A 220,517-nucleotide genomic window follows, 5' to 3' on the forward strand; every position below is an offset into this window, starting at 1 on the left:
CATTTTCCTCCCTTTTTTATGATGATGAGCCCTCATAAGCATATAAAAATACCAGTGCACATGAGTGCATATACATATATAAATTTTGAGGATTTCACTCAGATTTTTCTTTCCCTTTTTATGTCTCCTAATTTGTATATGGTCTCATAATATTTCTCCCCCTTTTGACATCATCAAAATTTATAAAAGGGACTCTAGCTACACTCCCCCTACAAATATGCTCCCCCTATCTTCATGTATTCACTTCAATCGCTTCATTGCTATCAATTTTTATTTGATTTATCATCTTCAGCTTCAATCTTCCTTTTCATGTACCACTAGACACTCTCGCTCCATTCTTTATTTTAATAGTTTTGTGACCTTTTCATTTATCCTAATCTTTACAAGGTATAACTAGGTTTTACTTATTTTTCAAGAAAGTGTTTCCTACTTAGAAACTAAATTACCAGGGTTTATGGGCTATAGTGATATGGAAGTAATTTTTATATTCTTTAAGTTATAAATCGGAGTGGTATCAGAGCAACGGTTCAGACATGGAGAAGGAGAAGACGATGGAGAAGAAGGGGAATAAGAAGAAGAAGGAAAAGTATTATTTCCCTTAAGTTTCTTACATTTGTTTTTCCTTGGAGTTTGTGCACTATCATACCAAATTGTCCACATTACAATCATATATTATAGAAACATCTATGAATCTAATTTCTAATGTAAAAAGAATTTTCGAGATTAGAGTTTCCTATAAAGAGAAATTGACATCTTACGCAGCAAAGATCAGGCAAAACAAAAAGTTTCAAGTGATAGCAGAGAACTTCAATTTTTTTGGATGATTTATTCCATCACAAAAAAGACTTTACACATAAAATTTCATCTCAAAAGAACAATTAGTGTTTATTTTATAACCCAATAAATTATTTCTCAATCTGATTTTTCTAGAGAGAGATAATGATATTGAAATAATCAAAGGTCACGTGGGAAACTCGTTACATGCAAAATTTTGAGTTTTATGTATGATTTTTCCCTTTTTTTATGAGTTGCTATTTTTGTTTTACCCAAGTGTCCTATTTTTTTCAAACCCTAGTGCAATTTCTCCCTACATGATCCTTTTTGGAATAGTTTTTTTTCAAAGTTTTCAAATTAAATTTAGATTCTATGTTGTTTTCTATTTCACAAACTTTATTGCTTTGATACTTATAGCAATGTCTAACCATGCTAGTCTATTTATTTGAAATTCCTTCAAGTTTTCTCCTCTTGTCCCAACAAGTTGTCGTTTGTCCTTATTTTATTTGTTTTTGCATTGTGTGTCTCCTTCTATCTAAAGTATGAGTGCTACTACTTTTTACTTGTATCTTTGATGGTTCTTCTAGTATTTCTTCAGTTTGTCATTATTTTTCATCACTTTAATGTAATCAGTATAGATCTACTACCTTCAAAAAGATGAGGAGCACACCCAAACATCCAACTTGAGTCAAGTTTTTAATTTTCATCCAAGTTGTGATTTTTTATTTACCCTTAAAACAAGAGTCACTTTTTCATACCCTAAAATTAGATTTCTTTTCCACCATCAAAATTGAGCAATTTTTTTTTATAGACTTTGACAATTTTTTAATGGTGTATAGAGTTTATCAATTGGCTAGGAGTGATTTTTCTTCTCCCAAAATTTTGAGTTAGAATAATAGAAGCTGCTACTTACTAATGAATTAAAAAAGAATTTTGGTTTGGTTTACCCTAGAAGAAAGATGATTAATTAAGTGAACCAATGGTAGCAAATGCTTCAACCCAAACACTTGTAGTGTGTAAGGACAAGTGAACATGCTATATCACTATTGTGTAAAAAAATACTCCACTAGTGTCAGTTTGGAAAATTTTAATTCATTATTTAACAAGATTTCGACAATTGTTTTATATGAAGCAAAAATAGAAAATGCATTAGATTGTTGCTTCATGAGATATAATTTAACATTGATAACCATTAGAGGAGGTGATTTGTCCTAGACCTCATACATCAAAGTGAATTAGTTCTAATGGTTAGTAGGGTGGCTTCGAACCGAGCCGGCTCGGTATATCTAGATCTCGAACCGAGTTCGAGATCCAGATAAAGCTCGTTTGTGTTAACGAGCCGAGCTCGACCGAGTCATGATTCGGTTTGAAAGCTCGCGAGCTGGCTCGTTAACGGGCGCGAGAGTCGGGGACTCTGGAGCAGGAGCAGGAGCAGGAGAGCGAGAGTGAGGGGGGAGAATTTTTTTTCCTCACCTTGTCACCGTCGAGCCCCTCCGTCTGCTGCTATCGCCGTCGACAACTGCTCGCTGACCGCCTTTGCCTCTTGGTTCCATTTTTTCCTTTGATTTCTTCCTCCCCTCGTTTGCCTTCGCCTCTGTTTTCATCGCTGCAGTCATCCCGACGACAGGTCCTACGCCACTAGACCCCTTCCCTCCCTCGGCGTCGTTTCGGCAGAGAAACCCCCCCCCCCCCCCCCCCCCACACACACACACACACACACACACACACACACACACACCGGCGCGCAAAGACGCATGCGCGAGATCATAAGAAAGCGAAAAAAAACTCTTTCTTAAACTCCTGTTGTTCCTTCCTTATGGCTCTTGAAGAAATTGAAAATATATTTTAGTATAAATACATTTATAGGGACTATTAGTGGTTGAAAATATGTTTTTTAGTATAACATTTTTCTAATTGAAAATTCTTATTAAAAAAATCATATAATTTTCTAAATAAGATTTTTTTGGATGGACTAAAAAACTGTATAGAAATTTTTTGAATAAGTATTTGACAGTTGATGTTGTAATACTTTTAGCATGAGGCCATTTTCATAGCAATTTTGTGTTTGAAATTTTATTTGATTAAAAATTTATCAATAAGTATAGTAATATATTAGATTGATTATTAATTTTTATTTATTTTCCTAGAAGAGGCAATAAGAGGTCCATTTAACTTTCGTAAGAAAATTTTAAAATATTTTTTGTAATTTTCTAGTAAGTCACTAATAGTAATAGGATTTTATTTAAATAAATTTTTGGAAATATGTAACATAGAAAAATATTTTTAGTTTTTCCTAGAATATAAATTTTCAACCAGGGGCACTAAGGAGGTCATAGTAAATTTATGGCCAAATTCAAAAATTACAAAATAAGCTAAACAACATTTGGGGTAAAAAAGATTAATATCGGTGCATTCTAATCAATTATCGAAATTCAATCTTGAACCTCTCTATCATTTTTTTTAAAATATATGCATAATTTTATATATAATTTATTTGACATATATTTTATCTAAAGTATTAAATGTAAGTTAAGCTCGAACTCAGTTAAAATTATTAGGCTCGGGCTCGATTACAATTTTAGGTTTGAGGTTAGGGTTGACTCGAGCTCGAGTTCGAAATATTTAAATCAAACTCGGCTCGAACATAGGAAGGTTCAAACTAAGCTAGATTTGATGCCACTCTTATGCCCAATTTTAAGTAGAGGTCATGCCTAATTTTATGTAGAGGTCATGCCTAATTTTATGTAACATATATGCATAATTTTACATATAATTTATTTGACATATATTTTTTGAAAAGTTTTAAATGTATGTTAGAGTTTGAACTCGAGACATGTATTTTTTGAAAATTTTTAAATGATTGTTGAAGTTTGAGCTCGAACTCAGTTTAAATTATTGGACTCGAGCTCGATAACAATTTCAGGTTCGAGCTTAGCCTCGGCTTAAGTTCGAGTTCGAAATATTTAAATCAAACTCTGGCTTGAACATTGGCATGTTCAAACGTGGCTCGGATTGGCTGGGCTAAATGCCACCCCTAATGGTCAGGGTCACAATGTAATTCATGTTGCTTACCAAGTTTACAACTTAGATATGACAAAGACATATATCGAAGAGTCTTACGGCTTGAATTTATGCTTATCAAGAGCAACCCAAAAGGAGACCTCATCTCTTATTAAGAAGATACAATGTGTCGGATATACCCTGTACCACGTCAACCGATACGCTGTACGTATCGGCCACGTGCCCGCCCCTAATCGATAGTCAGAATCGCGTGACGGACGCGGAACTCAGAGCGACCTAGCCAGCACTTTCCGCTAACCGTGTTTTTCTCGTCATCTGAAGGATTTGTGCCTTAAAAAACAACTAACTCGAAGTGTATCACTGGCCTGCCACGTGGCTGTTTGTTATTGCTAGAGAGAATGTGTTCTCTTCATCTGATTGGTCGATTTTGTTTGATACACGTCTCCCAGTCCGAAAGCCCGTTGGAGACCGAAAGCCTGTTTGGAAGAAGAAGAAGACGACGACGAGGCCTCAAAGGCGAGGAAGAGAGCGGCGGAGATCTATTCGATAAACTGTAATAAACCCTAGCCAAGCCCTATTTCGTGAATTGGGGATCCCACGGTGCAACCTTTAAGAGGCTCATTGCAGAGGCAGACTGCAATGGCGTTTCGGAAATCCGGATTTCTACTCGTCATCCTTGTCCTTCTCCATGTAATTTCTGTTATTGGAGGGTGGGTTTCGTATTTCCCTCTCTCTTCTTCTCTCTCCATTATTGTTTCCTTCCATGTCTGAAGACTGATGGATTTGTGTTTTGTTATTATTGTTATTTTACAGAAAAAGCTACTACGATATACTGCAAGTTCAGAAGGGCGCTTCGGACGAGCAGATCAAACGAGCCTACCGGAAGCTCGCGTTGAAGTACCACCCGGACAAGAACGCTGGAAATGAAGAGGCAAACAAGCGATTCGCCGAGATCAATAACGGTATGCTTCGATCTGGAACATGTAAAGAGGATTGAATCATTTTAATTCCCGTCTCATAATGTTTGTTTCTTATCTTTGGATGGGGTTATTAGCCTATGAAGTGCTGTCTGATCGTGAAAAAAGGAATATTTATGATCGATACGGCGAAGAGGGTCTGAGACAAAGTGCTGCCAATGGAGGCCGGGGTGCTGGTATGAATATGCAAGACATTTTTAGCAGGTAAATATTCCTGTTCTGTAAGTTTCTGTTTCCGGAAACGTTGTGGCTTAATCCTTCGGGAAAGAAATATTTTTTTAACTAGACTAGAGCATTTCTAATAATAGTTAGGAAGTTTTTCGTTGAAATTTCGAACTTTGACTTATGTGAGGTTGTGGCGTTACTCATTGGATTTTTATCAAAATAATTACATCTTAGTTTGATAATAGAAGCGTAGCTAGCCCTACATGTTTGACAAGGAGGAGTAGTTTTAGCAAGTGCTTCTTACCGAGTTTTTTTCTTCCTGTTTTTCGGTTGCTTGCTGAAGTTCTAGCACTATTGTCTCAAAGTGCAAAAGACAAAGGAAGCTTGTGTTGCCCGTGAAAAAATCTTAAGTAGGCCAGAGAGTTTTCTATCTTTTTCCCTTCAAAAGCATTTCCTTTAGAGATATTGCAAACAAACTTTAAAATATGCAAGTTCTATAAGTAAACAAGAGTCTGAATACTGTTTAACCACAAATGATGCTTTAATTGTCTCAAATATCTGCTATAAAATATGGGGCATCAGAAACTTTGGTGATCTTTCTTCTGGAGAAAAATCTGATATTCTGTATGGAACACGTAAGGATGTGAAAGCTTGGGTGTTTGTTAGGAAAATTTGTCTGCATCATTTTATCCTGTATAACCTTGGTTTGTAATAAAACACTGGTAACTTGGGTAATCTACCTTATGATCATGGACAAAACTCCATGAAGTTGTAAAGGTATAGAAAAGGTGTGAAAACTTTGATTTTGGCAAACTTTTGCAGTAATATAATTTTTGTTTTAATGCTCAGAAATATTTTATTATTTATACCCAGAGTATTGCAAAATATTTTCTTATTGGTTAGAATGATTCTGAGCAAGTGAGAATGCTTTGACTCTAAAATTAGTTACAAAAAGCAATTAATAAGACCTTCTAAAAGCTCTAGTCAAATCTTTTTGGCGTGTCTCTCCTCCCTCATTACAAACTCACTGGTCCCCTTTCAGATTCACCTTTGATCTTTGAGAATACTGACAAATGGACCCATTCAAGGGGCTGAGGCCTCCAATGCTAATGAACTGCTTAAACTCCATCCACTTCTGGAGACACTGCATTTGACATGGATCTTTTGCATTTGTGTTTATCTATTACATCTGGATTTCCACTTAAATCACTGATCATGTCATGTCTTGAGCATCTTACATATTAACGAATTACTAAAAATCTATATCAATTTATGATACATAGATTGTTAGGTCTTAAATTTTCTCGTGGTTTCTATGATGTTGTCTACTTTTCATTCTTTTGCTAAGATGCAAGGTTAAACTGGTTGTCAAATATGTAGATGTAATTTTTTATTTGATGCAATTTAACAACTGTTTTGTGAATTAGTTGATCCTTCAGCTTGACATTTTACCCTTCCATTACCTTGGCTCTTTGGTTGTGATGATTGCTAACATCACGGTCTGTTGTTAGCTTCTTCGGCGGTGGTCCAATGGAAGAGGAAGAGAGGATAGTAAAGGGTGATGATGTTGTCGTTGAATTGGATGCAACTTTGGAAGATTTGTACATGGGAGGCTCCTTGAAGGTTAGCCTTTTTTAATGTATTTGTTCCTCCATTTTATTCAGTGAAACACTTGGCTTGTGACTAGAGTAATGATTGGCTTTCTAAAGCGAACTTCTCTTTGGGAAAAAAAACTTCTAATAAAGCTAGTGGAGTCGGTTTTGCTATCAACACAGCCAATCTTTTTATCTACTTTTCTTTCTTTTTTTTCCCTTCAATGACCTGTTATTTTTTTGCTTTTGGTCTGTTTACCAATAACTCATGAATAATCTGTCAGGTTTGGAGGGAGAAAAATGTTTTGAAGCCGGCCCCTGGCAAGAGGCGTTGTAACTGTAAAAATGAAGTTTATCATAAGCAAATTGCCCCTGGGATGTTCCAGCAGATGACAGAGCAGGTATAACATTATCTGCTTGTGCAGTTAAATCATTTTCTTTCTTCTTATAAGACTTGAATGGTTTCTTTGTTTCTGAAATACAAATGCATTTGATTTTTTTATTAAAGAAAGAAAAAGCTACACATGTGAAGTCAGTTTTTTTGTGGCAAAAGCATGAAAGCAAAGGTTGTCGTTATTGAATGAACAAAATCAGCCTAAAATGCTGAGTAGTTCCATAATGAAGTAGTTGTAAGTGTATTAATCCATTAATCCTATGTATTCTAGAGAAAAATTACCCACATGTCCCTTTTATGTCCAAAAACACTTAAGTGCCCTTTCTTTGGTGCCTATAAAGTCCTTGGTATACAAAAAACTTTATGATATCTGAAATATGTATTCCTTAAGAACTTAAAATCCATTCTCGATTGCTTACAGAGTGAGACTACCATATGGTTTGCTCGATGAAGCTGTTGTAAGTGTATTAATCCATTGATACGATATGTATTATAGAGTTATTCTGTGATTAAGAAATCCCATCCCTTCTCTTCAACTTTGAATTGCATGGATGTGCAGGCAGCCTATGTATATTTAATGCCATAGCCATTCTTGGGCATCTCACAGTATATGCATCTCCCATCTGATTGTTTCCATCCAGATGTTTGATTTAGTTATTTTGATCTGTATGTGTTTGTCAGAGTTGTGTACTTACAACCAATTTGTTGTAAATCAACTTTAGAGCTTAATATGTGGACAACACGAACAAGACGCAATGCTAATGAAAATACAGAGACCCAAGGCCATTTTATATTTAACTTTGTCTTCTTTGCTTTCAGGTCTGTGAACAATGCCCCAATGTGAAGTTTGAGCGAGAAGGATATTTTGTAACAGTTGATATTGAGAAGGGCATGCAAGATGGACAAGTAAGCATCTGCAGCTATTGACATTTTTCACAGGAATATATTAGATCAATGTTGAATTTGAATGGGGAAAAAATTTTAAGTGACTTAAACCTGTTCCAGTAGCTCTAGGGGAAGGTGCTTTATGGTTGTTATATACCTTTCTTTGTAGGAGGTGGTGTTTTATGAGGATGGTGAGCCAGTAATAGATGGTGAACCTGGAGATTTGAAGGTCTCTCTCTCTACTTTCCTGTCTCTCTTTCCCTCCTATTAAAAAGTATCTCTAGCTACTGACAATCCTATATTTCACGTAACAGTTTAGAATTAGAACTGCCCCACATGATCGCTTCAGAAGAGAAGGCAATGACCTGCATACAAGTGTGACAATTTCACTGGTAAACGATTTCTTCTGAATTTTTATGAGGTTATTTCATAAAAAAATCCAGTGAGCTTGGACTTTAACATTTTGAAACGTTTTCAGCTCCAAGCTCTTGTTGGATTTGAAAAGACCATCAAACATCTTGACGATCATCTGGTGGAAATTGGCACAAAGGTAAGTTATATTGTACATATTTCATTTTAGAAAAGGACAAAGACTGTATGTTCTCTTGCTCTTTCAGTTTTATACAACTCAAGGTTCCTAACGAGATTTTTACTTGCAAAACCTTCCTGCAGGGGATCACTAAGCCCAAAGAAGTGAGAAAATTCACAGGAGAAGGAATGCCTCTGCATTTTAGCTCGAAGAAAGGCGATTTTTATGTTACTTTCGAAGTTTTGTTTCCCAGTTCATTAACAGAAGAGCAGAAAACCAAGATCAAGGAAGTTCTTTAGAGATCTAATTGTAGCTGTTACAAATGTACCATGATGAAATTAATCAGGAAGGTAGGCCCAAGGGTTTTTTAAAGTAGTAATTTTTTTGGTGACAGTGCCCTTTTGGCTGTAATCCTTGCCAGCTCCACTCAAAGTCCCATGCTGTGCATTTAACCTTCCCAATTTACCCAATTAATACAATTTTGTCACGAAGTTTCGGAAGAAAATATGTAATAGTTGGTGTGCTTTTAACGAGACATTATATTTTCTTTTCTCTTTTGTATTGTCCCATTTGATCTTTGAAGGGTATGATCAATGATCTCTAACTGGACACTATGGTTTACACATTTTGGTGTTCAAAGTCCACAAATTTTCGCCTAGAGGGTCAGTTTCGAACCCAAGAAAAAAATAACAACGAGAATTTGATCTTGAATTCTTATTTTTTTTCGTTTTTAGGGTTCCAAACAGACACACGAGGGAGACTCGAACTCGCGACCTCTCGTACGGGAGCGTGGATCCGCTAGACCAAACGCCCGGGGCCACCCATCGATGCGAATTTTTTTTCTTCCGGATATTTAAACTGGTCTTCCTTCAAAATTCTTACCTCTTCGCTCTTCCGCTCAGCTTCTCTTTCTTCCAAACTTCTCCTTGCCGAAATAGAATTGGGTGTTAGAGCTTGCAACCCTACTACCCGGGTATTACTGTGATAGATTTTGAGACATGGCAACAGTAAGTTCCTGTCAGCTTTTCTTTTTTTTAATTGACTTACAATTTCCCCGCTTTTGCTTGTTGCAATATCTAAGGTCACAAGTTGTTCTGTAGTTTCTTGTGCGTTCAATGGTTTTGTGTCGATGAACCTTTATATGTTTTCATATATTAACCAGAGTATCTTTTTTTTCTTGGTTATTGGGTGACGATGATCATTTCGACTTTGAAAAGTACTGTGACAACTTCGATGTATAATATGGAACTTACGACTTTCCAGATACTGATTAAACAACCTGATGGGTCTGTAGGCAGAAATGACGTAGGCTATTCAATTCACCATAAGCTTACGATGGATGTCAACTAATGAATCTCAGATCGATGTTTGCTCTCTTGCAATTATTTACTGGCATTTCTCTCTAATTTCTGGCTTTTGTTTTCTCTCAATGTGATCATGACAATGCGATTTGAGATTTTGGGCATGACTGAAATTTGGCTTTGGCAGGCGAACATGTTTTCTTTTCTTTGGTATTTTGCTCTTTTTAGACATTAATTCCCTGATATATAAGCATGTTGGGCAACGGTACTATGACCTTTTATTTCGTTATTTTGATCATTTGTTTGAATAACGTTTTGATTTTTTGGAAAGGAGATGTTCGAATTTTGACATATGGATTAGCTCATCATGTTTCCTTCATATGTAGGCCAGTGGGGTTGATAATACTAATAGAAGGAAATTTAACAAAGAAGAGTACTTGGAACGAGCTCGTGAGCGGGAGGAACAGGTTGGTTTGTATAACTTTAAAAGTTTTAGGCCTCAACTAGTATACTTTGGTACCTAATAGTGTTGATTTGCATGTTGTTCAGGAGCAAGAGGGAAGATTTAAATCGAAATGTGAGTTTTTCTTTTCCCTGTTTTTTCCTACTCTATGCTCTTCGTTAAATCTTAAGTACCATTTAGAAGAGGCTTATGAAATTCCAACTGATACATTTATTTCTTGTATAATCTGCAAACTTACTCAGCAAAAGGACCCCCAGTTCAACGAAAACCCTTGAAGCACAGGGATTTTGAAGTGGACCTTTCTTCTCGTTTAGGAAAAACTCAGGTAACCATCACTGGCTGTTGGATTTCCTTCACTACCTCTGTGGAATTTATTTTTTGTGTCTTATTTTTTCAGCTGTTGGATTTCCTTATGTATGTTTGTGTAACTTATTGTTTATTTTATTTTATTTTGACGTAGTCCATGACATCCAACCTAAAGCTATTTTCTGTTTTTGGTTTTGATGTAGTTTGGTGTTTCTGGCTGCAGGTTGTTACACCAATAGCACCTTTGAGCCAACAGGTAATTTTCTCCATGTTTCCTAGATATAGAATATGTTGTGGTCTTTAAAATTTGTCATTATGAATTCAATAAAAGAGAAATAGTCATATAAGTCACGTGGTCTTTCATAGAGCTTTCAGTATAAGTTTCTTGCTCCTGAATACTGCTATTGGAGGCAGCTTGCTGCTTGAGCCTGTGTTATATCATAGTAAAATATTTTGACTATGGATAGGTTCAGGAAGATAGCAGGGGATGCCACTCCCTGGGTATTGACTTATGACTTTTTGTTTTTAGAGAGGAAGCCTCTTCTAGTGAGAGATCTTGTGCATGTTTCGTAACAAGGGATGCTTAGTGTGATGTATTGGTTCACTAACTTGTGAATTGAGATTTATTTATTTATTTGGTTATTTTTTTTGAATTGAGATGCTTTTATTACTTGAGAAAGTCAAGGTACATGGGTAGAGTACAAGAGCAAGATACAAATACATAGTAGATAGGGTGCCCCATAAATTACATAGGAAAAGAATCTCCAACAGCAAGGAGTTGTGTGGATACTCTTGGTCTGACCAGATAGACTGTTAGCTGATCTTTGAACATGCCTCCAATCTACTTGCCATGAGGGAGGGTGCTCTGAAATCTCATCAAACAGGTAGACCTACCCTACTTGGAGAGGATAGGCTTTTGGCCATCCATGCCATGACATTAATGATTGAGCCTTTTAATCGCCACATATACTAGATTCCTAAGTCTCATTAGTGGTTTTCTTGGGTATTTCTGTGAATGATATTTGAGGAAAAGAGTATACAGGTCTACAGTTGCTGAATACATTTAAATGGGTCTTCTTTGGTAGATAATTTGAAGGTCATAGTCTTTAAGCATGTTTATTTGGTATTTTGAGGTCCTCGAGCATGGATATCATGTTTTCATGGCCTGAAACTCTGTAACAGCTTTTGCAGGTCAGGAAAGGAAGTATGCTTAACTGATTAAATAACAAAGTTATGCTGTTGATAACTTTTTGCACATTTAATTGAAACTTTTGTGAGGAGATTGAGCAACATGATATCTTTCTCTTTTGACAAAAAAGTTATACTATTTTGGACTATGAAATTGTTGAATGATACAGCTTTTCAATATATACAATCCTATAACAATCCGAGTAAATCTCCCATGCATATGAAATGCCATAAGAGTTTAGTAGGATAAAAAAATTCTCTAGCTCTTGTGCATATTATTTCCTTTGCTCTAAATCGATGTCTATATTGGTTTCAAGAGTTGGATATCTCTATTTTTCAAAAAAAAAAAAAAAGAAGAGTTGGATATCTCTTTTAATATGTTAAAATGAGGCTTTGGGAAAATAACCAGCAGACACTCGAACTACATCCCAATTGAATAATGTGTTCCTTCTAACATGGTTGTGTAAGAGCAGTATATTGGATGCATGATTATACAAGGGAAAATTTCTCTCCCCCTTTGTTGTGATTTTGTTCCCTCTCATGCCATCTGAGACTGTATGAGTGTGCTCTTTTGTTTGTTTGATGTATGATTGTATTTTTTTTACTTTGTTTTGAATTTTTTTACTGTTGCATTGCCCCTTAAGGTTCTTTCTTTGATACAATCGTTACCATTTGTGGAAATTAAAATGCAGTATTGCTGCGAACACTCCTAACATTGAGAATTCTGAACATTTTGACCACAGAGATAATTTAATCCTCCCTGAAACACACAATTCCAAACTTGTCTCCAACCAAGAGTTTGTTTCATATGTTCTTGAAGTAGATTTTCAAATATTTATCCTTGAGAAATGTGTCCATAGGTTTCTAGATGATTTAATCCCCTCTAAAACACATAATTCCAAACTTGTCTCCAACCAGGAGTTTGTTTCATATGTTCTACTTGAAGTAGATTTTCAAATATTTATCCTTGAGAAATGTGTCCATAGAGTTTCTAGAATTTGTGAGATTCCGTTCAGCTTAAAACTTTATGCAGCCTCTATTACATATCATCTTCTTCTGTGCGTTGATCCTTGGACACTCATATGGATATATGCAATAATCTGCTTGACTCCAATGGTGCTTCTTAAGTCAGTAGGATTAGCTGTCAATAGATTTCGTCCATCTCAAAGTTTCTTTTAGCATCTGTAGAACTTGTTACTGTAGGTACTATCACATGTTTCTGGAACTTGATGTTAGTGTTTCACAAGATCAGCTGCAATTGATGGACAATTTTCTTTGTGATTAAGATGGTTCACAATTTTTTGGTCAAATTTTCTTTGTGATTAAGATGCAAAAAAAAAAAAAAAACTTATAGTTGTTGAGTGGAAAAAAGTTCCAAATTGGAAAATGAGAAGAAAAGTTAATGTGTGATAAGGTTGAGCAATTGACCTCTTAATTGGTTAGTTATTTTGGGATGGAATCGGGCTCAACCCAAAGCTCAACAATGGTATCAGAGTAGCTTGTATGTATGGGCCGAGACCTAGTTTGTGCTCCCCAACAGTGGTATCAGAGCATTATGTGAGTTGACTTGGTCAATCCACAAAGACAATGATGCATTATTCTTATGAAATCCTAATATTTAGCTTTCTTTGCTTAGTCCTTTAATTGTGTCCTAACAACAGCCATTGTAAATCTTCCTTTTATTAGTCAAATCTGTATACTTCCTGAAATAGCCTCTTTATCCGCTAAATTCCTCCATTAGTTTTATGAATGAAATACCACCATTAAGTTTGCTGCTTTCCCGTCTCAGCAGGTCCGGTTCTTGATGAATTACTCTGCTGCATGGCAGGACAACTGTCTCCTTAGTTGATTGTTGTTCTCTGTCTAGGGTCCCTCTTTGCACCAAGTTCCAGTGGGGTATTCCAAAGGTGCCATTAATAGTCACAGAGCTTAGTCACTAACAACATAATCAAACAAAAGAGCAAGTTGAATTGTTAATTATCAAGTCACTACCCTTGCCCAAGCTTCCGGGAAGATCTTTCTTCTTGCTTTTGATCACACATCTTTTCTTAGTTTCATCGTCCAGTTTCCATATGTCCTCTGTAGTATCCAATTAGCTATACCGAAACAGTTTCAGAACAGAGTCTAGATTCTATACTCTCTGTTCTTCTCTAAAGGCATTGAAGTTCTGTGGGGAAGAGTTGTAAGCCATGGGGAGAAGTTTGTTTAGCCAAAGCAACAAGAAATCAAAATCCTTGCTGCTTGAGTCTACAACATCCAGTACAACGTCCAGTAGCTCGTAGGGGTCGCAGCTCTCTTTCGCAGTGATATCTCCTTCTCCTATCCAGATTGTAAGTTTTCTAATACATGGAGGTTTCCTATTACATGACTTTCCTATTTTAAACTTCCCTACTGTGAGTGAATAGAATACCTATTTTAAAATAGTATGCTCCTCGATGGTCCCCTACTCGTTGAAGGTGACTCAAAAGTGGTGATAGAATGGTGCTCCTCTTCCGCTGTCCTCCCCCTCCCCCTCCCCCGACACCATTAGGATGTTTTTTATGAGATTATTGATATTGTATCTCTATTTATGTGTAGTTGGTCTCATATTCCTGGATCAGCAAATTCCTTTAGGAAACCTCCCTCCAATCACTTGTTGTAAAGGAAATGCTCCCCCCATCTGTTTTGTCTTTTGCTGCAATAGGATCGTATCCTTTTCAAAAAAAAAAACAAACTCATGTTTTCTCCTATTCTTGTTGTCTCACCTGTTGCAGTTCTCTCATGTGAACTACTATTTTAAACCAGAATGCTTCTGGTTATTATACACATCTATCTCCTGTTTGTGTCCTTCTCCACTATTGTCTCTGTTATTACTGCCTTTAGTAGACATCTGTATCCGTTCTCCTAATCCCCACTTATTTTCAGCAGAATACTTGTGAAGTTGATTAGCTTTTTGCAGACCAGAAAAAGTCGGCATGAATTTCATCAACAGAAGCCTGTGGTGTGCATGCTTCCTAGAACAACCTTGTTTTTTTTAACACCTTTAAAGCACATTGCTCTGAGCAATTCTTCCATTCTTTCACTGGTTAACATCTCTTGCATGGAGCTATTATGGACAATCACAACTGGAGGCCACAGAATCAAATCCTCTCTCAGTGTGGCAGCTTCACCTGTATACATGAACTGGTACTATTAACCAATGTCAGGTGCTATAGAACTATCCCAGCCCAAGGTAATGCATAGTGCCTTTTGAAGCCCCAAGTGTTTTCTTCGCAAGCCCTAGAGAGAGCTAAATGCACGAGTTACTAAGCCATGTGTATTGCCAAACTCCCTCGAGATGCTCTTTAGACGAAGTCCTACAGACAAGTTTGGCGCTTGACATCCGCCATTGCTATGGTCCATTTCTGAGCATCAGCGGAGGAAAAATGAACATTTTATAATCACGCAGTGGCAGCTGCAAAAGCTTCACAAGTTCTGGCTTCCCTGAGTGCGACTCATATTTCTCAGCTTTCTCAAAAATTACAAGTTCCATTCCCTGACTTTAATCATGATGGCGATTGGCTGGTCGTATTTAAGGCATCATCAAGTGAATTGGTTGAAGCCTCCTCAGTTCAGCATGTTTTCTAGCTTCAAAACCCAAAAGCCTAGCAGCAGACCTTGGACCTCTTTTTTATAATAGAGAAAACAACTAGAATAGAGTATAATTAAAGTACTCATGTCCTAGTTATACCCAGAATTGAACTCCTAATTATAATCAAAGTAAACAACAATTAAAGAGAGCTAAAATAACTAAAATACCTTTGAATTGAGACACTCCTATAGGACTTCCTCCCATGAGATTCTTGTTAGACTCCACCATATTAATTCTCTTTCTTTAAGACTTACTCTTACGAGAGTCATGTAATATTCTTCCTTAATTGATCGTTGACAATAGTCAACAATTTGCATTTGCAGTTTTGGTTGGTTTCAAAACTTTCCAAGACTGCCTCCAATCTGGTGATCCATGCAATCCAATCTCATATTCCAATAATAATGTGGTATTTGTGGATGTACTTAAAAAGATTGACAAGAAAGGAGGAAAAGACATGTATAAATTGTGATAATTATGTTCTCTGCTCATGGAGTCTTTGGCTTACTTACCAATCATGCTAATATTTGACATTTTCCGTATGATGACATTTTTAATTGGCATCACTAGCGGGCAAACTCCGATTATGGCTTCTCAACAAGAATAATTGCACTACCATTTGTCTGTGACTTGCCTGTGGTTGTCTTGGTCTCTTGTATGTGCTTTCATCTTTGACAATGGTTCTATTCTTTTACATGTAGCCTATGCACCTGTTTACTGCACAATCATCTCCTTTGACTGCATGTTGTTATCATAACTAAATTATCTCCCACACCCTCCATGCTGCTGGCTTAACATGGATTTTTCTTTCAGTCTCATGGTGAGCCAGGAGAAATGCACATTTCTTGCTTGCAGTAAGAATTGGATATTTCATGCCTGTTCTGATGTTTCTTACTTTTCAGCTTCATGGTGTTTCATAAAATTTTGTTTATGCCTGTGATTTAAACATGATATAATTTGTGGAGCAACCAGTCCCTGGAAATTTCTCTGTTAGTTTTTCAAGGAGACTTGACTGCAATTTTGTTCTCTACACAGGCAGGGTACTATTGTTCAGTTTGTGAATGTGTCGTAAAGGATTCAGCTAACTACTTGGACCATATCAATGGGAAAAAGCGTACTTCTCTTTCTTCTCCATCTCTCTGTCTTTGTTTTCAAGGGCTTTTCTTATTGTGACTTTATGTTGTTCTTGTTTTTCTTGATGTTACCTTCAGATCAAAGAGCACTAGGTATGTCCATGAGAGTAGAGAGAGCATCTCTTGAACAGGTACCTTTTTTTCTAATTGAGGACAATAAGAAGAAAGAATTCATTACAGGGGGCCTAAGAAGGGCGAAGGGTACACAATATTTGATGTAGTAACTTTTTGTTTATATTTTACCTATTTAAAGGTTCAAGAAAGATTTGAAATTCTCAAGAAGCGGAAAGTTGCAGGGAGTTTTAACGAGCAGGGTAAGCATAGAAGGTTTTTCTAAATTTTGCAGGACTGAAGATTATTTAGGTGATTTATTGTAGAATATGAGTGTATTTAGGTGCTTTATTTGGATTCTTGTACTATGTGCTCTTATATTGAAGGGCAAATGGTGCCTTCAATCTTGATCAACCAGATTTAGATGCAAGGATATTGAAACAACAACAAGAGGAGGAAGAACGGAAGCGTGAGCGAATAGAAAGGAAGAAGGAAAAGAAGGTAAAACATGTTAACTTCCAAAGCCTAAACTGTAAGGACCCCTGCATGCTTAAGACTAATGAAATAAGAAGGTAGTGAGTTTTACAGTTACTTGGGTATGAATATGTCACCTTAAACATGACCCTTTTGTATGCATCTCAATCTAGTAAGTGGTTGGCCTTGATATGATATGTCACATCAAAAGCACCCAACATAGCCAATGAGCCCTAATGCTAGTGGGTACATTTTTGTTTTAATTTCTATAATTTGTTTTATGGATATCATCTCTCTAATGTGATTCTGTTGAGGTATACATACACCTCAAGCTTGTGTTTTATTTTTCCTCTTTACTAATTGTGTTGGTTTTGTTCCCAGAAAGTGAAAGCAGCTGAGGAGAATGCAGGAGAGGAAGATCCGGATGTAGCAGCCTTGATGGGATTTGGAGGTTTCCGTTCTTCAAAAAAATGAAAATTGTTGAACTGTAAAGTTATACAAATATCTTACCCATTCTCCATGTACAAGCGCCAATATATCTTTTATAGAATCTGACAATTGTAACTTCTTTCCTCTTTATTGTGTTTCAATGGCCAGACACTGTAATAGTGTGTGTCGAGTCCCTCTGGTTTGCTATGCATCTTTTTGTGCTTCATCAATTTCAAATCCTGATATTTGTTGCAGTTCTGGTTTCCTCATGTTGCATCCTATTGCTGTCGGCTTGGTTCTCATCAGATAAACTGAAGTTCTAACCAGTTTCTTTGAAAAATTAAAGTTCTTTTGAAACGGAAAACTGATGCAGGGAAAGTATCAAGAAAGAACACATACAAATTCCAGGTTTAGTTATAGTAGCCGCATTGTGAACAAGTCTTCGGATAAATCTCGTCTTTTAAGCAGAAGACGTTTGGTTTCTTGCCGCCACATACCTCTCCATAGAGTTCGAACTTCCAAGTCGGTGCCATGTCATGAGCAGATCCTGCGGAGAAGTAGAAAGGCAACTTCGTTTCCTCCTTCATGGCCGTCGCAGCTGGGATCATCTCATCCAAATCCACGCTCGTATCCTCCGTCATGACCTCCACTGGTCTAATCTCCTCCTCGCCCAGTTCGTCTTGGCTTGCGCCTTCCTCCGTAAGATGGCTTATGCTAGCGTCGTCTTCCTCCAGACCCAAAACCCGAACATCCTCCTCTTCAATTCTATGTTCAAGGCGTACTCTCTAATGGGTCCCAGGAAGGAACCCTTGCAGTTGCTCTCCAGTATGAGAAACCGCGGTATCTGGCCTGATCAGTACACTTATGCTCCATTGCTGAAATCCTGCTCGAATCTTCGGGACATCGTTTTTGGCCGTCGTGTTCATGCTGAGGTCTTAACTCTTGGATTCGAGTGTCATAGTTCAATCGGCATTGCGCTTGTAGAATTCTATGTCAGTTGTGGGAAGATGGAGGATGCAACACGGATGTTTGATTTAATGTCTCACAGAGAACCAATAGTTTGGAATTTGATTATTCGCGGGTTTTGTAAGGCCGGAGACGTGAAAACTGGGTTTCGTTTTTTCCAAGGAATGGATAAACGAACTGTTGTCTCTTGGAATTCCATGATGACCGAGTTTTCTCAATCTGGGCATGACCATGAAGCTCTGGACCTTTTCAGAGAAATGTGGAATAAGGGTCTTGAGCTAGATGACGCAACTCTGGTAATAATTTTGCCCGTCTGTGCTCGCTTGGGAGCCGTGGACATAGGCAGATGGGCTCATTCTTATGCTGATTCCAAAGGACTTTCCAAAGTCATTGCAGTTGGGAATTCTTTGATCGATATGTATGCCAAGTGCGGAGATCTTGACAGTGCGAGAAAGGTATTTGACAAAATGGCTGAGAGAAGTATCGTGTCTTGGAATTCTATGATTACGGGATTGGCTTTGAATGGAATCGGTGAAGCTGGTATTGATTTGTTTGAAGAAATGAAGAGTACAGGTGTAAAACCAAACGAAGTAACCTTTCTAGGGGTTTTAGGATGTTGTACCCATGCTGGTTTAGTAAAAAGAGGGAGCGAGTTGTTCAATTCTATGACTGAAGACCATCAAGTTGAGCCAAAGCTAGAACATTATGGGTGTATGGTTGATCTTCTTGGACGCAATGGTTGTGTGAAGGAGGCTTATGATTTCATAAAACGAATGCCAATACTGCCAAGTGCAGCTATATGGGGTGCCTTACTGAGTGCATGTAAGATTCAAGGGGATTCGGATGTTGCAGGATGTGCAGCCAAGGAACTCATTGACCTTGAGCCTTGGAACTCTGGTAACTATGTGCTGCTTTCTAATATCTATGCTGAAGCCGGAAGATGGGATGATGTTAAGAAGATCAGAATTTTGATGAGAGAAAAATGTGTCTCCAAGGCACCAGGAGAGAGTGTGATAGGATTGATCGACAAACCTTGAAGTTTCTGTACCACTATCATTGATGCATTAGACAAGGTTACCACCATAAATTGAAGAGCGCCCCCATGTTAGCAGTCCCTCTAGTACTTTGTAACCTCCCTCTTTTGATAGAAAAAAGATCGATTTAAAAATAACAGATCTGGTCTAATAGAGTGCCTGTGACCGTTCTATTGAGGAGCCTCTGAATAGACGAAACGATCTTCTATTTCATGAATTTGATCGACATGGTTGGAAGAATAGTTAGCTGTGATCATTTGAGATTGACTTGAATCAGAAATTTCTATCATACACCACCAATTCTTCAGCCCTGAAGCTTAGCAAATATTGATCTTTCTGAATCTGTCCAGAATCTTACAATCCATGAGTCTTCTGCGTGCCCATTTATAAGATGGTTACGTTTGAAACTGTAAAGCAAGCTTGAAACAATTCCCGTATTTGGTGCTGTTTTTGGAGTTTCTTATGTTCCATGCTCGTTTGAACTGGTTAGTTTTATGCTTCTATGTATCACTTCTCTCAGTGTCTCCTTTCCAGAATCAGACTCAGAATCAGTCTCTCAGTATATCTATTGCAATGTGAGTAGACTACAACAAGCTCAGGTAACTACTGACGATAATATATGTAGTCATCGGAGCAGAGACAGATCAAAACTAAATCGTAAACACCTAAAATATTCAAATTAAGAAAGCACACCAGAGAACAAACATTGCCAGAGCGTAAAGCGAGAGGCACAGTGGACGAAGAGGTTCTGCGTGATTGTCATCACCGAGAATATGTGCAGCCACGTTAAAATTTCCTGTTACAACGTTAAAGAGTTGATGACCGTCAAGATTCGTCCCGCAAATTAAGCTGGAAAAAGCTGCAGTTTCAGCATTTCATGGGTGATTCGTCTTACCTCTCTCGCTTGAATCGCTACATGCTGCGATAATGGTGGACCTCACGGCTCGCGTGGATGCTCCGTTGTCGAAGATGAAGTTGGAGAGAATACCATCCACGCAGTTGAGCACGAGCCTCGTTTCATCTATGCAAGGTCCGGTACAATAAGCGTCGACGGCTTCCGGAGGAACATTTATGTTTCCATCCACAGTGAGTCGGTAATCTTCTTGGCATCTTTGGTAAATCTGTAATACAAAAACCAACACGATTTCGTTAAGATTCTGAACGACTTCAGATTTTTATGTTCTAGGTATTTAAAAACAGTTCTTCTGCAGGCTAATGAAAAATTTCTTGTAGCTAAAGCAATGTTTGGCAAGAGAGAGCCAACCAGACGATTGTTGAAGCAGTAGAGAGCTCTAGTGACGATCTGTGAGGGAATTTGCTCTGCACAATCCAGAAACAAGATAGGATGAAAATTCCGGGAAATGGAACAGAACCAAAAAAATCCGCTAATAACTCGTTTTTGGTTTCCAATGAACATACGTGAGTGACACAGGGTAGCGATCGACATAATCGCCATGGCTAGGAGCCAACTTTTCATGGTGAAAGAGGAAGCCATGAAAGTAGGTTTTACACTTTGAACAGAGAGATTCCTGCAAGTGTTTCAGTACCAAGTGATCCTACGACGTAAACCTATATTCAGTTACCTACTAAAATATAGACTGACTTGAAATGAGGAAACATTCACCGATCAGAAATACTAATCAGAATGAAGAAGAACTGATTTCTTGCAATTTTAATGACCTAATGAACATCCATTGTCACAGGGATCAAAGAGTTGGTGAGACTAGAAGATGCTAATAAAGATTAGAGAGTGGAGAGGACGATGGCAGTAGGTGCGGTAATCACCAACCTGTTGTCAAGACATTTCTTCTAATGGAAATTTCATAACTAGGTTACTTCTGGAGGTAACAGATACAGTTTCAGAAAGAATCTCGATCATTCTGGACTCCATTTCTGGAATTGCTTCCAAGCTTTTACTTGATTCGTCTTGTTAGTCTTCCAAGACCGTCTTTGGTCACCTGTGTTGGTGGGAGCCGCTAGACAGGTGAAGATCGTCAAAAATCGCGTGGGAAGTATGGGGAAGTGACCTGCAAGCTACGATCATTTTTGGAGAAGAAGAGCCGTTGAGACTAATGAAGAAATTCGCTGAATTGTGTTTTGTTGAGCATATGACTCGTATAATAAAGTTGGAGGTATTATTGTACAAGGGTATTTGTGTATTTCCTACACAAATACCTCTAGGGTTTAATATATATAAATAGATAGATTATGTAACCTTGATTATGATTAGTGAAAAATTAAACCTTGTCGCTCTGGTGGACGTAGGCACAGCTGAACCACCGTAAATCGTTGTCTTCTCCTTTTTTCTTTTCGTTCTTACTACAACAAGTCGTATCAGAGCTTCAGGAGGAGGTTTTTTTGGATGAAGTTTTTCTGGTTCTGGAACTCTAGAAACAGAAAACGACAACGCAAGGTCAACGATGTGTCACCGAAGATGGAGCCGTCGAGGTCTAGACACCTGGGTTTTTTCTGAGCTTGGCGATGATAACCTATGCCGCCACTACCAGGGACGACGACGGAATAGAGAGGGGGAACGTCGTGTGGGACGGCGAAAGAAAAAATAAATTTTGAACCTCACGTCATGAGGGATATGAGGCATCTGACAACATCTGACACTGACGCCGACTCCTAACGCATCTGATTTTTTTCTGCTGGCACATCCCTAGATGGCGCAGGTGCACATCCGAGGAGGTTTTTTCTGTAGGCTATGATGACTGGGGTTTCTTCTGCCAAATTTGATATAACAAAATTCAACGGAACAGGGAATTTCGAATTATGGTAGAGGAGGGTGAAAGACCTGTTAGTGCAATAAGGCATGTTGAAAGCGTTGTACGGAAAACAACTGGCAGGAATGGATGACATGAATTGGAAAGAAATGGAAGTGATGGTTGTGGCAACTATTAGGCTTTGTCTGGTTGATGATGTGATGTATCATGTCATGGATGAGGAATCACCGGCGGTAGTTTGGTTGAAATTGGAAAGTCGGTATATGTCGAAGTCGTTGAAGAACAAGCTCTATCTTAAGCAGAAACTATATGGTCTTAAGATGACAGAGAACTTGGATCTGAGCCAGCATCTCAACGTTTTCAATCAGCTCATTAGTGATTTGAGGCGGGTTGACGTGAAGTTTGAAGACGAAGACAAAGAGTTAATGTTATTGAATGCCTTACTGAATTATTCTACGTACAAAAATTTGGTTAAGACTCTAATGTGGGGAAAAGAAACTCTCGAATTGGAGGAAATCACAAGTGCTCTATTAAGCTTCCATCAGAGGAAGAAAACCAATGATGAGACTTCACAAGGTGAAGGACTTGTGGTGAAGGGTAACCAGGAACGTGGAAGAAACAAGTCTTGGAGTGGATCGAGTAACAACAAATCTCGGTCTAAATCCAGGAAGAGGAAATACATCACATGTTTTAAGTGCGGGAAAAAGGGGCACATAAAATGGGATTGTCTAGAGAAAAAGAAAGGGAATACAAAGAACAGAGAGGATCCATCAAAGTCTGCGAATGTAGTGGAAGAAGAAGACTCAGAGAGTGGTGACGGGGATATGCTTTCTGTCTCAGCCAGTTCAGATCATCTTAGAGATTCTTGGATTCTGGATTCGACATGATCTTATCACATGACGCCAAATAAAGATTGGTTTCACACTTACAGGTTAGTAAACTCTGATTCTATTTTGATAGGTAATAATGCTTCATGCAAAGTTGTTAGAATAGGAAGTATACAAATTAAAATGTTTGATGGTGTGGTTAGAACATTGTGTGATGTTAGACATGCAAGCTTGTTTTATGCAAGTTTTGTGTCCTTGGAAAATAGAATAAGGTGCAGTTCAAAGCAACCACACACAAGATGGAGGGGATTCTTGACTATTTTCACTCAGATGTTTGGGGGCCAGTAAGAGTATTATCCCAAGGAGGACACATGTATTTCGTGACCTTTATTGATGACTACTCATGAAAAGTTTGGGTGTACTTCATGCAGCACAAGTCAGAAACGTTTGCCAAGTTTAAGTTGTGGAAAGCTGAAGTAGAAAACCAGACAGGGAAGAAGATTAAATGCCTCCGATCAGACAATGGTATTGAGTACACAGACTCAAAGTTCAAGGAGTTCTGTGAGCAACATGGAATTAAGAGACACTTCATAGTACGTAAGACACCACAACAGAATGGTGTGGCGAAAAGGATGAACAAAACTATAGTTGAAAAAGCTCGATGTCTCAGGTTAAATGCAGGGCTTGCAAAGAACTTCTGGGCAGAAGCAGTGCATATGGCATGTTTCTTCATTAATAGATCACCTAGAGCAACACTAGATGGGAAAGTATCAGAGATGGTGTAGACAAGTAGTGAGGTAGACTACTCTGGCTTGAGAGTGTTTGACTATCCAACCTATATACATGTTTCTAGTGAGGAGAGGTCAAAGCTTTATGCGAAGTCTAGACAGTGTATCTTTCTGGGCTATCAGAAAGGGATGAAAGACTTCAAGCTCTGGGATCCGAAGGAAAACAAGACGGTGATCAGTAGAAATGTGGTTTAAGATGAAAAAGCCATGTTGCAAAGTACTCAGGAAGAAGAGAAACAGGTGCTAGAAAATTGCAACACCAATGAGCATGTGGTGCAGGTGGAGCTAGAGAACCATGGTAGAGAAAAGGATGCTCAACATGTAGAAAGTTCTAGCTCAGGTGCTCAACAGCATCATCGTATAGCCACAGACAAACCCAAATGCACTATCAAGCCATCTACCAGGTATGGTTTTGAAGATTTGGTTTCTTATGCGCTTATTACTAGTAGCACAAATCCTACTACTTTTCAGGAAGCAGTACAAAGCCAAGAGAAAAGTAGATGAATGGGTGCTATGGTGGAGGAGATGGAGTCTCTGCATAAAAACCAGACATAGGAGTTGGTGGAGTTTCCCAAGGGGAATAGAGTGATACGGTGCAAGTGGGTGTATAAAAAGAAAGAAGCAGTATCAGAAAAAAGAGGGGGGAAAATCAAGGTTCGTCTAGTAGCAAAGGGTTACTCACAAAGGAAAGGGGTTGACTATGATGAGGTCTTCTCCCCTGTTGTTAGACATATTTCCATCAGGGCAGTGTTGGCGTTAGTAGCATATTCAGACATACAGTTGGAGCAGACGGATGTAAAAACAACCCTTCATGGTGACTTGGAGAAACAAATTTACATGGTACAACTAGAAGGGTTTAGTCACCCTGGACAAGAACATTTGGTTTGTAATTTGAAGAAATCGTTTTTATGGGCTGAAACAGTCTCCGAGGTAGTGGTACAAAGTTCCTTCAGTTGTGGGATATGTGGATGCAGACTATGCAGGGGACTTGGATGACGGTAGGTCTACCACAGGTTATGTATTTACTCTTTTGGAAAGACCTATTTGTAGGAAGTTCATAGTACAATCTATAGTTTCACTATTTACTACTGAGTCAGAATATATGGCAGTAGCTGAAGCTTCCAAGGAGGTTTTGTGGTTGGTTAAGGAGCTGGGTGTCCAGTAAGGTGGAGTTCAGTTGCATTATGACAGTCAGAGTGTCATTTATTTGGCAAAGAACCAGGTGTATCATGCGAGGACCAAACACATAGATGTGATGTTTCACAAGATCAGTGAATTGGTTTCATCAGGTGAACTACTACTTGAAAAAGTTCACACTTCTGAGAATGTAGTAAACATGCTGATAAAACATGTTACTACAGATAAGTTCAAGCATTGATTGGACTTGATAAATATCTCTAGTTGCTAGATGAGAGATGGCCCCAAGTTATGCTTTCTTTTTCTTAAGGGGTGAATATTCGCCAAGGTGGAGATTGTTGAGCATATATGACTCATATAATAAGGTTAGGAGAGGGGAGAGGGGGGGGGGGGGGGGGGGGGGGGGGGGGGGGGAGAAGGGTATTATTGTACACGGGTATTTGTGTCTTTCCTTCACAAACACCTCTAGGGTTTAATATATATATATATATATATATATATATATATATATATATATATATATATATATATATATGTAACCATGACTATGATTAGTGAAAAATTAAACCATGTCGCTCTAGTGGACATAGGCATAACCGAACCACTGTAAATCTTTGTCTTCTCCATTTTTTTTTCTTTCTTCCTACAACATGTTTCGAAATACTGAGTAAGGTGAAGATGGTTGGATTTGGATCTTCTGAAAAAGATAAAAAATTGTTCAATTATAGAAGAATTGGAGATGCGGGGTATCGATCCCCGTGCCTCTCGCATGCTAAGCGAGCGCTCTACCATCTGAGCTACATCCCCATAGGCGAATTGTTATCCATTCAAAAATAGAATAATCGTTAATTAGTAATATTGCTTCCTAGGCACTTGCCTGAGTTTAAAATAAAAAAACTAAGTTAACGATGATCAAGAAACTTGAACTCATCCACTTCTCCAAAATATCCTTTTGCCCTTCACACGCGATTGACACGATCGGTGAGGCCCACACGTGATGTACGCACGCATCAATGGCGGTGTAACTGCCACAGCCGACGTCTTGCCTCGTGCGCACGCTGGGGTGGGCCAGAATCTCAGACGGAATCTGAGCTGTCATTGTCTGATAAAAGTGGAATCTTTGATTTTTTCTACTGCAGATTCTTTATTAAGGGTAAGTACGTTCTTGCTTTTATCAGCTCACTAAAAAGTCAGCACGTGACGACTAAGGGTGCATTAAGGTTGGCATTACGCCGATCTAGAGAGAGAAACAGGCGCCGTCGATTTTATTAGAGGGAGAAACAGGCGCAGTCGATTTTCTTAGAGGGAGAAACAGGCGCCGTCGATTTTCTTAGGGCGATAAAAAAGGGGGGATAAAAAATAGAAAAATGAATCCAAAGTTTGAATTTTTAAAGCTTTTTGTCCATTCCGAGCTGTTTGGGTTTTACGAAATCGGTGAGAAACAGCAGAAGCGCGTAGGCCTCTTTAAGAGAGGAAGGGGTGGCCGTGGCCTTCTCCCTGTTTTCTTCCCTCTCGATCGTGGCGAACGTTAAAAGCCAACGGTCGTGAGGTAGCAAACACCGAGTGGTTTTCTCCTTTTCAATTACAGTCTATTTGGTTTCTTCCCTTTTCCATCGGGGACGAGAGGAACGGAGAATGGACAGTCTCTGTTTCAATGGCGCGGGGATGCGCAGGATAACCTCCTCCTCCGGGTTTCCGGTCGGAGGCGGTGTCGATTCGCGAGTCCCCCTGGCGCAAGTTAGGGCTCTGGGCCGGGGCACCGCCTCTCCGTCCACCAGTGGCAGCAACGGCTTTTCTGTGGAATCCACGATCGATCCGGCAATGCCGTATTCTTTCGTGGGTCCGCTCAGGTACCTTTGGTCCGCGGGCGAGGATAGGAAAGATGAAATTCTCGTCGACGAAACTGTAGCTCGGGAAGAAGCGGTGGATGAAATGGACAGGGTGGAGGCGGAAGAAGAGGTATCGGCCGTACAGAATAGGGGTGGCAATTGGGTGTTGAAGATTTTGCATATAGCATCCATCTGGTCTGACAAAAAGAAGAGCAAAAAGGAGCTATTGGAAGAGAAGGAAAGGGAGGAGGAAGGAAAGGGAGGCAAGGTGGGGGAAGATTCGACCTCGTGTTCTTGCTGCAACGAAGCTGGTGCTGATGGCTGCAGAGTTTTGGGCGACGAGGATCCAGTGGAATTTGATAGAGACTCCTTCTCTAGGTTTTTGAGGAGAGTCTCGTTGGCAGAGGCGAGGTTCTACGCCCGAATGTCTTATTTGGGAAACCTGGCGTATTCCATACACAAGATTAAGGTATGAAACTATGGTTCTTTACTCTTTCTCTTTTTAAACTTCTGCTTATTTATTTGTTTTACGCTCGGCGGGGATGCGAGGGTTAGATTCTGCCATTATTGCCGATTTTCCCCCTGTTTGAGCGTCTTTTTCCATGATGCGTAACACAATCAAGTGTTCCGTTCGACATTTTTTCGCTAGCGATTGCTTGGGTTTATAAGCTCTGTTTGACATCTTCAGAAATTTTCTATGCATTAGCGATTTCGCTCCTCCATCACATGAGGATTTTCAATTTCTTGAGAAAAAAATAGTCCTTGTAAGCCTTTGAATTGTAAATACATACCAGACGCTCAAAAACTCGTTTTCATTATAGAGGGAGCTACAGATCTTGTTCATGCGTGACACTGAAAAAATTCTCATAGATGTGGCATTTGTTTGATAAGTCCACATTTCTATCCGATGCCAATACTTACTTTCACTTGGCAATCTCCGTTAAATTTTATGACAGGATCTTGCTCTCGTCGATTTAAAGCATGTTATACCTTAGGAAAATGTTCTCTGAAACCTTTTTGACTGACAGTCACTCTATTCCAGCCAGGGAATCTCTTAAAAAACCATGGCTTACGTTTTGTAACGTCTTCCTTGGAGAAGAAAGCCGAGCTCTCAAATTTTAAAAAGGAAAAGAAATGTGAAACTATTGGAACAGAAAATGATCAAAGGCTGGCGCAACCTCAGACTCAGAAACAAGGAAATGAAGGAAAGGAAACTGATGAAATGTCCGAGGTTGGAAGGCAGAAGAAACTGGGATATCGCATAAGTGCCTCAGTAGCCTATCAAATTGCCGCAGCTGCTGCATCTTATGTGCAATCACAAACAAGAAGCATTCTTCCATTCAAATCCTCAGAAAGCAAAACAGTTGAGGACCCTGTCAAAGAAAGAAGTCAATTGACAAGCACTGAGGTGGCCTCTTTTGTGGCCACTACAAGTTCTGTCACAGCAGTTGTGGCAGCTGAGGAGGAAATGAAGCAAGCGGTGGTGAAGGACTTGAATTCAGCTCATTCATCCCCTTGTGAATGGTTTATTTGTGATGATGACAACAGTGGAACTAGATTCTTTGCAATTCAGGTGAACAGTGTTACTTATTATATTTTTGTTTGAATTGGTTTGATCTGTAAGGACTCAATTTATATTTGCAAACCTTGCAGGGTTCAGAGTCATTGGCTTCTTGGCAAGCAAATCTGCTCTTTGAGCCCATCCAATTTGAGGTATGCAGTTTCTTTCTTTTTGATATTTCTGTCTGTCACAGTGAAATTGAGATTGGTAATACATGTCATGGAATGAGGCCTTAGATGATTTCCTATAAATGTTTGCTCATTAGTAATTGGAGAAGCATCTGTTTAACTATTTGTAGTCTGTAGGGTCTGTGTATGGTGACATGTGTGTGTGTGTGGGGGGGGGGGGGTTGAGAATTGAGCTAAAATTCTTCTCTGATGCAATTACTGTTGTTTGTCTGGTTAGCTATCAAAATAACACCTGATTTTCTGGCTCCAGGGGCTTGATGTGCTTGTGCATAGAGGTATTTATGAGGCTGCAAAAGGAATCTATGAACAAATGTTGCCGGAAGTCCGAGCTCATCTCAAATCTTGTGGAGATTCTGCATCATTCCGTTTTACTGGCCATTCTTTAGGGGGAAGTCTGGCACTACTAGTGAATCTCATGTTATTAAAACGAGGCGAAGTCCACTGTTTTTCCTTGCTTCCAGTAGTAACATTTGGTTCCCCGTCTATTATGTGTGGTGGTGATCGGCTACTACGTATTTTAGGTTTGTCACAAAGCCATGTTCAGGCTGTTACAATGCATAGGGATATTGTTCCTCGAGCCTTCTCCTGCAACTACCCAGATCATGTAGCTGAGATTCTGAAGGCAGTGAATGGAAACTTCCGTAATCACCCCTGTCTCAACAACCATGTATGTTCTCAGTTCTAAAAGTTAAATTTTCTTTTCAATCTTCAATATTGGTATCCTTGTTTTACTGTATTTGAGCTTTAATTTCCTGTCTACAGAAACTGTTATATGCACCGATGGGGGAGCTCCTAATTCTCCAGCCTGAAGAATCACTCTCCCCCCATCACCATCTCCTCCCTTCTGGCAGTGGCCTCTATCTCTTGTGTGATCTCACATCAAATCCTGCTAAAATATCTACTCACTTGCGAGCAGCACAAACTGTTTTTCTGAACTCCCCACATCCACTCGATATTCTAAGTGATCCGTCAGCTTATGGATCTGATGGAGCCATCAATAGAGATCATGACATGAACTCTTACTTGAGATCAATCCAGAATGTCATCCGCCAGGAGCTCAACCAGATGAGGAGGGTGAAGAGAGAGCGCAGGAGGAAATTGTGGTGGCCTCTTGTGGCCCCTCAGGGTGTGGATGCAGGCATCATTTTGGGTCCGAGGACAGAAGCAGGAAATAAGAATCAGCATGGTCTAATCTTTTCAGGTGTTTTTGAAAGCGGGAAGGAGTCTTTGAGACGGTTCAGCAGACTCGTTGCATCGCAGCATTTGCAAATGCTGCTTGTGTTCATGTTCCCAGCACGTTTTCTGGTGGTGGGAACGTTAACTCTGATCCATTTCTTCTGATAGAAGTGTCGGTGGCAACTCGGTCTCAATAGGAAGTAAAGGACCACGTTCATTGTTAGAGATTATTTCTTTGAGCGTTGCTGCAATCCTGGATGTGACTGTTGTGAAATCGATTTTGTTATCATAAAGAACCGAAGAATACAGAAGAAGGGCGATTGCATTTGGTCATGTTCCTCTCATGGCATGTGCTATTTTCTGAGAAGACAGCTCTTGTTTTTCTCTGCTATTGTGTTCATTCTTCCTGCCGTGTGTTGGCATTCTTCAATCAGTCCAATCTGACTGTGGATATTGCTTTGCGTGGCGAATCTTTTTTATAACTATCCGAGGCATTCGGATTGGGTCGAGAATTCCGCGCAAGACTGCCACTCGACTTCTCTCTCTTTTGTTTTTTTTCAACTTTGTTTTTTCTCGCTCGGAATTGAATGGAAGTGGAAACATGAGTGACCTTGTGGCATTGCCTTTACGATTTCTGGATTGAATTCTTCCTACATGATTGATTCAAACGTGGAGTGCTATCATATTCCCCCTCTGTCGGTCAGGTTCTGATCTTTGCTCACTACGGTCTTTTCCGTGTCGGCCAAATAAAGACAAAATTGATGCTTGAAGCTTCTACTTCCTTGGGAAGATGACGACCAATACCTTCCCCGCCGGCCGCCGACAATAGAGAAGATTGCGTGTCCCTAGACCAAACACTTCTGCCTTTCGCGTTAAATATTATGATCTTGAAATGCCACTGATTTCTCTACCACTTTAAGAGGAAGTAGTTTTTCTTAAAGCTGGTAATGGAATATCTAATTTTCAAACTGTATCCAAAGTATCCCAGACTGTATTAATGGATAATAGCTCTTTCAGAGTAAACAAGTTTTAACGAATATATTTCCTCCCATACATGCCAGGAGTAGGTTTATAACTAGTTCTTTCCTAGAAAAGATTCATATAGCTGAAAGTTCATGTCGAGAAGAATCAAATCTTAAAGCTGAATGCATGGCAAGGCAGCCAAATGACATTATATTGGCAAGAGATGACAAACCATGGATCATTCCGAATTTCTTGTTCATTGCTGCAAGCTTTGGGTTGGCCTTTGCTGCTTCCCTGTTCTTTGTCCAGCCCACTTCATCTCCAATGTTTTCTTCCTTCTCAACCTTGTGTCTCTTCCTCATGATCTATCCAAAAGCAGCAAAAGTAAACCAAAAAAAATATATGCAGATACTAACGAATTTTACCACTGAGAAAAATCCTCGGATTTCATTTTTGTGATAAAGATCGAAGTCATTTACTTTGGTGAGAGAAACTATCTATAAAATCAACAGCAAAAAACCAAAAAGCCTCGTGTGATTATTTGCTAAAGAATGTAAAAATACAAACAGTTGAGTAAAACAGGTACAAGACTTATTATACACTATTTGCTAAAGAACGTAAAAGAAGCAAAATCGGTTGGGCCAGTATTAAGGAATTGTTCCACATGGATTAATGAGTACAAAGATCTTGAGTTTATTAGCTGGGAAAGAGTTTTCCTAAAGTGACTAGTCATTTTGGGATATGCTTTGGACCCAACTTCACAGCCTGAATGGTTTGTTAGGAGGTATAGTGTTGAACTTCTTGTGCAAGCATGACATTAAGGCTACCACCAAATTATGCCTTTTCAAGTACTTTATGGTTCAGAAAATATGGAGTCTTACTTGAAAGTAATGTAGTTTACAGTTGATTTACTAGACCTAATATTAAAACTAAATTGCTCTGGTAATAAGAAATCTTTTGGCTATGATTTGAACAAAAATTCTATGAGAACAAATTGTGGATCCAGGAAAGAGAATTTGTTTAGTGAAGGTAGCTGCTGAGGCAATAGAAGCACTGTGAGGCAGGTTCTTTTCTCTCTTTTTTAAAAATATTAATACTAAAGTTAGTTAAGATGGATTTTGCTGATTAACAACAATGAAGGAGATAAACAACGTGACTCTTCCTTCCAGACACAGAGAAAACTGCAACAAATGATACCTATCATCTGATAGGATCACGGACATGTTATCCCATGATGCTCACAATTCAAGAGACTCTTTGGTTTCATTTCCAAGGATTATGCAAGCAAAAGGCAAGTAAGAGAATAATAAAATTCAAAGTTGATATTTCAAAAACTTTGGTTTTTAAATAGATTTAAATTTACTGCTTGGTTTATGACTACAGGCAAACTTCAGTTTATACCTTATTTCCAAAAAGTTACTCAAGTCAATTCATCATCCAACAGAAACAAAATACTTCAGTAGAGACAAAAAGAAAGAAGAAGATGTTATTGAAACATTTTGGAGATCAGTCACAGGTTCTAAATAGCACAATTTATAAGTACTAGTCTCATCATAATTTCAAATCATTTTGAGCTTGTAGGTCAGCATATTAAAAGTCAGCTTAATCAGTTCTTTCATTGGTCAGGTTCAAGAGCTGTAAGTAGCAAGAGAGGTCCTCAGCCCTGTAGAATGTTAAAAGAGAAAGAGGATACCCTATAGAGAATACCCTAAGTGCTCATGAAAAGTTCGGTTAGAATCTCTATTAGCAAGAGAAAACAAATTAACCTGTTTATACACAAAAAGAAAGGGAGTGAAATTCCACCAAAGGGTGTCTTGGGTGGACCTTTACTCTCTAGAGAATGTTTGAAGTGAGATGACATGGGATTATATTATCCCTTATCACAACCTTAAATCTAAAACCAAAGGTCAAGTGTTCCCAGTATTTTATTACACATTCTCCAGAGAAAGGATTTGGTCTAGTCCAAAGGATTATCATATGCTGTAAATCTAAGGAACTTCAACAAGCTTGTATTAAAAAAAACCCTCTTTCGCATATCAAATAAAGCCAGACCAATCAATATTAACCTCCAGTGTCTAGGACAAATATCAAAGACTACAAAATAATTTTTTTAAAAACGATCTAAATACCCCCAAATCAAATAGTTGATGAATGTTTCACAGTCTATCAAAGGCTACTAACAGCATCGGATGAGCAGACAAAAGACTAAGTTCTCACCTCGACGGTCATTGGGGTGAATACGAACAAGTTTGTCAGATTAAACGCGAAAGAGGAGAGCAAAATTCCAATTTGAAACCTCTCGACAGAGGAGGCAGTCTTCCACGGATGAAGATATGCAAAAGCTGCAATTGAAATTGCTCCACAGGCGGAAACAGTCGAGAAGTATGCCGGGAACATCTTACTCTGAAGATTACCGAACTGATGCCTCGGGAGATTACTGAATTGCATAAACACAACAAAGAATACGGTTCAGAAAAAAAAAAAAAAAAGAGTAGAGTCGAAGTCTGAAACTTTTAACAGCTGAGACAGAGTAAAATAAATCAATTACTTGAACATAATGATTCCTCCGATGAAAGTTACCCAGAGACCAATGCCCCAGGCAGTGGCGAAGCTCAATAGATGGGCAAGCTTCAGAGATACGGAGACGAGAGAGGAAGCTCCATTATCGGATTTTGGCCCGAAAGTTTCCGGCGAGAATAGGATTCCGAAGGCTAAGAAGCTCACCACGGCGAGAAAACGAGTCATCCAAGCCATCTCTCTTCTTCGTTTTCCTCAAAAGCGGAGAAACGCTAGCAGATGAAAAGAAAAAGCCGCTCGTGCTGTGCAGAAAAAAATCAGCCAACGTGGGTGCTGCCAAGGACGAAATTAACTGGCCTGTGTCCAGTGGTTGCACCTAATTCTCTTTTTATCTATAGAACTCTAATAGGGTGTGTATTGATCATCTCACAAGATTTTTACAGTTTTTGTTTTTCGTTTTTTTTTAATTAGGTAGTTGGAAACGTATTTCCAATTGGCGCAGTGATGCAGAAAATTATAAAATTAGTCTGCAAGAAAGTTGTAAAAATAGTCCTGATATTCAGATTGTAGGGTTTGATCAAGCTAAAAATTCTAAGAGATGAATCTCTTAGGTAATAGGCCATCTGATCACGAGAGAGAGAGAGAGAGAGAGAGAGAGAGCATATTGCCATTATGCAGAAGTTTAACAAAGTTCTTCGCTAATCTCCAGAAAGAGTAATTATCAAACAGAAAAAAACTGCTTTCAGTTCAAGTAGAGCAGTAATCTAATTCAAAAATACTGTTCAATAATACACAATTTGCTTCTCAAGAATCTCAGAGAAAGAAACTCCATTCCAAGAATCAAATGGATAGCTTTAAGATTTGATACTCCACATTTTCAATCAGATGTCCTTCAGAATGCTGAAGTTGAAAGCAAATAACACTAATGGAATAAGGAAGCCATCCAAATTGTTTGTACTCCTTCAAATAAGAAATGAAGGGTCAAAGCCTTCTGATCAACCCCATCAGCTTAACTCATGAGGCATGCAGTGCAAATCTCTTTCATGGTACCAAAATAGCATTCCTGTGAAGGTTTATATTTCTCAACCATTTTGCAGTGCCAAAATAGCATGCAGTGCAAATCTCTTCGTTGAAGAGTCATGTAAAAACCTTCTATATCTTCTTTTCAATACTCTTTTGTAGTTCCAGATAGTTTGAAAGAAACTAGGAAATCTCTTTGTTGAAGAGTCATGTAAGAACCTTCCATATCTTTTTTTCAACACTCTTTTGTAGTTCAAAATAGTTTGAAAGAAACTAGGAGCTTATATTAATGTTGCCCATAGGACTGGGCTAAACATTTAGGCCAGAACAAGCACCAATCAGTTATTATCATAAGTACATTGATCCCTCCAAAATCGAAATGGAAAAGCTCATGTATTGACAGGGTAGACGACTAAATAGCCAACGATATCCACCACCAGAAAGCCCTTGTCTCAGTAATACAATAAGGCTGCCCTAAAATAGCATGCCAATTCATGGAAACCATAAGCACTCTTTGCCATTTAAAAATTACATACTCACTTTGCTGGTTTTAAATGTCTCAACACTCTTTCAGCTGTGTACATGAGAGTAAAGCAGAAACTCATACCGATAAAAGAACCAATTCTCATCCAAAGATATGAGATCTGAAGCAGAGCATCCAACCATAAGCACCAATTCATTAAAATTGAATACAGCTCCAAGTAACTAGGAACAAAACATGGGAGCTGATAGGTTGAATACCTAGTTGTCATGCTCTAAAAAGAAATACTAATTCACACCTTAGTTTCCTTTCTTATGGCGATATACAGAATTTTTATCCTTTCTCTAATTTTCATCTTATTCTAATATTAGGGAAAAGAATACCACATTGCAGTAGAGTTATCCATATCCAAACCAATCACCATGTTGCAATTAGTAGAACTGCAGTCAAACTCCAAAATTTTCTTTTCAGCTTTCCTTTCCAAGTTGTTTGCATTATCCAAGGATGAAACCCATGGACAGGCTCTAAAGGCCTGATCTGCTTGAAAGAACTACCTACTTCATATTATACAAGTGAAATCAATTTCCAGTCAGCTAAGATCAATTCCCATTTTACGAACAACAACAACAACAACAACAAATATTACTTTCCTTTACTTTCCCTGTAATTTTTGGGCCTCCTCACTGCAGCCTCTAGATTCAAGTGCCTGTATATTGAAGAATATGAATATGTATTCACAGGACAATTATTAGACTCCATCATGAGCAATATTTCTTTAGACTCATCAATCCTATCTGAATCAAACAAAACTTTGATGAAAGCATTATATGTATAACTATCAGAGTTTCACCAAACTTCAACATGGAATTAAAAAGATTTTGAGTGCTGTCCACTGTATTCATCTGGCAAAGGTTTAATATGAATGAATTGAACTTAAATACATCTAGGTTTATCCCTCTAGCTATCATCCTTGCAAAAAGTTTCACTAGCTTCATAATTTCTCCAATAGCACATAGAGAATGGATCAGTATATTGTATGTGATACAGATTGGTGAGAGACCCCACTCAATAATCTCATTAGAACAATTCACTGCTTCTTCCATTTGGTGAACCCTACGAAGACCATCAATTATGGAAGTAAATGTGAAAACATCTAACTTGAACCAATATTCTAATAGCATCTTCAACATTTCTTGTGACTAACTTACCTCTTAATTTTTTCAGAAGCCACTGATAAGAGTGTTGAATGTTACATGATTGGGAGAAACACAGGTCTGTACCAATTCTCTAAAACACTGTGAGGCTTCTCCCTCATTCCAGCTTCGGTACAGCAGTCTAAAACACACATCATATTATACGAAAACACATTGCACAAATGTCCATTGGAACTCATCTGGTTCAGAAACAGATCTGCCTCATTACCTTTTCCTTCTTTACACAGCTGCAATCATTAAATGCAGGTTTGCCATCTCTAGCAACAAAGTCATTCATCAGCTTACATTTTGCCTTGAGATCTGAACCTTTTATCAAGCAAGACTTTACAATGTTCACTATTGCATTATCTGGAAAGTAATCTCGTTTATCCATTTCATTCAAAAATGCATAAGCCTCTTTTGGCCACACAATTGGTCAAGAGACGATAAAGTACTGCACCAAATGCTTTTTTCATGCAAAACCGGCTCATTCTCTACAAACTCACTTAACATCTTGTATGCTCTGTAGATCAAAGTTCTATAAGTAGCTTCATTGGGAGTAACATTTCTCCTTCTCTTTATTTTTCAGAACTTCAAAAGCTTGTTCAATCTTTTTTGAATTACAGAACCCATCAATAAGTATAGAATAAGAAAACAAATTGTGTGGGTACCCGCAGCTTTCCATTTGCTTCAAAAGCTGAAATGCTTCACAACTATCCCATGTTTACATACTCACATGGATAAGAATGTTGTAGGTAAAACGATCATTGTGACAATTATCTGCAGCCATTTGTTGCAACTTAAAATAAGCCATATCAAGTGAGTTGGATTTCACCAGTGCATGAATAAGAGAATTATACACACGGGTATTAGGCTTAAAACCTAAGAAAAACATCTGGGAGAATACTTCCATGCAGTACTTTGCAAGACCCAGCTTTCCCCAGCTATTAATCAATATGCAGAACAACCCTTTCGTAACCCTTAGTCCGGCACATTTAATCTCTTGAAGTAATTCAACTGACTGTACAACTGTACCCTTTCTATATAGGAAATTCGACAAAGCTTTTTCTAACCGATGCATCTGACACGATGCCATGGTTGATATTAGAAGCCCGTAAGTAAAATTTCAGGGAGAGTAATGGATTTTGTTGATTTTGAAATATTCCAACACTGAAATGTGGATTCGAGCAGCTTCTCCTGATGACCAATTCATGAATTAACTAGAAGAAGCAATTCTAACAAGACAGTAAATCAGATAAGAGCATATGATTCATTGACTCGGTGTCACTTTCGCGATTTTTATTAGACGACTGTCTCCCCAAGGGAAAGGTATTGGAGTCTGAAGATACATCACAAAGATGAGATTTTTCAGAGGGTTCAACAGTTCGATTACCTTTAAACGGATTCTGGAAACAATGGGAGTGATTTGGGCCTCTGGTTGATGCAAATTTGATGGCTTTTCAGTTCTCGGAGGAACTGCGACCACAAATTTTTGCAACAGCGGTTGATGCGGGAGAAATACCGAAAGCATGAGAGGAAAATCTTCTCATTTAGAACAAATTTCGTCGACGGTGAGGAACGCCGGGTCGCCAGGCGGAGAAATCACGGAAGCAGGGCCCACTTAAAATGGGCCAAACCAATGGCATACAGGGGCTATTTTGTGGGCTTTTGTGGGCCCATTGAGCTTTAAATACGTGGCACAAGCAGATCCTAGCACGTGATTTTCCACGTGCGAGCTTTTCTAGATTCCTCCTCCCGCCACTGCTCCAAAATCAAAATCGCTTCCTGGAAAATTCCCTCTTTGCGAATTTTTCGTTAGTCTGTGGCTCTGCCCGTGTTCATCTTCGATAATGTGTCCTTCTTTCCTGTAAGCTATATTTCACTGGGATAATACTGAAACATACTGTCGTGATCTCGGTTTTCAATTTTGATTCCTGATCATTTCCCCACACGAGGATTTCATTAGCTTTTTCCTTGCTTTCTTGTCTCTTCCTGTATCCTTTCAGCTCGATGGGCTCGTCAGGCATTTGAAGTTTCGAATCACTTACCAAAATATTTCAACTTTTGTCCACCGGCAACTGCAACTACGCTTTATAGTATGAAGGAAATGCTGTTTACAGGGGTTCGTTTTGTTCTGATTGGTTTCGATTCCATCTCCGAAGCACAGGTATCTGTTCATATTTTTCTTTGTCATTTTATTTTTTGCTAATTTGTGATTTTTTCCTATTTCTTCGTAATGTTCATCGATGAGATCGCTTTTTCAGTAACGCAACATTTAAATAAACATCTTTGGCATTTTTCTCATTCGGTCACTTATTCTTCTCTATTTAATTCAGTTCAGTTCAGAGATTGTTCATAACGGGGGACTCGATGTTGGTCAATACGATACCGGTTGCACTCATGTGATTGTCCATGACCGAGTGCATGTAAGTTTGCAAATTGTTAGCCCTTCGAATTTAGTGCTATATTTCTATCCAGGAAAAGTTATTGGTGAAGTTCCAGAATGATTTGAGTTTCTGTTTTAAGGTAATACTTTTCCCTGACTGGCTCTGATTTCATTTTGTCATCTCCCGCAGGATGATCCCATTTGTGTAGCTGCTCGAAGTGATGGTAAAACTCTCGTTACGGATTTATGGGTTGAAGATAGTTTGGATATGGGAAGTCTTGCTGACGCTAATCGGGTCAGTTTTTAGTGTCTTTGAGTTCTGTGTATTTTTCACATAATATCACCTTGAGACCGGCATGGTTTTCTAGAGAAACATTTGTTGTTCTTTCAGGTGATCTTCTCTATTTCTGGGAGTCATAGCTATCGTAAGTGGTCCTAGTCCTATATGGCACAAAAATTAACTCTTCATGTATGTCAATTCCTTTTATTTTTTTCACAGGTTCTGTATCAACCTGTCAAGGATTTGAAAGGAATTCCAGGAGCAGAATCACTATGCATGTGCTTGACCGGATATCAGGGGACAAAACGAGATAATGTTATGGTAGATTGAGAAATCTTGTATTAATATGACCTCCAACTTCACCGCTGAAGGATTAGGATATTTTCCATGGACTTTCTCATTTCTGACAACAGCTTGTTAGATTCAATGTTAGCATCCAAGACCACGTGTAGGAAACAGTTCATTTTTTTGAAAAAAGATGAAGCTACTATTTTAAAACAGGAGAACAACCATAAATTACATGACTGTGTCTGTACTATTCCAGATCAAACAGGGTTCATTTTGGTCCACGTATAATGTGAAGAAATCTGTTGTACAATTGACTATTTTTACTTGACTGTGCCTCTCACCTGAGATTTATTGGAATTAGAATGAGGGCTGCTAGAAATCTTTTAATAGATTGAAACTCAACTTTGTAGCAACTTCAAAACTTATACTGCTCAATTCAGAACTCTGTGCATGTTAGAAATAATGTAAACTTGAATTGTACTTTTTGCTAACTGATATGGTCAAAAAGTTATAATAGCTGGGTAAGATAGCACAAGTTATAAGGATGTTGAACAAAGTTAAAACTTTGGCATATAGCTCTTTTAATAGATAGTATGACATCTCCCATATAATGTCAGGACTTAAATATATGTTCAAGTTGCATAAACATTTCAGATTTTGCAATGGTGAATAGCCCATTCAGTTCTATTTGTATTTTTTATATTATAAATTTCTCCTTTTTTGTGTCTACAATGGATTATGATGGTGCAAAAAAGTGTGATACACTTTACATGCCAATGTTACTTTCTCAATCTGAGCATGCAAATCAGAAGTCTGGTTGTTCGGTCCAAAATTGCATATTGGTTTTACAAATGCCAATTTCCTTCTTTTGAAGGGGGTTGATCTTCTTTTCACATTGAAAGTTATGGCGTTTATGTGACAATTATTTTCCCCTTTTCTCAGAAAATGGTGGAAATGATGGGTGCAAATTTTGTAAAGCCTTTGATTGCAGCTAGAGTCACTCATCTTATTTGCTACAAGTTTGAGGGTAAGTTGTTATTTTCCCTTTTGTATTCTGAAAATTATGAGAGAGATTAAGAATATAGCAGATAGCATTAAAGCTCAGATAAAAATTAGAAAGGTTGATGGAGCAAAGTGATTGAAGTGGGAAGCTGGAAAGATTTTGTTTGGTTAAATATTTTTGCCCTAAAAAAATTGGATGTGGGATCTCTGGATGCTTATGTGCACCAAATAAGCACAGGAAAACATTGGAATTAGGGATATCAAATTTATATGTTTACTCAAATTTTCGTTTACCATTTATTAGATGGAATTAAAACGGAACAAAAATTCATACCTGATTGGTCATTCAAGTAATTTTACTCGATTACTAGTTTATTGTTTATTAAATGGAATGGAAACGGGTAAAGATTACCTGATTAACTGATTCGCTTATATATAAGAGTAATTCAGTAAATTTTTATGTGAATGAATGTGTGTTTGAGATAATCATGATTCAAATTCTTTTTTCTTAGGATAGTGAAATATTCTTTTAAGGATTTTTTTATATATTAGAATGACATTGTTCTTAGGCTTTTCTATATATGATAATGTGATTTTTTATACTTTTTTTCTTAGGATTGTGAAATATACTTTTATGAGATTTAAGTCATTTTTTAATTATTATTACCTAATTACCTGTTCTAATGTTCAATAAATAGTTAAATAAATGGTATATAGATTAACTTATTCTTTGTACTGATAATACTGTATACCAATATACCATTTATGAATGGAGCAGTATATGGAATAGTTTATTTGGATCCTTTTATATACATTTACAACCCTAATTGGAATGAATTACTGTATGTACAACTGTTACTTAGTTAATTTACTCAAACCCTAAACCCTACAACTGTAACTTTGTTAATTTTCTCAAATAATTTATCCATATATGCTTGAAATCTCCCAAGTGCTTTTTATCTTTATTAATGCCCTTGATATGTAGAAAGGAAAAGAACTTTTTTAGAGGAAAAGTACCGTCTTTAGAGGAAATAGTTGAATCTTTTTTTCTGTTTCATTTTTTGTATAAAGCTACTGTCTTATTGAAGGTGTTTATATTTTTCTATTTGTTTTTATTTTAGTTTAGAATTAACTAAAAGGACCTTCAAGAACTTCCAATAGGATGATTTGTCTTCAAGTTTAAATAGCCGTCATCCTTTTTAGGGCTCCGGAGTTTCAATATTCTGTTAGGTTTAGTTAGAAAGCCCATTTGGTACTCCTGCATTGAAATTTTAGATGGTCATTTGAGGACCTCTTTTCTTGCTGAGTTCAATATATTTCAGATTATAAAGTGGTTCTCAGTTCCTTCTATGTTGAGATAAACATGATTTAAATGCTTTTTTCTTGTGATAGTGTAATATTCTTTTAAGAATTTTCTTATACATTAGAATGAAATTGTTCTTAGGTTTCTGTGTATATGATAATGTAATTTTTATTTTTTTTGTACTTTTGTGGTTCTATAAAAGTTTAAGTTGTTTTTGTTATTATTCCATTTATTACCTGATTACGCATTCTATTGTTTGATAAATAGGTAAATAAATGGTATATAGAGTAGCTTATTGTTTATACTGATAATACTGTATACCATCATACCATTTATGAATGGAGCAGTCTATGGGATGGTTTGTTTGGATCCATTTATATACCACTTACAACCCTAATTGGAATGAATTAGCGGATGCACAATTGTAACTTAGTTAATTTTGTCAAATAGTTTATCCATATAGGCTTGAAATCTCCAAGTGCTGTATACCATTGTCACAATGCCTTGATTTGCAGAAAGGAACAGAACATTTGTACAAGAATTTGAGTACATGAAGCTTAAAAATGTGGGTTAAGAAATTGGTTACTGCTCTTTTTCTTTGGTTATAGTACTCAGCCAGAGAAGGGTGAGTTGTGTTAAGTTGATATCTTGCTTGAAAACGTTACAACCATAGTTACATAATCCTGAAAGAGATTCAGTTTGATCTTTAAAGGAAGAAAATTGATGAAAGAGAGAGATTCTTTTTCTAATATTCTCCTGTTTCTTTGAAATATCTTGTATTAAGCAGCCTATGTCACTCTATTTTTTCCCCTCTAATGATGATAATGCCTTTTTCTTGGAACGATAAAGCTACTATCTTTAGAGGAAATAGTTGAGTCTTTTGTTGTTGTTTTTCTTAATAAGGCTACTGCCTTGTTTTAGGTGTTAATATTTTGCTATTTTTTAATGTTAGTTTAGAATTAACTAAAAGGACCACCAAAAACTTCTAATAGGATGACTTATTTTCAAGTTTAAAATAGTCGTCATCCTTTTTAAGGCCTCGGGAGTTTTAATATTCTATTAAGTTTAGCTAGAAAAACCATTTGGTACTTCCACATTGAACTTTAGGAGGGTGGTCATATAGGGACCCTTTTTTGACTTGCAAGTTCAATGTGTTTTACATTAAAAAGAGTGGTTACCAGTTCCTTTTGTAAAATGAAAATTCAGCAAGGAAGATCAAGTGTGGCAAATCAGAGGGAAAAAATATCTCTAGATATTTCATTAATCAACCTAGTTATCTGTCCCCTTACAGGTTTACCATAATATCCTCCATTCTAATAGAACTAATCAAGTTACTTTAAGTATTTTGACTTAACTGTGCATACTAAAGACTACTTAATAAAAGGCTCATAATCATAGACTTGCCCTTCTAACTCAAATCACTCAAAATTTCCCTCAAGTTGGAGGGAAAGATATCAAGTAACCCAAACTTGTCTCAAAACATGATAAATTCTCCTCTTGTGAAAGTCTTTTCTATGGGGCCTGCCATATACCTCTAGCACTCTTATTATAAATCACCTGATTGATAATTTGAAGTTCCATACTATTCAAGAGCCAAGACATCACAATGTAGTTATTTGTCTTCCGCTCTTTAGTGTTGGTCTTTGGTGGATCTTCTGTGATAAGCTCCAACTTCTCAATTCATAGAGATAATTGGACAATCAGTGACTACATAAAATAATTATTCCCATTTAGTTTAATAGAAGCAATTTGAGTGATGTTGCAGCCCTTTTCATCCTCTCTTAGTTTTAACCTATGGTTTTTTTACTCCATAATGGTGGTCGGGGTGGATTAGTGTAAATTTTAGCTAGCTTGAATCAAGAAATTGTAACTTAAAGAGACTTCCTAATTTAGGATTTTCTGTTCTAGGGAGCCCAACTAGGAAATGCAGCCTCTTTAAATTGAGTCTTCTTCTTTATTAAACATGGGTGATTTTGGGAAGATCTCTTTCGTTAGATATTTTTTAGCTAAATATTCTACATTATGATGTATTATGTCGGATAGAATTTCAAATTTTGGAACCTCTAAGATGGTTGGCTTCCTTTTATGCACATTTCTTCATTGGTTGAATTTCTCATGATGATGATCATGATCATTCAGGCACAAAAAAACATAGAACTGCTGTTTCGTGATCTACTGATGTTATGGTATTATGCTTATCATTGTTATGGACCCACACTCTCGTTTATAGGTGAGAAGTATGAGCTTGCAAAAAGGACAAACATTGAGCTCGTAAATCATCAATGGTTGGAAGACTGGTACTGATTCTCATTTCAATTGCTGCTTTTAGTATATTTAGTTAGATATTGATCATCTTGTCTAGCTGCATTTGCTTTCTAGTCTTTGGTTTATTTATCATTATTTCTATTTGACAAATGTTTTTCTTGTAGCTTGAAAGCATGGAAAATCCTGCCAACTGATAAATATAAGAAAAGGTATTTTTCTTTTTCTTTGTAAATCAACATCCTGCACTGTAATTTTTTATATTGCTACAGCTTTCTTTTTGTTAAACTAAATGTGCTTTTCACTGCAGTGGTTTAGAATTGGAAATCATGGAAGCTGAGGCCAGGGATTCTGAAGAAGAAACAGATGTGGGAGTTGGGAAAAACACCAGCTCACACAAAGAGCTACAGACACCTAGAAACCTCGATGAACGTACCCCTTTGAGGGAAATCACTGAGATTGACCTAAATGCAGCATTTGCTGTTGGATTTAATTCAAATATACCTAGTAATGCAGATATTGATGAGAGGACTTTATCATCTACTCCAAGCAAAGTGTCTAGTTGTGAAAGAATTTTGAGTCCGCCTGAACCTAGGAACAGAGTCGAAGACTATCACCGTCTAACTACACAGGTTCATGCTCTATCTGGCGAGGAATGCATTGATGTTAAAAATGATGAGGCACATCAGTATATGAAAAACCCCAATGGTGAGTTGGTTGATCTAGACAAAGAGGCATACAATGGGTCCATCAACACAAGAAACAGGAAGAGGTCACCACATTTGAAAGCGTCAGAAGAAAAGCTTGGTACTAAAAATTTTTCCAGAAAAGCTCTGAGAAAATCTCTACAAGGGACTTCAATCCTTTCACATAGTTCTCCGCAAGGAAATTTAGTAAATAGGGGTAAAGATGCTGTGGACATATCAAATTTATCTCTAGAACAACCTAAAAATGATCTTAAATCTGTTGAAGTTCTAACTTTGAGTTCCTCAGCAGAAGCACATCCTATGAAAGATCAAAGTGACACTTTGCTTCAGGAGGGAAAAGATTGTCTTTCAAGAATTGAGGTCAGTCCACCAAAATTGGATGATAAGATCCCCAAAAAAAAGCCATCAGCGGCCCCTACATGTGCAGAACTTGAACAGATGTCAATGTATGATAAACTAGAGAACTGTGCCAGATTATGTAAGAGTAGCAGTCCCATGAAAGATGGACCAGTCATAGAACCAATTGTGAATCAACAAGGAGACTTGCCTAAAACTAAATCCACCAGTCTCAAGAAAAAGCCTCTGCAACATGGACGAACTATTTTGCAAGCTAAAACTTCTGATGCTTTTGCTTCTCTGTCAAGTGATATGGTGACAGATTTGCCAATAGAATCTGATAAGCCAGCAGACTCAAGATGTCAAATAAACTATTTGGATGCAATGGAAACTGATCACTATACTGATGTAAGGAATTTTTCCAGGGCATCTGGCATATCCGCTGGGTGTTTGGTAGAATCCAAGTGGGATATTAAGCCAGAGAGTGGGGATGACACATTTAGTAGGCTACCAAAGGAATCATCAAGTGAAATGGCCGAAGTCCAGAAACTGCACCTAGAAGGGGACCTTACATCTCTCAACACCAGCAACAGCTCTAAGATTGAGAAGTTGCAAAATCCTAGAAACATGATCAATGGAGCATCTTCCTGTTCTTCTAGGAAAAAAGTGATGGCTAAGAAAAATATGGCCCGAAAGATTAGGCTTACTACAGGTAAAACCAGTCAACATAATGCTGATATGCTAGTCAATCTCAGTGAGGGTCTAAATGGTCCTATGAATGCCCAAGATGCAGTCGAGTTAGATACTGGCATGGGAACAAAGATGCCTCAATTGAATCCTGAATCAGATGGAAAGACACAGATGGAATTAGTTAGTGAAGCTCTAGCACCTCAAACTTCTAGTGAGATTAGAGCAGTTGAAAAGGAAAGCTCCTTTAATGCTGAAAAAGAGAATAAACCAGCTCAAGATATAAATGTGAGAGTAAAGTCAGATGATAAGGCTAGGGGGCAAAAACCTGCAGGTAAATCCAACAAAAAACCAGTGGAGACTACCATGGCTAGTGTGTCAGTAGCAGAGCCTGAACCAATGTGGTTCATTTTGTCTGGGCACCACCTGCTGAGGAAGGAGTTTCAACAGGTTATCAGACGATTGAGAGGAAGGATTTGCAGGGATTCTCACAATTGGTCTTATCAGGCTACACATTTTCTAGTTCCAGAGCCAGTCCGACGGACTGAAAAGTTCTTTGCAGCAGCTGCGGCTGGAAGGTAACATTTGTTGCCTTAACTTTATTTCTTTGGAAAAGGTTCATGTGCACTGAAGATGAATTGGCATAAGATACAAATTACCTCTATGTAGATCGCACCAGTCAAACTGATGAAAAAAGTGGTTTCAGCTATCTGAGCACCCTATTACGTTGTATTTTTGGTTTCTTCTTGCTATTCCATATTATGACAAAGGAATGGACTTGAGTGCAGGTGGATTCTGAAGACAGATTACTTAACTGCCAGCAACGAGGCTGGGAAATTCCTGGATGAAGAATCTTTTGAATGGTACAGAAAAGGTCTCAATGAAGATGGTGCAATTAGCTTAGAGGCACCCCGAAAATGGCGCCAACTGCGGGAAAGGACTGGTCATGGTGCCTTCTACGGAATGCGCATTATCATTTATGGAGAATGCATTGCACCTTCACTGGTATTCTATTCTTCACTGGCTTGCATGTGGGGAGTTGGATAAAACTTGTTTATCTGGTAGTGCTATTTCTTGTGAAATTTCTGAATTTCTGCTTTGTAATTGTACAGGACACATTGAAGCGAGTAATAAAGGCCGGTGATGGTACCATTTTAGCTACTTCCCCACCATATACAAGATTTCTGAAGAGTGGAGTAGACTATGCCATTGTTAGTGCAGGTATGCCACATGTGGATTGTTGGGTGCAAGAGTTTTTGAAGCATGAAATTCCTTGTGTCTTGACCGATTACTTGGTTGAGTATGTCTGCAAGCATGGATACTCCTTGGAGAGACATGTTCTATACAAGACGCATTCTTGGGCAGAGAAATCTTTCCAGAACTTGTTGAGCAGTTCAGAGGATGTTGTCATGTCCTCCTCGCCTCCAGAGGATGACAAGGATGACATTGCTTGTGAAGTATGTGGTTCCCGTGACAGAGGTGAAGTGATGCTAATTTGTGGAGATGAAACGGGTGCATCAGGCTGCGGGATTGGCATCCACATAGACTGCTGTAATCCGCCACTCGAAGCAGTTCCGGAGGACGATTGGTTCTGCTCCAAGTGTTGCACCAACAAAAGCAGAAGCAACAGCAATGGCAGCAGTAAGGGCGACAGCAACAGTGGGAGGAGTACAAGTTTTAAAAGAGTGAAGAAGAGATCTTCCTCTGTGAAACGTAAGTGAATTTTTGTTTCATAACAACACTACACCTGTAAAAAGGTTAATTTGTCTGCTGTCTTCTACTTTTTTTATGTCCAACAGTTCCATGAACAACGGTTAAAGCATTCTTTTTCTTGTGCTTTTTAGGATAAAATCATCAATATCTAGTACCTTGTGCTTTATATGCCCTTAATCGATGGAAAATCTTTCTTTGGATCCTATGAATCATATCCATGGAAGGATGAATCTACCAAATCTATTATGTAGACATGAAAATCGACTCTTTTGTGATTGTATCCCTTAGTGGCTAGTTACTGTGAAAGAGGAAATGACTATACATGTATCTATTTATAATATGTGAAATTAGTAGAATCGATTTATAATTAAATACCATGTCCCCGTTACACCTAAAGTATAACTCTTAAACATAAGTCTTAGAATAATTAAACAATCAAATATGAATAAAATAATAAAATAACCAAAATACCTTTTAACTGAGATACTTTTGTGAGACTTCCTCCTATGAGACTCTTGTAAGACTGCCATACAAATTGATGTTTTGTGGGATTGTCTAGTGAGACTCTTGTAAGACTCTGCTATACAAATTTATGCTCTGTGGGACTTTGTATTGTGAGACTCCCGTAAGACTGCCATACAAATTGATGTTTTGTGGGATTTTGTACTGTAAGACTCCACCATACAAATTGATGCTCTGTGGGACTGTCTTGTGAGATTCCCGTAAGACTACCATACAAATTGATGCTCTATGGGACTTTTCATTGTGAGATTTATATAAGACTCCCTCTTATGATCTTCAATCGGTGTACTTTGACTCATTTTCTCTTTGTTGCAAAACTGAGTTGAGTTTGAGATCTCCTATTAAATAGAAGAATAAAATAACCAAAATACCTTTTAACTGAAACATTTTTGTAAGACTTTCTCTTGTAAGACTCCCGTACGGCTCCGCCATACAAATTGACTGTAAAACTCCACCATACAAATTGATGCTTTGATGTGGAACTTTTCGTTGTGAGATTTATATAAAACTCACTAGTATGATCTTCAACCGGGGTATACCCAAACCTATGTAGTTGACTACTTTGACTCATTTTCTCTTTGTTGCAAAATTGAGTTGAGTTCGAGATCTCCTATTAAATAGAAGAATAAAATAACCAAAATACATTTTAACTGAAACACGTTTGTGAGACTTTGTCCTGTAAGACTCTACCATATAAATTGATGCTATGTGGGACTTTGTCTTGTGAGACTCCCGTAAGACTCTACCGTATAAATTGATGCTCTTACCAACCTATGCACTTAACTAATTTGATAGCAATTAATTTGGGATAAGTTCCTACCTTCATGTAATTGTTGAGGTAAAATCATATATTATGCAACATTTTAATATTAATCTATATAAAACTATAACACTAACAATCTAGTCCGAAATGCTTCTGAAACTGGATTTGACAGTCGATGGAGAAAGGTTGTTGGGTCTGATTTAAAGAAGACAATCCCAAGGTTGATGGTTGAGTCTGGTTCAACCATGAAAACTGAAGGTGGAATAAGAACGATGTCGTCATTCTCTGTGCAAATAGGCAGCTTCACATGATTCCATGCTCAAACATATCAGCTGGTTCGTTCTTCAGGAATGATTGTCATCCCTCAAGTTCGTTCCTTTTCATCATTCTTTTTTTGTCAATGTCCTGATATTGCTTTTACGTGGGAGCCATCTCCGCTTAAACATCTCTTCCCCGGCTCCTCGAGCGGTCCATCATGTTCTGAACTTGGCCTGTTCTGTTCACGACTTTCTCTCCCCTCTGGGAAAATTTAAAAAATGTTTATAAGTCGTCACTGTGGGATTACCATCGTCGTCTCCATTAAAATTCTCTGACTCGAGGAAGCTCCACATATCTCCTCCAGTTTCATTTGAATCATCCTTACCTACTCGTATCCTTCGCAACGGATGTTTCCATGAAAACGTTTAGTAGCTGTCAATGAGGAGGAGGATGAAGTAAATATGGAGGCGATGGTCCTCCAGAATGTCATGGCATTACTGAAGAAGGAGCATGTGGGGGACCTGCTGCCTGCCCATTTTCGTCTCTCTTCCAGAGAGTCGTCGTTCTCTTACTCTTCCCACCAGAAAAACAGTAATCGCAGATATCCATGATCAGACGCCGATCAGAACGCTCAGTTCACATTCATATCCACTGGAACCAATTTTTGAAAATGACGAGTCAGAACGAGCTTTCAACTTACCGGCCTCGCGTTACGTTGAGTTACTGTTTGCTTCGCAGTCCTGTATTTATTTACTGTGAGTCTGTAACCATTAAACTGCACTCTGGATTGGACTTGACGATGATCTACTTTATCGCCTTCATCTTTGCTTGTTCCTTTAAACCGGGAAGAAAGATTGCGTGTGAAAGGAGATCAGTAGGGGTAGTAGACCTTCCATTCCTCACCACTCAACTGGAAGAAGAAAAATTAAAGTCTGAGGATCGCTTTACAGCCCGCAGCAAAATACCCAGCAAGAAACCAATTCGGAGTTGTGCTCTGTTGCCACTTCTCAGGGGCAACACTGTAACATGAAGGTTCCCTCACCGGAAGCCATGGCTTTGGTTCCTTTGCTGCAGTCGGAAGACTTTGAAAGAAAAAGCAAAGAAGAAAACAAAATAAAATCCATAAAATAATGCCGTTTTCCAGTTGCAATGATCGTCCCTTGTTCATATTATAATGAAACAATTAGAAACGAGCAGTAGAAAAGATGGTAAGTTACGATCCGACTTTTGTTACTTATTTAATTTTTGAAGGAGCATGTTTCTTCACGCATCGGCAATCACATCCAGGTTCCTCTCGCGTCTGGCAATCTCTTTTTATTTTATGATTCTTCCGCCATTTTTAAACTATCAGGAATCAGAAGAATCAGAATTCAGAACCCAGAAAGAGTAGCGAGGCGTACAAATAGAGTCCAATCCAGTGCAGATCTTAACAAAAATTTATGACATAGATGGAAGGAAGTACTCCTCTGCCTTGTTCCGCAAGGGGAAAGGCGCGGAAATTTTGTATGAGAAGATACCCTGTACGGCGGTGTTTCGTATCTGGTAACAAGCAGGAGAATCCAAGGAAGCGAGCTCCAATGGCCATTTCCAGATGTAAACGGAGATACGGACACCTGACTCCTACGTCCATAATCTATCTTCTCCTTCTGACACTTCGTGGGAATGAAAAGACATGACAACATGAACGCGATTGGAACCTTTTTCTCTTTCTGGGTTAAATCCGCAGTCCTCAGTCTAATCTGAGCGAACTTTGCGCTGAATGAAGTTCACGTTAAGATCAGGTTAAGCGAAAAAGATGATCGATGGGATTGAAAGAAAAGCTGAACAGACCACAATCGAAACATGCATATGGGATTCAGCCATTAAGGCCAATGGTTTTGGCCTTTTCCTCACTCGTTGAAAACTCTGCCTTTCTGGAAGTGCCGTAAGATTAGACGGCCATTAGCCAACTTTCACAGGGCTGTCGATCGTCCCACGAGAGGCGAGGCCTCCAGTTTTAGTTGTCGAAACTGCTGCTACTAGAGGCTTGAGTGCATAAGAGAATAGATACTACAGTCTAAACTAAATATTCCAAAAGAACAGCTTTACAGAATGTGAAGAAGAGAGGAGCACAGGCACTAGAGAGGAGGAAAATGAAACAGAAGTCCTAGATTTAACTGGGAAGAAGACCCTAGGCATGAGGAAGATAGAGAAAAATGAAACTGAAGAAGAAATAGAACAAAACTTGAGGCGCCCAATTTTTTACAAGAGAGAAAAAGGAAACCGAAGGATTTCCCTGACGTCAACAGCTCAACGCCTCATACTTCACCGGGATGGGGCGGTTGAAACCGACCTGCGATAGTAGATTGCTAACGACCGCCATGTCCCGGCAGAACACCCCTTGAATCATGGATGCCGCCGCTGTCGTGGTGCTCGTCTCCGGCAATTCAATGTATCCACCGGGGCCCACGCGACTCCCTCCTCTCTCCTCTCTCTTCTGCTCCGCTTTGGGTCTTGTTTCAGTTTTCAGCGTCGCAGCGGGCGACACCGATTTCTGTACCGCCTCCATCGCCGGCGCTTGAATCGCAGCTGTCGCGGAGACCGCGGCAACCCTCTGCCTCTGCTTCTCGGCGGCCTCCTCGTCCATAATGGCCGTCATCAGGCTGGAGTACCCTTTTTGTAGTAATCTGTACAAGATGAGGGCTGACATACGGGCCTGGTCTTTAACAACATCTACGTCACGATCGTCGACAAACTCGCACCGATCTATGAAGCACATCGACTTATCTGGTCGATGCTTCAGGGTAAGCAGCAGATGGGCGCGCTCCAATTCGGACCTCGTACATCCCCTGCGGAGCCCGATCAGCGCGTAATAATCCACATTATACGCCTCCCCAGACGCCACCCTTTGTCGTAATTCTTGGATCTTCGCGTTGAGGGAACGTAATTTTCCCGCGACTTCCCGGTAACGGACCGTGTGCCTCTTCCAGACCGGGCCGGGCAGTTTTCGGTTTCGGAGGACGGTATCATAGAGGAGCTTGACATGCTCAAGGTCTCGGAGGCAGTCAGAGTAGGAGCGTATGGTCTCGAGCAAGGAGGCCCGCAGTGAGAGGGCTGGGATGGATGCCGGATCCAGGGCGAGGGTACGGTTGCAATCTGCAATGGCTTCGGCGATGCGACCGGCAGCCTGGTATGCTCCCGCCCTATGGATGAAGCACTCGGCGAGGAACCCCTGAGGAGTGCTGCGGCGGGAATCGAGGATCTTGGAGAAGTGGCGGATGGCCTCGGAGTGTGCTCCGGCATCAAGAGCGGCCAGGGCCGCTGCACGACGGCGGAGGAGGAGCTTGATGTGTGCGAGAACGTGGGAGACGTTCTCGGCTTCGGAGGTGGACGATGAGGGTGGATTGGTAGCATTCGTGCCTAATGATTCGCTGCAGAAAGAAGCCGTATCGGATAGTGTGAAGCTATCGTCCGACCAGCAAATGCTTTCCCGTCGGAAGGCCGCGCTGGCCAGCCTTTTTCCCGTCTGGAGTAAAACCATGGCGTCTTCCATCAGACCCAGATGGCAGCAGGCTTGCCCGAGGACCAGATACCTGTAATTCAGTTTGAAGAGAATGAGTGAACGAAAAAATTCGACTTCACGACTCCAGAAATTTAAATAAACACAGTCAACAGTTCAATCCATTTAAGAAATTAAGCCTGGGGCGCTTCAACAAAAACATGTCAAAGAGACTAAGACCCGATACGATTGAGAAGGCGAGCATCTCGGCTTTCACTACTCATTCACAGAGAAAGAGAAACGGTCTTCACGGGAGCTAAAGACAATTCTCTGATCTGTCAAGCTCATTTTTTTCGAAATTGCAAAAAATTGTTCGAAGCACAGAAGGAAGCGTTTCATCTAACAGAGTATGAGTGATTCGTAAATAAAAATTTCCAGGATTGATTACTTATGGTGAATTTTCACGATAACTAAGAATGGGAAATTTTTTACCTCCATTGGCCTTCTTTTTCACAATTTCTACAGAGGCCAGCCAGAACTCTCTTCTTCAAGTCTGAAACAGAGAAGCACTTGAACGAATGGTCTCGATCGCCATCTTCCGATCTCAGCGAAGACGAGTTGTCTGACGCAGAGAGGAGCTTTACCCGTTCTCTAGAATGATGCTGAGACGAGATATCGGAGGAAGACGTATCATCTGATTGAACTTTGAAGCTGGGAATGTAGTCCTGGAGCATATCGGCAACATCTTTGAATCTGCGGATGTAGAGGAGCGACCTTGCTTTCAGCTCCAGGGCAGTCTCCAAACGAGGAGAAAGAGCAAGGGCCGCATCCAGAAGATTAAGAGCCGAGGCGACCTCTGAGTGCTCCTGGGTGGCAATAAGGGCGCGAGCATCTTTGATGTATTTTTCCACGATCTGCCAATTTGAAAAATGTGAATCACTATTGTTCTGTACAGATGAAGATCCAAAGACATCTTTCTTTATCTTTCTAACCCATCACAGCGAAGAGGTACCTCTTAAAGCAAAAGCGATTTTTATTTCTTGAAAGCCTTGCTCTTACCGAGAAACAGAGAAACAGGCAATACTGGCACAAAATGAGGATTTTCAGGGGAAGTTTTCTTTCTATAAAGCTACAAAACGAGTTCGTGCATCCAAATATAGAAATGATACGACGCCATCAGAAAGATTTTAGCAGAATCTACGACAGATTTAAAAAGAGAACAGAGCACAGACCAATAAAAGAGGACTAAAACGAAAAGAGAAAGAAAACCCGATTGTTCTTGCAACAGACAATGCAAGCCATAAACAAACACCTCCAGATCTTCTTCCACGCAAAACTACACTTAATAGAAAGAAAAGCCGAATACAACAACCCAAGGAAACCAAAGCCAGAAGATCATCAATGTACAAATGGGAAAACAAAAAAATACACCAACAATTCAGCAACACAACAAAGGGATTACCGATTTCTACAACCACAACATCTACTCAGAATTTGTGAAACAAAAACAGTCCATGATACACTTTCATTGCAGAACACGAAACAATACCACCAAAACACGCAGAAAGATCCCAAAAAACACGAAATAGAACGAACAGAGACCAATGAAGCGACCAAAACGGTGCACGAGATCACAACGTCTAGGACCCATTAATCACGAGCCACGAGAGGTCGATCGAGAAAGAGAGAAAGAACCCACCTTTCGATTGCTCACCCACCAGTGTTTCTTCTCCGCAGCCAAAGACGGCGAAGACGACATTGTTCCAAGATCATCACCTTCGGTTCACCCGCACATTTCGATCTCTCTCTGACCAAGCAGAGAGAAAACAAAAACACGAAGTGGCGAATGCGCACAACGGTGACGAAGAAGCGAAAACGAAGAGGGCTTGGAGGGGCTTTTATTGCCCTACCCACAGGGGCAAACTAGGAACAACCACAACTAAAAATTCTTCGCTGGCAGATGCCAAAAATAAAGAGAGACTCGCTCTTAACCGGAGAAACCCGGTTAAAAGACCGCCACTGCCGGTCAACCGTCACGGGTCCCAGGATTCAACCACCGAGAAAAGTGTAAAACCATGACAACTCTTTCTTGACGAAAACACCCCTCTTAACGACGACAATGACCTCAACAGGAATTACCTGACCTGAAAAGACGAAAAGTAGAATAATAAATGACAAGTAAATGATCAGATAAGTACAAACAGAGTGATCGACCCCACAAAAGGCTGACGGTCATGATTGATTGCAAGTGAGAAGAAGTAAGTCCAACCATAGAAGGACATGGAGGGAATTATGTGAAAGGAGAAGGAGGATCGAGTAAATGTAACAGAAAAGTGCCTCTTCGGTCCCACCGGCAGCAAAAACTGTGATTCATTGGAGGTTTGTGGGCCCAAATGAGAGCTCAGCTTCACAACCGGTGGTCCATGATTCTTGTATGTATCAATTATTCATTATCATCGCCTTCCCCAGCCCAGCGCTTCATCTTTGAAGAGTACTGAAAACAATAATGGCAGAACTGGTAATCTGAGATTCGCCAAAAGATCTTTTTTTAAGCCAGGGAGGAAGGAGAAGGATTATTAGCGTTCCGGATACTAGATATCGCGGACTTGGAGAGATGACAAAACCTCCGGATTCTGGGTTGTTTTTTTATCTTGTACTGGAACTCGGCGGGTGGGGGGATCTCAAGACGCCCAATGCGTTCTGATTTACTGTAAACGGGGGCTCCGCCCCTATCTGCGACGGAGGGGCCCTTCCTTGTTGCTGCACTACTGTAGTGATAGAGATCGTTACTGAAAGCTCATGGAGTGCAGTACACTGTAGGCATCGTATCCTTGTATAGCAACAGAGTGGACGCCTTTTTCTCAGCCACAAAAAGGATCGATATGTTCCTCCCTGCATGTGGGATGGGACCGGCGCACCTCCATGAAGGGTACCTTTACTTGCAGAGGGTGCTGAGCCCGAGTTCTCACGAGGTGTATTGTAGAGTACCACTGTACTTTGATGCCTTTGGTAGCGAACACATTCGTCTTCGAGTTCCAAGTCGAAATATCAATCCTGACATATTGCCACTGGTAGGACACTTTCAGGTATCAAGTATGAATCCAGTTCTAGGGTTTACCCAAAAGGAAGGGAACTGGTTTTCGGCAGAAAAAAATGAAATAAAAAACCAGCTTGGTACCTTCTTCAATCCCCACTGGTCATCCCTTCCAACTAGAAAAAAAAATGTTCTTTATTTCCTATTTCTTTAACTCTTTCCAGCAAGTCAAGAGTTCGGATAAGATAAATGTAAGGGAAATCCAAAGTTGTATTCTCTGAGACTTTTTGTCAGATAGATCATGTGCGAGTGCCGTTGCCAGCTCCTCAAGGAGCCAATCCACCTTGTTCATTGCTGGGGACCGCCAGCTCCGTCGGAAAGGGAAACCCATCTGGTTGCTTGTAAGTCTGTGTTGTTTTAAACTTTAAACATGAAAAAGCATCAATGGCTGCGTAGTGCCATTCACGTGAACAGAGTGATGCAGATGTTCAAACCTTTGTTAAATAACTCGGGAATGTTGCTAGATAACCTTTTAATGTTGTTTAAGCTGTAACATGGCTGCCCAGCAATGCCATGACTGCTCTGTTGCAGAAGAATCGCCCCACGGCCTTCGCTGCCTCCACTCTATCCGCAGCTTAATTTGCCGTCATCGTCCCCGTTAGCCAAAGACACTGGTAATGGAGCTTTGACTGGAAGTGGAAATTTTCAGACACAGCATCTGCTTCGCTTCTCATGAATGCAGCGAGTCATGGCATGCCTTGAAGTGACTGATATGAGAAACAGTTAAGAATGAAGCAATGATAAGAGAAACGCTCCCATCATCTTGTCATGTTCTCTCCGAGGGAGCAGGATGATGCAGATTGTTTACAAAGCCGCACAAATAATAAACAAATTAGCAACAAAATAATGAAAATCTCATTTGGGCATGTGAAGTTGCAGTCGATTGCAACAGAAGCTTGATAATAATGGAGAATACATGGCCATTGTTTGCTAGCAGAACCCTTTCAAACATGTGCGAACAGAGGAGCTTTCAGAAACCGAGAGAGACGATTCTTAACAGTCTCCGACATTTTTGTTTAGAAAAACTCTTCCATATTCTTTAACTTTATCACTCGCTTTAATGATTTCCAGTCGATGGCATCGGAAACTGAAACAGAGCTTCGATTGGTTGACGGGGATGATTTCACTGAACCATATCTTATTTAAATAATCTCAAATGGCCGAGTTCCACCTCTCTTCTTATTTGCAAGAGACAACAAGCACAGTAAGACGCTAAAACCATGACCGAAGCAGCTACTCCTAAACGTGAGAATTCCATTGTCGACAACAATTTAAAAAGTTTACAGCTTCAGCGATAATCGCACACGAATGATGCAACAGTTGATGACACTGTAGGCATTGATATTGATCTTCTCCCCTACAGAAGAAACACAAATTTCTCCGGCTCCTTTATTCTACTGCATCTGTTGAAACATACACAAAACATCAAGTTATGGTGTCTGAGAATGGAGAAGAAGAGCACATTTACAGATCGGAATAGTTGAAGAATGGGGAGAGCAGTTTACCAAAACAATCCCTTCCAGAAGTACAAGTGGGTCTCCTTGGTGGGAGCTGTTGATGAGGGGTTCGCTGTCAACAGATTCAAATCATCTTTCAGTTCAAACGAAAATCCCAGCAAAACCCTCATTGGATACGATTCACCCATCATTAAACAGATTTTTTTTTTGTTTACTGTACTATGATTCTATCCATTTACACATATCGACACAAGGTACACTTGAAGCCCCTCCACCCAACTGATCAATCATGAATGGGGTTCGTCTACATCTGCCAACCACTTCTCACAGAATACTAATTTTCGGACCCAGCACCAAATTACCTACCTTGCTGCATCATTGCAGCATCCGCACTGGTACCAAACGTTGTCACAATGATGGGAACGGTATGAAACGATTATCAACGTGGATCGAAAACGGGAACTTCGACAAAAAAGAAAAAGAAAAAAGCAGAGGAATCAATGAACTCTGTCTGGTTATTGTAATCTGTATGTACCTGAAGCTTTGGGCGTAAGGACTCCACCATGTTTTTGGATTTCTGTCCGACGCTGGCTCCTTGCTATAATCCCAGAAAAATGGGAGTATTATTGGATGTTTAGTAAAGTAAATGGAGTTGTTTGTGGAGGGTTGTTCACCTTTCCTAAAGCCCAGTCAGCAGAGTCGAAGAAAGCGCGTCCATTATCCTGCAAAGAAGTTGTTGGAATGCGAGATGTCAAAAGTTTGGTGACTTGTGCAAGGAATTCTCTTTGATTTTTCGCCAATGGGTTTCGTTTCTTTACCTTGGAGATCAATGGCCTCTTCTTCGGCATAAGCTCTCCGTATTTCTTTCCAAATATGGCTCCCTGTTCGCATACGTCAAATGGGGGTTAATGGGTTTAATCTAATGCAGTTCATCGTCGTCCCTCTAGTTTGGCGTGATCCGGAAAAAAACGAAACGTTTAAGATTTGCTTGGAGAATTAACACAGCCATCAAGGAATCTGAGGGATAATAAACAGTTCATGGATTCTTCCCTTCACAATGTTGAAGGTTCATGGAAACCGATTTGTGTTTTTCAAAACAGCGCAGAAACAGCCTTTTTCCCACAATAGAATGTATAGAGGGCGGAGAAGGTCGACAGAAGCATCTCAGCAGGATTTAGAAACAAAAAAAAAAAAACTCTTTTTGACGAACAACGGCGGAAGACTATCTCTTACCTCCTCATGAGACACGAGTTCTTCCCCTCTGCTACAGCCCGCCATCTCCAGCTCTTCGACGGTGCCTGAACAGGAAAGACACATAATAAGCAGACGAAGGAAAGGAAAATTTTCAGTCAAGTCACCCACTCACCACCTACAACGACGGCCTCAATTTTCAATCACTGCTACTTAATATAAAAATGTAATTGGTTAAATTCAGATGAACGCGCAAGAGAAGCATGAAACAGAAACATAAACCTAATTTAGCTTGCAGGAAGGACAAATGTCTATGAATGAAGAGAACCCAAGTATTAACAGAGAAGAAGAAGAAGTTACCTTTACTTGAAAGAGGGAGAGAGGGTGAGCGGGCTCGCAAGTGAGAAGAAGAACAAAGGAGTAGAGTTAAATGAAAGAAACTCGGAGGAATATGTGCTTTAGGAAGAAGCAGAGGTTAGGGTTTTGTTGAGTGTCCAGGGAGAGAAGATGAGAATATTCATCCATGCATGTGGAAACTCAATTTCAATCCATCTCAGAAGCGTATTTCAGGAAAAGATTATGGCAATTTGCAGTTAGGATATCCCCATCCAAATCTCTGCTACAGTTCATGTCTATTATCCACTTACGCCATTAACGTACTCCTTCACGTGCTCCTCTTCGTCGGCAGCCGACACCGCCCTCCCCCTCTTTCTCTCTAAAAATCAACTCATGGTCCCATTTGATGCTCTGCTGGCAACCTCACAAGCTTGCCACGTATGGACATATCGAACCAGAACCACCCTGAGTTATCTCTAACCAGGTAAGTGGATCAGACGAGAAGACGGTATCCATGAACTTATCCCTGAGTTCTGCCTTTTGTTTTCTGTGAGCAGTGGAGAAGAAAATCCTAGCGTCTGCGCATTGGCAGAAGACTGATCTTCACTCATTCTGATTACATGATAGTGGTCCCTTGAAGATAGGAGGATCTTGAAGTCTTGGAAAAATTGACCCTGTCGAGGGATTTGAAGTCTCTCATTCAGTTGCGCATTACCTGTTTGTGGAAATGTCTAACCAAGAAATTGCTCTCGCAGGAAGAAGGCTTATTGAGATATTCACGCTAGAGATTTGGTTTCCGTCCAGCTCTCACAGTTTGTTTTTGGGGTTTGTGGACGATTTTGTTGACGAACGGCGTAATATCTTCAATCTTTTGTGGATATAACGATGATGGGATCGTCAAGCATCATCGAGTTCTGCTTGACATTATTCACCATTGTTTCACCGGAAAGGAAAGATTAAAGATTAAAGAATGTCATATTTGGTTATCATTTCGTGATTGAAGAAGCAAGCGCTAGGCGGTGCTTGGTGGACCTAAACCGGAAAATAATTACCGCCGGTGAACTTGTTGCAGGTGCCATCCATGCAAAAATGGAGTCATTCAATGTTTAGTTATGAATCGCTGCCTGTGGCTGTCAATGGTTGACATTGATCACATCGTTGAAAAAAAAAAGGGGGAATCGGCAAGAAAAAATACAGCAAAAGACAATTCATCTATAGAAACTGTCATAGATTTGCAGTAGAGATCAGAGACCTTCGTCTCTAACCCAGACATTTTCTTTTAAACTCTTTAAGGACAAGTTGATTTGCCTTTAACTCCTACAATTCAAATCCAAACGGTGATCTCTGAGCTGCTTTTCTTATAAGGAAATACTGGTATTGAATGAGATCACGAGAGCACCACATTAGCCAGACCGTCAGTCCGCCGCTGCTGGACGCCGTGTAAGGGACAAATTACAGACCTTGGCATTGAAATGAAACCGGTCGACATCGTTCCAGTTGTCGTAGGTGGTGAAGTGCTTGCAGCCAGCGGCTACTTTTAGCCGGAGAACGCGCGGCCCGTAAGGCTGCTGCAGGGAGTTTCCTATCCCCGGCCCCATCTGGGGTCTCTGTATATGTTCATGTTCAGGTTCGAGTACGTCTGTCCGGCCATAGCTCCATTGTACATCGCCCGAATTCCATCGGAGACCACCTGCCAGGTAGTGGACGACAGTTAACGTTATCTCTCGTTGACAAACAACTGCTACGTCGTTTCATCTTTCCATGGTGGCCGGAATAGGAGAGAAAAAGAAGACGATACGGGGGAATGGCAGTCTTTTCGTACCGATACGAGCCTGAGATGATAGTCCCGCGAGACTGAACCTAGCGGTCGATGTCTGCTTTCCGCATAATGTTAGACTTGATGTCTAATAATAATATAAACATCATAGAAAATAGATATTAAATCCTTCATAATTCCATTATCATGAAAACCATACATATATCATAGAATTGAAATAAGAAGAATAAAGAGAGAGTACCTTTCATCTTGAAGAATATAAACAGAACTTGAAGTGCACAAGATAATCTTTTATACTTCGTTTACAAGTGATAAGCTAGCTCCCGTTCAGCCAGACTGGGTGTGCATATAGCCTTAGCCTCACTTGTAAGACCATGGAGGTTTATATAGAATTTCAAAGGGTGCACTAATGACTTTTCATAAGGACACATCCTCTTAGAAGAGATATATCCTCTCAGGAGGGATACATCCCCTCAATAGAGACATATCTCCTTAGTCCCAAGGGATGTGTCCACTAAGTCAATGTACCCATTTAATCTACCTCTACAGGGGGATGTGCTGGCCATTATTCCCTGTACTGAACATCCAATGACAACATCTAGAAGTGGGTCCCACGCCTCTAATATCATGGTAATTTATTTTAAAAATGATAAGAGTTGACTAGGTTTTCTTTCTCTAGTCCCTCTTCGAATATCCATTTGGGTAGAATTCTCTATATTAGAAGGAGATTCAGAAGAAGACATTTCAACACATTCTTCCAAGTGAGACTTCATACCTAAATCTTCATCACAATCAAATCTATCCTCAATGAATTTTACATGTCTACTTTCAATAATCACCTTCTCCTTGGGATCATATAACCTATATCCTTTCGAATGTTCAGAGTACCCAACGAATAAACATCTTCGAGTCTTAGCCTTCAATTTGTCCTTAGGATCAAGTTTTAAAACATGAGCAACACATCCCCATACTTTAAAATGGTTAAGACTAGGAGTTTTGCCTGACCATACCTCATAAGGTGTTTTCTCAACCGACTTTGAAGGCACTCTATTTGAGATATAGGTAGCTGTCAATAATGCTTCGCCCCAAAAGGATATTGGCAAATTTGCAAGTGCCATCATAGATCTTACCATCTCTAGTAAGGTTCGATTTCTCCTTTCAGCAATACCATTCTGTTCAGGTGTATAAGGCATGCTAAACATATGGATAATCCTTTTTGACTTGCAAAATTCAGAGAATAACTCCGAACAATACTCTCCACCTCTGTTGGTGTGCAATGTTTTGATCTTGTTTCCTGTGACATTTTCTACCTCCAATTTGAAGGTTTTGAAATAATCTAAGGCCTCATTTTTTCTATGCAGTAAATATATTGTTCCATATCTTGAGAAATCATCTATAAATGTGATAAAATACGAATGACCATTACGAGTATTCACATTCATAGGTCCACATATATCAGAATGAATAATATCCAAAACATGAGAACTTCTTGAGCCTTTGGATGGAAAGGGTATCTTTGTCATTTTCCCATATATACAACACTCACAAATAGGAAAATCATTATGTGAAAGATTTTTCAATAATCCTTGTGTCACAAGTCTTGTAATTCTATCTTTGTTTATATGCCCTAGTCGTAAATGCCACAAATACAATTCATTTTCTTTAATATCCAAAGAAGTAGAAACATTGAACACCATATTTCCACTAAGTTGCAATTGATATAGACCAGAATTTCAAAAACCTCTCAAAATAACTTTATCATCTTGTAACATAAGAAACTTTCCATTTCCAAAGTAAAATGTAAATCCAAGTTTCTCAAGACAAGATACAGATAATAGACTTCTTCTCATAGAAGGAGCATAAAGACAATGTTCTAAATCAAAAAACTTATTATCAACAAGCTTTAGCCGGTAAGTGCCCACGCCTTCCACAATGGCCTTTTCATCATTTCCCATGTAAATAAAGCTTGTTTTGTCCTCAATCTTTCTTAGCTCCTTGAAACCCTGCAACTCATTCGATACATGAACAGTTGCACCAGAATCAGCCCACCAACTAAAAGGCTTGATATAAATAGTACAAGTTTCAAGAGATAAGGACTCACTGGTGTTCTCCTGTTGCCCTTCTTGCATGGTTTTCAAAGCCCTACAATACTTCTTTATATGTCCTGGCTTATTGCAGAAGAAGCAAACACGTTGATTTCCATGTACTTTAACCCTTTGTTGTTTTACCTTTTTGTCCTTGAAGTTTTGAAATCGAAAGTTCTTTCCCTTCTTCTTAAAATTCTTTTTCTTCGGCTTCAAAACTACGTTAGCACTAGGTGAAGGTTTATTTAACTCAATACTTGGATTGAGTCTTTCAGACTGGTGGTCGATCATATTAACCAAATCAAATATAATCCACTTTGTCTTGGACAAAGAATAAAAGTCTTGAATATATTTGAGAGATTTGGGTAAAGAGTTAATAATAGTGACCACTTTAGTTTCTTCATCCATTGGTCTACCGTGATATTGTAACTCATCTGCCATGGCAAGCATGTCATTTACATGTTTTCTCACATCAGCATTTTCTTCTCATTTGGCACGAGTGAACTTTTGCCATAAGTTATTGATGTGAGTAGACAACTTTTTACCATATTTAGCCTCAATCTGGTCGAGAATCTCTTTTGTAGTGGGGACATGAAAATAAGTCATCAAGAGAGTCTCACTTAGAGCCCCAAGAATATGTGACCTAGAAATTTCATTAGCATTATCCCATTCCTTGAATTTTCTAAGGTCCTTCCTATACTGTTTCAGATTATCAGGGTAGTTTATTTGGGAAGGTCTTTGAGGAGAAGTATCCACTTTGATAATTTTATCAAACCTATAGCCTCGTAGCATTAAGTCAACCCATTGTGACTAGTTCACATAATTAGTCCCATCAAGTACATTTTTCTTTAGGGACTCAGCAAAATTATGTCCACTACTGGATATTCCTGTCATCCAGAAAATATTTCAATATTTGGGAGAACATACACTAATTATAAATACTTCAAATAGCCAAATAACATGGAAATCCTATTCAAAATACAATTCTGGGTAATAATAAACCCTTAAAACACATTCTGGTTCATTATATTAGTAAAAACCCGGTTTGGTTCATGATTATGAGTCATCACCGACCCGGACCGCACAAGCCTGCACCAGCAGGCCCGTGGCCAGCAGCCCGCGCACAGTAGCCCACACATAGCAGGCCCGCGCACAGTAGCCCGTGCAGCAGGCCCGCGCACAGCAAGCCCACCTGCGGCGCCAGAACCTAATAAGCCTAAATTAGGCTTATTTTCATTCACTAATAAATAGCAAAAAATTCCAAAAAAATTATGGAAAAATATAGAAACCTATAATCTATCTCTATAATACCAGCAGAGGCATTATTCACTTGTATTTGTTAGACTTGATGTCTAATAATAATATAAACATCATAGAAAATAGATATTAAATCCTCCATAATTCCATTATCATGAAAACCATACATATATCATAGAATTGAAATAAGAAGAATAAAGAGAGTGTACCTTTCATCTTGAAGAATATAAACAGAACTTGAAGTGCACAAGATAATCTTTTATACTTCGTTTACAAGTGATAAGCTTGCTCCCGTTCAGCCAGACTGGGTGTGCATATAGCCTTAGCCTCACTTGTAAGACCATGGAGGTTTATATAGAATTTCAAAGGGTGCACTAATGACTTTTCATAAGGACACATCCTCTTAGAAGAGATACATCCTCTCAGGAGGGATACATCCCCTCAAGAGAGACATATCTCCTTAGTCCCAAGGGATGTGTCCACTAAGTCAATGTACCCATTTAATCTACCTCTACAGGGGGAGGTGCTGGCCATTATTCCCTGTATTGAACATCCAATGACAACATCTAGAAGTGGGCCCCACGCCTCTAATATCATGGTAATTTATTTTATAAATTATCTATTTGAAACCATAATTCTAACACAGAACACGTTAGTGCGGGAATAGAGTAAAGATCATGTATGCACCTGCTCAGACACAGGCCCCATTGGGATTCTGTTTCAGTAAGCACTACGGGATTCGGAGCCATTGATATGTGGATTTGAGGCACCGGAGCTGCGTTGTTGAGAGGGATTTTCTCCACTAACGTGAGCGTCCGGATGAGATCCAGCACCCGCTTGTGGATGGGCATATTGGTTCGGCAAAAGGAGAAGTTTCTGGCATTCCCAACGCAGGCAAATGCTGGACGGGACGTCGTAGGGGACAGAAAAGAGCTGATAAGGGAGAGAATGAGAAAGAGAGACAAGGAGAGGTTTGGTTGGAAGGGAAGGAGTGACGAGCGCTTAAATAGAATTCTCCACATCGGATATGGCTACCGAATAGGCGCAAAAGTTGGGTTGCAACAATCAAACAGTGGCAAAAGGAAGAGAGAGAGAGAGAGAGAACAGCCACGAAGACGATAACAATGGTGAAGCGCTGTATTAGAATGTTATTATTTTATTATTTTGTAATATTTGTATTTTTACCATTTTACCCTTCTCCATTGTATAAAACCCTAAGTTGTAATTTGTAAACATATGAATGAAAAATCAATTTATTTTTTACTGTTCGTCTTCTCGACTTCGCCTGCCCGACGACAAAGCTCAACGGCTCTTTTCCGTTTGAGGTTTTAATACGATATCAGAGCAGTCAATCCTTATTCTCTAATTATCTCCGGACGACAGACCTCTCCTCGTCTCTTTCCCCAAAATTTTCGGCGACTGGTTTCGACCATTGGAGTTCAGCAGCGGTGGTTCTCACTCCGTTGATTATTTTTCCATCTGGTTCGGCCATCGGCATCCCAGCAAAGAGGTTAGTCCTCGTCCCTCCTCTAATTTTATTTCGTCTAGTTCCGTTATCGAGAGGACGGATTTCGGCGAAGCTTTTCGGCCTTCGGCAACCTATTTTCGGCCATCGGCGTTCTGCAGCGGCTGGTTTCTCCCTCCGTTGGCTCCGTTGGTTATTTCTCAGCAAAGAGGTTAGCTTTCGTACCTCTTCTAATTTATTTTTTTCTCTTCGTCTGGTTCCACTGCCGATTAGTTTTTCTGTCTGGGTGTTTCTATTCTTGAGGAGATACGAAACTGTTGGCAATGGTATTGGCAGTGGTAGATTGAAAAAAAAATTTAAGCGATACAAAACTGTTGGCAGTGGTAGATTTTTTTTTCTGGCTGGTCGCGAAGGTACTTTTTCGCGCAACCTTCACTGTTGGCCTTGGAGAAAATATTTGTGTTGGATCTGTTTGGTTGGAAGATTTGTGTTAAGATTTGTGTTGGATTGGTTTGGTTGGCGTAGCGTTCACTGTTGGCTTCAGGTGGAGAATTTTTATTGGATTCTGTGGTTGCGTACACGGCTTTAATTTCTCGGTGAATTTTTTTGGCGTTGCACTGGTGGTCTGCTTCGGTCAGTGCTCCATGGAGACTTACTCATCGACGACTGCTTCCGATTCAGGTCTTCGTAATAGTTCATCTCCTTCCGTTTTTTAAGAACCATCGAACCCATATTATATTCACCACTCGGACAGCACCGACAAGTTCTTGTCTTGCAGCTGCTCACCAGTGAAAATTACATTAGTTGGAGTCGTGCAATGTTGATCGCCTTATCCGTGAAGAACAAAGTGGGTTTTTTCGATGGTTCCATACCTAAACCTCAAAGTGCTGATCCTATTTTGCTTAACTCTTGGACCCGGAATAATAACATGGTCCTTTCTTGGATCTTAAATTCAGTTTCCAAAGAAATCTCTGCGAGTGTTATTTTTGCTGCTTCTGCCCGAGAAATTTGGCTAGACCTTCGGGATCATTTTCAACAGCACAACGGCCCGCGTATTTTTCAGCTTAAACGAGAATTGATGAACTTGCGTTAAGACAAGGATTCCGTTAGCACTTATTTCACTAAGCTGAAAACCATTTGGGAAGAACTAAGCAATTACCGCCCTAATTGCTCTTGTGGGATATGCTCGTGTGGTGACGTTAAAAATCTCACTGATTTCCACCATATGGGGTATATCATGTCATTCTTAATGGGCCTTGATGACTCTTTCTCCCAAGTTCGTGGTCAGCTACTCCTCATGGATCCGATGCCCCCTATTAATCCTATTTTTTCTCTGGTTGTCCAAGAGGAACAACAAAGGAAGACTACTCAAGCCTCGGGTTCGCATACTCCCACTGACACGATGGCCTTTACAGTTAAATCTGGGAAGACAGAAATTCATAAACCTAACTCACAGTCCTCTCAGAGATTTCAATCCAATTACAGTGCCCCCTAGAATCCGAATTACAATGCTCCTCGGAATCAGACTTACAGTGGTCCCCGGAATCAGAACAAGGACAAATATTATTGTACTCATTGTAAGATTGTTGGTCATACTATCGCTCATTGTTTCAAACTCCATGGCTATCCACCTGGCCCCGCACCCAAAACCAACCAAAATCCTCATGCTACTGCTCATCAAGTTTTTATTGCTGATGATAGCCAAGGTTCTCTTTCTGTTAGAAGTTTTGTTCAGAATCTGGACCCTACATAGCTCAGCAACAGTCACTACTACTCCGACATCTTCTACATCCAACTGCTTGGCAGGTACTTGTTTTTCTGTAACTTTAAATCCTCTAATTTCTTCACCTCAATCATGGATTGTAGACTCAGGAGCCACTAGACATATCTGCTCTCACGCTCATGTTTTTGTTTCCTTGCATACTATCCCACACATTACTGTTACTTTGCCCAATAATTCTCAGTTTTTGGTTCACTTTGCTGGTGATATTAAATTGCATTCTCACCTTATGCTTAAAGACGTACTGTTTGTTCCTCAATTCAAATTCAACTTGATCTCTGTTAGTGCTTTAGTTACTAACTCTGGCCTCATAGTAAGTTTTCTTCCTGATTGTTTTGTTATCCAGGATCTCTCCACCCAGAGGACGATTGGCAAGGGTGACAAAATCCAAGATCTCTATGTCTTCAATGCTCAAAATTTGAATTATGTTTCTCATGTTTTTGTTAACAATATTTCTGCCCATGTTTGGCATAATAGGCTAGGACACATTTCTTTCAAGAGACTTGATTTTTTGAAGGATCAGTTAAACTGAGATATAACTAGATTACATAAATCCAATCCTTGTTATATTTGTCCTCTCGCTAAACAACGTAGATTATCTTTTGAATCTCATAATCATTTGTCAACATGTCATTTTGATCTTGTGCACTGTGATAGTTGGGGACCATATCAAAATGTTTCTTATACTGGTCATCATTTTTTCTTAACTCTTGTTGATGATTGTACTAGATTTACTTGGATCTATCTATTGAAGACTAAATCTGATGTTGTCTCTGTGATACCGCATTTTTTTAACATGGTTTCTACGCAGTTTAATGCCAAAATCAAGGTTTTTCGATCTTATAATGCACCTGAGTTATCCTTTGTTGACTTTTTCAAACACAAGGAGTTTTGCACCAGTTCTCATGTGTTGAAAGGCCTCAACAAAACTCGGTTGTTGAACGTAAACATCAACACCTTTTGAATGTGGCTCGATCGTTGTTTTTTCAATCCCGCATCTCCGTCCTTTTTTGGACCGAGTGTATTCTTATTGCAACTTTCTTAATTAATCAAACTCTTTCTCCTCTCTTACGCCATAACACCCCCTTCCATTCGTTCTATAACACTTCTCCTGATTATTCTATCTTCCGCATCTTTGGCTGTTTAGCCTTTGTTTCCACCTTAGCTGCTCATCGCACCAAGTTTCACCCTTGTGCTCGGGTTTGTGTGTTTCTTGGTTATCCAGCTGGTGTGAAAAGTTATAAATTCTATGATGTGGAAACCAAACAGGTTTTCCTTTCCAGAGATGTCATGTTCCATGAGGAAGTTTTCCCTTTTCATACTATCACACGTTCAGATCAACTTACTGATCCCTTTCCTGATTTAGTTCTGCCTCAGTCCTCCCTCCAAGCTCATCCTTTTCCTTACCTCAATTCTTCCCCTATTCCTGTTTCTCCCGTTATTTCTGATATTCCAGTTGATGGTCATCCACTTCATGATCTTCCCACACTTGTTCCTTCCTCATCCGCTGGTGCTTTTCTTCGCACATCTACTAGGAAGACTCATCCACCTCATTACTTACAAGATTATCACTGTAATTTACTTATTGGTTCTCCTCCATCTGTTCCACTCTCTCAGCCTTATCCAATTTCTAACTCTATCTCTTACCATGCCCTTTCTGATTCCCACAAACACTTTGCACTCAGTCTCTCTTCTCAGGTTGAACCTCAATATTATCATCAAGCAGTGAAGTGTCCTGAATGGAGGTTAGCTACACGTGACGAGTTGGCCGCTCTGGGGCAAACAACACCTGGACTGTCACTCCTCTGCCCCCTAATAAACATACCATTGGATGCAAATGGATTTATAAAATCAAACTTAACTCTGATGGTTCTCTTGAGCGACATAAGGCTCATTTGGTAGCTAAAGGCTATACCCAACAAGAAGGTATGGAGTTTGTCGACATTTTTTCTCCAGTAGCTAAATTAGTAACTGTGAAGGTTCTTCTTGCTCTTGTTGCCTCCCATGGTTGGCATCTCGCTCAACTTGATGTCAATAACGCCTTTTTACATGGTGATCTTTTTGAAGAAATCTATATGGATCTCCCTCTTGGCTACCTTCGACAGGGGGAGTCATCTTCCTCTCACAACAAACTAGTTTGCAAGCTTCACAAGTCCCTTTATGGTCTCAAACAGGCTTCACGCCAATGGTACTCAAAATTTTCTCACGTTTTAATCATCTTTGGTTTTCTTCAATCGAAATCCGATTACTCTCTTTTCACAAAAGGACATGGCTCCTCCTTTGTCGCCCTCCTGGTTTATGTGGATGATATCATCTTTACTGGCCCTTCATCTAGTACTATTGCTGAGCTCAAACAATTTTTGCATACTCAGTTCAAGTTCAAGGATCTTGGTTGTCTTAAGCACTTCCTTGGTCTTGAAATTGCTCAGTCCAAGGCCGGTATTGTGCTTTCTCAACGCCATTACACCTTATAATTACTTGAATACTCAAGTTACCTAGCTTGTAAACCCACTAGTATTCCCATGGATCCCAAGCTTCCTTTAACTGCCACTGACGGTGACCTACTTCCTGATATAACCCACTATCGACGGCTTGTTGGGAAACTTTTTTACCTCACTTTACCTCGCCCCGACATTATTGTTGCCGTTCACAAGCTCACTCAATTTGTGGCCCAACCCCGCCTTCCTCATCTCCAGGCAATACATCACCTGCTTCATTATCTCAAGACCAATCCTGGTCAAGGTTTGTTGTTTTCTTCTATTTCTTCCTTGCAGGTACGCGCTTACTCTGATGCTGATTGGGGATCATGCCTTGATTCTCGCCGATCTACTATAGGCTTTTGCATCTTCATTGGTGATTCTTTAGTCTCTTAGAAGGCCAAAAAACATACCACCGTCTCTCGCTCCTCCGCCGAAGCTGAATATTGAGCTCTTTCTTCCACTGCCAGTGAACTTATTTGGTTACAGTAACTTCTTCAAGATTTTCAATTCAAAGTTGACTCTCCTGCGCTGCAATACTGCGACAATCAAGCTGCGATACACATTGCTTCTAACCCTACATTTCATGAGCGCACCAAATATATTGAAATTGATTGTCATTTTGTTCGTGAACGTGTTACTTCGGAGTCCTCAAGTTACTTCCCATTCGTTCTCAGTACCAGCTAGCCGACATGTTTACTAAATCTCTCCCTTCTACCCACCTTTTTTCTTTATTGTCCAAGATGGCTGTCAAGGACATTTACAAGTCACCTTGAGGGGGAGTATTAGAATGTTATTATTTTATTATTTTGTAATATTTGTGTTTTTACCATTTTACCCTTCTTCATTGTATAAAACCCTAAGTTGTAATTTGTAAACATACGAATGAGAAATCAATTTATTTTTTACTGTTCGTCTTCTCGACTTCGCCTCCACGACGACAGAGCTCAACGGCTCTTTTCCGTTTGAGGTTTTAATATGCTGGAATTCTACCATTTTAGATATCTAAAACGAGGAAATCGAAGTAAAACGTTTGGGGAATACTAGTGGTTACTTGGGCCAGGAGGTTTCAGTTTTTTGTGAGTGGAGACCACTTCCGTTTCACGCTTTGAGCTCTGGAGAGGTGAACTAACCAAGGACATGAGAGCAAGAGAGAAAACACAGAAAAGAACATTCCAGCCATTTTAACATAGATACATACCATTGCTCGGCGGGAATAAAAAACCCTAAAATGAAATCAAATTCGATGGCAATAGTGAGCTTCTATTTTAGATTGAATTTGTTGGGAGATCTCATTCCACAAATTGAAAATTCACAAAAAAATATTTTTTATGTGATTTTTTTGCATTTTTTTCTTTTTTTCACCTCTTTTTCCCTTCTCTTTTTTCCTCTTTTCATTTGTCCTAGGGCAAGAAGAGAACTCAATTAAGAAGTTATCGCTGGGAAGGTCCAATCAGGTCCGGTTTTAGTCGGTTTATCTCAATTCTGAACTAATCCAATCCGGTCTATTTTGATTTGGTTCCATCTGATCCAAGTTGGTCCTATAAGGGCCGGACTTGACTACTTGTTTAATCATGTTTTTAATCATACTTTTAATTGTGTTGTTTAATCATGTTTTTAATCATGTTTAATTATGCTTTCAATGTTGTTCTGTTATGGTTTTTAAGTATATAAGAATATAATTTAATCTAGAGCCACATACTTTGACACAATGCATTAAAAATGAGCATAATACGAATTTTAATTTTTTTAATATAAAACTAAAACAAGGTGCATTTTAAAAATAATAGCAGCAATTACATATAAAATTATAAATAATATGAAATAAAAAATCATAATATCGTGCATAACACATAAGATGCTAGGTCAAATTTTAGCTTAAGTAGATGGGGGCAATACTTGTCTTTTTGCATTACAAGTCTTTCGTTGTTATAGAGTAATCAATTCCCACGAGTATCTAATGTCTTACATTTATCTTGTTCGATTGGAATGTGATTACTTATTAAATATATCATAATATATACTTTAGTATTATGTAAACTTTGGAATTTTTATTTTGTCCAATAAATTACAAAAATACTAAATATACATGTACAATTCTTGAATTGTCCTGTATGATAGTTTGGGATTCGTATGAATGTTTACTATTGTTAGTATTATAGTTTAAGATACTTATCAATGCATCTATCTGCATCTCCCACAAATTTCTTTTGAGTATTATACTATGTACTTAGTTGACTAGTGTCCACTAGGTTCTGGTAATGGCATGTGGTACATGCACGTTAACTAATTACATCGTTATAACATGAGGGTTGTAGGGAGATGCTTCTAAAATTTCGACAAGTATCTTAAATTATAAGCATACAATTGGGAGTCCTGGATGGACGAGGTGGAGTCATGAACTCAAGTGAACAACGAAAACTGGGAACCATAGTCTGGGACCTCTACCATCTACACTTCAATGTGTTAAAGTAAAGTATTGTCTAGTATAATTGTGGCTACTTTGTGGGTTTTTATATTTTGTTACAATGCAAAAAATGGATAAGACCGATTAAATTTGTTCATTGGAAGAAGTCGAAGAATGTAAGGGATTAGATGCATTTATACGTATGACTGACACCAATCGTATAGAGGACAAGACAATAAGATGTGTTGTCAAAATTATTTATTAAACAATGAAAAAGTATTTTAAGAAAAGAAAATGATTAGATTAAAAATGATTTATCCCCTACAAGCGAAATTGAGAATTCACTAGCAGAGGTTGCATATCTCTGCCAACGAATTTAAGGCAAAGGATGCACATTAGAACCAGGGAAATCAAAGAAATACTCTTAAGGAGAAGGTGGGTATATTGCCAGTGAATTTGATAAATTGTTGGCAAAGATTCAAAACCCTAGCTAGAAAATTTTTTTATTTTTGTTGACAAGGTTTCAACTTCTGCCAGCAACTAGTAGAACAAATTTTGCCAGTGAAATTTCGGTTTTGAGAAGGTTCTACCAATAAAATCTTAACTTCTACTAGTGAAAATTTCCCTGGTAAAATTCTTTTTTTTTTGTAGTGTTAGAAAGAAAATGTCAATCATTCTTGTTAGGACCGAAGTCATAAGCATTGAAAATCAAGAAAATGAATGGGCAGGAAAACAAGGATAAAGTGTCACGCCTGAATCTAACTCGGAGAATATCGGACATGATGCTCTTCATTAAAAGGTGGTAAAAAAAAATTCTACTTACATCATTTTAGCATTTTGATACCTATCATATTATCATACTCTCAAAGAAATACTCCTAAGTTCACAAAAATATACACACTTTGATGGGCATAGTATTAATCTCCTTATTGTACATCACATACTTGTACATATTCCAAATATCCTGAGTAATTGTAATTTTAAAACATATAATTATCTAAAAAACTCAAACGCTTACACCCACCCATTCTCCTACCTATGATTCCTTAAGTGCTTCCGCTCGTGTATGAAACTAGCTAACCGACTCTCTTATTCCCCTGAAAAAGTGTACACATAATTTTCAATATTGCAAATAACAATTACTTGAAACATATATTCAGAGACAGAATTTGCTACTGATCCATAACTCTCAATTCTTGTTATAAAACATTAGTCAAAGGTCTCATCAACACAAGAATAACAACCTAGTTGTTCCACCTTTACAATTTCCTTTATACACTATCATTAGCACATATGGGTTTAAAAACTTGTAGAATCAAGGCAAGATAATCTTTCTTAATAAAGGTATAGTATATAAAGAAACTCATAATTACAATATATAATAACTGATTCAACAACAATCAATTGGAAGAGTATCAACTTTTGTCTAATTATTCATTCTCTTCCAAATTAAAAATCCAATCATTCTTATCCAAACCTATTAACAGAAGAACTCATAATAGTAATTATAACACATGCAAATGACCTCAATGATGGCTACCCATCAATATGGTCATGGAATTGCACACAAATTTAACATCGATGGCACCAACTCATTTCTCTGACAATCATAAATACCAGAATCTCAAAGTAATACTCACATTTAACCCCGATGAAGAGAATGGTCTACCACAAGGCATGTAAACATAATTTTAACGGTGTAAAATAAATCATTTTATCATATTCCAAAATAATCTCTAACTCAATAAGGTAAATTATCGTTGCATCATTCACTTCAGTTCTATTTCAAAATCTTATCCATTTTCATAACATGTACCTGAAACTAAGTACAATACTAAAACACATATATTAAATGAATCCCAAACCACCAATGTGCAATAAACTTAATTTCTATCTCCATTGTGAGCCCTTCTAATAGTATATGGCATAGGCTATTTTCAAATTTTATCCATTCCACCAAAATTACCCACTTATGTTTTTGTTGATTCACATAAACATCTAGTAGCCCCACTTGTAAGATTTTCGATGGCCCATTAGAACAAACTAATAAATTTAGTACAACCATATTGAGATCCACACAACCATAAAAGTGCCTTCGGGTGAGCTTATTTCTACCAAGCATGGTTTCATATACTTTAGAAGGCATAAAAGCTAATTCTCTAGGACTTCATTCACAACCCTTCAAAACATACATTCTTTCTTGAGGCTTGTAACTCTTGAGTTTTCATCAACACTCTTGTATAGTGATACAAAAAACCAGGGAGCAAGGCTCAACCAGGATGTAAGTTGGCTTCTTAGGCTTTCCCCAAGTTAATATAAGGCAAATTAACAGAATATTGTAATTGCATCCCCTTAATATTTTTAAAATAATCATATACGGTCACTTCACGAGTTATAGGCTCACCATCCCCATTCCTATTTCTCTCTTTTAAGGTAGATTTTTAGTCATCAACATGAGTAACTGAATACTTAAATTTGCAGATTACGCAAGTAATAATTTCCAACCATAGAACATCCAACTCTCTAACATGTTTATATATGAATGAGCAAGGTAGCCAACAGAAAAAGAAGAGCATAGCGTTCAAATGAGCAAACAAGAAACTCACAATTGCTCGTTATAGAGCCTTTCACTCAATCTCACAATCTTGCACTTTAGTATTTATATGAAAAATCTTTACCCTAACATTTTTCAGCATTCATTTGGCCTTTGTTCGATACCCAATTAGTCCAGTACAAACTTAACAAAAACAGGAATTTCAGAAAGCCTAATCATGCATAAATGATTTCAAGCCCTCAATTTCAACAACCCTATTCAACACCCAATTAATTATGCCTGAAATGAAGGAGTATGTGAAATTTCAAAAAAAAACGTAAACCACTTCAACCTAAATCACAATCTTCAATTTTGCTATCCCACATTTACCTTCAACTAGTTATACACAAAATACAAGGAACCATAAAATTTCAGAAGTCGAAATACTTCTAATTTAATTCAAATCTCAATTCATATCTACATATCAAATGGCCGTTTTAAGCATGGAAAGTGATAGGGCACCGGGCCCTGATGGCTTCAATGGAGATTTTTTAAAAAGATTTTGGCCTCGGTTCAGGGAGGATATCATAGCAATGATTCATGGCTTCTTCAACAATGGTATCACCTTTCGTAGTATCAGCGCATCTTTTATTGCCTTAGTTCCGAAGAAAGCTAGTGTTGAGAAACCAGAGGACTTCTGGCCTATCAGTCTCGTCATAAGTGCTTATAAGATTATAGCCAGAAATTTGGCTCATCATTTAAAAGCTCTTCTCCCAATAATTATCCACAGAGGGCAAGGCATTTTTTTCTCAAAGGAAGAGAGATTTTGAACTCCACTATGGCAGCACATGAACTCATTGATCATTTCCAGCGTAATAAGGATCCAAGAATTGCTCTGAAGCTAGATCTTGAAAAGGCCTTCGACAGAGTGAATTGGATCTTGCTCGATGAGATAATAGAAAAATAGGGTTTTGGTGAACGATGGAGATTCTGTATCAAAAGTTGTGTGGACTCGGCCTCTTATTCTCTTCTCCTCAATTGCTCAGTTTGTGGATGCTTCAAAGGGAATAAAGGAATCAAACAGGGTGATCCGCTTTCCCCGCTTCTATTCAATTTGGTTGGTGAATTCCTATCTACTATGTTTTACTCGGTTGGCAATCTTGGGTGGCCCTCTCCTACTAGTACCCAACAGGCTTTTAATATTCCCATACTTCAGTATGCAAATGATAGCATCATATGTGGAATAGGTAACATTGGCAGTGCTAGAAAGATTAAAGCGGTTTGGGTCTCTTCGAATTAGCTTTTGGGTAGAAAGTCAATTGGAAAAAGTCCTCTCTGATGGGCTTCAATGTTAGCCCTGAGCTCCTTGCAGAGATGGCAAGTATATTTGAGTGCTCTACAAGCCACCTACCAACAACCTATCTTGGCCTACCATTATTCAATGGTCGTATTTGCAAGAATCTTTGTAATCCATTGGTTGAGGAAATTGAATCCCGGCTAGCAACCTGGAAGGGGAGTCTACTTAGTAAGGCTGGAAAACCCATCCTTCTCAAGTCTTGCATTGCAGGCATTCCAAACTATGCTTTATCTTTTATGCCCTGTCCTACATCCATAAGTCTATGGATAAGCTCAAACAAAGATTTCTATGGAAGGGATCAAGCGATGCCTTTAAATATCATCTAGTCAGATGGGATGATGTATGCTTGCCAAAAAATATGGGTGGTCTGGGAATTCGGAAATCCAAGGATATGAATCAATCACTGCTTCTAAAATGGTTATGAAAGTTCAATACCCATTCTTCAAATTTTTGGAAGGAAATGGTTCATGTTAAGCTTGGGGGTGACTCTCATTGGTGGATGTCATGAAGTAATCAGAGAGGTTTATCCTCAATATGGAGAGCATTATACTCTCTACTTCCAAAATTTTCTTCTGCAAGTACTATGTTGGTAACGGCAAATCACTCAAGTTTTGGGAAGATTTTTGGATGGGACAGTGCCATTATAGATTGCCTTCAGAAGTCTATTTCTCCTCTCATCTCGTAGAGACATATTAGTAGCTGATATTTTTGAGGGGGGTAGTATGAGCCTTCACCCTAAAAGGGGTCTTTCAGATACTGAGGCTCTGGAGGCTAGTCGCTTGATGGACTCAACTATCTCGGTTAAAATTCATCCTTTCGAGGCAGACAAGCTCGTTTGGTGGTCGAACAAAAGTGGCACTTTCATTGTATCATCTGCATATGGTTTCATTAATGGCTGGAATTTGTCTTTGAGGGAGCATGAGATCTATTTCGTATGCCGTCTATGTGCTCCTCCAAAGATAAAATTCTTCATGTGGAGTGCCTATCAAGGCAATATTCTCTCGGCAGACAAGCTTAGAAGAAGATGCCACCCCTCAATTGACCCCCTTGTGCCCTTTTTGCAACACTGAAGTTAAAACCATAAGCCACATTTTGCTTCAATGTATATTCTCTTGGAAGGTGTGGACTTCCATTCTTAGTATGTTGGGGTTACAATTCTGCATGTCGGCTGATTTGATCTTGTTCAGTAAGTCGCTCATTGGTACCCCTTTGCCTGGCCTTGAAAAAGTAATGTTCTCTGTTTGTGCTAGTTTCATTCTGTGGGGGCTTTGGAATGAGCACAATCGAAGGTGATTTGATGCAAAAAGTCAATCTGTAGATCGGGTCACGGATCGAGTGGTGGGTCATATATTTAGTTGGCTTTTGACTAAGAAGTCTTTCTCCTCGTTTTTGGGCACCCCTATCCGTAAAAACTGGAGAAATTTGGCTATGATGCACTCTGGGACAAAGTCCCGATCATGTAGGAATGGATTCCTCCTGAGCCCAATTACCTTAAGTTGAACTTTGATGGCTCTTCTCTTGGTAATCCTAAGATTTTTGGTTTCGCAGGGGTTATTTCGGATCATTCCGGTAATCAATTTTTCTCATATGTCGGCCCTCTAGGTATGGGTGGCATCTAGTCGAGCCGAGTTTGATTTAAATATTTCGAACTCGAGCTCGATTAGAGCCAAGCCTCAAGCCTAAAATTGTTATCGAACTCGAGCCCAATAATTTTAACCAAGTTTGAGCCGAGCTCGAGCTTCAATATTCATTTAAAAATTTTCAAAAAATACATGTTTCAAGTTCAAGCTCCAACATACATTTAAAACTTTTCAAAAATACATATCAAATAAATTATATATAAAATTATGCATATATTTTACATAAAATTGGGCATAAATTTTACAAAAAATTAGGCTTGACCTCTACTTAAAATTGGGCATAAGGGTGGCATCGAATCGAGCCAAGCTCAAACCTTCCTATGTTCAAGCCGAGCTTGATTTAAATATTTCGAACTCGAGCTCTAGCCAACCCTAGCCTTGAGCCTAAAATTGTAATCGAGCTCGAACCTAATAATTTTAACCAAGTTCGAGCTTCAACTTACATTTAATACTCTGCATAAAATATATGTCAAATAAATTACATATAAAATTTTGGATACATTTAAAAAAAAGAATGATAGGGGAAGTTCAGGATTTAATCTCGATAATGGATTAGAACGCACCAATATTAATTTGTTTTACCACAAATGTTGTCTAGCTTATTTTATAATTTTTGAATCTGGCCATAAATTTACTATGACCTCCTTAGTGCCCCTAGCTGAAAATTTATATTATAGGAAAAACTAGAAATATTTTTCCTAGGATACATATTTCCAAAAAAACTTTTAAATAAAATCTTATTACTATTAGTGACTTACTAGAAAATTACAAAAAAATATTTTAAAATTTTCTTAGGAAAGTTAAATGGACCCTTATTGCCTCTTCCAGATAAGTAAATAAAAATTAATAATCAATCTAATATATTACTATACTTATCAATAAATTTTTAATCAAATAAAATGTCAAACACAAAATTGCTATGAAAATTGCCTCATGCTAAAAGTATTACAACATCAACTATCAAATACTTATTCAAAAAAAATTATACCGTTTTCTAGCCCATCTTGGTAGGAAAATCTTATTTTGAAAATTATATGATTTTTTTATTATGAATTTTCAATTAGAAAAATATTTCCAAAAAAATGAGGCACTAATAGTCCCTAGAAATGTATTTCTACTAAAAATATCTTTTCAACATTTCTTGAAAAAATCACTAATCTGGCTTCGTTTTTAATAAAATTTTATTACCAACACTACAAATTATTTTGTATGTCACAAAATTTGTCTTTGTGATGGGTCAATTAAATTGAAAGGGTACTCTAGATGAGTCTTATTTACTTAAAAATTCATATTAATAACTGAGTCTCAATGATCAAGTTCATCTCCTTTATCTACTGCTCCCGACTTTCATCTGGCGGCCCTCAAATCACAAAGACTTGAAATACATTATAAGTTATGAACAAGATAAACTTTTAAGAACAAAATTTACATACAATGATTTAAGAACATGGCTCAATTTTACAAGAAAATATTAACAAAATATTTCTCATGTATAAAAATATATTTTTAATAAAATTGTTTATATTTATTTTCCTCAAATTTCACTTTAATTATATTTTTAATTCATTTAAAATTTTTAATATATATTTTAATTTTTTTCTTCACTCTTCTCCTCTTCTTGCTATTTGTTTCCTTTTTCTTTTGTCCTGCAACTCTTATTTATTTTTCTTTTCCTTTTTCCCTCTCCTCCATTTTTTTCATTTTCCTTTTTTTCCTTTTTTATTTATATTTTTATAAAATAGTTTATATTTATTTTCCTCATTTTTAACTTTAATAATAGTTTTAATTCATTTTAAAAATTAAATATATTTTTTAATTTTTTATTTTTTTCCTTCACTCTTCTCCTCTTTGTGCTATTTGTTTCCTTTTTCCTTTTGTTTTTACACTCTTATTTATTTTTATTTTCGTTTTTCTCTCTTCTCCTTTTTTTCAATTTCATTTTTTCATTTTTTTCTTCCCTTATTTTTATTTATATTTTTATAAAATAGTTTATATTTATTTCCTCAATTTTCACATTAATTATATTTTTAATTCATTTTAAATTTTAAAATTTTTTATTTTTTATTTTTTCCTTCTCTCTTCTCCTCCAATTTTTCATTTTCCTTTTTTTCCTTTTTTCTTCCCTTATTTTTTCTTTATATTTTTATAAAATATTTTATATTTATTTCCTCAATTTTCACATTAAATATAATTTTAATTCATTTTTAATTTTTAATTTTTTTTCCTTCACTCTTTTCCTCCATTTTTTCATTTTCCTTTTTTTCTTCCCTTATTTTTTCTTTATATTTTTATAAAATAATTTTTATTTATTTCCTCATTTTAAATATTAATTATAATTATAATTTATTTTTTTATTTTTTATTTTTTCTTTCACTTGTCTCCTCCTTTTTTATCGTTTTCCTTTTTTTCACTTATTTTTTCTTTATTCCATTCATTTTCCTTTTCTTTATTCATTCATCTATTCGTTAAAGATTTATCAGTCTCACATAGGTAAAAAAAGGAAAATAGCATGAGATGAAGGTTTATAAAAGCCTAGCTTGAGGGGAGGCAAAACGTGTTTACTTGGATGGGGTGAATCAATAATGAATTTTAAGTCTATTAGTCGAAACTCGGAGACATTTGGCTATTAGGTTTAGTTAAGTTTACGAGCCGGCTCGTAAACTTTCGAACCAAACCTTAGTTCGTTTGAGCTCAACTTGATAACTTAAACGAGCCTCGTCTGTATCTCGAACTCGGTTCAAGATCTAGAAAAATCGAATTGAGCCGAGCTCGAGTGGCTTGTGAACCAGTTCGGATTGATGCCACCCCTACCCAATTTGAAATGATATAAACTCTAATTATAGTAAATCAAGTCTCAAATCCTTAACATCCTAAACTCCAAATCACACACACTCAATTTCTAAACCTAAACTCCATTCCAAGCATGCTTAATTGGGACAAGCTTTGGAACTTTAGAGCCTTATACAGGCCCTACTCCAATTGCAGACCAAAGAAGCTCCAGTCGATGCTGACTAGGTGACAGTGAAGGTTCATGGCCCACAATGCATGCCGTGTCAGTGTCACGTACTTAACACCTGTCTACGAACATGTCATACGTGTCGACTTAATCTTAACTCTTTTCGATAAGGTGGGTCACGTATTGAAAGACTGAAACCGACACTCGTGTCTACATACATTGGCCGACATCAAGCTTATCTTATTTTATTTATAAAAAGGTCAAAGAAAGGTCAAAGGAAGGTCTGGGGCCTACAAAGATCCGGCGACATTCGGCCAAGCAAAGTAGACAAAATTGTCTTGGAGGGTGGGGCGACGGGCGGAGTGCACTTGGCTCCGCCGGAGCCGGCGGCTCTTGTATTTACAAGTAAAGAAAAGCATAAACAAGGCGACCAATATAGGAAACTATGACGTGTATTTACGTAATTATGCCTCTCTCTCTCCTCTGCATTCTGCAACCATTATGTCTTGAATGGTTCCTTTTCAATTCCATGGACCGACTTGTCCTTGCACTGTCAATCTGAACGTGAATTACTGCTTTTTCTTGTTGAATGTTGACTTTATCGAGGCTACCCTACTTGTTCCCTCTTTTAGTAGAGGTTTTCCTCTCTTGGGAGTTGTTTATTGGCAGGCCCGTTACAGGAACTTTTACGTTTTTTCAAGCTTTCACCGGGGTCCCCAGCTCGTGAACTTGTGTCTCCTATTAGGTTTCTGTACGCTTTTTTTTTCTTTTTTATTTCTTTTGATTGTTCGTGTATTGGTGTCGGTGGGGATTTGGGGCGGTTTCGCTATGGAAGGCAGCGTCCAAGGAAGACTTGTTGGTTCTGAGATTCATGGGTTTTATACGATGGAAGGTGAAGAGGGTGTTCTTTACTGTGAATTTTCTTTTGATTTTTTTTTTCTTTGTCTTGATTTAGCCTGGAACTCGGATACCAAGGTTTTATGTATTTTTATCTTGGAGCTTTTTTCCTTCTGTCATTCTTCCTTCATACTATCTCTTCAGCATATCATAACACTGAAAGTCACTAAGCTATCGAGTTTAGGACCGGAAAACAAGTTTCTTGTTGTTTTATTTGCCTCAGAATGTTATAAGTAGTTTAAAAGAAAAAAAACCGCAGAATATAAACTATGGGGTTGCACTCACTGTTCATTCTGCCTAGTCAATAGGCTTGTTTGTTCATGCTGAATCTTCAAAAGCAACAACTTGAAGAAGAAGCAAAACGAAAATCATGCTGTTTCTTCTATCTATTTTGGGCTCATTTGAACTGCCCACAAAGAAATATCTTGATTATGAAAAATGGGTGAAGTGTATTGTTTCAGTTGTACTGGCAGTATGTGACACTACAACTAGAAATTTTCACGTGCAAGTTGACCCAAAGTTGAAATCTCAGCCAAAACTATCAAGAAAAATCAGTTTCATCAGACTCCAAAACGAATGATGAATACCCAAATCAATTTCAAATTTTGATAAATGTAAGAAGTGGTTTGATATAAGGGTACTGAGTCTGTTCTCTTCTGTCATGGCAGACTTGGATATTACAAAGATCAAGGAGGAGGCTGGTGCAAGGTGGCTACGCCCAAATGAGATTCATGCAATATTGTGTAACTATAACTATTTTAACATCAATGTCAAGCCAGTGGACTTACCAAAGGGTATATTAATTTTCTTCTCTTATAGATAGAACTCTTAAACTTTCTCTTATTTTCTTGTATATAGTTTTTTTTACTTGCATCGCTTTGTTCTCTCTTTCTCTCTCTCTCTCTCTCTCTCTTTAATGGTGAACAAAAAGAAATCCATTGAAGAAGGGAAAGCAAAGACAAAATAAAAGGCGAACAAGGGGGGTCAAAGGGGAAGAGACAATCCCACAGCGAGGTGCTGCCTGGGAACCCCTTCTCTAGCTAAAGTGTCAGCTATGCTGTTGGCATTTTTCAGGGTGTGCTGCCAATTGCATCACTTCGTACTTTTTTTTTTTTTTTAAATGATGCTGATTTTTATTAAGACAAAAGCTCAAAAGAGCAATTTAAAAAGGAAGAAAGTCTTCCCAAGCAATGAGATATTGTTGGGAAGTTCCAAATTTTACCAATTTATCAGCCAAAGAGTTGACTGATATAGGAATGAGATTCTAATTACAATGGGTAGAAGATACAATGTCAACAATACTATCAATGATGGGCCAGTGGCGCCAAGGGGGGGAGTAGTCTTTGGAACACCAACTAATAACAGTCTTCGAGTCACCTTCAATGATTAACTTGCCATGGAGATGATCCTGAAGATTTAGAGGCCGAACAGTAGAGCACTAACTTCAGCAGTATTAAAATCGGCAATGCCCACCGGACCAGTATAAAAAAGAATAATGTCTCCATTGTGACCTCTGAACATACTGCCTGCTCCAACCGGCCCAGGATAGCCAATAACACTACCATCAAAACTCAGCTTAATGCAGTCGCAGGGGGGAGGATCCCAGATAGCCATACTCAGAGTTCTGCAGGGGCCAAACATATGGTAGAAGATAGAGTGGCAAAATCTTTCCTTGTATGAAGCCAACTCGAGATGAGGCCAACGGCATAAGAAATCGTGTTGTCCGGGGTGCTAGCTTTGGAGTTAAATCTCCGGTTGTTCCGCTTGAGCCAAATGTACCATGGAACATGCGCAAGACAGGCCGAAAGTATTAAGTTGCCCAGCCGAGGAAGATGAATCTCTCAAACCATCTCAAAGGTGCCAAAGATGTCCTGATGTAGCCCCACTTGGAGCCCAATCTTTTGAAAAATCTTCATCCAGACTTGCCACGAAAATCCACAATGTAAGAGGACATGCTGGATTGTGTCATCACTTTGTACTCTTAAAGTTAGCTTCTCTGAACTTGTCACTGCATTTGTAAAAATTGTAACTTTTTGGTTTTTACCTCTTCTTCTTAAAAAGTTATAATATATGTTTGAAATCTAGCTGAAGCTGCAAACTGCAATGCTAGGGAAACTTAGAGCTCGGTGAGTCCTCAAAAGTTATGAATGAGTCTGATTGGTGTCTTTCATTTTTTTTTGCCACTACTCCCTTTTGTCTTTTTTTTTTTTGCATCCCCCACAATTCTCCTTGCCTCTTTCTTCCACTAGCTCTGTCTCTTCACCTTACGGAGAATTATTAGCTTTTCTCTGAAAGAAAAGTCTCTTCCTCTTTTGGGTGATTTGGGCTCTATTTTGTGTTGTCATATGGTCACCTTTAAGTTGCTTTTCCTTCACTTTGAGGTTTGTTTTACTTCCTTTTTTTTATTTTTATGTAAAAATTCATTTTCTTTTCGTCAAGTATAGAAAGTCTTGGTATTACTGGGAAAGTAATGAATTTGATTTTGAGTAAACTTGAAAGTAGGTCCCACTAAAACTAGGAGTGGATGATATGATATTGATAACTAAGTCATGCACTTCTTTCTTCTTCTTCTTCTTCTCTTTATTTTTATATTTATTTACATTTTTCTTTATCAACTCATAAACTCCTAGCTCTATGGTGCTTTAGAATTTCAACATGGTATCAAAGCCAGATTTTGAGAGCCCTGCATGAGAAATTGTTGCTACGTTCTATGATACTTAAATATATTTGGAGATTTCTGAACTTTATTCGTAAAAAAAACTAGACGTAGGGCTTTTGACACCATTCAACAGGAAATATAAAAAGACAATACTTTTTTGGGGGAAAATCACTCTGCAATTGGTGGAAATTCCATTGCTGAAAAAACTATTGTGGCTTTGAGCCATAGCATTATGGACTTTAGAATTTTCTTTGATGTCATGTTGAAATTCTAGAGACCCATAGTGAAGAAAGTGGATGAGATGAAGAAGAGAAACATAGAACAATATATAAAGAGAGAAGAAAGGAGTGTAAGAAGTCCTAGTATAATTTCAAAACTTGTGAATTTGATTTCGATGTAAACTTTGAAGGTAGAATGCCATTAAAATGAGGAGGGGGATGATATGATACTTATAAATAAATATTCTGGGGCTAGGAAGAAAATATTGACTTATGTTGAATTGGTTCTTTTCTTCTTATTTCTTTCCTTTTTGTTCTATGTTTCTCTTCTTTGTCTCATCACCTCTCTTCACTATGGGTCTCTACAATGTCAACATTTTTTACAGTAAAAAGTATAACTGATTTAGCAATTAGCTATTTCTTTCTCTAAAATGTTCAAGAGTTTAGCTCTCATTTTAGTTAGAAGAGTCAAACTTGGTTACCTTTGCCACATATTGAAGAAGCTTTAGTGGAATATCTTGTAAGTAAGTAGATGAGTAGCACAACTTGTAATTATGAGGTACCTTAAGTTCTTTCTTTCTCATGTACTAGGGTTTCTAACCCTCAACTATAAATAAGAACTAAGGGGGAGGATGTGCACACACACGAGTTTCCCATTAAGGCATCTTTGTTCCTTCTCTCAAACTCGCGCTCTCCATCTCCTCACCTTCTCTTCATCTTCTTCTCTTCTTTTCTCTTCTCCTTCTTCTCTCCTACTCTAAGCCCTTTAAAACATGAAACCCTAGAATTTAACATGGTATCAGAGCTGGGATTCTAGGCTTTAATTATGCTGCTCTAAAGTTAAAAAATTAAGCATGGAAGGAGGCTCCCCTTTAAGTCTGCAAGCAGCCACTGGAGAAAATATGTAGAGGCCCCCCTTCCACAAGAGGAGCTGCCATCTACCTCAGCACCTGAGATCTCTCTCTCTCTCCAACCGCTAATAACTCATATCTGGAGTCTCATGATGTTTTTGAGGTACATTCTCCTCCACCTTCTCCTGTTATGTATGGACCTCCTTATGACACTATACTTATCGCTCTTTGCGAAGAACCTCGCTCAAGCACTTATCACCCTATTGCACAATTTTTATCCACTCATCAGCTGTCTTCAAGTTGTATTTCGTTTTAGCTGCAATATCATCTTCCATCATACCTTCCACTTATGAAGAGGCTTCAAAATATGCAATGTGGAAAACTGTTATGGCCGAAGAAATGCTAACAATGTATAAAAATAATACTTGGAACTTGTCCTTTCTTCCCCCGTCTAAGAAGGCCATAGGTTGCAAATAGGTTTTTACATTAAAATGTAATTTTGATGGTACAGTAGCTCGATACAAGGCAAAGCTAGTTGCTAAAGGAGCACATTGTCTTATGGTATAGACTATGATGAAACCTTCTCTCCGGTGGCCATGTTGAATTCTATGCGGGTTCTTATTTCTCTAGTAGCCAATTTTAAATGTTGTACTTATCAGTTAGATATAAAAAATGCATTTCTGAATGAAGATTTATTAGAGGAGTTTTATATGATTCAACTACATGGTTATATGATTGGAATAAAGTTATTCATAGGTTGAAATGGTCTTATCATGCCTGGTTTGACAAATTTCTTGTGGTTGTTATCCACCTTGGGTTCACAAGATGTGAAGGCAATCACTCGGTCTTTACAAAATCAACTATAAAATGTGTAATTCTTATGGTTGTTTATGTTGATGATATTATTATCACAAGAAGCAATAGCAGTGGTACTCAACAAGTGAAGAAATGTTTGAATTTGGAATTTCAAACCAAAGACCCATGACTAAAATATTTCCTGGGTATAGAAGTTCTTCAATTCAGTTATGGTATAATTTTGTCTCAAATTCAGTATGTTCTTCATCTATTAAATTAGAATGTCTGGTTGTAAACCGACTGATATACCTATAGAACCCAATGTGCTATGTGCTGAATCAGGTGATAATGTTGATGTTAGTAGATTCCAACGGTTGGTTGGAAAATTAATCTATCACACGATTACAAGACCAGATATATCTTATTCTATAAGTGTTATGCATCAGCCTCAATAGGCTCATTGGGATAGCACTGGAGAGAATTCTCCGGTAGTTAAAGAAAAATCCAGGTAAAAAGTTGTTATATAAATGTTATGGGTATATTGATATCGAAGGTTTTGTATATGCAGATTGGGTTGGTTTTCCTGATGATAGAAAATCGACTTTTGGTTGGTATACAACTATAGGAGGAAATCTGGTCACTTAGAGAAGTTAAAAACAAAGTGTTTTAGCGAGATCAAGTGTCGAGGCAAAATATAAGACCACGGTACATGCGGTAAGTGAGTCATATGGCTTAAATCTTGATGACAAAACTTGGTTTCAAAAATACCAAGGCCATGCAACTCAATCAAGCGACCATTCACATTGCAGCCAATCAAGTCTTCCATGAAAAAACAAAACACGTTTAAATAGATTATCATTTTATTCGGGAAAAATTACAAGCCGATGTCATATCTATGTTGTACATTCCTTCCAAAAATCAACTGGCAGATATTTTTACAAAGGCTATTGCAACGGGACCTCTCTCTATCACTTGCTCCAAGCTGGGATTATTTGATGTTTTTGCACCAACTTGAGGGGGAGTGTTGAAGAAGCATTACTGGCTTGTAATTAAGTAGATGAGTGGCACAACTTGTAATTATGAAGTACCTTAAGTCTTTTTTTTTTTCCTCATGTACTAGGGTTTCTGAACCTCAACTATAAATAAGGAGGGTGTGCACATACACGAGCTCCTCATCAAGGCATCCTAGTTCCTTCTCTCAAACTCGTACTCTCCATCTCTTCACCTTCACTTCTTCTTCTTCTTCTTCTTCTTCTTCTTCTTCTTCATCTTTTCTTTTCTCTTCTCCTTCTTCTCTAAACTTCTTTAAAGCATGAAACCCTAGAATCTAACATCACTGGAAAGTTTCATATGGAATTTTATGTTATTATTAAATCTCCTCTTAGTGTCTGTTGTTCTAGGGAAGGATGTGCCACATGATTTGAAAAGTTTCAACTCTGAAAAGATTATCATGTCTTAATGATGCTCCATTATCCTAATTACCAAAGAAACAATGCTTGAGCATTCTAACCTTTTTCCGTTTCTTTTTCACTAAAATGCTTCTCAGGGGGTACGATTGTTTTATTTGACCGTAAAATGCTCAGGAACTTCCGGAAAGATGGCCATAATTGGAAGAAAAAGAAGGATGGAAAGACAGTTAAAGAAGCTCACGAACATTTAAAAGTGAGTGATACTGTCATTTTGGTTCCTCATTTTTAAAATTTTTCTCACTAAATTATGTAAGCACGGTAGCATTTTTTAACCATGTATATTACAACTCTCATATGGTGCCCATTTTAGATGCATGTCCATGCTGCTTGCACAAATGCACATGCAACGTGCATGTGAATACAGAAGAAGGTAGAAAGTAGTCTTTCCACACTAAAAAAAACAATCCATCCCGGACTGTTCTTGAATAGAGGTTCCACTTTCATGCTGGATGCCTGTTTTAGATGCATATGCATTCTGCATGCACAAATACACATGCAACGTGCATGTTTATACAGAAGGTAGAAAGAAGCCTTTTCACAAAAAAAATATATCTATAAAATTTTCATGAATAGAGTTCTCATTCTCAGATGTTTATACAGAAGGTAGAAAGAAGCCTTTTCACAAAAAAAATATATCTATAAAATTTTCATGAATAGAGTTCTCATTCTCAGATGGTCAATAGGCTCCTCCAAAATCTGCCTTAGGCTGTCAGCGAAAACAAATTCCCATTCTCAGATTGGTCTATAGGTTGCACCAAATCACAGTCCTACTTTTTTTCTTGGGAACAAAATATCTTGTTTTGTTTCTTAAAATGCTGGTAGCACTTAAGGCCTTTGTTTCATTGTGCAGGTTGGGGATCAAGACAGGATACATGTCTATTATGCTCATGGCCAAGATAATTCAAACTTTGTGCGCAGGCTGTACTGGCTACTTGACAAGTATGAATTGAAGAACACTCTTTAGTTGTGATTCATGTTAATAAATATGTAGAAAATCCTTTTAGATTGAACTGTGAAACAAAGTTGATCGGAATTTCTTGCAAAATAAGTTTTATCAGGTATCTAATTAGTCATTGGCAACTCACACTTTCTTTTTAGAGTGCTCTTTAGTTGGTAGATTCATGTTAATAAATATGAAGAAACTTCTTTAAGATTGAACTGCAAAACAAAGTTGATTTGAATTTCATGCAAAATGTGTTTGATCGGGGATTTAATTAATGTCAGGCAACAGACACTTCTGTTTTCTTGCTCGAGTCACTTACATCATCGGCCTGGCCTAGACTGGATGAATCTTCGTCCTTACACAATCATGTACATATGGGACATTATTTAGTTTTTTTCCCTTCCCAATTATCTATGTTATTTCACAGGATTGTTTGTTAAATTATGTGCTTCTACTCCGTCTACCTGAAGTTGCAAGTTCATTTCCCATATCATTTTCATGCTAATATTTATTTCTAATTTTTTTTTAACTCTTTTTTTCTACTATTTAACTCCTATGACTCTGTATGATAATTTTTTTCAGTAACTTCGTTTTTTTCCAGGAAGCATGAGCACATAGTTCTTGTACATTATCGTGAAGTTGTAGAGGTTTGAGTTTCAGTTAACTCCTCAAGCTTCAGATGTAGGTCCATTAGCTTAATATGAACTGACATTGATATTTTTATTTCCTACGTTTTATGGAAATGTCAGGATAGTGGAAATCAGTCTCTTATCTCTCCCAAAGAATGCAAGGAAGGTTTGTCCTTCTCCACCCGAGTGCATACTACCTCTCCACTTACTCCGTTGTATTCAAGTTCTGGCTCTGCTTCCAGAGTTTTATCTGAAGAAATTGATTCAGGTTTAGAAGGTGACTCCTGGTGACTCAATATTGACGATTCTTGTCCTACCAGTTTTTTGTTCACTGGAGAATGATAATTGTGCCCTTTGATGGACCAATAAACAATCAAGAGAAAAAGTAGAAAACAATCTTGATGGACCAATAAAGACCAATAAAAAATTACTGTTCACATAGCTTCTCACCTATCAATGTTTGCTAGAAAGTGATGACATTATCTCTGACATTATGGGCAATCAAATAGTGGTTGGCCTCTTGATAAAAGTGTGTTTGTCTGCTAGGCCTCTTCATGCTACCAACCAAAGGTGTTATCTTGAATGAGAATCTATACCAATGATAAGGTGGACAAACAAATGAAACTTGATAGTTACGATCTGCCTTAAGCATTTGCCTATACCTACTTGGTGAAATGTTAGAACCATTTGGATACTGAGACAAATTTAATTTTGGATAATTTGAAGATGGTGCCATATGGGTGATGAATCTTTGGTTTTTTGGATCGAAGGATGGAACATGACTGCAAGGGTCAATGACACATGTTTTTGTGATCATTTGAATGGCTAAATCATCTGAATGTTAACATGCTTCATTTTAGATATTTGGGAATGAAGCATATGGGCAATGAATCTTTTCCTTTAATTCTACAAAGCTAATCGGCTACCCAGTATCTAATCTCTCTCTCTCTCTCTCTCTCTCTCTCTCCAACCCTCCTGGTTTACTGAATTTTATTTGATGCTATTGCAGGTTCTGGTACTTCTAATCTTGTTGATTCAGCTGAAGTTTGGCATTCAAATTTGATTGTAAAAGACCATGAACTTCGGCTTCATGAGATTAACACTCTGGATTGGGCAGATTTAGTCGATAGTGATCCTTCAACAGGTCCTGCTGTAGCTACAAAAAGTATGCACTTTCATGCACCCTACATTTAAAAATGGTGATATTATTCTATATATTTCCATCTCACATCGTCGTTACAGATGATGCTCAATACTTTCAACAGCAGAAAGGATACGAGTCAAGCCACCTGAGAAATAATGTAAGTAGCGATGTAGTGAAGTTTTGGATTTGAGTCAAGGCACTGAATGCCAGTTAAGCTCTAAATCTATATGTTCAATGCATAGTTACCTTAAAACTTTATCCTGGGGTGAAACCTCGAAACCTTTCCTTAGTTTTATTGGTTTAACAATGTTTCAAAAACTTTCAGGAAAATTCTACCAAGTTCATTATAAAATTATTTTAACTTTCATAAAAATTGGTATTTATTTCTTTGTATGCTCTATTTGGTATCATTACAGGGCACTCCTCTTGGATCTCATAATTCATACGATGTACCAGTGAAGCAACCAGGCAATATGAACTTTAGAGTAAAAAGCTCCGAGCTCACAAATAAAAATGATTTAGTGTTCGACATGTTTGACAAGAATGCATTCCAAACTCAAGACAGCTTTGGGAGGTGGGTGAACTACATTGAAAATGACATCCCGGTTTCACTTGACGAATTACCACTTGAAATTTCAGTCACAAGTGACAATGAACCAGGGCTAGCTACAACAACAGACCAGCTTTCTCCACAACAATATATTTTCAATATAACTGATGTTTCACCTGCATGGGGCTTCTCTACAGAAGAAACAAAGGTAAATTTTTGTCCGCATTACAACTGCTCTTTTAGATCCTGTCGGTGCACATGATCTTTGTAAATCCATTTTAAAGGCTTTGATCAGTTTAAAGATGACTGAAAATTTTGGATCTTGTCTGGATCTACTGAGGTCAGGTTAACTGACCGCAAATTGGGTGGCAAATGTTTGAACTCAAATTTTAATCCCTAAATGATCAGTGTCTAACTATTAAGTTAATTAAATAAGCAATATTATTCTATCAATGTGCTTTGATTAAGGGTAATTAAATTGTATCTCCTGTTGCCGACACATGAAGTTGGACTTGTAACCATGTTTGATGGACGGTATGTATGGGAATTAAATGCAGCCTGAGCCATTGAACTCTATGGTTACCATGCTAGTGATTCACTAAGTTATTGGGGTCTACTGACAAACTGAATTTCACAACTAAGTATGTTTTCTTTAATATCTAGAGAAGTTTGCTGTACTCTGCATCTAAGCCATAAACTATTGTGTTTATGTTATTCTAGGTCATTGTGGTGGGGAATTTCCAAGCAGCCCATGCGCATCTGGCTGGTTCCAGTTTATATTGTGTCCTAGGTGATAAAAGGGTGCCTATGCAAATGATTCAACCTGGAGTTTTCCGTTGTACTGCATTGCCTTGTGTGCCTGGCTTGGTCAACCTTTATTTGACTTTGGATGGCCAAACACCTATCAGCCAAATTTCGAGTTTTGAGTACAGATCAGGTTGGAATACTCGTACAAATGATGGGTTAACATCAGCCAATTCTAGCTTTTCTCAGTGGGAAGAATTCCAACTCCAAACAAGGCTAGCTCATCTACTCTTTTCTACCTCCACCAGCAATGTCATCCTATCCGGCAAAGTCTCTCCGTATGCCTTAAGGGAAGCCAAAAAATTCATCGGCAGTGTTCCCTTTAATGAAAAAGATTGGTCAAATTTCATGAAGGCAGTAGGGAATGATGAAGTGCAAATTTCTGAAGCTAATCAGAATTTGTTTGTGCTTAGTTTGAAGAACAAATTAAGGGAGTGGCTTTTGGAAAAAGTGCTTGAAGGGTGTAAGACAACTGGCTTTGACAGTATGGGTCAGGGGGTTATACATCTATGCGCTATGCTAGGTTATACTTGGGCTATTTATCCTTTTTCACGTTCAGGCTTGTCTCTGGATTTTCGAGATGCTTCTGGATGGACAGCTTTACATTGGGCAACTTATTGTGGAAGGTACGGTTTTTTCCCCTCGGAACATGAACATACAAATGTAAATTTGAACTTTCTATGAATTAGATTGTGTTCTGTTGTCTTTGTTTGGTCTTGCTTCATGCTCTATCTGTACTTTCTGTTTCGCAATACATGTGAAACCAAGACAAATTCTTGGCCTCTCAGTCTCTCTGGTTTAAGAAGATATACCGGTGATCTTCCATCTTGGCACATACAACTCATCATATTGGATATGTGTTGCACATACCAGTCAATATGGGGATTTTATGCTCCCCACTGTGCCCATTTTTTGGGCTAGTATAGTGTAAAGGTGGGTCCGCATCCATCTCTAAATGACTTGTCAAATAATTACCACGTTTTTTTCCTGATGTGAACCTTTTGGATTATTCTCACTAACGAACCATCATAGTCTCAAATGATGTCATTAGCACTACCCCAGACTATTGACTTACAGATATGTAAGAAACAGCTTTTGTATATTTCAAGTCGGTTTGTTCCCACCCTCATGTCTAAGCCAAAACAAATGGGTAGTGTGTTGAGATGTGGACAATATAAACAGGGTATAAACTAAATTGGCACAAACTAGGCCCGACAGATTAGATGCTGAAAAAGAGTGAATTTTAGGTTTTGGAGAAGGAGAGAGAGAGAGAGAGAGAGCAGAGACAGAAATCAGAGTTCTTGAATGACTCTGTGTGGGACTCGAGTTTGAGTCCCAGGGCTTTTATAGTCCTGAAAGACAATTACAAAAATGCCCCTAGTCACTTAAAAACCTTTATATCTCCCTACATACTTATTCAAATTACATGAAACTTGAACTAGAGATAAATCTAAACACAGAATAGGAGAGGGTAGTGGCTGGACTCTGTAGGAAGTGTAAAATGACGAAATTGCCCTTCAGTAGATTTTCTAACAGATGCTTTCTTCTAATACCATATTTAAGTTAGGCCCTGCTCTATTCCAAATGACTTAATTGAAGTTAGGAGGCATCTTCCAAAATAAATACCACAAGATTTTTTATGATATACTATACAGGGCAATCCACCCAATAGAACCTTATATCACATCGTATTTATTTGGATTTTTGGCCTTCTACATGAAAACAGTACCTGAATTAATATTTAAGAACTTTGGTAAGAGACATATAGTGGACACCTTTATTAAAAAAAAAGAAAAAAAACTCAAAAACATATAATGGACACCGAGCCTAGGTCTGTAAACAGACCAGATCTGGACCTGATATAGCAGTATCCAGGTCCGATTCTTTTACAAGTGTCTAAACATCGGAATTCAAAAATTAAATAAAGTATCCAATCTGAATCCTGATTCAATCAGATAATATCCATGTTCAAACAAGTAGTAAATAAAACAGTAAAAAAAGAAATGTAACTACATTAAAGACTAATATGTTTAAAGTCTCAAATGTGCAACCATAATTAAGAGTAATATTCCCAAGTACGCAGTTATCACATATTTCTTCTTTGTCCGTTTATATATATTGACCATACATAATATTGTCAGAGATTCAGGATTTCGACATTTGCTGGATCTGTACTTTTGGTTCAAGTTCCAATCCAACCAAGTCAGATATCATATCAGACATCTGACTAAGTTTTTTTCGAATCTGGATTTCAAAAATTATCCACAGTTTTGGATTCAGATAAAGATTGGATCTGGATATTCCCTGGATCCATTTACAGGCCTGTCCTAGCTACTATTCTGCAGTTTAGTCTGATGAATGGCCATAACCAATTTAATGGCAATCAGACATACTGAACCTTCATGTGTCTGAGACTCTACTCTTCAGGTTTGGCAGTCTGTGGTATGAAGAGATTAGAGATAGCTATCTCCCTCTTTTATTATTTTTATTTTCATTATTATTATATTTATTATTATTTAATTACCAAACTTGTTGGCTGAGATAGTATTTGCAATTTGTATGTGGTGAAACTGTAGCTTCATGTTGTTTCAATGGATTGCTGATTTTCTTGCTTTTCAAGCATTGTATAATGCATCATACTGATGTAGCTTTTCTACAGGGAACAGATGGTTGCATTTCTCCTTTCTGCTGGGGCCAATCCAAGCTTGGTGACAGATCCAACTCTTGAATGTCCTGGTGGATACACGGCTGCAGATCTAGCATCCATTAAAGGTTATGATGGGCTAGCTGCTTATCTTGCTGAAAAAGGTTTAACAGCACATTTCAAAGCTATGTCATTATCGGGTAACATAAGTGGGACCCTCCAAACCAGTGAGCCTCCTGTTCCTGTGAAACCCGAGAATGTATATGATGATGAGCTGTGTATGAGAGATTCATTGGCAGCATACCGTACAGCTGCTGCTGCTGCTGCTCGAATTCAAGCTGCATTTAGAGAACAGACACTGAAACTCAAAACTAAAGCTGCTGAGTTAGAAAAAACTGAGGTTGAAGCAGCTGGCATCATTGCGGCATTAAAGATTCAGCATGCATTTCGTAAATACAATATGCAAAAGAGGATGGCAGCAGCTGCTCGAATTCAATACAGATTTCGTACTTGGAAGATCAGAAAGGATTTCCTTAATATGCGGCATCAAGCTATAAAAATTCAAGCAAGTTCTATTAAACTCAGTGCTCTCTCTTTCTTTCTCTTTGTATATTGCTCCATGCCTAGGGATGCAAATCAAATTGAACAAGTATTCCAGCACCGGGGGATGTACATTGATGCCATTCACCTGACCTGATTTATGGCTAAGTCAGTGAAATTAGAGGATCTCTGTCCATAAAAAAATCTTTTATTGGCCACTAAAAAGAAAATGCATATTTTTTTACATTTTTCTAGTCACCAAGACCCATCTGCATCCTTATTCAAATTTATTATCTATCATTCCTACATAGGTTGAAGTTATTATCTTTTTAATGTGCGTTTTAGTATATTTCATGCAAGTCATGTGTCAGTCATGATCCCTGTTTAGGCTGCATTCCGGGGACATCTAATGAGGAGGCAATACAAGAAGATTCTTTGGTCTGTTGGAGTGCTTGAGAAGGCAATTTTGCGGTGGCGACTAAAGAGAAAAGGATTACGTGGCCTTCAGACAGAACAGATAGACTGTGCTGAAGTCAAGCCAGAAAATACTATTGGTGTGGAGGATTTCTATCAGATCAGTCAGAAGCATGCAGAAGAGAGAATTGAAAGATCAGTAGTAAGGGTGCAGGCTATGTTCAGATCACACCAGGCTCAAAAGGAGTATCGAAGAATGAAACTAGCTTGCGATGAAGCAAAGGTAGTCTTTCCTCTTTTCTCCTGATAAAAGAAAGTTAGCGGGTGAATTTTAGAGACTTTCTTATACCATTTAGTGCAAAAGGTTTTATCAGATTTGCACAAAACATCCAAAGTGGATTGAATGTCCTTACATGTTTTTTGCACGCATCACTTGTGCTGGTCCATCTGCAGTAACCTTCGTTGCTGTGATCTTTGCAGTTGGAATATGAAGGGCTTTTTTATCAGAGCTAGCATCAGCGATCTCATTGTTGCCGGTTCGACCAAGCAGAGATGAGCAATTGACGACCCACCGGAGAAAAATGCTTAGCAAAATGTATGGTGGCTATACAAGCAATAGACTAATGCCTTCAGCTATGTTTTTCTTCTGTATAGCGGTCATCCAAGTAGTATAGGTGTACAGTTGACCCCTTCTGAACTTTTTCTGAGCCCAAGATGCTTTGTTCTGAAAATGTTGATTGTGTTTTGGGATGTGATTAGTCTTCCTACTGGGTATGTTCAGCGGTGTTGATGTCGAATAGATAGAGAACTACTGTAAATAATTTATTAAAGTGGGTATGTTCTTATCCTTTTTACGGGTCTTTTTTTACAGGCTCGTATGATCCACCGCTGTCATAATGGTAGATCTTGCGGTGAAGACGAGGTTTGCCCATGGACCAAGATTAAAATCCCAGTTACGGATTTTGGTCAAACGGTTCGTTAGGCTTCTTTGTTAAAAACCTGATGCGGTATTGATCATAACTGAGGACGAAGCAGAATGACAACAGAAGACCCATACAGCCAAAATGGAGAATTTCTGGACCAAAATGGGAAAATATTTGGAAGTGGAAGTGGAACCCATTCTCATAGTCGATGGAATTTGGATGAGCTAACTAACGTTAACGTTCCCCTTTAACCGAACGTCTTTTTGGTTAGTGAAGCCGAGCTAAAGTTTCAGTTTTCGCGTGACGAAGTATTTTAACTGGATTCTGAAACATTTTTCAGAACTAGGTCGGGAATTCGTTCAACTAACTGTTTCTCACCAAGAAGATGATTACCCAGTCCATTTAAGTAATTCGTTTTCTAACAGCCAACTGAATATTAAATAATCAAGACTCGACCAAGAAAAATAAGAACTCTTTTATCTGTCTCCGTGTTCATTCTCCGACATAACTTCCGTAATGGTCTCAAGAGCAGGTGTCCAGCTCCCGTAACTCCTCATTGTGTGACCTGGGAAGCCAGTATCCGTCTTCCCTTCAATTTTTATCTCCGTCTTTTCCGCTACCGGGAACACCTTCGTCGACATTCGACTCTTTCTCTTACGAGACAGGGCTGTGGTCTCCAACTCAGCTTCTGCGACCCTGCAACCAGCCCTTGCCGCCGGGAACATCAGATACAGCTCGCCGACTTTGAGTTCCTCTTCCGCGCGCATCGCCGCTACGCGCAGTGTCTGGAATACCTCCTGCGCCGGAGAAACGACGTATCCGGGCGATTCGAGCATGAGCTCTGCAGCTTTAGCAGGGAGGTCTAGCCTTCGAATGTTTCCAGCTGGGTCCTTATATTTCGCCAAATTTGCAGAAGATTTGAGGTAGCAAGAGACGCGGTTCCCCATGTGAATGGTGTCTTTCTTCTACGCTTCCCCTTCACGATCTGGGTTGCGTCCGAGTAAGCTGATATAAATGATGGGAAACGCGCAGTGAGTGCTTTATAGGCGAAAGGGAGAAGCTACGAAGTGTCTGCTTGCAGAGGGAAGAACGAAGGTGGAAGAAGAGTGTGGAAAGGCGGGTGACCGTTGACGCACTCCTTGGCTGATTGAGTGCCAGTCGCCATCGCTAACTGGAGCATTAGGGGTCAAAAGTGAGTGGAGTAACGACTGAAACTTCCGGCGAAGACCAAGAAAAAACGTCCCAAAATGATTCGTTTCCGGCCGGCTTCAAGTTGATTCACTAACCGTCTTCTCTACGGCTAAAAAAATTATTAAAAAAGAAAAAAATGCGATTACGTATCATTAATACGTCCGGTTTGGCGAATCCGCGTATTATTTTAGTTTACTTTTCGGGTTTTAAGTTGGGAGATTTTCGGTTCATAGACGATTCTTAAATTTGTATGGTTTGAAAGGTAAGAACTGAAGTCAAGAAATGCAATCACCCTGCCTTCCAACTTATCCAATGGTGCGGGAATACGAGGCAGAAGCTGGTCCCCATTTTAGATATATCTAATATGATATTCAACTCAGTCACGATTAGAACAGGAACTGAAAGATTCGAATCCGATCAACATCCAAATCCGAAATCTCCTCATTATGTAATTATTTTTATACAAAGAAGAAATCTATTATTTGTTTAGATCTGGTGAAACGTCTAATTCTATTATGAAACACGGATCTAATGACAGTAAATGAGTAGAAGCAAATAGCTCTAACCAGTGGGTCCAAGCAGAAATGCTGAAGAAGACATTTTTGTTTTATTTTTCGGGACGGACATTGAACGAGATTCGCGAGATAGTGCAGCCAGTGGTCTAAAGCTAAGTGTAGCCACCAGGGAAATCTTGGCCACTAGTTGCTCAAATTCGTTTAATAAGGTCCGATCGAGAACAATCAAGCCCATTATCATTGAAAAGCTTCTAAAGAAAAAGGAATCCTAAAACTGCTTCCTCACTAGACAGTCCCATCTCAAACACATTTTTTTTACTAACCCTTTCATAGCAAAGCGAGCAGCATAATAACTCACAATACCTTCACGACTCTTTAACAGAAAGCATTAACTACCACTAACTTTTTTCATTTGATTTGATAGAGTCCCGACTGATTCCCAAGTAACAGACGTTGCTTGAAAAAAGGAAAAACAAGGAACCTCAAAACCTTAACAATGCAGTTTTACATACTTAGGCATTAAATCGTTCTGTCTCAAACACATCTTTTTGACAAACCCCTTGCCAAAGCAAGGAAACAAAAAAGGAACACCCCCAAAACATGGAAGTCTACAGAGAGTGCAGTCCGATCCATTGCTCACTTGATGTACTGGGACAACCACTTGAATCCATCACCATAACCCATCTTGCGGACAATGCTACACATAAAGACCTCTAGAGGACGCACATTAGACTCCGTAAGGCTCACCTTCCCCTTGCCAGTTGTAAAGTTGGTGAGTCCCAGGTGGTAGCGCAGCTCCTCCTCTGAAGCTGCATATGGTATATCTATTTTGTTCCCTAGAATCAAAAACGGCACATTTGCCAGTGAGTCATCCGAGAGAAGGGCATCTAGCTCCTTTTTTGACTCTGCAAACCTCTCCTTGTCGAAGGCATCTACTAAGTAAACAACTGCATCGACCTGAAAGTAAATAACTGACTGCATCAACCGGGCATATCAAACCAAGAAGTGACATCCAGGAAGTAGAACCAAGTAATCATCATCACCACATGAACCATGTAGATTAAGATAACCACCTATCTACTAGGAAATGATCACGCAAACAATTAATTGAAACAAGTGACAAATCAATAGATGCAAACATCCATAAGCATGTTAAAAGTATTTTATATTACATGTATAAGAAATAATAACATCACAAACATAAGGTATAGCATTGTGAGATAAAACAAGGAAACGTCTAAACTGGAAATAAGCTGATAATACTAACTAATTTAAATGAGAAAAAATATACCTGGACCTACAACCCTGGACATAAAATAAAAAATGAATGCCAAGAAGCAAAGCTAGAAGGGGGACCCCCAAACCCCTCCTTAGTTAAAGAATCAGTAGCACAATTAGCTCAACAAGGAACACACATCCATGGTACAAAATGAACACAGCGACGAGGATCTCACATCTGATGTCCGAATGATGCCACAGGGGCATCCACATCACTTCCACACCAGCTGTACTCAGCCTTAGAATAGAGAAACATAAAATTCTGAAAAGAAGCAATGGGCACATAGCTTGGCAGAAGTACAGTTGGCACAATCCAAAGGGCCGGCAAAAAACAAAGATGAAAACAGCCTCTCATGAGACAAAAAAAACCCTCCAAAGCCCTGCTAGGCCTGGTCATAAATATGAAGCTGACTCAAGTGATATACTCGCAATTTAAAACATGCTTGTAACCTAAAAACCACCCCCAAACCCCACTAAGCTTCGAATGAAATATTGGAGCTATCTCAAGTAATAAACACAAAATTCAAAACAAAAGTAAAGGGATTGGTCAATGGAGAAGGCGTATGCATGGGTTATGTATGTAGTATGCATCTGCATTCTACAAAATAAAAACTCTGACATTTATATTGAATGATCGAATGACATCAAAGATGGTCCTATGAAAGCTAAAGATGATGAGAAAATACTTGTGCTTTCTTTTTCACAGTTATGCATGTACAAAGTTACAAAAAAAATCAAATGATATATTACAAAAAAATGTTCAATTGCACAGCCGAGGGCAAGAAAAGTTAGGTAGAGACAGCAAGGAATAAACAGGATACAAGTACATATTTCAAATTATCTCTTTTTTGAAAGACCACAGAATGTGGTAGCTAGAGATCATAGGAAAACAAACAATCAAATAAAATTTGCCAAAGGTGGGCAAATACTGTAAAAAAAATGAAAACCACAATAAAGGCATAAATTTAAATAATAAAAAAAGAAACTAGTATCTAAACTAATGGATCTGTAAGATAACATAATGTTTTTTAAAAAAATTTAAAGAATATATATGCAATAAGATGACCTGAACTCGTGAAACCACGCTAATAATAATTAAAACGGGAAAGTGAAGATTTTACTAAGTTTAGCTTATATTGAATAGCCATGCTTCTGAAAATAAATAAAAGAGACAACAGCTATTGGTGGTCCAATAAGAAATAAATTACGTGTAAAAACGAGACAAATATCACCCGTAATGACGATCTCTTCCTATGTCCCATTTCAAAAAAAGAAATAAAAAAGACCAATAAACTTTAAACCTAACAACCACTATCGGAAATGCTACGCAAAACAACTCCAATGACTTCGAGCAGTAAAATCAAATTTAGATCTCAGGAAAGCCTAGCCACTACAAGTACACAACCTGATGCTTTCTTTCACATTAAACCTATTTACGACAAGATACGTACTAGGACACAATAAATATATCCAGCACGAGAGAATTATGAATTGAGAAAAGAAAACTAACCTTCGCATAATAATCTTTCCAGACCCTGCGAGCGATCTGGTGCCCTCCCAAATCGAAGGCCTTAAACTTGATTTTTCCAATACTCAATTCCTCGGACGTAGGATATTGCGTAGGTTGATGTTGAACTAATCTCTACGGGAAGACCAACAAAAAAAAATAAAAATAACAATGAAAAGATCAGATGTAATAATATACGAAACAACTTAAAGAAAACGTAAGCAAGCAAATTGCAAGAATCGCCCTATTAAGAGAATACTAAGCTGTAGATAGAGTCAAAATCAGATTCTAGAAAGAAAAAAAAAAAGATAAACTAAGAAAATTAGAAAACTAATCAAAAAAAGAAATAGAACGCTGATAACTATATCAGAAACGAACCTCATCTTTAAGCATGTGAAGCAACGTCGTCTTTCCAGCATTATCAAGCCCTAAAAACAAGATCTTGGCCTCTTTCTGCCACAGACCAAGAGACGCGAGAACACCGTAGAGCCAATCGACAAGAAACATGATTTACCGACGAGAATCCGCCACAGATCCGAACAGGTAACTCGCAATGGAATTGGCGAATAAATTAGCTAAATTCAGACGGAGAAAGATACCGGATCAAGGACCGGAGGTCTCGCCCGTTCCTCCAGTCAGCCAAAATGCCGGAAAACGTTACCAAGATCCGGCGAAGACGAAATTTGGAGGAGATCAAGCAGAGAGAGAAATAAAAACCCTAGGAAGGGCAACCGAGTACAGACACTCGGAAGAGAGAAAAACGGGGCAAAGAAATTAATCATCTGTCTGTTTCCAGCGATTTATTGTAAAAGCAAGATACCGGCTAGTCCGGTAAGTCATCCGGTTGATTCTCGGAATATGGCGGGATTCGAGAGGGAGACTGAATAAGCAACCGGAATTTGCCGGTTTTCGATTTTTGTCCAATTGGATTTCAATTTTGCGTACTTTCGCCGTCATCGAATAGATCGTGGCCGTTCGTTCACTATCTTGTGGTGTTGATCATCTGCTATTATTTTAAAAGAAATTCTAAATAAACCCCCCCTCAATATTTTTTATCAGGCCAGGTTTATGGAAAATATACAAAAATGCCCTTGATTCTGCCGATCCAGCCTAAAAAGTCGGAACGAGACGAGTTGATGGGAACTCACTGCCGCGAATTGGATTTATTCTTGTTAAATCGGAAACGACCTGGTCAAGACATGCAAAGTGTGAAGGGGAATAGCATAGAGTTATGACTCGAAATTGTGATCTGCTCCGGGTTTAACTCACTTGGACAAATCCAAATCGATTGGACCGAGTCACAAATTAACTCAACGAGCCACGATACTACAGCTTGCCTGGGTGTTTCCCCATGTCTGCCCAAGAGACCGTGGCGGCAAAGCTCGAACACGTGATGCACGTTCCATCTCAGCAACTGGGCCCGTCATTTCAATTTTCAATAATTTCAATAATAAATCACGACGGATGAGAAATTGTTGGTGGTTGGCGGCCAAGCGAAAAACCGGGTCACAAATTGTTTGAGCTCATGCTCATTAAGTATAATAAACCAACTCAAGATTTTTCAAAATCGGTTTGTTAACTCGTGAGCCAACTCAGAAGTATTTAGATAAGTCAAACTCGTGTATATATATATATATATATATAGGTTCGAGCGTAACTCGCTCAAGACCACCACGACGGAGGTCATAGAAGACAAAGACTGTCTTTTCCTTTTAAGATTATTTAATTATTTATAGGTTGATTTAGGATGACCATGGTTTGATAGATATTTTTTAAAATATAAATAATAATATTTTTTTTTAAATATGCATATACAAGTGAATTTTACCACAATAAAACACCCTTTATTTAAAAAATTTAATCAAATTTTATTCATGATTTAAATATTATTTTTATATTTTATATTATATTATTTTTCTTATTTTAATTTTAATATGTGAAATATAAATAGCATAAAGTTTGTTTATAATAGTTAATTTACAGAAATGCCACTATTTATAAGTGCCAAATATAAGAACACTCGGCATCGGCATTCGGAACCCTAGCCTTGACTGAGCTGCGAAGAGGGTTCTCGTCCTGTCCCACGCTTGAGGTATCTTCTACCGTTTCGTTGTTCTGTGTTCCCTGCAGAGAAATGGATACTGCCTCCGTTATCGTTTTTAGTTATTTCTCCGGTAATCTTAAACTTTGTGATTGCCTACTGCAGAGAGATGGCCAAGTCGAAGAACCACACAGCTCATAACCAGTCTTACAAGGCTCACAAGAATGGAATAAAAAAGGCCAGGAAGCACAGGCACACTTCCACCAAGGGGGTAAGCCATTTTACGACATTCACGGATTAAATTTTGTTTCTTGCATCTGCTCTACATCAGGATTATTGTTTGTGCGTTTTCTTTTCTGCGTGATGCATTCTCTTTTGTTTGTCCTGGCTTCGTATGCCATTTCTTCTTCTTTTTTTATTTCTGATGGATGGGAATTTGTTTTCTCATTGTCTTGTTAGACAACACAGATATTCTTTATGTTTCTGATTTGTTTCACATTTTCCATCGCTTATCAACAAATAATCCTGATGTAGATGGACCCGAAATTCCTGAGGAACCAGAGGTACGCCAGGAAAGAGAAAAGGAAAGATGGGGCTTCTGCTTCTGAGGTAGAAGAGTAGAGAAAGAAACTAGAAGAACCTCTTTTCTAGGTTTTATTAAAAATGTAGGGTTTGTTCAACAAATGTCATTTTTTATTACTAGACAGACGGTCACTGTGCCTTATGGCAGCTAAGTTTTGTTATTTCTAGCTGAATCTATCACAGTGAAACTACTTTTTTTGTTTAATTATGGTGCTGGGTGCCAATGCCTTCCTTCCCCTTTGATTGTCTAAAACTGAGGTTGGTTTGCTCATCCTTTTTAAATTTTGTGTTTTGGAACTTCTCAGTTAGAAAAAGTTGTGTTTTCTTATCTAATTATTATAGAACAGCCTAGCCCTCATCCCTGTCTTTCAGCAGTGATTATTGCCCCTTAATAGAGATTCTACTCCTGTGAAATCGATCAATAATGGGTAGTTTGTGCTCGTCTGCAAACCTTATGAACTGTGTTAGGGTTTTGACAATTGCAAAATGGTACTTGGGTGACTTCCCCATTCATTACAGAAAGTTGATGTTGGTCTTTGGTTCCAAATACCCATTAATTCTTTTGGTAAACCAGTCTCATGTGCCCTACCAGGACAGAAAATGTTTGGACTTTTTACTATTTCATCGTTTTTTCTCGTTCCCTTTGGTCCCAAATCATAGTTAGTCCAGGCATTTTACTTATTCTCGATTCATTTTGGAGTATTCATCACAAGAAAGAAGATAACTGTAGTCTCAATGTGGCTTTTGAATTTCCTACATACCAATGAAGAGCTGAACAACACGAGTACTCGTATTGACTATAATATAATTTGAATTTCATACTATTGTTGATTGTAAAACATTATCTGGTTATTTTGAGCACAGTTCATCCAACACAAAAAAGCCATGTGGTGCAAAAAAAATGGTGATCTCAGCACTGTTGAGATAGTTGTTTAATTGGATGGTTGAGATAACCGTTGAACGGGATCAGCTGAGATGGTTGTTTGATCGAACAGTTGAGAGATAACCATTGATCATGATCGGGTGATTAAGATAGCCATTGAGACAAGTGTTGATCATGATTAGACAACATAACTGACATAACTGTTTTGCATGTTTTATACCAAATAATTTTTCGGAAGTGCCACTTTTATCAATCCCGTCTAGAAGAAGATATCGTCTATTTATACTTCAATGCAGAATGTGCTAATTAGCCTTAAGAACTTGATCTGCATTCAAAAAGGAGAGGACCGAGCAATTGTTGTCCAAACACGTTTACACCCACGATTACTCTTCATTCTGGTGTCTAGATTCTTAGAATGCTCAAGAAATTACAAACCATGCAGAAGGTTAAGAGCATAACGATTTCAATGCAATAAGACTAAGAGATAATATAAGCTTACAAACTGCAGCTGACATAATTGCGACAGTAAAATAGGCGCCCTTGAAATATAACAAAATTGGGAGAACAAAAAAGATGTAGAAGTTGAGACTAAAAACTTAAAAAAAATGAAAACTGGTTCTTCCTGAGAGCTGAAGAACAAGGAACAAAATCAATTATTGCATTCCAAAAGCTGATATCTTGGTCTCCTCTCCTTGCCGGAAGATTACAGCTTCCTCGTACTCCAATTTAACAAACAAACAACAAATCCTCTGGACCGTAAAGCTCTACACACCAACCGGCTCAGGAGCTGAATGAGAAATGCTTGCGTTTACCTGCAAAAAGAAGAAAGAAGTATAGATGGCTTTGAGTTCAACAATGATGTTACAATGAAGGCTTCAAGAAATTATTTCCAAACCTTAACGTACATACATAATAAGGAACATACCTTGGCAGATTTAAACAGTTCATCAAGCACTTCAGACAAGGTCGGATGTGCATGAACAGCAAACTTTATATCCTGCACAGATTAAGAAGATGACAAGGAGAACTCGTTATAGTTCATAAACTCAAATTTCAACGGGTATAAAATAAAAACAATAGGTAGTAAAGGATCTTTTTAAAAAACAAGTTGAGAGCTCTTGTGCTGCAGTTAAGGATTTTCTTAATGATTTTAAACAAAGATAAAAAGTTTTCCAATTGTCCTTAAACACTTGTAAAGTAATCACTTCGACTTCTAAACAAGGAGTCGTGACAAAATAGTCAGTAAGCAAACATTGTTATAGAAAATGAAAGACACTAGGTTTTCTTCTATTAAGATAGAGGTAGTTTCAAACTAGTCAGGGTACTTAAGAAAAGTATATTTTCAGCTTTAAAAAGGCACCAGAGGTAATTTGAAACTAAACAGATGTACGTCGGAAAAGTATACTTTCAGCTTTAAAGAGACTATTTCTCAAGCATAGTGAACTCCTAAAGCCCTTGTAGGAATTACCTGAATGCGTGTACCCAAGGCTATGGCATTTGATGCTTCATGGATGAGATCTGCTGCATGCAGCCCTAAAATGTGAACTCCAAGAATTTCACCAGTATCTGGTCTGTAAATCAACTGCCAATAGGTAGGAGAAGCAGTTAATAACTGAAACCCTTGCAACTGAATCAAAGGAAATCAGAAGCCATAGAAACAGCTTCATTTCACATGCAAATAGCAGCTGGATTCAGGAAGAAAAACATATTACAAGAAAATAAAACTGGATGCTGACATACATTAGGATGGACGTATTGGTCCTACATCCATACAACAATAGGAAAACTTGAGAAGAAAAGGAAGGTTAGGGACACAGGAAAAGAGTGAGTCCTATCTATATGTCATAAATTCAAGAATTCATTCATAATACAGAAATATAATAAAGTTCGAGACTTGACTGTTTGTGGAAGAAAACTAATGTCCCACTTGAAAATCAAAAAGGTTAACAAGGATCATTACCTTAGCAAGCCCTTCACCTTCATTTTCAGCAAGGGCCTTGGTGTTAGCTTTAAAACTAGTCTTGGCCACACTTACTTCAAATCCCTCTTTCTGAGCTTTCTCCCTTGCTTGTGGCTGCAAGAAACATTAAAGGTATTTGCTTACAACTAAATAAAAATGGATTGTGTTAAAATGAAGTCCACATTATGGTCCAGTGTGAAAATCCTTCCAAATGTGTAGTGCAGAAAGCAGAAATCAAGGACATGATGAAATTAGGGCCCACATATTGGTCTACAAGCAATCAACATATGACATGATTTGGTAAAGTTTCAGCCACCTCTGATGGACATTACAGAATCTGACTAATTCAGTAAATCAGTAAACTGAAGGACGCCTCAATATAGAAAGGAGTTCCCTGCACCATCTTGACAATGACTTGATCCAGGTCTCCATAGACCATTGTAGGCAATGGCACCTAATAGGATCACCACTTACCTCTGTAAGCCCAACCATACTGATTTCTGGGTGGGTAAAGCATGCTGCTGGGATGCTAAGATGGTTTAAGACGTTATCTCTTCCAGTGACTTGTTCCACAACTGTAAACATTGGAGATGAAAAGGTAAAATAATTAGTATGTACAAGCATATCCTCTTTTTAAACATAGATATAAATAGAAAAGACAACGGTTTTTGGAAATGGATCCAAACTTGGTCGTTGACAAGCACAGCAGGAATCAAGTACTGACCAGAAATACCCTGAGCGCTTGCAGTATGAGCAAGCATCATTTTGCCATTCGCATCTCCGATACAATACATATGAGGTACCTATGGAGAATATATTTTGGTAAGTGAACAAGTGATCATTATTTGGCAGGTCAAGAAGCTTAAAAGGAAATGCGGTATTGACTCTTGCCTAGACTTTGCACAACAGAGGACTAGTAAAGGATTTTTGTGACAGACCAGATTTCCATCTTGACCAATTACACGCATGCGCTCATCAACAGGAACAAATCCACGTTGAGTTGTAACATTGATCTGCAGGTAACCAAATAGTAGATCAGTGTAACCAAAACATCAGTTTTGAGGGAATGCATGAGTTTGTTCAAGTATCTGTACATACATTCTCCAAACCAAGACCTTTTGTGAAGGGTGCCCTTCCAGTTGCAACTAGTGCAGCATCTACCTGTATAAACAAGATTATTCTATCCTTTGAAATGAACACTTTAGAGAACAATTTTATTGCTCCAAATGGTGCCACTTTTGATTAACTTACCTCCAAAGTATCTTTTGGTTCCTTTGTCTTTGCATCAATAAGCTCAATGGTGACAGGTTTCCCATCCTTTGCCGGGGTTACCTATAAAAGAAATACAAGCACGCTTGGTGGCTCTGGTAATTCCAAATTATACAAAATATATAATAGGCAAGGCACATTAAAGCACCTTTTTTGCGAAAACACCGGTATAATAGTCAATGTTTCGTGGATTAATAAGAACTCTTTGAGCTAACTTGCCTATCTCGGGATCAAACCCAGGCATAAGTTGATCCAGAGCTTCAACAAAAGTAACCTGCAGCAGCGAATACGTCAGACTGGTTGTTTTGAAAAGAAGAAAAAGAAATTGGTAGAGGGGAAGAAGAAACAATGTTTAAAAAAAAAAAAAAAGAACAACAAACTAGTACTTACTTCACTCCCAAGTGCCGTGTATACATCGCTGAACTCAAGCCCAATATAACCACTTCCAATAATAGCAATCCAATCAGGAACAAACTCCAGCTTGAGTGCATGATCGCTCGTTATTACAGTCTTCCCTGCATGTCGTCAGCCAAAGCACTCAGAAAGCTAATCACAACTACAGATGAATATGTTGCAGGAAAAAGTAAAAAGATGAAGCAAGAGGCTACATAGCAAAAGCAATCCAGAAAAAAAATTGGGTTTTCTAATCAATTAGTATCAGGTTTACAAAATACACCCTTACAGAGTTTAGTTACATCAACTACTGCAGATGATTAAATAGATCAATGTGGTGGAAGTCAAAAAGAGGTCCAGGAAAATGGCATTGAGGATGTTTCTTCCCATTTTGCATTTTATGATGTGTGTGTGTGTGTGTGTGTGTGTGTGAGAGAGAGAGAGAGAGAGAGAGAGGAATGAATCTGAGTGAGGTAGAAAGAGTGATATTCTCATACATTTTTTTTTTTTTTTTGGGCTTGAAAATCCACCAACTTTTTCTTCCAACTGGAAGTGGAAGTTATTTTCTCCCACATGCTTATCTTCACTCTTCAAAGTACCCCTCAACCTCTTGCAACATATAGCTCTTACATTCTTCTTATAAGTTTAAGCTGAGAAGTGTTTCTAGACTTGGGGAATGCTGAATATCCTTATTCCTGGTTTTCTATAGAAGGCAAATCTCAACATGGTAAAATTATACTACTCACCATCAACTTCTATGCCATTAGGTACAAAGGGAACAGACCCTGTCGCGATGATAATGTCTTTTGCAGTTATCACCGTATCAGGGAAGCCAACTTTTCCATATTTAACTTTTTGTGGGCCCTGAAATATATCAAGAATAAAACCATGACAACTCTCAATTTCACTAGCACTGAAATTCTCAAAAATCATGAAGTATACAAGGATCAACTTAAACTCAGGACTTTATCACATCTTGTGATAGTTGTGTAAGTTTCTATTTGTAAGTAAAATAAAGATACTGCCTTCATACATTATCTCTTTTAAAAGTTTCTAACTTTTGGTGATAACTGAAGCTATGAAAGTAAACTCACTTTATCATATATTAAGCAATTTTTTGAGAAAAATAATAAATTAAACTATTACAACAAGAAACTTTCATCTATAAGATGAACCAGTCGAAAAAATTGAATTTTTTCAAAATAACGAAGAAGAGTTAAATTGCCCACTTACCAAGATGGTCCCGACGCCTGACAATATGTCTACTCCAATTGCTTTCATTGAATTAGTTAAGTTACTACGAATTTTTGAGGCAAGATTATTTGCATGATCAGCAACACCCTGCCTATCATATCCTGCAGCAGCCACCTGTGATTGGAAAAATGATTGAGTAATAAAAAGAAGTACTTTTGTAATTCCTAAAATAACAAACTTTCTCGTTGGAGCAGTGGTTGAGTAAAAAATAAACAGTGATACCTGTAAACCCAAAGCCTTCAAGTGATGCTCAGTTTGAAGCTCTCGCATCCGACCACTTACAGCAAGAAGTGCCTTAGAAGGAACGCAGCCTCTGTTTACACACGTTCCTCCAACAACATCTCCCTCAATGATAGCAGTCTTGAGACCCTGTGACGGCAATACAAAAGATTGGTTGCGCTCAGGGTCAAAGGGGCAAAAAGAAAAAATGCAGAAGCATAAAAATTACTCTCCAATCCTGTAGCCACTTCAATTCCTTAACTAAGATACGTAATCAGGAGACCTCTTAAGTAGCTGAGTTACGGAGATGTACCAAAACAGAGACACTAAAGTAACAAATCCAGTAATCTGATTCAGCTTATAGACTAGAATACGAAATGTTTCGGCCTGACTCGAACTACTACAGAGCCCAGTCGATTCCAAGCTCACTAAATAACCTTCAAAAAGAAAAAAGAAAACAAGCACAATTTTTTATAAAAAAAACAGAGGCGTTTGCCCAGTCTAGTGAAGTTCGAGATAAAAAAACGAGTAATAACAAATTAACAACCACTTCATTTCCACCCCATCATATAAGAGATCAACCGTTTGTCAGCAGGATCAATAACCACTATAAAGTCCCTACGTGAAATTCACTTCCGATCCAGCCAACTCACGATCAATTCACGCCAGCTCAACTAAAATTCGAGAAAACGTTAAAAAAATAAAAAACAACGGCGACTCTAATTCAATTATCCAACCGTGACTTACTTTCTCAACAGCATGAAGTGCGGCTCCATGACCTCCAACGCCAGCTCCAATAATAACTAAATCATAGTCAAATCCCTTAGCGGCACCGCCGTTGCCCGACAGGGACGCAGAGACCTTGACGAAGCACTGCTTCGCGGACGAGACGCGTCCGCAGCTAGTCCGTTTAACCGACGAGAATCCAACGACCTCCCGTCGAAGACCGCAGAACCGGAGGTGCGAGGATTTGATGAAAGAGGAGTAGCAGTCATGAGAGCGATCGGATCTAGTGAGAGAGAAAGAGGAAGGGAGAGGAACGGAGGCCTGCATTTTGTAGGGTTGGGAAAGGTCAGACGAGAGAGACCGGGGAGAGGAAATGCAGAGGAGAGTGAAGGACAGAAGAGTTGTTTTGTGGGGATTAAAGAGGTGGTGGAGACCTCGACAGTTCCGTTGGAGGGGCGGAGAAGACGAAGTGAGGCAGATAAACTACTTGCCCACTTCCCTTTCTTTTGGCGCTCTCAATCGATCTCATGCGTTTTTCTTTTTTGGCTTTCGCAATTTTTCTCATTCAATACCGCCTCTTCACTAACTTGCGCTGGGTGCGTTTTACACGCCCTAAAAACTTCGAAAGGCTCAAATGGTTTAAGCCCATGTCCCGTAGAAGCATCCATGCAGGCTTGTGGGCTTCATGAAATTTTCCGACATTTATCCAAGGTAGGTTAATACTTGGACCACTCTCTCTCTCTCTCTCTCTCTCTCCCGGGCTCTTACATGTGGATAATTTGGGATAATTTGGGTTTAAGGTAACACCTACTCTGATATCATCTAAAGTTAGATCCAAATCTTATCCCGAAATAACTAATATCTTAAAAAACTTATTTTTAACTAATAAACTCAACATATTTGTTTTCTATGTCAACTATCCTTTACATGCGGATAATTTGGGTTAAAGCAACACCTGCTTGGATATCATATAAAGTTGGATCCAAATCTTATCCCGAAATGATTAACATCTTAGGAAACTTATTTTTTAACTAATAAACTCATCATATTTGTTCTCTATGTTGACTATTCATTTACATGCGGATAATTTGGGTTGACTATTCCTTTACCTGGGGATAATTTGGGTTAAGGCAACACCTACTCTGATATCATATAAAGTTGGATCTAAATCTTATCTCGAAATGAATAATATCTTAGGAAACTTATTTTTTAACTAATAAACTCAACATATTTGTTCTCTATGTCGACTATTCCTTAACAACAGCATTTATGTTTTGTTAATTTACAAAATTTGCACCGTGAGTTGGTTATGTCAGTATGTCACCCAAGGATCCCTTACCTCTCAGCCCTGTTTTGCATTAGCATCAAGCGTCGACAATGGGGGAAAGGAAGAATCCTGTTTAATCCTCACCGTGAGGGTTTCTCTACTCTCATGTTCCAAACCAAAGTATCATAGCTCTGGACTAGAAAGATACCCAGAAAAGAAAAGAAACTGCAATTGCTTTTCCTGTAAGAAGAAGAAAACTATACACAGATGACCAAGGTACACCTTGAGCACTTGACGTTCTGTGCGCAGTGGCTGCTTACACTTCCCAGCAGAGTCCTGCAACAGAGCAAAATCATATTAGGACTGAACGGGGGAAACGATTTTTAGCTGTGATTTCCGTGATAATGGCTTGAAAGCAATCCAGAAAAAAAAACACAGTGAAAAACCTCTTCAAGAGACCTTATCCATGGCTTCCCATGACCAGTATATCAACTCTGAGCTTCTCAACGATATTGCAGATCACTACCCTTGGATCTCCATAATCAATTTCAGTATCTACCTTCACCTAATAACAAGGAGAAAGATAATATTTGAGAGAGAAAAAACTAAATCTTTCTAAATGAGCAAAAGGAAGTCGATCGACCGACGGAAATTTAACAGAAGCGAAAGCAGCTATCCCCTTACATTTTGGAGGTTTTTACAAGCTCGTTTAGCTTTCTGGATCACGGCGTCTGCCACATCTCTGCTGTATTTTTCCATGCTCGCAATTAAAGCTGAAGAAAACAGATACCCTGAAACCGAATCAGAAGTGAGAATGTGAGACGAAACCCTTCTTCAAATCACAGTCACAGGGCGACAAAAAATTCGTACCTGTTCCGTCGTGAGCTCCATAGACAACTCGAGGGGCCCATAAGTCTAGTTTGTGTTATATCAATATGTGTAACGCATAACAAATGTTATAGATATTGTGGGGTTATGTAACGTTTAATATCATGTAACACGTCCCCCTAACCCCAACCATTTTCATTGATAACAGAGCTTGGTTACATTTTATTAGGGGTTTCTTTGGTGATTAGGAATGAAGAATAATATTGTTGTGATTATTATTGATCAGGTGTAAAATATTTATAGAATTATATAGAGAAATTAGAGAAATTATAGGTGATTAGGACTCTACAATTTAAGTTTATCTCTAATTCAATCACTAGTTATCTTTATCTCTATCATTATCTTCATATATATCACTATTTTTATCTTTATCTCTATCATGCCCCTACAAGACGGAGCTCCGACAGGAGAGTCAATCTTGATTTTCAAAAAGAATGTTCTTAGAAGTGGTTTGGAGATAACAGCGGCACTAGAAGCGGCTGGTTCGGACGGAATTTTATTGTAAGTGCAGAGCAGCAGCACTGGAGGCGATTGGGGCGGACGAAATCGTATCGTCTGGTGGAAGAACAGTTGCACTGGAGGCAACTGGTATGAACGGAATTTCATCCTAAGGTGGCAGAGTTGCACCACTGGAGGCGGCTAGGGTGGACGGAATTTCATCGTAAGGTGGCAGAATAACAGCACTGGAGGCGGATGGGGCGGACGGGTCAGCACGTCCCTTTAACTTAGGTCGTTTTGGTATAATTTGAGTCTATCTCTAATTTAATCACTAGTTATCTCTATCATTATCTTAATATCTATCACTATGTTTATCTCTATATCTATCAATGCGGTTTCTCCTTTCGGTTGACTATTTCGTCCTTGTAAATACATTAGAAAAACCTTAAAGACCCTTTTTTAAGTTTTAGTAATCTGGAATTTGTGATCCTGGAGCAGTTCCTCATCTGGGCGTGCGATTTAGAGACGAAAAGCCCAATCGATAAGCATGTGTGAATAAGAAAAGGATAAGCACAGAAAGTCAGCAGACTCACCACTCAGCAGGAGATAAAGACGCCATTGTTGGTCCTACAGAATCTACACACCGGTGAGAGTCGCAGAATTCCGCGTCCTTTTTCCTTTTTTAATTGCTATTTTGGTTGTCTTAACCTCCCCACCTCGATCATCAGTGCCAATAGACAAATAATTTGATTCGTTCGAATTTCAAATTTGCGTAACGGGTCTCCATGATTCCCAAGCTCCGCGTCCAACCAGACAATAATTGAAAAGAAAAGCTTAAAGAAAGGCAAAAAAGGGCAAGATTCAAATTCAAGCGAGTAATGACGTCGTTATCGATGGAATGCTTCCCTCTTCGACCGTCTTCGATTGATGCTGGTATCCACATGTTTCGCTTTCTCGGATTGATCAAAACAGCAAAAGAATGGGAATCGGATCATTTCAGATATTGCCGCGAAATTTCCAGTTGCAAGTGTTTGGTTTATATATTTTAATGGCGACAAACACGTTATCCAATAGGTTGAAACAGAGAGAAGGCTCCTTGTTCACTGTTTTCGCTAAATTTGTAAAGCAAAATGTCGAGATTAAACTACATATTTGCTGCAAACGAGGGTAAATAGTTTTACCCACGCGTCAACATACATCCGAGAACTCTCGAGTTCCGAAATGTATGCGGTATCCACGAGGCTGGATCATCAACAGTGAACGAGAAGGCACGAAGTTGTTCGTAAATTTACAGAACTGGGCTTGATCATGGCTGAATTTTTCTAATACAGATGAATGGGTTCGGATGTTCGATCATACTGGTTCAGAAAATTTTAACCTTTCTGTGTGTGAAGACTAGGCGTAATAAAACTCAGAGCGGTCTCCAACTGATCCAGTTCCTTGTCTGAATCATATGCCTCAGTGGGGTTTTCCGGTTGAATCACCGAATCGACGACCTGGCCGAATAAAGAGGAGTCCCAACAAAGCCCGGCGAAACGGGGAGGAGCCACCACCCTCCAACAATGGAGACGGCTTGATCGAGTCTTCCCAGTTTGTCAAGTCGTCTTGGTCTAAAATTCAAGGGGACACAATCGTCATTTTAAGCTATCAAAAGCGTAGGGGCAGTTCCGGAAATTTGTCGTTGTCGTTGCTTCGTTTTAAATTCAAGAGAGAATCGAGGGAACAGGCAAAGAGGAGAGGCAGAGAGGCAGAAGGGGAAAGAAAATGGGAGCTCAGGAAGTTTCCTTGTCTGTTGACGAATTGATGGCGTCTTCTTCGATTTCACTGTGCAGAATCTGCCATGAGGAGGAAGAAGAAACTACCAAAAGCATGGAAAGTCCATGCGCTTGTTCCGGCACTCTCAAGGTATGGAAGGAAACTTCTTTTGTTTCTTTCCTTTGGCTTTACGGTTCTCTGTTTGACCCTGATCGTTTTTTTTTTCTGTTGTGGACGTTAGTTTGCACACAGAGCTTGCGTTCAGAGATGGTGTGACGAGAAAGGGAACACGACTTGCGAGATCTGCTTGCAGGTAGGGGATAAGAAGAGGGAACAGAGTTCTGGTTTCGTTTTTAGCAGCTCTTTTTTTTTTTTTAAGATGGACGTTGATTCGGAGTATGGTTTTGATTCTTTTTGTTTGATGCATTGATACCGAATTTTGCTGTAGTTACGTGTGCTTCTCCTGTTCTGCATTCTTACTTGATCCTGCTTCGGAATTGTGTTTTTGGTCAGTTGAACGGGACTTGTTTCTGTATTTAGTTCTATCAAGGCTTTCTTTCCTTGCTTGGTTCCGAATTGAATTTAGAATATTTTTTTCTTGCGAGATTGAAGCCTTCGTGTAATTCTTGCTCATCTACGAATTTTCTCTTTCTTTGCGTACCCTTTTACTGAATTTAGAACTTTCTGATTTATATTTCGATTAGGATAAAGATTTGGGCCTTTTCGTATTTGAATATGGCAACGTAATTTTCTCGAGGATTCCAAGCTTCTTCCTCAGCTTTTCTTGCTCCGCCAAGGGGGCTCCAATTCTGTTCTCTGTTTTTTCTCTGCGAGGTCTCTGTCCTTTCTATCCACAGTAAACAGAACATTTTTGTATTCCCTGCTTTTTCTCTAAATTTTCCCCAGTATCTATGGAGTTAATAAAGAATTAAAACCCAATCTTATCTAAAACTTCCCATTTGTTCATTAGTTGTTTTCAAGATGAAAATAAGCTCTGCTGCAATAATGACGATTCCTCTGGCCTTAGTTTTTAATGTTATCCAGTTGATCCTGTTTGAATATCTTCTAGTGAATTGGGATAATTCTATTTCCCAACATAATTCAAGACTGCATTTGTATATGTAGAAGATCTCATGAGGGGAATTCTTTTTTACTGAAAAGAAATTCTCAATTGGCAGAACTTTGAACCTGGGTTCATTGCTCCACCAAAAAAGACTCGTTTGGCTGATGTTGCCGTCACAATAAGGTAATTTAGGTAGCCCATCCAGTGGACATTCAAGTCGATTTTAATGGACGCGCTAACTTCAAACTCCAACTTCATAATCAATACTACCCGATGTAGATTTTGTAAAAATTTTAAAACTCATTACCTTCGTTTTTAACAGAGAAAGCTTGGAGGTACCCAGATTGAATCCTGAACTGTACAACCCAGAATTGATGGTGGTTGTAGAAGAATCCGGTAGGGCTGAATGCTCATCAGAATCGGAGAGCAGTGCTTCCTGCTGTAGATCAATTGCTTTTATTGTAAGAATCAACCCAAATCACCGATTGCTCGATCTGAATTCTTTTTTATCTTTCCACTATTGCTTTTTAAAAGCTGCTTAGTAATCTGGGTGTTTGGGCAGTTCACAATTCTTTTGCTAGTTAAGCATCTGGTTGCTCTGCTAACCGGAGGAGAAGACCATTATGCATTCACTCTAATCACTGTGAGTGAGAGATTTTCGTCTTATTCTTGATTTTATTACTGCTGGTTTGAAATCGTCCTTTGGTAATTGCTGACTTGGTGAAAAAAATTTCAGTTATTTGTTTTGAGGGCGGGAGGGATTATTTTGCCATTGTACATTATCATGCGAGCCATTGAAGCGATCCGACTGAGACAGTTACAGCAATGGCACGAAGTAAGTCCCCTTTTCCTTTTCTTTTTTTCACTGAAAGGGAATGGATACGTTCAACCCAGTTCCTGGACGTCGTCGTCTTCGTGTTGAAAAATCAAAAATAGCCCTCAGAAACACTTGCGAGGAGATCGAAATCGATTCTCACCAAATCTCAATAACCGATTTAAAGATTTGAAGTTTGTTGGTCGAACCGATCATTCCCTTCTAAAGCTGATTTAATATGAAGAATTTTTTATTTTTTTAACAAAACATTTATACATGGTTGTGTCTCACAGGTGACAATCACTTCGCACAGCGATGATGAAGGGGAAGAGTTGTCGCATCATACAATTCAAATAGACTAACACTTTGTGATTGGCCGTCTTGCAAGAGAATGCGAGAATTACCGATCGTTGATCCATATGACGCCCTGAAGCAACCACACATGTATAGGCTATTGATCTCATGAGGTTTCTGTTTGGCATTCAGAGAAGGAGAGAGAGCATTATCTGTAGACCCTTGATCCACTTTGTTCACAAGGAAGATTACTGGCAAAATACTGGCAAAAACTTTACTTTGGGTACTGATCTGATCATACATGCACCCAACTTACTGACCAAACACTAATCAAAAATTTTGAGCTCTGGCACAAAATTATATATTTACAAAAAAAACGCAGATGCTTCAGGTGGGGGCATATACAATATTACAAACCAAAAAATATACAAAATTAGCCTGCCTGCAATTGGCCAGAAGGTTTGTGGCAATACTCCAGCTCCTGAACAGATAAATGGACAAAGAACCAGCACTCTAAAGGCAAAACTGGCACCAGCATAGCAAAATAAGCTCAGAAAGAAAGGATACCACATTGATGGCAGCTTAAGCAGGTGTCCAACAAAGAGGCTAAACAGATGCATACACCTGTCAATTGCAGCTTTACCAGATCGTTCTAATTTCACTGTAAAAGCAATCTGGCTCTTTCCTGAAGTTCAACCAATGCGCTTACATAATTGGCAAGAGAGTCACCATGGCAGTCCATGGATGCTGCAGCTCCTAGTACCTCTTGGAGAATCATGGTTAAATCTAAACTTCCAAATCTATGGCCACTTTTACCATAATTTGACTCAAATTCTTTTGACTTCAATGCAGCTTTTCGGATTATGGAGTTGGGAAGTCCTGGAATTTAAATATTAATGAGAGAAGCACAAACAAATAGCAAAGGAAATGTTAATAAAGCCAGAAAGCAACCAACAGAACAGGATTTGCTATCGACCGTTTTTTTTTTTTTTATAAGGTAACGTGGACTAAGCTGCTATCACTCTAGACAACCTTTCAAATGTGACTCCAACCAAATACATGGAGAGACTGAATTTTTATCACTATTAAGACAAAATTGAGGCCTATCAACCCCTGCTTGGACTGACACATCCAAGTAAAATTGCAACATACAGAGTGCATTTGGATATCATTAGCCCAGAGGAATAAGCACTAAACTTTAACCATTGCCTCCTTGAATTTCTTTATATGACCCTGACCATGATCCACTGTGGGATCCAGTAAATGGCTGGTCAGTTTCAATTGCGCTCATGTAATCAGCTTCGGTGTTCTATACCAGAAATCATACTCTCACAAAGGAAATAATAGAAGCAAGGGAATGAAGCATCACCTGCCAAACGTGCAACATTAACTCCATAGCTCTTAGGGCATGCACCAGGTGTCAACCTATAAAGAAATGTGACTTTTTCAATGCCTCCAGCTTCTTTTCCAACACGACATGCCATATGGCACAGCACAACCTGCAGAGGCAGATGGAAGACGGCAGAATGATTACATATCTTCATAAGCATAATAAACAGGAGAAGGAAAAACACAATAAAGCACCTTGGGATCTCTCTCATACTCTACAGCTAACTGGTGATAGTGAGTGGAGAATATGCCCCGACATCCGATTTTGCAGATGAAATGTTCCAGAACTGATTGCCTGAGTTGTCAAAAAGAAACTTTTTAAAAGGAACCATATTGAGTGGTTCTCCAATTAAAATCACTTTATGAGAATGATCTCTGATAAAGAAAAGTTTCAAGTTTTCTTTTCCTAAAAATCTATACAAATGATACTCACGCTATAGCTTGTCCATCCGAAGTTGATGTGCCCCGTCCAAGTTCATCGAGTGCCACCAACGAACTTCGGGTTGCTGAGGACTATCACCAGTTAAGAGCATAAGAAATTCATGAAATATATTGCTGATATATTTTCATCTCCACAATCATAGATAAAGTTATATTCCTCTAAAAATTAACCACTCACAGGCTAGCACAGTTTTACATCCAACTGTTATCACTCCACACATTCATTATTTGCAAAGCAAAAATAATTTCGAATCCATTTGTCATATCTCACCAGCATAGCTGCTGTCTCAGAGAGTTCTGTGAGGAAGGTGCTTTGACCACTCATAATATGATCTTTGGCACCCATGCGAACAAATATTCGGTCCACTGGGAACAATTCAAAGCTCTCAGCAGGAACATCAGCTCCAACCTATGAAAACCATTTCAATGAAGAGGTGATCAAGTAGATTTGGCAGCCACATAGGAAGAGAATTTTGGTGTGTATATGAATGCGAATGTGGTGTGTGTGTGGTGGTGGTACAGGTGTTTGTGTGTGGGGCGGTGGTGCAGCTGTGTGTGTGTGTGTGATCAAGTAGATTTGGCAGCCACATAGGAAGAGAATTTTGGTGTGTATATGAATGTGAATGTGGTGTGGTGTGTGTGTGGTGGTGGTACAGGTGTTTGTGTGTGGGGCGGTGGTGCAGGTGGGGGGATGTCTTTTATATCCTACAAGGCTTGGGTGTCTTCTGTGTAATTAACATTCAAAAAATGAGAGGGCACCAAGGAACAAAATGTAGCAAACTTGTTACCTGTGCCAAAATTGCAGCCAAACAGATTTGACGGAGAAGAGTTGATTTCCCCCCCATGTTGGGTCCTGTAAGAAGGATAAAGCTGGCATGCCCCTCACCACCAATAGTCACATCATTAGGAACAAATGAACCCTGGCCCAAAGCATCACTTCTGAGCACAGGATGTCCTAAACCCTTCGCTGAAAACGATGGTGCATTTTCTGACAAAAAAGACGGCCCTCTGATGGTTGGGCGGCAAGTAGGCCCTTCATAGTAGTCACTAGCAATTGATAAACTAATCAACACATCGAGCTCTGTGCCAAATATAAGAGAATATCATGTTAATCCTCTCCAGAAGAAAGAAAAACAGGGGCTTGATACATTTAACATTAATAGTTTATCAAAATGATAAAGTATTCCAAAGATTTCATTTGTAAGAAGACAACTAACACTTGTCACTAATTTCAGTTACAGCACCACATCATTGGTAAAATACCTGCAGTTGTACAAACCAACTGTCTCCACTTGATGTGATGCTCACAGAACTGCCCAATCAGCCTCTGCAGAATTGTTTTCAGTTTAAATTCTTTAGCAGCTTCAGCCTGAGAGAGCTCTGCCAACAACTCCTTAATTTTCGGAGTCCAATACCTAAAGAATCCCTGCATATGCACACAAAAAGTTATCAATATAAACTCAAAAGAAGACAAGATTTCTTCCATGAAACCAACATGACAAACCACCAAACATGATACGCAAGTTATTTTGTAAATGCAAACACATTTCCTTATAGACCAGGGGCAAAAAAAGTTTGTAGCTACCACTATGCTTCTACGAAGACACTCCTAATAAGATCACATGAGCAGCAAAAGAAAGGTCCACATGAATTCTTTTTAAGTACCATAAATACAAAATACCTTTTTGGATGATCGTAACTCATAATCTCGAGGAACATTTCCCTGCAAACTCTCTGGTACTTCAAGAAGGAAGGATTCCTTTCCAACTGTAACATATTTGATCTACAAAGGTGAAGCAATGTGAAGAAAAATTATCTCACCATTCCTGAGATTCAGAAGAGAGAACTTCAAATCTTAAAGAGTGAAAAATTGATAGTTATGAGCAAATCCATACCGACTTATCTTTAAGCACTTTCTTTTGTTCCTCCAGGTGTTTCTTCAGAAAAAATTCAATCTCTGATATTGATGACAAGGCAGAGTCATATTCTAAATCAACCCCTTTGTGTGGTACAATACGTCCAGACTGATCGGCTTCAGTCCAATCAAAAGCATCCTCAAAATGCTTCAAAACTGAAAAAATGTTTGGAAGGCCTCTGCCTGCACATAAGTTAGAGTAAGGGATTTGCAGAAAAATACATTTAAATGGCATTTGAAACATAACAAGGCAAAAACCCACACCTGGGGTTAGCAGCTCATGGAGTAAGGTTGACTCAACAGTATCTAACATGGACCCAAGAGAAGTACATGCCTGCATCATTGTCTGACAACCACGAAGAACCAAAACGAACTCTTTAAGCTGCTTCTTTGCTGCATCCTCATAAAGAACTACTTTATTGGCATTTCGTCCATTGGCCCCACTACAATCAGCAAAGATTTTCATAAAAATTCAGAAGCAGAAATTATGAAACCATCAAAGGTGAAGAAATTCTTAATCCGTGTGGGAATTTTTCTACAATCTATGTTGCACCAAAGTGAACAGAACTCTTTGTCTTTGAGACATGGAAAGCATAGAAAACTCAGCATCACAGGCGCTTGCATGCTAACAGATGTCTCAAGATTTCGACCAAAAAGGAATGGTGGTCAGCCAAACAAAAGGGCACTCAAGTTCCTCTGTGTTTGGAGGCCCCCAGTTCAGTTATCAAGGACTAAAGAAATGAAAAATATCAAAAGATGATGTTGAGGAAAGATTGACCTAACCAAGTTTGTGGATTCCAAATTTACAAACTGAAAAGAGAGGGCAAGTTTTGACCTTTAGGTTCCGACTAAATAATGGATTAGAAGAATAACTCTAAAGTTATTATTTTGAAGCATGATTCATAAAACCAGAAGACATGAGGATGCCACGTCAATTCCTAATAAATTAACACATTATAAGACACTCTATGTAGGCAGTAGACAGTACATATACTTCAACAAATAGCTATAGCATTGCTAGCATAAAAACAAGTAGTGACAAGGAATTACCAGCTAGAAAAAAGGCGGGCAAGTAAACGTTCCATGTCTGGAAGCCTAGATAGCTCTTTTCGAAACTCAATAGCAGAAGACAGACCCTGCCACGTCAAATTTATTTAATCTTTATGTCATAAATATTAAAACTCACATAATTTGAATCAACAGTGTATAGAAAGGGCATAAGGAAATATACACATCATGGTTCATCATACTAGTGAGAGCCAGATGAGTCAGAACTCTGTCTATCAACAAGCATTTGACAAGAGGTCATACACAATTCTACCAAGGTCAGCCATTTGTAGGCAAGAGTAATATTTTCCAAATGTACATTGTCTGAAGCAATATCGACAATAATAAAACTGTCTAGGTTTCCTACAACATACAGTAAAGCCCAAACAAAAATCAGAGAGATTGTCACAGAGTCCTGACTTTCAAACCAGCAATGGCATCTTGGCGTTCCACAATTGACTCCACGTGATAAAGAGGCCTTGCAAGCCAACTTTTGAGTAACCTTTTCCCAAATGCAGTCACACAATGATCCATTTGTGCGTATAGTGTCCTACAAGAAGTACAGCACTTCAGCACAAAACAGTATGAGAGAAAAAATAAATTGAAATTTGAAAAGGTTTTTACAAGTTCAATGCAAATTACCCCGATACACCTCCATTCTTGCTGTTCTCAAAAATCTCAAGGTTGTCTAAGGCAGCTGAATCAAGAATCATGTGCGTTTTTTTAATCGCATTGAAGAATCCTGACTCAGTACAAGGGAGTGGCTCAAACTTGCCAAATCTAAGCAATGTCTCATCCAGAAATGCCTGTCGTACATAAAAGAGGCATCCTCCAAAAGCAGCAAGTGCTTGCTTTCCATTATTTCCATCCTTAATCAGCTTCCATAAAACATCTGGCAGTTCTCCTAAATCATCAAGCACTCTATCTTCATGATCTGCATACTCTGTCACGTGATCTCTGAATTTCTTATAAATATTTCTAACCTCATTAATAGTCTTTTCAGCATCCCAAAATTCTACTAATGGCACCAAATCATTCACCAATGGATTACGTGTATCTCTCAGCAGAACTCTCTCAGTTTCAGGGGAGAGCATGTTGGCAGGCTTAACAATTTCTACTGGCCTTAGCTCAGATAATATCGAAGACAAACAATGGCGTTCTGAATCATCTTCAAACTGGGGGAGGGGGGGAAAGACTAATTAATGAGCAAACTTTACAGAGTTGACCATCTCGCATGCAGATTTGAACAAAAGAGACCATGGGTTAAGTACCTGTCCAACAATAAACCTGCTAGTAGAAACATCAGCCACACAAACACCTATGACTGTCCTGTTCTCCTGCATCTCCAGACTTTGCCAATCCTCAGTCAATGAAATTATGTAAGCAGCATCAGGGTTCATAGATACCATCTCACCATCCGTCAGGGTTCCCTTTGTGATCACTGCACATATTTCACGTTTGACAACCTTACAAGGCAAATGTAAATGTCAGCCTCTGTTATTCCCAATCTATACATAGATATTATGACCAAAAAAATAAAAATAAAAATAAAAGAAGTGTTGAAGTTGGATGGCACCTCAAAATAACTAGCTCAAGTTAGGAGACTAATTGGAATAAAATATTTTCAAATCCAAACAAATGTTGGACTTCTCTCCCACAATATTTCTCACTCTACTGTTTCAAAGTGTATTTCTCACTCTAAGACAACTAGTCATTGAGCACAAATACAACAACAGAATGGACTTTTTCTCACTCATAATCCTCAGGTCCAGGCTTAAGTTGACAATCTAACTGAAGATGTGGAGAACATGCACATATGTGCCACATAAAATACACACTCTGGCCACTTAATAAAAATAGAAAGGGTTAGACTTGCTCTGGTACCATGTTGCCATTGCTTCAATTCGTCACAGAATGACTAACAAAGTAAGTTAACCTCTTCTAAATAATAAGCATAAGATCTTTCCAAATCCAACGCTATGAGGGGCATTTCTCTCACAACAATTTTCACTCATAGACAACTAGTATAAGGCATCTATTTGGTTCTTAACATTATGAACTAGGGTCATATGGTGGCACAAATCAATGTCATTTAAAATGGCTGTAAGCAAGTCAAAGATCACCTTATCTTTCGAACCCATCTCTCTACGGCGGAGCTCTAGCTGTTCTGGTGTTTCTGTTTGCTCCACAACAAGAACTCGGTACCCCTGTTTTGGCAACCTTGAGTAAGAAAGGCCAAATAATCTAGAACAAGATGACAGTTGATATGCTCAAACAATCAAGTGACTGTTAACAACTAGGACATACTGACCTTCTTAGCCAATTTTTCCACATTCATTGCAAAATTCTTTTCAGGAAATCCACAATGAGGTTGTTCACCCTGAAAACAAGTAGTCAAATGTTATTCAAAACAGCACATTCTACTGAATAGATGGTACACCAACATATTGTCACTCAAAAATGAAACTTTAGTGAAAGTAAAGTTTGGAATGTATGGCTTGGCCCACATACTAACAACAGCTGAACAGCCTCTTGACATGTATTTATACCCATTAGTGGCAGATCATTCAAGCCACAAGGCTGGATCTCCTACTTAATGACAGGTGAGAGTTTTTGTTTCTTTCTGTTCATTTGCAGAATTTTAAAATTACTTTTCAGCTTCCCATTAAAGAAGATTGCCACTAAGAAGACTCCCAAAGGGAAAGTGAATAATTTCAAACAGAAAATTGATGTTTTATTCAAACAGTCTCCCTTTGAAACTGCCCTCTTTTTTTATGATAGTGAGAGAGAAGAATTCCATGAAGAAGACTGCCAAAGGAAAGAAGTACAAAAGAGAGACAACAAACAGAGTGAAAACAAAACAAATGAAAACCAAAATATGTTCTCCTTCACTACTTGCGTAGCTTTACCATTTCAATCCTCAACAATTTGGAGTCAATATGTGTTCTATTACCACTTTCTTAAATTTCCTTGTCCAGTGTCATACTCAGTGCTTTACTAGGTTGGTCAATTCTTCGGAAGCTTGATATTAAGGACATGTTAATGCACTTGGAAAGTAAATCACCTAGGCAAAGAGAAAGTGAATGTGAATTCCAAGGTGATTTACTTTCCATAAAGAATGTACTTTTTTGTGCTAATGTGTTGTATAGAAAGTGCAATAAAATGTATTTTTTTGTGCTAGTGTGTCATATAGAAAGTGCAAATTGAAATGTAACCTTACTAGTAAAATAGATTTAGTACGAATCTAAGAAAAAGAGTTACTCATGTAGTTATTGGCCACTCCAAATTATAAATAACTTTTTATTTGATAACATAAATATAAATTATCTAATTTATTAATGAAATAAAATACTATATTTAAAATAAAACAATTTGATTTAATTATAAAATCATTAGTATTTTTAAATTGTATAACATAATTTTTTATTTGATTATGAATTAAATTAGTAATGATAAATAATTATGAAATTCCTAAATAATTATAAAATAATATAAGCTTCATTTTATGTAATAATCATCAATTAAAATCAATTTACACGAAATAAACTAATATGTACTCACAAATTAAATAAAATCTCAAATATTAAAGTTACTAACTTAAAAATATTCATGTTATTTATGTAATTAATAAATAATTACACATAATTAAAATAATAAGTTAAACTTTTCCATGAATATTTTTAAAATCAACGATTAAAAAAAATTATTCATAAAACAATACAAAATAAAATCAATGATAAAAGAGTTTTATAATTTATTATAAAAACAAAATCGATGATAAAAAAAAAACAAAGAGAGGAGGAAGGAGACAGAAGAAGAAAGAAGAAGAAAAAAGGAGGAAAAAAAACGAAAAGGAAAGATGGAATGGACAGTGGATTCCACTTGTGAGAGGTGGAATTTCAAACTCCATCGTTTTGTGAAGGAACGAGGTGATCTACTATTCCTAAGTAAGTGAATTCCATTCCAACTTTCCGCACGCAATTACACAATTTTGTCATTTAAATGAGTGGAATTCACATTCCACTAACTTTCCAAGTGCACTTATAGGGCCTAAGAATAACCCCACAAGAATCCAAAATTAGAAAATTTTAAGCTAATTACTTGGGAAGAAGCCTCCTAACTTTGGCTAGTCATTTGGGGACAGACTCAAACCCAACTTCAATATAATGAAAGAGTAGGTGTCCGTACATGGACCTCCACCCAAAATTGTATACATGCAGAAGAGACCACATGGATGGGGGATTAAAAAAATCCAGTACTTATTACTTGGGAAGAAGCCTGCCAAGTTCGGCTAATCATTTTATGATGGACCTGAACCCAACTTTAACCCTTGCTATTGTTATTATTTTGTCTAAAAACAGCAAAAGAACCCCACTGGATCATCAAGCTTGATTGATACTATTACTGGAAGTTTCTTCAATTGCATTTTACTTTGGACCAGCACCGATAAAGCTCTTCTTCCCTTTCCTAGATCTATCATCCAAAGTCATTGTGAGCTTGTGGCGAATTACAATGATTAGCACCCAACAGTGCATCTCTACGGTTCCTCCTGAGTGGCTCAAACAAAACTTTAAAGGTAATTTAAAGGAAATCCTTATCAGGATGAAGTGGTGGATCACCAGGGAAAAGGACAATAGCATTAAATTGGTTCAGGGCCTTCTTTGCATTTGTCACTCAACTGAAGCAAATACAGAACTCTCCTTCAACCCCAAATTTCATTTAAAGTGCTTTGTGATTAGCTGGACACAAAATAGGCCTCACCCTCTTTGGAGATTGGAGCACATCTTTGAAGAAATTATGAAATCTTGCCCCCATTTACAGTCTCTTGGAAGCAAATTTTTAGATCAGCCAACTTTTTCTGATATTCTTGCTAAAAGGGCTCTCAATTGGACAATGAGGATTGAGAATCTCCTATCCTTCCCATTTGCATTTATAAGGACTCTATAATGTTCAAGCAAAACAATTAAAAAAAACATACGAAAAAACCAAGAACACAAATAGCAGCATTACAAATAGAATAGAATGTATTTAAATCACTGTACCTTCATATACTGCAAATCAAGTTCTTTTGCCCCTATATGCGCATCCATTTCAAACAATTCATAAAATTTTCCCATCTGATCAAAAACACAAAACTTAAGATTTATTTCCATTCATGGAAAGAATAAACATGATGGCAAGCTATTTAACCTTTGTCCATACCTTGAAAAAGAGAACCTTGTCCATGTGCTTTGACTTGAACTCCCACCATTGTCTCTATACATAATTGTGAAATGGAGATTTTATAAAAAAATGAATCTATGGCAGATACAACAACCAGCCTTTAAAATATTTTAAAAAAAAAATACCTGCCCTCCTGTCAAGCTCTTCAAAAATTCAGGGGGCATGTAAAGAGTTCTTGGATCATAATTAGCATCGCCAGGCTGTCTCCCATTAGCATCTCGCTTTTTTCTGCAATATACAAAATTCTCATAATAAATATAGAATAACCACAGAAAAAACGAAAAAAATGACAGGATGAAGATGTCAGATTATCCTAAATAAAAACTCCTGAACTTGACAAACTTGAAATGGAACATGATTATAATATTATTTAGAACAAAAGTAGAATTAGATTGAGTTCACAGGTTTAGTTGTTAATGTACTTTGCCCATCAAAAGCATGTTTGCCAATAGTGATGCAAGCTAAATTGGATTCATAGACCAAGATAAAGAACGAGAAAATCCCAATTACAAAACCATCTTCACCATTCCTACAACTGCAAGGAAGCAATCATTTAAGACCTATCTCCAAACATCTTAATCAGCAGCAAAGTTCACAAGAAATGTGGTGCAAAGAAAAACATAGGAGAATGAGATTAAGCATATCAAACTTACACCCCAAGAAACCCGAACTTCTCCATTTCACGCAAATTGTATCGTTCAGCAACATCTCCAGTTAAAATGTTATTAAAAATGCATGGTGCAGCATCCCCTGTCACAAAATGTGCCCAAGTTTAACAGACCACAAAAAGGAAATTTTCTGTTGATTTCAATTGACAAAAAATATTAATCCATTGTTAAGCTCAGATTGACAAATCCAAATACTAAAATTGCAGCAACATGTGCAGATTCTCACCATCATCACGAGGATCTCATTCACGATGAGAAACTTGCCCCTACTATGCTAAGGCCAAACTCTTTGGAACCAGTACCTCCCAAATAAAGAGGACATACTCACATGCCTAGTCATTTCGAATAGGAAGAACTTTTAACCAAGAGGAAAAGAAGTAATCCTGATAAGATATGGGATTGTGCATTTAAATGCTATAAACAAGTTCATTTGATGTGTAACTTGTGGGAATCAAGCACAACAGAGAGACAAATTTTTGTCTGGAATATTGTAAATGCGTGACAAATTAAAATTCATAGACGACCACAATACTTTCAATAGAAGCTTTTTAGTAGCTATACGGTAGCAAGTTGTCGATTGTGCAAGACTTGGTAGAAAATCACATGCAATCAGATCATACTAAAAATATTCTCCACTGCCAACCAATGTCAGCAATGAACATAGAACTGCCAACATTAATAATCCTAAATTTACCTATACCAACTTGGAAAAGCCAAATTGTAGAAATTATCTCACATAATAAAAAAAGGCAAGAAGTCACCTTTGAGTATCACCGTAGTCAACTAGTATCAGAAAAAAAACTGTCTTGAGTTTTATACAAAATGATGTGATAAAAGACAGCTGAGTCTCAGCACTTGTCAAAGTTTTCCATGTGTTCTTCCAATTATTGGCAATACTCAGACAAGGTTTTACTTCTTTCATTTTACCCCCGTTTTTCACAAAGACTCTCATCTATCTGAACTAAAATTCTCCATTTCTGATTAGTTATCCATGCATCTTCAAGCCTTTGTATAGTCGTATGTGTATCTATACATCTATATCCCTTAATTTGTGCCCAGACAGTGTGTGGCTTTACATACGCATACCACATAATGACCTTTGAAAGTATCCTTTGCCACCATATTCCAGATGTATTGAATCATAACATAAAAAAGAAGTATATCTATACAAAGTTTTATAACAAACCAACACAATACTTATTAGATACTATAATGTCATACCGGTTATACCACCAGTTGAAACGACTAAACAGCACAACCATGCCACAAATTCAATAGCCAATTTTGTGCTTGCAACATTGATAGGATCAACAACATACTTTGTCCCCTCATCAAAAGCTAAAACCGTGAATAATCTTACTTACTGTCTGCACTACTTGGAGGCCCGGTAGGTCTCCTTGCACTCCCGACGGGAGTGTTATTCAAAGAATCCTTTCCAGCTATTGCGCCAACCCTACTCTTCTTAACAGCAACCAACCCTTCCTTTCCCGACATTCCCCTCTTTCTGCTCCCTTTTCTTTTTGCTTTATTGGACCTCTCCAATTCCGGCACCATCTCTTCTTCTTCCATTTCTGAGTCTGCATCTGCGGTCTCCTTCACACTATCCCGCCAATCTTCATCCATTGAGTCATCATCTACATCGTCATCTTCGTCTGGGGTACCTTTCTCAACGGTTCTGACTGCACGATCGGAAGTCTTTTGCCGCAGTGGCCAGTCCTCTTTACCACGTTCCTCGTCCGAATTCGTCTTTTCTGGTGTTGTTATTTCACAGACCGAAGACGCTCGCCTCAACCTACGGAAGCTTTTCGTAGCGTCTTCTAAAAATTCGACTTTCTCTTTAACGAGGTCCAGAACCTCCTCTTCAGCATCATTGTACAGAACCAAATGTTTTCCTGAGTCCTTGTCGAATGACTTAACATATCCTTCATACCAGGCGTCATCTAGAGGCCAAAAAACGTTTACTCTCTTCCCAACGACCTCGTCAGAATAAGACTTCTTCGCAGAGAGGCACGGCGTGGAACCCTGGGTTGAAGTGTTAGATGAAGGACCAACAACCAAGAGAGGCTTCTTCTGCTTTAGCTGAGGAGAGGGTGTTCGCGTAGGGACCGGATCATTGTTAGGGTTAGGAGTTTTCTTCGATTGGACCGGCGAAACAGAACTCTGAGGAGTTGAATCTTTTCCAGGGGAGAAAAAGGCAGTGATCTGGCTTTGCTTATTGACTAATGGCGAACGACCGTTAATTAGGCGACGCGAAGGCGCCATGGAGAGAAGAACTGGAGATTAGGGGAGAGGAAGAGAGGCGAGTGAGAAGAAAAGAAGCCCTGTTTCAACGATGAAAAATGAAAGTGGCGGGAACTTACAACAGAAGAGAGGCTTAAGACGTGCTGCTCCACTTCCTCCTCACACTGCCCGCGGTGCGGTTTTGGCGGGAACTTGAGAGCGTATCAGTTGGGACGCGCCAACTCTGGTTCTCGAGGCCGGACAAAACTCGAAAGCCCGAACGAAGGGCAATACCGACAGTTCGGTCACGTTAAGTCTTACCAACGTCGATGTGACGTGTCACTGAAATCGAAATAAAAGCCGTTAAGGTCTGTTTCAACCCTAGAAAAAAAAATTTAATAATAATAATATATTTTTATTTTTATTTTTAAAAAATAAATAATTATAAAAAATTTACAAACTATTTTTTGGAATAATAATGATCAAATATTTATTTAATTTTCTTTTCTTTTTCGGGTAATTGGAATTTTACAATAAAGGACTCTCCAAAGGTGATACCTCCTCCTCAACCTTTGTTAATATGGCGGCAATGACCTCTACGTGAATACGTTTGTCCTCTACCTTGTTTGACCATGGCTAGTTTTTCCAAGTGATGTAGTTTGTATCTCGTTGGACTTGGTTGGAATTCAAAGAATGTAACATGAATATCATCAAATAAGGGTTTTGCAAAGGTACTTAAAATTTGATTCTTGGCTACTTCAAGGTATGATTATAAATTAGAAATGTAAATAGACTCGACTTATTCCTCCGTTTAATTTTTTCATTTTTTAACAACTATAAAAATGGAATATGGTTGAGCAAGTTTCGACTGTTGCAATAACCCTCTTAAGCAAGCATATTACTCGTTGAGATTATTTGAATGCTTAGTGGTGTTTATAACCTGAAAAAACGTCATAAAAAACATTTGTAAGATAAACAATAAAATACAAATGATTATGAATAACAATCCAAGTTTGATCAAATTACAACCTATTATATATGCTTTGTCATGACATTTAGGCAAATACTAAGTCTAAACGTAAACACATCTATAGTTTTATACGAGTGATATGGCAAGTACACGAGGTTCTATATGGTTTAAGCCTCGATAAGTCGCCTCACTAAGTCAATAGTGGAAGATTGTCGTAGGCGATGAACTCAGAGTTAGTTTGTAGATGAGCACCAATCAAACAAAAGGAATCTTTACATTATTTGTTGTCGAGCTCATCATCGCTATTCGAAACTCTTACTTTAGTCAAGAGTTGAGACCCTTAGTGATAACCAAATATGTGGTACTTAAATGGTACGGTTTTACCATATTATCGTCTTACATACTAATATATAGCTAATGGGATTTATGTACCAATGATGCAGATGATGTGAGAGAAATAACTGTTGTTAATTATTAAATTAATATTAATATTTTGCGTAATACATATACTCCAAGTGTGACTTCAGGTTATACGATACCGTTTCTAATGGAATGGCATAAATATTTATGTAGGGAAATTGGATACACCTATTTCACGTGAATAAATCTCATTCAAGAAGAGAACATACGAATATATGCCATCTTAGTTGTAACGTTTAAGGTATCTCGTCCTATCTCGGGCCTTTGGCTTTGCTTTTGCCCGGTTCAATTATCCGAGTCGCAGTCAGAATTGGACCCGGGGGCACGGGACGATCTTAGAACTGACACGGCAGTGATCTGGAAAGGGCGAGTTGAGGCTGAATGTCGTCACTTCGCTCGGCTGCCAAAAAGAAAAAACACAGTAAATTCTAAAACAACTCGGATGTGAACGGCGTGAGTGGCATAGCAGGCAACGGTGCATCACCACCACACTGGCAATGGTTTCGTCTCGTAATTTGCATTAACATCAAGGGTTGATGATTTTTCCTTCGCTTTCTATATATTTGGTCAGTAGTTCTACCGAAGGGCGGGGGAAATAGCTCAGAAAAACGAAAGAGAGAGGGGGAAGAAAAAGGGCGTGAGTGGGCAACGTTAATGGCGGTTAGGGTTTTCATTTGATCCGAATTATTCTGTCCGCCGCTTCTCTCTTTCTGTCTTTCCAAAGATTTTTCTTCAATCCCTCCTTCAAATTCTCGTTAAGTCGTCGTATTGCGTTTTCTCTTCATTTTGTGTGTCAGAGAATGGGCGCGCAAGGCAAAAGCCCTTCATCTGTGAATTCCATGCAGGTAAGTGTTTTTCGTTAATACTGAAGCTTCCGGTCCCGAGCTTGTCTATTTTTACTTTGTTACCCTAGTCCGTGACTTGTTATGATCTCCGTCTTTCTTTCTCAATTGCTGTGCAACTTACGAGACTTAAATACTGGACTATTTTTTGTTCTATCTGATTATCTATTTCCCGATTTTTTGTTTTCGACGAGCGTTGGTGTTAGGTTTGATTTTTCGAAATATGCTATTTACTTGTGTTGCATTATTTTATTTCAAACGCTTTTTGGCATTTTTTGGGGTCAATTTCTGCAGCTCTGAACAAGTTCGTTTGTTTTAGTTGCTCAGGTGACCATTGTCATTAATCTGCTGATCTGGTGGTGTACTGTGTCGCAGACTTCGATCTGTCACTTTCCACTTGCGAGTGGTTTTTAGATTTAGTTATTTGGTGCAAGCTGTTATTTCATCGTCGCCAGTATTATTTTCTCTTGAAGGGGGGAGGTGCTGGTTTGACAATTATTTGAATGCTCGCAAAGTTTGTATCATGTGGCCAATTGTTAAACCTTCAGTGATGCACACAATTTCCGTGTTGAGTGAGACACGTAGTGGTCATGTAGGTGACAGTCTTACCGACTGTCAAATAGTTCGATGCTAGTCATGGTGAGCATGATGGGGGCCCTCTTTCCGTTTTTCCCTTTAGAAGCTCTAAGGGTAACCTTCTTATTCCTTACTATATTTGGGTACTTGATGGAAATGAGCTTATTTACATTATGGAGAACTTCAAATTATGTAAAGCCTCAAGTATACTAAGAGATTTCTCATGTCCGTTAATTAACGCTGCTGCTCGTAACAGTGAAGTGATCTATTTCAATGACATTTCTGGCTGTTGAGCAATTTTATACTTTGTGCTCAAATAAAAAAATTCCATCTCTGCAGCTTGTGACCGGGTGCTGTTAGTTATGATTAGAATCACTTGCTGGGGCTCTGCTCCTCCTGTCTGTTTATACTGATCGTAGAGCAAATATGAACCTGGTTAACTCCTCTTCTTTAGAGTTTTTTACTTTTTGCAATTATTGAATCTCAAGTGTTACTCAAAATTTCAAATGTATTTTATCTTCATCCAATACAAATTTTTGATATTCCTATGAAACCATTTTGTAGCATGTTGTGTTGTCATGGTCACTAATAAAATATTCTTAGTTATTTGTTCTAACTACGAGGAAGAGAAGACTGCAATTTTTTTTTATCTTGTGATATATCTTATTTTAGTTTTATCTTGCCATTCTAAAAAAGTGTTTCATTTTTTATATGAGTACCTTTTACCCAACTTTTTTTTTTGAAGGAAAGTATATGAATATTCAATAAATCAGAGAGAGAAATGCAACCTATTGGGGTGGGCCGACCTCCACAACAAGGTGTTGGAGGGAAGATCCCTGTTTAGCGTGTAAGTCTGCCAAATGATTGGCAGATCTAGAGGTGTGAGTCCATGGACAATTTAGATTAGAAAGTATGTTACAAATTTCGAAATAAATGTCCCAATGTCTCTAGGGAGAGCGAATTCCTTTTGCATACCAATCGATGACAACCTTAGAATCCCCTTCAACGATGAGGGGCCCATGGAGATGATTTTGGAAGACGATGAGACCTTGAAGTAATCCATTGAGTTCTGTGATAGTAGAATCAGAGATCCTTGAAGGCCCCGCAAAAGTGTAGAGAAGATGGTTTTTATCATCATGTATAACTCAACTTGGTATTGTTGTTATCCCTTGTAGGGATTTTCTTTCAATCAGTTAAAGCAGCGGCAGGCTGTTGGTATTGCTTGCTGCCGAGGAGGATAGTTCATTGGTTTGGCTAGATTGATTATTTTCAGGAGCATTTATGCTATTATGACTCTGTTGTGCACGGATTGTTTCTCTGTGTGCAATTTTCTTGCCAGTTGACTATAAGCATGGTCTAATATGAACCCTAAGCATAGCCTACTATGGTAGTTTATTTTAAAAAATGTTCAATTTTGAAAATTTAGTAATTATTCTGGAATTTTATACTACATCTTTTCAGTGCTCTCTTTATGTATCCATACACAGTGAATGAAGTGGCCTCACCCATGATTAATATTTTTTGAATTTTAATTTCATTGTCCAGTTGTCTGTTAGTAGTTGTAGTCCTGGAGGTGAAAGGGTTGGTTGAACTTTTCTCTTATTTTCATAGAGACTGAAGATCTAAATAATCCCCTCCCCTCTCCAAGTCATTGCTTGGAGTGAAAGATTGCATTTTCTGCTGTCAAGAATTGTGACTGAGTGATTTTTGCCTTTTTAAAGAAGATGTGAAGTTATGTGCAGTTCTGATGCTTCACTTCTGTTTATTAATTTTACATTTCCTTTAATTTATTTCACCATTTACATACTATTTTTCTCATTTTGCTCTGATTTATATTTCCTAACATGTCAACAATGTTCAAACGTGCAATGTTTCATAACTAGTGCTAATGACGGGTCAATACTTTCTGGATGAAGGGGCTTTGACTTAGATCAAGGTCTCCAAGGGTGTAAAGAAAAAGAAAGGGAAAACAATCCAACTAGATGGATTGTTTTTTGAAGAGAATGTGTATAAAATAGATGGGTTGTTGTATGAAGATAAGAAGAAAGAAAAAAAACTTAGCTAGTGGATGCTGTAGGTTTAAGAGAAGAGATGAAGATGGATGGATCAAGGGAATGAACAAGCCACAAAGGATTTTTAGATTGAAATAAAGACGACCGGCAAGGAGGTTTTGGTTGGCTACAAACTTAGAAAAAAGATAGAATCCAAAGAACTTGGAAAGCTGACATGCTTGAAAGCTTCTTCAAGGGTGAGATAGAACTCTCAAATCTTTATTCTCAATTCAAATAAGATGTAAAATCCCTTTCTTCATGTACTAGAGGGGTTTATATAGGCTTACATTGTTGGACTCCTAGCCCAACCTTAATTTGGATTGCCTGAATTAGAACTCTTAAAGCAAGAAATAAAATTTCATTGTAAATAACTATTTCTTAAGCCACATTGGTTAGTCAAAATATAATGCTCATGCACATTATTAGATTCTAAATTAAGATAACTAGCAAAAAGAGTTTCACTTATGTGGATTCCTAATAAGGAAATTATGGTCCTTTCCTTGGACATTGTTCAAATTATGAAACTTTTTTGCGGGTTTGGGAAATTGAAGATTCTAGCTTCCTTCTCTGCTTTCAACTCGTGCCAAATTTCTTTTGGACTCTCTAGAGTGGCTCTTTGACGCTTGAGAAAATTGTTGATGCTCTGGAATTAGGATTTTGAGCTTTATTAGAGCTGAAATAGGCTGGCAGATTTGCTAGAACCTTTGTTAGAGAGTTGACATGTTAGCACTTTTGGTTTTAGCTTCTTTATATCACTTTTTTCTAGCTCTTTAGATAAAGAAAAAACTTTTATTTGATGTAATTTCTGTCAGGTTGTTTGGTGTAGACACTCATAGAGCCACTCCTTTAGTTACAAATCCCTGCTATACACATAATGTAGGCACAATCTGATTGTTAATATAGCTAATGCTGTTCCCTTTTTATTTAGATATTGATTGGACATGCTCTCCCTTGATATCCAGCAAGCTTGAGAGTTGAATGCAAGACATCACATTGTGAAAATCCACGATGTGGCCATTGTGCTAAATGCTCAATTAACATTACTTTTCATTCTCAAGTCCTGATATGCTTTTTTTTTTTTTTTCTAATCCGTCAGTTGTTATCTGTTTAGTGATTGTATGTAATCTTGGTTGAAACTTGATGATTGGTTTGAGTTCCATGCATAACTGTACATCATTGTTTGTTTTTTATTGTTTAAAAAAAGAATTATTTTATTGTTTTACTTAAAGATACAAATCAGTTGTATTTAAGTTTTCAAGTCATCAAGATTTCAAGTATTCATGAAAAATTATATTTAGATATTATGAAAGGAAAAAAAAATATTATGACCAGAGGTCATTAGCCACAAGTGTTCACTGAAAATATATTTAGATATTGATGAAAGGAAAAAATATTATAATCAGAGGTCATTGCCCACATTATTTATCTGATTTTTGTGTTTTTCAGCGTGTTAAGGTCTACCATTTGAGTGATGATGGTAAATGGGAAGACCGAGGAACAGGGCATGTTACTGTTGATTATTTGGAGGTTTGTATTCATTATTTTTCTTTTTAGTTTCTCATCTTTATCGACAATTTTTTTATAGGATACATATTTTGACATTTTCTCTATGCTTTATGTGATGGTGCTTGCTTTTCTCTTCTTTGGGTGATAGCTTCTATAAAGATTTTTTTTTTTTTTTTGAAAATTCTTCTATAATTTGATGACAGTTTCAATACTGGCCTTCTATTTTTGGCTACTTATCTTTTCAATTGCTGCAATTTCATTCTTTTTTCTCCTTAAAACAACGGGAAAAAAATTTCTTTAGGGATACAACAGGAGGGCTAAAGCATACAAGAACAGAGAAAAGCTACAAACATGCAGAAGAAACAATAGATCTATTGGCAAACAGTTCTAGTAGAAAATTATTGATGGGTGTTGATAAGAGTCTCACATTGGAATTAAAGTGGTCCATAACCTAGTATAAGATCTTGGGATGGGCCTCTCCACTTCAAGCTCAAGTTCTAGTGTCAATATCTTTCTCCATGTGCGAAAGCAGGTTCAATGGACCTTTGCAGATAGTTGGGTCTCTACCCAGAAATTACCTATTTGTAGGAGTCAAAATGAGGGCCCATGCTTGATTGGTAGTGTTGACAATAATCCCATACTAGACAAAGTGATCCACAATGTGTTATAAGCACATGGGTTCCGCCTCTCCTATCTAAGCTTACTGTTTTTATTATTATTAGGTGTTCGATCTCTTCGTTGTGGAGAGAATGAAGGGGCCTTGCCCTTATTGCTTCATTTCTATCACACTATATCTCAAATTTAGGTTATTAACAATAAGTTGAGGACTTGAACAAATTTAAATGTCCGAAACCATTTTATATTTTCTGCACTCCAAGGTTCAAAGTAAATCTGGTGGTATTCTGCTTCTCAACTGAAGCCGGAATCCTTGCTAAGAACAAGTTTTGAGCCTCTGATGGATTTCTAAATGTTCTGAGGAAGCTAGATGTTCTTGGTTTGCATATGTTGAAATAATAAAACTTTCTAAAAAATGCTCAGTTTTTAGTACCTTGTCTCTGCAACCATGATGAAGAGATATGGCATTTGCTTAATGAGTTTGGTTCTCAATGTGCCATTGAATTTTAGCTTGCTAACTTACAGCACTCAAAGCTTGGCCCAAGTAAAATTTCTTTTGAGGGCTTTATGCGACTCGACACGCTGATTAGGCAAGGAAGCAGGGAAATGTAGTAATTAGGGATCCTTAATGAAGTGGACTGACTAAAAGTTGCCTGATCCTCAAAAGAGAGAAGGTTTTCTTCTAGGGAGACAGTTGTCTTTGAAATCTCTCAGTGATAGGATTCTAGAGGCATTTGAAAGGCCAAGCAACGAAAAGAGTGAGACCCAGGTAGGGGAAAGAGAAGAAGGCTATTTGCATCCCAAAGTAGCAGTTATTTTATTTTTTGATCAATACCAAAATTGCAGTTATTTCATTACTAACATTGTAAGTTTTTACCAATTGACACTACGTAGCAATGATATTGGCTAAAAAGTATATACCAAAAGCCATTTCTTTATTTAAATCGTGTTAACATAATCCTTTGGATGGTTAATTGTAAAGGCTCAAATTAATTCGAGAATGTGTGAAGAAAAACTTATTCCCTTTGTTTATGCTGTCTCCTGCTTGGATATGCAAACGATAATCACTGTAAAAAATATTTTTGTGTAGTTTCTTGTGAAGCATTTGGATATGGGCCTCTTGAACAATGCCTATAGCTAAGTTCATGGTTTCTTCAAGATTCTTGTGTCTCTAATTGTTGATTTTGCTTTAATTTTGTCTTGATCTCACACACTTGTGGGCTGCCTCATAAATTTATAATGGATGCTTTTCCACAGAGATCAGAAGATCTTGGATTGTTTGTCATTGATGAAGAAGATAATGATACTTTGCTTGTGCATCGTATTGCTTCAGATGAAATCTATCGGAAGCAAGAAGGTATGCTATGCTGCTTTCTGTTTCCACTATGAAGTTGTATTTGCATCAATTACTTTTTAATGTTTGATGCTATCTAATATTTTCAGACACTATCATATCGTGGCGAGACCCAGATTTTTCTACTGAATTGGCTCTTAGCTTCCAGGAGTCAACAGGTTGTGCCTATATTTGGTGGGTACTCTATTCCATTATTCAGTCCTTTGTATAAAAGGTGTTACTGATTGACACAAATTGATCCGGTACTTTTATTCATTTTTTTTCCTTTCATGTTCTGTAGGGATCACATCTGCACTGTGCAAAGGAATTTGCAGTTTAATGCTCTTAGTAGTAAGTATCACTGCTTGTAATCTTAGTTCAATGCTATTTCATATAAAATTTTGTCAGATTTCATGTCTTCTTGGGTGCAGATGTTGAGAGTGGACCCCGTCCAGCCACCGAGGCTCTGGAGGCATCTGGAGCATCACAAACAAATGGTACTTGCATAGATTGGATTTTCTCCATGAATTTGCACAAATTTTTCTTTAATGAATGAAGATAATAATAATGCTAGAATGTCACTTAAAAGTGTGTTTTTGTTGTCTTTTCTATCGCTTTGTGGCTCACTTTATTCCATGTTCACTATATCAGGCTTTGGTGGATTGAATCTTGTTAGAATTGATTTCGGTACTTGTTAAATTAGATATAGGGCTTTTAAAAAATAAGATGTAAGGAACAGTTATGATTTAGAGGAGAAACATGTCATTTAAGAAATTGTCGTGCCATGCTGACTGAAGTTCAGCTATTTGTGGAAACATATTTAGAGTAATATTTGATTCATTTCACTAATGGTTGCCTCTCACTGCAATCAGTTGCACTTGCGGAGATAAATTAGGCCTGATTCCTTGTTGTACTAAACGGTAGTTGGCCATACAATTGCCATTAATTTATGAGAAAGAAATGATTATTTATTAACAGAGTTGAGTAAAGCATGACCTTTGGCAGTGGTTTCTATGCTGTATCAGTAGTTGAAGCTGTATTACTTAATCATTGGATTTGCAAACGTACATGATTTTAATAAAATTTATGGATAATTGTTTCCAAATTATAGGGCTCAGGAGGATTCTGCACTGAGAAATTATCTTGTGAAGTTTTTTTCTTCTTTCTTTGTAGTGTCCTCTTGTTTCATTGGAAGTTTCTGTAATGGGAAAATTTCTACTTCTCGAGGAATTTCTTTCTGTCAACATTTTTCTAGAGGTGCATATGGTTATGTTAGATAAAATTTGCTGTGGGAGAATCACTGTGAGGTTAAGAAAGATGTTCATCCCCAAAACATGTTGCAAGTGGAGCTTCTGCTTTGTCTGTGTTGCATTTCTTCACATTGTTTTAGAGGGAAGGTGTTAGTTTGTTGAATTGTGTTATAGTCACTTGCGTTGTATTTACATTACTTTAATGATTTTATTTATTTATTTCAGAAAAGTACTTTAATAATATGGGTTGGGAATGTTCTAAAAAAGTTTCGTCCTTGCTGCAGACGAGACATATCAAAACATCAACAATGAGTTGAGGGAGCTTCCAGCTGTGGAACTATCGACATTACCATTGATTCTTAAGGTGCTAAATGGCCTGAATGGTGCTAATTTTTAACTCCTTATACTGTCTTACATGTATCATGTACTTTCCTATTTTTGTTTACTGCGTACTGAAATGTAAGTTTTTTTGGAGATGACTATGATAATATGACTGGTTTTCTAGAGATATGAGGTTGCTGTTTAATAGCTGTCAGCACTTTTGAAGAAATTATTACCATAAAAAATCATCAACTTTGAGAATTTTTTTTTCTGAAAGGACCATTTAAAAGAAAATGAAGCTTAGTTTTTTCTTATGGTTTTATTTTTTAGAGATAGGCTTGGACAATAATGTGCTTATTTGAAACCTATTTTATTGGTTAATGCCACTGTGGTGCTGGGTTCATTTTATAGTTTATGGCGAAATGAATGTGTTAAAGTTTACATTCTGTATTGAGTGGACCACACTGATGGCAGTGTTTTTTTCTGTCTTCTTCTTCTTCTTCTTCTTCTTCTTTCTGTTTGTATATTTTATTGATATCTCCTAGTACTCATCTTCTAGTAATCTCTTGTTACTAGCCCCCCCCTCTCTCTTTGCTTATGTTGTTTTTAATATTTCTTAACATGGTGTATTTAATGATGTTTTAATATTTTTTCTCTTAATGATACTATCTATTGGCCTGGCTGCCTTGAGCCTTTTTTCCTTGTTTAGTGGTTTATTTTAATAGAAAAAGGCAGCAAAGACAATACAAAAAGATAAACACAAGGGAGAGATGCAAAAGGATAGTGAATTAAGGAGAGGGTCGTGATGCATTTGTTGGGTGTTCCACCTCTCTTACAAGTGTTTGTTATAATTTGCGGAGCAAGGACTATGGCACCAAGATATTTGAAGACCTTTAATGAGGTATTAAAATTTAAATAAAAATAAAACAATCTCCAATGGTGTTTTTTCACCAGTCAATTACAACCGTACAATTTTCTTCAACCTTGATGGGACTGGAGAATCTTGCTTAAAATTTCTTAGCCTTGAAATAAATTTAGGTGATACTTTCTGGAATAACCATACCGAGAGGATTGATTGGCTTTCTAAAAAAACATGCTGAGAGGATTGGTGTGAGAGAGGATATGATGTCCATCAAGATTCTAAAAGATTCTACAAGGGCCCATTTGGACCTGGTTGCCTCTGGAACTTCCTTTGAGGTTCAAATTTAGATTCTCTTTAATATAAGTTTCATAGTTGGAAATGAAAATATACATCTTCATTAAAAAAAAAATAGTTGGAAATGAAAACATTGCTAATAGATTTGTTTCCAAGACATTGTGTATAGTTGCTCACCAGTTTTTTTTTTTTTTTTTGTGCGTGTGTGTGTGTGGTGGATGGGGGTAACCTTGTTCCACATAATGTATTTTCAAGAAAATGGGTTGTTAGTTGGTTTCAATGGGAATTTGCCTTTGGATCAATGGCCTTATTAAGGGTTTCTTGTGTGCGGTATTGGGTTCAAGCTTTACTGGAATTTAAGGGAGAAGCGTATGGTTTTTGACGTCATTTAGAGAAGAGATGGTTTTATGGGAAAAACTAAGAAAGAAATCTAACACAAAGGTTAATGACAGTTATAAACTCATTTTGAAATAAATTTCAATCCTGAAGTGGTGGGAAGGCGTAGTAATGGTTGGGAGTTGCCTCTTAAAAATAAGAATTTGTCCTAATGAAAGGGAAGATATAATGTATATGAGAATTCCCAACTATTCAATTAAATGTGAAAACTTCAAAGTCTTTATATAAATATTTAAGTTGTGGACCCTTTGTCTCTTCCATATATGTGACATGGAAGTTTAATATTTTCTATTTGTAATTTCTAAGTGGAACCCTTCGTCTGTTCCACATCCATGATGGTAATTTTAATATTTTTCTATTGTAATTTGTACGTAGAAATCAAGAACAGTCAAGTAAATGAGGCAAATCTTAAATTTAAGGACTTCATCTCTAAGCATTCTTGGGGATAAACAGTACTTCATGTGTCTACCTACCCAGTAAGATTATTATTTATTATAAGAAATTCCTTTTTTAAAAAATAAAACTTATTCAAAATTGAATATAGCATGCCATAAAAAAAGTCAATATAATGTTGCCTGTGATGTGTGCAGGTAGCTTGTACTTATTCATTATATGGAAGATTCCCTGAACTTCTTTGGCAATCAAATATACTTCCATCTAACCTTGTCAGAAAAACCATCTCTGGGTTAGTGTAAATTCTTGCTGTAATAGTGGCTTGGTTAATGTGGTGTGAAAGGAAATACCAGGATTTGATGAGAGCTAGCTGGATTTGGCATGAAGCGCACCAGTCCTTTTAGAAGTACACATGTCCACTCCAAAAAAGGTTCCAAAACTGTTGTTATTGGACAGTTTGGAAGGTCTTTGTTTGTGGAGAATAAAGTATATCAGGGCTAGAGGCCATATCTTGAAGTGCATAGTTGAATAAGTTTTGGGATGAAAGATGGCAGTCATACCTGGTTGGATTTGTTATCAGAAATGATATGAGCAACGTATTTGAAAGAAAATTTTTGAAATATGAAGAATGGCTTTAAGGTCAAGGTTAAAGCAAGTTTGACAAAAGCAAGTTTGACGAATTGGACAAAGGGAATGCCAAAAATTAGTGTCGAAACTAGTTTTGAGTTGCATTTCTACAAAGAAGAATACTGGTGATGCTTTTGTAAAAATAGATAGAAGGGGAAATAAGCTGCCCGGGTAAAACCCTCTTGTGCTTTTGATGAAGCTACAAGTGGGCGCTTTCATCAGGGGATATTGAAATACAAGAAACAAAATTTGGATCCAAAATTTTCATCTAGACTGATTTTTTTTTTTTTTTAATTTTCAAAAAAATCTAGCCCCAAAATCATCATTTTTGAGAAGGTGATCAAGGATATTTCAACTTATATGGTGAAATGCTCTCTCCATGTGGAGCTTAACAATGCTTGATGGGTTATTCCTCCTGAAATCATCAATAACTTCATGGTGGCAAAGGTCAAATCAGTGCTTTGTCTACTTTTAAGCTTTATAAACTCAAAAAATTTCTTCATTCTGTCGAATTCTTCTCTTTGATCGAAGCTTATTAAACTTGGGTTGTGCTCCTTCGGATAGAGCAAAATGATTTCTTTTGTATCTGATTTTTATTTCTTTTCCTATTGGTGCATGGATTTCATCTTATTATTAAGAAAGTTTTCCTTAGGATTTTTCTGGATGTGTGCTGTGCACTAAAGTTTTATGAATGTTAAATGCAGACGGTAGTGGAAAGTGGCGTTCAGGATCAAATGCGTGCTGTTGATCTTATATTGCATGATGTAAGCCCTGTCTTTTCTTTGGAATGTCCACTTGAATAGTTGTCATTGCTCTTACTTGTCTGGTAAACCTTAAAGTAAACCATCTTATTGGCGTGCATATCATAACCTGTGAGGTATCTTGTATGGAGGTTAGGCCTATCCTTGATGAAGTAATCTTGTCATTTTTTTGGTAATTCCCACTGATCTGTGAACAACTTGTATTATTGGTTGTATTATGATATTGATTGTGTTTTTTTCTCCTTTGTGTTCGTCCTCTTATGTTGAGTTCTTTTTTATTGTCTATTTTGTGCAGCAAGATTTCTTCACAAAGCTAATGGAGTTGTTCAGAATTTGTGAAGACCTTGAGAACATTGATGGCCTTCACATGATATTCAAAATTGTCAAAGGGATCAGTCAGTTCTTGCAACATCTATCCTTTTAAGTTAAAGTTATTTTTCTCCATAATTCTAAATAACGTTTGTATTTCTGTGGCTGCAGTTCTGCTTAATAGCCCTCAAATATTTGATAAAATATTTGGAGAAGAATTCATCATGGATGTTGTTGCCTGTCTTGAATGTAGGTTCTTCTACTATTGATGCCTCATAAAGCTTTCTATTGTTGAATCTGTATCCCAAGCTTGTTGTACCTGATTGGTTATGAAAAATAAATGCATTTACTAAGAATCACTGTTAAAACTTCAGTGTGTTTTGATGTTGCTTGATATTATACTTCCCTAGTTCTTGCATATTCGAAGTATTTAGATAGCTCCCCCCCTTGCCGCCACTGGCCAATCACTGATAGTATTGCTGACATTGTGTCATCCATTCATTGTAATTGGAACCTTGTTCCTAGATCAGCCAATTCTTTGGCTGATAAATTGGCAAAATTCGGAACCTCCCAGCGATCTCTCATTGTTTGGGAAGACTTCCCCTCTTGTAATCTGCTCATTTGAGCTCTCTTAATAAAATTCAGCATCATTTAAAAAAAAAAGTATTTAGAGCATGAGGTAATCATATATTGATTGTGTGCTCCCCCTGACTTGCGTAGTGCTCAAATCTTTTGTTATGAAAGTATAAGGTGATTTGGGATCAATATCTTTTCTCATGGATAATAACCATTTACTGCTTTGATATGGCTTAAGTGAGTTATTAAATGCTCTTATTGAAGAAGAAATTTGCTTGTTTCACAGACATCAAGATTCTGCTTTTGTTCTTTCCTACATGAACTTTACATTCTAATGGAAATTCTACTTTGACTAACATTTTCTATTATTTTTTGCCATTATTATCTTTATATTTGATTTGCAAGTTTATTAGTTTTTTCTGTACATCAATATATTCTAAGAATGTGAGAAATTTGTTAAAAAGTGGAGCAGCTGATGATTATTAGCTATCATGTTTGCTGCCCAGAAAGATTTTAAAGAAATGACTGTTGTTGCAAATGTCCTGCTCTCTTTAGACCTACTCTCTCTTTCACACAGAGAGAAACATAAACACTGAAAAAGATATTAAATATCCATTTATACGTTCCTTTCTCTATGTTTTTCCTGAGATTATTATGCTTACATTTTTTTCTGCACAATTTTTGACAGATGATCCTGATGTTCGTCAGGTGCAAAATCATCGGAGTTTTCTTAAAGAGCATGTGGTTTTTAAAGAGGTAAATTTTTTGCTGCTCTCGGAAGGTAAATCATCAGATTTAGACTTTTTATTTTTAGGTCGATTATTTCTCTTTTCTCTGCCTGCAGGCTGTTCCTATTAAGGATCCCATTGTGCTATCAAGGATACACCAAACTTATAGAGTTGGTTATATAAAGGTGCGATGCTTTTAGTCACTCTTTCATGGTGAATATAATTAAATTGTTTGAATTTCTTTTGTTCCCTTACGGGATTTCCATGAATCACAGGATGTCATTTTGCCAAGATTATTAGATGATGCCACTGTCGCGAATCTTAATTCCATCATTCATGGAAATAATGCTGTTGTAAGATTGTCAAATCTCAGTTATTCAATGCATTTCCATTAGCATGGTATAGAAAGTTCAACTTCCTGCACGAATGTAATTATTTTAAGAAGCTATTTGTCCAGGTTGTTTCTTTGCTGAAGGATGATTCTACTTTTATACAAGAACTGTTTGCGAGGATGAAGTCACCTACAACTTCTGAACAATCCAAGAAGAATTTGGTAATTTTAGACTTGTGGTTAAGAATTAAGATCAGTTAGTTAAGAAAATTATGGTTGAACTAAGATCATTTTGTTAAGAAAATTTATAAGGCTGTGTTTGACGTTGCACTTGCATGCATTATTGCAAAAGTGGTGTATTTGAGTGTTTCCTGGCTTCAGCTTCTGGTTGTGTGTGAGTAATTTCATCCACTGTTTGCCATGTGTCTCTGTATGTTTATTGGTTTTGGGCTTGGTGCGGATCTGTTGGTAAGATTTATGCCCTGAGTGATCTGTTTTTGGTAATTTCATTCCTGTTATTTGGCCTTTGTTACTTTTCCCAACCTTATTCTGAAAACATTTGATAAATTCAACGGGGGGTTGGTAGGAATGATTCTGGAATTTGAATTCAATTTCGGATGAACAGTGATATTAGAGTTGGTGTCCTTGAATTATAGCTACAGTTTGTCTTCCACTACTACATTTTGATTTTTGTCTCTAAGAATGGGAAGTGTTTTAAAAAATGGAGAAAACTTGTTGGTCTTTTCCTCCTGTTTCTCGGATCACATTAGGGGGGGAGGGTGGGAGGGCACACCTTCTCATTATTTTAAGATAATTTTTTACATAATAATTTAATAATAAAATGACCATAAACATCATGTTCTGTTCATTTTATCATGTTAATCTCATTCTAATATATATTAATGTGGCAGGTAAAAAAATATGTTATCAAAATTTTTATAGCATATTTTTGTCATTCAAATTGCCATTATTTTATATTTCTTCTTATTCTATATAAAAATTTAAAATGTTTTTTGAAATTTAAATTTTTTATTATGATGAATGACTTTTGTTTACATGACAAAAACATTAGTATGATCGAAATTATGGTAATGACTTATAAGTCAATTCTTCCTTAATTCCAGTTAATTGCACTAACAGCAGGATTGTAATGTGAATGGTTGGTTATTCCAGCAGACACGTTATTCTGAAATTCGAAACTCTAGAAATGTTTGTTCTGGAACTTTATATTAGAATTCCAGTGGATTACTCTGGAATTCTACAATCTAGTGAAACTCTTCATCTAGAAATGTTTATTCTGGAAACTGATATTTCCGAAATTCTGTGGCTATTACTCTGGAATTCAACATTCTAGAAACGTTTACTCTGGATACTTATATTTTCAATAATACAAATTGAAGTGGTCATATTCCTGTAATACAAGTCTAAGCATGCTAATCTTTCTAAAAATGCATGGTGAAAGATCTGTGGTAATTTGTTTTCTGAAATCAGGGATCGGGGGGACTATCTGTTTTATTGGGCTTCCTTAATTTCATAGGGATTGGGGGACTATCTGTTTTTTCTTAGGTACTATGCCTTCCTTCCTCTTGCGTCTTCGTGCTATGATTGACTTGTGGATCTGATTGTAAGTTTTTATGCTCTGCACTTGGCTTCCAGTCGTTTTGCAGTCTGAACCAGTCTTATGCGCCCTTATTCTGATAATATAAGATGAATTTAACATAACAGTTTAAGTTTATTAGTTACATTGAAATTGAGAGTTGGGGAGGAGTATTCTTTGTATTGGTTGGCTTTGTAATTTGTCAATGATTCTTTGATTGAATGCCTTTGTTTATTTTTGTTTCCTCCAGCTGTAAGATTATTTTTTTGAGGATTAGGTTTTTGTTCTTGCAGGTTTTGTTCCTACAAGAGTTCTGTAGTTTAAGTAAAAGTCTGCAGTTGGTTCAGCAGTTGCGACTGTTTCGGTATGTTCACTGTGGATTATATGCTGGCTGTTTTTAAAAGTTGGCTTTTTTACTTTTCAATTTAAGTTTGAAAATAAAATTAGAACTGAAAGTTTTAAAAAATTTTATAGATATATATGTAAGAAAATATTTACATGTATTGATGATGATGAACCTTTCTCAAAAAATAAAAAGTATCAATGATGAAAAAGTTGGTTTTGACCAGTTCCAATGCTTCTTTATGGACAATCAAGAAATTACAGACCAAGGAAAGTGAGATAAGATGGAAGTGACGAGTGCTTGAAGAAGTGTGCTAAAGATGGAGCTCATAAACGATAGAACAGGAAGGCAGATGATACATATCACTTCCCTAATGTAGTTGGGAAAATGCTCTAAGCCTAAACCATTTTGCACTTAACATGGACGAGTGGACTCCTCATGTATTAGAGAGTTTTCTGTGGTAAAAATTGCATTTGTTGATTAATGAATGTATTTTCCCTTGAGAGGTTCCTCTCTGTGAGATCTCTTTCTTTTCATCTTAAGTAAAAGGAAAATTATTGAATTTTAGCTTTGGTGTTGAATAAAAAACTAACAATATGGAGATTCGTATTACAATTGAAACATTTGGAATAGACCTGATTTTGAGATGGATTATATGTTCTACAACTTTATTTGGCGAGCCCCATGATGTGAGTCAATTGTAAAAAGTTGGACCAACTGTTATAGAGGATGGAGGTAGTAGACAAATGCTGGAATGTTTGTGCTTCAAAATGAAGATAAATGATTTGCTTTTAAGATTAGTAAAAACATAACTGAGAATATCCTTGCTTAAAATATGAGAGACTCATTTATGATAGTTAGGTGCCTTTGAAGGATTATGGTAATGCACTACTGAATGGACCTTCCACTATATTTTATTTTGGTCAGGTATGATTTCTGATCTCCACCTTCTGGCTTCCCTCACCCCCTCAAAATGGTTTGCCCAAGTTCAATTTTGATGGTAGTTCCTGCAATAATGTTTGGGGTGTAAGCGATTGGGTGAATGGCATTTCAACTTGTGCTTGTTATCAGTAGGATGCCCTCCCTAGTCTGCTGTCTGTATTTTTTTCCTTTGACCTTTAATGAAACCACCTCTTTTAAAAAAATAAAAATTCAGTAGGATGTTTGAGGGACAAGTCACCGCTTACCAGCTCCTGATTTTTTATGAAAATGTTTGATCTTCATGGGAAATGTATTGTGGGTTAGGTTCATATCCCAACATCTTTTTGTAGGATTCACCATCCTGTTGATTGAACAATTGTGCATCAAAATAAAGACAGTGGTTTTCTTTAAGGATTAAAAATAAGACAATTAATCTTAATCTTATTACCTTCTAAAAACAGAAAAAAAATTATTACCAAACTATGAGGGACTTACTAGTTCACTAATGAGTGGTCTTGTTGCTAACTGTTGAGGTACAATTTCTCAAGCTTAATTTTGATGGATCTTCTCTTGGAAATCCTAGGCCTTTTGGTTTCGGAGGCGTTTTGGAATTCTAATGGTGCTATGCTCGCCTTCACCTATCTTGCTATGCATGGATGGTTCTTTCACAGTTCCAGACATGCGGTAGAGTTCACTTTGTGCCTCACCCCCACCCCCCACACACACACACACACACACACACACACACACACACAAAAAAAAAAAAAAGAGTAAAGTTTTTCATGTGGAGTGCCTGCAATCTCAGAAAACGTGGCCAGCTCGGGGTTGACTCCGTTTGCCCTTTTTGTCGTGTAGCTGAGGAAACCGTCAACCACTTGCTCCTTTCATGTCCTTTCTCATGGGAGATTTGGACGTTGATTATCAGCCGCATTAGGTTACAGTTCTGCTTTCCCGCGGATCTTCCTGTAGCCTGTCAAATGCTTGCAAGGACTTCCGTCCCCGGTCTTGGGAGAATAATGATCTCGGTTTGCACAAATTTTATTCCTTGGGGTCTCTGGCTAGAGCGCAATCAAAGGAGATAATGCTAAGTTCAATTCCCAAGAAAGAATCATTGAAACCATCTCAGGTACTATTACTACATGGTTTCACTCTCAAAAAGCCTTCTCCCCCTACTCAGGATCTTCCATCAGGAATAATTGGGGTTGTCTGCTGGTGCGAACATTCTTCAGCGCCCCCAGTGGCGCAATCAAAGGAGATAATGCTAAGTTCAATTCCCAAGAAAGAATCATTGAAACCATCTCAGGTACTATTACTACATGGTTTCACTCTCAAAAAGCCTTCTCCCCCTTCTCGGGATCTTCCATCAGGAATAATTGGGGTTGTCTGCTGGTGCGAACATTCTTCAGCGCCCCCAGTGGCGTCATTGGGATACCTTTTTTGAAATTATGGAAATTGTTAGTCTGTTTGATTGTTTTTGGTCTCATATCCCGAGATCAACAAATTTTGTGGCCAAGCAGGGAGCTTTCTTGCAATCTCTTGTTGTTAGGGGTTAGCTCCACCTTTTTTCTCCGTTTATTTTAATAAAATCATCCTTCATAAAAAATAGTGCTATTCTCGTCTCTTTTGGTGAACCTCTTGGCATGTCCAATTCCACCATGTCCAAATTTCAAGCTTTAAGACATGGAATTAAGAATTTTTAGAGATCGCTTCTATGGAAGGGTTCATGTTGGAGGAGATTCCAGAAATCTCACTTGCTGGTGCTTGGGTAACAAGCAAGCCCCCCCTTCCCCTGGCGGTCATGGGAATGCTTTTTTCGAAATTCAATTTTTTTCTAAAGATGTTGATTCTATTTGGTCTTATGCACCTAGGTCAGCAAATAGTGCTGCGGATGCTTTAGCTAGAGAGGGGGTTCTCCAATCCCTTATGGTAAATGGTTCCCCTTCTTGATGTTCTTTTTAGCCTTTGGGTTTTTAATAGAAAACACCCTTTCTCAACAGAAAGAACTGTTAAGGGACAGTGAAGAGGAAGATCAACAATGGCTTGGATGGAGTGGTGTGGAAGGACCTGAAGAAGGGTAATTGTGTGATTGAGGTGGACAGTGAAGAGGAAGATCAACAATGGCTTGGATGGAGTGGTGTGGAAGGACCTGAAGTAGGGTAGTTGTGTGATTGAGGTGGATCATATATGTGACTCAACCTAGTTGGAATTTGATGTGTGTTATAAAAAAACAAAGTCGGGATTAAACTCTGACAATGATCATAATTTTACTTTTGTAGCAATTTAAAAAATATAATTTGCAGCTGTTCTCTTTTTGTTAATTTTGCTACCTTATTTATTTATTTATTTGATTGAAGTTATTTGAAAATATTTGATACTGTAGATTGTTGGTATGTTATTTTTCATATTATATACTGTGATGTGTACTGCAGGGATCTTGTCAGTGAAGGCATTTTTGACATCATCACTGATGTATTGCAAAGTCCAGATAAAAGACTTGTATTGACTGGGTAATTGATTCCTATTAGATTTCATTTTGAGCTTATGTTCTTGTATTTATAGGTTTTCTAAGTACTGTGTTAGTTTTTAAATTTATTTACAAACTTCTATAATTTGGTATGTTCTGGATTTGCAGGACAGACATCCTTCTCCTTTTCCTTAACCAAGATCCTAACCTTCTTAGAACGTATGTCATTCAACAAGAAGGAAATACTCTTCTTGGTCTTCTGGTATGCTGTCAGTTTTTTCTCCATAGTTTCATTTCATTTTGTTTCTGCAACATAAGAACTATCAGTCTCTTACTGATTAGAGGCAAATTTTATTTAAAAGCCGATACACGAAATTGGGGGGGGGGGGGGGGGGGGGGGGTGGTGGTGGTGGTGGTGTATCCCTTTATAACGAGAGATTTGAGGGACGCCCTTTGCTTAGGAATGAAGTCAGCCAATTGATTGGCTGATCTTGGGATAACTTTGTTTTTTTGTTTGTTGTTGATAATATTGTGTTGTCCTACGGATAATCTATTGCACTGATGTTTGAACAATGCTGCATGCATTTTCAGGTTAAAGGTATGCTGACTGACTTTGGGGAAGATATGCACTGCCAATTCCTTGAGATCATCCGCATATTGCTGGATTCGTACACATTGTCTGGATCACAGGTGCTATAGTTTCTGTTGCTTTATTCTGTAAATCCAATTTCATTGCAAATTCCTTGTGCTGTGTAGAAGTTCTATATGTGGCTTCAAAAAACTACGAAGAAATTTACCTAAAATATGACAACATTTTCATGCTCCTACTTGCAAGTGGAATTGAGTTATATTCTATTGGTGGGTGAAAATGTCAACCAATCTATAGTTGCTTGATGTGCTCCATCTCTCAAGCTAGTTGTCTAAAAGCAAGAGTTGTTTTGGGCTTGAAAAAGATCCTTTACTTATTGGAAGGGGCATCCTAAATTTGGCTAGTCATTTTTGGAGCATCTGGCCCACTTTCAGTGTCTTGTATTTTGCCTGATATAGCAACTCTTTTCCTAAGTTTTTTTTTAGTCGCAGAAAGGAACTCTTTTATTTGTCATCTTCAGTTATATTCCTCCAATGCTTTAATTGCACTTGAGATTTTTTTGGCAAAGATCTATTGTGTGATTACAATCTGGTTCAATTAATAAATTACTAAGGTTTGAAATAGAACTGGTAGCATGTGTAAACATCATATTGTTTATTTAAAGGAGATGATGGGAAGAGAATGGTTGGATTGCAACTAGAATGAAGGAGAGAAACCAGATTCTATCTTCTTGGTAATCAGAGAATCTCTAGATCTCTTCTAGGGGAGTTACTGTCTCTGGACATAAGGAGACAGCGACCTCTTTAGGGCAACATGACTCTTGGTCTACTGGGCCATTCCAACCACACTTGTGGCACTATATTGAATATGATTTGGCATAGACATCAATCCCATAAGGGCATAAAAAATAGATTTTTTATTTTTTTGTGTGAATAGGGTGAAGATAGGAAAGACGTGACATAGCGTCATACTTTCATTTCGACATTCTAATTGTTGGGACATGAATTCTCAAAAAATTGTTGGAGTACGTGCATGACAAATGTGTTTTCTTTGTTGTAGTATCTCTTCTCCATTTGTTTGCCTTCCTTTTCTTCTGTTGTACTTTTGCTTATTCTTTTCTTTTAACTGTAGTTTGATCAAACCTATTTTTAATATTTACCATCATTTCATCACATAAAGACACTTCTAGGTTTCTGTTGCATATGAGGTGTGCAACCTTTTCTAGTTTAGTTATGCAGGTAATCGTTATTCATTGGTATTTTGCGTGTAAGATGACTTCTGTCTTGGCTCTGTTGAACACAAAGCCTGCATCGCAGTTCTTGCTCTGTGGTAATCAGAATGTGACGAGTTCTTCTAATTGTTGCAGAGAGACACAATTGTTGAGATATTCTATGATAAATATTTGGATCAGCTAATAGAGGTCATAGTGGCTTCCTGCCCTCCAAAGGGTGCTGTGCGATCAAAGGTTAAAGCAGCTGGTTCTGATGAAAGTGTCGACAAGCATACTACCACAAAGCCTGAAATTCTGTCGAACATCTGTGAACTACTGTGTTTCTGTGTTCTTCATCATCCATACAGGATAAAGTAAGCTCCCTTCTTTTATGATAGTAAGAGCGGTACTTTTACTACATCAAAGTTTTTTGTTTGTTTGCTATGTACTCACAACATGGTGCTATTTCTTACTGTAGGTGCAACTTTATTATCAATAATGTAATCGACAAAGTCTTGTTTCTAACTCGCAGAAGAGAAAGATACCTTGTAGTTGCTGCAGTTCGTTTCTTGCGGACTATTATCTCCCGCAATGTAAGTTGTTATATATAGATTATTGTGAACACGTAGTTATCTTTGGAGTAGAAATCTACTTTGCTGTGTTACCTCTTTGTTCCCTGATGTGATGGGCATAGTATTTCTTGCAAAAGCAAATGTAGAGACCTTTGTTAGAATATACCAGATTCAATTATGTCTTGGAAATAAATCATGGTTCAGAGACAAGGTTGTTTTGGGTGATGCTGATGTATTCTTTAATTTTATACATCCATTATCTGCTTTTGAATCACTTGTGCTTTCGTTCTAAACATGCACTCACTTTATATCTGGTCCCATATTTGACTTCCTAGTCTTTTCGGAAAAGATAAAAGTGGATAATTGCTTGCAGGATGAACATCTCCTACGCCATATTGTTAAGAGTACCACCCTGAAACCTATTGTGGAAGTTTTTGTTGATAATGGCAACCGTTACAATTTGCTTCATTCGGCAATTCTAGAGCTTTTCGAGTATATCCGCAAGGTGCTCATTACTCTTTTGCTTTGTCTTCCCTTGCAGTAACAAATTGTTTTTAACCATGACTAGAGCTGTGCTTTTGTGCAGGAAAACCTCAAGTCTTTAATTGTGCATGTAGTTGATACCTTCTGGGATCAGTTGGTGAAATTTGAGCATTTGGGGTCGATTCAAGCTCTCAAAGTTAAATATGAACAGGTATGTAAAGTATTATCCACATAATTTTTCATCCTTTTGTTCATTTCAGGCTATAGAGAGTCAAGTTTAAGATGGCTAATTTGGTTTAGCATGAGAAAAATAATATATGCTCTTGGTATTTCATATGTTCTGAAAACTTAGCAACTGCAACTAAAGAGGATTTCCGAGTCTGAAATCTGTCTGACTTTCATCACCTTTCTGATTGGTATTATTACATGTTAGTTATTAGAGTCCTGTGAAACTAGAAATGCTGTTAGTGTGACTGACCCAAGAAAGAGGATAGATGACCGTGCGTTGGAGAAAGAAGAGGAGGATTACTTCAATGAGGACAGGTTTGTTGCTGTTGCATGTACTCTGTGCGATTTTTCCCTGATTGATGTTTAGATGCTGATGTTGAATTTTATTCAGTGATGAAGAGGACTCCGCATCTGTTCGTACTTCACATGCACGGAGTCAATCTGTGCCACATGTTTTACCCAATGGAACTGGTGCTAGTTACCCATCGTTTAGGTATTTCAATTCATCTTCGCTATATTTTCTTTTTTTCTCTTTAACTGGTTATGGTTGTGTATGATGTGTTTCTTTTGGCTTTTTTAGGCCAGGGGCTGGTGGACTGGTTGATTATGAGGATGACGATGATGATGGAGATTATAATCCACCGACTGTGAATAAGCAGGAGGCTTCTTCTGTGGATAACAAAAGGTCCAACTCTTCTAAGTTGAAACGCCGGTCATCTCTGGTACATGACTCCAATGATGAGGAGCAATTTGAGTTGACAAAGAAACACCGAGTTGAGAAGAATACAAATGGGGGGACAATAACAATTGTTGCTCCTTGCTCAACCTGCAGCCGAGGTAGTTCACCTAGTAAAAAGGTGGTGTCATCTAATAATCCTAGACTCAGAGATGAGAACAGTGATCCAGATCAAGTGAGTGGTGAAATGAGTTCTGCAGTAACTAAGAATTGTGCAAAATGCTCTCCGGATGCTGCAGACACGAGACAAACAGAAATCCCTATCAGTAATTCCTCAGCAGAGACTGCTGTTAATGGCCCCAAAGTTACAGGTTCAGAGCCATATTCTGTCCGGTGATCTAAGTATATTGGGGTTTGGTATACAGTGTGGCAGGTGGGTTTTAGCTTCTGCTCTTTTGTGGAGGAGGAGAAATCCATGGAAACTTGGACGTAAAGAGTAAGGACTTTTTTTGCCGAGAACCCCTATAGAAGCCCTTTTAGATGCAAATCTGAGGGGGATCTCGTGTTATACAAGTCAACCTGAAGGACATTGCCACATCATTGTAATAGTCTTCCGTAAAATGTCGTTTGATTTATCCATAAGTGAGCAGTGACAGATGGGGAAACAGTGATAGCCCCCATGTTTCTCTCTTTATGGTTGGGTTTTCTGGAGTGGAGCTTATTCTTGGGTTGACTGAAACTGGCAAGAGGTCGGTCTTCGTCGGCAATAATGATGAGGCCGATGAGCATGGGCTGTGACCGTGTAACTGGTTGGTAAGACTGTTGTACATTATGTTTTAAGTGAAGACCATCTCTCAAATGCCAGGTAAGGTAATTCTCTCTGAACAATTTATACTTGAAAAAGTGGTCTTCTGTAAAGAAATTATCATTGGTTGCAGACCAACTTGAACTCCATATTTTTGTAACATAAACTGTAATAACCCTAAAAGTTTTGTAGCAACAGTTTTATACTCGAGTTTGTTGTGCTACCCACAAATTTTTCTTCTCCAGGTCGCCAGCAGCCTGTATCCATCCCATTTGTTCAGCTTTTCTATAAAAAAAAGCTAAAGATCTGTGTCATATTAGATAAGGGATGAACGTTTTAATGGAATTCGTCTAGTTCTTCAACTCTGTTATTTGAAGGGTGTTTCAGGACTCGTTTGGGGTTCCTGTGTTAAAGATTTGCTATAATCTGGCGGACTCTGGTGTTGAGATATGTTTTGGGCTGCACTAATGCTCTCTAAGCATCGGATTAATCTATTTGTGTGACTGCGTAAGAGTGAGACAGAATGAAGGTTGTTTACTCTTGTAGGTAAATTGCTTTGATTAAATTTTGGATTCAGGCCCTAAGGAAACGGGGAAATGGTGCAACAATGATAACTTTGATTAAATTATTTCAATTGTACGTACTTATTCATGTGAGATTATTCTTTAACACTCTTCCTCACGTGTAGACATTTATTGTGATTTTATAAATAGATAATTTTAGGTAAATGTTTTTTTTTTATGGTTTTATAAGTGGATAGTTTTAGGTGTAGGTCATCTTTTTAGATTCTATAAGTAGATAGTCTTTAGGTTCAGGTCCACATATGATTATTTGTTCTAATATTATGTTAAATTGGGTTCAAAGTCTTATTCTAAAATGACTAACTAATTTAGGAAAAAAAAATTTTAACTAATAAAATTAAAAAATTTGTACTAATTAACCAAATTAGGATTAATAATAATTTGGCTTAAATAGAGAATCGACTCAAACTTGACTTAAAAAAACCCGTGTTGAGGAAAAACTCAAAACCTAAATTTTCGGTCAAAGATATTCTAAAAGGTTTATGCATTTAGATATAAATTTTGGATTTTGTTAATTTTGTGTGAGTTTTTATTTTTATGCTATAAATTGATTTTTTATATATTACAATAAAATATAAATATTTTTAAAAAATAAAATGAAATATAAATGAGTTATAGCCTGGTTGAAGCGGGAGTGGGCAAGGGATATGATATCAGAGATTTTCGCTAAGATGTTACAGAACCCGGATTTGGTTGAACCGGCAGGTGCGGGCCAGTTTTTTCAAGAATCATTCCGACGCTCTCACGTGTCCGTTGTTTCGGGCAACTGTCAGTGTGCCCAGCCACGGATCTCCTTCGTCGTCGGGACACATTAGCGCCAGCCTGCAACACGCGTCGGTTTCAGCTGCTTCCGAAGAACTCTTCTTCAGCCCTCTCAAAAGTTCCGACTCCTCTCCATTTTCGTTTCCTTTTATCGACACTCTCTTCGGCGCTATTGCTTTCTCTTCTGTCTCTCCATTTCCCAGTCTGAGCTCGCTAGCGGTTTTCTTTCTTCACTTTTGAGCCATTTCTCAATTTTTTTAGACATGAGCAGTAATCTGGAAACTCGATCACTTATGGACGAGTTGAGAAGCTTCGAAAAGGGTGGATTCTTCGACTTAGGGCATCCTCTTCTAAATCGGATTGCTGAGAGCTTCGTTAAGGCCGCAGGGGTACTGTAAAATGCTGATGCTTGTAGTTCCTTTTTTATTTTAGCTTTTACCTCTGTTTCTTCGTTTCTTAACGTTTATTCCTTGATTCCTTAGATTGGAGCAGTTCAGGCAGTATCGCGCGAGGCATACTTCACTGCAATAGAAGGTGCTCTGATTCTGTAGTTTTTCCCTCGGTTCTCGATTTCTGTTTTAAAATTTTGAGACGAGTTTAACTGACTTTTTGAGAAACTCTTACCATTCCGTTGGTAGCTTCTAGTTCATGACAACACACTTTTGATTTGATTATGCGGTGAAGAAGAAGAGGCTGATACAATATGTTCCGATTACATTAAATGTAATGAGAATCCAAACTGATATAGTAAATCATTGATCAATCATGCTTTTTACTGTGATATGATCAACAATGGAGGTTTTTCTTCGCATCATTGCGACTTTTATCTGGTGTCGGTTGAATCAAAATCAATTTATTTTTCAGTAGGTGAACGGAATATATCTAAAGATAGTAAATAAAATTTGATGAATTTTGTAGCAGCTTGTGCCGAGCCAAACGGGGTGCAGGACTTGGGAGGAGGAAAGAAACATAGGTTGCCAGGCCTCAGAGGTATTCCGAATCCCTCATATGTCATAGAAGTGGCCGAGTCGCTGAGCTTCTCTCGTGATCTCACTTCCCTGAACCTTGCATTTGATTTAGGATGTTGCATCTTCTCATACATTCTTGATACATTTTGCAGGGGAGACGTCTCAGAAATCTCTTGAAGCCATGGTAAGATCTGCAGAGCTATGAATCGACTCCTGAAATTCCCAGTTTCGAGTAAATTATCTGCAGAATCTTACCTTTTTTTTTTTTTTATCTTTCCAGGTGAAGAGCACCGGTAAAGAGGCGATCCAGTGGGGTATTTTACTTGCCTTTCAACATTGTTGATGAAATTTTTGTAGCTAAGATACAGATTATACCATTCTAAGTAACAAAAGATGGAAATTTTTGCAGCTAAGATATGGATTATCCTATACTTTGAAGTAATAAACGAGGGTGATTTGTTTGATCTCGAGAGGATCTTAGTTCTTCATATATGAAGAACAAAAAATGAAACTTTAGCGCCTTAAATGCTGCAAAAAGCTGATAAAACTCTGACAGTCTCTTACTACTTCTTTTCTTCTGATCGAATAGTAGAGAAACACCAAGCTAAATCATCATGGTTGAATCAGAGATCAGGCTCGTGGTCTAACTTAATAATGAATTGATACAGGCTTGGCAGCAGGAATGTATTCTGGCCTTACATATGGCCTAAGGGAGGCTCGAGGCGCCCATGACTGGGTAAGGCTCTGTATAGTTTCTGTTCCTTCAGTTGCTAATCAGTTAGTTTTATTACATGAATTCTTCGTCTGCAGAAAAACAGTGCAGTGGCGGGTGCAGTAACAGGTGCAGCATTGGCACTAACAACAGAAGATGCTTCACACGAGCAGATCGTCCAGTGTGCTATTACAGGCGCCGCACTCTCTACCGCGGCGAACCTTCTCACTGGGATATTCTAGACTGGTTTTTACTTCATCTCGTCTAAATATAGTTTCCAAGAAAGGGTCCTCGCCGAGCTTTTTTGCCCCTTGGACGCCTGTAAGACAACTAGTTGTTTGTGCATGGTTTATCCATCAACCAGCAGTGGCTTTTTTAGCTTCTTCTTCCTCCGATCTTAATCGAAGTTGGTATCTTTGAATGGTAAAGTCATCTGTTTAGACCACGGCTTTTCCTTGAAAAGATCTCTAACATAAACATGTTCTAGTGAAGTTTTAAGATAGATTCAAAATTGGTTGCAGAACTTCATATTCGGCTTTTGATCTTCTTGAAAAAATCAAACAGGGATGAGTTAGTTCAGTTGTCTTTAACCAGTTTTATCTTTTTCTTGTATTTTATGTATACTCGCCGCAAGCATGCAAAAGAATCGCAGATTCAACTTTTCGTGAGTGATTTACTTTTGATATTCGTAACGAAAATTAACTTCAATAATCTACCCTCAATTCCTATATTCGCAGCTCGGAAACACCCAGTGTTGACCACACTAAGAGACATTAACCCTAGATATAGATGGTTAAAAGTTCCCTGTAACTCACTTGAGTAAACTTGAATTTGTTTTGGCTAATTTAGTGGAGACTCACTGAAATCTTGGTTTCAGTTCAGAAAACTCTTGATAATTCATTCTCTTCTTGCACATGAACCTCGGCAGGGAAAACAATTTTCTGCTTAGATTTTTTTCTCTTTCATGCTATTGTTACTGTCTTCACAAATCTCAAACTTCAACAAGGTTCTGTTTAATAGATTTTATGAGCTCTTGTAGGAGTTTCAGTAGTGGGAATCAGATAGGAGTTTCTAGGGTGCTGCTCAACTTTCATTCTCCATTGCCACTGACAGATGCAGATTAGGCTGTAAATTAGCCACCAGAAGCATGGAATGTTTCAGAGAGAAACTAGTATTAATGACATTGAATTTCAGCTTAGCTCAACGCTTTCACATTCCAGTCACTATAAACACTAAGAGGAATAAAACAAAACCGGGGGCTTTTTTCATTTTACACCTACAGTTTGGGAGCCCATTACTGATGAACGAGAATACCACTTCAGAGCCACTTGAAAAGCAACCCTCCATGAGCAGCGAAGAATGGAGCAAATACTAATGACTCCACTGCCATGAGCTTGATCAAGATGTTGAGAGATGGTCCGGATGTGTCCTTCAGGGGATCACCAATGGTGTCACCAATCACTGCAGCTTTGTGGCAGTCAGAACCCTTTGGGCCCAGTGATCTTGCATGCTCAGAGACACCAGCCTACAAACCATGTTAAGAAGTCAGATTTCATAGCACAGTGATAATGATAACAGATGTATAAAAAATTTCCAGGTTGCTGGATGCTCTCATTAGACAGATGGAATTATTCTGTTATTTGAATGCCTTGAGAATAAAAGATCAATGAAGGTGAGTTTGTTCTGATCTCATCAAGAGTCCACTTTGTTACAGATGAACCAATAATTTCTTGTTAAACCAGTTTGTAGTTGTTTGTAGATATGGATAAGTTCGACTGTAAGTGTCATTAATGTAATTAGTTTATTTTTTGTTTCTTATTCACTCTTAGAGACGTAAGTGTACTTATCCCTTTATGAAGTGAGAACACTCGCTCAGTATATCACCGGGTGAAATCCTTTCAAGCTATAACTGGTCTAACCTCGAGTATATCACCGGGTGAAATCCTTTCAAGCTATAACTGGTCTAACCTCGAGTATATCACCGGGTGAAATCCTTTCAAGCTATAACTGGTCTAACCTCGAGTTTTGCCTCAAGTTTTGTCTTCGGTTTTTTATCGTGCCTTTCAGAATCGTACCAATGACACTCACAAAAAATCTCATAGAAGAAAGCAATTCAACCAAGTAGAAAATGTATCAGGAGTTGATAAATGACCTCTATGTACTTCTTTGCATTATCCCAAGCACCGCCAGTGTTAGAAGCTGAGATTGCAACCTTTAAGAAGCAACATTCACGAGATATATTAGCAATGAGCAAACCAGAAAGTCCTCAGATGATTTCTATATGTAATGACAGTGAAAGGGGAGAAAATATCACAGACCTGAACACCAGAAATTAGTGAACCAGCAAGTACCCCAGCTAGGGTTTCTACTCCGAAAAAGGTTCCAGCAATCAATGGAGTAAGCATTACAAGTGCACCAGGGGGTATCATCTCCTTCAGCGAAGCATCGGTAGAAATCTTGACACAGGTGGCATAGTCAGGCTTTGCTCTTCCCTCCATCAATCCAGGGATTGTGTTAAACTGCCTCCTAACTTCTTCCACCATTTTTAAGGCTGCGCTTCCTACACTCTTCATGGTCATGGCGGAGAACCAGTAGGGAAGCATAGCCCCAACCAGTAGTCCAATAAAGACCTTGGGAGTCAACACATCAACAGTCTTGATTCCAGCTCGACTTACAAAGGCACCAAACAGAGCAAGAGAGACGAGAGCAGCTGACCCAATAGCAAAACCCTATCATAATCAAAACTTATTAACATCGACTTCTTTGATGTAAGAATTGATATTCCATAATTCACAAGAATAATTCAAAACAGAGTTTACAAATCATGATATAACAAGTAATTTAATCTATATCTTGAATGCAAAGGATACATAGTATGATTTCCATTCATGTAATCTCCTAAAGGGAAGGAGTCATTTCCTTTTCAAACATTGAAATATTTAGTTTCAAGATAGAAAACCTGAGAGAAAGAGTTAAAAAAAAAGCCAAATGAATCAGTTTGGCTTCCTTCCCAATCAATTGATCATTAGTAGGTTTTTGAAACAAGGTCTAGTCTATCTACTTTATTAATCACAAATATTTTATGATTAATCGTTTTCATCACTGAGAAATCACTATAGGAATAAGATGGCAATGAAGATAAATTTTATATTGCATTCCTTAATCTCACTAAATGAAATATATTGATGAAAGTCTTACTTTGCCAATGGCAGCTGTGGTATTCCCAGCCGCATCAAGAGCATCTGTTCTTTCCCGTATTTTGTGACTCATCCCCGCCATTTCGGCAATGCCACCAGCATTATCACTAATAGGTCCATAGGCATCAATTGCAAGCCCTGTTGCGATTGTGCTAAGCATTCCCAAAGCTGACACAGCAATTCCGTAAATGGCAGCCAGGCTGAAACTTACGTAGATGGCTACAGCTATGGCAAAAATTGGAATTATGACAGACTTGTAACCCAGTGCTAACCCAAAGATGACATTCGTTGCTGCCCCTGTTCTGCAAGAATCAGCAACATCCTGCACAGGACTGCAAAATTCGGAAAATTATAGTAAGCAAAAAATTATCCTTAACCATTAAAAGCTCTGCCATTGTCCTCCAAAGACATAAGGCCATCTACTGGGTGTAATGCGCCTAAAACTAACAAGATAAATTTACTGGTCAAGTTTGTTAAGGAATAGTCCTACATGTATTAGTAAATACAAATATCTTGAGTTTATTAGTTGGAAAAGAGGTTTCCTAAGTTGGCTAGTCATTTTGGAACGGGCCTTGGACCCAACTTCACATGGTATTAGAGCAGGTACTCATATGTGGACCTCCACCCAAATTATCCACCTGTAGAGCCACAAAAAAGGGACTACATGTGAAGGGAAGTGTTAAAAAATAGTCCCACATGTATTAGTGAATATAAAAATCTTGAGTTTATTAGTTGGAAACAAGACTTCCTAAGTTGGTGAGACATTTTGGGATGGGCCTTGGACCCAACTTCACAAAGTCCAATCACAAAAGCCAGACAGTTTATGCTAGACTTAACTTTGGCTTGGACAAATAGACCTACATAAACTGTAGCCCAACTTCACTGACTCATAACAATAGCAAAAGTTAACGAGGGGATCATAGATGAGTGTCACCTGTAGGCGTTGCTAGTGTAATACTCTGTTGTGTATCCAATAATGAGACCAGCCCACAACCCAATAGCAACACAGAAGAAGAGGTGCCTATAACAACAGAAAATGCACCATACATAAGAAAGAAACATAGACATATAGTCAAGAGCCAAAGATAGGCCAGGGCAGTACCAATTCTTAACAGATTTCTCAGCTCCAAAATTATAGAGGGTGAAGCTGGTTGGAAGAGCAATGTAGCTGACAATTGCAATCCCAACGGTCATAAGAATGGTGGAGATTAGAAGTTGCCGCTTCAATGAAGGTTCAATCTGTTCAACAGTTTTAATCTCGAAGAAATCGGTAGCAAAGAGTGTTGTGAGCAGGCAGACCACAATTCCCATTGAGCTTACAATGAGAGGATAAGACATTGCAGAGAAATCATGGTTGATTCCAAATGATGAAATTGATGCAACAAATAGTGCGGCGCAAGAGGATTCAGCATAAGATCCAAACAAATCAGAGCCCATCCCAGCAATATCTCCCACATTATCACCTACATTGTCAGCAATGACCTGCAAATATTTGTAATTTAGTTAGAGCAATAGGTCAGATAGCTGATGGACTAGGATCCTCTGAGGAGGCACCAAATAAACATTCCCTAGAGCAGTATTAAGAAACAAGAGGAGCAAATAGCAATTCATAGAGACCCCATCTTCTTGATATATCAACTGCATAGTGTTGATAATCGTTTCATAAGATAGATAACTAATGAAGCAGACAGTATTAAGATCATATGATCCTTTACCGACCTGATCTGCACCATCCATTTCTGTGATCTAGTTCACAGATTTAACATTGCTTGTTTCATGCCATAGTGTTGGTTCATTTAAGATCCTATGCTGAATAATGACAATAATATAAGAGAGGAGCAGAAAACTCACAGCAGGGTTTCTGGGGTCATCTTCAGGGATATTTCTCTCAACTTTTCCAACAAGATCTGCCCCAACATCTGCAGCTTTTGTGTATATTCCTCCTCCAACTCGTCCAAAGAGTGCCATTGAAGAGCCTCCAAGACCATATCCTGTAATGGATTCATACAGTCCCTCCCAGTCATCTCCATAATATATCCCAAAGAGATTAATGGAAATATACAAAACCAGCAGACCACTTGCAGCTAGAAGAAAACCCATCACAGCCCCTGATCGGAAAGCGGTAATAAAAGCTTTTCCTACCCCCTTTCTTGCCTCTAAGGTTGTTCTGGCATTAGCATATGTGGCAATTTTCATTCCAAGAAAACCAGAGAGAACAGAAGTTAGTGCACCGAGGAGGAAGGCAATGGTACTAAAGACTGCGTTTGCCAAGGCTGGCTTGCAGAATCTGTCTTTACTGTAAGTGCATGGTTCACTTTCTGTACTGAAACCCTTCACAGAGCCTAGGAAAATGAAGATGATTGCACCAAATACTGCCATGAAGATGCCAAGATACTTGTACTCTGTGAACAGGAAAGAGGTGGCCCCTGATATACACAAACAGCATTATCAAAATCAACATGTAACAGTTATCAAAATCAACAAAAAAAAAAAAAAAATAGTGAGTGAAGCTTCGATATATCAAAAGATGTGAACACATACCCCAAATATGCAGAAGGTTTAATAGTTATAGACATCAAATACAGGAAACATGAGAAAGAACTCAATAATAGAAAAGACACTATCAAGTCCTGGTTCTAAAAGTCCATAAAAAAATTGAACAACCAAGCTACAAAAAACAGAGTCCACAATGTGAATTCAAGAAGGCTGATCCAATACGAAAAACCATTTGGTGCGAAACATGCAAAATTGCTATCTCAAGAAGGTGTAAGAAACACCACACTGTCAGGATTTGTGGTGATACTTAAATCAAAATCCTTGAAAATAAGATTTTTTACTGGAATCTCTCGGAATTTGGAGGGTTGATTAACAAAAAAACAGAAATTATTAACAAACCAGTTCATGCTTAATCTTTTGACTACAAAGCCGCAGTGATTCCCGATAAGTGATAGCCGCGGATGTGGTGAAGACAACTGCAGCAAACTCAAGAAACTATGTTTTGATCAACAAAACAGAAAAGACGATCACGGGAATCTAAAGAAAATGAAACAAGCACAGATCTATCTAGGAGCGTTTTCAAAATTCTAAATTGGAAAACCCCATTGAATCCCACAACAACGTTAGATGTTGAGCAACCTAAGTCATCATTCTGAAACTAGCAAACACAGAGAATGTAAAGAAGCTTTTTTGTTGAAAGAAAACGCTAAAAGGAAGCCACTAGAACAATCAACTACTGCATATGTTGCAGATAAGATACTTTCTCACAAATCCAAAAGAAAAAAGAACGTTGGAACTTGAAACGCTGAGAGAGGATATTTTTTGTCAAGAGTAGCCGCAAAACACAAAACACATGAGGAAACCAGTTTAAGACACTAACCTTCAGATATGGCGTTCTGAATCTCAGCACATTTTATGACAGCCCCATGACCATCTACATTCTCCTCTTCATCCTCAAGCAAACTTTCGTTAGAACCTGGGCTTACATCATTCGAAACCTTAACCATCGAAACCAAAAACCATTGCAACAGAGCAAAACCCATTCCGATCAGTGCTGCCACCGGAATCACAATCTGCGTAATAGTTTCCCCCATGAGAGCCATCTCCCGATATCCCACCGGTCTAACCACAACCCGACTTCCTGAAAACCAGTCCAACTTCCTCCCCTTCACGGATTCTACCTTAAAAACTCCCCAAAGCACCAAAAGAGTCCTAAATCGAGGGACCGATACTGTCAGTCTGTTTTCTTTTTTCTGGTATCGAAAACCAACTTCCACCCAATACTCCCTCCCCCTGCAACGCCACCCAGAATATCTGTGGAGCTTCAAGCACACTCTTCTCTTTTTTAATCCGTCGAAACAATTTGAAAGGTGTTAGCACTTTAGCAGTCAATTTATACTTTCACTGGCGAGTTGTTTGAGGACTCGTTTCGCTGCGACTAGTAATTAATCTCATCCCTCCAGCTCTAAAGGCCCCCGCCTAACCGGAAATTTACCAGAATGAACTTTCCCTGTTGTCCTGTATATCACACTTCGTTACGAATGGTGGAAAACTAGCGATATTGACTCATTCATTCATCCTTATCGTAAGGCAGTCCGCGTCGTCCACAACGTAGCTCGGGCAGTTCAAGATGTTTTTCCTCCATTAATTGTCTTCAAACCATTACAAAATGGATCGTAATACAATTTCCACTGGTCTTTTTAACTCTTTTCACTTTTAAATGATAATTTCATAAGCATTTGTCTGTCCCTGTTATGGCGCTCGAGGGTGTGATCAAATAAATATGTAAAATCCCTTTTTTTTTCTGTAGGCTGCAGTAGAATTAAGTTTACTGAGCTGAAATGGGAGTTTCGCAGAGAGAGAATCCGGTTAAAGCCTGCACAACGTGGGCAAAGTATGAGGAAATAACACCCACTAGGGGAACAATGAGTGAAGATAACTTTTGGGCTGGGGAGTCGCTAGGAAACCGTTGGCGAGGTTACTGACACAAAGGCCTGCCATGAATCCATTGACAGATGTTTCAGTGAAGGTTACAAAGCGACGGAACTGTTTCGCCCGTTCTTATCCGAAGCTTCAGTCAGTCTGCGAAACTGTTGCCACAAATATGTCCCTTGTTATAGCTGAGGAATCATTTCTGAATATCAATGTGAATTCACTTCTGCAAATACACACACACACACACACACAATAAAAAAAGTTTTGGGTCCTTTTTTATTTGGAACTGAAATGAGAAAAGATTAAAAACAGAAAGGTCCAGAACAAAGTTCAGGATTCAAGTCTATGTTACAGAAGAGGAAAAACAAAAACTAGTGGCATTCCAGCCTGTTCAACATTAAAATTTCAGTTGCTACTTCATGCTCATTCATGGTGATCTGGTTTGACTCAAACCCAAAGGGGTTAGAATTTCGTATTTCCTTTCGTCACCATTCACCCACAATTCTCTGTAATTTATAGACTTTCGAATGTCAATCGATAAGTTTGATGTTTCCCGGAACTTACTCTTGTTTTCTATATTAATTTTTTTTTCCCAGGATCACGATCTTATTCTTTTGATAAAGGTTAATGAAGTTTCATGGAAGATTGGGCTTTTCCTCCTCCTGTAATCTAGTCTCTAAATTTTAAAAAACATACTGTCATACGTTGCTGGCTATGGTCATCCAGACTCCTGTTAATGCCAAGACGTTGATGAGACAAATCTTTCCACAGATAAAAAAATAATTAAAAAAACAATGTAAATTCCAAACAAGACATTAAAAAAAGATTAAAACGGTGGGAAGTCAAAATCATGAGAAAAGAAAATAAAAACAGAAAGGCCATTAAAATTTCAATCGTTGGTGCAAACCATTTTTCTCTTCTTAGAGACTGTTAGCTGCTTTATTCAGAATTGGAATTGACAACCAGTAGTTAAAAAAAACACAGGTGAGAGGGTCCATATGCATCAGCAATGCAATAAGATATTAACTTGAAAAGACTTTTAAGGAATCATTATTTTTACATTTATGACCAGTTAATCGGTTGCTTTCCATCACTTGGCTTTGAATGCAAGTTTTCTGATCCTGAATCAACAAGTTGAAGAGTTTTAGTTTAATTTAATCAAAGGTTGCAGTACTTCCCTTCAAAGCAATCTACCGTGCTTTTTTCGCGTTAACGAACGCCTACCCAAGGACTAGAAATGGATAAACGGAGTAAAAATCGCCTCTTTTTATTCCAAAAAGGCCTGCAGAATCGTTCCCAGTCACTGGATGTGTGAATACAATTTATGTTCAGCTGCAGAATCGCATGTATTGGACTTTAAGGATTTCATTATGATCCATGGTGAGGAGAAGATCTTTAAATTCTTTGTTGGTTTCATTGTCAAATGGTGTGACGTTTGTTCTCTTCTCTAGATGTATCGTTACATTTCCAGTTTCCACCCACCCACCCACCCACCGTTTGCGAAAATGCCTGAAAGAGAAATTTAATCATGTAGACGTCGTCGCCAACGCGGTAGCTGTGCATGAGTCGACAACGGCACGCAGAAGACTGAACAAACGTCTTAAAATGGACCGCGCGAAGGTACAGGACTGGCAGAGGCTGCGTCTTGCACGGAATGTGGGGTTCAACTTCAGAGTTCAGGTTTCAAACATCAGACGGCCAGGAATTCAGGCTGTCGCGTCAAGATGGAGAAAAAGATTCCATTCCTGATTGATGTGGAAGTTAGTTCTGTCAGCTGATATCGATGTGCAAGGCCGTAGGCAGCAAGAAGGAAGGAAGCAGTCGGATTGGGCATTCTGGAACAGTGGGTGATGCCGCAGATTAGTGGAAGTCTGGTCTGTCTGCTCATACGACTTATACGAGGTGAGATTTGATGGCAATCTGCGTTCAACACATCACATTATTGACAGGACTTCCGGATTTGTTCCGCGAATTCTTGCTACAGTACCCAAGTATTGACGACTTGACGATAGTCTTTCTGGGACTCCTGTCCTTGAGATTTCGTTTTCTGGGTGCGGAGACGATCAATACAGGTCGCGTAGATTTCCTGTGGGTAGTGCTTCTAGACTTTAATTCCAACTGTAATTCGGAGTTGGTATTCCATTTGATTCTTTAAGAACTTCAGATCAATTCGATCGAGGATTTACACCCACATTTAATAATGACTACTGGATTTAAGAATCATATTTAGAATTTGACCAATTCAAAAATACAATCTTAGATGATTATATTAAAAAAAATATAAGAAAACCACTTGAAAGTTATCATAGAACAAATTTCTTCTAGTTACCTATATCAATCAGATTTTAGGATGATTACTTAAGTAAATATAAATAGTTAGGGCTTATAAGGAAGTGGCCCCGAAAGAGTTAGTGCGTTATATAAGTGGGAAGTGAAAGTGAATTCACTCCATGTGACCAGTGAATTCAATTATACTCGTTGTCTCACTCGACGATCGATGCATGAAATAATTATATTTGACGATTGTCATTTTACCTGTAAAATTATCTTTACCAATCATTAGAAGTTTTTGTTGCCATTTTTGGGGTTTGTTTAGGGCCTATTCGTGCGTAGCATAAGTGAAAGCTGGAGAAAGTGGGCCAAAACGCGTTAATGCGCACCGTAAGTGACGGGGAAAGTGAAATACAATTGTATTTCACTTTTCCCCGTTTCAGGCATAAAACGATGGTAAGTGAAATCAGAGGGGTCGAGCTTTGATTTCACTTACCATCGCTCAAATATATCTTGGGCTCGAGCTGTCGGGTGGGAACCTCTATCGAACGAGGGTTTCGGAGAAAAAAAAATTCTCCCTCACTTGCTTGTGACCTTCAGTGATTTCAATCACCCTGTGACCTTGTCTCTGGCTCTCCTCTCGCTGTCCCCAGCTCCGACGACCTTCGGCGACATCTCTCCCCTCTCTTTGCAACCTCTCCGACTCCTTCCTCGCTTGTGATCGTCAGCAATTTCAATCGCCCCCTCTGCGACCTCTCCCTGACGCTTGATTCTCTTCCTCTCGCCGTCCCTAGCACTGACGACCGTCGCCAAACCAGTCTCCCCTCTCTGCAATCTCTCCGGCTCGATTCGAGGTATTTTCAGGTGGTCTTCATCTCAAATTTATTGCTTTTCTTTTTCAGGACCCCACTATCATTTATAATTTGTCTACAACACTATATGATTTTGTCTGAGGCTCTTCTATCTAATATGCTATATATTTCATGTTAACGATGTTTAACTTCTTGCGGTGACAGTAAAGAGAATAATAGTTTCATATATTATTACATTGATCACATGTCTTATATTGATATTCAACATAAAAAAAATATTAATTTCATATAGGAATTGTATGTTTCTAACCTCATGTTAAATGGTTCTGGACAAATAAAAATTTATTAAGCATGGGGTATTAAACACCAAAAATGCCTGAAAATACCTTGCATCTGATGAAAAGTCATATCTGAGTTCATATCACTAATTATATTAAAGAAAAAATTGGTTTATTAAGGACATATGGCTTCAACAACTATGTTGTGTGAATCAGTGATGCTCTTTAGGTAAGTTTCTTATCCTTTTATGTATGAAGGTTTTAACTTTAGATGGTTGGAAGGAGAAAATGTAAAGACAATATGGATAACACTACAAAAAGGTCAAACGACACATGGACGTCTGACGAAGACTGTAAAATGTTTGGGTAACAAATTACCCAATGGAGTTTGGAAACACCGAGTTTTCAACGATTGTATCAATATGTTCAATTTGGACGTAACGAACCAAAAGACAGTAGAACAATTGAAAAACCGCGTGAGGACTTGGAAAAGAATGTATATGGTTGTGAGTATATGCCTAAACACTAGCGGCTTTGGGTGAGATCCAACAAACCAGAAAGTCACTGCGAGTAAGACAGCGTGGCAAAACTACATAAAAGTATGTGAATGTAACATAAAATGTTATGTTTTTTGCTTTATTAATCATGTTTTTTAGTATTTTAAATGATAACTTTTCATGTAGACGCATAGAGAAGCCGACAAGTATAGGCGGGAAGGTTGTCCGCTCCATGAAAAATTGGCTATTGTGGTTGGAAACACTATTGCCGCGAGGAAAATGAGTATCACAAGCGTAGAGTCAGATGATAACCTTTTGAATTTTGTAGAAGGGACAATGATTGAGGACATTGATGAAGATAATGCAATCAGGAGATCCCAACACCCAACATTACATAGTCTCCAAGTGATGCTCCTCCGAAAAACAAAGCACCAAGCAATGATGGGGATAAAACTTCTTCTACTCAGCGTAGGAAGATATTCGAACCATTAGTTGAAAATGCTAACAGGATCGTTGAAGCTATTAACAATATGTCATCAACCCTTATGCAAATCTTTACTCCTTCCGTAGAACCTCCATGGTTCAAACCACTCGAGGCATTACCTAACTTGCCCAGAGAAGTTATTTTGCCATGGAGTTGCTCGACACCAAAGCTAAGAAGGATATGTTTATGAAGATGAAACAGGAAGATCAATATGACTGGTTGATGGCTAAATTCAATGCAACGTAATAGACTTATACAGATGTTGACAATTTTAACCTATATTTACAAGACTCATTTGATTTTGTATGAACGACGTTGATTATTGAGTATTTCTGGTCAATAGTGAATGTGTATTATTGAATGTGTTTGAACCATGTTTTCATTATTGAATGTCTAGTAATGCAGGTACCCATGGATAATCTACCAGATAGGGAGAAACTTTGTATTTGTATTGCAACTTATACAGTTGTACTTGTCCTTGTCTATTCATACTTAAATGATTGTAATAAGCAAATGCAACATTCTTATCATATGGGTGGTCCACAATATTTGAAGAAAACATTAGAAAGATTGCCTATTAAATTTCCAAAAGTGTATAGGATAAATCAAACTATTTTTCTCAAGTTGGCTGGAATTTTAAAAAGTAGAGGACTTTTATTTGATACAAGGACAATATCTGTGGAAGAACAATTTGCATATTTTTGTATCATTGTTGGTCAACAACAATCTTACAGTGTCACCTCAAAGATGTTTGAAAAATCAAATTGGACAATTAATAAGTATTTTAACAAGGTGTTAGATGCTATTATCAGACTACAATCTGATTACATCAAGCAGTCTTCAAGATGTACTCATTCAAAGATCTTGAACAGTGATATCTATTATCCATATTTTAAGGTAAATATAAAGTCGTTTGATGAATAATTTTCAGTTACTATAAAAATATATATTTGTATTAATGATTTTTTTTATTAGGATTGTATTGGTGTCATCTCTGGTACTCATATTAAAGCACATATCTCATTGGATCAACAAGCAAAATTCTGGAATAGGAAGAGTTTTCTCTCACAAAACATAATGGCAACATATACATTTGACATGCAATTCACATATATACTTGCTGGATGGGAGAGATCAACAGCCGATTCACGTGTATTGAAGTCAGCATTAACTAGACGATATAAACTTTATGTTCCTGAAGATAAATAACACTTATCTCTATATAGTTTATTTAAATATATAAATTTTTATTAGATTATAATAGATATATATTTTATTGTATGCAAATATTATTTGGTAGATGTTGGATATGCAAATCTTCCTGGGTTCTTGGCTCCCTATCGAGGTACTCGTTATCACTTGCAAGAATTTGGAAATAATACTCCTACGGATGAAAGAAAATTATTTAACCGAATACACTCATCTTTACGGAATACTACCGAGCATACATTTGGGGCTTTAAAAGCTCGTTTCAAAATATTAAAAGATGTTCCTCCTTTTGATTTTGATATCCAGGCAAAAATTGTGATTGCTTGTTGTGTATTGCATAATTATATACACATGGAAGATTACATGGATTTATTTGAAGATGAAAAAGATGATTCAAGTGATGATTATGATGGAGAACATTATGAAGATAACAATGAAAGTGATAATGAAGACAGTGATAGTAGTGATGATGTTGAGGATGATGTGTACACTCAAAAAAGTACATATAGGGAGTCTGTAGTACAATCTACATGAGCATCATATTATCGAGATGTTTTAGCAATTTAGATGTGACAAAATTATTGACTATTATGTTTTAATGCCACTAAATATTTTTTGTGTTGTGCTTTTGTATTAACAGATATATTTTTTTATATAGAAAAGGTGATTGAGTTATATTTGTATTATTGTTATTTTTATTATTGCAATATTTGTGTAGTACGCTATGTAGTACAATAGTTGTATAATTATTTCATATTTTGATATTACAAAATTAAAATTTGATTACAATTGTAATAATATAAAAGTAATAATTTGTTTAATTATTATATTTAATATATTTTATTTATTAACTAATTTTAATTTAATTTTCTGATAGTCAAATATATCAAAATATTTTATTTAATAAATAATCTATATTCACTTTACACCACACTGTCCATTATGCACATTAACACAAACAAGTATTTTACACTGCATTTTTCATTGCGCACACTAACATAAACAAGTACTTTACATTCCTTCTCACTTTCCCCAGGGAAAATACTTTTTATTGTATTCCATTTTTCCTCCGCACTTACATTGTGCATTAGCCCCCTTAGAGTATGCGTCGGATTTCATTTGACTCTAAAATTCATGTTGCTTTACGTTGATCGAGCAAAGCAACTAAAATGTTGTGGAAACAAGAGAACGCATTACTTTGTATAATATACTTAAACAAATAATATATCTAAACAAATAATAAACCGAAAAAAATTGGTTACTTTTATAATTAGTAATTTAATATAATATTAAGGTGTATTAACATAATAAGTAATGAAGTAGGGTATTTCATTAATAAATTAAGATAGACTATAAATTAATACAATAATTACGAGTAAATATTAAATTACTAATTTAATTAATTATAAATATATACTACTCAAACAAAAATGTTTACTTTTATAATGTTTAGATACTTGATCAAATTCTTAGTTTAATGATATCTTAATTATCACTCTTAAATTAGTAATTTAATATAATATTAAAGTGTGTTAACATAATAAATAATTAAGTAGAGTATTTTATTAATAAATTCAGATAGATTGTAGTTTAGTCAAAATTAATGCAATAATTACGATTTAAAATTAGATTATTAATTTAATTAAATATAAAAGATAGAATACTCAAACAAAAATGTTTACTTTTATAATATCTACTAGATACTTGATCAAATTCTTAGTTTAGTAATATCTTAATTATCATAATTAAAATATTAATTTAATATAATATTAAAATATATTAACGTAATAAATAATTAAGTAGGTTATTTTATTAATAAATTAAGATAGATTATAGTTTAGTCTAAATTAATACAATAATTAAAATTTTAAATTAAATTATTACTCAAAAAAATATTTACTTTTATAATGTCTAGATACTCGATCAAATTCTTAGTTTAACAATATCTTAATTATCACTATTAAATTAGTAATTTAATATGATATTAAGATTTTTTAACATAATAAATAAATAATTAGGGTATTTTATTAATAAATTAAGATAGATTATAATTTAGTCTAAATTAATAAACAATTACTAGTTAAAATTATATGATTAATTTAATTAATTATTAAATATAAATTATTCAAACAAAAATATTTACTTTTATAATGTCTTGGTATCAAATTCTCAGTTTAACAATATCTTAATGATCACTGTTAAATTAGTAAATTAATACAGTATTAATAGTAATAAATATAATAAATAAATAAATAATGATATTTATTAATAACATAAGATATATTTTAGTGTAGTATAAATTAATAATATAATTATGAAGTAAAATAAAATTATTAGTTTAATTAATTATTTATTAGTAAAATAAAAAGACATTGATGGAGGGAAGAGGGTTCGGACGACGAGAGGGGGAAGAAAGAGTGGAGCTAACGAGAAGCTCTTGAAAGGCTCTGAAGACGAATGGAGGATCCAGAAAGTCCTCCAGAGGTCATACTGGTGACGTCCATGGGTCCTGTCAATGTTGAGGTCTCTTCTTCTGTTCTGATTTGGTTTTTCCTCTTTTGGAAATTTAGCCCTTGCTTGCTTCTGATTCATGATGTTTACTCTCTGCAGTTATATTACAAGCACGCGCCGAGAACCTGCAGAAATTTTATTGAGCTCTCTCGTAGGGGTTACTATGACAATGTAAAATTTCATAGGATTATCAAGGTAATATATATGTTTTTCTTTACGAAGCGGAAAAGTATTTGTTTCGGTTGTTCCTTACCTATTTTCTTTTCTTTTTCTTTTTTCGCTGGGTAGGATTTTATAGTTCAAGGTGGAGATCCGACTGGGACTGGAAGAGGCGGAGAATCGATATACGGGTCTGTTCTTGTGTGTGTGTGTGTCTCTCTCTCTCTCTCTCTCTCTCTCTCTCTCTCTCTCTCTCTATATATATATATATATATATATATGTAATTTTTCTATCATTTTCAAATTCATATTTTAGTTTTTCAAGTTTTCTGAACTCTTAAGCGACTTAGTTGACTTGTATGATAGTGTTATGGTGATTAAGTGGGATTTTGTTTTACTCTTCTGCGTAAAATGTATCTGTTGAAAATTCTGAAATGTTTCAAGAATGAAGAGAAGCCACCAGGCAGATTTTTAACCTTTCTTCTTGATGATCTGATTCACCCACGGGAATTGATGCTTTTTTGCTTGTTGATGTGTTTAACATTTGTTGAACTACTTTGTGTAACGTCTTCATTAGGATGTGCTTTCTGGATCTCATTTATACAGCATCTGGTGTTAAATTTGCGTTTCACATGAAATGATTCTGGTCATTATTCTGCTACTCAGACTGTAGGTTTACAATGGTGATGCACATGAGAGTGTGTTGATAGAGATGAAGTCCTGTTTGATCTAACAAAATTGTTCACTGACATCATTAACTCTCTGGCTATTATGATATTTCACTTTACTAATTAATTTATTAATATAATTTAATGCAAATTCTACCCAAAAAGGTTATGGATTGGAAACTTTGAAGACCAGACTGCCAAGTCAAGGATCATTATCTTCAGCTCTGCACTTAAGTAGGAAATAGAGGTAAAGAAACAATGTCTAAGGAACATTTAGAAACATAATGATTGCTAATGCATTAGCCATACTGTTTGCTGATATGCTATTGGATATCTAGTAGATTGTCTTTGGACTTCAAATGTCAAATAGGTTATACAACTATCCACCTTGCCAATGCGAAAGTGCTTTTCAACAAGTTCTGTGGCAATATTTTACAAGTCACCCTTGAGTATAGTAGATCCTTCCATTGTTTTTTTTTTTGAAACCATCCGAAGTCATATATGCTTTTTTTCTGTAATGAATCGCTTGTCCAGTTGAATGATAATGAGAAACACCCCCCTCATTCTCTCAGACAACCCCTAGTTCCTAGAGAACTTGGGTTTAACAATTAGTGTTGAACAACCACCTTTTTCTTAAAAGTGGAGGTAATAGTAGGCTGTATTATCTCCTTCTGAGCTCAGCAGTTGAAATCTATATAAATGCCTTTCAAGCAATAGGCCATGACAATACATTAGCTTTGATCATGGGACAGAATGGGAGTCACGATACATATAGAAGAATTCTGTCAGCTGTCCTACCAAATGCACTAATAGAAAACGTGTCATACAAACAGTGAGCAGTCGCTTGACTGAGACAGGGTAAATTTCCAAGTAGTAGATTTTTAGATTGTCTAACAGATTTCTGCAGTTATAAAAACAGTAACCTACACCTTGCTAAAATGCAACACTGAAGAAGAAGATGGTCCACTCCTAGCAACTTACTTGTGCAGGAAGGCCGTGATCTTAAAGGAGCTTTTCCACTCTTTTGGTGATTCAATACTGCATCAACAGAAGGATCCTGCTTTGATATAAAGTTCAGTTTCCTAAGACTATGCTTATGGAAAGAGTTTACCAGGAAAGCTCTCATAACAGGAACATTTGTATTTTGTGTAATCCCTCATAATGTTTCTATAGTGTTCAAGGTGGAACCTGCACCATCTGTTTAGGATGGGGACTGTGGAAGCACCCTCAGCCTCTTTGTCATATGAATATTACTAGTAGGTGTATTTAGCTAAATTATCAAGTCTTCGTTGCTGATGGTGTATCCAATTTGTTTTGGTTTTTTATTAGTTATACCAAATCAATTGTTCCTATTACTATTTTATGAAAAAAACAAATTTCTTTTAATTTCTCATGTGAGAGTTAACCTGAGGCCTTTTGCCTATATTCAGTGACACAAATATGTATTTCTACTTCTTTGTTTGCTAGACTATTCCTGTGCCACAAATCTAATTTGTGGTCTCACCCAATGGAGACATATTCATAGTCTCAATGCTGGAATGGCATTGAATGCCCTGATTATAAGCTATTGTTTGTACAAAAAGTCCATGATCGGTCTTTCTCTTTTAATGTAGGGCTGTAAATGGATCAGATTCGATCTGGATAGTGTAATTCTGAAACCAATCCGTTTGTGAATATCCGGATACCCTAAATCTAGTTATTAAAAAAATTATCCGAACATATGTTTCCAAATTTGATTCCATCAGATAATTTGCAAATTCAGATGATATAGATCCAAAAATTAAAATAACGGAAATAAAAAAGCTGAAAGACATTGTTCTTTGAGACGTAGAGAAGTCTATTCAAAGAACTGCAACAAAGAAAAACTATCCTCTCTTCTTCTAACCCAAAAAAACATAGATAAGAAGCTAAAGAAACAGAAATGAATTTGTAGGGAAAAAAAGGAAGGACAGAGAGGAATACAAGAAGAATATAAAAAAAAGGATGACAAAAGACAGGCAAGAGAAAAAGAAGAGAGACAGAAGGGCCGAGAGTGAAGAACTTAGAGCAAAAAAAGAGGAATAGAAGAAGAAAGACAGAGAATGAGGGGCTGGAAGAGGGGTAGAGAGAGGGGAGTTCAGAGCGAAACTTTGAAAGAGAGGTAGATGAGAAAGAGGGAACAAGAACTAACCTTACCAGAATGGAGAGCCAGAGCTTCCAGGGAGGAGAACTTGAAAGGAAAGAAGAAATGGCTAATGAGGGAGACAACTTTCATGACAAAGCAGGAAAAGCTACAATAAAATTAATTTCCTTCAGTCTTCACACCAAAAGAGGAAAAACAACAATTAATGGGGTTGAAGATTTCTGCCTCATTAATAGAAAAATATTAAAATACTCTTAAGTAGGAAATAAAGTGAAGTTTTTTTTTTTTGTTGAAAAAACCAGGTAACAGGGGGTATTTTTGGCGGTAAAGGGCAAGTTTTCAGGTCCGGATTTTACCGAATCTTGATAACTCAATTTTGATTCTGATTCTGATCCAAAATTGCATTTGGTAACTTGTTGATATTCAAATTCGATCCGACAAAACTAAACTTTCGGATCCAGATTCCAGATTGAATCTAGATAATATTCGGATCTGTGGACAGCCCTATTTCAATGAGTACAGGTGATCATATCTTAGGACTACATGATATAGAAGTATTAATGTCAGTCAATTTTGATCCTTGGAAGACAAATGTAGAAAGTTCTCCTCTTACTACTTCTAATGTTAATTCTCAAAAACACTTTTGTATTTGTTTTGTCCACTTGATCACCAAATTTGAAAAATTGTTGATTTTTAATTTAATTTTTTTTGTTAATTTTTACGGTTTTTTTATGCAGTTCAAAGTTTGAAGATGAGATAAGACCTGAATTGAAGCACACTGGCGCCGGTATTCTGTCCATGGCTAATGCTGGTCCTAATACAAATGGAAGTCAGTTTTTTATTACCTTGGCACCATGCCAGTCACTTGATGGTAATGTTACCTTTATCTGTGGTCTTATCTTTTAACTGCATGCATTTTATTTACTTGTTTCTTTTCTTTTATTCTGTAGCTTTCGTTTTTCATTTGTTTCTGGTATGTAGATGTTTTGCACTTTGATAGTTTTACTGTGATAAGTTCAATTCGGTTATCTGTTTTTGTTTCCATTAAGATAGTTGGCAAACATAGGTGCGAACTTGATTTTCAAAAACAGTTAGTTACATATTTTTGTTGACAATGAAAGTGGGGAACTATTTTTTCAGCGGTAATTTTTATAGATGCCTACTATTTAGACTTTTTTGTAATAGTATTCTATTTGCTTTACAACATAATTTATTTACCTAATAAGCCTCTTTTACTTCCCTTGCTCTGTGAAACTCTTGATCCTGCATGGACCCTTTGTGCAAATTTCATGAAATCCTGGCTGATTTTTTTGTTTTTTTATCCAAAACATGCATTTCTTATGAAAAAAAAAGAATGCTTACAATCTGTTGTTTACATTCTAAGTGTGAATGTCAGTGTCTGAGACATAATTTTCACATGGTCAGGAAAGCATACGATATTTGGAAGAGTTTGTGGAGGGATGGAGATTATTAAACGCCTTGGAAGTGTCCAAACAGATAATAATGACAGGTATGACTTAAACCTTAGCCATGCACTTTTTAGAAACAGAGATTAAGTGTGAATTTTTCCCTGTAACTTCTATTCTCTCACTCTTTTTTCTTTTAGTCCCTTTCTGTGTTTATGAGTCAGTGGGAGATATTAATGACAACATGGCAATTTGTTAGAGCATTCTGTTTCACTTTCAGCTTTGAGAATTTACTTTTTGCATATATCACGGTTGACACTGAATATTCAGGAGAGAATGAACCTGTGTCTGCATGTTATTTGCAAACAGTAGCTCCGTAGTCAAGAACCATCCAAAGAAAATAATGTTAATGGATTACTGTAGGGTTGCATGAATAGAAAATAAAAATATTGAGTCAAGCTTTGGATTCCAAAAGTTCCAAAGTTAGTCTAGCTGTATCATCGTTGAGCAGAATGTACACCTGATGCAGTTAAGGGTCCACATTGTAACCCCAAAGATATTATTTCTTTTAAATGGATTCAGTGGGCACTATCAGTATTAGGTAGCATCTAATCTTTGCATTTCTGAATGTTCTTGCTTGAAAGTTAGCGGCATCAGGGCTTAGAACTGATCTTTACACTTAGCCTAAAAGCTTTCCAACAGGTTATCTATTGCTCAATCATCCCGTGACTCTTGCACAAGTGAAGGAAGATTTGGGTGAAAGGAGAAAGGAGAAGAGGAACTTTCTGAAGAGCCTGAATGGCTTCGTTTGGAACTGTGCATGAATTCCCATACTACTTAAATAAGTGTCTTTAAGTTATAAATTACAAAAATTACCCTATACACTTAATAACCCTTAATCTCTTGTTATCTTCCTGACTACACATCTTGTGTACATGAAAATTTAACCACTGATATAATTCAACATGCAGAATAAGATTACATAAAGAAAATTAACCACTGATGACCAAAATTCTCCTGGATGTATTTTCTAACGAAATCACTATTGTTTCCTCTTGCGGGACACGTAGTGTGTCTTCTTATAAGATAAGCTAACACTATAGACTTCATTTTAAAATCCCAAATACTATTTCATATGCTTTATGCCTTTTGATGATACTCTAGTTGTTGTTCCAAGTAAAAATACAACTAATTGCATTTTCTGCCAATGCAGGCCATTGCACGATGTGAAGATACTGCGTACTGAAGTTAAGGATTGATGCTTGTTGCCTAATGTCGTAGTATCATATCCCCAATGCTTCTTCCATTTAGAAATAGGCTGAAGAAGACATTGCAACCTGACAACTTGATTTAGTGGGTATTTTCCCAGAAACCACCGAGAAGAACATCAAATAGATTGTTATATGGTACTTTGTGCTCTCCCTTTTATCAGATTGTTAAGCTTAACGTGAGCGAATTGATTTAAGAGTTGCCAATGTTGTTTAGGGTATCACCAGTGTCAAGATTCCCGTTGTGTGTACTGAAGAATTTGGTTAAAAGATGCTCCAGACTACGTTCTGGAAACATTTCATGTTTCAAGGTTGCCTCGGACCATATGAAGTAAGCTATTCTATTCATCTCGTCTGCTAAATTTTATTAGTCATATCAAACCGAATGAAAGTGGAGAAAAAGATACCGAATTGAAGAGAATTACAGACGAAAGAGAGATTATGTCTAATTAGAGGCTGATATGTTCTTCAAATACTAAATTACATTTGCTTAGATTACTAGTGGGATTCTGTTATCGACTGTCGTAAAAAAGGAGAACTCTGTGACTAACAATATGAACTGATAAATAATTCATTTAATTTCTAAAATAATTTAAGACTTTGCAATGGAGCATACTTAGTTTTTATTCTACTGACAAACAATAATATTAGTTGTTGAGAGACCCAATCAATTGTCTTTGAAGCTTTAGGTAAATAAGAACAATTATCGAGTTGACGAGAGTAATTAGATTAAAGGATATTTTTGTAAAATATCTATGCTAATGAGTTGGTTCATGGATTAATAAACCAAATTTGAAAAATCTAGAGTTTGACTTGTTATACGTGCCTTATTTCAAGTTTGAGCTAAATTTAAGTAAAAATTGAACTAAATTGAATTTTTTTTGAACGGAGTCCTAACTGTAAATAGGGGAAATGGGGGTTTTACTATCAATCTCTTTTTGCAAACTTGCTTCTTACTTGTTTCCCACTCAAAAGAGATCCAGAGCCGTTATATTTCAAAACCAAGGTACATATCACCCCTTTTTCCCACCATTTCCATTCTGTCAGCTCTTTTAAACAATTAACCCCCAAAATTTCTCAGTTTTACAAAATTGGGAATTCCAAGTTCCATCCCCCTTCTTTGCATTTCCATTATTTCTCAATAGCTAGACATATGATTGCACTGTTACTTTTTCGCGAGAAGCATCCTAGACGAGGAATCTATCAGTAATGATAGGCCCCACTGTGGGCCCGCACCTGTAATTGAAGATGGATAGGATGTCGGGCGAGCCGGCGTCTAAGGATGCACTCTCTATGTAAGGTCTCACGGTAGTTTTTGTGAGTTGTTGTGGAGGATAATTAGCATTTATTTGATTACAGCGAAAGCCAGTGAGAGGCATCTAAGAGCAGAGTTAAGTGGAGTTAAAGACGCTTTAATGGATATATATATACACTCCATCCGTATTTCGTAATTTCCTTCCTTGTTTTCGCGGAGCTCTTAAAGGAGAGAGGAGTGGGTCTGAGCTACGAAGGTTTTTTTAAACGCTTCCTTCAACCTTCTACGGGAAGGGAGGAAAGCAAATAGGAGAAAAAGGGAAGAAGATACCGAAGACTACTAAAAATTCACGGAAATGAGTCCCAAATCCTGGTCTCGATAATCCGCAAGGTGTTTTTTCCGTGTCTTCAAACCCTAAGGCTCTCTAATCTTTGAATTGATTTCGGTTCCTGGGGTCGTTAATCGAAGAACTGCCCCTTCTCGTCTCTTTCCTCGATAGGAAGATTGCCGGCTGGTCAATTGGAGGAGACCAATTGTAGTAGAGTGGATGTTCACCGACTTTGCATGGGGTGGATTGGATCTCGGAAAAGGTTATCCGCTGTATGTGTTTTTGGTGGCAATCTTTTTTTATGAAAATTTGCAGTGGCGTAAGCTTGATTTTGAGGCATTCGCGTTGCGCAGGAATGCTGAATGGGTTTCCTCGGGTTAGGGCTCTGGAAGCGTAGGACGGAGTTCCAGTTGACGGGAGATTTTTCTTCTGGTTAAGTTGCATTCAGTAAGGTCTCCTTTTCCAATCGCATGTAAGTAATCCTGCTTCGTTATGATTTTCTGTTTCTGGCGTTCTGATATTATTGCAGTTCCTTGGTCAAAAGCCGAAAATGCTTCTTGGAGGCCGTTGTTTTGCGAATTTCATGTCCAATCGTGCCTTCTCTGTTATTATCAGATCGAGATCTGACTCAAGTGCTAACCACATTGTTTGGCCGAGTATTAGGTTTGAGCAAGAAGGCATTCATGACTTTTGAAGAACGATCCTCTGGTCAATAGTTGTTGTGCTTTGTTAATTTTCTCTATGATGCGAATAAGGTTCTGGTTCAATGGATGCTGTTATTTGTCCTTGGTTTTTTCTGTCTTGTGTTCGTTTAGTTTTTGAATGGTGGAGGTGAAGGGCTCTGCTACTTTGGAAACAAGGATTATGGTGGTTGTGGTGGCTTGGTATCCTTATAATGGAGTCTGATCACTATAGCTGGAATTCAATTGCTACTCTCTTTTATGGAACTGTGTAATGGCAAAGGTTAACTTGGTTAGAACATTAGGAATCTGTCTGAACAACGTAGTGTTTTCATTATTTTATATGAGCAGGAAAAGAAAAAGGCCTTTGGGGTTAACAAACTAGCTTATAGCTATTTGAAAGAGTCGTGGTGGTATTCGTCTCAGTTGGACCAAACTAATTTATGATGAGTATGCAAATTGTTTTTATAATGTTGTTAAACATTGGATACTTGCCCTACTTTCACAGCTTTTGGTGGAGATAGTTGGAAGAATTATGGAGGAGGTCAACCAATAGTTAAGCTTGATAAAAAAAAAAAAAGAGACAAGATCTACCATTGAACAAATTGTTTTTTCTGATTGATCTGAAGGTGATATATGTGTTATTTAGCTCATTGTGGTTACATTCCTTACAAAAGCTATCCAGACTGTTAGCCCATTATTTGTGGTCAGTTAGCTGGGACTTTTTTTTTTTTTTTTTTGAGAAAAGTTAGCTGGGACTTGCTTGAGGCAATGAATTAATTGCTCATATTCATGGTGGATGGTGTTTGGACGTTATAGGTGTAATTGATGAATTTTAGATTGTGTGGTCCAGAATGTGAAAGCAGGTGTTATGATCTAAAGATTTCAATATTAGCGGACTAAAGTGCATTGTGGTGTGTGTGTGTGTGTGTGTTGTGTGTGTGTGCTAGTGTGACATTTTGTGTTCAAGTCTCACCTGGGTATGGGGTTCAACATTAAAAAAAAAAAGTTAGTTGATCTAAAACTTGATGTGTTTATATGTGTAAGATCTTTTGAATGTAGGTTGTGCAAACACCCAAGATATTTAGATCCTATTAGACTTTAACCTGAAGCCTTGTACTAAGAAACCACCTAGCATGTCTATTGAGGAAAAAGGTTCTATCCAACAAAACTGAATGCATGAAGCCGCAACTTTAGTTGAGAACCTAAGAGACTGTGAGGGGGTGGGAAAATCTGTCCTTGAAGAGACTCTTTTCTCTATCAGGGTTCAATTATACAAAAATAAAAGGGGATCGAGGTGGATGACATAAATCACCTTTGTGTCTTTGAGTTGGACATGAGGGAAAGGCTGCAGCCAAACTTTTCTAAGAAGTCTATTCCATACTTTTTTGTGCATGTAGCAAAAATAATGGAAGCTGAAGGTTTGGCAGAGATGTGGCTGTTTATGGAAGTGCAAAACTAAAGAGGAAAAAAGCTGGAAACTAATATGTCAGAGGATAACTAGACTCGTAAAATAGATGACAAAAAAAGGTGGCGTCATTTAAGATGGTTTGGCATGCTAAAACAAGACTTAGTAGTGCATCAATAAGGAGTAACTTGTTGCTAATTGGGGTGACTAAGAAGGAAGGCTGTAATCCACTTGGATTCTGGAAGTGAGGAAAGACTTGAAGAAGGTCATATGGGGTTTTGTTAGTATGGATAAAAAGTCCCTCTTCTGAAAATGATTTGGTATTCTGTTTATTTAAAGGGTTGGGTAGTAGGCCTCGTAAGTCGCTAGTCATTTTGGGATGGAATCGGGGGCAACTTTAATATGGTTGGCTATAGTTAGATCAGAATGGAAGGGGAGAATTCTCATAGCTACCTAAAATAGTTAAGATGAGACTATTATGATAATGGAGCCGGGATGAAGTTGAAACATCATAGAAGGTTGCAAACACTTGGTGCAGAGCTTGGGGCCAACTTCAACTCATTGTTGAGGTTTCAATAATGAGAACAAAGAGGAACTTCAGCGACACTTACTGATGGAAATTTCCAACTAACCCTGGAATTTTTGGTGTATTATCTGAGATTGAACATGAGATCTCAAAGAAGTTTGCAAGAGTACCAATGATTAAAAGTGTTTCCTTCTTTTGCTGATAATACTCTTTTTGATTTATTAGTATTGGTTAATTGAAGTAGGGGAAAAAGTAGTACTTCTCAATTTCTCCTATTCATATGTATTTATGATACATTTATTTAGTCCAAACTCTTGAAGCTGACCTTTTCTTTCTCATAGAAAGCGATGGTGGGTAAAGAAGTCCCATCATTATATAGATTTACGTGTGTGCTCTGCATTTCAAACTAATTGCTATAAGAGAGAGACTGTTATGGGGGAATAATCTCACATTGTTTTAAAGCATGATCCTTATGTGGTTCTTGTGTATAAAGGAAAACTCTCACCATCTTGTGGGTCTGGTTGTTTGTGTTCCATGTCTCTAGTTAGTTGTATGAGATTGAGAATTCATTGTGTGAGAATAGTTCCACATCAATGGCAAAGAGATTTACAACTTACCCCAACTTATAAATGACACCATTTCGGCTTGGAAGATCATGTTCTTGTTAATGAGAAAGAGGTCTCCTAACTCCAGGTAGTTATTTTTTTAGGATTTGGCTCAACTTCTATAGAATGATACAAATCAAATGACTAATATGTGTATGTGAAATGACCAAAATACCCTTGTACGGATATTTAACCCCTTCAGCTTGAGAGTAGATATCAAACTATCCCAGCTTGTCACAAAATACCAAATGTTCTTGTAGAGGTTTTGTAAACATATCTCCAAGTTGATTTGATGATTGGAGTAATCACCTTTCGTCGCATAATTGCATCTATGATAAAATGACAATCAACTTATATGTTTAGTTCTCTCGTGGAAAATTGGATTGCTTTGTATGAAAATAGTAACCTTGGGTTATGGAATATGAAACCCAACCATAAGCCCTCTAACTGTGTGAGCCATTCCTTTATATTCGGTTTTTGCGCTTGATCTAACCACTACTGTCTGTTTCTTACTCTTCCAACTCACTAAGTTACCCCCTACAAAGCAATAGTAACCAGAAGTAGATCTTTTATCCATCTTACATCCAACATAGTCTGCATGAAAATATCCCCTCACATCAACTTTATTATTTCAAGTATACAATGGACCTTTTCCAAGAGCACCCTTTAAGAACTATAAAATCCTTTGGGCATCTTCTAAATGTACTTTCTGTGGTTTTTCCATGAACTGACTCCCATTTCCCACAACAAAAGATATACTAGGCCTGGTAACTGTAGCATAAATCAATTTACCTACCAGACGTCTATATTATGTCTTGTCCTTGAGTACAAGACTCTGAGAATCATGTTGGCTAGTATTGATTTCCATGGGAGTATCCATTGGTCTTGCACCTAAGAGACCATATTCCTGCAATATATCTAATGCATACTTTCTCTGAGAAGGAACCATACCTTGCTTAAAACTGCGAGCTATTTCAAAGCCATGAAAGTACTTCAGTTGTCCTAAATCTTTTGTTTGGAAGTGGATGGCCAAATGGTTTTTTACTCGTTCAGTTTCTTCAATATCATCCCCAGACAATACAATGTTATCAACATATACAATCAAGATAACCACACAGATCTTCCTTTTAAGCAAGAACATAGCATGATCACAATGGTTTCTATAGAACCCAAACTGCATCACCACACTGCTAAACTTTTCAAATCATGCTCTCGGACTTTATTTAAGTCAATAGATAGCCTTCTTTAACCTGCACACCTTCCTTGTCTTCCTTTGAGCAACATACCTAGGAGGTTGCTCCATATATACTTCCTCTTTTAAGTCACCATATAAAAACACATTTTTCATGTTGAGTTGAAAAAGTGGTCAACCTTTATTAACTACCATAAAGATTAGGATACGTGCTGAGGTGAGTCTAACCATAACAGAGAATGTCTCAAATAAATAGAAAACAAAGGTTTGTGTGTACCCCTTTACCTCAAATCTTGCTTTGTACCAATCAATAGAGCCATCAACTTTATATTTAATGGTATACACCCAAAAACACCCTACAAGAGCGGCTCCTGAAGGTGGATCATAGAGGTTCCACATCCCCCCTAGACATCAAGGTTCTCATCTCCTCATCCATAGCTTGTTTCTAGTTATACAAAACCATAGCATCCTGCACTGAACAAGAAAATGGACATAGACAAAGACGTGGCAAAGGACTTATAGGATAGAGATCTATGATCAAAGGACACATATTGTGAAATAGGATGAGAGGTACAAGACCTTTTATCTTTTCGATGGTTAATGGGCAAGTCCAAATCATGAAGAACTTGACCTGCAAGCAAAGAGGAAGATGGCTGGTCTGGAGGAGAGGGCTTAGGAGTTGGAGCTTCTAGTAGCATATACTATGGCAATATGTGTTGAGAACGCTGGCTGTATGCTTGAAGCGGTGGAGATGAACCTACTGTTGGTGCATCCAAAATTGCTATAGGCACAAGACTATCTATAAGGACTACATATCGATTGAGACTCAATAGTAGGTGCAAAATTTGGAGTATGCTCGAAAAAATGTAACATCAGCTAACATATGTCTTTCTTCGAATAGGATCATTACACTTGTACCCTTTCTAATGATGTGAATACCCCTGAAAAACACAATTTACAGATCGAGGAGACATTTTATCTAAAACATTACCAAATACATGCATAGAACATGTTCACCTAAAGATGTGAGGAAGAACAACAAACAACTTATAATGGGGTTTTAAAACTTGCATACGAACTTGACCCTACGAAACAGACGGAGACATGCGATTAATTAAGTGACATGAAGTTAATACTGCATCTCCCAAAAGGATTTAGGGACATTCATATGGAACAATAAAGTTTGAGTAACTTCAAGAAGGTGCTTGTTTTTACGTTCAATAACCCCATTTTGTTGGGGAGAATATATGCAAGATGTCTGATGAGTAATACCATTTAAAGCACATAATGACGCAAACTTTTGATTGAGATACTCTAGTCCATTATCAGTATGGAAAATATGAACATAAGCAACAAAATAATTCTTTATTTCATTGAAAAAATTCAAGAATACAGCAAATATTTCGTATTTTTCTCACAACATATACTTCCAAATAACCAACTAAGGTCATCTATAAGAAAACAAAGTACTTAACACCAAATGGACTAGGAACCAGACATGAACCCCTTACATTAGAATGAACTAGTTCAAAAAATCAAGAATTATGATTTTATGTAACAAGAAAATTGGTCCAATTATGTTTCCCAAATTGACATGGCTCACAATCAAAAGATATATCAACTGACAAAGACGGGAAAGACTAACGTTGCTTACCTGGTGACGGATGCCCAAACATCGGTGCCATAAGTATGAGGAGTCTTTAGTTGTAAGTGCCACAACTTTGGGAATAGAAACATCATCCAATAGATAAAGACCTTCCTTCTCATGTCTGAAATCAGTCGTCCTTTTGCAAGTCTTGAAAAACAAATGGTTGGAGAAAAAGTTACTGAAAAGTTTGGAGACTTAGTTATGTGACTTACAGATAAGAGGTTGATTGGAAAGTTTGAAACAAAAAGAACCGAATTCAAGGACATCTGAGAAGTAGTATGAATAGTACCCTCGCCCTAAATGGGGGAGGTAGACCTTATCAGCTAAAGTGACAAGATGATATGGCTGAGTGGGATGAATAGACTGAAATAAGCCATACTCGACATATGAATAGAAGCTCCTGAATCGATGATTTAGGAAGGTGAATGGGACATATTCAATGCTAGCATACTTGTGCTCGCCATTGTGGCATTTGCTGAGGAAGAGGGATCAAGCTCAACAGTTGGAGTGGTAGATGTAGTGGTCAATTGACTAAGTCTTTTTAGTAATTGTTGAATCTCATCTTGTGGATCAAAATAGGAAGTAGTATCTTTGCCTATCATAGTGGAACTTGCCCGTGCAGGCTTACCAAATTTCTCCCAGCACTTGTCAGAGAAGTGGTTCTTTCGAGCACAATGAATACATTTGCGATCTCCTTCATCATTCCGATCATGACCTCGAGTAAGAGGAGTCTCGACCTCTACCTTTGCTACTGCTTCCACGATTTCTAGCCTCGGACTTACTAAAGGATGACTAGAGGTTAAGGGCAGTAGCATTTGACAACCTAGCCTTCTTATCAGCTTTATACGCAACTGCTCTTTTTGCTCAAAGCACTTTGTTAAAAGCTTGCTCAAGAGTAGATACATCATCATTGACTAATAATTGTGCCCTAATAGGATCATATTCAGATCCCAATCCATCCAAAAACCTGGCAACTTGAATCTGATTTATCTCTTTCCAAATGTCATTAGCCTTTGTAGCAAAGGCATGAAAATTGTTGATTTCCTGTAGGAGCGCTCTCATCTTTGTAAAATAACTGGTGATTGATCTGTCACATCTTTGAATGTTGAAATACCAAACACATAGCTCATAAATGCGAGATAAATTACTTTCTTGAGACAAAATAGATGCTAGTGTAGTCCACATATCTTTAGCTGTTCCACAACTCAAAATTTGGTCACTAAAGCATGATTCCATACTATTCACCAACCAAGTCATAAGCTGGCTGTCCTCTGCTTCCCCGTCTTCAGTTACTGGTATAGGGGATCATTTCTAACATATTTTGCCATCCTTCTTGCCCTCAAGAATATGATAACAGATCTTGACCAATTCACATAGTTTGACCCATTCAATCTGATAGAAGTTATTTGGATAGGCTAAGAGTGTTTACCATTTGAACTCTCAAAAGGTTTAAGGGCAGCAACCTGTTTGCTGGATCCAACCATCTATTTTTTCCAAAGAAATCACAATTTAATCCAAATAAGGACCTTATTAGTCCAAATAGCACTTTCCCCCAATCATGTTATCCTACTCAGGTCAAGTGGGTCCCATAATTCAAAATTAAGGTACAATGACCCCTCCCAAAACACAATTAGGTTGATAATAGTAATAGCTATTCCCAATTGAGGGATTAAACTGAAACACCTTCAGCAGGCTATGGAGGGGTGATGCATAGGCTGCGCAGGTAGTAATGAAGCTAGGGTTTGAAGTAGGATCCCTTAAAGGGCATTAAAACATGATAACTACTCAATTGGCAGTAGAGGCCATCAACCAATTGGTTATGGCAGGAAGAAATGAAGAAAAACTCGAACTTTTACCCTACTAGTCCAGAAAATTGTTGGAAGAACCTTTAATAGGGCTGCTAAATGGAGGAAAAGAAGCCCAAAATTGTGGAAGATATGCCCAATATTGTTTTCTAGTGCTCTGATACCATGAAAAATGATTCATTTGAGAAGATTTGAGGAGGGAGGAAGAACTTTGAGAAGAAAAGAAATAGAAGAAACAGCAAGGGCATTGGAGTTCGTGCCCAGGAAAACACGAGTTCCTCCTTTGCAGACGACTTAAATACGCGACGGGGTATTGTAAGTGGCAGAGTGGAAGACTTTCTGCCATGATCCACTGAGATGCAGCCCCATGTCGTACCGATTTGTATTTTTTTTTTTAACATAAAAAAAAAATTCTGTACAGTAAGGTATGTATATTTTTCTCTCAGTAATACATTTACACCTTTTTTCAAAAAAATAATAATTACATAGATGGACACAAATGCCCCCTTCTTACAAAATCAACTATAAATCATAAAATACATATCAGAAATAGATAAAACTTGAACCATAAGACTTTGATGAAATGTCTATCTAGTAGGAATCAGTTGAGACTAATATGTGTATGTGAAATGATATACTTGTGTCTCCACCATTTCATGTAACAGTAGAACTTTAATATTTGTCAATGAGAGTTACAACTTGCTCCATCTTTCAGTTGCTTTGTTTTCTTTTGCAATATTTCTGAAGTGGAGATTTTGCTTACATCAACAGTTATCTGTATATTTAAGTTGTTTCATCTGGGTCTTTTAGGGATGTATATCTGCTTAAAATGCTAGCCTCAAAGGAATACCTATACTTATGAAGCTTATCTTTGACATACAATTTTTTCTAACTTATAGTTGACAAGGACACATGTTGCTACTCAGGTTTTGCATTAAAAAATGGCTCTTAGGAAGTGTGCAGCTTCCAATGATGCATCATCTGCTTCACCTTTGAATTTTTTGAGAAAAACGGACGAGAAATCTCAGTTTGCACAGCCAGAGGCAGTTCCTGACTCCCCAATGGAAGCAGATGTTGATATTGACCTTCAAGAAGTTTACTTCTTGATAATGCACTTCCTGTCAGCTGGCCCATGCCGCAGAACTTATGGTCAATTCTGGAATGAGCTTTTGGAGCATCAACTTTTGCCTAGAAGATATCATGCTTGGTACTCGAGGAATGGAATTCCCAGCGGTGATGAGAATGACAATGGCTTCTCATTTCCCTTGGGCTACAATAAATTGGTTGAGAGGTATATACCGTGTTTCACTTTTTTTAAATTATTTTTGCTTGAAGCCATGAAAGACCTTTTTTAGAGTTCTTGGAATAAATTCCTTCCTGAAGCCTTCTAAGCGAATTCTGGTAATATATAGGTATCCTCACATCGCAAAAGATCACTTGATAAAACTTCTAAAGCAATTGATGGTGAACATAGCACCTCCCTTACATGGTGTGGTGGGAGGGAACACTGCAAGTGCAGCTGATGTCCCGACAATTTTGGGGTCTGGTTCCTTTTCACTTCTGGAGTGTAAGTGATACTTTCTGGCATGTTTATCTTTCTCGACCTTGTTATTTCTTTTTCATTGTGCATGTTGTGATTTCCCCTCCATTTTTGAAATTGCTCTATACAATCTCTGTAGATGAAAAATAACCTTTTTGCTCATGTTCTTTGGATTTCTGCAGCTGATCGGATGAAAGAAGATAAGAAAGTAAATCAACTACCCAGATACCTTCGTTGGCCCCATATGCAAGCTAATCAGGTCCATGGATTAAGTTTGAGGGAAATAGGGGGTGGTTTTACAAAACACCACCGTGCTCCTTCTATTCGTGCTGCATGTTACGCAATTGCTAAACCATCAACTATGGTGCAAAAGATTCAGATAATAAAAAAAATAAGAGGACACCAGAATGCTGTCTATTGTGGTATTACTTTTGTACCCTTTGGAATTTTCCTTTTCTGTGAAGAAGTCACATTTTTATAAATTAGCATTGCTTTGTTTGCTTTAAAAGATAACTTATTGGAACATTAACATGGTATGATGTTGGAATTTACAATAACTAAGGCAATTAGGTTTATTCAGAATTCTAGACAAGTGCATACCTGTGGTATGGATTTTGCTGTTTGAATCTCTTATACATTATTCCTGAAGTTGGGTGAATTTTATTATGAAGGAGGCCCTGTTTAGCAAGGTATTGTAATCTTCATCTTTTTTTAATACAGCTTATACATATTATTTAAAAAAAAAAAGAAGAGAGGAAGGATAGAGAGGGTTTGCAATTGAGGGTTAATGGTGATTAGCTGAAAGACGACCTAAGTAAATAATAAATTATACATAATGAGGACAGCGTTCAACAAATTACAGAATTTGTTTAGGATGGAGACCTACTTGAAGGAGATCTCTTCCCTTTCTTATATGTATTTGTGTGTGTCTCAGGCTAATGGACACGTCCAGAATTTTTTTTAATAAAAGATTTTTTTGCTTGTAATGTCCCTTTCTAATACGTAATTACAGAATTTTTTTTGGCTTGTAATTTACTTAACAAACGCCAATATCAGAATTGCCAGGATAACATTTAGTATATTGAGAGAGGATGAAATTTTTTTTAGGTTTTAGAAACTGTGATATTTGGTGATTTTATTGCTTGAAAATGAGATTGTTCCCCTATAATCTGGACAAAATTACTAGTCTGTTTATATTTAACAAAATAGTGCAATTTCTATCTGGATTGGCTTCCAGTATTCCATGATTTGTTGGTATATTGAGGGAATATGTATCTCTTCTGTGTTCTAGTCATTTGTTCTCTTTGATTGTGCATCTACACCCTGCATTCCTTATTCTTGAGGCATAGTTTTACATATTTTAGGTTTCTCCTATTGTAATAAGTGCCACTTACCAATTGAAAAAAAATGAAGCGCATTACTGTCAAGAAGTATTAAAAAGTAATCGGTCTAATAATTTGGTAATGCTTAAGACTTGAATTTGCTTTGGTGCAGGATAGTCTTCTTTAATTCTTTTTTTCTATTTCAATGGTTCATTCTTGATTATGTTGTTAAACTATTTAAGTACCAGTGTGTGGATGATTTTTTTGTAGCCATATTCAATCGTACAGGGAGATATGTAATTACTGGCTCTGATGATCGGCTCGTGAAAATTTGGTCCATGGAAACTGCATTTTGCCTGTCTAGTTGCCGTGGACATGAAGTGAGTCTTAGTAACCAAATGTTGTATGTGCACCTATAGTTATTTTTCTTCCATTTTTATATATTTTAATTTTTCCTGTTTTGAAGGGTGACATTACTGACTTGGCTGTGAGTTTAAATAATGCCTTAGTGGCATCTGCTTCAAATGACTGCACAATTCGAGTTGTAAGCTTCTAATCTTCTTTGTACTCTCTCTCTCTCTATACATATATGTCTTATATATATATCTTATTGTTTAATCTAGTGGCGTCTCCCTGATGGTGTACCAATTTCGGTCTTACGTGGACATACTGGAGCTGTTACTGCTATTGCATTTAGTCCAAGGCCTGCTGCAGTTTACCAGCTTCTATCGTGAGTCTTTACTTTTGTTAGTCTACTCGAGATGTTGCTTGGTGCCATTTATGTATAATCCCCTTTCAATTGTTTTAGACTTTTAGATTTTTAATAAGGTGCTATATAGTTATTAACTGAAAAGGAAAAAGGTTATAGTTTTTGTTAGCTCTAGTGAAAAGTTGAAGGTTGACATCTTGTTTTCTGTTATGTTCAGGTCATCTGATGATGGTACATGTCGAATTTGGGATGCCAGAAATTCCCAGTCAAAACCACGAATTTACATTCCAAAGCCTCCAGATACTGTGGCTGGTTAGTTACAGCTGATTCAATATAGAAACATATTGGTGACTTTGTTAACATCTAGTCAATCTTTGGCTTGACAATCATGGTGGGACCACAGGAAAAAGTAATGATCCTGCTCCAAGTACCAGACAAGTAGGATGCCAAATATTGTGTTGTGCTTTCAATGCCAATGGAACTGTTTTTGTCACTGGGAGTTCTGACACTTATGCTCGGGTACATCTAAAATTTGATAGTGTAGCAATAGTTTTCATGAGTTACTGTTTGTTTTTATCTGCTTTTTTTATTGATGATAATTGTGATTATAAATGCATGTAGGTATGGAGTGCTGTCAAATCCAATCAAGAGGACTCAGACCTACCTAATTATGAGATGGATTTGTTATCTGGTCATGAGAATGATGTAAATTATGTGCAATTTAGGTTAGTTCTTGCTAAACAAAGCTTTCTATCTGTCTGTGAGGGGTGAGTGTGTCTTATGGTGCTAATCTCAACTGCTATTTCGTGGTGCAGTGGCTGTTCTGTGCCTTCTAGATCTTCTTTGGCTGACATTGCAAAGGAGGAGAACCTTCCAAAATTTAAGAATAGCTGGTCTGTGCTATTCTCCTCTCTCTCTCTCTCTTCTCTCCGTCTCTGTCTCTGTCTCTGTCTCTTTTTCTTTCTCTCTCTCTCTCTCTCTCTCTCTCTCTCTCTCTCTCTCTCTGCCTGCATCTGCACCAATAGATGTAGGACTATGGCTGAAGTACAATAAATCTGTGTGAAACATAATAAAAGACTAAAGTTAGACTCTGACTGGTGAAACTTAAAAGTGCTCCCTCCTGAGGGTACATAGTTTTTTTTTGCAATGTGGGCACCTTCTTGTGAGACTTTCAGCTAAGATTTGAGCTTGGCTTAACATATGATAATATTTCATATATAATTTGATTTCAAACTTAATTGTCTGTGGAAATTTAGTAATATTTATTTGACCTGGTGCCTGTATTTTCTCTAGGTTTACACTCGACAACATAGTCACCTGTTCTCGTGATGGGAGTGCAATCATTTGGATTCCTAGGTCACGACGGTCACATGTAAGTTTTGTTTATGGTTATTATTTTATACCACAACCATTGGAAGAATATTCTTTTTTTTTTTTGTTAATATGTTTTAGTGATATAGGGAAAAGTTGGACGCTGGACTCGGGCATATCATCTGAAAGTTCCACTCCCTCCTATGCCTCCTCAACCTCCTCGTGGGGGTCCACGACAAAGAAATCAGCCCACTCCTCGTGGTGTTAATATGATTGTCTGGAGCTTGGATAATCGGTTTGTTCTTGCTGCTATCATGGGTAAGCCATTTTTTGTATTTTAGGAAGCCACATTTGTGACAGCATAATCTTATTTGCCATTGTTATCCTTAATTTGTCGGGTTTTTTCTTTGTAGACTGCAGAATATGTGTCTGGAATGCTGTCGATGGTAGTTTGGTGCATTCTTTGACGGGTCATCGTGAGTCGGTAGGTGCTTAACGACTTCTGACTTTTTGTGGTACTTGTCACATGTTCAACGTACTGTTCACTTTCTTCTAACATTTCTAGTACCAACTAATTCATTCAGGCAAGGCATCTTAGATGTTCTGGAAGCTTCCTTTTCTCCGTCTATTATAAGTACCTACTGTTGTTCGAGTTGGCTCAGAGTATTCTATTTTTTTTCCTTCCTTTTTCTAGATATTAAATTTGTATTTCATCTGTGTACTGTGTTAGTATATCACTTGCATATTACTGACATCTATCCTTCATTTAACTCTTCATGAATTATTATGATTGGTGACTGTCTTAAAACCAGTAATGATTGCTAAGAATATTCGATTCATTTTGCACATTGTTTGGCACATCTAGGTTGATTTCATGACTAAATCTGATGACTATCTAATCAGCAATTTTCATAAGTCAGATGTCGATGCCCTTTTAACTCTTCTTATATTGGGCTTGCACGGTACTTTGAGTAGCTGTTCTGTTAGTTGTAGCTAGGTGAGTCCAGTGGGATTTATGTCACTTTTTCCAGATGAATCATGAGTTAATAACACAAATCTCAAAATACACCTTTGTTTGAAAGGTCGTTGGATGGTATTAATTGGTGTGTTTACTTGCATGAGAAAGGGAATTAATTATGGATTGAACCTTTGGCTCTATGGTCACATCGGAGGGTTTCTTGTATGTGGTCATGGGGTTCAAGTTTCACCAGAAGGTATAGGGTGTAGTGTGTGTGTGATGAAGATTCAAAAAATTGGTTAAATTCTAATGCAGTGTACATTTAACAGACGAAATAAATAGTTCCATGTGCTAAAAACCTTCATTTAGGCCTTCCTGATTGTTTTTAACAACCGAGATGATTTCAGTCTGTGAGTTTATTTCCTGCTGGAGTTGAATAGGACAAAGAAATCGTAGAATTCTCTGTTCTGATAATCGTTAAACAAATTTTCAGTTTGGCTTGTCAGAAATATGTCAAGTCAATATTTTTCTAATATCCAAAGGTGGGACTGCTTCAGGACAGTTTTAGAGGTGTTTTATATTCCTAGTTTGACATATATATATATATATATATATATGTGTGTGTGTGTGTGTGTGTGTGTGTGTGTGGAAAATGAACTTAAAAAAAACTAATGTTATTTAACGAATAGATGGAGGCTTGATAGTTAAGTACATTTCTTTGTTAAGTCTCTGTTGATTGACTATTGAGGAGTAGATGAAGGTAAAAAATGACCTTTGCTTTGTTTTTAGCACTTTGTTTGTTGTGCAGGTCTTTAAGGGTGTTTTAAGTGATCTTTCAGGAATTGATATTAGCATGTAGTTTGTAAATTTTAATGCTTATGTAAGCTTTTCTTGTCATTATTCTTGAAGCCTTAAACTGCCCAGACTATTGAAGTGTTTTACTGGAAGTTATTTGTCAGATATAATTTCTTTGACTAAATTTTGTGCTGTGATAGACCTATGTGTTAGATGTGCATCCTTTCAACCCCCGGATTGCCATGAGTGCAGGTTATGATGGAAAAACCATAGTATGGGATGTAAGTTTCTTGATTTTGATGTTCCTTGTGCATGTAAATACATTAATATGCCTTCCAGTTTATCATTTTGTATGTCATGTTTGAAGATATGGGAGGGAACACCAGTTCGAACATATGAAACAGGACCTTTCAAATTAGTTGATGGTCGATTTTCTCCGTAAGTGAAACATGGAGAAGATTCTCTATTAACAGCTTTATTTCAGATTTCCAAATAATGTAGTATTTATTTGAATCACAGAGATGGTACATCAATCGTAGTTTCAGATGAGGTGGGTCAAATTTATATATTAGCAACAGGCCAAGGAGAGTCCCAGAAGGATGCAAAATATGACCAGGTTTTATCATTTCTAAGGCCATCAGATTAATTATTTTACTAGTAAATTATGTATTTTGCACTCTGATATATGTCTGTGTTTTTATTCTACCAGTTCTTCCTTGGTGATTATCGTCCCCTTATCCAAGATAGTCACGGCAATGTTCTGGATCAGGTAGTTGATTTGCTCCTTCTTGTTTATTTTGTTATCTTTTTTTTTAAGAAGTGATTATTTTGTTAAGCAAAGAGAACAAATAAACAAACTAGGGAGGCACATCCCTTACAACAAGGGATTGGAGGGAGGCTCCCTGCTTAGCAAAGGTGTCAGCCACAAAATTAGCAAATCTGGGAACATGGGACCAAATATAGGTAATGTGGGGGATAATGTCCATAATAGAATAGAAAACATCCCAATGTCGCCATGGTGGGGTAGAGGGGGAGGAGAACCATCCAATAATCACCGCGGAATCTCCCTCGATGTGGAGAGGACCGGAGAGACGATCCAGGAAAATGGTGAGGACACTGAGGGCTTGGGGCTCAGTAGAGGTGGAGTTAGAGATGTCCATGGGACCGGAGTAGGACATGAACTTATTACTGCAGGAGTCCCAAAACACGCCACCAAAGCCCGCCATGCCAGGATTGCGAAGGGAGCTATCGTCAAAATTCAGCTTGATGAAGCCCAGTTGAGGTGGTTGCCACTCCTACATAATGGGAGGTCTAGCCGGAGAGCCCATCTGAGCAAGGGCTCGCCAATAGTCTCTAAGAGGGCAGCCTAAGAGAGAGGAGAACTACTTCCGGGAGTGGAGACATGTAGTTACGCTCCTTCCAATGACCCCAAGGGATAAAAGCAACAAAAGCAGAGACAAGCATCTTGTTTATATTTTTATTACTCAAGAAAAACTAGAGACATGGTTGAGATCTTCTTTTTTAGTGCTATATAAGAAAGGTTGGAAGTTAGTTAACATTTTAGTCATCTATTATAGGCTACGTTCACACTCGATGCACTTTTTTGTTTTTTGTTTTCTTCACTGACTCGAATAGATGTATGAGACTTGGGTTGCACCTTGTGCAGGAGACACAGCTTGCTCCACATAGACGGAACCTCCAAGATCTACTTTGTGATTCAAGTACACTTTTTATACCTTATTAACTTAACACTATTTATCATTTTTTGTTGTTCACTAGTTTTTCTCACTATTCTTTATTTCAATATTTCATGATGCTGATGGTGTAAATGGGCATATAACAGGCATGATTCCTTATCCAGAACCTTACCAAAACATGTACCAGCAACGGCGTTTGGGTGCTTTAGGCATAGAGTGGCGTCCCCCTGCGGTAAAATTTGCAGTGGGTCCAGGTGATAATGCCCATCTCCAAAATTATCAGTTGATACCATTCGTGGACCCAGAGAGATGGAATGATCCCTTGCCGGAGCAATTTGTTGAAATGGACTGGGAGCAAGAAAATGAAATTCAAAGTGATGACACTGATTCAGAGTATAATGTTACTGATGAATGTTCAAGTGAAGGGGAACTTGAGAGCTTCAGTACTGCTGCGTCTGGGGATACAGAAGGCAGTGCTGAGGATAGTGAGCTTGACCATGCAAACAAGGAAAGCCTTCGTAGATCCAAACGGAAGAAACACAAGGCAGAAGTCGTGAACTCTTATGTATTTACCAAATTTCTTTTCATTATTCGCTGTCCTTATTGACATTCTGGTTTGTTTCAGGTTGAGTTCATCACTTCATCTGGGAGGCGTGTAAGGAGGAGAAACCTGGATGAGTGCTCAGGCTCTTTATTTAGGACTAACAGGAAAAGAAAGTCTAGATCTGGGAGGTCAGCATCAAAGAGAAAATCTTCCACATCAAAGTCCTCCAGACCCCGCAGACTTGCAGCAAGAAATGCTCTGAACCTATTTTCTCGAATAACTGGAACTTCTACTGATGGAGAAGATGATGGTATTTCAGCTGAAAGTGATTCATCTGACAGTGAATCTCTTATGCCAGATTCAAACATCCTAAGCAATGAATCCGATAGGTTGGTACAATGTGTGAAAAATGAATCGGCAGAGGAATTTGACAGTATGGTTAGACCAACTGAGCTCTCTGAACCTCGAGCAGGGCACAAGAGGAGGTTAGTTCTGAAGTTGCCAGTGCGTGATGCTAGGAAACTTGTTGCACCTGGATGCCTGGAGCTGGGTGAATCATCTTCAAGAGCTGCTTCAGACCCTGCAAACCAAGAGTTTGCTTATTTGAATCACCAAGAGATGGGACCTTCTACTACAGGTATGGAACCTTGTGGTAGTAACATATCAGCTAAAGATCAATTTGATGGCTTTGAAGATCATGTAAACCTATCTGTGGGATTCAAAGAAGACAAGATGAAATGGGGAGAAGTGAAAGCACGCACTTCAAAGCGTTTAAGGTTGGGAGATGACCATAATAATATTAACAACAATGATTCTGAAAGTGCTGTCAATGGACATGTTAAACCAGAGGATGATCGTGAAGGTAAGTCGGCCCGATTAGAAAATGAAGTTCACAGAGATCAACATGATAGAAAGGCTTATGGAAATGGGAAATACAAAGAGATTGCCCTTGTGCATGACCATAAACCTTTATTAATAGAGGAGGTCCCACCAAGTGACCAATTTGGATGTAATGGCTTCCAAGATGAACCTGATGACCATGAGTGCAAGGTCAATAATGAGCCACTGGAGCAGGTCGGGCATCCAACTGAAAATGACAATGCACCTGTCTTAACCTGTAAGAATGAAACTGACCATGCTCATGAAGTGGAACTCTATCCTCATCCTACCACTAGAAAGTTGAGGATTAAATCAAAGAGCAGAATAAAGGAACTTGAAACCTCAGCTTCTGGACAGTCTGGTGTTGTTGGTCATGAAGGCAGGAGAACCTGTGGAAATGATATAGAGCCCAATCTGACAGCCAAGCAAAATCATATTTTCAGAGTGTTGGAAGAGGATGATCGCATCAATGAGCTCAGCGAGAACTGTCATGGGCTAGGAATGCCTGAGATGGATGTTGATAAAAGTTCAGAGTTATCAAATGGCAAGATGTGTAGTGCAGTTTATAAAAGATCAAAGACATTTAAAGATCCTATGAGTTCAGAAGCTCGGGAAGAAAATAGTTCCAACTTCAATAACCGCAGTCCAGATCTAAAAATTGAATACCCTGAAACAATTAAAGATGGAATCCGCCAAACAAGATCCAGGAGTATGAAGGCCACAGCCCATGAACATGATCCATTTGTTTCTAATTTCAAGGTGAGAGAAAGCCAAGCATCTGCAGAGACATCAAATAGTGCTGAAAGATACGGCTTTACTGGGCATGATCAATTCCTTAGTGAAGATTGGAGGTCAAGTTCCAGGATGACTGTTGGATTAAGGTCTGCTAGGAACCGAAGAGGAAGTAAATATGAGAGGTACTTAAGTCCTCTTGACAAGCGAAAGCCACAGCATTTTTCCAGAAACCAATCATGGTTGATGTTATCAGAGCACGAGGAAAGTTGCCGATATATCCCTCAGCTAGGCGATGAAATTGCATACTTAAGACAGGTAAAACAATGAATAACATTCCTTTATTTAGATTGTGTTGCCACTAGATTTTTTGTTTTTTTTTTTTTTATTGAACATTGAACCCTGTGGCCTGGTGACACATGAACCCAAGACCTCTCACTAGAATCCCCCATGTGGCCATTGAGCTAAAGGCCTAATCCACTGTATTTCCGTGAATTTGGTGTCTTTTCTACATGGTAGAGCCACCTCTTGGATGGATGCTTGGTGAGGAGGGAGCTAAACTCCCAAATCCTTTTAAACTTGGGACAAGGTGGTGGGGAGTTTGAAGTTATGAATTATAGTGGTTCATTTGCACTTAGCTATGTTACTTTTTGTGTTTGTTTTTTATTGCATCCTTCACTTTTTTTTTTTGTCCATAGATTGCTATCTTACCTTTCCGCATAGAACAGATGGTAATGTTGGGTAATTGTTTTCTATCTGAGTATATCTACTCTTTTAGGGCCATCAAGAATATATAGAATGGCGACGGTCTCATGAGGTTGGTCCTTGGAGAACTATTAAAGGAATCAGGGCTGTAGAATTTTGCAGAGTTCAGCAGCTTGAGTATTCAACTCTTCCTGGCTCTGGGGAAAGCTGCTGTAAACTGGTTCTTGAATTTGTAGAATCTGCTTCAAGTGTATTTGGAAGGACTTTCAAATTGACATTGCCGGAGCTTATAAACTTTCCAGATTTTCTTGTGGAAAGAACAAGATATGATGCAGCAATTAAGAGGAACTGGACACATAGGGATAAATGTCAAGTTTGGTGGAGAAATGAGAATGAGGAAGGTGGAAGTTGGTGGAATGGCCGGATTCTATCTGTAAAGGCCAAATCTTCCGAATTCCCAGACAGCCCTTGGGAAAGATATGTGATTCAGTACAAAGGTGATCCGCCTGAGCAGCACTTGCACAGTCCTTGGGAGCTTCATGAGCCTGATAGCCGGTGTGACCACCCTCATATTGATGATGAAAGCAGGGACGAGTTGCTCTCATCTCTTGACAGGCTAGAGCAAACTTCATACAGGAATCAGGTTGATTTTCACTTTGGTGAAGATAATCTTAATGATAACTTTGTTTGTTTCATTCCTGTGATTTAGCTTATATGCTTGTGATTGATTTTCTTTTACTTGCTGCAGGATTATTACGGAATCCTGAAATTAAAACAGGTTGCACATAAATCTGATTTTCTCAACAGGTATTTCTTCTGAATCATATTTCAAGTTGTTCTGGTAGTTTCCACTTTTATCTTGGTTAGCTTTATAAGCTTGATCCATACATTGATTTAAGCAGTACTTTGTTCTTTGCATGAAAATTAAGATGAATACATCAGGTTTACAAGGCCTATTCATAGGCAAATTGAGGATAAACCTCCCTTATCCCATATCATATATTCGTCACATAAGTAACACAAATTCCCCTTTTATTCAGATTCAAATGAGCAATATCCCACATGCCCTTATTTGTCTCAAACAACCCTATCCCAATCCCTTTAGATAGGTAGAAACTTCAAATTTTGAGTTTCGAAGGAAACAACCAGATAACCAGCCTGGCAGCCAACTGCAGCTGCTAGGCTGCGCAGCTGTGCTACTGCTGGCCCTGCGCACGTGCGCTGTGCTGCACGCCCTGCCGTCGCATACCCTACTGCACGTGTCACCTGCACCTGTGCAGCTGGCCACGCGCAGCCCATCTGTTGCAATTGTGGCTGTTTTTCGCCAAATCCATTATTCTAGGCCTTGTGAAGGTGTTGTTGCCCCCGGTTGGGCTTTTTGAAGATTTGGGATTGTCATATCACTTTGTATAGCTCTTTTTGGTCGTGTTTCCAGTGCACCCTTATTTCTCCCCACTGCATTCGACTCTGCCTATGACACTTCCAACTGCATATCATGCTCCCACAACCATAACGTGGGTGTCCTCCCGCATGTAATTACAACCTCCTCTTCAAATTGTCATAGTTTAGCATCCACTTGCCATGTGGCTTCACTCTCTGGTAAGCCTCGCCATTTCACCAAGTATTCCTTATAATGTAGCATGCCCCTATGTCGCACCTCCCGATCTGCAATGATGTAGTCCACCTTGTGAGGAAATGTGGTGGACACATCTATGAGAGCTCGTTGTTTTATGGTGCATGAGGGGTCCAAGGGATCTTTGTTATAAGGTTTTAAGTTACTTACGTGAAACACATTGTGGATGCGCAAACAGGCTGGTAGTTGCAACCAATAGGCGACATTTCCGACTCTTACAATAATAGGGAATAGTCCTTCATATTTTTTTTTATCAAACCCTTGTTTCTCGTCTGCAACAAATGGAATTTTTCTGGGCGGATTTTTAAGAGCACAAGGTCCCCGTTCTTAAACTCCAAGGGGCATCTCTTTTGATTATTGTACTTCTTCGTTCGCTTAGTTGTTTTGTGTAAGAAAGCACGAGCAAGATCAGTACGTTCTTTCCATCTTTTGGCGAGTTACATGGTTGCTAGACTCTTTCCAAACTTGCTTGGAAGTACACTATGAGGTATGAGATGTTGTTGTCTGATCGCTATTTTGACTGGACTATGGCTAGTAGATTCGTTTTTCTACAAGTTGTATGAGAAGTGGACCACATTAAGTAGTTCTGGCTAGTTCTTTTGATTAGCATTTACAAAATTCCATAAATATTCCTCTAGGATGGCATTGATCCGCTTCGTCTGCCCATCGGTTTGAGGATGCAAACTTGTAGAAAAAGTTTAAAGGTAGTTCCAAGAATTTGGAAGAGTTTGGTCCAACCCATGAATCGAGGATCACGATCTCTGATAATTGTGCTCGGCACTCCCCAATGCTACATTACATTGGCCATGAATGTTTTTGCTGCCTCCTCCGTTGTACAATCTCCTGGTACAACCACGAACGTACCTGACTTTGAAAATCGGTCTACTACCACCAAAATGGAACCGAGGCCTTATGCTTTTCCAAGTCCAGAAATAAAGTCCATAGAGATGGATTGCCAAAGTCTTTCTAGAATTGGTAAGAGCTCAAGCAAACCCCCAAGTTTCCGCCATTCTATCTTATCTTGCTGGCCAACAAGGTAAGTGGGAACATTCTCTTCAACATCTTGTTCCATTTCAGACCAATAGTAATTACCTTTTAATAGAACAAATATTTGCCTTTGTCCAAGGTGTCTAGCCCATTTGGTGTCGTGGTATTCTCGCAAAAATTCGCGTCAACGACCATATTGTTTGGGAACAAAAAGTCGTCCCCCCTCATTCAACCAAAATTGACGCATACCTCCAAGAGCAGTGGCCTCCACCAAATTGCAAGCTTGTGAGTCTTGTCGAAGACCCACCTTGATACAATTGGTTAAAGTCGTACAAACCTGGCTAAGAGAAGCAAGAGCTTCTAGTTTAAGTGCAGCTAATTCGGTGTTGCGGCTTAAGGTGTAAGCTACATTGTTGTTTGCGTCAGGTTTGTACTCAAGCAGCATATTGAATTCCGCCGAGAAGTCTTGCCATCGAACTTGCTTTGGGCTAAGCTTCTTTTGTGTGAGAAAGTAGTTGGATGCTACATTGTCAGTCTTCATTACGAATTTCAACCCCAACAAGTAATGGCACCAAGTGTGTAAACAATGCACAATGACCGTCATTTCCAGCTCTTGAACAGTATAGTGTTGCTCTGTCTCATTAAGCTTTCGACTCTCGAAAGTGATTGGATATCCGTCCTGTTCTAGAACACCACCAATGACAAAGTTAGAGGCATCAATAGCTACCTCGAAAGGCTTCTTTGGTGATGGTATCTTTGAGGGACTCGTACGCTTCTTGGCACTTGATCGACCAATGCCATTGTTGTTTTTTCTTCAAAAGATCCGTCAAGGGAGCCACTAAGGTTGATAATCCCTTAATGAAACTCCGATAGTAGTTCACGAGCCCAAGGAAACTTTGCAATTCCAATACTTTAGTTTGAATGTGTCATTCAGCAATCGCTTGCACCTTCTTTTTGTCCATCCAGATCGTCCTCCTCCGATCCAATGTCCCAAAAAGGACACCTCCGGTAGGGCAAATGAGCACTTCTCCCTTTTGATGAAAAGAAAGTTCTTTCGCAGCACCTCAAACACCTTCAAGTGATGGAAATGCTCCTCCATATCCCTACTATACACAACAATGTCCTCTAAATAGACAACTACAAATTTATCCAAACAATGCTGGAAAAGTTTGTCGCAAGATTACAAAATGTAGCTGATGCATTCGTCAAGCCAAACGGCATGACAAGAAGCTTGTATGAACCATACCTCGTTATGCATGTGGTCTTTTTCTCATGTCCTTCAGCAATTCGTACTTGATAGTAAGTCAAGCTTACTGAAAGAATGAGCATGTTGGAGTTGATCAAACAAGTCTGCAATGAGGGGAATCAGTTACTTTTTCTTTACCGTCACTTTGTTCAATGCTCGATAGTCGATGCACAACCTTATGCTACCGTCTTTCTTCTTTTGAAATAGTATGGGTGTGCCAAAAGGAGCTTTGGAGAGCTAGATGAACCTAACTTCAAAAGCAACTCCCCAAGTTGCTTCTACCAACTCGAGCATTGGTACTCTACCTTCTAGAGTTTTGATGCAAATGAAATTAAACAATATTCGGTTTCAAAGATTTTCTTCTTACCTTTGTTAGGAAGAATTTCCATCGTTGGTTCTGAGAAAACCATGGCTAAAACGTTTCTGCTCTGATACCAATTGTCACGTTGCTAGATTAAGGATTCGATCCTAATCCTTCAGCGTATGGCCTAACTTACTTTGGGTGAAAAGTAAGTTTTTCTTTCAAGAAGAAACTAAGCCAAAATGAAGAGACCCGAGCTTTAACAGGGTGTTATTTGCACGAAAATTGAGATGAATACATCAGGTTCACAAGGCCTATTTATAGGCATATTGGGGATAAACCTCCCTTATCCCATATCATACATTACCCTATGAGAATTCACTACATAAGCAAGGCAAATCTGTCTTTTATTCATATTCAAATGAGCAATATCCCGTATACCCTTGTCTCAAACAACCCTATCCCAATCTCTTTGGATAGGTAGAAACTTCAATTTTCGAAAAGGAAATAGATAGACACCCAGCCTGCCAGCTAGCTGCTGGGATGCTGGCCGTGCGGCTGTGCTAATGCTGGTCATGCGTGCAGGCCCGTAGTGCCCCAGCTGCTGCAGCTGGCTGCATGTGTCCCTATGCCTCAGCTACTGCAGCTGTGGCTATTTTTTTCCAGATTCATGTTTCTGGGCCCTGCGAAGGTGTTGTTACCCCTGAGTGGGCTTTTTGAAGATTTGGGGTTGCCGTATCACTTTGGAAAGCTCTTTTTTGTGTTCACCCTTATTTGGCCTCACCGCGTCCGACTCTGTCTGAGACACTTTCAACCGTGTATCACTAGTACTCAATTCTCAAGGTTTATATAAATGTAGAAGAAGATTCTTCTCGTCAAGAAGTTTTTTTTTTTTTAAATTGGTGAACCAAAGTAAATTTAAGGAGTGAAAGGTGAAACAAAATATAATCAATGGATTGTATACAGTGAAAGTCATCCCTGGAGAAGGGGTAATGTCTTGGGTGTTCAAGTTATAAGTTTGAACTGAAAACCCAGAGGTTCTGTACGACTACTGCTCCACCGGTGATTTTTGTAGAGCAGAATATTTGGCAATGGAACTACCAGTGATGGATTTAGGGAGTTATAGATGAGAATGCTGAGTTTGATGTTTAGCAAAGTCAGGAGGATAATTATTAGAAATTTCATAGAGACTGTAGAGAGAGAGTGAAAATCCCTAGGTCTTGGACCATTAGACAAGAAAATAAATAAGAATCATTTGAGATGGTTTGTGCAAGTTGTGCAAAGACCCAGTAGGGCACCAGTTACAAGTTCTTCTTTTTTTTTCCATTTTTATTTTTTAAACGTTGGTTAAGGGATTGGCATTGGTAAAGGCCAAAAATGAGAATGATGGACATGGGTTTTGAACAGAGCTATCAGGCCCAAAATTTTCTAGTTGGTTGAAAATGGTTTAACTGGACCCTGTTCCCTCTCTAGAATTTTTAATAAACCCACCTGACCCTGCCAGTTCGACCACCGAATCATGTAAACCAATGTGGCTGGCTGGACTGATCTTTCCCTCCTCCCGGAGCTGGGAGACTCCCACCAACATCAGCGATTGAGACAGGGAGAGCAAGGCTGCACCCCATTTTTCCAGGTTGGAAACAGAGAGGAAAGTAAGAGGTGCTGCCCCACCCTTCTCCCTCCCACCATCATTTGGAGCTGGAGACAGAAAGGAAGGTGAAGCAGAGTCCTCTATTTCCATCCTATTCACTCTATAATATTGGTAATGACATTCACCTTTCTCAAATATATATATATAATATATATGTATATATATTAGTAATGACATTATTCTGCTAAGACCAGAGGTTTTTTGTGGTTCGACCAGCCTCCTGACTGATTGATAGCTTGGCCGGATCTGATACTTTTGGGTTAGAAAGCCATGGTTTAGAAGGCAAATTGATGATTGAACGAGTAAATGATGTACCAATGGAAGAGTGTTCGTCCACATATTTGTCACAAGGATCTTACTTTACAAGGACTAATAAGATCATCACATTATAGTTGAAGGCAATTAGGCTCTTGTGGCATCTTGTTGAAGATTCCTGTGTATAAAAGATTAGTTCAGTTTGAATTTAATATTTTCGGCAGAAGGTAGCAGAGTTACTTTATCGTCTTCTAGGTTTAAATGGACTAGATTCTCTCATGTCTGAGAATCTCTTACAGCTTTTAAGTGTATTGTAAAAAGATTTCAATCATTAAGTTAATTTAAATTGAGAAAACTTCTGTACCAAAACATTTTGTGGGTCACCTATTCGTTTAGCTTTTATTGAAAAATGTTGTGTATGACAAACATGTGAGACTATTTGGTGAATAAAGTGTTAAGAAGCAATGGATCCATCAGATGACAGCATTTTAACACCACTCTGCTAAAAAGCAACCAATTTTTTTTTTTTTAAATGGTCAAAAGTTTTTAAAACCTTGGTCAGGGAAGTTAAGCCGGATAGATCAATTAACATAATAGACAGGATTCCATGGAACATCCATGAGTTTGGGTCTCTGAACATGAAACAGAACACAATCAATCTAGTATCATTTGACCTACTTATTGGGTTACTTGCTGAAGTACCTCGAGTACAATCACTTTGCTGGTAAATGAAAGACTATCTGAATCCCCTTGTATTTGACTCCCAATTAAACAAATCAAAGCAGGAAATTTTTGAGATGGAAGAGATTGTAAAAAACCTTTTGGTGATATTACTTGTGTGTGAAATGCTTTTCCTTACTTGATCTTCAAAGAATATGACTTCCCTGAGGTACCTGACTTTTCGCAGGTTTTCAGCTCCTCTCTCTCTTGAAGTTATTAGAATAAGATTAGAGAATGATTACTATCGTACTCTGGAAGCTGTGAAGCATGATGCTGCAGTGATGCTTGCAAATGCTGAATCATACTTCAGCAAAAATGCAGAGCTGACTGGGAAAATGCGGCGCCTATCAGATTGGATCATAACCTCATTATAGCCTTGTGGGGATCCACACAATTTTGTAGGAAAGATTAGTTGCTTATGAGGTTTTAGTTCTCCTGGTTGGTTTTTTATTTGTAGATATCATTCCTCGTTTTTATAATCTCCTATAGGTTTTATCTTGTAATCCAATTTTTGGAATTGATTTTTCTTATTTAGGAGATTGTTTGCAGCCCTTCCAAATTGAGGGCATGACTCAGAGCTGGTTGGAGAAATCACCAACCAGAATTCTTTTATGTACAGTGACTCATTTTCTTGAATAAGGAGAAAAAAAGGAAAAACAGAAAGAAAGATAGAAGACAAGAAAATCAAGTTCGCTTCCTGTTTTCATCTAAAATAGTAGCGGTTTTAAATGGGTAATTGCGTAATTAAATACTGCTAGATTAATAAAAATTACGTAAGCATATAGGCAAAATCTATTTCAAATATGCATAGATTGAAACAAAAAATTATTGAATTTCATTGATTAACAATTATCCCTTTTGTTCTATTTAATAAACAATAAATAGGTTATTGGATAAGAATTTATATTCTGTATTCGTTTTTTTTTCAATAATAAGCATCGATATATGCAGCACAGAGCTTAATGGGCTAATTTAAAATGTTAAAAAAAAAACAAGTGGCGTCGCCCGGACTCGAACCGGAGACCTTCAGTGTGTTAGACTGACGTGATAACCAACTACACCACGACACCTTTGATTCGAACTTCGAACTTAACTATTTTGATGTCATTTTTATTTTTGTAGCCATTCAAAATCTATTCGATGCTCTTCTTGGTGGATGGATTGCTTTCCTCTCATTTGAACGAGTTAGCTTTGTTATAGATTGCAGCAGTGTTACTTGGAAATGTGAATTGGAAACGTTTTTCATTGAAGAGTATGCCAAAGGTTTTTATTACTTGAATTGGTGACTGCATCACACCATTCAAGGCAACTATGAAATGAACCAGGAAAGTCTCAGACGGGCAGAAGTTTTTGAAAACAAAAGCTACCGTTGAGAAAAGCAATCTATAATGTGAGCTTCATTGCATGTTGTTGCCAAACACTGCCAAGGCTTATTGCACTAATAGCAATTATAAAAAAAAAAAAAACGTCTCAAAGTTGTGTTTCTACTGAACTTCCTCTTGTACAAGGAAGCACAACATCATTACGGGCAAGTTCATCAGTGTACCTGAGGAGAATTACACACATAATGAAACCATGCAATTTTATCTTAAATTACTTGTGCAAATCACAGAAGATAAATAATCGCTAAGAAAAATAAATCACAATAGCAAGGATAATGGTAGAAATCATGTGTAGTAATTTACAGGGTAATAGAAGAATATCATTAAGCATCAATAAATCGAACGTCGAAAGTGTTGGGATGTATCTGCCAAACATTTAGGGACGCATATTCTTCTAAGCATTCCTTCAACTGAGCTTCACTGTAACCCTGCATAGATTATAGATTCAAAGCTCAGAATATCACCTTGGCTGTGAAGAAATCAGTAACTAACTATTACAAGATGAATTACTGTCCAATATGAGCAAATATTTGTAACTATCCTATGATATCATATGTTTAAAAGTGAACTAAACACATTAGTTAACCATCTCTCCAGACCTGGCTCTTCCTAACACACTTTGCATGACCATGGAATAACGATTCTTCCAATACTACTACAAAATATACTAATCAGAGCTTCAGGCCAGTAGCCAAACTTCTAAGAACATTAAACTGACCTTTCGGGAGATCCAATTGAGAGCCTGAGCATAACTCACGTCCATGCTGTTAGTCCTTGCAGCCTCATCCCTCACGATAGAGTAAATATCAGAGATTGCATCTAAACCAGATTTCTGACGGTCATCGGAGTATAAAGAGAATTTTGACATTTGCATCAACCTCAATGCCTCATCCACATCACTTTGAGCAACAGTGTCTGAAAATCGTAGCCTTGCAAGGGCCTGTAGGACAAGGTGGATACAAAGTGCTACAAATGTAAATATATATTTTGAAGAAATTAATTTTCATGTATTCTTTGAGAGAATAGCCCACAAGAAACTTACAATTGATATTCGGAGAATGCTGAGTAGGGTCCGAACTGTGGTGTAGGAATGAGGAGCATTTGATTTAGCTTCATCTTGCCTAATGCTTGAATATGCAGTAGCAATATACTCCTCTAATTCCCTAGGGACAGAGGGGAAAACCCTTCTTGCTGCTGAAATATAAGCTCTGATGTCCAAGGAAAATAAGATGGTATGACAAAATGGAAACTGGACTATGTTACAAACAGCAGCAGCAAAACGTGGAGGGAACAGAAATATGAGAGAATTACCTTAGGATTGACGGCTCAAGAGGAGTGAACCCAAGAGCAGGAGTTTCCAAATTCTGGTGCACATATACTATATGTCTCGCCATTTCAAGATCACTGTCCATGTCTGCCTTATCCAGGATCAACCACAGAAGATCAAACCGTGATAACAGTGCAGGAGGGAGATTGATATTTTCAGCTGGAGTTCTCCTAAGATCATATCTGCCCCTGTAGGAAAAGGAAACAACGGACACCTTGTCAGTACTGTAAATACTTTTCTTCAGAAGTACATTTTGAATACATAAAAGACCATTAGGTAAGAACATAAGACATCAAAACATCAAGACATCAAGATACCAACTGCTCATGGCTAATGTCCTGCTTCAATGTTGTTTTCAAGTTTTACGTTTTTGTTACTTGGATGTGTATCCTACGCATCATCAACTCCAAAAACTACGGTCACTCCCAAAAATTTATACTTGGTCAAATTTATTAACTTCTACCATTAGTTTCCCCTAGTTTTCAAAACAAAAAAAAAAAACAAAAAGGGTTACATTCTAGATACGCTTGGAAGTACGAGTGTTGCATAGTCACCATTTTTCCCCTAGTATTTCTTCAATTTATCATCTTGTATTCTTAGTAATGCTTAGACCCACTACCTGAAACATATAAGAGTGTGCTCAGCATCCAATTCAAATAAAATTTTTTATACTTCCTCCTATAGGTGATTTGTGTTTGAACTACCCTTAAAAATTGAGTAGTCTCTTTGTTATGCCCTAAAGTTGGACCTTTTTTACACCTTTAAAATTGAGCGGAGCTTGTTTCAAACTATGACCATTTTGACTGGTACGATTGGGAGTGATTTTCTTCTCCCATGTTGTGTTTTGTCCAAATTAGGTCTCTATATCTTTTTTTATCCCCAGGTTGAGATGGAGAAGAAAAAAACTACAAGAAAGAGGTATTTTATTTCACATGTTGTGGTAATTTTTTATGTGACCAAAATATTCAAGAAAGTATTTTTAAGCAAAAGAATATTGAAGACAAAATCTTTTTCCTTGCTAGCTGAAGTTATAAACTTCAGCTTGAGGAAAAGTGTTGAACAGCAGATATGCAAGAGCCTCTCACAACAAGAAGTCTCAGAGAGTCAAAATTATTACAATAGAGTCTTATAGGAGTCTCACAGGAAGAGTTCTCACAAAAGAATCTCAATTAAAAGTGTTTTAGATATGTTAATCATCCATTTATGTCTAGTTGTTCAATTATTTTAAGACTTATTTTTTAGTGTTTCACTTTAGGTATAACTAGGACAAAAGTAGTTTAATTATAATTAGATTCTAATTGTTTCCTCTATTAAATAGAGACTCACTGTATTCAAATTACATCAAGTCAATAAAGTTTTTCTCTTTCCCAAAAATTCAACAAATAGAATACTTGTTGCATCACAAAAGCCATGATTTAATTTGTTATATCTAGAGGATAGCTGGTGTTAAGGACCACTAGCAGCTCATGTTTTATTGCACGATTTCTGTAAACCTCCCGAAAGAATCTCCATTTCTGAGTGGTGGCGCCTTATCTGATGGATGAACTGGTTTTATTTTAAGACAAATCATCGGTCCTCCTTTAAGTTTGAGGTGGACCCTTTGCTTTCTACAACCTCTAAGCCAGATGTTCACTTTCCACAAACAAGCTTCAGCAATGACTAGTATTCCTTAGTAAACACATCTATGAAAGGTATACCCAAGGCCAATGAAAGTCTCCTGATGGAAATAATGACTGAAATAATGATCCATGACAACATAAGATGTATTGGAACCAGGTGGTGGCATAATGCATAGGATGATCACGTAAGCTTTGATCATTTATTGATGAACCAGTTTTGCACACAGACAATTTAGCGTGCAGCAATTGGGACTTGATGCAAGTGGACAATGTTAACCATATATCATTAAAAGGAGAGTTTGTATTTAATAATTAAGAAAAGATAGTTTAATAAGGAACAGAAGAAACAGGATAAAGGAATTTAGTAAAAGGAAGAAGTGTGAGAAAGAGGAACTTGCAGTGAAGCTCACTATGAGTTTATACCAGGCAGGATTTGCAGCAGCAAGAACAGCAGTTCTTGCATTGAGAGAGGTGGTGATCCCAGCCTTTGCAATGCTTACAGTCTGCTGCTCCATCACTTCATGGATAGCTGTTCGATCAGATTCATCCATCTTGTCAAACTCATCAATGGCACATATACCCATATCTGCCAACACCTGCAAGACACAACATAGTTCAGCTCTGGTCTTTTCTAAGCAAACTGTCTCAATAAAAGGCCATCAAATCTGACATTCTGTTTTCATATCTCTTGCTTTTGTTATCAATTACATTTTCCCCCAGATATTTCCCACCACTTAAATAGATTTATCTTATCTACATCAGTGTGTACGAGTGGACTGTGCATCACCATAAAGTGATGAAAGCCTTCCAGCTGAAAAATAGTTGTGCACTTACCAGAGCTCCGCCTTCAAGAACCATCTCGTTGGTGACAGGGTCCTTCTGTACTGCAGCAGTTAGACCAACCCCACTGCTTCCTCTACCTGTAGTATAAACTCCCCTTGGTGCCACATTTATAATGTGTTTAAGAAGCTGACTCTTGGCAACACCAGGATCACCCATCAAACAAACGTGTATGTCACCTCGAATCTACAAATTCAAAAACATGGTAACATAGCCTTTGTGAGATGGATAATGAAAATGGATAATGAAAATGGAAAAGATCACAGGGAAGACAAAAAATAATATGCTGCTACTGGTCTCTATGATCATGACACATTTAGCAGAATTTCTTAGACCAAAAAGTATTATGAAATATATATATATATATATGACACCACATCAATGCCTAACTAATGAACTCACCTTCATACCATCTTTTAGTTTACGATGAGGAGCTCCTACGAGGAGAAGAAGTAATGCCTTCTTAACATCTTCATGACCAAAGATCTCAGGTGCTAGAGAGCATGCCAACTTGTTGTAGATATCACCATCCTCGGCTAGGCCTTCAACTTGTTCTTGTTCATCTCCTCTAAGATCATACCTGACCACAGCAAGTTTTAGACATGACTGTTTCCAATAATACCTATATCAAGAATGCTAGAGTGTATATAGATAATTGTTTATTTGTTTGTTTGGTTGTTTCAGTACACACAGCATTGAATGATGTTTGGATGTCAACAAAGTGAAACATGATAGCACTTTCAAAGGCTATTCAACTTGATCTAGGACAAATCTGGAAAAAAGATTAAACCTCTTATTTATCAGGCAGTGGTTTGCAGGTGACCTTTTCAAAATACTACAGCATATTGAGGAATCAACTTTAGCAGATTCTCTTCCAAATGTGCAAAAATTTTGATGCTTTAGGGCATTCCATTGATTGAACGTCTAGGGTTATTGACTTACTCTTCATATTTTTTCTTGAAATGGGTAACAGACATGGCCTCTAGGTATGTGTCTGCAACCAAACCTGCACGCATTGCTTTGAACCCAGTGTAAGGAATAGGAAGAAATATCCCCGATAACTCGACGACATCACCGGGAGAAACCTGATGAAAAATCCAACAATGTGTTGCCAAAACATAATGGATAAAAACCCACAAACTCAAAAAGTTTCATTACAGCTCTTTTGCATTTAGGACAGAAAATATTAATACTCTCAAGGTTCTCTACTTCAACAAGACATAAGGGGAAAATATGTTTCCACCTTCCTTGTGAGCTCCCCTCTGAAATGAACAGTCATTGTCCGTGGAATATGGCCCTTAGGAACATGTTCTGCTAATTCTTGGATCTTCACCTGAACCAAAACCATTTGCAGCCTAATCATTATCAATGAAATTAGTTGAATGCCAAGTTAATCATTGACAAATAACTATATTGCTGATGAAAGTCATGAGTGACCAGGAAGAGACTAAAGTTAAGTAGGAAACGAAAGTGCTTAATTGCAGACAAAAAAAAAAAGGCATTGCTCCATAAAAACACATTTTGGTGTTTTTTTCTTTTCTTTCTTTTTTTTTATAACAACTTCGGTGTTCTCTCCAGAAAAAAACACAGTAAGGTTTTATTTTCATCTTATGGTAATATAAGATAATGACATGACACAAACTCTCAAATCTGTTGAGTAAAAGCAACAAGCTCACTCCATACGTTCTGCATATGTTCTGCATAAATAAATTTCATGCAAATTAACATTTCCATTCAGCAGAATTACAAAGGGATCTTTGAAAGCACCTCTTGAAACTTTAGAAACTTTGAGGCTCTGAGCTGAAGAATGAGGTTTCCTTTGGAATTGTTTGTATCACAGCGTTTTGATGGGCACACAAAAAGAGGCATGAAAACACGGGCAGTCACCTCCTGGTTAACCATTATCAAGAGAAAAATGAATAGGGTTGACCTAAAAGGAATGGTCTTAACTGATATAGAGAGAAGAATAAAAAAAATTACAGAAAGCCAACAAGTACTATTAGCGTGAAAAAGTAAAGTTTTAGTAGATATATAATTGGCATTAATAAAATGTTCTTAGTCAGAACTTGCAATTGAAGAGACATAATAAACCCAACAGTTTCACATGCTTCAGAGATTGATCATTTGGCAACAAAAAATCGTAAGAGGAAAATGGACAATAATTTTAGAGATATAAACAAAATATCTTTCTACATGGTTTAAATATGAAAAGCAGGATTATTAAACTGTACCTGATAAATTTCAAACCCACAATCTTCACAAGTGTAAACAGCAACTTGAATCAACGGTTTCACATCTGAACAACGTGTAACAATTCCAGAAATTTTCACAAGCTGACCAATGTAAGAGGCCCTCACCTCCCTTATTGTGAATGGGGAACCCTTGGAAAATGACTTGATATAGACCTCACTACAAATAGTGATTAATTCAAAGAGTGAATTTGTAAAGTTAAATTTCTGATCAAGCTACAACTTCAATATCTACCTACAAACTTCAACATCTACAATCAAACATAGACACCAAGAAACTCCATAAAATTATAATCATGCCAGTGATAACGCAAATAAATCATAAGAATAGAACCAGGAAAATGAACGAAATCATGAGCTCATTGACATGTATGATTAATGGTGAGGTTAATTAGAAAAATTAAGAGACAGCCAAGTTTCTCCCAAGATCATTAGCGCATTACTCTTTGCATCGACCTGCCTATGTTGAATACAAACGGTGACCTCCCAGGGGCCATACCATAAAGAAAGAAAGCAAAAAGAGAAAATAAAATAAAATAAAATCCTAACTCGAAATTGTGAATATGATCTCGGAGTCTCTTTAGAAAGCTAAAACAGCAAAACAGAATAAGCAGATTCACTCAAACATCCGTATTAATTTGACTGGAGCTGGAAAGGCTTCCAAATTCCTACTACTACATAAAACGGCTTTACATTACCAAGCAAATCAGTAACGTCTGTGAGATCAACATAAAATTTCCATGAAGATCGGGTAAAGTTGATCGAGCTTGAAACAAGTTAATGGCCTTGCTTTGCCTCAAACCACAATTGCGAACAAGGCAAATCAGCAGCGTTGCTGCCCTTATTATCACTAATGATTGATGCCCTGACGAGTACAAGTAGAAGTAGAGAGCAGTCTACCAGCAGTGTTTGTCGCACCCTTTATATTTGTGCAGGGCCATACTTGTAAACGAATCAAACAAACTTACTAATCGGAAAACAACTGTACAACCAGCCATGCACAAAAAATAAGTGAATGGAAGTAGACATAGAATATCTGATATTAAGACTTACTAAAAACGTTTGATCTCCGGAGGCATCCTCTGAAACGGATCATTATTGTCGGCATTATCTGTACCTTCCTCCGTTCTCTGTGTCATCAAAATATCATGGTCATCTTCTACCGGGAATGCCTCCGTGGGTTCAGGCATTAGCTCATCCATGGCGTCCGCAAAGATTCCAATATAACGACGCGTATTCTCAGTGACCCGTTGAAGGAAAACCTCGTCAAGATCCTTATACTAAAACAACAAATTCATATTTAAACAGTAGTAAACAGAAATCCGGCCAAGCGAAAGAAAGAGATTAACAGAATCTTACATTAGCAAGGTCATCAAGGTCGATCTGCACATACTTGATCTTTCGATTGGCAACATCTTGCTGAAAACAAAACACAATAAAATGGTCCGGTTAACGCTGGTCAGTCGAGGGAGGATAAATAGATTTAGTTAGCACCGTTTTTAACAGAAACCTACGAGAATGTTGAGGTATTTGGGCTCGCCATGGTCATCAGCGAAGTTGCTGAGAAAATCTTTAGCCAGCTCTGCAAAAAATAGAAATGAGTGAGGGCAAAGGAGAGCTAAGATGAGAACGAATACACTGAATGAGAAGAGACAAAAGACCAACCTTTGTCAGCGAGGAAACTGAGATCCTTCATTTCGATGGCAGGACACACGAAGACGAGAGTGAGACGGTTAGGAAGGAGGTAGAGACGAAAGGGTGGCTGAAGCTGTGGAGCGCAATGGTGGCGGGAAAAGGTAGAGGGACTTTGGCGGGAAAAATGGAATCTAATGTGAGCTGGCCGAAAAAGGCAAGCCAATGAGAGAGCTAATGTGCGCCGATAATTAAAATGATTAAAAAAATGAAAAATGTGGCTGCTGGGATTCGAGCCCAGGTCTCTACGGCCACAACGTAGAATTCTTACCACTAAACTACAGCCACTTTGGTTGATTTATTTGTTTCTGAATTTATTTTGTCTAAAATAAAGTACTCAACTCAACAGACCGGTCTATTAAGTGGGAAAAGCCATGTACCTAACCTAGATGGTCCAGGGGTAGACGGAACCAAACCCAGGTGGTTAGATGATCTATTTCCTTAGAATAAGATTAAATTTGGCTACTAGATATTAATTACCAGGTTATATTTAAAATAAAATATTTAAATAACCATAGTTGAAAATATGATATATAAAAAGTCATATTTTAAATTAGTTATAAAAATAAAAATAATTTATATTATAAATCAGAATAAAAAATAACCTAATATTTCCTCGAACGATAACTCAAAATTATAGAGAAAACGGATCACTTGGGCTGTATTGGGAAAAGATGAAGTGGAGAGAAAAAAAAAGGAAGAGAAAGAATCACTAGAAATACAGTGAAATTCACTCCTTAAGGCCCAGTTTAGAATCGACAGAAAAAAATTAAAATAAAAGGGGGGAGAAAGTTATTTTTTGTTGCTGCCGACAGAAAAGAATATAAGAGTGAAAGTCTCTCTTAGTTAACATTTTTTTCTGACAAAAAATAAAATTTGGAGAGAAAAATAAATAAATAAAAACTTGAGAGAATATTTTAATCATAGAAATTTAAAATTTTTGTTTTCTTTTCCATTTTTCACATGTGTCTAAACAAGAGAAACTATAATTATCTTCCATTTTCTCTTTTATTTTCCATGTGCATCAAAATAAGATAAAATAAACCTCTTTTCTTTTTCTTTTTTCTTTCTCTTCCTTTTTTTTTCTCTCCACTTCATCTTTTCCCAATACAGCCCAAGTGATCCGTTTTCTCTATAATTTTGAGTTATCGTTCGAGGAAATATTAGGTTATTTTTTATTCTGATTTATAATATAAATTATTTTTATTTTTATAACTAATTTAAAATATGACTTTTTATATATCATATTTTCAACTATGGTTATTTAAATATTTTATTTTAAATATAACCTGGTAATTAATATCTAGTAGCCAAATTTAATCTTATTCTAAGGAAATAGATCATCTAACCACCTGGGTTTGGTTCCGTCTACCCCTGGACCATCTAGGTTAGGTACATGGCTTTTCCCACTTAATAGACCGGTCTGTTGAGTTGTATTGGCTAGGTATTTAACATGGTATTAGAGCTGGGTACCACGTTCCACGTTCAAAATCCCCGCAAAAACCTCTTCCCTTTTTCCACCCAATGGGGGTTTTTCCCTTTTATCCTCCAACATAGAATAATCTCATGAGAAGTGAACTTAGCTTTGTTACTTGTCCAATCTCGTGACGAATGGACTCAGCTTTGTCATGTCTCACAATCTAATAAGAAGTAGGCTTAGCTTTACTATGTGCCACGATTTCATGAGGAATGAACTTAATTTTTTCATGTGTCATAAGTTCACGAGAGATAGACTTAACCTTGCCATGTGTTACACTTCATAGAAAAATAGATTTAGCTTTGTCATATGTCACAGCCTCATAAAAAGATAGACTTAGCTTTATCACGTGTCACACTTTCATTAGAGATAGACTTAGCCTTACTATGTCATACTCTCATGAGAGATTAATTTAACCTTAGGCTAAATTGCTAAACTAACACTTTTGAATATGATAGAGTCATCTTACAGTTCTGCTTAAACTAAGAATGGGAGCCACAAACAATTTAACACCAAAAGGAGAGAAAACACTGCATCAGAATTACTGTCTTCTTCTGTGCCATTATTTCTTTGACTTCTTCTTGTCATCTCCATTGATTCCACATATAATTTTGATCACCGTTCCTATAATTCGGGTTCGGATTGTATATTATATTGTGAGGTAGCTGTTGAATTCGACTAAGTTGGGCCAACAAGTTCTCGTGAGTATCCTGCAATGGTAGCCAACTTGGTGGGTGTGCGCTAAAGCCCTCGTTGGGATCTGTTACAATGGAGCTTTTGGGTATGTATGAATCGATCCACTGTGTTGCTTCGACATACCCTTCATCGATTGTTTCAAATTGTGAAGTGACTTGCGTCGAGTTAAGGAGATTACACAGAGAATTAGCTTTATCGAGAATCTTCTGCTTATCAGTGCAATCTGATGCGATTGGATCGCCTAGTAATTGTTCTTCGATCTCGTTCAGTGCAAGATTGTTGCCAGAAGAACCCATCTTGTGTCTATTTTGCGGAAGTAAAAAACCAAAGGAGTTCTGTTGATGAGGAGAATGGGTGAATTGATCTACGGAACCGAGCGCAAATCGTTCATGAACGCTGTGTTCGTTTGGATTAATGACATTCTCAGTCATTCTAAGTCCGTCTGCCAACGGAAATGATCTTTGTGGCTTGAAATGCTCACTACCACCACTGTCATCTTCCATGGTCTGAAAATCTACCATTGGATGTGCAGAAATGTTGAGTTACAAATGTAGTAATATGTATAGATTACAGAGCCAGGGACAAAGCAATTGGATACCTGAACAAGGGGAATTTGAATCCAAGGGACCAATCATAGTTGGCCCAAGAGGCTTGAAGAAGCTGTGAGACTGTCGAGGGCGCATCAAGGAAGAAGACCAGGGCTTATCAAATTGTGGATATTGTGATGAGTAAGCGGCCTTCAAGGGGGGAGTGAATCCAGGAGAAATTTTTGGTCTTTGTTCATGGAAGCTATAATGGTAGTCTCCGAAATCGTCATAATTTGAGCAATCAAAGTTTTTGGGGAAGTACAGAGTGGGGGTAACAGGGAAGGGCCCTTTGCTCAGCATGAACAGGCGGTTGTCATACTGGAGAAGCTTTTCGTAATGCTTCTCCAGTGTGCCTTCTGGGCACTGAAGATAGTGTCTCCTGAAAAATAGCTAATTAGTTATTCGAAGGATTTTTTTAAAACCATTTTACATTTCTGTTGAATGGAAATATCCCAGAAAGAAGAAACTCCGCATTACCAGCAAAACGGAGCTTGGCCTCCTGTAAAATCTTCAGTCACATGCCAGAGAGTGTGCTTTCTCGGTTGAGGATTCTGTAAAATTCTTTATTTTCGATGTGAAAAAATACATTCAGAATACGTTTACATATAAGGGAACGAATCCCGTTTGAAATTAAAATTACAGATCCGTTATTGTTGGATCATGACTAGTTAATCTTGGATCGTAAGACCCGTTAAGTTCGAATCTTCAACACTCCCCCTCAAGTTGGAATATATGTTAATGATACCCAACTTGTCGAGTAATGCCTCAAATTGGGACGAACTAAATGCCTTAGTAAATAAGTCTGCAGTTTGGTCGTTGGTTCGTATGTGGGTTGTCTTAATCATCCCTGCTTTAATCTTTTCACGAACTAAGTGATAATCGATTTCGATGTGCTTGGTTCGCTTATGGAAGACCGGATTTGAAGCGATACGTAGAGCAACTTGGTTGTCACGATACAATATGGCTGGTTGAGTATGTGTGATTTTCAAGTCGTTCAAAATGTTTTTCAGCCAGGTAATTTCGCAACATGTAGCAGCCATGGAACGATACTCTGCCTCGACAGTTGATCGAGTCACCGTTGTTTGCTTCTTTGTTTTCCACGAAACGGGTGATTGTCCAAGAAATATACAATACCCTATTACTGACCTTCTTGTGTCCCTGTAACGAGCCCAATCTGCATCGTAAAATGCATTTAATTGGAGTATACTTGTAGAGGATAATAGAATACCCTGTCCTGGAGTTTGTTTCAGGTATCGAAGAACTCTATGTGCTGCCTCAAGGTGTGGTGTACGTGGTTTTTCCATAAATTGGCTTAGAACATGGACAACATAGACCATATCTGGCCTAGTGATGGTCAAGTAGATCAATCTTCCCACAAGGCGCCTGTATGATGAATGATCATTTAGGAGTTCACCATCGGATTGTGTAAGAGCCAAATTTTGCTCCATTGGGAACCTCGTAGGTTTTGTTCCTAGAAACCCAGCATCTTCTAATATCTCCAATGCATATTTCTTTTGGGAGAGGGTAATCCCCTTTGAAGACCTTGCTACTTTTATACCCAAGAAGTATTTGAGCTGACCAAGATCCTTAAGTTTGAATTGCTTGGATAATAACTATTTCACGTCTTCAATATATTACAGATTGTTACCTGCCAAAATCACGTTATCAACGTATACAAGTATTGTTGTAAAACTGCCTTTGTGGGATTAGACGAATAAAGAATAATCTGCCTATGACTGATGAAACCCAGCAATCATAAGGGTTGTGGAAAACTTCAAAAACCACTGTCTAGAAGCTTGTTTCAAGCCGTATAGGGACTTGTTAAGTTTGCACACTCAAGTCTCCCTTTTTTGTCCAAAACCAGGTGGTAGTGACATGTAGACATTTTCATCAAGATAACCATGTAAGAACGCATTATTGACATCAAGTTGGTGAAGATGTCATCCTTGAATAGCAGAAACACTGAGTAGGACACGAACAGTAACCAGCTTGGCAACTGGGGCGAACGTCTCTTGATAGTCAAGTCTTTCAATCTGGTTGTATCCTTTGGCGATTAGGTGAGCTTTGTAACGCTCAACGGTGTCATCAGATTTGAGCTTGACTTTGTATACCCATTTACATCCAATGGGTTTCTTGCCAGGTGGAAGAGATGTGAGCGTCCATGTGTGGTTAGCCTGGAGGACTTGAATTTCATCATGCATTGCCTGACACTATTTAGGATCCTTCATGGCCTGTAAAAAACTAGTTGGTTCTTGTGTAATGGTTAATGAAGTGGTAGAAACTTTATGAGATGGGGATCACCGGGCATAAGAAAGAATGTGAGAGAGCTCATAAGGTGTACCCGATGTGGTGACCACGTTGGAGGCAGAAGATTGTTCAGGTCGTGACGGTAGGGTATCTTCCACATGAAAATCTTGAAGGAAACTGGGTCGCTTAATGGGCCTGGTAGAGGGGCGACGAGTAGGAGGTGGTATGATAGTAGGAGAAGGTATTTGGGGGAAAAATTATGATTAACATGGGAAATATCAAAATTTGGTGACAAAGGAGGTGTGTCTGATAAAGGTATGCCTGGTAGAGGGTCATCATAAATAGCAAACATTATAGGAGGAGGAAACATGACACTTTCATTTGCAGCAGAAAAATGTTTAAAAGGGAATTCATTTTCAAAGAAGGTAACATCTCGGGAGATAAATACTTTATTGAGTTGGAGATCATAAGCCCTATATCCCTTTTGTCCATAAAGGTACCCAAGAAAAAGGCAACAGATGACACGTGCATCAAATTTGGATGGTTTGTGGGCGTGAGAAGAGGCAAAACATAAACATCCAAAAACTCGTAAATGAGAGTAAGTGAGGATAATGTTAAATAACTATTCATAAGGTATTTTACCTTGCAAGACTGGGGTAGGTGTCCGATTTATGAGATAAGCAGTTGTTAAAATGGCATCTCCCCAAAATCGTTTAGGAAGGTGTGCTGGAAAAAGTAAGGCTCTGATACCATATTAAAATTAGTTGCGCTAAAACCTCGAGACGTTAGTGAAGGCGCAACATGAATATAAGAAGGATCAGCCCGATCGATATTAAATTCTCAACACTCCCCTACATGTTACCATTTGTGGCTCGTGGAAACAGGTGGGAGCAAGACTCGAACTCGGGACCTACCTTGCTCTGATACCATGTAAAAATTTTTATTTTCGATGTGAAAAAATACATTCATAATACGTTTACATATAAGGGAACAAATCCCGTTTGAAATTAAAATTACAGATTCATTATTGTCGAATCATGACCAGTTAATCTCAGATCATAAGACCCGTTAAGTTCGAATCTTCAACAGATTTGATTCTTGGAAGTAAGCAGGTGGATGGTCTAGCTGCATTGGACAAAGATGATGATATGGAGATTTAGAAACGAATGAAGAACAAAGTTGAAGAATTAATAAACAAAGATTAATGAGGAGAAGAAACAAAAATCATAGAAATTGGACTACCTCAACTTCGAGAACATCTGGTTGATATGGGCGAAAGGTAGCTCTGATTGCGATAATTTCGGACCATTGTACTTCAATCTTACTTTTCAATCCTAAATTCAAAACCTCCCAGACGAGTTTTCGCTTTGCGT

At 37.8% G+C, this 220,517-nt stretch overlaps 22 protein-coding genes, 1 long non-coding RNA gene and 3 other non-coding genes across 36 annotated transcripts; 12 read left to right on the plus strand and 14 right to left on the minus strand.

The window, feature by feature from the left end:
* Positions 1-4,249: 4,249 nt before the first annotated feature.
* Positions 4,250-8,889, plus strand: LOC137959212 (dnaJ protein ERDJ3B-like). The gene is made up of 10 exons (XM_068806577.1): positions 4,250-4,505; positions 4,609-4,757; positions 4,850-4,976; positions 6,449-6,560; positions 6,814-6,930; positions 7,743-7,829; positions 7,978-8,037; positions 8,123-8,200; positions 8,287-8,358; positions 8,481-8,889. The coding sequence occupies exons 1-10, from the start codon at positions 4,435-4,437 to the stop codon at positions 8,634-8,636; spliced, it is 1,029 nt and encodes a 342-aa protein (XP_068662678.1). The 5' UTR covers positions 4,250-4,434; the 3' UTR covers positions 8,637-8,889.
* Positions 8,890-9,161: 272 nt separating this feature from the next.
* Positions 9,162-17,483, plus strand: LOC137959936 (uncharacterized). Its single transcript, XM_068807362.1, has 10 exons — positions 9,162-9,344; positions 10,025-10,105; positions 10,188-10,215; positions 10,344-10,426; positions 10,631-10,663; positions 16,238-16,316; positions 16,414-16,466; positions 16,589-16,649; positions 16,805-16,887; positions 17,242-17,483. Exons 1-10 carry the CDS (start codon positions 9,336-9,338, stop codon positions 17,332-17,334), a joined length of 603 nt encoding a protein of 200 aa, XP_068663463.1. The 5' UTR covers positions 9,162-9,335; the 3' UTR covers positions 17,335-17,483.
* A 276-nt stretch (positions 17,484-17,759) lies between these two features.
* On the plus strand, positions 17,760-19,785 carry LOC137960115 (pentatricopeptide repeat-containing protein At1g09190). The gene has a single exon (XM_068807609.1). The coding sequence runs from the start codon at positions 17,826-17,828 to the stop codon at positions 19,290-19,292; it is 1,467 nt and encodes a 488-aa protein (XP_068663710.1). The 5' UTR covers positions 17,760-17,825; the 3' UTR covers positions 19,293-19,785.
* A 99-nt stretch (positions 19,786-19,884) lies between these two features.
* Positions 19,885-20,978, minus strand: LOC137958332 (uncharacterized). The gene is made up of 4 exons (XM_068805297.1): positions 20,709-20,978; positions 20,554-20,609; positions 20,185-20,410; positions 19,885-20,085 (listed from the first exon to the last, which is right to left on the minus strand). The coding sequence occupies exons 1-4, from the start codon at positions 20,782-20,784 to the stop codon at positions 19,964-19,966; spliced, it is 480 nt and encodes a 159-aa protein (XP_068661398.1). The 5' UTR covers positions 20,785-20,978; the 3' UTR covers positions 19,885-19,963.
* Positions 20,979-25,501: 4,523 nt separating this feature from the next.
* Positions 25,502-25,574, minus strand: TRNAA-AGC (transfer RNA alanine (anticodon AGC)). Its single transcript has one exon. It is a non-coding gene; the product is annotated as a tRNA-Ala (tRNA).
* A 669-nt stretch (positions 25,575-26,243) lies between these two features.
* On the plus strand, positions 26,244-30,145 carry LOC137959033 (phospholipase A1 PLIP2, chloroplastic-like). Its single transcript, XM_068806298.1, has 5 exons — positions 26,244-27,065; positions 27,639-28,169; positions 28,250-28,309; positions 28,596-29,012; positions 29,108-30,145. Exons 1-5 carry the CDS (start codon positions 26,403-26,405, stop codon positions 29,684-29,686), a joined length of 2,250 nt encoding a protein of 749 aa, XP_068662399.1. The 5' UTR covers positions 26,244-26,402; the 3' UTR covers positions 29,687-30,145.
* Positions 30,146-30,488: 343 nt separating this feature from the next.
* LOC137959699 (uncharacterized) lies at positions 30,489-37,240 on the minus strand. Of its 2 annotated transcripts, XM_068807029.1 has the most exons (4): positions 37,089-37,240; positions 33,033-33,303; positions 32,702-32,921; positions 30,489-30,849 (listed from the first exon to the last, which is right to left on the minus strand). In XM_068807029.1, the coding sequence occupies exons 2-4, from the start codon at positions 33,236-33,238 to the stop codon at positions 30,619-30,621; spliced, it is 657 nt and encodes a 218-aa protein (XP_068663130.1). In that variant the 5' UTR covers positions 33,239-33,303; positions 37,089-37,240; the 3' UTR covers positions 30,489-30,618. The 2 variants fall into 2 exon arrangements, with proteins under 2 accessions (XP_068663130.1, XP_068663129.1); XM_068807028.1 differs by lacking the exon at positions 37,089-37,240 and having other exon boundaries at positions 33,033-33,354.
* LOC137959617 (putative pentatricopeptide repeat-containing protein At3g16890, mitochondrial) lies at positions 35,814-36,791 on the minus strand. Its single transcript, XM_068806973.1, has 3 exons — positions 36,428-36,791; positions 35,925-36,064; positions 35,814-35,837 (listed from the first exon to the last, which is right to left on the minus strand). Exons 1-3 carry the CDS (start codon positions 36,789-36,791, stop codon positions 35,814-35,816), a joined length of 528 nt encoding a protein of 175 aa, XP_068663074.1.
* A 247-nt stretch (positions 37,241-37,487) lies between the features above and the next one.
* On the plus strand, positions 37,488-46,825 carry LOC137959080 (BRCT domain-containing protein At4g02110-like). 2 transcript variants are annotated; one of them, XM_068806374.1, is made up of 11 exons: positions 37,488-37,562; positions 37,702-37,862; positions 38,032-38,121; positions 38,272-38,376; positions 38,581-38,682; positions 39,592-39,676; positions 43,185-43,251; positions 43,384-43,428; positions 43,527-45,524; positions 45,735-45,951; positions 46,059-46,825. In XM_068806374.1, the coding sequence occupies exons 2-11, from the start codon at positions 37,794-37,796 to the stop codon at positions 46,665-46,667; spliced, it is 3,387 nt and encodes a 1,128-aa protein (XP_068662475.1). In that variant the 5' UTR covers positions 37,488-37,562; positions 37,702-37,793; the 3' UTR covers positions 46,668-46,825. The 2 variants fall into 2 exon arrangements, with proteins under 2 accessions (XP_068662475.1, XP_068662476.1); XM_068806375.1 differs by having other exon boundaries at positions 37,532-37,862.
* Positions 46,826-50,207: 3,382 nt separating this feature from the next.
* On the minus strand, positions 50,208-53,533 carry LOC137959045 (uncharacterized). Its single transcript, XM_068806318.1, has 3 exons — positions 53,380-53,533; positions 52,173-52,594; positions 50,208-51,774 (listed from the first exon to the last, which is right to left on the minus strand). The coding sequence occupies exons 1-3, from the start codon at positions 53,437-53,439 to the stop codon at positions 50,484-50,486; spliced, it is 1,773 nt and encodes a 590-aa protein (XP_068662419.1). The 5' UTR covers positions 53,440-53,533; the 3' UTR covers positions 50,208-50,483.
* Positions 53,534-55,895: 2,362 nt separating this feature from the next.
* Positions 55,896-58,107, minus strand: LOC137960428 (uncharacterized). The gene is made up of 7 exons (XM_068808058.1): positions 57,783-58,107; positions 57,465-57,529; positions 57,050-57,112; positions 56,906-56,953; positions 56,767-56,829; positions 56,280-56,343; positions 55,896-56,177 (listed from the first exon to the last, which is right to left on the minus strand). The coding sequence occupies exons 2-7, from the start codon at positions 57,507-57,509 to the stop codon at positions 56,164-56,166; spliced, it is 297 nt and encodes a 98-aa protein (XP_068664159.1). The 5' UTR covers positions 57,510-57,529; positions 57,783-58,107; the 3' UTR covers positions 55,896-56,163.
* A 22,074-nt stretch (positions 58,108-80,181) lies between these two features.
* Positions 80,182-94,915, plus strand: LOC137959095 (calmodulin-binding transcription activator 5-like). 2 transcript variants are annotated; one of them, XM_068806395.1, is made up of 14 exons: positions 80,182-80,383; positions 81,057-81,182; positions 86,458-86,573; positions 87,231-87,319; positions 87,605-87,691; positions 87,925-87,970; positions 88,073-88,229; positions 88,962-89,117; positions 89,195-89,253; positions 89,513-89,854; positions 90,367-91,076; positions 93,110-93,659; positions 94,023-94,331; positions 94,529-94,915. In XM_068806395.1, exons 1-14 carry the CDS (start codon positions 80,320-80,322, stop codon positions 94,559-94,561), a joined length of 2,844 nt encoding a protein of 947 aa, XP_068662496.1. In that variant the 5' UTR covers positions 80,182-80,319; the 3' UTR covers positions 94,562-94,915. The 2 variants fall into 2 exon arrangements, with proteins under 2 accessions (XP_068662496.1, XP_068662497.1); XM_068806396.1 differs by lacking the exon at positions 87,605-87,691 and having other exon boundaries at positions 80,183-80,383; positions 94,529-94,914.
* A 2,219-nt stretch (positions 94,916-97,134) lies between these two features.
* LOC137958911 (small COPII coat GTPase SAR1A) lies at positions 97,135-100,222 on the minus strand. The gene is made up of 3 exons (XM_068806118.1): positions 99,841-100,222; positions 99,466-99,597; positions 97,135-97,634 (listed from the first exon to the last, which is right to left on the minus strand). Exons 1-3 carry the CDS (start codon positions 99,967-99,969, stop codon positions 97,314-97,316), a joined length of 582 nt encoding a protein of 193 aa, XP_068662219.1. The 5' UTR covers positions 99,970-100,222; the 3' UTR covers positions 97,135-97,313.
* Positions 100,223-101,493: 1,271 nt separating this feature from the next.
* Positions 101,494-102,290, plus strand: LOC137960120 (large ribosomal subunit protein eL29z-like). Its single transcript, XM_068807615.1, has 3 exons — positions 101,494-101,554; positions 101,669-101,774; positions 102,038-102,290. The coding sequence occupies exons 2-3, from the start codon at positions 101,673-101,675 to the stop codon at positions 102,122-102,124; spliced, it is 189 nt and encodes a 62-aa protein (XP_068663716.1). The 5' UTR covers positions 101,494-101,554; positions 101,669-101,672; the 3' UTR covers positions 102,125-102,290.
* Positions 102,291-103,435: 1,145 nt separating this feature from the next.
* On the minus strand, positions 103,436-109,278 carry LOC137958801 (dihydrolipoyl dehydrogenase 2, chloroplastic-like). The gene is made up of 15 exons (XM_068805937.1): positions 108,811-109,278; positions 108,067-108,213; positions 107,824-107,958; positions 107,337-107,454; positions 106,588-106,712; positions 106,346-106,471; positions 106,180-106,260; positions 106,027-106,089; positions 105,867-105,941; positions 105,653-105,731; positions 105,403-105,503; positions 104,929-105,042; positions 104,437-104,550; positions 103,894-103,965; positions 103,436-103,780 (listed from the first exon to the last, which is right to left on the minus strand). The coding sequence occupies exons 1-15, from the start codon at positions 109,114-109,116 to the stop codon at positions 103,733-103,735; spliced, it is 1,704 nt and encodes a 567-aa protein (XP_068662038.1). The 5' UTR covers positions 109,117-109,278; the 3' UTR covers positions 103,436-103,732.
* An 821-nt stretch (positions 109,279-110,099) lies between these two features.
* On the minus strand, positions 110,100-110,844 carry LOC137960622 (uncharacterized). The gene is made up of 3 exons (XR_011114198.1): positions 110,741-110,844; positions 110,516-110,621; positions 110,100-110,392 (listed from the first exon to the last, which is right to left on the minus strand). It is a non-coding gene; the product is annotated as an uncharacterized lncRNA (long non-coding RNA).
* A 2,203-nt stretch (positions 110,845-113,047) lies between these two features.
* Positions 113,048-115,594, plus strand: LOC137958905 (uncharacterized). Its single transcript, XM_068806111.1, has 7 exons — positions 113,048-113,287; positions 113,379-113,450; positions 114,316-114,383; positions 114,523-114,661; positions 114,763-114,843; positions 114,937-115,035; positions 115,308-115,594. Exons 1-7 carry the CDS (start codon positions 113,147-113,149, stop codon positions 115,374-115,376), a joined length of 669 nt encoding a protein of 222 aa, XP_068662212.1. The 5' UTR covers positions 113,048-113,146; the 3' UTR covers positions 115,377-115,594.
* Positions 115,595-115,653: 59 nt separating this feature from the next.
* Positions 115,654-128,424, minus strand: LOC137958904 (DNA mismatch repair protein MSH6). Of its 3 annotated transcripts, XM_068806109.1 has the most exons (22): positions 128,352-128,424; positions 127,356-128,264; positions 125,977-126,073; positions 125,449-125,551; positions 125,303-125,356; positions 125,143-125,217; positions 122,412-122,480; positions 122,224-122,307; positions 121,372-121,566; positions 120,743-121,275; positions 120,521-120,650; positions 120,104-120,189; positions 119,318-119,496; positions 119,034-119,236; positions 118,820-118,921; positions 118,402-118,564; positions 117,927-118,219; positions 117,410-117,547; positions 117,131-117,210; positions 116,893-116,992; positions 116,678-116,807; positions 115,654-116,187 (listed from the first exon to the last, which is right to left on the minus strand). In XM_068806109.1, the coding sequence occupies exons 2-22, from the start codon at positions 128,251-128,253 to the stop codon at positions 115,967-115,969; spliced, it is 3,933 nt and encodes a 1,310-aa protein (XP_068662210.1). In that variant the 5' UTR covers positions 128,254-128,264; positions 128,352-128,424; the 3' UTR covers positions 115,654-115,966. The 3 variants fall into 3 exon arrangements, with proteins under 3 accessions (XP_068662210.1, XP_068662209.1, XP_068662211.1); XM_068806108.1 differs by having other exon boundaries at positions 127,356-128,405; XM_068806110.1 differs by lacking the exons at positions 115,654-116,187; positions 116,678-116,807 and having other exon boundaries at positions 116,903-116,992; positions 117,131-117,203; positions 127,356-128,405.
* Positions 128,425-130,087: 1,663 nt separating this feature from the next.
* LOC137958798 (uncharacterized) lies at positions 130,088-153,802 on the plus strand. 3 transcript variants are annotated; one of them, XM_068805931.1, is made up of 26 exons: positions 130,088-130,446; positions 130,763-131,133; positions 134,517-134,597; positions 136,449-136,548; positions 136,635-136,719; positions 136,826-136,875; positions 136,956-137,021; positions 138,059-138,138; positions 141,372-141,431; positions 141,724-141,823; positions 141,909-141,986; positions 143,002-143,069; positions 143,158-143,226; positions 143,317-143,394; positions 143,499-143,594; positions 145,263-145,333; positions 148,663-148,740; positions 148,866-148,959; positions 149,289-149,387; positions 150,653-150,870; positions 150,975-151,089; positions 151,442-151,573; positions 151,655-151,762; positions 151,985-152,094; positions 152,171-152,272; positions 152,360-153,802. In XM_068805931.1, the coding sequence occupies exons 2-26, from the start codon at positions 131,071-131,073 to the stop codon at positions 152,850-152,852; spliced, it is 2,694 nt and encodes an 897-aa protein (XP_068662032.1). In that variant the 5' UTR covers positions 130,088-130,446; positions 130,763-131,070; the 3' UTR covers positions 152,853-153,802. The 3 variants fall into 3 exon arrangements, with proteins under 3 accessions (XP_068662032.1, XP_068662033.1, XP_068662034.1); XM_068805932.1 differs by having other exon boundaries at positions 130,771-131,133; XM_068805933.1 differs by lacking the exon at positions 130,763-131,133.
* An 855-nt stretch (positions 153,803-154,657) lies between these two features.
* Positions 154,658-156,711, plus strand: LOC137960142 (outer envelope pore protein 16-2, chloroplastic-like). 2 transcript variants are annotated; one of them, XM_068807645.1, is made up of 7 exons: positions 154,658-154,992; positions 155,086-155,137; positions 155,522-155,593; positions 155,724-155,755; positions 155,852-155,885; positions 156,240-156,307; positions 156,382-156,711. In XM_068807645.1, exons 1-7 carry the CDS (start codon positions 154,867-154,869, stop codon positions 156,523-156,525), a joined length of 528 nt encoding a protein of 175 aa, XP_068663746.1. In that variant the 5' UTR covers positions 154,658-154,866; the 3' UTR covers positions 156,526-156,711. The 2 variants fall into 2 exon arrangements, with proteins under 2 accessions (XP_068663746.1, XP_068663745.1); XM_068807644.1 differs by having other exon boundaries at positions 154,765-154,992; positions 155,525-155,593.
* Positions 156,712-157,438: 727 nt separating this feature from the next.
* Positions 157,439-163,317, minus strand: LOC137958953 (pyrophosphate-energized vacuolar membrane proton pump-like). Its single transcript, XM_068806177.1, has 8 exons — positions 162,857-163,317; positions 161,332-161,906; positions 160,583-160,962; positions 160,415-160,501; positions 159,482-159,812; positions 158,602-159,012; positions 158,436-158,495; positions 157,439-157,808 (listed from the first exon to the last, which is right to left on the minus strand). The coding sequence occupies exons 1-8, from the start codon at positions 163,077-163,079 to the stop codon at positions 157,602-157,604; spliced, it is 2,274 nt and encodes a 757-aa protein (XP_068662278.1). The 5' UTR covers positions 163,080-163,317; the 3' UTR covers positions 157,439-157,601.
* An 8,540-nt stretch (positions 163,318-171,857) lies between these two features.
* Positions 171,858-177,944, plus strand: LOC137960015 (peptidyl-prolyl cis-trans isomerase CYP18-2-like). 2 transcript variants are annotated; one of them, XM_068807462.1, is made up of 6 exons: positions 171,858-171,985; positions 172,073-172,168; positions 172,262-172,341; positions 175,660-175,793; positions 176,348-176,432; positions 177,542-177,944. In XM_068807462.1, the coding sequence occupies exons 1-6, from the start codon at positions 171,920-171,922 to the stop codon at positions 177,585-177,587; spliced, it is 507 nt and encodes a 168-aa protein (XP_068663563.1). In that variant the 5' UTR covers positions 171,858-171,919; the 3' UTR covers positions 177,588-177,944. The 2 variants fall into 2 exon arrangements, with proteins under 2 accessions (XP_068663563.1, XP_068663564.1); XM_068807463.1 differs by having other exon boundaries at positions 172,262-172,323.
* A 1,129-nt stretch (positions 177,945-179,073) lies between these two features.
* LOC137958498 (uncharacterized) lies at positions 179,074-205,702 on the plus strand. The gene is made up of 25 exons (XM_068805554.1): positions 179,074-179,441; positions 179,533-179,651; positions 187,970-188,334; positions 188,456-188,610; positions 188,766-189,005; positions 190,176-190,285; positions 190,372-190,449; positions 190,529-190,635; positions 190,832-190,926; positions 191,018-191,133; positions 191,236-191,339; positions 191,430-191,507; positions 191,908-191,986; positions 192,075-192,243; positions 192,339-192,409; positions 193,879-193,959; positions 194,046-194,116; positions 194,198-194,294; positions 194,388-194,447; positions 195,345-195,399; positions 195,522-195,925; positions 196,007-197,848; positions 198,309-198,878; positions 198,984-199,042; positions 205,216-205,702. Exons 3-25 carry the CDS (start codon positions 187,985-187,987, stop codon positions 205,400-205,402), a joined length of 5,178 nt encoding a protein of 1,725 aa, XP_068661655.1. The 5' UTR covers positions 179,074-179,441; positions 179,533-179,651; positions 187,970-187,984; the 3' UTR covers positions 205,403-205,702.
* A 322-nt stretch (positions 205,703-206,024) lies between these two features.
* On the minus strand, positions 206,025-206,098 carry TRNAV-AAC (transfer RNA valine (anticodon AAC)). Its single transcript has one exon. It is a non-coding gene; the product is annotated as a tRNA-Val (tRNA).
* A 312-nt stretch (positions 206,099-206,410) lies between these two features.
* LOC137958900 (DNA replication licensing factor MCM7) lies at positions 206,411-214,187 on the minus strand. Of its 2 annotated transcripts, XM_068806102.1 has the most exons (16): positions 214,111-214,187; positions 213,960-214,027; positions 213,805-213,864; positions 213,499-213,725; positions 212,428-212,605; positions 211,964-212,086; positions 211,440-211,529; positions 211,139-211,281; positions 210,599-210,776; positions 210,191-210,382; positions 209,780-209,952; positions 207,722-207,925; positions 207,453-207,618; positions 207,129-207,350; positions 206,714-206,838; positions 206,411-206,574 (listed from the first exon to the last, which is right to left on the minus strand). In XM_068806102.1, the coding sequence occupies exons 1-15, from the start codon at positions 214,139-214,141 to the stop codon at positions 206,734-206,736; spliced, it is 2,160 nt and encodes a 719-aa protein (XP_068662203.1). In that variant the 5' UTR covers positions 214,142-214,187; the 3' UTR covers positions 206,411-206,574; positions 206,714-206,733. The 2 variants fall into 2 exon arrangements, with proteins under 2 accessions (XP_068662203.1, XP_068662202.1); XM_068806101.1 differs by lacking the exon at positions 206,411-206,574 and having other exon boundaries at positions 206,594-206,838.
* Positions 214,188-214,353: 166 nt separating this feature from the next.
* On the minus strand, positions 214,354-214,425 carry TRNAH-GUG (transfer RNA histidin (anticodon GUG)). The gene has a single exon. It is a non-coding gene; the product is annotated as a tRNA-His (tRNA).
* Positions 214,426-220,517: the final 6,092 nt, after the last annotated feature.

Source organism: Aristolochia californica, unplaced genomic scaffold, assembly GCF_029961685.1.
Source record: "Aristolochia californica isolate CCGP_79_NKW_82.1479 unplaced genomic scaffold, dmAriCali1.0.hap1 SCAF_3, whole genome shotgun sequence".
Classification (NCBI taxonomy): domain Eukaryota; kingdom Viridiplantae; phylum Streptophyta; class Magnoliopsida; order Piperales; family Aristolochiaceae; genus Aristolochia; species Aristolochia californica.

Excerpts from the sequence above, each read along its gene's own strand:
- LOC137959212 (XM_068806577.1), top strand. The coding sequence starts at position 4,435 with ATGGCGTTTCGGAAATCCGGATTTCTACTCGTCATCCTTGTCCTTCTC. Across the intron at positions 4,977-6,448 it reads ATGCAAGACATTTTTAGCAG|CTTCTTCGGCGGTGGTCCAA; the intron begins GTAAATATTCCT and ends GTCTGTTGTTAG. Across the intron at positions 8,201-8,286 it reads CAAGTGTGACAATTTCACTG|CTCCAAGCTCTTGTTGGATT; the intron begins GTAAACGATTTC and ends AAACGTTTTCAG.
- LOC137958801 (XM_068805937.1), bottom strand. The coding sequence starts at position 109,116 with ATGCAGGCCTCCGTTCCTCTCCCTTCCTCTTTCTCTCTCACTAGATCC. Across the intron at positions 107,455-107,823 it reads CAGGCGTCGGGACCATCTTG|GGCCCACAAAAAGTTAAATA; the intron begins GTAAGTGGGCAA and ends GATATATTTCAG. Across the intron at positions 106,261-106,345 it reads CCGGTGTTTTCGCAAAAAAG|GTAACCCCGGCAAAGGATGG; the intron begins GTGCTTTAATGT and ends TTTCTTTTATAG.
- LOC137958911 (XM_068806118.1), bottom strand. The coding sequence starts at position 99,969 with ATGTTTCTTGTCGATTGGCTCTACGGTGTTCTCGCGTCTCTTGGTCTG. Across the intron at positions 99,598-99,840 it reads TTCACATGCTTAAAGATGAG|AGATTAGTTCAACATCAACC; the intron begins GTTCGTTTCTGA and ends GTCTTCCCGTAG. Across the intron at positions 97,635-99,465 it reads GGAAAGATTATTATGCGAAG|GTCGATGCAGTTGTTTACTT; the intron begins GTTAGTTTTCTT and ends ATTTACTTTCAG.
- LOC137959080 (XM_068806374.1), top strand. The coding sequence starts at position 37,794 with ATGAAGGAAATGCTGTTTACAGGGGTTCGTTTTGTTCTGATTGGTTTC. Across the intron at positions 43,429-43,526 it reads ACTGATAAATATAAGAAAAG|TGGTTTAGAATTGGAAATCA; the intron begins GTATTTTTCTTT and ends TTTTCACTGCAG. Across the intron at positions 45,952-46,058 it reads AATGCATTGCACCTTCACTG|GACACATTGAAGCGAGTAAT; the intron begins GTATTCTATTCT and ends GTAATTGTACAG.
- LOC137958900 (XM_068806102.1), bottom strand. The coding sequence starts at position 214,141 with ATGAAGGATCTCAGTTTCCTCGCTGACAAAG. Across the intron at positions 213,726-213,804 it reads ACCTTGATGACCTTGCTAAT|TATAAGGATCTTGACGAGGT; the intron begins GTAAGATTCTGT and ends TTGTTGTTTTAG. Across the intron at positions 207,619-207,721 it reads CTTGAGCCGTCAATCCTAAG|AGCTTATATTTCAGCAGCAA; the intron begins GTAATTCTCTCA and ends CTTGGACATCAG.
- LOC137959045 (XM_068806318.1), bottom strand. The coding sequence starts at position 53,439 with ATGTCGTCTTCGCCGTCTTTGGCTGCGGAGAAGAAACACTGGTGGGTG. Across the intron at positions 52,595-53,379 it reads GGTGGGTGAGCAATCGAAAG|ATCGTGGAAAAATACATCAA; the intron begins GTGGGTTCTTTC and ends TCAAATTGGCAG. Across the intron at positions 51,775-52,172 it reads GAAAAAGAAGGCCAATGGAG|GTATCTGGTCCTCGGGCAAG; the intron begins GTAAAAAATTTC and ends ACTGAATTACAG.
- LOC137960115 (XM_068807609.1), top strand. The coding sequence starts at position 17,826 with ATGAGCAGATCCTGCGGAGAAGTAGAAAGGCAACTTCGTTTCCTCCTT.
- LOC137958905 (XM_068806111.1), top strand. The coding sequence starts at position 113,147 with ATGGGAGCTCAGGAAGTTTCCTTGTCTGTTGACGAATTGATGGCGTCT. Across the intron at positions 113,451-114,315 it reads CTTGCGAGATCTGCTTGCAG|AACTTTGAACCTGGGTTCAT; the intron begins GTAGGGGATAAG and ends CTCAATTGGCAG. Across the intron at positions 115,036-115,307 it reads AGTTACAGCAATGGCACGAA|GTGACAATCACTTCGCACAG; the intron begins GTAAGTCCCCTT and ends TGTGTCTCACAG.
- LOC137958332 (XM_068805297.1), bottom strand. The coding sequence starts at position 20,784 with ATGGCTTCCTCTTTCACCATGAAAAGTTGGCTCCTAGCCATGGCGATT. Across the intron at positions 20,411-20,553 it reads ACTGCTTCAACAATCGTCTG|ATTTACCAAAGATGCCAAGA; the intron begins GTTGGCTCTCTC and ends TTTGTATTACAG. Across the intron at positions 20,086-20,184 it reads TAGCGATTCAAGCGAGAGAG|GAAATTTTAACGTGGCTGCA; the intron begins GTAAGACGAATC and ends ACGTTGTAACAG.
- LOC137958498 (XM_068805554.1), top strand. The coding sequence starts at position 187,985 with ATGGCTCTTAGGAAGTGTGCAGCTTCCAATGATGCATCATCTGCTTCA. Across the intron at positions 191,987-192,074 it reads CTAGGTCACGACGGTCACAT|GGAAAAGTTGGACGCTGGAC; the intron begins GTAAGTTTTGTT and ends TTAGTGATATAG. Across the intron at positions 199,043-205,215 it reads AAATCTGATTTTCTCAACAG|GTTTTCAGCTCCTCTCTCTC; the intron begins GTATTTCTTCTG and ends GACTTTTCGCAG.
- LOC137958904 (XM_068806109.1), bottom strand. The coding sequence starts at position 128,253 with ATGGCGCCTTCGCGTCGCCTAATTAACGGTCGTTCGCCATTAGTCAAT. Across the intron at positions 125,218-125,302 it reads ACAAGGTTCTCTTTTTCAAG|ATGGGAAAATTTTATGAATT; the intron begins GTATGGACAAAG and ends GTTTTTGATCAG. Across the intron at positions 120,190-120,520 it reads ATGCCATTGCTGGTTTGAAA|GGTCTGTCTTCTGCTATTGA; the intron begins GTCAGGACTCTG and ends TTGACGTGGCAG.
- LOC137958953 (XM_068806177.1), bottom strand. The coding sequence starts at position 163,079 with ATGGCTCTCATGGGGGAAACTATTACGCAGATTGTGATTCCGGTGGCA. Across the intron at positions 160,502-160,582 it reads GAGAAATCTGTTAAGAATTG|GCACCTCTTCTTCTGTGTTG; the intron begins GTACTGCCCTGG and ends CTGTTGTTATAG. Across the intron at positions 159,013-159,481 it reads CCACAGCTGCCATTGGCAAA|GGTTTTGCTATTGGGTCAGC; the intron begins GTAAGACTTTCA and ends TGATTATGATAG.
- LOC137960428 (XM_068808058.1), bottom strand. The coding sequence starts at position 57,509 with ATGGCGGGCTGTAGCAGAGGGGAAGAACTCGTGTCTCATGAGGAG. Across the intron at positions 57,113-57,464 it reads AACTCGTGTCTCATGAGGAG|GGAGCCATATTTGGAAAGAA; the intron begins GTAAGAGATAGT and ends GTATGCGAACAG. Across the intron at positions 56,954-57,049 it reads AGAGGCCATTGATCTCCAAG|GATAATGGACGCGCTTTCTT; the intron begins GTAAAGAAACGA and ends ACTTCTTTGCAG.
- LOC137959095 (XM_068806395.1), top strand. The coding sequence starts at position 80,320 with ATGGAAGGCAGCGTCCAAGGAAGACTTGTTGGTTCTGAGATTCATGGG. Across the intron at positions 80,384-81,056 it reads TGGGTTTTATACGATGGAAG|ACTTGGATATTACAAAGATC; the intron begins GTGAAGAGGGTG and ends CTGTCATGGCAG. Across the intron at positions 94,332-94,528 it reads TAGCTTGCGATGAAGCAAAG|TTGGAATATGAAGGGCTTTT; the intron begins GTAGTCTTTCCT and ends TGATCTTTGCAG.
- LOC137958798 (XM_068805931.1), top strand. The coding sequence starts at position 131,071 with ATGCTAGTCATGGTGAGCATGATGGGGGCCCTCTTTCCGTTTTTCCCT. Across the intron at positions 136,549-136,634 it reads AATCTATCGGAAGCAAGAAG|ACACTATCATATCGTGGCGA; the intron begins GTATGCTATGCT and ends TAATATTTTCAG. Across the intron at positions 150,871-150,974 it reads CATCATCCATACAGGATAAA|GTGCAACTTTATTATCAATA; the intron begins GTAAGCTCCCTT and ends TTCTTACTGTAG.
- LOC137960015 (XM_068807462.1), top strand. The coding sequence starts at position 171,920 with ATGGAGGATCCAGAAAGTCCTCCAGAGGTCATACTGGTGACGTCCATG. Across the intron at positions 172,342-175,659 it reads GGGTCTGTTCTTGTGTGTGT|TTCAAAGTTTGAAGATGAGA; the intron begins GTGTGTCTCTCT and ends TTTTTTATGCAG. Across the intron at positions 176,433-177,541 it reads CAAACAGATAATAATGACAG|GCCATTGCACGATGTGAAGA; the intron begins GTATGACTTAAA and ends CTGCCAATGCAG.
- LOC137960120 (XM_068807615.1), top strand. The coding sequence starts at position 101,673 with ATGGCCAAGTCGAAGAACCACACAGCTCATAACCAGTCTTACAAGGCT. Across the intron at positions 101,775-102,037 it reads GGCACACTTCCACCAAGGGG|ATGGACCCGAAATTCCTGAG; the intron begins GTAAGCCATTTT and ends ATCCTGATGTAG.
- LOC137959033 (XM_068806298.1), top strand. The coding sequence starts at position 26,403 with ATGGACAGTCTCTGTTTCAATGGCGCGGGGATGCGCAGGATAACCTCC. Across the intron at positions 27,066-27,638 it reads ATTCCATACACAAGATTAAG|CCAGGGAATCTCTTAAAAAA; the intron begins GTATGAAACTAT and ends ACTCTATTCCAG. Across the intron at positions 29,013-29,107 it reads ACCCCTGTCTCAACAACCAT|AAACTGTTATATGCACCGAT; the intron begins GTATGTTCTCAG and ends TCCTGTCTACAG.
- LOC137959936 (XM_068807362.1), top strand. Across the intron at positions 10,106-10,187 it reads CTCGTGAGCGGGAGGAACAG|GAGCAAGAGGGAAGATTTAA; the intron begins GTTGGTTTGTAT and ends CATGTTGTTCAG. Across the intron at positions 16,650-16,804 it reads AGGGAGTTTTAACGAGCAGG|ATTTAGATGCAAGGATATTG; the intron begins GTAAGCATAGAA and ends TTGATCAACCAG.
- LOC137959699 (XM_068807029.1), bottom strand. The coding sequence starts at position 33,238 with ATGGCTTGGATGACTCGTTTTCTCGCCGTGGTGAGCTTCTTAGCCTTC. Across the intron at positions 32,922-33,032 it reads GGAGGAATCATTATGTTCAA|TAATCTCCCGAGGCATCAGT; the intron begins GTAATTGATTTA and ends TATGCAATTCAG. Across the intron at positions 30,850-32,701 it reads TCACCCCAATGACCGTCGAG|ATCATGAGGAAGAGACACAA; the intron begins GTGAGAACTTAG and ends GCTTTTGGATAG.
- LOC137960142 (XM_068807645.1), top strand. The coding sequence starts at position 154,867 with ATGAGCAGTAATCTGGAAACTCGATCACTTATGGACGAGTTGAGAAGC. Across the intron at positions 155,138-155,521 it reads ATACTTCACTGCAATAGAAG|CAGCTTGTGCCGAGCCAAAC; the intron begins GTGCTCTGATTC and ends TGAATTTTGTAG. Across the intron at positions 156,308-156,381 it reads CTCGAGGCGCCCATGACTGG|AAAAACAGTGCAGTGGCGGG; the intron begins GTAAGGCTCTGT and ends CTTCGTCTGCAG.
- LOC137959617 (XM_068806973.1), bottom strand. The coding sequence starts at position 36,791 with ATGGCATCGTGTCAGATGCATCGGTTAGAAAAAGCTTTGTCGAATTTC. Across the intron at positions 36,065-36,427 it reads CAACATTCTTATCCATGTGA|ATAATGCAATAGTGAACATT; the intron begins GTATGTAAACAT and ends ATTACTTTCCAG. Across the intron at positions 35,838-35,924 it reads GCTGTGTAAAGAAGGAAAAG|ACTGCTGTACCGAAGCTGGA; the intron begins GTAATGAGGCAG and ends TGTGTGTTTTAG.